General features: G+C 42.0%; 7 protein-coding genes and 3 long non-coding RNA genes across 66 annotated transcripts; 4 read left to right on the top strand and 6 right to left on the bottom strand.

The window, feature by feature from the left end:
• Positions 1 to 20,626: 20,626 nt before the first annotated feature.
• On the bottom strand, positions 20,627 to 63,797 carry LOC116653231 (uncharacterized). Of its 2 annotated transcripts, none has more exons than XR_014943852.1 (3): positions 63,661 to 63,797; positions 23,594 to 23,664; positions 20,627 to 20,732 (listed from the first exon to the last, which is right to left on the bottom strand). It is a non-coding gene; the product is annotated as an uncharacterized LOC116653231 (long non-coding RNA). The 2 variants fall into 2 exon arrangements; XR_014943851.1 differs by lacking the exons at positions 20,627 to 20,732; positions 63,661 to 63,797 and adding exons at positions 32,880 to 32,969; positions 33,724 to 33,851 and having other exon boundaries at positions 23,532 to 23,664.
• A 36,534-nt stretch (positions 63,798 to 100,331) lies between these two features.
• Positions 100,332 to 119,504, bottom strand: LOC146761304 (uncharacterized). 9 transcript variants are annotated; one of them, XR_014943843.1, is made up of 8 exons: positions 119,314 to 119,504; positions 118,596 to 118,740; positions 114,508 to 114,590; positions 111,166 to 111,235; positions 110,138 to 110,224; positions 109,085 to 109,197; positions 105,530 to 105,603; positions 100,332 to 100,469 (listed from the first exon to the last, which is right to left on the bottom strand). It is a non-coding gene; the product is annotated as an uncharacterized LOC146761304 (long non-coding RNA). The 9 variants fall into 9 exon arrangements; XR_014943842.1 differs by lacking the exon at positions 109,085 to 109,197; XR_014943844.1 differs by lacking the exons at positions 100,332 to 100,469; positions 109,085 to 109,197 and adding an exon at positions 104,268 to 104,779.
• A 111-nt stretch (positions 119,505 to 119,615) lies between these two features.
• On the bottom strand, positions 119,616 to 200,834 carry RPS6KC1 (ribosomal protein S6 kinase C1). 8 transcript variants are annotated; one of them, XM_085541137.1, is made up of 17 exons: positions 200,739 to 200,827; positions 194,930 to 194,965; positions 194,036 to 194,147; positions 190,751 to 190,871; positions 186,841 to 186,956; positions 183,628 to 183,721; positions 180,604 to 180,663; positions 179,468 to 179,830; positions 165,295 to 165,413; positions 158,522 to 158,614; positions 147,724 to 147,771; positions 146,031 to 146,163; positions 135,776 to 137,353; positions 135,415 to 135,504; positions 124,537 to 124,619; positions 123,608 to 123,703; positions 119,616 to 120,509 (listed from the first exon to the last, which is right to left on the bottom strand). In XM_085541137.1, the coding sequence occupies exons 3-17, from the start codon at positions 194,072 to 194,074 to the stop codon at positions 120,399 to 120,401; spliced, it is 3,144 nt and encodes a 1,047-aa protein (XP_085397263.1). In that variant the 5' UTR covers positions 194,075 to 194,147; positions 194,930 to 194,965; positions 200,739 to 200,827; the 3' UTR covers positions 119,616 to 120,398. The 8 variants fall into 8 exon arrangements, 6 of the variants coding, with proteins under 6 accessions (XP_085397263.1, XP_015712775.1, XP_085397264.1 ...); XM_015857289.2 differs by lacking the exon at positions 200,739 to 200,827 and adding an exon at positions 199,381 to 199,543; XR_014943827.1 differs by lacking the exons at positions 194,036 to 194,147; positions 200,739 to 200,827 and adding an exon at positions 199,381 to 199,543 and having other exon boundaries at positions 136,236 to 137,353.
• Positions 200,835 to 200,839: 5 nt separating this feature from the next.
• Positions 200,840 to 212,534, top strand: ANGEL2 (angel homolog 2). Of its 18 annotated transcripts, XR_014943836.1 has the most exons (10): positions 201,652 to 201,803; positions 202,733 to 203,163; positions 203,912 to 204,165; positions 204,913 to 204,982; positions 205,234 to 205,382; positions 205,778 to 206,199; positions 207,575 to 207,701; positions 208,274 to 208,334; positions 209,883 to 210,046; positions 212,032 to 212,416. XR_014943836.1 is itself a non-coding variant. In XM_085541139.1 (9 exons), the coding sequence occupies exons 1-9, from the start codon at positions 201,685 to 201,687 to the stop codon at positions 212,184 to 212,186; spliced, it is 1,803 nt and encodes a 600-aa protein (XP_085397265.1). In that variant the 5' UTR covers positions 200,840 to 201,684; the 3' UTR covers positions 212,187 to 212,534. The 18 variants fall into 18 exon arrangements, 9 of the variants coding, with proteins under 9 accessions (XP_085397265.1, XP_085397271.1, XP_085397267.1 ...); XM_085541139.1 differs by lacking the exon at positions 205,234 to 205,382 and having other exon boundaries at positions 200,840 to 201,803; positions 212,032 to 212,534; XR_014943828.1 differs by lacking the exons at positions 205,234 to 205,382; positions 209,883 to 210,046 and adding an exon at positions 210,078 to 210,282 and having other exon boundaries at positions 201,601 to 201,803; positions 212,032 to 212,534.
• Positions 212,535 to 213,018: 484 nt separating this feature from the next.
• VASH2 (vasohibin 2) lies at positions 213,019 to 236,433 on the bottom strand. 3 transcript variants are annotated; one of them, XM_015857295.3, is made up of 7 exons: positions 235,905 to 236,426; positions 234,107 to 234,195; positions 232,461 to 232,517; positions 225,639 to 225,713; positions 219,347 to 219,728; positions 217,525 to 217,637; positions 213,019 to 215,490 (listed from the first exon to the last, which is right to left on the bottom strand). In XM_015857295.3, the coding sequence occupies exons 1-7, from the start codon at positions 236,184 to 236,186 to the stop codon at positions 215,421 to 215,423; spliced, it is 1,068 nt and encodes a 355-aa protein (XP_015712781.2). In that variant the 5' UTR covers positions 236,187 to 236,426; the 3' UTR covers positions 213,019 to 215,420. The 3 variants fall into 3 exon arrangements, with proteins under 3 accessions (XP_015712781.2, XP_085397274.1, XP_085397273.1); XM_085541147.1 differs by lacking the exons at positions 213,019 to 215,490; positions 217,525 to 217,637 and having other exon boundaries at positions 219,602 to 219,735; positions 225,547 to 225,713; positions 235,905 to 236,433; XM_085541148.1 differs by lacking the exons at positions 232,461 to 232,517; positions 234,107 to 234,195; positions 235,905 to 236,426 and having other exon boundaries at positions 219,347 to 219,735; positions 225,547 to 225,684.
• Positions 236,434 to 237,859: 1,426 nt separating this feature from the next.
• Positions 237,860 to 239,219, top strand: LOC107311074 (uncharacterized). The gene is made up of 2 exons (XR_001553851.3): positions 237,860 to 237,946; positions 239,133 to 239,219. It is a non-coding gene; the product is annotated as an uncharacterized LOC107311074 (long non-coding RNA).
• A 327-nt stretch (positions 239,220 to 239,546) lies between these two features.
• On the bottom strand, positions 239,547 to 255,074 carry FLVCR1 (FLVCR choline and heme transporter 1). Of its 3 annotated transcripts, none has more exons than XM_015857294.3 (10): positions 251,174 to 255,074; positions 249,332 to 249,476; positions 248,651 to 248,791; positions 248,281 to 248,348; positions 247,957 to 248,060; positions 246,681 to 246,791; positions 246,282 to 246,387; positions 245,961 to 246,072; positions 245,175 to 245,242; positions 239,547 to 243,704 (listed from the first exon to the last, which is right to left on the bottom strand). In XM_015857294.3, the coding sequence occupies exons 1-10, from the start codon at positions 251,771 to 251,773 to the stop codon at positions 243,639 to 243,641; spliced, it is 1,521 nt and encodes a 506-aa protein (XP_015712780.2). In that variant the 5' UTR covers positions 251,774 to 255,074; the 3' UTR covers positions 239,547 to 243,638. The 3 variants fall into 3 exon arrangements, 1 of the variants encoding a protein (XP_015712780.2); XR_014943838.1 differs by having other exon boundaries at positions 242,423 to 243,704; positions 247,957 to 248,187; XR_014943837.1 differs by lacking the exon at positions 247,957 to 248,060.
• A 1,548-nt stretch (positions 255,075 to 256,622) lies between these two features.
• TATDN3 (TatD DNase domain containing 3) lies at positions 256,623 to 267,233 on the bottom strand. Of its 18 annotated transcripts, none has more exons than XM_015857303.3 (12): positions 267,158 to 267,233; positions 267,052 to 267,084; positions 266,896 to 266,969; positions 266,693 to 266,777; positions 265,075 to 265,137; positions 263,920 to 264,029; positions 263,387 to 263,442; positions 263,112 to 263,224; positions 262,028 to 262,108; positions 261,516 to 261,653; positions 260,102 to 260,144; positions 256,623 to 257,393 (listed from the first exon to the last, which is right to left on the bottom strand). In XM_015857303.3, exons 1-11 carry the CDS (start codon positions 267,209 to 267,211, stop codon positions 260,109 to 260,111), a joined length of 843 nt encoding a protein of 280 aa, XP_015712789.3. In that variant the 5' UTR covers positions 267,212 to 267,233; the 3' UTR covers positions 256,623 to 257,393; positions 260,102 to 260,108. The 18 variants fall into 18 exon arrangements, with proteins under 18 accessions (XP_015712789.3, XP_015712787.3, XP_085397276.1 ...); XM_015857301.3 differs by having other exon boundaries at positions 260,102 to 260,139; XM_085541150.1 differs by lacking the exon at positions 260,102 to 260,144 and adding an exon at positions 259,788 to 259,988.
• On the top strand, positions 267,210 to 278,748 carry NSL1 (NSL1 component of MIS12 kinetochore complex). 2 transcript variants are annotated; one of them, XM_085541161.1, is made up of 6 exons: positions 267,210 to 267,503; positions 268,454 to 268,535; positions 270,218 to 270,348; positions 272,124 to 272,178; positions 276,328 to 276,395; positions 277,213 to 278,748. In XM_085541161.1, the coding sequence occupies exons 1-6, from the start codon at positions 267,210 to 267,212 to the stop codon at positions 277,489 to 277,491; spliced, it is 909 nt and encodes a 302-aa protein (XP_085397287.1). In that variant the 3' UTR covers positions 277,492 to 278,748. The 2 variants fall into 2 exon arrangements, with proteins under 2 accessions (XP_085397287.1, XP_085397288.1); XM_085541162.1 differs by having other exon boundaries at positions 267,289 to 267,457.
• Positions 278,749 to 281,456: 2,708 nt separating this feature from the next.
• BATF3 (basic leucine zipper ATF-like transcription factor 3) lies at positions 281,457 to 285,003 on the top strand. 2 transcript variants are annotated; one of them, XM_085541163.1, is made up of 3 exons: positions 281,457 to 281,728; positions 282,324 to 282,428; positions 284,358 to 285,003. In XM_085541163.1, the coding sequence occupies exons 1-3, from the start codon at positions 281,615 to 281,617 to the stop codon at positions 284,541 to 284,543; spliced, it is 405 nt and encodes a 134-aa protein (XP_085397289.1). In that variant the 5' UTR covers positions 281,457 to 281,614; the 3' UTR covers positions 284,544 to 285,003. The 2 variants fall into 2 exon arrangements, with proteins under 2 accessions (XP_085397289.1, XP_085397290.1); XM_085541164.1 differs by lacking the exon at positions 281,457 to 281,728 and adding an exon at positions 281,919 to 282,182.
• The last annotated feature ends 3,355 nt before the right edge of the window (positions 285,004 to 288,358 follow it).

The raw sequence follows: 288,358 nt of genomic DNA, 5'->3' as shown, positions 1-288,358 counted from the left end.
TTGGCTGCTTCCTCTCACTACCATCTGTTCTGATGGCACAGTGCCTGCTCACAAGTTGAATGATATATAGGTGCCAGGCAACAATGTGTTTTGATGGGCAGACTGCAACACACTGCAATTGTCATCTCTTGTGCATGATGGCCGCACGCTGCCAGAAATGAAACATTGGCACTTCGTACCTACATACACTTGTTCACACCTGTTGAGGCTTATGTGCCAGGAAAAAGGGAATACTTTAACAAGGGAGTTTGCAGGCTTGCTTAACTCCCCAGCAGGAAGTACCACTACCTGGAAGTACATTCAGCCTCTGGCTGATCACCACTCTGTGTGTCAGGCACACACTGGGTCACAGCCTGGAATATACTTATATTCAATTGGACAAGAGATAACGGCCTCAAGCTGCACCAAGGGAGGTTTGGGTTGGATATCAGGAAAAGTTTCTTCTAGAAAAAGAGCAAGGCATTGGAACAGGATGTCCAGGGAAGCAGTGGAGTCACTATCCCTGGAAGTGTTCAAGAAACATAGAGGTACAGTATTTAGGGTCATGGTCTAGGATGGTCATAGGCATGGATTGGTGTTTGGAGTAGGTGATCTTAAAGGCCAGACAAATTTCTTCTCTTCCATGCTCCCATCCATTTAAGTACAAGTCTATGCATCACTCTTCCTGTCTGCATTTCTATAGTCAAGTAGATGACCACCCCAAACCTCATCTATAGACTCTGGTGTCTCAGAGTTCAGATCCACTCCTCTTCACAGGTAAGATAGAACTATAGGCATGTAGCATTCAGCTCTGTGAGTAAAGCTTCTCCTTGTGGCTTCTAAAGAAGCAAAGATTTATAGCAGTGGAAATGAACGTCAAGAAAGAAAGTGAATGTAAAACATTACAGATGAGTTTAACTTGATTTCAAAGGGGATATATATGAGAGAACAGAAAATTTCCAGTTCCTCGACTGGGTATGTGCAGAAATTCAATGATTTAAGGGAAAAAATGAACTCCAATGCACAAACAAATTTCTTGGTGAGTGTGGAAAGACCTGGAAATATGAAATATAGCAACATTCACAAGCACTGGATCAGAGCAGTCTGTTCCAGAGGAAAAAAGAATAAATAAATAAATAAATAAATAAGAAAAAAAGAATTTAAACCTTAATCCTTGCCTTTAGCTGAACAGATAACTAGAATCAGATTTTTTGCATATCCTTGTAGCTAGAAAAACAGCTTTGCTGAGAAGGCGGGGGTAGGGTTGATAAAGGACTTTTCTGTTAATATCAGGCAAAAGAAGCTGAGAAAAGAAGAACAAGGGAGGGTCCATCAGTAAATGCTTTTGCTGTTCCAACTACCTTTAGCAAAGACCAATAGGAAACTGGAAAGAAGGAAAGTTTTTCCTTGCCACCAAATCTTTGGAGAATTGGACAGAAGAGGTAGAAATTCCTACAAAATGTTTTTTTCTTTTCCTACCATAGTATGCCTAATTCAACTTGTTCAACATCTTATTGTTAATGGTGCTTAAAATATAAGCTTTTGTTTATGAGAAAATGAGCCCAGCTGAGGATGCAGGTAGTGACTGGTCACCTCAGTTTGGCACATCAATGAAAGGTGGGGAGAGACTTTCCAACCATATGTTTCCACATCTACATAACAACTGGCTTCAGAGCCCACAGCTGGAGCATTTTCAATGAGAACCTACATTAGATATTGCACAGTCTGGGAGTAGGTTCTTGTCCCAGATGCTCATGCCCAAGACTCACTATTCATTTTTATTGGAGTACTATGTATCATAAGATTTTAACTTACAAACCGTTACAAACGTGGCTTGTAAATACATGTGAAGAAGACGAAAGACTGTAGATGCCCTCCCTGGCCTTAATAATGCTTGTAAGCACTTGGTCAGAGGGAGAAAACCTGGTAAAGGTATTCACCGGTAGCTTCTTCATGCCCAATGCAAGGCTTAGGGTACTCGAGGACTAAGCAGACAAGTCTTGCAAACCTTGTATTCTTATGTAGTAGAAAATAAGAGAGATGCAGTCATGTGAGTTACAGTATATTTGTTGCCAGCCATTACCAGGTAGCTGCTATGTTATTTCTATGAAATATCATAACTACGTAAATAACTCAAGTAATAATTGTAAATGGATGACTGTGTGAAGGGAGGTGGGGGCAGGAGCCATAACTGCGCAGCTGCTATGGCTGTGAAAATTCAACCTTAAGCAGCCTAAACATTCATTTTACAGTGTACACCACTGATTACTTAATTACATCTAAAATATAAGTCAGACACACTAAAAACCCCAGGGAGTAAATTACAAACAGCTATGAAGCAATGTGCATGAATACACTCTGCTTTGACTTTAAAAAATTATTGTTTTCCAATGAGTATGAAGGATTATTCTATTTCTGTCCTGCAAAACATCATTATGTTACAAACAGGTAAATATTTCTAAGTAATATTAGATGTGCGTGGGAGCATCCATCTTCAGCCTTTCACTGTGGGCTTTCACTAAAGGTTCTTATCTTTATGTATATTTGAACAAGAAGATCTACATATGCTTGATCTCGGTATGAACCTCTGTATGACCTGATTTTGTTGCCATGGCCACCAATTAGACCAGCCTTGTTGACTGCAGAACAACAGTCAAAGCATCTCTATTAAGTTCTGAAAAAGAATGTCATATTTTATTTGCACACTACAACAGCTTATCCTCGTGGTAGTGTTTGTTTCTTCCATTAGCTCTGTATTTAATATTCAAGCATTTAGCTTAAAAGACAGGAAAAGGGGGAGGGGTAGAACGTAACGCCTGTATCATTTTGAAGCTCCATTTTTACTTTTATTTTTTTAGTATCTCCTTTCATTTTCCAGTTGTTTGGTTTTTTTTTTCCTCTAGGAAAATAGAGGACAGACAAAATCTGTGGTAGCATCTTTTCTTCAAGAGAACACCGAGTTAAGCAGAAAAATCTTTATTTGAGTTCTGCCTTTTGAGGATCCTATTAGCAATTTCCCAAATGTAGCATTTTGAAATTTCCTCCCTCTCAGCATGTGACAAACCAGGAAAGAGTTCCCTCCAAAGCTCACTTGGCAAACATTGCCTGTTGAACTACCTTTGCTCAGCAGTAGGTGTGTAAAGACACTGAATACTGTCACACACACAAGAAAGGCAGCTCAATGCCATCAATACTGCGTTCTGTTATCGTCTATCTGAAATAAAAACACCAAAACCACATCAGGTAATGTACCATCGAAACAGACAGAGGTTTGAGGAGAGCAGAGTTTCATGATTAAATCATTTTTTCTCAGGCTTCCTCTTTAGAAAATAATTTTCTTAGCATTGTTTTCATAAAAGCTTTCAAATACCCTAAAATAATGCAGAGAAATTGGCTTTTATTTTGAACAGGATTTCTCGGTATGTACCTCATCTCTTGGCATATCTATTATATTAACTCAAGACTTAATGATACAATGGTTAAAAACAGAGTACAGATGTGTATAAATGAAAAATGTAATAGATTTCCCTCTTAATGTAATAGAATTGGCACGAGGTATTGGAAACAGGAGTGAAAGTAGTCACTCAAGCATTGTGTTTGCATGTTATTTAAATACAAGTGGCTGAGGTATAAGTACCTCTAAGTACACCTGAAAGAGATGGTGCCTTGTAATCATTGTTTCAGCAATTGACAGTTGTTTACACAACAGCAGCACATTCGCTACTGATTTGAATAATAAACATGTTTAAACACCAGCTGGATAATAGAAGGATAATTGAAACATAGTTTAAAGCTCTGATTTACAGGCATTGTGGCAACACTTTTATTTGTGGTACAATGCTATATTTCTGTGCAGTCTCTTGAAAAAAATTAAACAGGCATTGTTTCAAACAAGTTTGGGATACATTTAACTCGATTAATCTGTCGTGCATTTGTGTGCCTACACAGACAGACAGGCAGACAGAAGAGAGATCCCACTACCAAAACCTTCAAACAGACAGAATGCTGTACCCTATGTAGCTTCAGGATGCTGTAAGGCAACAGATAATCAAGACAGACCAGCTTTCATTTTTCATCCTGTTTCTGACCTCCTACTCTGGTTATGAACCATAAGAAGTTCACTAACAAGTATGGAAGTGTGGACAGTTTCCACATGTTCATTTAGGCCCAGTTCTCTGACACTGTGGCCTTTTATTTAAATGTTGTGGGGACTTTATCTCAGCCTGCACAAAACCCACAACTTAACCAAGATTTCAGGTACCATGGCTGGCTTCTTTTACATAGCAAGACCCATCAGTTCCTGCTGACCGGCTTACAGGCCACAGGCTTTCTATAATCACATCTGCTCAGACTTTAACTGAGAAAAACCTCAGGAGAAAGAATTTACAGCAGCTCCTGTTTTCAAGTCCTTCACTCTTCAACATTAGAATCAGGTATCAAGCAGAGACAAGAATATGGAGAGATTCAATTCATTGTTGCAGGAGTTGATTACATTTTTTATACATAAATATGATAAACAAGACAACTTGTGCCATCTTATAGGAAAGCTGACATTTTCAATGGAAATTTGTTTTCATTGTACTTAAAACATAACTACAATTAAACTGTTCAGTTTGGATTTCTACTATCCCTATTGTTACTTTTATTCTCTTATTTTGCCATTTCTGCCACAGTGTTTTTATCTTTCCTGACATACGTAAGACAGTGGCTTTCCAGAGCCAGTATTTTAAAAATGACCCATTATTTTCCTTACCACTTCATTGATTTCACCTACTAATGGACTGAAAAGGCAGGGCAGGGAGCAGACACCAGGCTTCTGTGTTCATGTTGACCTGTGCTGCTAAACAGATGCTGCTGCCTTTCACTCCAGATGGAGTTGGTTCAGGGCATGTGCTTTCATTCCTAGATATCCCAACTTGTTCCTCTCATGAGCTCACAGAGAGCTCAGATTACTGAGATCTTCCAGGGCAAGCCCAACAAGACTGAATCCTATGTTTATCACTTTAACTGGATTAAAATTAAGAGATGGGAATAAAAGCATGGGAAAAAAAAATAAAAATATATATATATATATAACAAATTCCAAAATTAAAAGCACTGGAAAGTCTTTTCTTTCATGATATCAGTCTGTTTGTATCTGAACTTAGTTGTTGTAAAATGTAAAACTATAGCAGACTTAAAACATAAATATTATTAAACTGACAGCCATTCAAGGAACACTCTGCAGACGCAGCCTGATTTTTAGACACTAGTAATCTTGTTGCATCTATGTCCTTAAAGGAGATAGAAATAGTCTTCCATGATGGCCTAAAGAAGTACTTAAGCAGATACCAATGACCAGCTACACCACAAGAATGAGGGCATCTACAAGCATCACACATCCAACCTTCTTCTAAGCGCCATAGATATCAGGCAATCCCATTGCAATTCTTATCATACTCTGAAGTTTGATGACAACCAACAACCAATGTATACCCAAATGGGGAAGAAGTTATTCAGGCTTGACTGGCATTTAGGAGTTGCTAGCAAGTGCTTGAAACACAGCACACTGACTATACCACACAATGGAAATTATCATTCAGTGCCATTCATCACCTCAACCTGCAAATGCAAGTCAGTCCCAAGTGAGCAAGCACTGAACTAAAAAGAATGGCAACCTCACTGTGGTCTGGGATCCAGGTTAATTTTGTATTAAATAACAGCTCTCAGCCCAGGTTCTGGGCTCTTCTATGACCTCTCAGCCTATGGTAGGCAAGCAAGAGAACTTCCACAAGATTAGTGCCTTTGGTACATGAACTTGCTCACTTGTTCATTTTGGGGTCTCTGAGGTGTGTAGTGTGCATGTAGATGCAACCTAGCAGTACTCTGTTAGCTGTACTAAGGCATGCACAAATGTAAATTTTACATAGGCCATTCTAAAAAGGAGTAAAACACAACACAGAGGAGAAAAGAATCTATGTATGTATGTGTATAATAATGTAGTGTATGGCTGCAACTGGAAATTGTATTGCATTATTTAAGAGACACTAATAGAAACACTAATCTTTTAAAGATATGGAACAGACTTGTGCAGTGTTGCTAAATATTATATATGCCATACATTTTTATTTCAGGAAAGAAAGAGTAGGCACAATGAGTATGTCATATCACCAAATGATGGATGGATACTCTGAGATAGTCTTGGATGAGACATAAAAGAAGAAATGCACTACATATGGTGACGTCAGAAGAGGCACAATAGCAAAGCGTGGATCAGGCTTAGTGAGGCCTTTATCTAAGGAACTAACCAACAGAAGCTGCACTTGATAACAATGTACAGCTGGATAAGATGCATGGAAAAAATCACCATGAGCTTCCATAAGATACGATGGGCAGACAATGGTTTGTTGTAGCTGTGGGATAGTGTTAAGCGGCTTCAGTAAGCTGTGTGTGTTGTAGTTCTTGGGCCAGACTCTGGCCCCTTTGTGCTAGGGCTCAGGAGTGCCCAATAAAAACTGAGGGATTTTCCTCCAAAAAAGCAGCACTGCCAGGTGGCCGAGTGCCAGGATGACTCACTCTGCACTACCCATTCCTTACAGGAAGACAGAAGTTCCTGAATAGGAAAGGATGAGGCCAGGAGTCCACTGAAATCCAGCTGCCCTGGACCCCAGAGAGTAGGGGTTGCCTCACCAGCCCTGTTTGGAATTTTGCACTTTTGAGTGCCTGAAGAAACTGGGCCAGTCTCTTCCATTCTCTTCACTAGCACAAATTCTCTGTATTTCTAGACCTAGTAGCACAGTGGAAAATAAAGACAAGGTCCATGAAGGAATCTGTATTAATTAATTTTAACATTCATCAAGAAAGGGTCCTATTCAATGGCTTTATAAAACACTAAAGAAATAGAATAATAAAATTCACCTTCCTTCACCTGATGTACAGCAAAAGTTCAGAGAAAAGCTGTGTTTGCAGCAGTGAAGCCTAATCCTAGAAAACACACTTTGTGACTTTGGGCTATGCATATATACTCTCTGTACAAAATAAAAGGTATTCAGGGATGCATTTTTCTTCATCTAAACTACCTTCAAGCCAGGTAACCCCTGCAGCAAGATGTTTCAGGGAGCCAAAAGCTCCCTGAAAAAGGGTGCTACATACTGCATAGTTTGGATGTCAACTCCAGCTATGGAAAACTCTAAATAATTGTTTGCCAAAAACTTGGTAATGAGAGAGGAAACATGCATGCATATACATACAATACTAAATCTAAATCTAACAATGATTCATCGAACCGTGTCATAGGATAACCTGAGTTGGAAGGGACTCACAAGTATCATGGATGTCAATGCCTAGCTCTGCACAGAATTACCCAAAATTAAAAGCCTATGCCTGAGAATGTTTTCTAAATGCTTCATGAACTCCAGCAGCCTTGGGGCAGTGACTACTGCCCTGGGGAGCTTGTATGCAGACAGAAGCCTGTATGTACAGTCTGTACAGATGTATACGTAAAAAATTGGCAAGGCCAGAACTTCCACAACCTGTATACCTTGCATAGAAGACACTTCACCAATACTAATGGCTCTTGGTGGGCTAGAGGGATCTTCAGTTATACTCAATATACCACTTGCTGTTTTAGTAACAGCCCAGTTGTCTTTTTCATCTCTGGATCCTCAGATGTTTAGTAACAGGGGGAAATCATCGCACTGAATGTAGAAAAGTAGAACTACATTTAATCTTCTCCAACAAATTCTTGATGTTATTTTAAATGTATTTATCCAGACAAACACTTTGTGTCAAAACATCTTGTTTTTGAGAACGTCTCAAGAGATATTAGCAACAGAGGGAAAATGACATTTCTTTATCAGCTATAATACACATAACATGACATTCAAACACAACAAGTGCTACTCAATAGCTTGTAAGTCACAGAAGGTGAATGAAAACACTTATCTCTTTTGTAAAAAAAAAAGAAAAGAAGAAGGTAGAGAATCCTCAACAGAATGATCCACTTTGACTTAAAATATATGGTAAGCAGCATTACAAATTCATAAGCACAAAGCCCATCTATTAAGATTCTGAAAAAATAATAAGTCTAGGTAGGAAGAAGTGTTCCTGCAAATGTATGGTTAGTTATGTCAAGGACGGTAAATGAAGCTGCTTTTCATATGCCACGTTGATCTGTCTAAACTGGGGCAAGATGTGCCACCAAAAATGCATTTTCATCATGTGTTACAGAAGGTCAAATGTTAACAAATACAAAAGAAAATTAATAAAAACTTCCCACTCTACAAGTAGTTGTTTAACTCACACATGCTGTTACGTGATATTCATCTCAAATGACTGCTATAGTAAACAAATAGTAGAACTGCTCTAGTAAACAAACTGTACTACAGTGCTAGTAAACAAAATGAACATGTAATGCTACAAACCTCCAGAGAAGCCAAACCAAAAGAGATCTGCATTTTTTAAGAAATGCTTGATTTAAAAAACTACTCACACACAATTGCTATAATGCAACTGCATCTACTTTGTGAGACTGTTCTCCTACCACCTGTAAATGAAAGCCAGATAAATTCAGTACAGCACATAATTTAACATGAGTGTAAATAACCAGATAAAATGGTGGATTCATCTTTTAGATCCTTCAGATGAAAACAAGATGACTTTCTGAGTGATATGTTCTAGCAAAACAAAAATTTGTATGGCTCCATAAAGAAGTGACTGCATGAAATTAAATGGTTTCCTCTGACATTACAATGCACTATTTTAGGTCAGCATTCAATAAAGTGTTCAGGAATTCACTCACAGAGCTACAGCTATATTTGCACTACAGAGGATGTCCCAAAGGATATCTGTCTTTTCTTGTGCTGGCCACCTGGGCATCACTGCTTAAAGCTGTCCGGGATTTAGGAAAGGCATAACCTAGCATTTAAGTTCCTGGAGAAGCTAGGTATATTTCAAACACTCTCACTGATCTCAGTACCCACTTCTTACCAAACAGTCTGGCACCTATCATATTTACCAAACTGTGAAGTCAAAATATTATGTTTCACTTTATCCTGAGGCATCTGAACTCCAAAACCCATGTGCCCAAACCAGGAGAGTACAGCCTTGCAACTGCTGTGCATCCAGGAATGGAGGAACCATGTGGCCAGAAAGATCTGGTCCTCCTCTAGTAGTTAAGGTACTCAGCTAGGAAAAGTTTTTCAATTCAAGTCAATAATTAGTCACCACAAAGCAACTCAGAGGTTAGCTTGCAAGTGATTCCCTCTCTAGGGTCCTAGCTCTCTCTCTCATGCTATTCTTGGATCCCAGGTACCAAATTCAGTTCTGTGGCCACTCCTGGGACTGATCACTTAATCCTTTGAGGCTGCATCTCAGTGTCTGGTTATCTCCACTTTTTCTTGAGTAAGAGACCTAGATCTTGAATGAAGACTGCAGTCAGATGCCTTATGGCCAGAAAAGTACCCCAGATCAATCAGTTTTATGATTAACAATACCAACATCAAAAGCCTCAGGACATTCTGTTTCAGATTTGGTCTCTTCATCATTTTGAGTCTTACTTTCTTTGATGAGAATTCTCCACAGTCTCAAACAAAATACAACATTTTTCCACAGCTGGTAAAATACATCCCTGAAAGAGAACCATCATGCCATGCTACCAGCTGACTGAAAACAAAATGTCATCTGTGTCAGCAATGATATATACTTGGTAAGCATATCCAGAAAGTCCATGAGACGATACAGATTCTTAAGCATACAGTTAAGTGCTCCACTGGGTTACAGCTTTAATTACATATTTCATAACTACAAAAGGGTTCATTTAAATTTTGGTTCAGAACAGAAATGTTAAGTGTGCATTTGCTTTGCTCATAGCAAAATTGCACACAGATTGTGGAAGGTGGTTTAAATGAATAGCTGAGAAAAATATGTATACATTTGTCTACTGTAATGAGCCTAGTCAAAGGTTAAATGCAACAGAAAACAGAATTAAAATAGATTGATTAACATTTGCATTCAGACCCAAAGTAGTGTTAATTACCATAACTCCAATGAAATTCCATAGTTCTCTTCCAGTTTGCATCAGACAATGATCTTGTCCATAACAGAAGATATTCTCTGTAGTTCAGACGAACGCACTGTGTATTTAAGTGGAAATGTCTAAAAAGAATATTACAAAAAGATAAATTAGCTTTGCATTCTGTCAGAATCTGAGATAATGTTTCTGATGATCTGTTTAGAAAATAAAAGTAGAATGTTGCTATTCCCAGTCACCATTTATCTACTGAACCAGAATTTACTTTCCAGGAGCTGGTTCTCGGGATTCCTAATGTGGTTTCCTCTTATTTATAACACCAGGGGAAACCTAGGTTGCAAAAAAATAACTGGAAAATTAATATTATCTCTGGTGTTTTCACAAGCACCACAAGTAGCAAACACTGCCATGACTGCCGGAGGCTGTGAAGCACTGAGCATAATCTACTGCTTGATTGAACAAGGCCTGCATGGGCTTTGTGTACGACTGGGACCTGCAGCACAGGACACCTCATAAAGCTCCAACAGTGCTAGACCATGGATCTGTGCCATCAAAGTCCAGGACTGAGGTTTTGCCTGTGGATGCTGGGGACTCAACTTGATCACTATACTATCCAGAAATGTCATCACCAATGCTCAATGCATGCCACCTGCCCTGACTTGCAGTGAAGAAAGTGAAACACAGAAAGTATAAAGCCATTATTTTCAAAACTTCCTAGCTGTTTACAGGATCTTAGTACTTGAACTCTTCATCATCTTTATCAATGGGACTGACTAACATGGACAATGGGACTGAGTTTGCAGATGACACCAACCTGATGACAGCTCCCCTGTAAAGAAAGATTGAGGGGTTTGAGCTTGTCCAGCCTGGAGAAGGTTCCAAGGACACCTCACTGAAGCCTTCCAGTACTTAAGGGGAGCTTATAAACAGGACATATACCAAATTTTTACGTGGTCTAACACTGGGGACAAGGAGGAATGGATTTAAACTAAAAGCAGGGAGATTTAGGTTAGATGTTAGGAGGAAATCCCTTACTCAGAGGGTGGTAAGGCAGTGGAACAGCTGCCCAGAGAAGCTGTAGTGCCCCATCCCTGCGGGTGCTCCAGGCCAGATTGGATGGGGCCCTGGGCAGCTGAGCTGGCAGGGGCAGCCCTGCCCATGGCTGGGGTTGGGGCTGGGTGGGCTTTAAAGTCCCTTCCAGCCCAAAACCAACCTATGATTCTATGCATGCTTGGTGCAATACACCTAAATATTTTTAATCCAAAGTCTGGTAAATGTGAATCCACACCTCCTGAGTCTCAGTCCAGTGTCCTCACTGAAAACACTGCCACAGATTCTTCCCAGGATGGCTTGTTATTGCTGCAGTATTGGCTGCATTCATTAAAACTCCTCTAAATTGCACTGACAAAGTTCCTGGTCGTACTAGGAAGGAAAAAAAGTGGAGAACACACATAGCTGTACCCTCAGCCTTTTTATGAGGCAGATCTCATACCCTCCTGAAGAACAAGGTGAAATGCCTAAAAGTAGGCTTACTTTACAAAATACATTTATTAAAGCCTGCGTATCAAAATGGTTTTTAAACCACCGAGATGCTGTGCTGTTTCAATCTTCAGATGCTGTTTTCAGATATTCATATAATCAGTCAATTCTGTCAGTGTTATGAATATGTGCCATTTGAGTGTCACGGAACATTTTTAGAAGTCTTGCAAAGACTTAATAAATTTTGCAAATATTTAGAAAGAGAATTAATGTAATATGTGTAAAGATCTGCACATATTTGATAATCTTGAACCAATTTAATAAATCCTGTCCAGTTTTAATAAACATTGGATTAGGGTTAGACTTATTACAAACAATAAATTAATAATGACAATATTTAATGTTGGGTGTATATACAGCCCTTTTATATTTTAGTTGTTTTTCTAAGATAGGGAAAATACCTATAAGACAAGTTGCAGTTTTAAAATCTTTGTTATCCAAGAAAATATACACACAACCCATAATGTCAGTAACATGACCACTTTGAACACGCCACTGAAAAATATGCTTCTGCTTACCCTTGTGGAAACAAACCCTTGTAAAATCCTGATTGCATCGCAAGAATGTAAAATCAACACTATCATAATTTAGGTGACAATTTGGGAAAATCCAGGGGAAAAAAAAATGTTTAATTAATTTGTGAATGTAGGAATTAACAAAAGAGTGCAACTAGAAACATATTCCTATATCTGTTTGCATGTATAGGTACTTCTCAAGGGCAACATATCTGACATCATTAATTTGCTGTGAAACACAGCACACGCATAACCTTGTGCTGGGCCATTCCAAAGATTCTCCATCGCATTCACCCTGGGGTATGTGTGTCTTCCAAGCAGAGGGGCAACTGGGAAATTTACCACTGTTGGAAAAAAAAACGGTCAGTCATCTTTCTCACAGAAACATACCAGTTTCAACAAAACTTTAACTGATAAAAGTTTTCCACATCCCCAGCAGAATGACTACCTTATAGTAGAAAGAGCCACCAACACAATGCGCTCCATTTAAAAAAAAATAACTAACTGAAATGAAGTGTAGTGATGATTTGAGAGTTCTGAACAAGGATTTTTGTAATCAGATTCACCTTGCTGCAAAAGTTTTTGGATTATTTTTTAAATGACATCTGAGTCTCCTGGTACTCTGAGCTCAGGATGCTTTGTTATAGGCCTGTGTATCTGAGAGGAGCTTGTGAGATAAAAGTTACGGAAGATCTGGTTGAAACATCAGGGGTTGCTTGATGTACGTGAGGGACAAGCAGGTGATCTGACACAGCCAGCATGGCTTTACCAAGGGAAGATCATGCCTGGCCAATCCGATGGCTTTCTATAACAGAGTGATGGCACCGGTGGACAGCTACCTGGACTTCTCCAATGCCTTTGACATGGTCCCCCACTACATTCTTATCTCTGAATTAGAGAGATACAAATTTGAAGGGTAGAACATTTAGTGAAGAAAGAAGTGACTGAAAGGTTGCAGACAGAGGGTTGTGGTCAGTGGCTCTATATCCAGATGGAGGCCAGTAACAAGCAGTGTCCCCCGGAGGCCCATCTTAGGTCCAGTACTCTTTAACAATTTTATCAGGGTAAGGTGAGAATAATACAGGGATGGTAGTTGTAAGGTAGAAATAATGCAGAGAAGGTAATAATAAAAGAATGATGGTGATAAATATCCAAAAAAGTTATCTATAAGAAAAACTCACCAATATGGATACCTTCAGTCTAGCTAGAAAATGCTAATGTTGGTTACCCAATCTCCACAAAGGAACAGTCTCAAAGAGATGCTGCCTTAGTAGTGGTCAGCCCTTAAATGAAGTCTAGGGGAGGTGAAGTCAAGCATCACCCCTTCCGGGAGCACAGCTGAATTACTCTCACCTGTGCTCCCACAGCTGACCCAACATTTGCCTCAGCTGATTAATCAGAGGTTCAGGCTGTGATTACCAGTTTCCCATACAATCAATGACACAGATTTAGTGCACATTCAGCAAGTTTGCTGATGACACCAAGCTGAGCAGTGTGGTTGAAAAAGCAAAAGGCAAGGATGCCATCCAGAGGGATCTTGATAAACCAGAAAGCTGGGCCCTTGTGAACCTAGTGAGGTTCAACAAAGCAAAATGCAAGGTTTCACATTTGGGTCAAGGTAATCCCAGGTATGCATGCAAACTGGGAGAATAATTCCTTGAGAGTAGCCCTGCTGAGAAGGACTTAAGGGTCCTGGTTAATGAAAAACTTAACATGAGCCAGGTACATGCGCTTGCAACCCCAAAGGCAAATGGTATCCTGGGTTCCATCAGAAGAGGGGTGGCCAGCACAGCGAGGAAGGTGATTGCCCCCCTCTACTTTGCCCTTGGGAGGCCCCATCTGGAATACTGTATCCAGGCCTAGGGTTCCCAACATAGGAAAGATATGGAACCTCTGGGGAGGGTCCAGAGGAGGGCCGACAAGATGATCCAAGGGCTGCAGCAACTCACCTAGGAGCATAGCCTGAAAGAACTGGATTTGTTCAGCCTGGAAAAGAGAAGGCTGCGGGCAGATTTCATTGTAGCCTTCCAGTATTTAAAGGGAGCTTATAAACATAAGGGAAAGCAACTTTTTACACAGGTAGATAGTGATAAGACAAGGGATAATGGTTTTAAACTAAAGGCAGGGAAATTTAGATTAGATATCAGAGGGAAGTTTCTACTGAGAGTGGTGAGATGCTGGAACATGCTGCCCAGTGAGGTTGTGGATGTTCTGTCCCTGGACGTGTTCAGGACTAGGTTGGATGGGGCCCTGGACAACCTGATCTAGTACTTGATGTAGTCACTGGCAATTCTGCCTGTAGCAGGGGGGTTGGAACCTGATGATCCTTGAGGTCCTTTCCAACACAAGCCATTTTATGATTCTATGATTCCATGATTTAGATTATAAAGCGATAACAGACAAGAAAAGATAAAAAAATAACAAGGTGAGGATCCAGACAGGATTAAATAAAATAGTATATATAAATATATATTTTGCTATAAAACAGCAAAATAAAGATCCTACATATCCATGGCACTAGACACCAGAATAGTCTTGAGGGATACCCAGCAATACAGTAAGATACCAGACAGGACACTGTCACCTTAAGAGGACTTTTGTCCACCACTGTTTTTCCCTAAATAATATATTCACTATGGTATGTGAAATATTATCCCTGCTCTAATGAGATACATATCTTCTGCAGAGAGGACATAAAGGATGAGCTTCATGTCAGACCAGGACAGCTGCGGGGCAAAGTCCATGCTGGTCTTGCAATCTGATTTCCATTTCACACTGCCACAGATAATTTTTGTGCGTTTAGAAACCAAAGGCTTTTTCTGTAATTGCACCCTATTCTAAAATGCAGTGACTGTCCTGTAAGCAGCAAATTGATTCCTTAAGAAGTTCAGGAGGCAAGCAACAAACTCAGTCACTCCTTCCACTGCTTCTCACAGTGGAAGCTGTCCTGCAGCTTAAGAGAGTGAACAGGCAGTTCATCAGAACAGGGACTTGACTTAACCACCTACTATTAAATAACTATAGGAACCAAGCTGAGGAAATCATGTCATTCTTCTTTGTGCTTTTCTAGTACCTAAACAATTATATCATGAATACAAAAATAGATCGGAATGAAATGAATATCTTAATTATGCAGAAAGGTGGAACAATATTGTTTCTGCTTATCTAATTTTTCATTGGGTAATATTCACAGTTCTTATGGCAAAACTAAGTATCTAAAACAGTTCATTATGAGTCTTAGTTTATGAAAGCTAAAAAATATCCTGAGGAATAGACAGCAAAGTAAAGAAATGGCTATTAGAGAAATGAAGAGGAAGACTATTTCTAATCTCAAATTGCTGCAAATGAGTCCTTTACTGCCAGAGATTTGAAAGGCCTCAAGCTATAGCATCTCAGTGTAGGAAGAGCAAACAATGTTTATGAAAACTTTCCACAGCCTTCTTCCAACAGTAATTTATCTGATTTCTTTGCTTTAAGTTCTTTCCAGGCTTCTTTAGTCTCAGTAAAATGGTATTCTAACAGTTGTTTCACACACTTAGGCCTGCAATAACGTTATATTGATTTTTAACCATCCCCCAGTAGATCTTTCCAAGGGATTCTGTTATACTCCATGCAGTGAAATAGCTCTTGTCCATCTTCAGGTGTAAAGCAACAAAGTCTGCATTTAATTAAGCTGCTAATTTGGGTACTGGCCTCACTGAAGGGAAGGTTTCTATAACAGTATAACGAAGTTTGCCCAGTGTTTCTCCATATAGATGTAGATCAACATCTAATGAAACCCTTCCTGAGTAAATAAGGACAATGAGAGGAAGACCTAAACAGACTGCTGTAATCCACAAGCTAGAATTCTCTACAGAACAGGCATTCATTCCTCTCCTTTCTTTTAAGCACCTTTGTTCTCCCTGTACAAATGAACTGGAATGGTACAATGTCGTTTGCTTGGCAGGAACAGGGTTAACACCGCGATATACCTTGATCACCAGCAGGTATCAAACTTTGTCAGGAAAGGAGATATCCTCCAAACAGGAAGAGACAAAGCAGTGTTAAGAACTCCTCATCAAATACAATAGAATATGAAGGTACAGCTCAGTTTTTCAGCTCTGGCATCCAATAACAAGTCAGAACCCTGAGGACATTGTCTTACTCAGAGATGTGAAATGCAAATGAATAGTAACGTTGACAACTCAAGACCAAGCACAAAACAAAGGACTTGAAAGCTACCTGGAAAGGTCTTGCATGAACACACAGCCTTTTTTTGTATTTTTGTGGGGCAGAAACACATTCATTTATGTGAAGAAGGTAGATAGGTAATTTAACTGATCATTGGAGTCCCTGAGAATGTGGAAGCAAAGAGAAAACCTTGAGATGGTAACAGACAGAAACTGTTTAACAATGAAAGTCACCAGGAGCTCAGAAAAACTGGTTCAACTCAGAAAGTCACAGTGCATGTAACAGAATGGATGAATTCACTTTCCTAAAACTCAGTCATGGGAAATTCCAAAACCCTTTCATTCTTGAAGATTTAGTCTTTAGAGTGAGAATAATCTAAGCTAAATCTTCCTGCCTGCCTCTAGTGCCCTGTCCTAAACTAAGAAAGCCAGAGTAACACCGTTTCTGCCTAATTTTCCTTCAGATCATGTGTTTGTACTTTTCTACAGCCGAACTAGATATCTGAAAAAAAAAAAAAAAAGTCAATATAAATTTTGGTTTATGGAGGCCAAGTATTCTCAGTAAGCAGAGAAATATTACCAAAAAGTCATGTAGATAGAGACAGAAGTATTTTGATGACGCCTGCTCTGTTCACTCAGTGGGACCCTGGGGGATGCCATGCAGATGCTTCATCAGTGGGGTAGGCGAGTGTGTTGCTCGCATGCCTCACCCCCCACCACACCATTGGCAAGGCTGAGCCAGAAAGGGGGACAGCCCCCAACCCCGAGTCGTGATCCAGCCTGAAGAGACCAGTGCTGACGCCCCTCTCCAAACCCCAGGCGCAGAGCAGTTTCTCAACAGCCCTCCTTGTCCCCACCATTTGAAGAAACCAGAACACAGAGGGAATTGTGGCACCCTTGGCACGCACCCCACAGCAGCCTATCACAGAGCCACCAACCCACTGCGCAGTCAGTGGGCAAGAGGAGAGAGCAAGAGCATCACAGAATGACAGAATTGTTTGAGTTTGAGGAGACCCTTAAAGATCACCTTGTCCAATTCCCCTGTACTGAACAGGGACACCTACAGCTCAGTCAGGTTGCTCAGACCACCCCCCAGCCTGACCTTTAGTGTCTCCAAGGATGAGGCATCCAAGGTCTCTGAGCAACCTGTGCCAGTGCCTTACCACTCTGATTGTAAAAAACTTCTTCCTTATAACCTGTCTCCCCTCTTTTAGTTTGAAACAATTTCCTCTTGTCCTATCACAACAGACTCTACTGGGACAACCAACAGTCTCCTGCTTAGCACACTACTGAACTGCAGTAGAGAACTTCTACCCACATCACTACTGACACCTGTGAGAAGTTTCCTACAGAACTAATAACAGGCAGCTCTGGGATGGAGGTTTGTTGCAGAATGAAAAGACTGGTCGGTCACGCTTATAAACTTCCGAGCAAAGAGGGCCTAAATTTCAGTAATCAAACGTCAAGGCTGAATTTAGCCTTCTCGGCGTAGGGTAGAGGGCAAATGGTGGCTTCAGACAGAACCAGGATTACACTCCTCATGAGTCAATACTGTCTGATCTAATGTGAAGGACGTGCAAAAAATGAGTGCAGTGCACATGATTTCACCCCAGATATGACTCTTTTCCAGCACTTTGGGGAAAAAGATATTTTATTAGAAACTGAGGCCAGGGTCATCCAAGCTTGGCCGATGTTATCTGAAACCTGAAGAATACAAAAACTTACAGCAAAACTCAGGAGACCTAAGGCTAATTAAAGATACAGTCAAATCTTTTGTGAACCAAAGACAGGAGAGTGTGAGGAACAATAGCTTCAAAGCCAAGCGAAGGGTAATTGTTTGCTGTTAAACTGGTAGAAAATCTTGTGGGGGAAAGATGTCAAAGAGCACTGAACTAATAAACACATGGAACAGAAATACCGAGCCCTTCCTGGACTGCAAGCACTCTCCTCTTTTTTGGTGTTTTTTTTTTTTCTGCAGCAGCTGGTACATTTCCTGCTTTCTTGTCCTTGCGTGCTTGCGCAGTAATATCTCTCAGGGGTTTCTTTCTTAGCTAGACTGCTTGGAGGTAAATTGGGAGGTTCAAACAAAGTGTCTCTTTGCTGAATGATGTAGGGACAAAAGAAAACAGAAAGTAGTTTTATGGCACAGCAGACAATTCAGCAGGGTAAAACACCTGGCATTTGGCATACCAAATAGCTGCCTTGCATATGCCCTAACACAAACATATGCTTATTGCATCAAAAGTTTTCTTGAAGTTTTTGTCTCTCTTGCTCCCTCCACCTTCCTCCTTTCCAGAGGGAACATCTATGCTGGTACACAGGCCCTCACATGAAGTCCAGAGACCCTCTCAGATGCCCACTCACATCCCTGCAAGTGGCTATTAATTTTCCACTAACATCCTCCTTCTCACAACAGGAGGGTTAAGCTGTGAGCTGCTGAAACTCTCACAGCTCAAGCAGCATTCAGTTTACACTTGTAGCGTAATGCTTCCTGCTGTTGCACAGTGTGCAAAGAAAGTTGGATGATCAGGCAAGTCAGACACGTGAAGAACTTCATACTGGATACCTTGCCTCAAAAGCAATTATTAGAAGTGTCTGACCGATGCCACATGATGAATTGCTCTCTTCTGGCTGTGTTGATTATGGAGGGAGCCTAGACACTTGTCTTAAGTGCTCTGCATCTCTTTGCAAGGGCCAGATGCTTACCTGACTTATACAGCAGTGGAAAAGTCAGACTCTAAACAGGGCAGTTTGAATCTAGCATTTACAGACAAGGAAATCTCCAAAAACGATATGTGTTCCTAGAGCTCTCTTAGGACCTGACTCTCAGAAAAGCATCCCAATGCTCAAACAATACATCTGAGCAATTCCATGTGTTCTGCCCACAGAACGTGCCTGAGAGTCCCTTGAGAACTGTATGGGCAAAAGCATACACCGTTTAGCAGATACATCACTACACACAAATGTATTTCATTCCTTTCCCAATAAGGCCTTTTGAATTTGTTAAAAAGTATTTGCAGAGAAAATGAAGGGAGCCCCTGGCATCAGGAGTCCTTGGAGAGAGCACTGTGCACTGGCTAAAGGCTCTGCTGATCACAGTTGGAAGGACAGCCTGACTTTATCAGGAGGATCAAGGAGAAGAAGAGGTGGAATATGGGAAAGGTTGGAGGAAGATAAAAAGGAGGAATTTATCCATCAAGGTCAGCTAATTGGAGAAAAGTTTCCGCATTGGGGTGGCTGCAAGCAGTATTAATCCAAGCCAAAATTTTACCCTTTGGAACCTTGTGCATTCCTCATGTAAGGTTTTTCACATTGCCATAGAAAAGAAGGGTCTATTTTGGTACAGAATCATTCTGGGGCAGGTTTTACTCTCCATATGTTTGCATAAATCTACAGAGGGCAATGGAGTTACACCACTGCGTGTTGGTGTGAGATCAGAGGAAAGCTTAGTATCTCTCACCTTGTCTGACAGACTCTTTGACCCATTTCACTCTTTTTTACTCTGTCAGCGTTCCAAGGTCAAAGACCATGCCCAAATCTAAAGCAGATCATAACTCAGATGCTGTATTTTAAAGACATAGACTCTCTTTTTTAAAATATTACAATTTAAAATATACTTTCCTTTGTTAGCTTTTTTACTACATTCAAATGATCTTGACTTGGGCTAGGGGGCACACATGTTTCCGGGAGGAGGGATCCCATTTCCTTCACACCAGTTTCTGTGGTATCATCATCATCATCATCCGCTTGTTTCTGCCCTTGATCACATCCTCTGAAAAGCTGGCAGATGTGAAACCTGAGCTACCCATGGGCCTCCAAACATCCCATAGCAGTAGGTATCCAAAATGGTTCAGATCATCTCTAATTTCTCTGTGGATCACATGTCTCCTTCAGAAAAAGGGTGGGGAGCAGATGTGCAAAACAGAGAGAGACTACGGAAGGGAGGGGTGGGAGGGAGAAAGAGATATTACATGCAGAAGGACTGCAGAAATTTAAAACGCTGGTCAGACTGGATACCTTAACTGCGTGCAAAAGTCTCCTAGTGAGAATATTTCCTTTTGGATGATTTAACAAATGTAAGCTGGATCAAGTCTACATTATGCAAGAAATATGTTAGGTTTCTTCTCTAGCTATGCACAAATGGCTGGGAAAAGCTGGATATAGCCCCATCCCATAAATGGAATCAGAAATAAATTGAAAGATTTATAAATTGGAGGTGCAATTCTTCAGCTACATTGGTTTAAAGATGGTGAAATGAATGACTAAAACGTTCCCTCACAGTGTTTTATGAAGCAGATCTAATGTGCAGGTTTTGTGACCTGCAGTGACTTTAACTTCTCAGTAAATCAAAAAGCTTAACAAATATTAAGATGGCAAAGATTACCTGTGTGTGCCAGATTTTATCTTTTATCCGTTATCATTTAGGAAATGAAAAGCTTGAGTCAGAAATCAGACAGCCGGTCACGTGGCTGTGGCGGTCTGGCAGCCCCACAAGACAAGAACCTGCAGGAGACATAGAAACTACACATTCCCTGATTAGTTTTTAGTCCTTAAGAAACAGCTCTTTTATTGTTATTACTATTAGCAACCAATGAGCTTTAGAATCAGAGCAATTCCTTTCTAAATTCCACTGCAATGAAAATTCATTATCACGAGCTCGAAGAAGCAGCTGGGTATACAGCTCAGCTCGTGGCCAGGCTTAAGGGCAGCTCCAGGCATATGTGAGCTTTGGAGGTGTGGAGATCTGGGAGATGGAAAACCAGCACCCACTTGACAATGCAGAGGCCAAAGAAATCAGCTTTTTCAAATCAGCCTTGAGCAACAGGAAACCTGTGGCCAGACTAGATCCTGGCTAAGCCACAGGTGATAGGCCCACAGAGCATGGGGGAGATCAGCCCTTCTTCAGGTGGAGTGTGCCCTTGATGCCAGCAGAGACTTGCATTTCATTCCTGAATGTGTAGGAGTTAGCTGCTGTGGTACAGGAGCTTGCTTTTCATATCTATAGAGCTCCATATATGTCAAGGACCTTGAGGGTGAAACAGGTGTCTGTATTTTACCCCAGTTCCCAACATTCTCCAAACTGGCGGCTGAGGAAATGTAAGATCATACCTAGTGCCTACATGGATGTGGACTTCTTCAAAACATTTTAAAACCCTGTGAGATTTCCTAAGTTAACATTGTGTGTACTGTCGGGATACCGAGGAAGAGTGGAGAAGGTCTGCTTCAAAGTCACAAAATATAGCAAAAATCAAATCACAACAAAAGTTTGACCATCTCTAAATTCAAGCCACAAACCCAATCACTTCATCAGTTCTATTAGCTTGCCAAACACACGTGAAACTTTTCTTCTTTTCTTTGAAGAAATTAAGATAATCCCAAAGGTTAGACAACCTCCATAACAAAATCAAATCTGTAACACATCAATTGCAGGCAAAACACCATGTTCTGTGTTCATAAACTCCTCTTTGCTCCAAGAAGGTCATAGAGTCATAGCATCATTAAGGTTGGAAAAGACCACTAAGATCCAAATCCAACCCATCCCCACCATGCTCACTAACAGTGTCACTCAGTGCCACATTTACATGTTTCTTGAAAACCTCCAGGGGTGACAACTCCACTCCTTGCCTGACAGCCTTCATTCTTCTTACCCCTGAAGTCCCTTTACCCAGCTACCAAAGGTGTTTGTGGCCATCCTCTCTCCTCTTACAGTTGTGATTCAATATATATTGAATATATATACATTGTAGTGCAATAAGAAAGAGAAAGGAAATTGAAAGTTTTGTAAAATTGAAGTTCCTTTCCTCTTCAAAAAGAGCAATATCAATTTAAAAATAGCAGTGCTTTTCTTCAATTCTGAACAAATACTATAGCTATTTAACAGTAGGGAGGTGTTAATTTAAAACAAAGCAAAGAAATAACTGTTTCTCCTTTCAGCTGATACACTGTTATTTCCAAAATAATTGGCCCTCTATCACAGCCTGAAAAGGACCATTGGCCAGAAGCTGATGAAGTCCAAGTGCACCATTGCCACTTCTCCTTGTGCATGGTCATAAAAAAAACAAATGTCACCAAGAAACCCTGCAGCTGTTGTGAATCAGCTTCCTTCCAAAGGCTTAAGCAGAACATTATCAACCAACATTAGGTCCAACACGTAATGCAAAAATAATACTGTGTTGAAAATAAATTACTGAGTAACTTACAGGTAAACCAAGAGAGAAGCTTATATATAAATAAATAAAGGTGAGCAATTAGAACAATAAAGCAGTTCAAGTAGGAATAGAATCAAATTTAATATAAACAAGCTTCAGGACCATCTATGTTAAGACAACAGCTTTGGTGCAAGTCTGATTATGTATTTTCCCTCCATTCCACTACATCTGTATTAAACCTGGAGTGAAAATTAAGCATTCAAGACTAATATTCATCCTGAAAGTCTGGACACCTCCTCTGGAAAACATGCAAATGCAAGTTCCCAGGACTGTGCAGAGACATATATATTACAGTATCTTCTCATTTTGTATTATATAATGGATACATTTCATATAATTAATGGATAATAATATATTGATGAAATCCTTGCATCTTCCTCCTATTTTTAAACTTCTGGATTTAACACTAAAGGAAGTCATGAGCTAATGTCCACATATTGCAGTGTGAACAGAATAAACTCTGTCTACAACTAGCAAGGGGCTAAAAGGTAACTGTACAATCTGCTCAGAGCAAGGGGTGCTGTGTATCTCTTTTCTGCCAAAAGCAGATTGCGACTCAGCAAGTCAGTTTTCTACCCTGCTCTCCCTGACTTTGGGAAGTAAGTTATTTGACTGCTTTTCACAACATGGAGTCACCCCTGCCACATGCCAAGCCTGACACTTCAGGCCAACAGGAGTATGGGGATGAGGGCATCTTGTTTTCTGTGTCCTGGTGCCTTCCATCTCAAACCTAACTTGATTGCTGTGGGAGAAACCCTTGCTGTTCCCATCAGGAACATGGCATTTGCTTCAAATTAAGACCAAAGGCATTACTGACATGTGTCTTACTGCATTTACGAGATCTGTACTCCAAGGTAAGTTAAAAAAATAATAATACAGTGCCCAGTCTCATACTCACTGCCTGCTCAACTTAATCCAAAGCCTAGAATTGTTCATGCTCACTAATAAGACACCAGTATCAGTCTGTGAACATAGCAGGATGGGGTGAAATTCTCTGTCTTGGCATTTGGTGGGACAGCATTCCTTCAAGAAGCACAGTTGTTTGCATCAGCACATATATCAGAGCCCTCATTTTCACAGCCCTTGTTTAAACTCACCCAAAAAAAGGACATCACCACATTGCTCTTCATTCCCACTCATCAAGAGAATCAGTTTTAAATGGAGTTTACTCACTCACTGCTGGCCTTATAGAAGCTAGGAAATTCCTGAGCAAAATCAGAAACCATGGCATGAAAGCAGAGAACCTGAAGAAGCAGACAAAAAGAAGAAAGCAGACAGGCCTGAGTAAAGCATACAACATATCCAAGAAGATTTGTATACAAACTGAATGTAGTGGGACTGTGTTCTTTCTAGCTGCAATATGAGTCTTTAATTATGAAAGTTCCTCTATTAAATGGGCTTTCATTACTAAATACATTGCTATGTCTTCGGTTCTTATTAAGACTCAATTTACCTATTCATTTTTCTGTTCTTTGAGTTCTTAATAAAATGAATGGCTGGCATCTCCTACTGTTCCCTTTTGTATTCTTGCCAATTGAATAACATCACAGCATTTTGCAGTAATGTTGTTTGGGTCATTTATAGATAGAAAATGTCAAGTACCTTTTCTATGCAATTTCAATATTTGTTTTACTCTCCATTGTTTCTAATATCCCTTGAGAACCTTGAAAATAATGTTATTTCCTTAACAAGTTTGGCCTTTCTTCCTTCTACTTCAAAAATTGTTTTCTTGAGGCCTTATTACTTGCCATTATAGACTATAAGTAACTTCCACAATGTCCCATTAACATTACTGGTCATATATGTCTGGGTTAGAGAAAAGAACCAATCAATAAATAAATAAGTGTATATCTTGTTGTCTTCCTAGTTCATGGATGCTCTGCAAAGAAAAACAATGGAGAAAATCTCCCTATATCCTGAGCTGTTTCCCGCCTAGTTGAACTTTCATTACATGAGAGCAAGTAGAGCAAGTCCCTTAACAATTTGATTCTGCATATATATATATATATATATATGCGCATATATACATTTAATCCTATCCCCCCTCGTTATTTAAAATAAGAGGAGCAATAGCATTTACTAGAAAATTTCATGAAAACCTCTTCAAGTTTTGAGAAAGGCTGCTAAACTAGAACATGGGAGCTCAGATTGTAAGCTGGAAACAAGGGGGTAACACAGGGGTATATCTTAGGGTGGTCTAGTGGATCAAGTGGACTCCTAAGCTTTTATTTTTCAGGTTGCAAAGGTCAGTGCTTTAGCTTCCTTTTCTTCTGTTGTTTGTTGTTTTTTTTTTAATTGCTGTTGCTTTTGGTTTTGGTGGCTCGTGTTTTATTTTTTAAGAATATAAAGATTTTCACTTAGAAATATCTTTGTAGATGGCAAATGTCTTTTAGTTGTTGAGTGCCAATGCTTAGATTCCTCAGAGTGGAACAAAACAGAAAGTCCCTGGCAATGTCCCCTAGTATGTAGTATGTGGGGTTTAGAATCTTTCCATGGAGCCGTGTGGGCTTAAAGTCTAATCATCAGGCCCATGAGATAGCCTGGCTTCCAGAGTACCAGCCTTTCCCTTCCTCTTAAACCTATTTGCAAAGCATTTGGGGGACTCGAATCCCCTGGATTCCCTCTGTCTATTCCCTGCTTTGTTTTCCAGCCTGCCAAAGGGAAGCTGTTTTCAAGCTTTCTCCTCTGCAATGTCAGTGACAAAACAGGCAAAGGTAGTTAAAGGCAAGAATTTACTTACGACAGCAAATCTGCATGAGTACACTCCTGGACAATATTTTTTTTAGCACATTGTGATTTTTAGAACTGGCATATATTTAAAACCTGCACAGACTGGAAGCTCCCAGCAATTCGTTCATTCAAGGTTGTGGTGAGAGGAGGGAGGAAGAAAGCTGTGCTGAAGTGTTTATGAGAGGTAACGCATGTAATTGAATCTCACTGGAGTGCACATGAACTGTCCAGGATGCTACTTGCACTGACAGAGGGACAACAAAGAACAGCACACCCTGTTCACATTTCAGAGGCCTTTGTGGGTTTGCTTCAAATGCAGCGTTCTAAAGACAGAACATGGGATAAGTAACTCATCCAACAGGCCAAAGGAGTCACAATGGCTACTTAATTATGAAACTCTTCTAGGCACTTATATATTAATTCATGGTCTAATGTGGTGTCAAGCTGAGGCGAATAAAGGTTAACATATTCTATTAGTCCCAATTGTCACAAGAATTTCATTGAACAATATGGTTCATTAAATGCTGAATCTAATAATTATGTTCACCATAATAGAAATTATTCATATGAACATGATCTGAATAGTTGTGATTTATTAATTTAGACATAAATTTAATTAGCAATTGATTTCAATTGAATCTCACTCTGAACAATAAGTTGTGTTGTAAGCCACGTACTGGAAACAATATCTGAAAAGAAATAAGGAACACTGAGGCAATAAGCTTGTCAATATTCTTCATTCCTACTGCTGCTTGCCACTGTGTAAGAACAGCACTCCTGTCAAGCACAGAATTCACACACACACCTGAAAAAAAAAAAAAAAAAGGGGGGGGGGGGAGCAAAATGTGTCTTTCCCCAAATCCCAGTGGTTCAAGATCTCTTTTTGGGAGAATTGCTGGGTAGAAGTTAGAAGTGCTCCCTCAGGTCAGAGCAGCATGAAATGGCTCAACCTCTGTGGATGGGAAACACCATATGAAGTCCACGTAGAGAAGCTTTAGTACAAACATAAGGCAAGATAATGAGTCAAAACTGCTAACTCCTTGCCACAGCATATAATTACCAAGCCATTGAGTCTCCTTGTCACCTGCTTCCAATAACACTGGCAGTATGCACTGCTTCCACAGGTATGCCCAGGCTTCCCACAAAGCTGTACCACACAGCATACCACCAAGTGTTGGCCCAGCAGGGCCACCGGAACTCTTCCTGACTCAGTTTTCCCCTCCATAAAACAGGGATAAAAACTGCAGTCTTGGCAGAGATCTGAGAACCTTAATTCACTAATGTCTCTAAACCCCTCTGAGGTTCTTATTCGGAAGGCGCTGTAAAAATGCAAAGTATTATCACTGATTCAAACTGACCTTCCCCTTGAAATATCACCATTTGAGCTATAATTCCAAATCCTGACTCTAACCAAGTGCTACGCTGTGGGATTAACCACATTAATGCTTAAAGCTGTTGCTCTTTTTCTCCCCCCAATGTTCACAAGCTAATGCTTGTAGGGGTCTAATCTTGGACAATTCCTTGATGATACAGATTTTCAGATGAAAATTACTGTTGTATTTTCCTGACTTCTAACAAATTTTAATCTCATTGCGCCTACAGTTTGTAACATTCTTTAATTATAAATACAGCATTCTCTGTATACTCCTTCCTAATTTGAGTGTATATCTCTGTTGTCTGCACACAAACTGTAAATCATTGTATTAAGAGTGATTACACACCCACTGACACAGAAAATTCATGATCGGGTTGTAAGACATAAGAGGTTTACCAGATTGAATGTGGCATGGCCACATATTCTACAGAATTTATTATGATTTCTAATCAATCCTCCTCCCCTAAACCAAGATCCCTTAACTCCAGCTCTCACTATACTTCAGAAGGGCATTTCAGATGGATATGTTTTTAAAATACAGCTGAATACCTACCTAGAGGAATGCCATGATGACATTTTAAAACACAGGGTTATAAATGAATAGTTGGATTTCCATAGTTAGGCCAAATCCAGCTTTCCTTGTACAGAGCTAGGATCTGGTCTGATTATATGTTAACTGTTTTATATAAGCAAAATTTGCCAAATCTTAGGATGCAAAATAGAAGCAGCATCCACTCTACAGTGTGTTGATCCGTTGAAAGACTCCAACAAGTGGTCTTGAGTCTGTATAATTGAACAGCACTCCTCATCTCTGCTGGAAATCCAAGACTTATGATGATTAAAGAATTAAAGAGTTGTGAATCTTGTAAACCTGTAAATCTTGACAAATAAGCAGATTAGACACCTGTGGTAAAAGGCATAATGCTGATTTTAGCAGTGGAAAAAAAGGTAAGGCACAAGGTGCTCCACAGCCCCATCAGATGCCATAGCAGCAGTAACATTGCCGAAAATAGTTCACTTACATTACTTTATCACACACAAGATGTTGTCAGGCTAACCACACTCATCTCCGGGATGGACAGGCATGTGGAGAGCAGGCGTGTGTCCTTGCCTACATCCTGGTGAGCCATCGGTGTGACTGAAGACTGGCTGTTCCCAAGGGTCCTTGGGGATCCCTGCAGTGCACAGTGGCACTGCCAAGTGAAGCTCTCTGTAATCCTGCCCCAGGCACGATTCCAACTTTAGGGCAAAAGAGATAATTTGGCTCCTGCACCAAAGGAAGGAATCTTTACAGCTCACTATGCTGAGCTTTGGGGCATACCAAAATACCCACAATACCTCACAAAGCAGAATTTTCTCTCCTGAACTATGCTCTCCCTTTCTCATTCACCTAATAAGCTTGCATCTTCCAGTGCACCCAGAAATACAGCATTTCAAGGAACGACCAAAGGGCATACACATCTACATATTCTGTTGCAGAATCTTGGACTACAAAAGTCTGCCAAAGGACAGACAGAGGATGAGTGAGATTAAGCAAGCCAAGTAGGTCAGGACTAGTACAGTTCTCAGGCCAGTACAACACAGCACATTGAGGAAGCTTCCAGAAAGCATACAGAAATGGATGTTTGAGACAATGAATGCCCTAATTGGAAGCCCATTCTCACCGCTTCCCTCAATTAAGGAGAATCATGGATAATTCTGCCAAGATATTGATGGACAATGTAAGCATTGGCTTGAAAACTTTTGCTATTTAATGAACCAAACTCTACCCAGTTGTGAATTACAAGTGATCCAAAAATAAATCCAGTTGAATGCAGTCTAGAGATGATTAAGTCAAAAAGTTACAAAATGATCAATCACTGAATCCCTATAACTTCTCATAGGAGATACTAGAATACAGAGCTTTTGATTTCATGTCTTGGCTTAATCAAGTTTTCTCAAATGTTGAAACACTGGTTATGTTCCAGAAGACAGAATAAGCAGCTGCATTCTCCCTTTAAAATAAGAAAAAGGAGAGCCAACATTTGCTCAAATTGTAGAGGATTAATTCCACTGACAGTCACGCAAGATAGCTTACAACTCAAACACCGAGCCAGTCGTAACCAGATCTTAGCCCTGAAGCAAGAGCTAACTAATATAACTTGTCTACAAAGTAATCCAAAGTAACTAGTACATACACTCTGTGAAATACTAGCTTAAAGCCCATTGGAAGATCAAGGAATATGGAATCAACACAAGTTTTAGGTGCTGCATCAGTCAGCTTGGTGTCCTGCTACACCACAACCATGTAGAATGATCACAGAATCGTTTGCATTGGAAGGGACCCTTAAAGGTCACCTAGCCCAACTACCCTGCAGCAAACAGCAGATCAGGTTGCTCAGAGCTCCCTCAGCCTGACTTTGACTGTCTCCAGGGAAGGGATATCCACCACCTCTCTGGGCAACCTGTGCCATGCCTGTAAAAAACATATTCCTTATATCCAATCTAAGTCTCTCATCTTTTAGTCTGAAACCCTTTCCCCTTTTCTGATCAGAACAGACCCTGCTGAAGCGTCTGTCCCCTTACAGCTCCTTTGCATCATTATAAAATCAGCTTAGGCTTTGGCATCGCCTCTAAATCCTACCTTCTTCCTGCAGCAGAAAATGGCAAGGGCAACTGTGAGCACAATACCGGGGTTTTGTGCAACTAATTTATTTAACACCAAGACAGAGACAACCCAGGAACAGAGTCGACATGGGTCACGTGTGTAGTGGAAAAACTTCAGTGTGAAGTTACCTAGAGCATCTGCATTGTGCACTGGATGTCAACAGAATCAGCAGTGCACAGAGGAATGTTCTTCCACTAGAAGTATTCATGTTCTAAGGCCAAATGAGAAAGAAAAATACTTAAAATATAAATTGTCATCTTCAGAGGAACTCAAATATATTAAAAGAGGGAAAAGAAATTAGAGAGGTTCCAGCGTCAAAAATGACAGCACACACTTAACTCAAAAATCTGCTGCTCTGATTTGATTGCAGACCAGGTGGTATTTGGCTGTTCCCAGTGCAGAGTGGTTTTATGCTAGTTGAGAGCAGTCAAACCCCTTGCTTCATAAAAGAAATGGGAAGATTGGCTCAGCAACATCATTTAAACTTGCTCTCAAATGTTTGTAGGTAGACCTTGAGAAAAAGGATGCATAAATACATGACCTTGGATAACAGTTCTGTCCCTCTGGCTTCTCTGCATATAAACACAGGCTCTCACAGATTTATCGGTATAATATTAAATACATTTTTGCAAAGATTCTTTTTAGTCTATAGCAGCCTTTGACTTCCAAAACTTGATGCACAGTACGTCACCATGAGATCAAAATGACAAGAAATGGAATGGAGGGTTTGGGTTTTCCAAAGGGCAACAGTAACACTCCAACACCTGATACTCTCAATTGCACCACTGTTTTATCTGATGTTCACATAGGAGCATTTAAAAAATACTGGAAAGTCATGACTGGCCCGGCGCCTGGGAAACCTGACAAAACTGCAATGATAGGATTACAAACTGCTGACAGCTGCACTGAGAGATGCATTTTACTGAGTACACCAGGGTGATCACACCCGTGCGATTAGAAGAACTGACCAGGAATGTGTAGAGAGGGCACAATCATCGACCTAGAGAGCCCTTGCTCAAACAAGAACATCCAGAGAGCTTTAATTAGTGAGCGAGCTAAAGGGCAGTGGGCGAGAGTATCTTCAAGGTGGGGCACTGGCTGGGTGCACCAGTAGGCCTGGCCAGCAGCACAGCAGTCAGAACGAATTGCAGAAGACAAAGCTAGAGGACTCCCCAGGAACCACAGCTCAGGCAGCTGGTGCAAGGTCTAGGTCCATCTTTGCCCTGGGTGATGGAAAGAAGGAGATATCACACCAAGAGCGCCAGTGCTGCAGAGACACAAACTGAATAGTGTGTAAACAAAGAGGAGGACAAAACAAGATGAGCTGCCTGACAAAAGATGCCACGAGGTATCAATAAATAAATAAATTAAATAAATAAATAAAGGGCTTGTACCTTTCCCGACATTTGCCTTGATGCAAACATAGTCTTTTGAAATGAAGGGCTGTATAATTCGTGCCTGAATTTTGCTAATACAAAAAACTTAAAATGTATATTTTCACTTCACACAGCTACATACTTGAGACAGAATTATGCATAATCAGGCATTTTAAACCACAAAACTCATGTGTGTATGACTTAAAAAACTTTCTGAGAGAACTCAGAAAATAAACCACTTGTAGTTATTTCACCCACATTTTCCTCTGATTGCTAGCACTTGGATGTTCATGAATTGGGTGGGGTGATGTAGAATCAGATTGGAAAAGACCCTCAAGATCATCAAGTCCAAACACCAAACTGACCTACTGAGTCCTATCTAAGCCATGTTCCTTAATGTCTCATCCACGCATCTCTCGAATGCCTCCAGTGCTGAAGGCTCTGCCAGTTCCCTGGACAGCCTGTTGCAATGCCCCACCACCTTTTCTGAGAAGAAATTCTTCCTGACATCCAATCTAAACCTCCTCTGGCACAATCTGAGTCTGAATCCTTGAGTCCTATCCCTTATCACTTGTGAAAAAAGACAGACCCCCTCTCCTGGCTGCAGCCTCCTTTCAAGCAGCTGTAGAGAAATGAGGTCTCCCTTTAGACTTCCCTTCTCCAGGCCAAACAGCCTCTGTTCCCTCAAACTCTTCTGATAACTGGTCTTCTACTTCCTGCACCAGCTCAGTTGCTCTTCTCCGTGTGTCAGTACACAGGTATTTGAGTACATACATACTCACACAGAGTCAATATTGTGATTATTTTGTGTGGTTGTTTTCTATTTTCTAAAAAAGAAGTAAGAAATAGTCTGGTGTTTCCAGAAAATAAAAATGATTACAGATAACAAATGCTATTTTCATATTTTTAATTCAAATGAATTCTCTCTATTCTTTCCTTGCCTAGCTCTGATGCAGCATCCTTATCATGTGATCACAGAAACGTTCTTTCTACTCATCATTGCTTTAAATTTAATGTATATCCCCACTCATTTGTTTCAGTCCCTTACAAAGTTTACAAGGTTGTCCACACATAGCAGGGCTCCCTTTTCACGTTTCTCTTCCATAAAAGCTGCTCACTTATTTTAAATATAACTACAAGCCAAGAGAAAATGATTACAGAGAGCACTCTCATTAGTTTTGTACCATCAGGACAATGTTTATATGAGTTTGTACTACAGAGGAACTCATATTTGAATAACACATGCACATTGTCCTCAGACAAGGAAAAAAATGTCCAACCAACCATGTAAGCCAAGACAAGAAATTTAATTAGGAAGATAAGAGTTGGGTTTTTGTTTTTGGGTTTTTTTAGGTTATGGAAAAAAGATAATTTTAAGCATAGAATTAGCATCTTCTAATAATCTTAGACAAAAATGATTTTGTTTTGCTTTGGTTTGTAAATTAGCTCATGATTAAAGTATCTCTCTAGTTGAGCTTCATTGTCTTTTTGTGCCTATTTTCTGAATGCAACCCTGACCTGAATACTCTTGTAGCTCAAGTACAAGATTTGAGAGCATGAGAGGAACAATTACTATAAAGTGAAGTACTTACAGTTTTACTGCAAAATCAATGAACTTTCAAGTGATTTTTATCATATTTTGCAGCTGTTCTGTTTGCTTTGAATGATGTTTATCACATCAAAAACCATAGCACTTTTAAGGGATGCTTTCTCTGGAAACTTCCTCCACCTTTTATTTCCTTGCCTTGCCCAGCACTGTAAATCTCCTTCCCAAGGATATTTTTACCCTGCAATTCTCCCATGCCTCAGAAATGATCTTTCTCAGTACTTAGGCCATGACTTTGCTTGGTCCCTGCCCTGTTTTCTCTCACGGTTGCTTCAATGAGGAAAAGTTTCAGGTTCCCAAGTACCTGACTTAACTCACAGCTTTGCAGCAGTTCAGCTGTATGTCACCATTCAAGGCTTCCTCTCTGACACTTTTACTGTCTGAAGGAACAGTCCCATGAGACCTAGACATGCAGCAGCTCAGACTGTCCCACCAGTGTGAAGCAGGGAGGTGACACTCTCTCACAGCACCTGATCCACGAGGACATTTGTAGACTGTAGAGGTAAACATTATACTGACTTTAGTACTACAGGGTTAGTGTCAGGCAATATTTACTATATGCTGCTTCTCCTTCTCAGCAGTGATGGGTCGTGCTGGATATCAACAAGCTAATGCCACAAACCTTCCTCCCTGGGCAGAGCTCCACTAGCAGTCCCTTGGACTCCAGCACGAGTGATATAATTACTGTGGTACTCCACTGTATCAGTCACTGCACACACACTTACCAAGCGGATGGCCTCTTACTTCAGATAATTTACAATCCAGGTTACAACCAGATGCAACAGGGGCAAAGCAAACACGCTGCAAGAGGAGAGCTGAGAGAGAATGAGGCGACAATAAAAGGCAAACAAGCAAAATAAACCCAAAACATATCTATGAACTGGCATGTTCTTGTGGGCACTGCAGTGAGAGAGGGTTTATTCACGGTGTTATACCCAGCAGCACTGGATAATAAAATTATATTTTGTACATTTACCAGTACATAAAATTAATGCAGCTGCGTAATTCCTATTATTTTTCCTTATGTAATTCATATCACTCCTATCTCCTTTCTGTTTAAACCAACAGAAATTTAATTTTAGTTAAATGCTTACTTATCACCAGTAAAACCTTTGCTTTTTTCTTTTTAACCTGAATTATTTGTTTTATCAGAACTAATACAAAGATGTACTCATGTTGCTTCACAAGGCAAGCAAGCAGCGCTCACACCTACTTTTAAATTACATTTGCTGACCTTCTAGACAATATTCTTTGATACTTCTGGCCAAACTACAGAAGTTTGAAGTGCACCGTTGTGCTGCTCAAAGACAGCTTAGAATGGGAGCAATGAAGCCTTAGAGTTGCCGTACTGTGGTACCTGAGCAGGTAGGTAGCTTCCTTGTGCCCAGTGAAGTAAAAGCACATCAACTAAGAACAAAATGAAGGCAATGACCACACAACTAATATGTGGCAAACTGATCACACACCTGAGTCCAAAGGGGAAGACGACACTGAGGGACTTTATAATCAAAAAGCACGAGGCCCCCTGTAAGTTACACACACAGTTAAAAGTTGAAATTGTGAAAATACCTCTTTGAGGGAGTGTACCAGCAGTGACACCCCTACAGGGGCAGCCATGTGATGGGTCAGGCCCTGGAGCACTTGAGCCATCTATTGCATGTCTTCCCATAGACACAGATATAAATTTTGGATTCTTGACAAGAGTAATGGAACTTTATCCAGAGTAACAGTAATTTCAAAACAGTTCTGAAACAAAAAAAAAAAAAAGAAAAAGTGATGAAATCTTTCTTACTTTTTTTATGTTGCTAAGGATGATATCTCCATTACATCCCTCCCCTAGGGCTGCCTAACAGGCATGCATTTAAATTTAGCTGGTTATAGCCTTGTAATGACAGTTTCCAGCCTTTTGTCTTCTTTTATTTTCCTTCTTTTACAAAACTGCTGTTAATTAAATCTAACAATTGACAAAGCCAGACATGCATATGAGACACCCAAGTGTGCTTATGTCTATGGTGTAAGTGATTTCAAGTGAGAAACAAAGATTTTTTAAACCTTGAAGTGCAGATCTCACCTTCCAAAAGTAACAATTTCGGCTCTTCCAAATTACATTGATATTTCTACAAATAGCCCCATCTTGATGCAAACAGAAAAAAAGAAAAAAAAAAAAGAAAAAAAGTGAAAATTTTATCAGAAAGCTAAAAGTAAAATAAAAATTCAACTCAGAATAGTTTTAATTTAGGATTTGTTTAATTTCAGGATGTTATTCCATATCCTATTTATGTTACCTTAATCTGTTAGTATTTACTCTAACGTGTCAATATTTATAGTGCACTGCACAGACTAAATATAGAGTTATTTTTGTTGTTTGAGTACTTTACTATGAAAAGGCTGAGAGAGCTGTTACTTAACCCTCCCCAAACAGAATCTTATTCTCTCCAGTTTGGGTGTCTTAAAACTGTGTGGCACTAAAGCAGGCCAGCTCTTTGATAGTACTTCTTCAAAAAGTTCTGTTATTTCAGACTTATAGAAACACTGTGTGTGTCATTAAATAAATATAAGGATATAATGAAGAATGAAACACTGCTATTGATAAAAATTCTACAGGCAACAAACATAGATAATACAAATCCAATGTGGTAGGACTTGAGAAACATCATAGATTTTAACAGTAGGCATGCACAAGGGTTATCACTGATTTTAATTTCTTCCATACCACCTGAATGCCTATTATTTCCCATTTTGTATCCAAAAGCCATCATTAAACTGAAGCACATCTTACAGCACAACATGCAATATTTTCCAGTGACAGAGAAACCACTTCAGCCCTTAAGTTGTTGGAACAGTTAATTATCCTCCCTGGTAAAAATGTGCCTTATATCTAGGCTAAATTAGCCAAGCTTCACCTTCTAGCCCTGGGCTCTTATATATCTTTTTACTAATGTTACAGCTTGTATTTTTTCTCCTGTAGATATTTTTATCACACTTTAACCTTCTCTTTGATGAACAAAATGTATTAAGATCCTTGACTCGCGCATTCCAAAACAGGTTTCCATTCAGATAATTGTTTCTGTCACTCTTTCCTGAACTACAACCTTTTTAACTTCATTTTGAAGTGTGGCCTTTCCGAGTGGACAGCACAACAGCTGCTTTCAGGAAAGCCTTTCCCTTTCTCTTAGTCCAAGGATTTGTTCTTCTGGCCACAATCAGCTACCTGCTCACCCGTAATCCAAAATTTCTTTGCTAGGTCTTCAGCACATCTCAGTATCATGCAACACAATTTCAGAGACAAGCAAAAAGAAATAGAAGGAAAGTTGGTTTGTTTCTGCTGCTGTCGTGAACTCAGCTGCGCACAGGTATGCACAGGTGCACCTCGTAAGCTGCTTTCTGCAGCTCTGAGGCTTATTTGATTGGCATTACCAATGTTACAGGATGGCCATGATGTGAAAATACCAAAAAGTGAGCATAGGCAGCTTCTCCTTAAGTAGGCCACCATCTCAGTTGGTCTCCACAAACCATTTTAGGGTTGTTTAGAACAAAATCTGCAGGAAATCATTAGATACAGGTAGCGTGTGAGCCCGCTAACAAGAGCACTAAGTTTGGGAAAACCTGTTATCTGGCACAACTTCTAGAATGAAGTACTTATCTGAGCTAGTTACAGTACAGAAGTTTTACAGAACAATAAGGGGGAAAGTGACAATGAAAACAGTTCCCTCTGCACCACTGCCTGCTCTCAGCTCAGCTATTACCCCCTGTGGTTTTAGAAGATATTAGTCAAAAACAAAATTAAAAAATAAAAGCAGGAAAAAAAGACCTACGGCACATAAAGTGCCCTCAAGGTCTGCGCCAGAAAATCATGCTGAAATAGCATTAGTAGTGACTCTAAGTCACTTACAGAAGCTTGCGGAAAACAGGAAGGTATTCACGTTGCTTCCAGTTTTTAATGGATTATTTGTCTTTCCCAAGAAATGACTTGCAGGGATGAAAGTCAGCACTGCCAAAGCTGCTTTCGCAGGTCTCGCTGCCTGGCTGCTCTGCACAGTCCCCACAGATTCTCCTTAGTTTTTGTAAACTCAAAAACATCGCATGGTGCCAGGGGATGCTGCAACACAGTCTTCACAAGGATTTTCTGAAATCTACCTCTCTTCCAAACCACTTGTGTGTACTGAAGTATCAACAAGGCCTTTTTCTGAATAAGTGCCCTCATATAGATCAATGCTCTCAGTCATGAACCTTCAGATACCCTGAATTAGGTTCCCTACAATTATCAGGTTGCCTTAAAAAGCTTTTACAGTTGACATACTTGAAGCTGAAGGGACATATCTGATGAAACTTTATTTAGATGATACATTCTCGGGTGCTGTATGACATCTTGTTCATTGCTGTGGAGTTGGGACTAGATGACCTTTAAGGGTTCCTGCCAGCTCAAACAATTCTATGATTCTGTAAGCCTTATTGAAGAACCTAAAAAATTCTGGGCCATAGAGACAACATATACAGGAGCAGGGTCTCATTACTCCATGTAGAAGATGGCTGTGGGCTGTGAGAGTGGATGCTTGACATTAGGGAAGGCAGATTCCGGGTAATAAACAGATTTCTTCTCTAAGTATTGCCTTCAGAGCAGGCTAGAAATTTCCTTTTTTCACTGGCATGTACAGCCCACAAAAAGGACAATACTTCTGGAAGCACAAAGTTTGACACAGTAACAAAATCACATCTTAAAACCCAAACCCCTGAGCTTCAGTGCTTAAAAAAGGTGGCAGCTTGACAGACCTGGAGACTGACAGCAGCAGTGTCAGCTTTCCTCACACTTCTCTGCCAAAGCACCTCAACCTTGACCTGAGGAGAAAACCAAGGGGGGTTTAAGCGGGATTTCATGCCCATTCACTCTGGCATCTCTGCTGAGATTGCCAACAAGGGGGCCAATTAGTGCCTGCTTAGGAGGACTGTTTTTTCTCACCGTGTGGAAATGACACCTGGCTGCTGGAACTAGGCAGAGGACCACCAGTTCCCTGGATGCTGGTGATGGCACAGCCACTGCACGGGTTACCACTCTTGGTTACCCCACATGCACTGACACACAGTGATTCCAAGTCACTGTCCAAGTGAAAGCAAACCTGTTTTCCTTTCCCAAGAAGTCACTCTTTCTCGATTGGGGATAGCATCCTTTTGTTAAAAACTGAATATGTGGGTGAATTCTTAATATTCAAGGTCCTGGAATCTCATTGCAGGTTTAAAAGCTGGCTTTGCCATGCAGCCAAGTAAAAACCCATCAAAAAATTGCAGGAGGGCAGAAGGAGATGAAGCAAGAAGACTCAACCTTCTTTGTTAAAGAGAGAAAACACAACTTTCCTATTGGATTATTCCCATCTTATTTGTTCTCAGTTTCACAAGACTTAACTGGCAAATGTCTTGGGTATTTCTTTGCCTCTTAATACAATAGCAGCCGCCTTATCTGCATATAGAAAAAAGTATTACAGAAAAGCTGCCCTCTCAGCAGGAGGCGGACAGCCTCAAGCACACTGGAACAAAATGAGATGTATCACAGACCGATCACTTGGTCCAGCAACCAAGAGGGGAATAGATGCTACTGTAATATGTATAGACATAGGTCTCTTGAACTTAGACACTATAGAAGTCATCACACTTTAATTAATGACCTATCAGTGAAGTTTGAATAAGAGCCCATTTGTAATGTAAGCTGTTAAAGTACTGCTTAATGGAATGGGTAACTTCATTACTAATTAAAATAATGTTCTAAACATATTTGTCATGAATTCCAATTCATTCGACTTCATTTTGTCAAGAGAAAAAGCTAAGAGTCATTCTCTTTGAAATCAGACATCACCCTTCAGTTCATCTGTCACCAAGTCAGGCTTGCTAACATCTCTAAGGATGTCATCTGACTAGAGTTTTCTATCACTCTGTCATTCCAGGTGCACTTCTTGACAATTTTTTTAGATCCCAGTCCAGAGTCTCCTTCAGAAATCTAGAAGGACCATGAAGATTGCATCAAGGACTTGATTAAACAACAGATAACATGCATAACCAGCACACTAACCTCATTTGCAAGCTCTCACAGTAGAGGATTGACAGCTGATGCCCTAAGCAAAACTGCTGTTTATAAAGTCCTTTTCAGTCTAGCTACATTAGTCTCTCTGCATAGCAGCAGTCAGTACACTGCTAGCAAAACCAAGACTGTGACGGATAATATTGAACTCTTCATTACCCCAAGTGTTGCTGCAAGTAATACCAGGAGTTTGGACACCGTCGTTCAATAAAGGCTCATTATTATAAATATTCAGCTTATGTCATGATGAGAACAAACAGCTTTGCAGCCAAGGTGAAAGGGGTGAACTGTAAATAGGCCAAGGTTATGGTTGAGACAGTGCCCTATTTTTATGATGTGACCTTGGAGTCTAGCAATGGAATGCAAGTTCAGTGGAATACACTGAATCCTGTGTATTCAAAAAGAACTGGTTGGTTGTTACCAGCTTTTAGAAAAAAATAAATCATAGAAGGAAGAAGCACTGTCAAATGATGCAGAAGGGGGTTCTTCTGCTGATTAAGTCTGATGTTTCAGTACTTCATGCTTCAGTACTTAGTAAGGTTCAAAACTCAGATAAGATTTTGTTTGTTTGTTCTGTTTTTTTAATCCTGTAATAGTTTCTTGAATTAGATAAGACACCACAGATAAACTGTGTCTGGCACTACAGTTCATGTGACTCATAAGAATAGAGATTTGTCCTGGCCTCCTCTCCTGAATTCACTTTCCCTCCACTCCAAAGGTGGCTGCATGTGGCACAGACTCTTTTAAAGCTGGCTCAGCACCAGTATCTCTCAGCAAGAGCTGCTAATCTCTCCCTGGGAACAGCACCTAGATTGCTCTGCCTAAAGTCACAACACACCCTTTTGCTTCCTTTGTCCACTTGGTATTTCAGCCTAATTAACAACAAGTTTCCAATGATAAAAGAATAAAATTACTTCCCAGTACTATGAATATATTGATTCACATGAGCTGAGCAGTTGCCCTGACAGCTTTATTGCAGAAGGAAAGAGGAATAATGAAAGAGTTTTATTTGACCGAGTTTCTTATTGCACTTGCATGCTGTGTGAGTCAAACTAATCAAGAACCTCCATTGGATCTGCTGCTGGCTTGTTCCTTGAAAATTCAGAGTCAATACAGACACTTGATCTTCTGTACTGGATTACTGCTGTATTACCACAATGTTTACAAAAGTGCTCAAATCCCACAGAGCCTTTCAGAACACAGCAGAGATGAGTGACTCCAGGAATACACACACCATATTCTCATTCCTTTCAGACTGTGCCCTTTACATTAATTACTTCTATACAAGAACACATTTACCTCTGCTACGGGCATTTCTAGGCCCCTCTCGCCTCAGCAACTGAAATGCTCACAACTACATGAATCATGTCCAGACTAATAAAGTACAAAAGTGTTGTTACGATGCACAAAGAGTTATGTGGGGAACAAGGACACCACTGAAACACTGTGGTCAAACAGGGAACCGAATCATACCACCAATGGTCAATGTTTGCAGAGCCACAAGAACAGGTTGTATGCACATACCTGAAATACTGATAGCCAACAGGATCAGAAATAATATGGAATTCAGTGCAGGAACAGATGATGAGCCTATGCCTTGCCTTGCTAACGAACAAGTAGAAAAATCAGTCCCATCCTCATTCATCCAGAGAAAACAAAAATAGTATCCCCAAGGCAGGAAAAAGGGGGAAATAATCACTTATTTATTAAGGAACAGTAAATGCTTGAATAGTACTGCAAAGAATATCCACTAATAACCAGACAGAGTGGACTGACTTAATCTCACTCTAGGAAGAAAATCTCTTTAAATGTCCCAATATTTCTGAGGTAATGAAACTGAAATCTTAACTGCTTGAAGAAGTTTTCGAAAAACCTCAGAGAATATTTCCCATTAAGAAGAAAATAAAGTGTGTGCTGAGGGTCTTTTAATGCTCTTCTTAGGAATTAATCACTAGAACATTTTCCTTTCTATGTCATCAGGCATTCTGCCATTAAAAAACTGCAATACAGTTTCTTTAATAGCGAGGACATAGTGAGAGTGCATTGTTGAAATCATCATTTACAGCTGGTCTTGCACATGGTTTGCAAAGTCAAGCCAGTTGTGCAAACTGTCCTACTGGTCTGAAATCAGGCTAATTTTCCTTTAGGTATTAGATGACTTCAAATAGGCTCATGACAAACAGAAGTGACTTCTGGAAGATCCGTGTAGTTTAGACAAAAGCTAGGATCAGTTATATCAAAATGGTATGTCAACATAAATCTGACTGAAGAGAGTTGCTGAAATTAACCCCAAGCTGTAGTTAAATTAGCAGCAAGGGTTCAAAAAATGTCACTGTCCCCTGTTCTCCCTGACTGACTCCTTCCACACAAGTTACTTATCTCACATGAGACACTGGAATAACCTCATTGCCACACCTTTGTGGCTGAAATTCAGTATGGCATCTCAGACAGAAAGAGGTGTTCGTATACTCCAAGTGGCAGATGAGAGACTGATATATGCTTTAAGTGAGTTACAACAAGGGTGTGGACTTGAAGAATGATAGTTCCAACTTTTTAACCCAGCACAACTTAATTGGCCCAAGCTGACTCAGAACCCAAAGTCAGCAGTCATTTGAAACTAATTAGTTTAGTCTGACAAACATACAACTCCCGGGTAAATACAAAGCCTGATCTTTTCTTTTGTCATGAATTTTCCAAGCCAGAGGGGAACCTAAAAGGAAGGGGAGCTTTCCCATCAGGTTATCAGAATAAACCATGGACTCAAGAGCTGTTTTCCTCAGCCCAATTCAGTACTGCTTCCGAATTCCATCATAACCACTAGCCTGCTTTAACTGCCTTACATTACCCAGTTCAGAACCCTCTGGTCTGACAGACATGGTGAAAAGACATGGTGTGTCCAGTCCAGAAAGTTTACCTCCTCATTCACGTACCAAGTTCACTTCCCCTCAGCACAAGGGCACAAGTCAAAGCTCAGCAATAACATGGGTCATTCCTGCAGCTCAAGCCACCTGAGAGAGCTTTCCCATCAAATTAGTGCCAGTTAACATGCACACATACATGAAGAGGAGAGTCATATTCAGCAGCAATACCTAAGGAGTAACTCAAAAAAAAACTTTTCAGACCAGCAGTGTGGTTTTGTATCATTCTCAACTCACTTTGGGGCCTTTCCAAACAACAGGCCCACATGTGACCAGCACAAATCCCCACTGTAGAGACTTAGTATAGCCCTGCAGCACCAAACAAAGCAATCCTTAAATGGCATTTGCTGATCCTGTCAGCTGAGGTGGCAGTGATTCCTGTGTGGGATACCTTGTCTCTTGGACCAGGATTACCCAGTCTGAGTCTTGGAATTATAATCTCAGTGCAGAGGAGAAACAGCTCTTGAACTACCACAATTTTCAGGCCAATACATGAAAGAAAACCAGAGCCAATGCCAGTTTACTGTACTGTGTTGGGCTATAAATGGTAACAGTTCAAGAGCTGCTCAGCCATTCCTGCTCTGAAGTCAGCAATCTCAGAAGGAAGCATAGGAGAGGGCGGGTGGTGGGCAGCAATGACACTTCAGCCATACAAATTTAATCTGAAGCCATAAGTGAGTCAACACCTCTGCTGAAGTGATGTGTCTGGCCAGAGATTGCACAGCCTTTCCCCCAAAGAGGTCACTAGAGAGAAGGTGAAGATAAAACACACGGAACGCAGGCATGTGAAATAACAGCCTTGCAGTCCTTATTCATTCAAGCCATACCCTGAAGAATGCCACTTGAGCGAGGACAACATGCATGAGTAGAGAGCCTGAGTTATTTAAGGCCGTGTACTCATTTTGATAAACAGGTAAACACTCAGACAGTTGACAGGGCTACATTACTATACAGCATTGCCTAAAATCTTGCCTCAGTTTTGCAGTCAGTAAAATGGATTCACAATTTTTGAAATGCAGCTGAGAATCCATTGAAGGTATTTGGTGAAGGATTTGGATAACCTAAAATGCTGGGTGTCGTTAGGCCGCAGAATATTATTTAATAACACAATGAGCAAGAAGCAAAAAATACAAGACCTTTCAGTGCAAAGGCAACATAGAAAATTGCCAGTGGCAACAAACTGCCAGGGTCAGCTAAACAAGGGTAAAACAGGCTTGGCTGTGTCCATCCTCCAGCAGCTTAGGGCTCATAGCTGCAACCTGCACTTAATGTTTCTCCTGCCTTCCTCCCCCTGGGACAGGGTGGCCTCTTCTGGCTGTTCACATGATGAGCGTCAGCTTTCAGCATTGCCTACACTGCAGAGAAACCTCCAACCCAGCCTGCATGTAATCATTTTATATGTTAAGAATAATTCACACGACAACGAGCCGCTACCTTGAGTAAGCCGTAAGGACCAGGTTCTCAGCTTATCTGTTACGTCCAAAATAGTATTTACACAGTACCAGAAATGAGCATGAGAAGAATCTGCAAGTTGAGGCCTCTGTCCAGCAATCTATGCTGGCAGAGCTATAAAAGGGTTTGGACGTAGCACAGAGAGTGATATCAGTAAACACTGGGAGAGAAGAGAGTGAGGGTCATAACTGCAAGACCATCTGTTTGCTTCCATTTGCTGTGTACACATCTCGTTAGTACTGCAAGCTAGTAAGACAGAGGGTCGTAGAAGTATCGAGTTATTAATGAATAGCTGTACTTGCATCTTCTACACTGTAACTGACATGAGTAGTTGTGGTGGCATTTAAAATACTGGTTTCTGAAGAAGGTCAAGGTGTTAATATTCCTGACTTGAAATACACTAGTATGCAAAAAAACATTTGGTTAATGGACAGTTCTGTTATCAGAATTCTTATTTCATGGTGGATGTTCTTTCTCATCCATTAACATTTTCTTTAAAAATCCTTAATTCCTTTGCTGAGATCATTTGAACTTGGATGGTCAAGCCTATGAGCAGTGTTCTAGGTACTGGGACAAAAGAATAAGCTACAATAAAATGAAGAATGCTTTGTGTTATTTGGTAAGATGAACGAAGGAAACTAGGTTATTTGCAATTAGTTAACGTAGATCAATATTTGATTTATCCTTAATGAATCTCCTCTAAGCTTCCAAATCAATGAAGAGAATTGTGCAGCTGCATCTTGCTCTGTTCTCTACCTGCAGCCAGATGTGGGCTTTACTAAACCACATGTGGGAGCGAAAACAGAGCCAAGGGCCCTTCTCAGAGAATCACCTGCCACTTGACCATATGGTTTCAACCTTGGAGCCAGGTAGCAAGGGCATTCCAGCCTTCTGCAATCTGCAAGAATCAGAGATATTGCAAACTATCCAGGAAGGGCAGAACCGGACCTGGAAAGAGAGAATGGCACCTCTCACTGCTGAAGAGGAAATCTTAGATTTGAGTACCTCCTCTCTTAAATTAGAATAGCATGGCAATAGCTCCATAAAGGCCAAGAGCATATACCTACAGTAAATAAAAAATTCAAGCCTGAGGTTTGGTTTGCACATCCTCCATCTGATTTCTGACAAGGACATTCCTCATCTTAGATATCCAGAAAACTCCTTCCAATCTGGAAAAAGCAGGAGAAACTTTGAGCTGCTCAGGAGATAAATCCCACTTTCCACACCACTATTTCAATAGATAGGATGATGTAAAACAGACTGCCAGGGGGCTCAGAGGGCTTTCTTTCCTTCCGCTCATTTTTCCTCACCAATCCTGAACAGACCCCAAAACTCAGACTAATTAAAGACAAATAATTAAGCACATTCAGACTGGGAAGGTTGGCAGACTCCCACTGTATTGTGAGACCACCTTGGCACTTAAATGGTTAGGGACTATATCCCACAACATCATGCTCATCTCATTGTGGTAGAGAGCTCTTGAGAATGTTATTAGCTGGGTGTTCGCCTTGCCGTTTTTCCACATGAGGCAGATGGGTAATTACGAAGCTAATAGTCTGATTGAGAGAAATCAGATGCAGTGGTTTGCCCAATTAGATGATACATTAGCTTCCTTCTTTGTAAGCAGCTAATGTGTGAAGCAAAGTGGTATTTTTGAGGGTCAGAATCCTTAAACAAGTGCCGAGTTGCAGATTATTGTGTCTCTCTTTTTTTTTCTAATGGAGGAAAAGTGCTAAGTCTTCATTACTAAAAGCATAGAAAATGCAAATCAGGCTCTGAAACAAAAGAGTGAAGGGACAGGCGAGAATATTTGGTGTCCAATGTGTCAACCTACAACATCAATTACATTGAAATGCAATGCATGGGAGCCTAATCAAGGATAGTATAATTGTAATAATTGCATGCTTTTGTTGGAGAGCTGCTGCCATTGTTATTGTCAACCATTTGTTTTTCGCTATTGTTTAAAGGGGAGAGTATTTAAAATATATATGTGTGTGTGCATATATAACTGTGTATAAATGACTGAAGAACATCACAGGTAGAAGGTTGTGTCCTCCCAAGGAAGACTTTTCAACCCCACTCTTCAGATGGTAGAAAACCAAGAGGCTAAACTCTGCGAAGGCAGGTAATGCCCAAAACTAAGAAACAGACATTGACTTACAGTCTGTGCCAAACACTGAGTTACTCTTCCTTTTGTTGACATGTCCCCTGATCCAGGGAAGCGAGTTACTCCTGGTGACTGGCAAGTCATGAAGTGAGCCACTAGTAAATCATCCAAGCAATCCCCAAGACACCTTCAGTCTGCCTTTCTACTTAAGGAAAAAAGGTAAGAGGTCAAAATAAACAGTTTCTGCCTCGTTATATTTCTTCCAGAGCTGCAATCTGTTTCTGCCATTTGAAAAGATTTTTAAAAATCTAAAGTCTTGACATAAATGTTCAAGACAAATGAATGCAAAGGGGAGCACTGTGTAGGAAAAAAAAAAGGAAAAGTAAAAGAAAATAAAGGACACCATGAGTTTCATCAAGATCAAGATCATAAGGAAGAAAAAGGGAGCAAGAGCTTCCCATAAATAAATAAGTAGTACTTTCTGTATCCTGAAGTTGGGCTGGAAATTCTTATGGCAAAGTGCTCAGCATTCAGATCAAATGAGAGGTTTATTTTCTGTCATCACTTGGGCTTGCCAATAGGTTGAAATGGAGGCACAATAGAAATGGGCTAAAACATTTAACATAGCTGTTAAATCTCATTCTCCACAGCTAAAAAAGAACAATGCTGTACTGTCTTTACTGAGAATACACTCTCCTGCCATAGGAGGCTTTTCATGTATCTCTAACAATCCTGTACATACTCCAAAACTCACACTAATTAAAAGCAAATAATCAAATACATTCAATTTGAAAAGTTGGCAAACTCGCTTGTATTATTGTGTTAGCACCTTGGCACCAAAATGATTACATTGTGCTAATCTCATTGTGCAGGAGAGCTCTTGAGCATGTTATTCAGTAGGTCTGCTTCCCACCCCCCACCCCCCAGACCCATCCCATCATCCTCCACCACCAACGCTCCATTTCTTTAACTGGATGAAGAAATGAAAACATAAGCAGAGGCGAGCAAGCCTAGGACTACATTTTCATTGTATTACACTCAGGCAACCAGAACTTGTGCTACCTTTTGCAAAGATTTCCTTTCACCCTGGTTTCAGTTCATCTCTACTGATACAGCTGGTAAACCTGAAAGCTGCTTTAAAATTAACTAAGCAATTTGCATTTCTTTCTCATTAGCTCTCAATTATAATATTATAGTAGTGTACACAGTGCTTAGCTACTACAGCAATGTGTAGAGTATAAATGAAATAAATAATAGATTTTACAAGAGTTGGCAGGATATGACTGACCAGATGAAGAAACACAGAAATATCTTGGAATTCCTTCTCTCTGGAAGCTTTATTTTACAGGTAGGATTTCTTTTTGTTTGCTCTAGGATAACAGCAAATCTGTCCCTGCTAACAACAGTTTGTTGTGGGGGGGTTTTGTGGGTTTTTTTGGTTTTTTTGGTTTTTTGGTTTTTTTTTGTTTGTTTGTTTGTTTCATAGATTGCGCAGAAGAAAACTTCTTTTTCTTGGCAGGCCTGATTTATGCAGAGAAAGCTCTGTAGAGAGTCTTACAAAATCATGCCTACCCTCTTGGGCCGCCACCTGTATGTTTAGAATGGATTACATTAATGAAAGCTGGGCATGATCACGAGTCAGCGTAGGTACGACCATTCAGCACTACATTTCCTTCTTTGATGGGCTGATTTTTTTTCCCCAAACATAGTCCTATTCTGGGCTAAGGAGGGTGTAATCCTTTAATATTAAATTTTTTAAGTCTTGTACTTCAGTATGTACTTGATTGTTAAACACATGGCCTGCATCCACCATCCACCACTTGCTATAGCCTTTGCCTGAGTTCCAGAACTTCTCCTGAGAAAGTACTCTATCTAAAGAAAAGTGAGTTGAAGATCTATGTCAGGAGAAACATGCTTTCTCTTAATTTCTTAAGATTTATTAGATAAAAGAATAACAAAATAAAGCATGTTTCACACTGCAGAACTGCAATGCAAAAGACCATAGTATTTCATAAAAAAACGTATGAAAGTGTCACTGAAGGATTCACCTGAAAAGACTAATAAGGGTACCACTCAGCTTTTAGCACAAAGACTCTAGTACTTCCTTAAACTGAGAAGGAGCTACATATGAGAGTCCAAGTCATTTGTTACCTCCAGGACAGTTAGCTCCTAGCTGCACATTTGCCCTTCAGGATAGAACAATAATGGGAGCCAACAAGACAGAACCTCTTATAAAAAAAAATTAATATATATATATATATATTTTATTAGTCCCACTGAATATTCCCCGAAGTTCACAGAGGAGCACCACCTAATGTGTTCCTTTCCTGCTCACAGGGACTGAGGGCTGCCCAAGAGCCTGCAGACAAACCCATGTCTGGTAGGGCCATGGAAGTAAAACAAGCGTGAAGCAGCACCGGGTGCCCAAATTGTCCTAGGGTAACACTGTATAGAAACACACCTCCCATATATCCACCTCTAACTAGAGGTTCTAAGTAACTACAAGCCTCACATCTTAAAATGTACATGAAACTTTTTGTTGACTTCAACAGACATGCCAAAAGACATGTGTTGGCGATATTTACGTCAACTGCTATTACATATTCATAGTACAATGTTTCGAACATAATGTTTGCAGTTAAAGCTTGCTTAAAAGGAAAACCATGATTCTCAACAAATAAATAGTTATTGGATTAAGCAAGTTTTACTTTGCTGTTGAACTTCTATGTCATAAAGAAAAACTGATCAGCCAACACAGTAAGTATCAACAGCAGTACCCAAGCTTGAAAAGTCCTCAGTCTCCACAGGGAGTACTCCCATTGATACTACCAGGAGAAATGCTTGTAGACATCAGGATAGCATATGGCCTCTGAAATCAATATTGGTTTGCAGCCTGACATATGGATGGATAGATACCACAGAGAGATTGAAATAAATATGACAAACTAAGTCATACAAAGAAAAACATGTATACACAATCACACTCTAACAGATGCTTTGGCTGAAATAGGTGATTTAGACGAACACATTGTAGATCTGAGAAACAGAAAATTTCATCTAAAACCTACAGTAGCATAATGCAGTTTTGCAAGTAAAAACTGAAGGATGTAGGGGAATTCCTCAGGGATAAGGCTAAGGGAAATTGCTGGTGAATAACTTGTTGATGAACCTACTGTAGATTTAACAGCAAATCTAACAGCTACTTTCCCCCTCCAGCTTCCACAGAAAGAGGTTTTCAAAAACAGCCCCATATCATAAAAGAGAAAGAGAAGATGGATTTCTCCCAGGCATTAAAACAGACTGATGCAAACACTTCAGTCTTGTTTGTGGTTTAACGCCTTACCCCAGAGATCTGAATGTGAAATCTGGACTTCAGGAAGAAAATCCTCATTTAGCAGACAGCACTGCGATAGCTATGTGTGAAAGCTCTTCCAACACTGTTTTCTGCTTGCCATATGGCCAACTTCACCCACATTAATAGCAGCTACTGAGCACAGGATCAGCAGTTTGAAAGAAAGAGACGCTGAGAAATGCAGAAGTCTCATCAGCAAGCACAGCGTAAAGAACATCCAGTTGCTTATTTGTACTGATATTCTAACTTTGCATGATGCTGCTAAGGTATAGATTTACATTCATTTTAACCCTCCAAATAAAAACATCAGGAAATATCAGTTCCCAAATGTTCCTGACCTATGTACTTCAAAATTTATGCTAACTCATTCTTTGTTTCAAGCCACTTCAGCTATTCTACCGCCTGGTGTTCCAGGTTCAGTGACTGTTAGAAATCCTTTGGTCTTTCCATAGGCTCATAAGACTCAAGAACTTGTGGAAACATTCTCTTTCTGCTACATAAATGAACAAACAACTACGAGGAAGAGAATCCCTCCATCCTTCCATCCCTCTACAAACACTCTACACTCACATATAGCCTTGAAATAGAACTGATGAGAAGTTTCTGGTTTTCAGGGGAAACAGATAAGCAATATTCACAGAGACTCAGAATGCTGTGAATTTACCCTAGTGTAAATCAGTCAATTCTTTGAATAATTTTTATTCACCTTTCTTATTTCCAGAGCACAGCCCTGTGCAGCACAGGTAGGAGTGTGCCCAGTGCTGCCAGAAGCAGTTATATGAACCTTCCCTGCTGCAGATGGCAGCATCTAAGTCAACCTTGGCTCCTATGTCTTGTCTATCTTGCATGCCATCTTTTAGCTGGAAGGTTTCATGGCCAGGGTTTTCCTGGGACTTAGCTTTCACATTGCAACAAGTCCCAAAACAGAGAAATTTCTGAAACAAAAGACCCCACCTGGGATCTATTGTTTTATAGTACTTTCTTTTTTCCTGTCCTCTAAACATGAGGCTGTTGATATCTGAGTACAAGCTTTCCTTCATCAGTCTCCCTCTACTTCCTCTAGATCCCACAGTGACAGCCAGACTCTTGCACATGCTGCAGTATAGGCTGTTGGCAAAGGGACACCTCAAACATCACAGCCATAGAGCACTGGAAGTTCATCAACAAATCAGTAGGAAGAGAGGGCATACATCTCTTAATAGACAACTTCATATTGCTTATAAACAAATGCTGTACTAGTAAATGGAAGTCAGATGAAAGAAAATCAAAATCTAATTTATCCAGAGAGTACGTACTCTGAGAATAATGCAACCATGTCCAAAATTGCCCTGCAGAAACATATCCCAGTCCTGAGCTACAGAAACCAACTGTAATGTTTCCATATTACTGAGATTTTCCTAAAAACTTCCCATTGTTGTTACTGCCAGTGGGAGCTTTCATGTAGGCAAGGTGTTCATCACGGACAATATTTTTATGATTATGTCTTCTAGTCTTTCTTGTTTCTAGGTCGAATGATGTTGCTTTGATTATTCATCACTTTTACTTCTGAGAGCTGTGCTTGGACCTATTTAATAACAGTATGAAATTTTAATGCAGAAAAAGGCTGTTCTGCTGTAATACCTGCTTAGCCCTTGCCCTCTCTGTTGGGAGAAAAGTCAGCAGCTAAAGTAACACAGAGCTTAAAAAACAGAGCAGAATGCTCTCATTCATTCACCTGCTTCAAAGAATAACTTTCATTCACTGTAACTAATGTCAGGTGTGCAGGAAGGTTAGTGCATCTCTGGTTTCATAATCCATTCCCTAACTGTCCATGTCCTGAGAAAAGTGAACAAAGTTTTTTTGCATACATTGAACATTAAGCAAAAATGTTAAACTCGTGATGAAAATCAACAGGAAGCAGCACTAGTGCCATTCAAATCCAGACTGTAATTATATTTTATGTAGAATTTGAGAATTTTTTCAGTTTGGGAAAAAATAAAAATAAAAATGACCAAGGTAAAGAACAGCTACGTTCAGTGACTATTGAAGCCTGGTAAATAGTCAGTTTCTAATGGCATCCACTTCTATTTTGTGCACTGAATTATTGTGCTGACCTTAAATTAGAGATCTGGATGGAGCTGAATTGAATATTCTGAAGATGAGCATAATTATTTTGCTTCCTTTTATTCTAATTCATTTTTATTTTTTAAAATCCTTTGTTTGTATGACAAACTGAATGGGAGAACACTCGTGGATTTATGCTTACAGTAACAGAGAACAGAAATAATAGGCCAGACAGTGGCACATGGGAAGATATATCTGCACTGCTGTTAGAGGTGTGACTGCAGAGTCTTCCTGCCTTCCTCCCTGTGAAATAACTGTAGTTACACATACTGTCCAGATCTCATCATACAGAAAAAATAAGGGTTCTGGAACCTGCAAACAGAGCCCCTGCCTTCGTAGTCAATCTGAAGGCTAGCTTGGGTTTATCTGTCCACCTCAGCCCACATACTGGGAAGCTTTTGGTCTGAGGATCCTTAAGTGGCTGTGGAGGGAACACTTGGAAGCAAACAAATAGATTCCATCACCCACAGCTCCTTTGAGCCAACCTGGCTTGCAGTCTCTGTAAGGAGGAAGTCACCTATGCTCAGCTTTGCAGGAGTCATACCAGAGGTCACCTTAGTTCTGCCACCAGTTTGGTAGGCAGAACTAATGGATTTCGATGTCAGGCCAAATAATTCCATAACAGACAGCAATGTTCTTATCACTCTGCCCTTGAGCCTCCCTTTCATTATTTATCGTCAGCATCTCTTTATATCTTCTCCTTTACTTCCAAAACTTTCCAAGGTATAGCTCTCCTAAGCCCCCCTTACAATTTCATACTGCTTGGCCTCTACACACTGTTTTGCCAACATCTTTCACAAAGGCTTGTGTTCAGCCCACCTCATTTTGTGGAGCTATTCCTCACTATCCTCTGGTAAGTCATCAAGTAATAGTAACCTTCTCCACTTAGTTAGGGAAACTGAGATTCCCCAGCAGATAGACAAAAGCCTAGCAGAAGGATATGTAGAAGCAGAGAGACTCCAACTGGTTCATGAGAATCGATGCAGCAAAGGGGAAGAAACCAACATGAGCTCTTGATAGCCCTAAGAATGTGTACAACAGCCCTCTCTAGGCTTGATGATAAATGTCACATCTCATGTCAGAGATTTATCCATGCCTGGATAGATAACCCCTGAAGACCATATTGCCTCAGAAGCTAAGTATTAGCAGCTGCATGCATGCCATTAACCCCTCACCTGCCACACAACTTTGAACTTGCCCAGGGCCAAACACTTTAAAGAAGGGTTGACTGACTTCAGAGTGTGGGAGTAAGAAAGCTGCAGGACATATAATGTACAACAAAGAGTGCCCGTGTACATGTCTCTTTTGTAGGACATTTCTGATGAGGACACTGAGTATTCCAGCAGTTTTAGCTGATTTGAAGGACAGTACTATTTATCTGCTCAGCTGAGTCACAGACTGTATTCCACATTCTCTCAACTATTTTGCAATTATATGTGTTTCTTTAATATAGTATTAAAGGTACAGGAAGATGCCTAGACTCTCTAATTTCTTTCCTGGCTATGTGTATTTCATATTAAGTAAACCTGAAAAACATATCTTGGCGTATAGTATTGAGGTAAGCATACAGAGACAGCACCAATAGGAAGGCTCGGTTACAATACAGAGGGTAAATTTGCAAACTCTATTGTACCATCCGCAAAGATCGACCTGGAAAATAAAAGGCATCATCATCCTAACTCTCAGCACGAAGCAAGACTAAGTCCACAGACTGCAACTTCAGTGGTAAAAGCAGCCTGGAGAAGGGCATCACAATGCCTAATAAAAAGCTGTGGAAATACCCACAACACATCTAACCTGAGACAGTGTTCTCATAATTTCATGCTGGCGTAACAGACAGTACCCAGGATTTCGTTTTATCTTTCCCATGATGTGTGATACTTCATAATAATATTTTTTAAAGTATAATATTCTCTCTTTTACCTACAAAAACTTTAAAAATTTATGCTAGTGAAGGCATGTAGCCATAAACTTCAGCCCACAAATGAATTCACCATAAGTGTGAAACAGTATTGGATGGGCAGGAGGGTTACACTGTCTAACTTAAAAAACAATCTAGCTGGCTGTGCCCACACCACAAAACCATTTCTTGTCAATAGAGAGATGAGAGAGGTTCTTCCAGATCATTCAAAGGAGTGAACTTCAGTGTTTCACAATTTCCTCTATTTGGTTGGTTGGTTGTTTTAAATCTTGGTTCTATTTTTCCTTTTGTCATTTGAAACATTCCAGAAACTGAGAAATTCAGGAATGGGGAACAACAGATCCCCGAAAAATCAAAGAGTAATGACAATTAACACTAATAAATAACTCCTTTAAAGTATTTTCCTGTGAGAAATGTCAGACTTTTGTAAAAATATAAATACATACATATATTCGTGTGTGTGTTTGAGTGTGTATCTGTAGTTAAGACTTAATACAACTTCAAGTAACACAGAAGACCTTTGAGGAATTGATTAAAATTCCCAAAGTCTGATCACATGAAACAATCAGGACAGCTGATCTCATACTCCAAAAGGGAAATCTGTCAATAAGAATAACACATTTTTTTTCAGCTGCACTAAAAAGAAAAATAATGGAAAACCCCAAGTCATGTTGTAATGGAACAACAAAAAAGGCAGAAAGCCAAAGGTCATTATAACTATGCAACAAAGCAGAAGTTATCTGACAACACTAATAACATCCGTACTTCATTTCAGAAATGGTGCAAAAGCTTAACTTTCCACAAATTAACTTTCCTACCAGGCTGTCTGTACCTGAAAGCACAGGCCCAAGTACACGCTCTGCAATACATAACTTTTAATAACTCCCAACTCGTGTGAGTAATCACGAAGGTTTAGTTTGATACTTCAAGAGCTTGTGTTTTCAGAACAGCAGTCTCAGTCTCCCCACGTCATATATACTTTCTTTTATACTACCTCATACAATTGTGTCATTTCTTCCATGTTGAACAGCCTAGCACAGAACCATTCTGGCACAGTGCAACAGTATGGTTAGGTAAAGGTGAGTTCAGTGTGTTAATCTGTTCTGTTCCTTCCTAATACTCCACTTAAACAACACCGCAGCCTGATCTGAGCAAGGAAAGATAAGCCACTAGAGACAGAATCAATTCTACTGTCAGAAGAGAAAGAAAATAAGCGAATCTTTATCATTTCCAGAATACCCAAGGCAACAGGGAGCTTCAGGACACTGTTGCAGAGAGGAGGTGGAGGAACTGTCTGCATAAACTAGGCATAGAGATGGGCCCCGCTGTTACAGTGTGAAGCTGATCACTGAAACACTGTCATTACCCAAGATAGAAATACACCTGCTAGCAAAACGTCTAGAGAACACACTGTGCAAGACAATACAGACAGCACAGACTGAGCCATGGTGGGAAGGGAAAGAGCAGAGGACAAAGGAAAGAGCAGAGCCAAGTAGTATAAGCCAGCCTATTTTTGAAAACCCTTCACATGCACAGCCACAGAATTTATTTACCAAAATGGAGACCTGTGTTCACATTCAGCAGACATATGGCCTCTCTTCAGGGATACATTTGTATCTGCTGAGGCATTAGAAGGTGTTGGTCCCTGTGAGCCTGGTGGGAGGGTTAGAGATGCACACTCTCAGGCTATGTGTGCTGCTTCTCTGTGCATGGAAACCAGGGGAGTTTGGAAAATGCAACACACAGAAGTGTCAGCCTAGGCAGAGTCACCATGTGAGTCAAAGCTTCAGTTCATAGGGAAGTAGCCCCAGGTCCAACAGAAGAAAGCTTGGCTACAGCACTATAAACCTACAATCCTTTATCACACAAGGTTCCTCATGAAGCAGGTTGGTGTGGTGAGCTTTGGGAGATTACATCAGCACCAACATTCTTTGTGCATCTGTAGTACATCCCGATATAGCATGGCAACAATAGCCTGACTGAAAGACTATGACCTTCATTTTCCATATTCTACTTCCTAGGCAGGCACGGGAAGGAGTATGGAGGTGCTGCCTTACTCTGCTCTGTTTTGGAACACTTGAAACCTGGAATTCTTCTTGGGCTGCCCTAATCAAAGTGCTGCTGCGTGGATCTTGCAGAGAGCTCATGGAACAGAAGAGTCAAAGCAAACCCAACCAATAGCAAATACTCAAAATTCATGTCAGAATGTCAGAGGCAACTCAAAAAACAAGAATGAAAACCATGCATAAAGCCATGTCATTTTGCACCATTATTTCCCTCAAAATCTACCACAAGCTTTCAAAACATAAGATTACTCCATTTAACATAATAAAACTGCTCCATACTCAATGCTATTATTCTTAATGGATCTGAACATGCTCAGCTATGGCAGATATCTGAGCACTCAGTGGAGAAATACTCATTTTCAGCAAGCTCTACAAACAAGAAAATAGTGTCAGATCTAATTCCTCTATCTCAAAGTAGCAATTGCAGTTTACCATGTTTTCTAATTCACATTTAGAAGTTAATGGAGAGGCTTTTAATAGATTCTTTTTTTCTCTCTCTTTTTTTTTTTTTTTTTTTAACTCTTTCTAGAGCAAAACAGGAAATGACTAATAAACTAGGACTGATTAACAAAATCATGAAGGAAAACACTAGAAAAGCTGTATTTCATATTCTTTATATTTCTTGAAGGGTAGACTCATGTATAAGGAAAAGAACTAATTCTCCCAGGATGAACAGTGTTCACCAAAATAGAAAGAAATTATTACCTACAGTTTGACCACAAGATGATTTGCAAATCTGCAGTCTTGAAGTGTTCTGATATCCAAACTCAGGAATGTACCTTTGTATCTGAACCAAAGTGGACATTTCATAATGCCAGATCCCTCCTAAGCACAGGATCCAGGTTTTATACCTAAAATGCAAGGCTGAAGATGCAGTCTTAGCTGAAATGCCTGCCTTCTGAATCCAGGGCACGGCTGTCTTCTCCAAAGACAGTACATTGTTCATCTGAGCCCTTCCCAGCCAGACAGTACGTCTGGCTCATCAGTAACTTCATTTAAAGATTCCAGGGAGAAGGTGTTTGTAGATATGGGCTTAAACTGCAAAGTCTGGATTCCCAATCAAGAGGGCAGGTTTGTAAACATGGAAGCAATGGAAGAGCCAAATTGTAATGAAGCTTGTTCTGCAAGTCCCTATGAAAGCGCAGCCACAAATGTTTTGATGTGTCTATAGTTGTCCCCACTTCATGTTCCTAGTAAACTCTGAAAGAGGAGATGATTCCTCAAAAGAGGTGGGTCATTTAGGCAGTGCCAGTGCATCAGTTTGACTCACTAACCTTAGGATTTCTTTCTGCCTAGCAGTAAGACATTCTTACCAAGCAGCAAGTTTTAGTTTTGGTTTTTAAATAAAAGGAAAAAAGGTAGTAAGTGATACTTGGCTAGCAGATTTTACTTGCAGTAGCTAAAAGATGGTTGAGTGCTAAACAAATGAGACAACTTAGAGTGTTTCTACTACTCTAGTACACGTACCCACTCACACCTCCTTCACACAGCTGCATCTGTGTTGCAAACATCTAAGCCAGATATCCTGTGGTCCCTGAAATGTCCGAAGAAGACACACAGGTCCTCCCCAAAACCAAACTGAAACTTTTCAGTATGAAATACAGGCAATTGTAAAGCCGGCTACAGCCTTTATTTCCCTTCTCTCTTCTATTGCCAGCTGTACTGAAGATACAGGAACATAGGTTGAGGATTTGTATGAGAAACTCTAATTATCAATGGGACAGATTTCTGTTGCAGCTATAGATTAAGGGATGTTTTTCTGACTTCTTCAAATACACCATGATAAACTGAAATGCCTGTAAAACACCTGCTATAGTCTGGTAGATTCATATTGTGACCTGAATTATTTTCAGCATTAACCTGTGTTATAACTGTGGAATTATTGGGGTGAGAGTGAGTTCACACTTCTCGTTGCCTTTGTTTCCAATGGTCATTGATATCAAAAGCCATCCTACCCCTGCTGTGAAAATAAATAGTGTCATCATTGTAGTAGCCATTTTAAAGACATCTAAATACATATTTTCCCTAATAGACTGAATCAAAGCCCAAGTTCTAAAGAGAGCTTTTCACTGATTTGGTCAAATAGCAACTTGCATGTGCCTGAAACCTTGCCTATTATTTTCTATTATATCAGCTCATCTAATAAAGGCAAGACCTCTCCCCACCAATCTCTCAGTCCTCTTGAATATTCTGAGACTATGACAGCTTTAACACTATACCTTATGTCTTTTCAACTAATATATTCCTCCCATTTCAAATAAAAACTGAAGAAATAATAGAAAATAAGTGTGGTACTAATTGACCACATCCTGAGTTTGTTAACAGTTCAGTATAAATTAAGCTGTAGAAAAGTTGGATCAGAGCAAAAGAGAGGAGAATCCACTCTTCCCAACCAAACTCAAGACAGCAAAACCAGAAAATACATAAATCTTATGAACGGCATGGATAAACAAAAGGGTCAGCTTGAACTGCCTGATGGAAAGATCTTGTATCTAGTGATGGTAACTCAGACCACTGAAGCAATGAGAAGAGGTGCAGTACATCAAAGATGCCTCACTGGAATCCATTACATTCAAGGGTAGAAAGCTGATACTTATAAGCCGAATGTATTACGTAAAAGCCAGGCATTTCCACTAACGGGTTTGCACCACAATAAATTTGGGGTTAGGGATTCATTTTGCTTATAAATATGCATCTGAATTTAAATTTAGCTATTCTGCTTCTCTGATTTGTAAAGTTATTAAAGAAACAGTTGAATCTCTACCTCTGTGAAAAAGACTTTACTAATGTTTCAAGACATTTCACAGTAAGGTGACGGGGCTGTCTGAACTCCAGGTTCTCTCAGTCACATCTCCTTGTACATCAAATTATTTCTGCCAAGCTGGCCATATTTTTCCAAGCAAACCCTAACTATCAGGGAGGTCTAACACACTGTTCCTTTACCATCAGCTTTGTTTTCAAACACACAATGGTTTGGCATGACTCCAGTCACCACCAGGTGATTTTTGGCCCTTGCCCTTTTTATTATCTGGTATCTCTTAGGGAACCACAGATGAAACCAATAGAAAAGGAGAGAAAAAGGAAAAGCAGGAAAAAAGAAAGGGTTTCTTCTTTGCTTTCCTGGTAACGTGACATCTTGCCCTCTTTGCATTATATATTTTTGTCCAGCTGATGCTTTGTCCTAGTGGAATCGTGGTCCTAGTATTAGCTCCAAATGGTAGGCAGGCATTTTCATTAAAAACAATTACTATTTCCAAACAGGAGCTGGTTCCTCAGTTCCAGCCATTCTTGCTGTAAAACGTTCAGCTGAGAGGAGCAGATTGTTCATGCTGAAAATGAATGGAATCTGGCAGGAAAACCTCATGTTTTTCCAATCCCAGTTTTTTACAAAGAAAACACTGGGATCTTGTTGAAAAATTACAATTGTTTTGGTGGGCACATTATTTTTCTCAGCTGATCTGTTTCCAGCTACAGAAGACAAGTTTTGCGCATATATGTTCGAGCCTGTATGAATATATATGTGTACATCTACAGACAGGCTCAAGTTTTTATATATAATTGCTATGTAGAAAATTATTAATCAGTCAAGGAAGAGTAAACACATTTTTGTTATTAAAAAGCATTTATGTAAATTGATTTTTTTAAAACAGCTTCCACATTATGAACCTTCAAAAGAAAGTCAATGAGTAAAATACTATATCATAATAACAGTTAGATTAACTTTTAATACCAGGAAAAGAAAGAGGCCAAGGTGACTGAACTGTTTATCCTTTGGTTGTTCTCACTAACTTACGAACATTGTCAGACTAAATTATTCTGATAAAAATATCAAAGGAGAGAAAACAGAAGACACAGTCATCAAAGGAACACACCACAGAGGTCCCCATATTGATTATCCATATATGGATGCTGCCATTTTGTAATAAGTGATTTTGTTTACCTAGGACAGAAATAGATAATGGATCAGGGTGACCTTGCCTTCACATAGAGGTAGAATCACATCCTATTAGTTGTTTTTCCCTTCCATACAAAGCCCTCGCTCCAGGGCAAGCAATCAGTGAGTGGTGTGGGATGCTGGTGGGCCTCATGTGATGCACCTTTAGAGTTTAGGGGTGCTCCCCAGGCTGAGTTTAGGCACATGTTAACAGCAACACAATGCCACCTTCAAGTCCATCTCCTTTGTCAGGTTCCAAACCCCAGGGCCAACAGAGGGGTGAGAGCTAGATACTGTGCTATCTCCACTCACAGTCTTCAACATGATACAACTGCCTTGACTTGTACCTGTCATCCATAGTCAGAATGGGCAGAGAAGGAACAGAGATTAGCCTCAAGTTGTGCCAGGGGAAGTTCAGGTTGGATATTAGGAAAAACTTCTCCAAATAACTGGTTGGGCACTGGAACAGGCTGCCCAGGGAGGTAGTAGAGTTACCCTCCCTGGAGAAGATCAAGAAATATATAGATGTGGTGCTTCAGGGCATGGTTTAGTATACAATATTTTTGATAGGTAGTCAGTTGGCTAGATGATCTTAAAGGTCTTTTCCAATATTCATGATTCTGTAATTCTAGGAGTAAAATTTCTCTTCCACCAGCATTCAGTAACCTGGTATTGGAAGCATACATCAGCTCAAAAGCCGATTACCTCAAGAATGTGCCACCCAACTCTCTATCACAGCTGCACAAATGTAACAAGCAATGCAAAACCCTCTTTAATTTCTTGAGGCTGAAGAACTGAGTCCTTAGTGAAGCCAGTTACAAGTCATTGATTTTCAGTGACCTTTTGGGGTCATCTTCGAACCCAACATTAATATGTAACAAAGGAAACTGTAATAGAAAGAATAACAACTATTAGGATAACAGCTCATTTTAAGAGTGACCATCTGATAAAATAAATAAATAAATGAGAAGCATTTCCCTTTTCTGTCGTTGCCCAGCTAATACAATTTCTTGTCTCCCTTTCAATTGTAATCATTATTATTATTATAAAACTAAAGAAGACTGCTAGCCTAGGTCCTTGCAGCCAGGCAGGATCAACTAACCTTACTTAGACCTTCTCTGATGGTTAGCTGTTGGACTTGGACTTCAGAGCCTCTGCAGAAGTGTCCAAAATTGTTTGGATTGTTGTTACTGAAGATTAGCTTTTGAAGATCTATACACACAGTGCAACAACCACAAGAAAAGCAAACATACCATCACTTCTGCCCTCAGCACACTGCTCTGCCTAAATCCCAGGACGTCTCCAGATGCACAGTGCTCTGCCACTGTCCCACCCTTAAGAATCCAGCTGCTATGCATTGCCCAAGGGTCACACTCAGAATTTGAGCAGCCTGGAATACTTCTAACAAGTTCACTCTTCTTCTCATTTCTTAACATAATTTAAAATCAGACACTAAATGAGGTGTCAGCAGGCTTCCCTCCAGGACCCAGCTGTTAAGTCTTTATTGTTGCATTTGCTTTGAAGTTCAAAAAATGCCAGAAGAATCCTTTCACAAACAAACAAGTTGCAAAAGAAATGCTGGATCCAAAGTGGCACAGTCTGAATTATGAAATTCTGGAATAATTTTGAAATTTAAAGAGTAAGATACATAAATGTTCATAGACTTCTTTCTGTAAATAAGATTAGATTTCTCCCACAGACAGGGAGGCAGATCAGAGGTTCAGAATGCCATTTGTGGTCAGCCACAAGGTCTGTTCATTTTGTACATAGGTATGCAGCATCAAAGAACGAGGACATTCAACTGTTGAAGAACTACACTGTAATTTCAGGGGAACCTTCTCTTTTCATAAAATACATTTGAGCCCAGAGTCTTGCAGCACAGACTGCACAGCTTAACTACTTCAGTCAGTTGTGCCAGGCACTTAGACATAGCACAGATACATTGCTCAAACAAGCAACTAGTATTTTTCTGAAAGAAATTCAGGCTCTGATGTTTGTTGAAGGAGCTCTCGTGTTGTTCCAACAACTTATATTTTCTGTTTGTCTTAGGTTTGCCCAGTTTGAATCATTCTCCAGTTATTTAGCCCAGCAGCACCCATTTGACAGAAAAAAAGAAATACGAGCGACGAGACAGAAGGGAAAATAAGGAAGTGCTTTTCCACCTTGAACACAGGAAATAGAGATCAATCATTTGCAGTTAGACCTGGGACAAAGATTTGGTTCAGGGAAGCTTTCACAGCACACACTGCCTTCTGTCCTTGTAAGGTTTATCCTAAGAAGGATTTAGACCACTGCACTTCCACACACACACACAGCCCTGGTCAGTAGTGTCCACACTGATCACACAGAGAAGCCATGAGGCGAAAGCACTCTTCCAATTACCTGAGCCATGGGCATAATATTGTTTGCTGACCCAGAGCTTAATGCTTACAGCAACCCTGCATCTCCAAGTTTTATCTTGATCTTGAAGCTGTGCAGCTCATATGAGCACTTCCTAACTCACTCCACATCAAATATCTCAGCTAAAACCACAATCTCTAGTTCTATATAATAACCTACATAATTTATCCTTAAAACAACTTAAGAGGTCAGAAGCATTGACCTCTGAGGAGGGCAATAGTTTCTTCTATAGGCACTTCTGGGTCCAGAAGAGGATAAGCCCTCTTTGGTCATAAAGGTGAAAGAGCTGCAAATCCACTGAGCTATTCCATCCCCTGGGCAAAAAGTCTGATTTGTTTTCCTGCAAGATATCTCCAAGCCTAAGCTCAAATGGAAGTCAGACTTCACCAATTCTGACTCCATTGAAGTCAAAGGCAGTTTTGTCATTGACTTAAACAAAACTAGGATTCACCCTACGGTAAGGGGCATTGTGTTTTTCAGCAGCCACCCATGTGGAAATTTTGCTTAAATGACTGACTGCCTGGAAGGTAGCAGTGCTAGGCCACAACGTACCAGAAATGTTTTTTAACCCATGTACTCCAGCATTTGAAACTACAGAGATCTGAGTACAGTCGTGTCCTTTAGAAAAAGGATGTTCCTATACCCTTGGCTTCTTTACTCCACCTGAAGCTGGTTATACACCTGATGTACCTAGCCTGTTCAGCTGTGCTACTGGGTCTGACTGTTTATCGGGAAACATCAGAGAGGTTTTATGTTCACACATTGTAAATAATGTGACAGACCTTGAAAATATAATGTGTCTTTTTATAGCTACTGTATGCATTGTGAACTCAAAAGAAAACATCTCCTGAAAGTAGAGTTGAAAATAGGTTATTACATTCGTGTCTCATGCTCGCTCACATTCTGATTTTAAAAAATCCACTCAGTGTATGTTCAGACTGTCAGGAAATAGATAAAAACATAGGAAGCTAAAGAAGAATTCAAAAGCATACCTAGGAAATTCCTAAACTCATCCTAGGAGTTCATCTGATACTTAGAACCTGGGCGGAATACTTTCATGAGTTCAAATGAACTAACATGCATATGCAGAGGTATTCTAAAAATGCATCTTTGGACCGTGAGTCTGAACCAAAGTTACTGTTATTACAACAAGACTCCTTGGCAATATCGCTTGCTTACGTATGGATCTTTCAGTATAAGGAATCCTATTTTTGGCAACAGAAGCGTTTAAATTTATACATACACAGATTTAGTGTACTATTAAAACTGCAATTCAAAGCACACCGTGAAACGTACTAAATATACTGCAATACAGTTAAGCTTGTGCTTAGCTGAGCTGTTTTCACCTGCTCTAATTAGAGAGGTCCTCACACAAAACCATCAAATCAGAGATGGAAGCAAAGCATCAGAAAATGTGGAAAGGCTGTAAAAAAAAGGAGGAAAGGCACAGAGAGATCAAATTTCAGCCTTTGCATCTTGGGCTTTTTTCTAGTTCAGAAGCCTCTGCAAAAGCTTTCCCGAGGTGGGTCGCTTCTTTCAGTTTCTTCAGTCTAGAAATTAAAGCAGGTATGTATCCACAGGCATCTTTTCACCATTCCTGTTTCTCCCATCTGTGGTGAGCTCCTTAACAGTACTTCTGTGCTTCCACTTTTGGGCCAAGCTGCAATGAGGTACTTCAGCCATCTAAAAAACTAATTTTATTGTAGCAGCTAGAGGTGAACAGCCCTCTCCTTATAAGATGAAGTAGGTGCTAAGTTTTATGGTTCTGAAGTGAGGCAAAAAAAAAAGATAAAATTGGGAACAGAAAATGAGTCAGCCTCCTGTGCTGCATCTGCCTGCAGGCACTGTTCTGAGGGACAGAATTTATGACCATGAATGCCCCTGTGCAATTTGCACAAAGAGGAAGATAAACTTTCCACGGCTACATGCAGGCCAGTCACGATCTTGCTCTGTGGAACTATAACTGGCACCAATAGTACCAACACCGTGCATTCCTTCAGTGTCATCCATCAATGGGTCTCAGAGAGCATTAGGGATCCCAGAGGATGAAGAGATGGAGAATGACTTAATAACTTTCCAAATACCAAACTGTTATTTTCATTTTGCAGATGGGATGCTGAGGGTAAAGGAACCGAAGTGACTTTGGCCCATACGACAAGTAACCTCAAATTTCATGAACACCACTTTGGAAATGTAGGAAGGGCCACTTTGGCACTTTCACTTTCTTCACCCCAACAAGGACTTTTTCCATCACTACACAAATCAGAAGCTACTCTCATGTGTCCTTAACCCCACGCTGAAACTGCTTCTCCTTGAGGTATATTTTATTTCCATCCTCCTCCCTTCACTGCCAGAGGTCTTTCTACCTCAGTACTCAAGCATTACAGAGCAACTGCAAAATCTTACAGTACAGCAGAGGTTATATGGCCAAGACAACTGCTATTTTCATCAATTCTTCAGCAATCCAGCCGATCATAACAGCTATTCTTGACTAGCCTTCCTTCCTAATACCAGTCGCCAGGAGAACACAGCACATACTATTGGCTGTGGCCCTCACTAAAAATACAGTGCATTCTTGCACAACAACAAAAGCTCCCAGTAGAGCCAATGGACAGCAGACTAAAAACAGTAACCAAAGGCTTTAAATTGCACAAATTACAAAGGTAGAAGAACTGAAAGCAGCATGCCACTAAAAGCCATCTGCCATCTTGGCCCGCCCATGTGTCCCTTCTCCCCAGCAGTGTTTTATATTAGTAATGATGTCTCTGTATTATGTATGACAGAGTCTCTGCTGCTTTGAGCAAGCAATAATATAGATGCTCCTTCAGTCCAGTGCTTTGCATATCCACACTAGCTGGGGGAACAGAGGATCTGCCTCCCAATCTCTCTTTCTGGACATAATTCAATTGGAAGGCAGTATGCACATGCAGATATTCACCAGTACATGTACATGTTGTATTATCAGGACTCTCATGCACATTAATAATACACAGAAATTCATAGAAATAAGCATGGATTCAGACATGGTGTGGATTAGATGAGATAAGAATGGATCAGCAAATGGTTAGTCTGATTCTGGGCGCATCTCCAGGATATAAAAACATTGGTGTGTATTTTTTTTTAATTTGTGTTAACTACTTCACTGGTAGGTTAATAATTTTACCTGTCATTGAAGCTGCCACTTACCTGAGTCTTTGAAGTGAAGTCTCAGAAGATTTTTTGAGGGAAGATGAAGCCAACCTTTGCGCTGTCCTGAAAGATGCTGCAGAGATGGGCGTGGAGTCATGGCTGAGGCACAGTAGTTCAGTGCAGAGAAAGAGCTGAGAACTCTCTGTGATCAAGCTCAGGTACTAGAAACAGCCTTCCTAGGTTAACATGAACTGTGAGTAAAAAAAAAAAAAAGAAATTAAAAATAAATAAATAAAAACTACAGGAGAATTAGCCTGAGGAAGATAACCTGCTGATTTGCAAAGGCTGCTTCCTCACTACTCAAGCTAATGGGCTAACTCATGTGGTATTCACACATTCCTGCCAATAACACCTGAGCCAACAGCCTGTACTAAGAAAAGCGAATGAACAGAAATGAGGTAGAAGATGGAGGAAAAGGTGAAAACAAAGCACGTGAATTTATATTGGTAGATCCTGTTGTGAGTCAGAGAAAACAGCAGGTGGTTCAAATGAAATGACTTCAGCTGACCTCAGAAGCTATGGTGGGATATCAGAAAGTTGGTGGAAAAATTCATTATAAGCTCATCTATTCAAAGCATTTCACAAATTACTCGGTGTAATCCACTCTCATCTGAAAGCACATTGAAAGTCCATGAATACAAAACTTTTCAGGGAGTTTATGTAAAGGTACCCCATGACCACAGCGCAGCCCATCTCAGGAATGAAATAGAAGGCAAAGGATATCAAGGCACATACACAGGGTGAAGGCAGGGAGGACTGAAGAGATGAAAAGATACAAAAACAAGGGAAGGAGGAGACAAGGAAACTGTGCAGAGAGAAAGGTGGAGGGATAAAAACTAGCAGAGAAGAAAGAAAACGTGGGGAAAAAGAATAGGTAAGTCAGAAGTAATTGTGGATAGCCAACAAGGTGGGGAAGAACAGAGTCTGCCAATAACTGAAGAAAAAGATGGCAGCTTGAGGCAGCTGAGCCTATAAGAAACAGGAAAGTGAAAAGTGCTGTCCACATACTGAAAGCAGCAAAGGACATGTAGTATTTTTCTTTCTCCCTGTTAGAGCATTTATCACTGTTAGAGCAGAGAGATGGTAGCACGTGTGAATCATTCCACAGCTGAGTTGTGGATCCCAAGCCAGCACATTCTGTATTTCAGCACAGGATGTTATATATTAGCAGAGGTTCTGATTTCCAGAGGTCCTGAGCTCCCAATCTGAAGTCTCACATCTATCAAAGGCAGCTGCTTTCCCCTGAAAAGCTGCAACACTGCACCTGAATGTTATTTTGCTGGACTTTTACTCATAATTTTGACAAATCAGGCCTTAGCTCAGAGCACCACAGTCCAAGAACAGCCATTTGGCTAGCACATACAGTGGGAATAAGGAGGAATCTGTTCTTGGAGGTAATGTGTTTCAGGTATGCTTCCAATCAAGCTCCTCAACTGTGTGATGCTTCGTACATGTGGCATATGATTCCCTAATTCCTAGGAATAGTGATCTGGATTTGTAACATGCATTGAGATGCTCTGAAGAAAGGTCTAATTTTAAGTCCAGAGAGTTGACATTTACTTGATTTTTCCCAATCTGCTGTTTCTTAGAACTCCAAATCTAAAGGGATGGGATGGTGCAGGCAACTGGCGATATCACTGTCATAATAGCTACATCATGGCACAGACAGCCCCAGCTCATAAGGCGGTAGGAAGCACACGAGTTGGTATATAAAAAAGGACTGGCAGCACAATGTAATATGTGGATGCCAGATTCATTGCTCACTGAAAGCTGCATTTTTAAATCCAGCATTTGCTTCATGTCTGAGCTGTAGCTGATTGTTACAAAGAAAAAATACTAAAAAAGAATTTTAGCCCTGAGACTTTGTGTCACTCTTGGTTCTTACAGCACCAGGAAGAAAGTAGAGTTTCTGTACTGAAATACTAGTGAAGTCTTTGTCTGGACTGATCTTTCTGTTGGCATTCTGGCTGTTCCTGTCTTTGTAAAAACTATAAGGTAAGAGTTTTTTCTTTGTGAAAGATTTAGCAAAGCTGCAGACATTCATTTTAGCCAAAGTGATTTCATCTCTTTTTCCTCCAAGGCTGCCCAACTGAAGAGTTATCAGATTTTTTTTCTACTTCTCATTGCAATCACTAACACCACTGGTTTGTACCACCTTTCTGTTCATTTCTACCAGCCCTTCTCCCGACTAGCAATCATCAAACAGTTCAGATGTTGACTAGGAAGAAAAATGGTACAACTTAAAAATAGCAGAGAAAATAAAAGCACAAGTTATTCTTCAGGGATTTGAATAAATTCTGCTTCACACTGAATGTGTTTAAGAAAGAACAGACAACCTACTTCCCAGTGTCTGGGAACACAAGATTCAGATTCATGCTTTGGCCTCATTTTGAGCTAAGATAGCACAACTACAGGACAGAAAAAGAATTGCTTAAGGATCTGATTACAGGACTGAGAGCCAGGAAACCATGAGCATTGGTGCTGTCACAGAATTTTCCTGTGTAAATCACTTAATTTCAGTTCCCCTGTCTGTATGAAGACAGGCATATTTGCCTACTCTTAAATAAGTCTCAGAATTACTGGCAGGTTATTGGCAGAGAAATCCTAAGGCCCAAGTGCATATCTGATGCTTGAGTATTCATCAGGAGCTCCATCTGTAAATACTGAGACTGGAAAGAGGACTTGCAGGCAAGAGAGGCACATCTCTGAAGATGGAAGCCTGAGCAAGCTCAGATTTGATCATATAAGCGGGGAAGTCCTTCTCTTTTCAGCTTGACATTTATATTCTTTTCTTGTATCACTGGTACAAAGCCAAAAGCATTTTCTGACACTTGGTTTTGCAAAAAAAGGTTCATGGAAAGTTGTTCACTCATTATTTCTTGAAACATTTAAGGAAGCATGGAAAAGCAGGCAAAGAAGAGCTTTTTTCTTCAGTGAGGAAAGAAACAGACTGTAATTCATCAAGGCAACAGAAGGAAAAGGACAACAGAAGAGGGAGTCGGTAGAAGTTAGCAAAAGCATAAATGTGATTAAGAAGGTGAGGCAGGGAATCATACACAGAGTTGGTGGCACTCAGTAAAGTTATCAGTTAGCATATTTAAACAATAAAAAAGAAAATTATTTCTCATGCAACACAATTATTGCTATTTGCATTGACATCAGAAGACATTGTGAAATGCAGAACTATGAGAGATGCTCCAGAAGTTATGCCTCATACTGTACTATGTTGAACTGCGCTGTCAGAGACAGATGCTGGTAGTATGGCAGAAAAGGTTGAACCTTCCCACCAATATTCCATTATGTGTTATTGCCATATCACAGCTGGCAGCAGAGGGGCAGTTCGACAGAACGGCATCTGACACAGAAGTACACAGGCATAGGGTATGAGGGCAGGAGTAGGTGCTCTTTTCCCAAATAGAGATTGGAGCCAGGCCTGAACTTAACCTCAAGTGAGCAGGGCCAATGGCACTAGCTGACTTGGGGCTGTAGGTATGATAAGAATGTGGAATGAGGAAGAGGCCTGGTGTTGGGACCTATCTCACTGGCAGCTTGTCATGGGAAGAGAGTGACCCACAGTACTTAAGAGAGTTTTATTCCTCATTCATGGAGGCAGTTGGTGCACATATAGAGGATGCTCTGTTCCTATCTGCAATAGAGAACTCTGGTTTTGTAGCCAGGAGGGAGAACATCAGCATATTTCAAACAGAGCACAGGTGATGCATGGAACTATCTAAAAGGAATCTAAACTATGTAAGCTGCCCAGTGACAGATGGGAAAATAAAAGAAGGACCCTCCTGTTTTGTCACATCTCTTGTCACCTCTTGCCCTCCCCTATTAATCATTTCCCATGCACATCATCTTCTTACTTCCCTGCTCACTATCTGATATCACTTCTCCCTTTCTGACAGGTAAACACTCACCACTTTAGATTTTCCAGGGTGGATTCCTAGTAACCCACAAGAAAAAAATAAATAAATAAACAAATAAATAATAATAATAATAATAATAATAATGTCTAAGGCTTTTAAAAATGCCCTGAACTACTTTGCCCTTCCTCTATTTAACTGATTTGAACTGAAGCTCTATTCTCACACACAGGGATCATTAAAGACAACAAACATAAGACACGATAAAAGAATATGGAGAATTCAAATTCTTCAGTCTCAGGATCATTTCCTTTTTCAATGGAAACTTGAGTTCTCTATGAATAAAAACAATGCATTGAGATAAATCTAAAATAGAGGAATGAGCAGGAGAAGTTGTACTGGACTTGATTGGAAGGTACCTGTACTGTACACTTTTGCTGTTCGTGAACACAGCATTTCAAAAACATCCATACCAAACCAATCTAGGACTACTCAGAATAAAACTTTAAGTATGGGCATAGATATTATCATGCATTTTCGAAGAGATTTGTCTGGACAGCCACTGTAAACACCTGAAGGTTTCAGGTGGCAACAGCATTTTGAAAGTGTACATTGGAGTTGCAGAAGTGCATCGCCAAATCACAGACAATGCAGATACATTACAGCAGAAAACAGGCAAGAGGCCCAGCTGCAGGAAGAGAGCAACTAGAGATGGGTGAGAGAATATGTCTTACTGCAAGCAGTGATGGAGATCCAAGTATAAAAGGAACAACCTTAAGTATTTCTGCCATAAGATTTTTGACCCTTGAATTTTTTGCACCCTCTAGATTCAGCATCCCCATGAAACGTACTGAAAAATGCGACATTTTGGCAAAGAAAAACTAGTCAGATTTTGGCTGTTATGTTTCAAAACCATATTTCATATCAGAATAAGTCTGCTCCTATTAGGGAAAAGGAACCTGTTTCACAAAGAAAAGCTCCAAGCCATTCTAGTACGTGCAGTAGAAAAAAAAAATAAAGGAGGCCTATTTTCAAGTTTCAAGTTCAAAACATCATACAAAAGCAAAGTCACGTCTCCAGCAGTTTTGTTGGGCTTGGGTTACATCCAGTTCCAACAATGCTATACAAGGCGTATCAGCCATTACAATGATACCTCACTTGATCTTACACGATAGAAAAGGCAGATTGCATAAAACAGGTGCTATGCAGTAATGCAGTTACCTCAGTTATCTGCTTCACAAACAGCAAACTCTTTAGCCCTATTATTGTTTCTCTCATTTGCCACATTCCAGCTCCAAAAGCAACTCTAGTTCTCTAAATTGTTAGCAGCTTTTATAGCCAAAGATAAGTATCCATCACTTTTAATTTTCATCGTTGCATCTGTTTTGTCATTTAGCTGCAGCAGGTTGTATCACAATGAGACGATTAATGAGAAAATGGATACAAACATTTTTATTTCAAATAGCAGCTCCTGGACAAGATCTGTAGAACAGAACCAAGCCATATGACTGTAAAAAAACAAAAAAAAAAACAAAAAAACCAAAACAAAAAAAAAACTGAGAAGCCCATACATATATCTGTATACACACAAACCTAAACAAGTGGGAGTTGTGCCAATGTCTGTGAACACCTTTGAAAGGCAACAAAGAAGATAAACGCATATTTTTCACATTTTCCTGGTTGGACTTTTTGTTTGTCTTTTACAATTAATTTGGCCTTTTTAATTTCACATAAATGCCCAGCTCAAGTGTGGTACATCGACAAATGGCATCATTTATTTTCTAGGGAAAAGCCAAACATTGTGCATCCATTCAGAAAAGATAGCATATATAAAACGTACTGCTAATATCAAAGGTTTGGGGAACGAGAAACAGTAACTTCTATTGCTCTCTCTAGAAGATTTATAATTATATTGGAACAAGAATATTCTTTAGTATAATTGTTACTTATAAACATAGAAGTCCCCCAAAATATTTTATAGTTTGTGCTAGATGGAAAGAAGAGTGTGAACACCAACAACAGAAAGCAGAAAACCTTTTCAGACTAACCCCCCCATTCCCCCCATCTAGAACAATCCTTCAGTTTGAAAGAATTAGTTAAATTTCATTCATATTAACATTACAGTAAGTTAAGATTTTTCTAGGAAAACAAAAATAATATCCCTAAAAATACAATAACATGAAACAACTATTTATCTAACAAACAGCATATTAAAAGTGAAGGCTGTAATATTAGACTGAGATGAATAATGTAGCAGGAGACATTAGATTCTACACTTTCATGTCAGTGATACATTTGGCCTACCGATGCATTTTTGCCTACTCTGCCAGGCAGGGCTCAGGCTCTGCAGGAGGATACAGCCGCAGATCTCTACAGGAAGAGAAGACCTTTTTTTCCTCAAGTAAAATGTTCCCTAACTCTGCAAGGGAGGTTGGCAGTAGATCTCAAACTCCGGCCTGTCTTTTTAATACCCCTACAATAGCTCAGTTGGATTGGGACCAGCTGTTGGTGCATTACCATTTGTAAATGCTTAAAGCAACTACTCCTTGTTTTCTTGGCAACATGTACTGTGGAAGAAAAAAAAAAAAAAAGAAAGAAAGCACTTTCATTCAGACATTAAGAATTACTGGATGCCAGCTTTGGCTTACACAAGCTATTGTTTGCACAGCTCTCTTCAACAAGTTTTCACCAAAAATAAAATAAAAAATAAAAAATTTAAAAATAAATCCTGTAGGGATAAATTAAGCCCCTGAAATTCTGATTTACACCATCCACTCAGCCTGCATCGGAAACAAGGTTTCATTTCTAACCCAACCATTTCAGGCCACAGGTCCTTCTGAGTTTCAGTTTCTGCAGCATCCTCTCAAAATCACCCAGATTGTCTTAGGAATGATAATTATAACTTTCTTACTCACTGTTTCAAAATGACAGTGATTTTTTTTGCCTGTTAATGTGAGCATAAGAAAGAGATCTGAGCTGTCATTACCCATGTTCTAAAATCAGATTCAGCACTGAAAGCTTGGGGGGGGGGGGGGGGGGAAAGAAAGCATTAGGATTATACTTGAGCATTTCAGAAATACTGAAAGAGTCAAAATACCAGAAAGATCCCTGATTTGGTTGCCACGGCAAAAAGAGCCCATTCGTAGTAGGGAACGTATACCAACATTTTTGTTATTCAGATGAAAACAGCTCCAGTGACCTTTCATTGGCTCATCCTTTCCAACCACCCCTACTAGAGCCTGGTGTACTGGAAGTGTCTAAGCATGAATGCTAGCATCTCGGTGGTTGCAGCTGCTAGTACAATAGGATTAATTTGCCATCTACCAACTCTAATGCCCTTCTGTTTCATCTTCTTTCCCCACCAGGGGCAGTGGTGACAGCATCTGTTCCACTGTTATTTTAGTGGCGCCTTTCGTGCTGCTATAGTTAAGGGTCTGTCAGCATTTCCATTACACACACGCATGCACACATTTCTTGAGGGAAGGGACAGCTCAAATCCCCCTCTGGGAAAAAAAAAGGAAAAAAAGAAAAAGAAAAAAAAAAAAAGAATACTTTGGGGCTGAAAGTGGTATGAGAATCTTAGAATGAAACACCTATTTTCTTTCTAGAGAGAAAAAAAGGAGATACAAGATGTTCCTTGTAAGCTGTTTTGCATTTACTAATAGAAAACAATGGTGAAAATTTGAAATGGATAGTTGTATGGATTGGTCTTAGAGAAAGCTATCGTGCCAAAAAGAAAACGAAAAAAACAACAAAGCAGATAATTTCTCCCCTCCAACCACACACTTGTTTTTAGGTGACTAATTTAGACAATAGGATATTACGTTAAAAATATTACAGACAAGATTTGATGAATGAGCTGTTGATTGTGGCTGACCAGCTTTTAATAAATAACAGGTGCCCCAGATCTCTGAGCTGAGAGGGATAATGGGAGGGAAGCGTTGTTTTCTGCAGGCAGTCAAATGCACTAAAGAATCTATTTGCTGGGGTATGGGAACCTACAGGTGGACATTCCCAGCCCTGCTGATATACGTGGGAGTGAAGTTTGCTGCATCCTACGGGACAAGGGCTCACTCCACCATCCTTTTGTGACAGCTGTTGCCCATGAACAAGGCTGACTCACAAGCATCGCTTTCTATCCAGTAGAGTGGATAGGAAAAAAAGGCAAGTGCTGAGGCAATTAGAGAACAGGTCAACTTATCTCAGAAATGAAGATCCTTCGGAAAAGCAACAGGTAGCAGGTTAACCAGCTCAAGACTGCTTCACAGACCCCACAGGTGTTTTCCCTCACAGAGTTATGCCAGCCTTTCCAGGCAAAATTGCTGGGCATGTGCAGGTTCCCCCTGGTGAAAGAGAACTTTGAAACAGTATAACTTCTCAAAACCCCTTTCACTTGGCATGCTTTAATACTGCAGAGCAGTATGGCTTCTACAATAGAAGGGGGGGAATTCTTATTTTACAGAAATCTTTTCTTACAGAGAGAAATTCATTGGCAATTGAGAGGGCCAGCATAGGTCTTTCTTTGCAGTACAGTACTTGCCATGGGATGACTGACATAATCTGAGTGGTGAGAGGCTGAGTTCAAATTTGCCCCCAGTCTGACCAACACACGACCATCATTTATAAGCCTTTCCACAAATCTCATCCACTTCCATGTTCTGAAATAATAGTGAGGCACTTATCTTTTTGAAAAAAAAAAAATATATATATATATACAATCTAAACAAAGAAACTGGGGGTTTTTAAATTCTTAGCACCCTAAAAGAAAAATAATAATAGTAACTTAGAAAAAATGGCTAAGCAATATAGTTGGAGGCAAGGCTCCAAAACCCTACAAATTTCTTTAGTCACATTGATTGCCATCACAGTCCTGTCACTGTGAAGGGAAACATTAATAACATGCTGTTTCTTTTACAAGTTACATGATCAAATACCTGGGTGTCCTTTGTCATATCACTTAACTGCTCTGCATTTCAGCATCCTCATCTGTGAAATGGAATAGGTAATTAAACACTCATGAATGCTTTGGGACTCTTTGGTGGAAAGAATTATGGTGTCTTATTACTGTGAGACAACATGCAATTGTCTCAGGTCTCTGTAACAGCTGAGCCTAAATGGTAAAGGAAAAAAAACAATCCAAAAGCTCAACTGAGATCTTCTGCCCTGTCCTCTGCAAGATGCTGCTACTACTTCAACCTGATCTCTATGTTGGGGAAATCACTCTGAGGCTTAAGCACACTGAAAATATTACCAGGTTACATGCAGCCAGGTTTGATTGGAAATGAGGAAGAGAAAGGAGAAGTAAAGAAACATATCTCCCAGAAATATTGCATTTGTGAACTGTAGGAATTATTTAAGAGATGACTGGACAGAGGAAGCTCAAAGGAAGAGCATGGAATATACAGCCTTCCTCTCACTCAAAAAACACAAAACACCCTAAAACCAGCAGAAATCTACCCCCACTGTGTAGACAATTTCCCAAAAGCACATGGCAATGAAAAAACATTTTATACTGCCCCAAATTTGCCAGCAGTGAGATCTAGGTGGCTACTGCCCACCTCACAGCACTGCAGAAGCAAGTGCCCAATGGGTATCGTCCTCCATTATCTCCCAAACCTTTGCCACCAGTGTACAGATAGAAGCGACGGAAAAATGAAAAGTGTGTATATTGTAAGCGTTGGTTAAACAACCCTACAGTAATTCTTATTTGCTGGAGGTTTTAGAGAGCAGATGTAGGATTGGCAGGGGCCGGGAGCTGGCTATATTGTTCTAGCACATTTAGAGCCAACACGGAAAGAACACGGAAAGCTGCATTTTTGTGTGTGTGCATGCGAGTGTGTGCGTGTATGAGCGTGTGTGTGTTTGCCTTCTGCCATCGGCTCAGCTAAGGTTTCTTGGATTCACACTGACACATACAGAAAAAAAAACACTGGGTTGGTTCTCTTCCAAAAGAAATATGACTTATATCAGCTGCTGCATGAGAGTCTCTCAATTGCCACTACTAAGCTGCCTATTTTGCAGTAGCAAGTGGCCATGTGCTGTAACACACTGATTGCCTGCTTTGGTGGTATCGGTTGCTAGAATAAGGGCAAACAAATGGGGAACCAAATATAAAAAGCAGCCAGCAGCACTGAAGAAGCATTACAGCTGCCAGGCAATAACTTAGATAGTTACAGCTGCCATCACCTAGTTCACGCAAGCTTTTTAATATCTTTTGGCAGCGCTTGGTGTCACAGCACAAAAGGAAAGTTGGCACTTCCTAGCATACTTTGTTTGACATAACTGTAGGCAGAACCCAGCTGATACCTTCATCAATGTGTATGTGTTTGCTCTTAAGGTACATTTTAGCAGATCAAACATTGTTTTTCTCTTTCTGATGCACAAACCGCTGCTAAATCATAGGTTGGGAACCACACCAGATAAATGGGAAGCAAGCTGGAGCACACGGCCAGTCCCAGCAGCACCTCCGATAAGGAATACAAAAAAAAATCCTACAAAAATATAGTACGGCAGGAGGGGCTGGGGAGGGAGGTTTAAAAAAATAAATATACTGCTTTGCCAAAATGTTCTCCCGCCTCGCCAGTAGCAGCAGCAGCCTCAGAGCCAGGCCAGATTCTCTCCTCCATTTACCGTACTTATAAAAAACCCACAAGCACAAACACATAGACCATCACATACACATAATTAAAGCATCGACATCCCTTACTGTGATTTACAATCCACACCACCAGAAGTACACAGGCGCTCCCAGGATTTCATCAATGTCTCATCTGGTGCTCTTGGCAAACCCAACCTCTTCCTTAGACACAGCGCATGCTGCACCTCATTCTCTCAGAAATGGGGATGCAGAGCTCTCCCCTTATGTGAACTAGGGAAGACAAGCACTAAATGTGTCAGCGCTGTGTGATTTGCTGCCGTGGGACCTCATTTTGCAGGAGATTAATAAAAGACTAGCCTGCAGCATTGACTCTTGAGACTGCTTTCTATCATCATGAGCCTTCTATGTGGCCCACACATTTGGGTTATAATATTGTACAAGGAACTGGACAGCCTCTGCATAATGATACTGTTTTACAGCACTTACAAGCAAATATACAGGAAGAGAAGGCTCTGCCCCCAGGAGCTTCCATTGGCTTCAAACACAGCAAGCCAGTAAACCTCCACTTGAAATCATCCTGGAGTTCTAATAATGCACTGAGTTGATTTATTTGTACTTCATCTCATAAAACAAATGAATCCCTGTTCTAGGTCTCTGTTGCTTTAACAGCCATTAATAAACTACAGCACTGAGATGAACAGCATTACAAGGCTTTCAGGTGTATTACTATTAAACTTGACAGGAGGAAAAGAAAAGGAGGCAGAAAATATCATTATTTTAATTTTAAAACAGGAAACTGAGGCACATGAAAGCGACAAGATTTCTCTAAGCCTAATCCAGGGCTGAGAACCAGAAGGCAGATCTTCCTGGTTTCTCATTCAGCATCTCACCCCACAGCCCTGGGTCAAGCAGGCTTCTTCTCTAGGGAGCAGAAATGGCCCTGAATCCAATCTGCCTACTGCTGCACAAGAGCTAAAAACTCCAGCTGATCATGGGTGGCAGAACCTGGCTCCAGAAGCACCATCGGGACACGAGGAAGGTGCTACATGTTTTCCTAACACTTTGCATTGGGATCCAAAGCAACACTCTGACAGTGGCAGAAAAGGATACATGGAACGTCCACATGTCTCCCAGTTTGGTCCAGGCTGCGAACACATTTTGGAAGCTCTTTGTATGCTGTACCAGGAGACAGTCATTTAGGCACACGTGTGCAAAAGGACAGTCCCAGATTTACAGCCACACACCAAGGAAGAACAGGTGGCTGTAATGCAGTAAAAATGTGTTGTAAGGAACTTGTCATGAATTTTAAAAACAAAGATGCCTACAGACATAGCAAAATTGATGTGTCATTCTGTTAAAGCTAAAGCTTTTGCCTATCTTAAAATGACAGTGCAGGGGAATTCAAGGAAGGGAACTGCTCCATCATTACTCATAGCACAGCATTTTACCCCATCCATGCAGGTCAACTCCTTGATCTCAACAGGACAACACACAGTGTCATGGCTTACATCTGCTACACAGATAGGAAACCAGGACCAAAGACACCCAACAAATCAACCCCAGAGAATTCCTGTGGAAAAGAAATGTTTCTAGGTCCTGAAAAAGAAATCCAAGCCCTTTCCTTCCTCTGCCACAAGACATGACATCTTTTCTTTGATTATTTTAAACATTACAGGGGAGCTGATGCCATCTGTTAGCCAAGAATTGCTTCCTCTTTCCCTCACTGTGTTTTTAGCGGCAGTATACAAGTTTGGAAATACTGTAGATCGAAGTCACTTTTCAGTAGTATGGGAGCAATAAAATAAACTGATAGAGTCCTCTCCTAGCCCTAGATGCTAAAGAAAGAGTGAGCACCTAGATTTACCTCTGCAGGCAAGATACATCCGCCTTTATTAAGATGCAGATTGACAGTCAGCCTTACAGCATTTCACCAGACATTTTAACTGGGAAAATAAATAAATAAGCTCAGGTGCAGTGGGATACCAAACAGAAAGAATCAGAGATAAATTGTCAATTATGATAAACTGGTTTCCTCGGTAACTATATTTATCACTGTAATGACATTGTTATTCTTTTAGTGACTAACAGGAAGGTTTGCTACAATGGTATATAATTGGAGCATATAACCAGCATTTGTTCCATTGGTAAAGCTGAATCTGTGTCTTAATGGAACATGGCAAACCTCTAAAGATTTTTAAATGCTTTCACATTTCTTCAAAACGTTTGTAGATTTCCTCCCAAGGAGGGGAGAATTCGCAGTCCTGAATTTCTCCCCCCACAACTGTGCCTGGCTTTATGAGGTTACCTCATGATCTTTGCTGGACTGTCACTCCAGCTCCAAGAGACAAAGGCACAAATGAGAGGAGGAGAAAAATAACAGATGAGAACAACTTGGGAGTGGTATTTGAGTTGTTGAGCATACATGTAACCTTCATCAAATGTACACGCACAGTTGCCATAATTGGACATTGCTTCCTGCCTGCTTCCGAAAATGATTTTATCAGTAAACAGCCCCTTCTTTTTGAAAATGTGCTTAATTTCCATGACTGATATTGGAAAACCAGTTCTACCGATACTCTTTCAACTGCCATTTTAACTGTTTTGGCAAGTCAATTGAAATCCAGGCATAAATCACACTCGATCCCACAACGCAGCCTTCAGCCACCCAGTCAAGCACTGGTGCCCCATCCCTGCAGGCACTGAAGGCCAGGTTGAATGGGGCCCTGGGCAGCCTGAGCTGGGGGGCAGCAGCCCTGCCCATGGCTGGGGGTGGTTCTGGATGGGATATAAGGTCTCCTCCAACTCTGTGGAGGAGTCTGTTTTTGTTCTGCAGCCTGTCATCACAAGTCTCTGGTCCTGAGAGCAGGACACAGGCTGGAGAAACATCTGCCTTCTTCCCAGATTTTCTGAGTTAACACCAGCATTTAGGAATGAGAAGGGGTGAAGCCCTCTGGGTGTTATACAGACTTACCATCAGGAGGCAGTTGTACAACATGTAGGTCTCCCAGCTAGACACATTTATTAGTACCACAGCTGTACCCCATCAGTGACAATCCCCACAGTGGATTAGGATGGTGACAGACCTGCTTCAGCATCACAGTACCCCTCCTCTCCAATATGCCCCACAGCAGCTTATAGTGTAGTCAATCATCCAAAGTCTGCTCACTTCTGCAGTGCACTTGGGCAGTTGGTGTTGTTACTGTCCTCCACCTGCAAGGAAGAGGAATGGAAATAGCAAAGCAAACCAAATCCTTTGGCAAAATAAAGATGCTGTTCAGTTGCATTTGGAAGCAAATAAGCCTCCTGATGAACTATACTGTGGGCCGGGGGCTGCCTGTGTGCCTGATTGTGAGAAATATAAGCTTCCCCTGCCTAACTAGGCAGGCTTTTCAGTTAGATGCTCAGTACTGATTAATGGGAGTGCTAGAGCTAAAGCACTATAATGCTCACAGATTTTACCCTCCACTGTGTCTTTAGGCCATTGCCCCAAAGGCTTTCATGTTCCTAAAGCTGTCATTTAAAACATTTGTGAATCAGGATGTGTGGACAATGGAAGAAGCTGGTAGAGCCAGGGAGTGCAGATGTGAAATAATTCAATCAACAGCAATTTTTCCATTTACTTCAATGGGTTTTGGATCACCCGCCTCATGAGTGGAACACGTATTGAGGAGGAAGCAGCCTGAGCCAGATGAACAGCCAAGATACCAAAGTAACAGAGTTCCACCAAACAAGAGGATCCACAGCAGCTGCAGCTTGAGATGTATGATGCAAACATAGACCTCGACTCAGCTAGCAGAATGGGAAAAGCGTACAAGAGAAAACTGAAAATAATCAAGGATGTAGCCATTTGAAATGCCGTATCAGTTGCTGAACAGAAAATTTTTGTGGGAGGAAACATATTACATAAAGGAATAATAGTACTTGAAGAGCTGTGCAGAATTTTTCTGAGGATGAAATGAAGGCACAAAGAAACAAAGTGAAAACTTCAGAACATGGAATTTCTAATCAAATAAAAAACAACCAAAGAAAGAAAAAAAAGAAAGCCTGAAAGCTTTTTATTCCCTATATGGCATAAGTATCAGCCTGTGATGCTCACTGTAATAGTTGTATCACACTGTGGTGCTGAGATCATTGTGTGCTAGATGACAAAGCTTGCCCTAATTGATGCCATTAAGTAATAAAATAATTATTGTACTTCAGATCATTGGCACTTCAGAAATGACCATTTCCAAGCACAAGCAGTGAAGTGTTCCTGGCACACAGCTTGGTGCTGAAATGGTTAACACCACATATTATATGTCAGTAATGAAAACTAGCACTCAAGCAACGAAATTCAAAGCTAAGGCTGACACACCATCGTTAACGCAGCCCTTTGTGCCTAGCTACCACGGGAGTCTTGGAGCAGCACATGGTGTTGTACCCCACACAATATGTGCTACTACAATACCGCATTCACAACACAATGAGTCGAGGTCAAGCGAGTGACCTTAAAAAGAGCTTTCTTTTAATTCTTTAAAGAAACGCCCCATGATATGTTGGAGCCCATTAAACAAAGCTGCAAGAAGATACGGTAAACTTTAATTAGCAGTGAAGGCAATAACCTCACTTTATACTTCATAATTTCTCCCACCATGTTTTATTACACGGAACAGTCATTTTAGTACCTTTGTACCTAAGGCAGCATCTGTGTGGTGTGGTAAGGGATGTGTTGTTGGATATTTATTGTAATGGGGCTTCATGTGGTTGGAGGTCAAAGTGTAGGACTTTCATTTGTACATCACTGCTCTACTATCTGCTCATGTCTCTGGGTAACCTGATGTTCAAACCTTTTGTAAGGCAATTGCTGAGGAGGTTGTTCTTATTGTTACAAGAACTTGGAGAAGGGATGCTGGGCCCTGGCTTTGGAACAAGCCTACTGTGAGACACAAGGTAGTCTGCCAAAATTTTTCTCACACTAATCCCAGATGCTTCCATTTTTAGGGGACTCAAGTGCAGCTCCTATGTTCCAGTCTCAGATAGTCTCAGAATCAGCAACTGTTTGGGGCTTCTCTGAAACACTGAGAAGCAACTTTGGAGAAACCTCAAATTTTTACCCCCATGAACCACTGGTGATTTTGAAATGTTGGCCTCTTACCTCTCGGACTTTTGAAATATCCCACATTAAATTGGGATGGTATTCGCCAACCTCTTAAAGCAGATTGCAAACTGCAAGGGACTCAACTTTTCTTTGTCCTTTTTATATTATATATTTATCCGATAATGGGGCATCATATCTGAACTTCTTGAATATACAAGGGCACTCTCTACATTTTACTGGTAGAAAACTCCAATACAAAGGGGTTCTGGACCAGATCCACAGCAGGGCTCGAGCAGCTGTATCCAGCCTGTGTGGAAAAGATATAATCCTCAGAACACCCAGGAGTCTTTTGGCACATCAATCAATTGCATTACATATTCCTCAGTTTGTACAATTTTGCTTCTGTGCATGCTTAGAAAATGCTGTCTTGAAAAGGCTCAGTCACTCTGTGGTGATCAAGTATTTATGCCCCAGCAGGCATCCACACACCTCCATCTATCTCAGCATAACAGCCTGCTCTTACAGGTGCCTTTGGAACACATCTACTGAGAGGGACTCAATACAAAAACATCATTGCTCTCAATTTCCTAGGCACCATGGCTAGAAGAGGAAGGCATGCCTAGTGGTAATGGCAGCACTTGATTTCCATTACATGCTTCAGTTTCTGCCACAAAACCTTCCTTTCCCAAACGAGCTCAACTAATCACTGTGCTAGAGTTGGACTATTTTTACATTTTTTTTCCTGCCCCAATTAACCTTGAATGTCATGATGAGAATCACTTCCAGAAGGAGCATGAAGAGGATCTCTTCTGTCATCCTACCCAAGACTAGCTGATAGTTTGATGTGCAGGATCCCGTTCCACCAGAAAACAGAGTTATACAATCACACAAGAACCTGAGTTAGAAAGAGCCCATAAGAATCAAGTCCAACTCCTAGGCAGGAATTAAGGAAGGAGAAAAGGAAAGTGAACTCAGATGCCTCGGATGAATGTACCAACCAGTAAAGCACCAGCTAAAAATACTGCAGTTTCCTTATCAGTTAGTTCTTCAGAGGAAAGTCAGGCACTGATCTTTAGAAGAGATTTTGAGGCTGAAAATCCCACATAGACAGAGGTAGCAAATTGTGCTGATTAGAGAGTCTATGCCTGGGGGAAACACCTTGTAAAGTTCTTCCACCAACCAGCTTCGAAAGTTCATATAGATTTCACAGCAAATCTCTGCACCTAACTCTAGGCTGCTGTTTTCACTGTGATGCGAGGCCACTGAGGATAGGTGTTGTGACACCTGCTGTTACAACTGTCAGTGTTGTCATATCTCCACAGTAGGATCAAAAGAACTTGCCAGTACTGGTACAGAAAAAATGCACAAGGGATGAGGCTCCTTGCATAAGATAAGAACTAGTCCTGTCCAGGATCACAACAAACAAACCCAGGTTATTCAGCCTTTTCTTGTATGGGACATGTTCCATACCCTTAATCATCTTTGTGTCCCTCTGTTAAACTCCTTCTAGGAGATCCCTATCTTTTTTGAACCAAGAAGCCCAGAACTAAACACAGTGGTCCAGATGTGGCCTCACCAGGGCAGAGTAGAGGGGGAGGTTAACCTTCAGGAGTTTAGCAGAACACAACCCTCATGAAGTGACAGGAGATGGATATACCTGCGCATTTAATACCATTAAAGGTCTTCACCAACAGCTGTATCTACAGTGTCTGAAGGCCAGATTTTTCAGAATTCAAGGTATACAGTTCTGCACAGGAACATTTTTGGGAGTATGAGCCTGCTGGTAGACTTGCACATAGCCAGCCTGAAGAATATCCAGAAATACAATGGAAGCAGAATGCAGATGCTGCTAGATCTGTAGTCCTAAAAGCTGCTTGCTTTTAGCAGGGCTGGAATAATCACTGAATCCACTCACAGATCCACCCTGGTACAAATATACTTTGCAATCTCAGGTGTCTGAATATGTAAAAAACTACAATGTTGTCCTAAAAATGCAATGTGCAAGTGTATGGGAAACTGTTGAATCACAGGCTAAACCTCTGATTAATTACCTGAGGCAGCACTGAGTTAACCACAGGAGCACAAGTAAAGGCAATTCAGCTGTGCTACCGGAAGGGCTGGAGCTTGGCTGCACCTCTCCTAGACCCCATTTAAGGGCTGACTGCCACTGAGGAAGGATTTCTCTCTGGAGATTGCTCCTTGTGGAGTTTCTTGCAAGTCTTCAGCACTGGTGAGCACTTTCCATTTATTTCTGATTATTTTTTCCAATGTGATAATCGTACCAGGTTAACTTCTCTATATTCTATACCACATCTGTATACTTATTGATCCTACAGCAAGGAAAGCAGAAGTTTTAAAAATGTGCCAACCACAAGGGCTGTACTGTTTGGCTTCACCAAAAACACCGCAAGCAGTACTTCAAACACAACTAGAAGATTTATACAGTCTCTCTTAACCCAGTCCTTCAAGAGCAGGCATCCTTACCATCCTTTACCTTGGGGGAGGGAAAAAAAGAGGAATGTTCTGAGCATCTGGAAGGCTACACGTTGCAGCAAGTGTGTCAACAGCATGCAGACCTGTATTGAGAGCAAGTGCAGAACACAGGAGCTGCATGCTCTTAGCAGTAAGCCCTCAGTGAACGCTGGGCAGGATGCTCTGCTCTAGCACGGGCTGCTAAATTGCCTGTAGAAGTAGCCCTTGATAGAGCACATTGCAGCAGTCTCTCTACACGGGGACAAATGTAGAAATAATTTTCACCAGAGGAAAGGGCAAGATGTAGACAGCTCAATACAGATAGAACAGGCACTTTGATAGGGAAGCAAATGAGAAAATTCAAGACAATTAACAGAAGATGGTTTAATTCTTTTTTTCTTCAAAGATCTGGCAAACGAGGCAGTAATGACCGCTGGTAATTAATTTTTCCCATTTTGTGTAAGCACAGCAATGACTCACTAGGTACCGAGCAACGATCATGTCATGAAGGCCTTTTCAAAACCCACATTACGGACATAAATCTTTGCTGGGACCCCACCTGGCCAAGTACCCTTTCAGCACCTTTATATCTCACTGTCTGAAAAACTGCTGTAGAACTGCAAGAATTCCTAAAAGACCAAATTCCACTAGGAAACAGCACTGTCAACAATTCTCTTCCACATAACACATTTATTCCTAGAAATTATTAGCATTTATTCATTTAGATTCACCTTGGATGCAATGCTACCAAATTTAGCTGTGGCAGATTTACGTCAGGTGTGATTTTGCCTACATTTGAGAAACTTCCAGTGCACTGAGGCTAAAACACAGCAAGAAAAGAAACAAGTAATCAGCTTCAGAAGTTCCAGGGATGCCTTCATCTCTGTGTTTTCCGTGTGTTTTTATAGTATATTGTTACGTATGAGTTAAAATTTGTGAAAACATTAAAGCTGAGCCAACTACAAAATAAGCTAATATCTTGTGTTTTCTGAAAAATGCAAGTCTAATTAGAGTTTAGGTAATTAAAGCTTTCACAGTTATAAAAAATACAATACATTCATTTATGCAAATCTGCCACAGAGTGTGATTTCAGTAAAATACCATGTAATGCGCGTAACATCAGAAATTTGCTTACAATTGAAACGTCTACAAAGCAAGTTCTCTTCCTAAATTTCAGGCACCCGCACTGTAATTCTCTTGCATTATGGTTTTAAAACTCAGATTGCTTTGTCTTCATTTAAAAATGATTAGCAGTTTACATCGGATTTATGTGCTGGCATAGCCTTTGTATCATTGAACAACTACAAGCTGATTTACAAAAGCCCAGATACACTATGTGTATATCTATGTAACTACAAAGTAATATGTGATGGCAGGCATAACCAGCACATAATTTATAATTATGTGATTAGCAATATAAGCCTCTATTATTAATTAATGTTTAATGCTGACATTGTGCTTGGGACTGTATAAACTACAGGTGTAAGGCAATTTCTGCCTTGGAGTGGCAAGGGTCTGAAATGACAAACATGTCTCAGAGTCCTGCGGCTTCTGAGGACCCCGGAGTAGAAAGCACACAGTGGGAGTCCTGCGGCCAGAGCAGCAAGGGCTGCTGCAGCTGCCGATCCCTCTGAAACAGCAGCAGCAGGGAAAGCTAAGAACCCTTTTCTATAAGAAAACAATGAAGACGGCTCAAGCATTACCAAACAAATGTTGTCCAGCTTCATTAACCCTGTGGCAGACCCAATAAATCTATTTAACAGAGACATAGACCTAGAACCTTACCTGTCTCACTAGGGAGCAAGGAGGGACAGACAACTCTGAGGGCTGCACAGATGACTTTTGGTCCATTCTGTCACTGAAGAACTGAGAATGAGAACAGGGGATCAGAAACTTTCTGCAACTGAGACACCAAAACCAAAATTAGATTACCAAGATATGCAGAACTGCAAGAATAGCCACTATATGTTTGAGGAAAAGGATACCTTCCAGATAGTGTGCACATTTGAGTTTGTGATTAGATTGAGATTATAATAAAAGCCATGTGTAAAAGAGGTGGTGCTGGTTCACAGCATTCAACTGTTGCTCTGTCGGTAGACACATTTCTTGACCATGCAGAAGGATAAGAAATATGAAATATCTTGGCATGAAACCATCGTATCAGCCCCCAAGAAGGAATAACTCTGCTATCCAATAAAGAGGATTGGGGAGAATTTTTTGTGCCCTATGAATTACCCAGGTGGAGTTGGCAGTAACTAAAACTGGGTTTAAAACCTTTTTTAAATGTTATTTCATATAAGTGGTGATTAGGCATTGAAAAACACCTCTAAGAGATATTGTCAGTTTTGAAAATCCTCTGCTTCTTTCATGCTCAGTAGTCTAAATGGGAAATAATCCAACCTGGAAGTGTCCTTCATTATTATTTACACAGAGCCTTACCTGCTCTTTTGTTGATAAATTGAAAAGCTGTATTTGCAGCAAAATAATGATAATATACAGCTGCACGGGCAGATTATGAAAAGCAAAGCAATCAGACAATTATTTACTGTGCTACTATAAGACAGGTACAAACTTTCTTTACATCAAGTTTTAAAACTGTCACACAGCTTTTAATTGCCATTAATAAGGTGGAAATAAAGCCCTCTGGGTCTTAATCCCATCATCATGGTGTTGCAAGTTAATGATACGTTAGCCAGTGCTGTATATCACTAGCTTACAGAAGGGTCAGAAGGAACATTTCATCCTAGGCCATCAAGGCTGTATTCTGTGGGTAACCTCTAACCTGTTGGGACTGTCAATCAACAAGCAGTATGCATGAATACCATGGTTCTGGTCTGTCATCATCCATTATTAACGTTTCTTTCAGTTGTTACAACTAAACTGAGTTGTCAGATCTTTTCACGATAGAGAAGGGTGATTTGCTATTGATCTTATCTCAGAGAATTAGTGATCTACTGCATGGCTTTGGCTAGCAGATAGGTAGCACTGTGAGTGGCAGAAGATTGTTTGGCTTGCTGTAAAGAACCTCTGAAGATTACAAGAATACAGGAACTGTAAGAATCCTATAAAATTAAAGGAGCTATCAAGGAAACAGCTTCAGATGGATTTAGCTGAGAGATGAACTGAGATCACAAAAGTCAAGTAATGGAAAGTAGCTGTGCCTTGGTAATGAGCAGGACCTCAGAGGGGTATTGTCATACAGATAATAGGGATCTGCATCCAACCTACCACAAGATTCATTGGCACTTTGATCAGATTAATGCCACCAGTATAGATAAGGGCAAAAAAAAAAAGAATCCAAAGCAAAGGACTTTTTCCCTTCCTTGCTATTGAAGTCTTTTTACAGAAAAAGTACTCTGGAGACCAGGGGTTCTATTGAATAGTTTTACATAGGAAATATGACTAGTGGTGTCCTCCCAGGTCATCCCCTGCTATGTCTGACACATCATATCTCATTGATATCACAACATCACTATCTCATTGATAGATTTCTCAAGTTTCTTCATGAAATCGGGGAGTATTCTTGCCCCTGTGACTCCTACTGGAAGGCTGCCCCAAAACTTCATATTATTCAAAATCTTTATTCAGTTTCCAAAGAACTTGTGTTCAGAATTGGCTCCTATCTGTCATTCCTACAGCAGTCAGTATGTATTTAATTTAAAGAGTTCTCTCTCATCATTTATCCCAATTATATATTTATAGGAGCAATATACCCCTACTCAGTTTTAGTTTAACAGAACTAAAGACACAGTTCCTATCTCTTTTTCTGGATCACAGCATGACAGTCTGGCTGAGGCTACCAGGAACCTCAGGGTCTATCCGGTTCAACTCCTGCTCACACAGGGACACCTAGAGCTGGCTAACCAGGGCCATGTCCAGGCAGCTTCTGAAGACCTCCAAGCAGGAGACCCCACAACCTCTGGGCAACCTGTACCAGTGCTGGCACCCAAGCAGCAGCAAAACACTTTGTGATAGAAACACCTTCCATGTTACAGTTTGTGTCCACTGCCTCTTGTCCTGGCACAAGGCACCACCAAGAAGAGCCTGGCTTCATCCTCTTTGCTTCCTTCCTTCAGGCACAAACTTTTTAAGATATCTCCTGAGCCTTCTTTTCTCCAGGCTTACTAGTCCAAACTGTCTAAACCTTATCACACAGGAGAGGTGCTCCAGTCCCTTAATCATTTGTGTAACGTCTCATTGGGCTCTCCAGCATCCCAGCTTCTCTCTTACACAAAGAAGCACAGAACTGAATGCAATTCTCCAGGTGTGGCCTCAACAGTGCTGAGCAGAGAGTAAGGATCAGCTCTCTTGACTTAATGCAATTATTTGCCTAATGCAGCCTGAGATACATTTAGCTGTTGTGGTTTTCTTTGCAGCAAGGGCACACTGGTGGCCTGTATTCAACTCCAGGTCCTTTACTGCCAGGCTGCTTTCCAGCTGCATATCCCCCAGCATGTCCTGGTACATGGGGCTGTTCCTCTCCAGCTGCAGGACTTTGTACTTCTCCTTGTGCAACTTGATGAGGATCTCCCCAGTGCCTTGTACAAAAGTGTTTAGGAATACCACATGTTTCCTGGATATGCTTCCCCTCATGCAACATCCAGGGGAACATCTCAGGGAACATTTCCCTTCCCTGCTGTTGCAGAGCTCCAGCAGTTGTCAGTCATTGTGAGATTCAGCAAAACTCTTTGCTGTTACTTCCAGCTGATGAGCCTCCTGCTCAGAGCAAAAGAGAAAAACATCTGCATGACCTTGTGCTTTATTAGTACTTAATTTTATCCGTTCTCCATTTTTGCTATTGTCAGGGTCAGTCCTCTGAACTGTCAAGGCCTTTCAGCTTTCCGTCACTTACAAACTTTTTATGTGCTCACTTTTTTCTGCTGTGGCCACAAATAAAAATGTTTAGATAGATAGGTTACAAGACTGATCCTTAATAAGCTGCTAGTTGCTGTTCTTGTCTCTTGGCAGTTCTTTCAACTAGGTTCTCAGCAATCATCCTATAGCCATTTCTTTACAATTCTAGCAAAACTCACATTCTCCAGCCCAGATTTTCTTTCACACAGCGCTGCATTAAATGTTTTACAGAAGCCTTGATGAATTAGAGTCACAAACTCAGAGAAAGATACTGAAGGAATGGGACACAATTTACCCATGGTAACCCATGTACCATTTATCCATGGTAACCAATGTACAGTATTTGCACATTATTCTTTCTTCCAACAGATATACACACCTCCCTCGATCTCACTCCACTAGAAATAAAGAGTTTTAAAAGTTACTAGAATTACTACAGTACAAATAATTAAATAAATAAATATATATATATATATATATTTGAGACTTCACATGCCTTGGAACAGTATACCGCTAACTGTAACGTAAACCGCTAACTGTAAGATCATGTGTAACTACAGAAAGGATTTATTATCTCAAAATTATGACATCTATCTCAAATGAAAATAATTTGAGAGGTCCTACTACCCTCTAAGAGGTTTTAAATCTTGTGGCAGGCAGCTTCATTGGTCGCTGTTGCTGAGCTGAGAAAATATGGACCAGCTGCCAAGAGCTACTTGCTCTGGAGTCCACAGTGAGAGTATATGTTAATATATATCCATATATATATAAATGCCTTAGCATTGGTATCATTGTGGAAATAGAACTTTTGGAAGGAAATGGAAGGAAATAATTGCCATCACTATTTCTTTAGCAAGCCTGAAGAACTCCCAGGTGCCAGACCAGCTCTCACTATGACCTTGTTCTGCATGATGGTGACTTCAATATTAAAAACATGCACAGAGCTCATGCTGCTGTGGGCCCTTTCAGACAGCTACTTACCATGCCTGATGAAAACATAACAATATGTACAAATTGCTGAAAATAACATTCCTTTGTGAACTCCACTGCCTCACCAGGTCAATTTAATTACTCAGAGAAGATTAACAAAGTGAGAAAAGAGTAGCATCAGTAGACCCTAAGTCATGTGCCACGTCTTTGCTGCAGAAGAAAGGAGGATTCTCTGGCTAAAACACAGCTGAGAGACTTACAGTAGGACTCTCAGTGTTCTTTATAACATTGCAAAAGTCACTTGATAACTTGATTCATGACAGTTAATAAAGTCATGACACCAATACAGTCTCCATCAGAATAGATCACAAAAATCCCAGACTCATTTTGAGATCCTACTTATTAGAGCTTTTGAGACACCTTTAGATACTTAGTAGCTAGAAACTGTCATTTCAGTGTGTATTTGGATGCAACAATTTCTCTGTTTCAGCTGAATCAATAGGACTGCTCCTCATAAAAAGCTCCTGGCTTAGAAGCTGTTCATATGGGTCTAAATTTCAATCTTGTTGAGGCAGCATGAGGGAAGGATAGCAGCGTGCATAGCATGTGGAATGTTGCCACATTCACTTGTCATTGGAAGCTGATTGATAGATTTAGAAAAAGATGCATACAATTGCAGACAGACACCCTAAACCCTGACAGAAGTAAATGGAAAGAAAATGTTTAGTATGGTTTGGGCATTTGTTCATTGGTCTAACACAGTGAAGTACAGAGCACGGTTTCTACAAGAGCCTTTCACCTAACCCTCATTATTGAATTACTCAAAGCTGATTAAACAGTCTAAATCATCATCTTTACAATTATACAATTTATTTACTAAGCTTGTCAGACCTGGGTTAGTGTGACATTCAAGGGTAGTCACCAAAAACTCCATATGTATCTGAAATATTCTTAACTGTCTTCCTGCAAGGTGAGCATAACTCCAGTTGTCTGGACTTCTCTAGAGAAAGAGAACAAAAGGAAAGTTCATTGTCACCCCGACAATTTGCAAGAATATGTGAATTAAAAATGGAAGTTTTGTCATTTGCATGGCAAAGAGAGAGAGGAAAGAGATGAAGTATTGTTAGGTATTGGTAATGTAAAAACATAAGTATGCTGTTATTTATGTAATTAGTTATTGCTTTCATTATGGGTGCAGTCTTAATGGTTATAGTATTTATGTATAATTACCTTAATATTCACTGAAATTTCCAAGTAGCTCCCTAATTAACTGTCTCAAATATATAATTACATTGCATCTTTACGCAAGACTTGCCTAATTAATGTAGTTACACCACTTCTTTGTGAATGTGCATTATTAAATGCTCTTCGCATCATTCTTCTGACTTCTTGTAATTCACGCTTTACAAAAATTAAGACCCTGAATTAGAAACCTTCATGAGCAACCAGCTCCAAAAGCAAGCACCAGATGATCTTTTCTTAACAAAAAACAAATCTTACTGAGCCTCATTACCACCCCCTTTAACAAAAGCTTTCCGTCTGGATCTCAAAGAAATCTCAGGTACCATTGTTTTTTAAGAGGGCATAGAAAACATGTTATAGATGTAAAGAGAAGATTTTGCTGCCATTAAGGGTACAAACTCTAGACTCCCTAACTCATCTACCAACAAGCACATCTGGCAAAGGACTCAGATGACTGCATGAGAGCACCCTGACCACTTGGCAATGTCAGGTGGCATTTTCAAAATGCAGGAGTTAACAAGAAGTTTAAGATGACTGTCCTCCAAAACTGCATGGGCTGTGGTTTTATATCAGGAGCTTCAACACTTTTTTTGCCAATATCCCCACCAGCTTCTACACTTCAGTCACTGCCTGCTGCTCTGAAGTGCCTACCACGACACTGCTTGGCAGTATCAGACCTTGGAGGTCTTTCCTTAGCCCTTAGCTCCATAGGATTGGTTATACATTGGCTCCATGGGGAAAGGACAGCATTCCACCATTGGTCAGCAGTGTGTGTGGAGTTAAAGGCCTGTTACAGTTCAGAAGCATTTAACTGCAATTATAGACCAAATTCTTCTGATCCCCAGCATCCAGAACTGCTCTGTTAGGGACTTAAGAAAGAGAAAAGATAGAAGGTCTGGGATACTGTCCAGTGTCAAAGGTTTTCTGAGGAGTTCATTATGCACACCATCAACTGCCAGTGAGGACACATTAGAAAGCTACTGAAGGGACAGAAAGACTGGAGGCAGTTCTTTAAAGAGGAGAAGGTGCACATAAATTGAAAGAGCTAAAGGAATCTCATCAGAGCTCTTACAGAATAGAACTAAATTTGACATCACCAAAATGTAAGGACAGTATTTCTCACATTGCAAGCTTGCAGATACCAACATGGAATTTGATTCTGTCTATTCCACAGGATGGATGTAGCTTATACTGTACTCAGCAAATGCTGCTGGCCATATAGGCATGACAAGCCTAATGGTGCACTCCAGCAGCACAGAATTCCCTGTCCACATCTGGTCAGTATGTTTTCCACACCCTGGATTTGTTTGAAACAGTTGGGTATGTTCCACAGACATTTTTCAAGGATTATCATCATGGTTAAACAGTTACCCAAATAATTAGGATTTGGAGAAATCTTTGCCAAATGTATTTGTAAACTCTAGAACTGTTTTAGCTAGTGACACCCACACATGCGGCAAGGGAAGTGGGGGAAGAAACCCACTTCAAGGACTTTTACTGAGCACACATCACCTGGGGAACTGAGCTAAAGATCCCTGACAGAGCTGTAATTAAGACAGTCATTGTCTGTTTCAAACAGCTTGCTTCTTACATTAATTTGTCATTTCCAGTGTGAAATTTTACTTGGTATTTTTGCACAGCAACCAGATCTCAGAGGTAAAAGGACAAAACTTTTGGAGCTCGAGACTCAAGTTTGTTTGTATTTACCACTGCAAAGATTTCAGCAACCAGCTGTCAAAGGTAGGCAATGCAGGTACATAGAACTAAGTAGATCATTCCATTTCAGCTCCCATAGTAATCACTAGATACTAGTACACAGGTGTATACTGCATATAAACTGCACTATACAAGAAAAGAACCTACCCTTGATAAATCTGTGTGGATACACATAAAATTACTTTGGTAGGCAGAGTTGGCATTGCTGAGCTTTACAATGCAGGCCAAAATGTACAGTTAGGTACAGAAATAAACAGCTTGTCTTTCAGAAGTGCCAAACATCAGGAAGCCAGAATAAGAGCTACTGCGTACATCTTCAAATATTCTGTCCTACATCCATATGTTCTGGCCGTTTCATAAGTACATCATGTTTTTTTTTCCATAGAAGTCCATAGTTCTAAACTGGTACAAGCACAGAAAAAATCTTAAACTCTTCATTTCTAGCAAATCACTACTATTTTAAAAGAGCCTCTATCTTTTTGAAGTAACAGATACCAACTCATATACTGAATGGATACTCTAATTAAACACTATGTACCGCAGTATTTAGATAGATGTTCAACCTGTCAGTTGAGCATGTTTCATTCAACATGTGACATGCACGTGGAAAACAGAGCATCATTCCACTGTGGGTTTTTTCCATTTCTATTTTTATTTTTTTTTTCAAGTTTGTAGTGCGCAAAGAGTTACTGAAATAGCCAGTCACACAACATCTGGGAGACAAGAAACACACACAGGAAAATACAGCAGGAGGGGAAGATTCATGAAAACAGGAAACGTTAAGAGGAGAGTGAAAATATGTCAAAACAAAGGAGGTAATGGACCATCAGGACGAATGAGTTCACTGATCAGAAGTTCCTCAAGAGCCTTTAGAGACCAACAAGGTAACATAAGCCCCACCTAACACAAAAGGCCAGCAACCTTTTTAACCTACATTTTGCACACACACAAGTCTGGTGGTCTGCTCATAGACAAGCTCACTGAGCAAACAGTCCCATTTTCAAAGCCTGTGCCTCATTCTCATGGGAAACATCAGCATTTAAAGAACACCACTAATAGCAAATGCAGATGTTTATGGCCACAGATGCACAGAGTAGGTGCTTGGACCTAGTTAAGTATCACTGGCAATTGTGCATATTCAGAGGACTTTTTGCTCCAACTGTGACCACAGCCTTTTCACCAGTGCTTGCACTAACAGCCTTTTACTTGCTCAGAGCTTTGCCAGTAGTTCTATATTTTCAGTCGTAAAATAGGATTCACTTGCATCACTTGTCCTCCCTCACATTTCCAATCTGAACAGATTAGTCACTCAGTCTGATGCTACTAATGCTATTCTGAGCACTGGAATAACTAGTTTCACAGCTGAGTAAAAAACTGTAAGCACCTGAAGTGAGCAGCCCTCAGACTGAGCACTGCTCAGGCAATGCTTCAGTGACAAATGTGAGTGCAGAAACCAGGACGTGGTGCAACATGAGGAGCTGTGAAAGCAAAGGCCATTCTGCAAGAGATTACACGGGCTTTAAAGCCAGCCTGTCAAAGTAGCCTTCCCCCTGCCTTTCTGAGGGAAGCCTGAGATAGAGAGAGCCTTTGTAAGACATCATCAGCTCTTGAATCACTATAACTTTAGAAAGAATAGCAGCCAGGTATCATCTGCACAAAGAGAAGTTCCTCGTGTAGACTTTCTCAGTCTTCTTATCACAAAACAATCTAGGAGGACTTTGACTGAGGAGATGAGGTATCGCAATTCTTTGCAACAAACCAAACCTCAGTCTGTTAAGAACTTATCTGAGGACAATTAAAAAGAAAAAAAGAAAAAACACACAAAAACTAAACAAAACCAGACTTCAGTATAGCATCACCCACTGGCTTTTAGCTCTTGCTCCAGATATGTGGGCTTTTCCCATCTCAGTGCAAATATTTTCCTCAGACACAAAAGCCATTTAGATACACAACTCCTGTTGACTTTCAAAGGAAAGGTAAGCACTTAAATGCACTTGTGCCTTCACAAATCTCCCCCTAGTGACACAGCAGTAAAATTAATTCTCCAGCAGTTGCAATAAAATGTATTCACTGATGCCCTACGAAACATCCCAAATAAAAATTGGGCCTATGGGAACAAAAAAAGAATGCACAGGGTAAAGGCACAATGCTCCTCTCCCTCCCACTTGGAGAGAGGAGTGGAGAAACCTTTGGGGCCAAGGTCAAAGGGGCTGTGAACCACATGCAGGGGCTGAGGGGAGGGAAGAACTGAAAGCTGTGCATTGGGTTCATAGCCAAAAATTGCCATCAACTTCAATTCCAAAAGTAAAGATGGCATCTGAAGGACACACCTTCTTCATGAATCCATACTAACATGTGACCTCTAAAAAAAATCTACATGAGGCATCTCAAGCTCTCTGAAATGGCTGCCTCAAAGGTGGAAATGCAAATGGTTGTTGAGATGCCAGCCTTGGTAAGAGGTGGGGTCCAGCATTTCTCCTCCTCATCTCACCAGTCTCTGAAAGACAGGATGTTTGGGGATTTGCAGCTTTGATGCTGGAAATCATGAGCTTGAGCTCTCTGTCTGGGGTTGTGACTGAGCTGCCATACCCATGGGTGTTTTGTTTTACTTTGAAAATATATTACAGCCTTTTACAAACCCCAGTTTAGGCTGAAACATACCCAAAATGTCCACATTATTCCCTTGAGACCTAAACACCATCATAGAATAAAGAAGCGTGTTGGGTATTTGTCAGACTACAGATAAATAAGGGGCCAAATAAGAAACTAATACTGACCCTAGAAGGTCATTACAACCCTATAATGTGTCACATCATATACCAACCTGCCCATCACCAAACACAGACCCCCACAGTTACTAAGCACACAAGCAATACCCCATCTCCTCCAGCTGTAAATACACACACAGCAACGTGCACTCCAAATCCAGCAATGTGCCCACTCCAGACCCAGGAAAGACACAGCACTGTGCTCAGTGGGGCTCCCACAAAGTGAATTCCTGACCACACGTCTCAGTTTTAGAAAGTTAATTTTAACCATTACCTGAAAGGCAGCTCATCCACAAGTGTAGATCATTCGCAACAACAACATTAGGAGAGATAGAGGAGTTTGGAGGTGGGGGGGGGGAGAAAGCCTCTTAATTACATACAGTGCTGCATGACTTCACAGAGCAAAGCTTTTCTTTAAGATCTTAAGACCACCCACAAACATAACACATGGCCTGGAACCTGAAGAGAATATCTGAACAGGGGTCTCAGCATAAGGATGGGAGGCGGGCAGTTTTGCCTGGGCATATGCAAATGTTTGTTTCTATGGGATCAAATAAAAATTAACTATTTGTTGTGTCTGGTTATCATTTGTCTGAACTGGGGGCTGCTTAGTAAAAATGGGAGAAATAAACCTCTAAAACGTGAGACACGGGAAGATTATTTGTCTGTGCAAGGCTTTAGTCACAGTTTTTGGTGTTTTATGTATGGATGTTGTGCAGGAATAGGACAACAAGGGCTTTGTTCAACTTGATCATCTCATCAAACAAGGCTAAAAGAATAAAAGTTGGGATGCAAGACTAAATGGATATGATCTGAATGCATATTTGTGTTACATCTAATACAACCAGCATCATAGATGAACAAGATCAAATAAATGGTAAAACCTGACAAAGAGAAGAATAGATGGTGTGTGGAGCCATCTGTTTTGGAGGACACCCAAATCTGTCTGAATCAGGAAGGCCAAACTACCAGCTATTCTAAGATCCTCCATTCCAAGAGTGGCCTAATACGCAACTACACAATCAGCTTCTCTCACCATCACTTTGGCTGCAACTTTTTTGTGCAATTAAGTAATTTATTCCTTTCTTCATCCTCCTGATTCTAATGAATCCAAGCCACAAACAAGCCCCAGTTGCTCCTATTCAAGGAGTCTGATTGCATCTGGCAGTAATTGCTGAAAATCCTGAAGAGGAAACAGGGAAGGAAAGCATATTGTTTGTGGGGGTAATAGGTGAAGACCTGCCTCTCTTGACCTATAATACATTAGTGTCAGTGAACATTTGGCAGCCTTCAGATGATTAGCAATGAAGATGAATCAAGCAAAAAAAGAGGTAGAAATCTGCCTCATCTGAATCGCCAGAACTGCATAAATTTGCATGTTGATTAGCTGTTCTTTTGTCTGTGTTCCTAATTATTATGACACATTATGTCTTCATCATGCAAGATTCTGATCTGTCTTGTTCAAAATGCATGTAGAAAAAAGTGCTGTTTATTGATTCAACATGTAACTTTAATTTTTATGTTTGCTTTAATTAAATACATATTTGATTGCTTTTGACTGGTGTCTCAGATTTTTTTAACTCTTATTTACTTCATCCTGTTGACAAACAAACAGGTAACCTTTCTTTATTCTCAGATCATTTGCTGATTAAAATCCTCCCTCCCCCCATGCTCTTCTTCACACACAACCACCTTTGCTTCCATGTTAGAGCAAAGATTATTAAAAAAAAAAAAAAAGTCCTTAAGTAACAAGTGAGTAGTATCTACAGTTCTGAGCTGGATTGAATGATATTAACAGTAGCAAAGAAGCGTGTGTACAACACGGTCAAGGTAATTTTCTTACACCATAAACTCATTAGCATTAAGACCAATAAAGTGTCTGGAAATGCAAACCTTCTGATCCACAGCATTACTTACAGCAGGCAAGATACTACCCATGAATTCTTCCCTTGACTTTCACAGGAGCAGATTAAGCTGCAGTGTTCCTGACACCAGAGGAAGTGAAGTTCCCCCCCAATCCCACTGTCTCTTGCATGATTCCAACAATCACAACACTCCACCTGCCTCTGGCAACTGGGAAACTCTATGTTGCTGCTGCTTCTTACAAGACTTTCTTAGCTAAGCAACCAAAGAATCAAAGCCAAATAATAATACAATAAGAAAATAAACATCCATTGTTTTGACCTAAAACAAGTTTCCAGAAGGTTTTCTTCATATTAAAAAACCAAACAAACTCACTGGAATGTAGAGAAATGTTGAAATGAGACACGAGTGGTTTTTGGCTGGTGGGTTTTTTGTTGTTGTTGTTGTTGTTTTTTCTTGTTTTTCCCCAAATTGAAACAATTCACTGGAAGTGGCACAAATTCATGACTCTTCTGCATGTTTCAAGTAGGACCTCAGTTTCGGATTAAACATTTGACCCTCTTCTCTGCCTACTAATATTAGTTTACCTTCAAGACATGTACATTCATTATGGAAATTGACATGCCTGTTGGGAGGTAAAAAATATTTCTCTGGATTTTTTGTTCCTGGTCAAGAAAAATAAACATAATCACTGTTGTAATTTGGAAAACAAAGTAGACGACCAAACTTGGCCACAGTTCCCCATACTGTGGGTCAAATATGAGTATCAAGATTTTGGTTAACTTCCTTTAAGCATAAAAATTATGTGTTTTATTCTTATTATTGTTATTTTCTAAAATCCACTCTTTCAAGGAAAGAAGCAAACAGCCTATTAAATTTTCTCAAATGATAATAGGAATATGCTATTTTGTGTACAGATATTAATCGAAACTGTACTGACAAAGATGCCTGTGGGTGATAAAAGCTGTATATACAAACAGTTGATTTAGCTGTTATTTTTTTTTTAGTGTTGTATCTCTGCCAAACCAAATAAGACTTAAAACAATGTTTACCATTTCTCACTGTTAATAGCACACGATTGGCTGCAAGTGTAATGGGTTGCTTGGTACCCAATAATCTTCATGAAACACAGGTAAATACAAATCCACACTTTTAAGAATATAAACACATAATTAACACATTGTTACAGAATAATGACTTAAAGGCTTTGACATCAACCCACAAGGCCAGGAGGAAAAACCTGTTGCATTTTCAGGCTATCCATGTTCATTTTCCTTAAGTGCCATGAGTATCTGATCCCAATCTAGAGGCAAGCAGTAACTACCACCCTGTGCCTCCATTACAATACCCAGAAGTAACAAAGGAGCCAAAAGAAATCCCACATAAATAAATAGAGTCAGCTAATAGATGCCTGTTCCTGTAGTACAGTCTCATTTCTTCCAGCAAAGCGACTCACACTATCCAGTGACTGCCATCCCTTCCCATAATCCTTGTATACAACAACTTAGTTAATCAACAAGAAGGACCCAGCCCTTCTTCTCACCTGGAAATCAACCCAGCTGCATTCCAGGACCCAAAGACCAAATACTTACATCTTTTGTAAAAGCTTCCCATTCCCTCCTCCTCAGTACATGAAAAAAGGAAGAGCCTTATTTTACATATGGCCGAATTTAACTGAATTGTAAAATCTCAGAAAATGAACAGTTGGACATGGCTTCTGGCTACAGTGACTGCAATGAAGAGCTCTCTCCATTTCAGTATCCATTTGTCCTGGATTTCACCACACAATATTGCCTTCTGTCTAGGATTGCTGCAGAGCCCAACCCAGAAGACTGAAATCTTGAAGGAGGGAAGCTGGACACACCAACCAAGAATTACCACCACACTGGAAATCAACCATCACTCATCCCTGAGGAAATGCACTCTGCATACATGAGTTCTTCCTAAACAACACCCATCAGGTTTCCCAGTTCCCAAGAAAGCTCCTACTGCTACTAGCCAAGGAATGCCTGGGACTAAACCTGCTAAAAGTAAATCTTTTACATCTGGTATGGTTTAGATTCAAGCTAGGATGTGGAAATGAAACAGCTTGAGTTGCACTGATGGATGAGGGTCTCCTGTCAGTGGGGAGAGGACACATACATCCATCCTCATCCTCCTTGACTTCAGTATTAACCATGAGATATTGCTGTCTCACCTGATGGGTGGCAGAAGTCCAGGGTAAAGTACTAAAATTCTTTTCAGTCCTTTCTGCTGAGACGCACCCCATGACTCGTGAAAAAAAACCACATTATCTTCATCACTAAACTCCTTTCTCCGTGGACTTGTGATCTGTATTCTTTGCAGCATTTCCCCATGTCTACACACAGCCACTACTTGACATGACATGGATTGAACTGTCAGAAGTAGGCAGATGAAATATGGCTCTATCGACATTTTGGTGAATATAAACACCCTGCTACCTCCAACATGACAGTGGAAGAAAAGCAGTTGGTTACATTCAAGCAAGACAGAGGTAAGACAGATGGGAGACAGGAAAGCATCTTTAAGAGCTTGTCACTTGTGTGCAGTATGCCTGGCATGAGGTTGCATTTCCACAATCAGGGTGTTTGTTTCATAATTTAGGGTTGTTCTTGGATTTGCTACTGATGCTAAGATTTCCCACAGCAACCTCTGCAGGATGGCTCTCTCCCATCCTGGCAGGTGATGACCTTGTCTCAGTTATTCATGGCTGTGTCACTTCTCAGCTGGACTGTAGTCATTTGAAATATGCAAGTACGCAGCATTCACACTTAGGAAACTTCATTTAATGCATCTCTTCAGTGACAATGGCATATCAGACCTGGCATTGGGCCTGGCACCAGCTTCCCATGGAATTCCTAATTGAGTTTATGGTCTTCATTCTTATCATCCTCGTCACATCTAACAAGCTGTTCAAAGCTGCAATGAAGGGACCATTTGACAGATTTGCTCCTCTAGACCTATGAGCTCGCTGCAGAAACACATCTGTCCAGAGCCTTCAGCCTGCGGATCAAATATCTTCACCTCTATCTTAAGGCATATTTCTCTGACTTGCATGAATAACAACAGCAGAAACACAAAAACAAGGTGCTTCATTTCATCTACTTCTCCCTTGGTAGGAAGGTGGGAGAGGCAATCCCATCAGAAAGCCCTGATAAATCATGTAGGGTCCTTTCCTATACAACCTTTCCCATAATGCTTGTTCCCCATGACAGATCCTCACTCCACAGGCAGCACCAGTGTCACCAGCAAAGCTAAAGCCTCCATCCACACAGCACAGTTGGGTTAGCATGGCTCTGGCACCAGTTGCACTTTGCTTAGGGGTTGCAGGGGCTGCCGGAAGGGAGTTGGCATCCCAAGCACACACTAAGGGCAGGGACCCACAATGGGAGTTAACATGGAACCAACTGGAAAGAAACCAAATATGTTGCACCCAGGTACTAAAGTGCATTCATTGTATCTGTTTTTACTGTATACATTGTTCCTGAACAGATAATGAATTTGCAGGAATTCTGTACCATGCCAGCTCTACAGCATGAATATTATTTTAATTGTTTAAATTGTGAGTTTATACATTTCTCTCAGCTTAGTAAACACAGTTTTAGAGGCTGCTGACAGGTCACTTGGCCTTTAAAATCACATGTTCTCCACTAGAATATGAATCTTAATCCAAATAAGACTTTTTTTTAAATTGATTTTTCAAGTGCTCCAGTACTTTTAAAGAAGCATTGTTATAAATCCCATCTTCCAAGTCTTGCAAGCTCAAGAGATCACAGCTGATGATGGTAAGAGGGCAGGTCACATTACTAGCAAGCACGTGAAAATTATTTACCATATAAAGGCTATGAAATATAATTAAGATCTGCATAAAGGATGAAAACACTTTGCCTAAGAGCAGTATTTGCTGAAATTCACACTGATTAAACTACTGCGGCAAGAGCTGCTTTCTAGAGGCTTCCTTTCCCACAGCTTACTTACAAGTCCCTAATAGTGGAGCTACTACTAGATATGTTTGTATCTATGGAATTGTATGCTGCATTGCACTTTTCTTGGGGGGAGTGGAGGGATGCTGTAATTACTGTTTGTTCTCAGGAAAGAGTGAGGCTTGGTTTATACTCAGATTTCTAATGTATTCAGACAGGTACAATTCCTCAGTGTCCATCAAAATGCAAGTATTTGCATTACAATACAAGTATTTACACTGTACAGCTCTACTTGCTTTGACTCTATACTTGTAATATGAAATTACTAACATGCAGCAAATTTCTATCAGCAGAATTACACCCAAGCAATGCAGGTTTTGTTAGTTTAACCAAGCCTGCATTGTCTAAGACCAAGATTAGATAAAGTCTGCTTAAACTGACAGCAGCTACATGCTTCTGACCTTCCCAGTGGAGAGGAATTGCCAAAGCCACCAGTGTCACCAGTGGTACAAGTCTCTGCTGTGAAAACTGAAGCAGCAGCAGGTACACTTTGAACAGACCCAGCAAAAGGAGCAAGTGGGGAAGCTAGCAGGCACAACAGGTTTGATTATACCACATATATTTTCCAACCCTGAAAGCCTTTCTATTATTTCAGTGTGGATTTAGGGATACAGGCTGTATTTATTTATTTATTTATGTCAAGTTACTTTGAACATTTACAACTATTTTCATTAGTGTGACTTGCTGAAATTTTAAAATTATAGGAGAGGACCAAACCTTTCCTCACTATGGTGGCAAGACTGAGGTTGGAACTTCAGAGCAGTAGTTGGCCATACAATTTGCCAGACACGATCCACTCACTCAACAGAAAAACCCACCAGATGGGGGAGATGGCATTTCCCAACCTTACCACATTCCTGCAGAAGAACCTTCCCTTTATCTTCCACCAGCCCGCAGAAGTCGTTCCACTTCCCGCTTCTCTGGTTTTCCAAAGGCTGGAATAGAACAGAGAATATATGGCTGCTGCTTCTTGCTATAATCAGTATTATTTTAGCCCTCAGGTGTGGAGAACCTTCCAGAAATGCCTTGAGCAGTCCACTCCTTGCTGCCTCCAGCCCTGAGGTAGCGCAGCACGGTGTGGCCGTGTCCCTCTGGTGGTGAGGACAAGCAGGCAGGTTCACCTGCAGCTTTAACTATGGTCTCTGTCAGGAGTGGTTAAATGGCTCTGAGGGATACTAGGGTCAGTAGTACATACCAGTAAGTGGTTGTCCAGTTCCTTCAAAGTGGAGGATTTGTGGGTGCTTCAGCTTCCCTCCTGTGGTGGGCCCCGTGTCCCCAGCAGGAGTGTTACCCGAGGCATAGATGTGCCCTGCTGCTGCCATCAGCAATGGGCTGTCACTGAGAGAACGGCGCTTTTCGGCACAGATTATTGTTCCTCATATTCCTTTGTTTGCCATTGTAATCTCCGTAGTCATTCTCGTTGATAAACAAACAAGTGAAAAGATGCAATGAGGTGTAAGAATAGATTTGCACAGGGCAGACAACTGAACATTTAATTTATTTACCTCTCCTAACAGATACCTGGGGTGACATTTATTAATAAACGGCATTATCAGGTGTCTGATATGTAGCTCACAGAAATTAATTACCCAGCCCATGGTAAAACCATAACAAGCCTGCAGTGCTGTAACATTTGTGCTAATTGAAAATGAGATAAGTGCTGTGGGTGCAATTTGCATTCAATGCAGTGTATTAATTATCTTCAGTTCTCTTCATGATAAATATACCTGACTGAACCGCTCTGCTAATTTACTGGGTAATAGAGTCATAAGTGGATTCCCTTAGGTGACCAACTACCGGCACCGGGCTCTCCACAACATCAAGGCCTTCATCTCTTCCAAGTGCTGACGCTGGTTAGCAGGCATTATATGATTTTCTTGCAGACTGAGTTGAAAGTACACAGCAGCAAACTCCTTTTGTGACCTCTCCGCTGCGCCATATGAAATTAGAAAACACATCTCCACACACCAGACTTTGTACTTCATCATAAAGCAAAACAGGACATATTTCATTTCCATTAATGACACGCCACAAAGTTTGATGGCGGCTCCGTGAGGAAAGGCCTTTCCCTCCGCGCACCCCATCCCTCCCCAAGCATTTCACAGGCATGTTGTTGTGGGATTTAATTAGATTTCTGTGTGAAATATAAATGAATTAACTCTTGTTATACCTGTAATGATTGGGATGATTCAGATTTAAAGGTGCTATGCAGTTCCAGCAGATTAAGGCACTAATTGTTGCGCTCTTCACAGACTACAATTTATATGGGGATCAGGTTACAAAACCAATATGTGCTTGAGTTAAAGCTCTGTGGCACCATACAATTAGGACTAAAGGTTTTTGTAAATGGACCCAATATTGCCAAAAGCTCTTTGCTAATCCCGGTCTTTCTACTTCAGAGGTCACACATTGTCTAAGGCAACTGCTAGTACTGTATGCACTCACCGTCCTTTATTCACCCTCCTCCTCTGTGACTTGAGCATCTGAATTTGCTGCTAACCTTGGATGCGCTGTTACTAATTTCAGGGTAGGTGATGGCAATGCAAGGAGATCAGGGCCAGCGCCTCGCTGCGCTGCCCCTGGAGCAGCCCGGGCACGCTGTGACTGAGCAGTGATATCTGCCTCCCCCAGCTCCCCTCCGGTTTGCAGGCTGCAGATGGGGTCAGCTTTTGGGCTCGGCTGTCAAGTAAGCAGACATGCGGGGCAGCAGATGGATGGAGGTGACAGTCACACTCACAGCTGAAGGTGCCAGAGGTGATGAGCACAAATCTCAGCCCCAGGAGCACATAACCGAGGCCTGACTGCCTAGAGGCAGCCCTGCAGGCAGGGAGACGGCAGCAGAGCAAGGAGGACAGGTTCTGCTCCCCTTCATCCTAATACACCATTGTCTTATCAAAAACTGAAGGGTGAGAAATATCAGTTCAATGCCAGAAGGATCACTTGGCTGTCTCAGAAGAGCATCCTAGTGCAAAAGAGCTGGAGAGACAATACACTTCTGCCTGAGACATGGCGTCACATGCTCCCTTTTTCAACAGAGGAGGCCCTCTAAACTCTTACCTATCTGTTTCTAAACACATTCACTATAAATACAAGTTTGTTTCTCAAAATATTTTGTGTGGTTGCCCACAAGAATTATAGAATGGCTGAAGTTGAAAGACACCTTAAAGACCATCGAGCTCCAAACCCCAGCTGTGGGCATGGCTGTCTTCTCCCCCCCAAGCTCAGGCTGCCGAGGGCCCCATCTAACCTTGCCTTGAATGCCTCCAGGGATGGGGTACCACAGCTTCTCTGGTGCCACCACTCTCTGAGTAAAGAATTCTTCCAGAACATCAATAGAACGCAGACATACAGCTTGTCTGGGATGCTGGAGCAGGACTAAAATGAACCCCAGGTCTCCTGCATCCTACTTGTCATACCGATGTGCCAGGCCTCACTACCTTTGCATGCAACACAGTGGCCAAAGCACTTACCTGCTCTTACAGGAGAGCTGGAGCTGCATAGAGAAGTACGTGAGGTGCAACAGAAAGAGGTGGGGGGAAAAACATGAACAAAAAGTCTTAACTTTTCACATGAAGCACACATTTGCTAAATAGAATCCTAATGGCATTATTGTAGCTAAAAACAGAGACTTGAAAATGCTGTATACATTATTATGCTCATTATCTACCAACTGCAAGAATGCTGTGCTAAAACTAACTCAAAACACCTCAGGTAAGGTAATTGCTACTAATGGATTTGAAGTGTGTAAAATTGAGCGTTATTACACAGACATCACATTCTCGACTTGGTGAAGCTGTTGGATATTGTAGTTACCAGCTCACTCGTCTCTCAATCAGGGAGGGATTTGAGGAAAAGGGCAAGCTCTCTTTCAGTCAGTGCTGGAAGAAAAATTCAACAACACGGTATTAAGGGCAGCCTGCTCACACTTCTGCAGCTCAGATGGGTCGGTGCTTGTTTTATAAACCACTGTGTTGGAAAAACATCTACAAAAGTTTGCTCCAGAAGTAAATCTCTCTGGGGAGATCTGAGAGTAAACTTTGCCTTTTGTGTATACTTGCAGGTCTAGAGGAAAGAATGGCAGAGCAGCTTGCAAAATTAGATCTGAAAAAGAAATCACCACTCCACATGATGTATTCTGATGCAAATTAAGGGCTGGCTCCTCAAGATATCCTAAGCTACTATAAAGCCCTGCTGTCTGAAGACATAAAACTATCTTAATCGACACACTCCTATTAAAGGGGATGTCCACAGGCCAATGACTGTGAACCTGAACCTTGCCAAAACCCAGGTATGTTTGAAACATCTGATTCACCTGTTTGAAAACCCCATATAACCAAGTGTGTTTAATAAATTTAGTGAAGTATCTTTGCACTGAGGGAAGGCAGGATTTATTTTCTTCCACTAACGATTCTGGATGAATACATGCAATTCCCAACACCAATTTAGCTCTTTGCAGTCACATCACTAGTCCAAAAATTAACCTCAAAACAACAGATTTTCCTCTCTTTCATAAACATGAAAAATAAACATTAGGATAACAAATGCTTTTTTTTTTTTTAATCTCAGATAAATTAGATTAAGTAAGTCCATTTCTTACTTTCATTGCAGCACCCGATCTGCAAAGTGGTGTCTGGACAAAGTGATGTGGAGTACTGCCATTTCAGTCAATATGCAGAAAGAGCGTGTGGCTAGTACTAGTAAGTTTCAGTTCATTCTGATTGTTGTGGAGGAAAGAAATTAAAAAGTCCGCGTACGAATGGGATTAAAGCAGCCTCTATCCAAGTAAAGAAGCACAAAGAAATCTGAACTCACAGCTGCAACTGGCAGCAATGGGAGCTGTGCTTTGAACAGATAACAAGCTGAAGTCCTCTGAAAAATCAGAGCGTGCATCTCAGATTGGGAAATTCTTAAAATTAGTGAATACTTTCCTACTTAATCTCTTTCTGCCTGAGTTCTTCATCATGAGATGGGGATAATACCACCACCCAATGCCTCACTGCAGCGCAGTGAAAATAAGTTCATTAATGTTTATGAAACATTCAGTTACCATAGCGATGAGTACTATAGAAAAGCCCATGTGGAAATTAATATTTCTGTCTTCAGAGCAGGATTTGAATAGAACACATTTAATAAGGCCCAGGGCCACACAATGAGGAGAAAAGAAAACCGTAAATAACTTGCCATTGAAAAATAAAAACAATAATCAAATCAAAATAGCTTGTGAAACCAATTTTTATAGAAAGTTTTCATTTTGGTAAAAGTTATTTGTTGAGAAATCCAAGATGTTTTTTTCATTGGTTTTCTCTCCTCTAGTTTTCCCCTTTGCCCAGGATAAAGTTGAGAATTTAAGGAGCGCTTCTGATGGCAATGGTGGCATTTTTAGCTATTTGCAAAGCATTTTGATTTGATAATGCATTTTCTGCCAAGAAAATTATGACATCAGCCTTGCCCAGCCCCAGAAGATCAAGACAAGCAGTACCTCTGGAGGAGGCACCAGGTGTACACAGCTCCATTCCACACCTGTACTATCACTAGTAATCACTAAAACCAAATACCCTAAATCACTAGAACCAAATACAGATATCTTAAGGGAATCAATAAGAGGAAATTACAGAGGAAGTGAAAAGTCTTTAAGACATAGATAATGAAAAATCCTTTGCTCTGTGCTGTCTGGAAGCAACGAATACAAGAGAGTGAACTTATGCCACGCTTTCCAAAGTGATGTGCTGCAAACAGAAATTGCATAACTTAAGTATGTCTACATATATACATATATATGTTGTAAGCTGAAATTTTCATACTGAAAATATCCATTACGTAGCAAAAAAAAAAAAAAAAAGTAATATATCCAAAAAATTACTGAAATGCCAAGATATGATTTGGGTCTCTAACTACAGAGAAGACACTTAGAGAAATGAAAGCATTCTACTTACTAAGCAGCAAAATAAAGAATGAAATAGAGAAAATTACTGGATATAAATAAGATGTAAATAAAGATATAAATAAGATATTAACAAAAATCTTCAAGGTGTTTCTATGCAACATCGCAAACTGCACTTTCACATTCCAAAACTTGTATTCCCTGTACAGAAACTAACTGGAAATCTTCCGAAGCTCTGAACGATTCCCATTTTAGGTTCTGAACTGTTCCATCCAGCAATTCTTCTCACTGTACGCTCACCAGTCAGTGTGCAGATGGAGTGATATGGGTTTCAGATTTTGAACCATAACGCCTGGCGCTTGGTTTGAGTTGGCTGGTTGCATATCAGCTAGAGCTGGAGCTGATATCACCACGGCAGTCAGCACAACTAATCTCTGAAGTTGAGTCATTAACATCTTGGTAATGAATAAATCACAGGCAAAACCAAATGAGTTGTTTTTGAGTAAAAAATGCAGTCTTTCCTTTACGAGAGACCTTTTGCCAATAAACAAGCAATGAAAAACACAATCTACATTCTGCATTAGAATTCACCTACCTTTTGTTGAAAGTCATTGTTTAAGTCTTTCTCCTCCTCTTCTTTATCTCTCCTATGCATTTCCGCCATTTAATCTAATAGAAAACAGTGGTAGAGTCTTCTGAATAACCTTTATTTTCATTTGGCAACCACTGCTTCCTTATATGCTGGAAGTAATTTTTGTGTTCATTTTTTGAATCCGATACCAAGCAGGGCACCTTTTGTCTCTGATGCATGGCAATGTTGTTCTGTTGATGCAGAATCATCAGCTATTTATGTAGAATATATATCTCTATATATATACTTACAGAATGTATCTCTACTGTCCTTACAACAGGTAGCAGATGAACCTGTTCATTCATGCTGAATGTCTACAGGACAGGACTCCCAAGGCACGTGGATACAAGTGTTGTTAACCTCTGGAGGTGGGTACCTCTACTCATTGCCAGCATGGGCTGCATCTACTAGTGCACGAGGCCACAGCAGGCACAGGCCTATTATGGAGCTACAGCCAGGAGCCAACACTCTCGGCAAAAGATAATGTTTCTAGTTAAGCGCGGTGTTAAATGGGCTTGTGCAATCCACAGCCAAAAATCCTGTTAAGACTGAGACACTAACAGGATTTTAAAAACAATAATTCAAGTAGATCTGGTGAAAGCAGTTCAACTAAACAAAGATAAAACAGGCATAAGCTTTACATTTCAAAGCAAAATCTGAAGCTAATTGAATTTCGCAGGAAACTCCACCTACAGGAAAATCATTTCAGTTATTTACTATAGAGTTGTGATTCTCAGACAGGCCTGATAGTGAATAATAGTGAATGACAGATATTCAATTCATAGAATCATAGAATCATCAAGGTTGGAAAAGACCACTAAGATCATCACATCCAACCCCCAACCCACCCCCACCATGCCCACTGACCACATCCCCCAGTGCCACATCTAAGCATTTATTGAACTCCTCCATGGATGGTGACTCCACCACCTCCCTCTGGAGCCTGTGCCACTTCCTCACCACTCCTTCTGAGAAGAAATGTTTCCTAATATCCAACCCTCGTGCAACTTCAGGCCATTCCCTTTTGTCCCATATTCAGTGAATACTGGTGTAATTTCAGCACTCCTATATTTCCTCATGGTACCACAGATTAGGAAATGGCAGCACTGCTAGCACTGTGCGCTTGCTGAGATGTGCTGAGAGAAAAGCACATCTGTGCCTTGAGTCTTCAGCATCCCATTGCAGGGACCCACTGCATAGAGTCAGCCAGCCCACAGCTATAATTCACTCTTTTGCAACAGAAAGTCATGCTGGCCTTTTCCACTAACTTTCAGGAAACTTCTTCATCAGGACTTTAGAAGCTTTTATGTTTTCATTTAAGAAAAGCTCTTCTAAGCTAGGAAAGCCTAATTATGAGAGCTGCAGTCTGCTACACAGCAGCTCTTGTACCCAGAAATGATGTGAGGGCCAATTGCCAGGACTAAACATTAAATGCATCAACAGGTGTTACATGTTATGCATCAATGAGGTGTACATCACTGAAACATAAAGACCCAGCAAGGCGGCAGCACAACTATCAACCAGAACAACACAGCCATAAAATCCTAATTAGCCTCATACACTTGTTATGGACATTTTTATTTATTGACACGGTCAAATTAACAGGCAGCAGCATTTTATTTTAATGATAGCCTAGAAAAAAGCCCAGAAAGAAAGTTAGCATTAATGTTCAGATTCTGCCTGCCATTCACATTTAGCCACGTGAACGTATTCTTTTAAATACATAAATACTGTCACTCTGATGGAGTTACCCTGAGCAGGTAAAACCAAGCTTTAAATCGATGCCTATCTTGTATATTCTCCTTTCAAGCTGTGCAGAAGAACTGCTCAGCAGTCAGATGGGCTGCAAGCTTCATAGCTCCCCATACACATGGCCACAGGCATGATCCCTCCCTGCTGGATGGAGCAAATCCAGGCAAGATGGAGTGAAGGCATGAGGAATTTACAGTCTTTTATCTGAACACAGCCAGCCAGGGAGCTATGTAAAAAGCACCTATAGGTTGGTTGTTCCTGCAGGAGCACTGCACTGATTCACACACTTCCAAAAAGCAGGTGCTTCACTGAGCACTGCGCTACAGCTATAAAGATGTATGTCCATCAGCAGAGTGGCAGATTCCCATAAAGCAGACAAGATAGAACAGACACTAAGTACTGGGGTTAGCTGTCAGCAGCAGTTTACAAAGCAGGAGGGAATACCTCAGTTTATGGTTATTGCAGTGGGGAGTTGAGGTGGTCAGCCTGATCACTACTCAAGACGCATAAAGGGAAAGGAAGGGAACAGCATTCGGGTAATCAACTGAGTTGGAAAAGACGAACAGCATAAAGGAGAATTATTTTCCAAGGTAATTTAAACAAAATCCTATTTTGCTGATGGTAGTAGAAGTAGCTGGGAGCTGAGCACTTCTGGAAATGAAATCATTTCATAGAGTTCAAATGTACTGAGTACAGCTGCTTTCCCAAACCAGCTTCGCCATTTTCAAGCTTCTGATTTACCCATCTCATCTACAATTATATCAGAAACTGCAAAGGAATACAGGGAGAGTATCTGTGTGCAACAGTTAAACAAAGCAGACGGCATATTTTGCATGAATTACAAACTATGACATGCTATGCTTGTTTGTAAATCCCACTGTATACAAATGATCAATGCTTCAAAAAGTACCAACATCCCCCTCTCAAAAGTGATTTCAGAGTCTAATTCTGTAGCCCAATGTGCTGATGTCCTTTAAAATCACAGCTTGCATTCCTAACTTCAGCAAACTATAGGCTTTTATGCCAAATCCTGTTCTGTGGCTGAGACGTGGGCAGAAAACTGGCGAAGGAGAAAAGCACCCTTAGAGGCTTTTGGTTCACCTGACTGGGCACTTATGAACATGCATGAGGACAAAGCCCCCTACACACCTACTTCTTGTTAAAAAAAGAACCAAAAAATCCATTTTGACTTCAATTTTCATGGCCGGATTATGTTGCTTCAAGGAAAAGCAGGCCTGTGAGCTTACCTGAGAAAAAGTTTCACACTGCATTTTTAGTAAAGGTGCTCATGACATGCAGAGAAGGTGCAGGACAACAAATCCTGCTTGCTTGGGTGCAAGCTCAGGCTCCAGCTGCTGCTATGGGACAAGATCTTCAGAGGGGTTGCATTATCCCAGCTGCTGGTATGGGACAAATGCTCCCAGAGGGGTTGCATTATCATCCCCACACCTCCAGAGCCCAGCCAAATTGGGGTATATTTTATGGCCTTTCTTCAAGTGATGGCAATATCATGAGGATGGCCAAAAATGAAGGGGGGGGGGAAGAAAAAAAAAGAAAAAAAAAAAAAACAGAAAAAAAAAGCAGTTTCCAGTATTTGTCATTATTATAGGTTATATATACAGAAAGAAAGTTAATTAAGCTTTAAAAAATCCATCACACATCAATGGCTGCATTTTAATGAGTACAAAAAGTTGAGGTGTTTACTGCCAATTAAAGTGGTTTTTAAATAAGCATTAATTAACACAGAAATTCAGAAGAAAGTTATACCTTGTCAAAGAAAGGCCAGTGCAGGCTATGCCCACTTCTGCTCTCATTCATACTCAGATAGTAATTACCACCAACCCTATATTTTCCATAATAATGAGGAGAGGCTGTCATGGCTGTCAAACAAAAACAAAACAAAACAAAAAAGTAGCGCACAAAAATATCCTTAAATTGAAGTAAACTTTTTTTTTTTAAGAGCCAAAACTGAAGGAGAATACAGTCTGCACCAGGCCTGCAAGTGAGGCCATGGCACCACTGCCTCGGGAATCACAGAACTGTGGGGATAGCCTGAGTTGGAAGGGATCAACAAAGATCATCAAGACCAATTCCAGCTCCACACAGCACCACCCAACATTCAGACTTAATGTCTGAGAGCATTGTCCAAGTGCTCCTTGAACTCCTGCAGCTCAGGGCTGTGCCCACTGCCCTGGGCAGCCCGTTCCATGCCCGCCACCCTCTGGTGCAGACCCTGTCCCCAACCCCCAGCTGCCCTTCCCCAGGCACAGCTCCATGCCATTCCCTTGGGCCCTGCCACTGTCACACAGAGCAGAGCTCAGCACTGCTCCTCCATCCCTGTGAGGAGCTGCAGCCACCATGACAAGGCTCTGCTCTGGGCTGAACAAGACAAGGAACCTCACCCACTCCTCTTACACTTTGCCCTCTAAACTCTTCCTCATCTTTGTTACCCTGCTTTGGACACTAATAGATTTATGCCATTATAGAAGCATCAGAGATGCTCAAGGCAGAGCCGTCACCAATCTGGGGGCTTTCCAATCCCAAGTTATGACTTCCTGCTGAGGGAAGACAAAGGAAAGCCCTAAGGATAAGCAATTTCATCCCTGGGGCCTCAGGTCCTGGAGGAGCCAATTCCTCATCCTTGAAGGCTTTCTGAAGTCTCAGCAGTTTTGCTCTCCCTCAAGTAGTCCCTCAGCAGGAAGGAAAAAAAAAATCCTCCCATTTTCATCAGGTGTATATTCAAAAGTTTTAGGAAAGCCTTCCCTACCCCAAAGCACATCTCAGTCATCAATGCCAAGTAAGTCATTTTAGCTGCCTTACTGAAAATGGTGTATCTTCTGAGCTGTGGTCATACAAGAACGTCACTGCAGCTCCAGCTGACAGGAGAGACAAGTCCAGTTTCCAGCACTGTAACAAATTTTGAACAAATCTTCAGTGTAGTAATTTTAAAGGCAATAAAAAATAGAGTGGATATAGAGAAGCACAGCTCCTGTTCCCTCTGTCCCTTTCCCTTGGCACGCCACTTGTACAAGTTACGTCGTTTAGACAACACGCAGCCTGGCTATAAAGTGCATTGCTTGCTTCTATCAGGCAGTATCCGGGTGCCTTTTTCCTATACTATGTCCTCAGGCAGTATCTGCAGTAAAATAAAAGGAGTACATTTAAAGCCTGTGGAAGTTTTGTTTAACTCAGCCGAACTGGGCCTTCAGATCTTTCACTAATCTTTCTAACGTATCTGATGGGGCTAGAGAGGAACATTTTATTGCTAGGAATAGTTGGGCGATTACTTCAGAGAAAGGACGGACGTAACACAAAAGAGTTTCCAAGTACCGACAGGAAAGAGTGTTGCTCATTCTAAATTCCACATTAGGCGCTACAATAATAATAAAAAAAAAACACAGGCCCTTGTGATGTCTGAACTCCCCGACACTGATGTATGGAGAGGGGAACAGGGAGGAAAAAGACAGACAGAGCAAAGCAAATACGCGGGGATGCTTACGAGCAGAATACAGAAGCCAAGTGCCACGAGTTGACCCTTTGTGTTTGCGCTGAAATTTGACCACTCCAGGCAAAAGTCCTTTGGCATTTTTATACCTGTTTTGATTTTTGTTGATAAGGGGTATTTCACACAGCATTATGATATTTAATGTTGATGTGATATTTAATTTAATCAAGATTTCAGAGAAGGAACTAATTTTAATTCCTAAAATACCCATTGTTCACACGTATGTTTTCTTTAGATGCATTTGCCCCAGCTATGATTGATTAAAGGCAGTAACACACAAGCATTGTGCATACAGGCATGTAATCAGAATACACCTTGATTCATAAAAAATGGCCATACATACCCGAGGAAAATGCTCAGAGAGACACCTGAACACCAGCACTTTGGGGTTTTTTATCCACAGTTCTTCATCACTGAGGAACAAGGGAAGTAAGTCAGAAAGTTGTGCTGGATATAAATTATGTTCACCTTACATATTACAGTAGACGTGGAACTGGGCTTGGAAATACAAACCAAGAGCCTAAAGAAGGGATTTGAAGTACTCAATCCCAGTAGGATCGGCACATAAGAAGCATAGATTGCGAGAGAAGATGAGGCCACTCTCCAAAAGTTTCAGCTGCATTTGGTTGGCCTGAACCATAGACAGAGCTGACCACACTCATAAGAACGCACATTTGTATTGATGTCAGTTAAATTAGTACAAAAAAAAAGGTATCTATTTGCTCTGACGTCAATGGAGCCTGAATTCATCTGCATGCTGCAGCTGACAAAACCACACTACAGAGGAGACCCCGTTTTTCACAAGTGCACTGAGCCCAGTTCCACACAGATAGATAGCACTGGCTTTCACTACTACCAGGAAACCAGAAAAACTCAAAGAGTGGGAGCACCATCAGGCTCAGCTCCATCAGCAGGTGCAGCCTTAGGACAGACAGCTTGTCACGTACCAACATCTTCAAGCACCTTGACACTTACATTCTCTCCTGAAGGAAATGTCTCTTTCGGGTACTGACACACAAGCATGCGGTGACCATCTCTCTAAATCCTGAAGTGACATTTTTGCTTTAAGTCTTTTTCTGACTAAAAAACAACATACACATCATCGAGGTATTCTCTTATGATCAGCCCTCAAAAATAAACCTTTCAACTAAAAAAAAAAAAAATTATCCACATACCAGAAGCACTTTGAAAGGGCCACTGAGATACTACAGCACGAAGAGGGTCTGCAGGAAGCCTCAGAAGGCATCTCCACTTTGTTTCCTATTGACAGCGTGAAAGGAGCCCTGACTTGCACCACTTTCTCTCTATTTGAGTGACAAAGGTCACTTCAAAATTTCCAAAACGGAAGCAGATCTTTAATTTTAGCTCCTATATTTCCAAAGATGAGGCATGTGACAAGATAGTATGCTGGTATGAAGGCGGATATTGTTGTGAAAAGGGAGGGAGGTCAAAAAGCCGCCCTGAGCTACGGACAGGAGGCGACCAGGAGCACGAGTTCCACATCTCGGTGCCAGAAAAGCCAGCCCAAAACACACACACATCCTCACGTGCCTCTGTGCACGTGCTGCAAGCGGACCGAGGTGGGACCGTGTATGGGGCCGTGCTGGTGCAGGGGGCACATCACAAGCAGTATCTCAGCTCTGCTGGGAGACCTGAGAGCTACATGGTAAAGCCGGGCTGCCAGGGCTGTATTGTGCAAACAACAAATAATACTTTTTCTAGGAAAAAAATAAAACAATTAAAAAAACAAAAAAATTAACCATAGTAGTACATCTCTACGAGTCTTTGAATTAAACGGCATCCCAAAAGTCTCACATTTGCATCTTTCATACACATCATATTGCGAAGCAGCAGCGTACTTGCTTCAAAGCCCTGGATGAAACAGCACCAATGATTAAACAAGCAGGTTTAACTATCTCGCACTGACGAGGTATTTGTCAACACGGTCCCGGCATTTGCGTGTGCCTGCAGCACGCACTGAGCGGCTGCACAGCCAGCAGCTGCCTGTCAGCAGAGCTGCTCCATGCAAGAGCACCGCAGCGCAGACTCCGCTCGACCCTCGGAGCCTCTTTCAGCTGCCTCCTCCTTCCACATCCCTCCAGAGTCCTTCACCGGCATGTTCTGAATTAAAAGGGGGAGGGAAAAAAAACCTCATATCAGATTTTTTCTATGCATCTTCATTTTAAAAGAGACTTAACCTTAGGCAAGTCTGCCTACACATGCGAGCCAGAGCTAAAACAAAGTTGGGGAAAGGCGGCTTTGATTCACGGCTCGTGAACAGCTCCCGACAATCCTTTTAATAGAGCTCACCACATTAATGCAGCCCGAGCCACTTGTGACACCCATTAGGGCTAGGGAGAGCTCCCACACATGTATTTCAAGTAAGCAGCGCATTCCCCGGTCCCAGAAGCTGTCTTCATTACAAAAGTCTAATATATCAGAAGACAGAGGAAAGCTCGGCTTTTAGAATGCATTTTTTATTATTCAGCCTTCAGTGGAAATGTCACCTTTCTAAAGCAAGCTGTTATCACGCGTTTCCCATGCCAAACACATGGCCTCCAAGGAGAGGGTTTTATCTCTACATTTCTAGTGATTTGTATTTCTCTTTCAAAGAGCTCCATGCCTTAAGGCACCCGAAACGCTCTCAGCACAAGGAGGTAAGGTTACACGAGACGCCGCCGAGCAGGACAAAAAGCAAGGCCGGGAGTCCGACAGCAGCCGGATGATCCCGGACCCTTTGGAGGCATTGCTGCCATCCAAAGCCCCAGTTGGGGCCCTTATGCCCACAGCGGCCATGGCAGCAGGGCCAGGCCAGGCAGCTGCCCCGCGCCTGCCAAGCAGCCAGATGCTGCCACGCGCTGGCATCTGGGGCCTGGAAAAGCGGCCACCGCCTCCATTTGGCGGCGAATCCCGACCCCGCAACTGGAGACAAAAGGAGGAGAGCAGGAGGGGGAGAGGGGGCCTCTCCTGACAGTCTCACTGGTGACGATTTAGACAAAAACCTATTGTCTAAGGGCTGGCCAAATGAATAACTTTCGGAGGGGGGAAAAAATCTCACCAACCCCATGCATTCTCAGTGCTGTCAGAGTACAGGGTGCAAGTTCAAGGGATTATTTATGAAAAGAAATAACAAGGAAACCAGATGCCGGCCATTCTCTGCCCTGCTCTCTTTGGTCCCCTGAAGGGAAAGGAGCAGTACTGTTATGGCAGCCTCTCATCCCCAGCTCAGGCCAAACATCAGCACCCAGCCTCTTACAGGGCCCATGGCCAGTCCCAGCTCCCTGCCACCCCCACAGGGCTCCACCTGGGCTGGGGGAGAAGAGTTCAGCCCAGCCAGGGGCAGCAGCTGAGTGCCACGCTAACTGTACCCTGCAGACCTTCATAGAACACCCTGGCTTATTTCTCTAGGCTGTGTATTCCTAAAGCTGGAAAGCAAAAATAATCTCTATACCTCTTTTCAAGAACTTGGCATCTAACTCAAGGGCAAACCCAGCAGTGTGAAGAGGGCTGGGATTTCACACTGTGCATTACCCTGTTAGGAGTGTAACAGAGATAGTGAAGGGCCTGGAGGGTGAGGTGTGTGAGGAACCCAGAGTTGCATTTGATGATCCTTGTGAGTCCCTTCCAACTCGGGATGTTCCACGATTCTATGTGAGGCCAACATGTTTAGGATTGAGGAGCTCACCTTTGCTTGGCTTGCAGGACACTCTAAGGGACCGCAGCCTGGGCTCAGAAGACTTCTCTTGACTGGTCCAACCAGGGCTGGGGCTGGAAATGAAGGAGGCAGAGCAGCAGGGAAGAAGGTTTAAAAAAAAAAGCCTGGAGAAGGGATATATACCACTTGGCTCCTGATCTTCTCCATGCCTGGTTCATAAAGGAAGATTATGAGCATGCAAATGTCAGAGCACAGTGCTCAAACAGGACCACAGGCGGAGTGCAGCCAGCCAGCAGAAGGCCCTAAATCACAGTGCAGCACTGTCCTCTCTGACAGAGGCTTCTTCTCTACTGTCCCACCACTGTGCTGGGCACCATAAAACTCTCATTACTCACATGCTTCTGGGGTAAGCTATTTCCTAGCCCTTTTACAAGCCCAGCACTTTCATTCTGTGGGAGCAATCCTCTCTGTTTTCATCGTTATGTGGGTATAACAGCTGCATCTAATAATCCACTCCTAGTTCCCAGCTCTTCAGGACAGCATTTCAGAAGCAGAGGCACTAAAAGAGCAAGAAAACCTGCGGCCAGGACTGAAGGACACAACACAGGACATGAACAGAGGCAGCTGGACAAATTTAGACAATACCCCAGAGAGAAATGGCTCAGGGATGTGAGAAACCAGCAGAATAGGGCACAGAGGAGCATAGCTGGGAAGGGAAAACTATTAAGCAAGAGATCAGAATAAAACCAGAGCTTACTCTTCTTCACCTCACGTTGCACTGGTAAGGCTTTAGGGACACCTCCCACTGTCTCCAGCTGCCCCTTCAGCCGCCATCCCTGCGGCACAGGAAGAGCCATCAGGTAATGCAGCCAGCAGAGCCACTCCTTTAGTCCAGCTACGTTGGACCTGCTTTGGTTTGTGGCTTTGTCCTTTGCCACAGTGCAGCTCCTGCAGTGAGGTCATACTGAGGCACAACAGCTACCTCCAAGGCAGAGCAGAACAAGGCTTGCAAGGCTTTGCAGAGTACTGCTGATCAACATCTGCTCCTTCCCTGGCTGGCCCATCTTTATCCCGCTTTACCACTTGCCAATCAGCTTGCCTACTGTATTGGCCCCAGAAGGACATTTCCCAGACTTGCCAAACTTGGGATCTCACAGAGCACCAAGGCACCGGCCTGCAGCCTTCCCAAGAGGTTGCCAATTCCCTGCTGCCCAGCAGCACAAGCATCGCCAGCCCTCCTGCCCATCGTGGTGCCCCCACAGCCTTCGGCAGCAGCTCTAATCCCTCCTGACAGGTCCCTGGGCCAAGAAGATGGAGAAAGAGCTGCCTTTGGAGGAGGAGAGCCTCTAGTCTGCCAAGAGGCCATGAGGTCCCATTGGGGCAGCACATAGAGCTATCGCCTGCTGCTGGAAAGCTGGACCATTCTCTTCTGCATGTAGTTTTGCTTCCACTGGCCCACAGCAGAAGTGCAGGGGGTTTCACTGCACAGCGCTAGCAGGTTGGACCAAATCCACCACTTCCTCCATCCACCAGAATTTAGGTTTTTCCTGGGGATGCCCCACATTTGGGTCTGGGCTCTCTCTTGTAGGTGGCCCAGGCAGCAAATGGCTCCACTGTGCAAGAGATGGCTCCATGCTGCCAGTGTGACATTGCAGCCAGCAGCAGCTGCACAGCCCCTCTGAGCAGGCAGCATTCCTCCTCCAGGAGCTGGCTCTGCTTCCCCTTCCCAAAGCTCCTCTCTGCAGCGGAGCTGCACCAGGCCCCTGCCCACATTTGGTTGAAGACATGACCCAAACAACGGCCCAGAAAGGGCTGCATTCACCTCACAGCAAAATGTGATGGTGATCACATCACATCACAGATGCCAAGAAATCAACAAGTGCACTTTTTCATTTTATTGCTTAAATCGCTGCCATAAATCTCACCAGAGAGGAAGTTTCTGTTTCTCCGGCTTCCTACTTGGTGTCCTTGAAAAAACAAATGACACCACACTCAAAAAAAAAGCCCTTGGAGGTTTACTTCGCACTTCCCTGTGCGTTGTTATGCTGAGTGCTTCATTTAGAGCAGGCTGACCTCCCAGCCTTCTTCATCCCGCTGCCCTTCTCTGCGGGGACGCACCAAGGAACAGGTTTAGAAATGGAGAAAAGAGCCGAGTCGATGTTCCAGAGCAGCTAACCCTGCCAAGTCAGCATCCCAAAGGGGTGCGGGGAGTCAGCATGACAATAACTGCTGTCTGAGAGGTGATTTTCACAGGAGATAGAGGAGCCGGGCAACAAGCACAGAAGCTGTGAATACAGCCATATAAAGCAAACAATGTTACATCCCCTACATTTCACCAGAGGCAGCTTCTCCCTTAGGTTATGAGGGGGCTCTGGTGTGCTTCACAGCAACTCAGCTCAGCGCCAAAGGTCAGAGATCAGGAGGAGCTCAAAGAACGTTGAAAAAGCTCAAAGAAGGGGGAAAGAAGGTGGAGAGGGGGCCATGAGCACTCAGAGGAGGCAGAGCACTCAAAGCAGACCAGGGTCTGTCAGAGAAGAGAAGGGAACGGGATAGCAGAGATGAGCAGAGCAGAGATAAAGGAGTTTATAAATGAAAATGGGAGAAGGTCAAAGAAAAGACGGTCCTGGGTGACAGAAGTCTACGAAGAGAACGACGGACAACACAGGGAAAAAGAAGGTCAGAGAAGAGCAGACAACCAGAGAAGGACAGAGAGAAGATCAAGAAGAGGAGGTGAGAAGGAAGCAGCCCAAGAAGACAAGAGAAGGTCAGAGAAGATCCAAGAAAAGCAGAGAAGGTCAAGGAGGGTCAAAAAAAGGTGACAGCAGGCCAGAGACAGTCAAAGAAGAGCAGGAAAGAAGAGCAGGGAAGAGATTTAAAAGTGAAGACAGGAGCAGAAGGAAAAGGTCAGAGAAAAGGTGGCCTTAGAAGGTCAAAGAAGGACAGTGAATAGGGGGGCTGGAGATGGAGCAGTCAGAAAAAAGGACGAGGTCAGAGATGACCAAAAAGAAAGAGAAGGTCACAGAGCCTTCTTATATTTTCTCTTTGAGTATTTTTTTCAGTAGGAGACAAAAACATAACAGTGGTTGAATGGGGTGCAATGAATTATCACTTCCAGACATCTGAAGCATGTTATCTGCTTTGCCTAAATAGATGAGGAAAATCTATATGTGTATTTCACTGTTCTACATCGTCTCACAGGAATTCCTGTGAACAAACTGGCAGGTTCGCTTTGCTGTCAGCCGTTAGGTGTAACAGAAGGTGGAATGGATGCTGCACTCCTCAGCACTCAGCAAAACAGAGATGTGCACCACGGGGCCTCATAACAGGCACCAGAGAGAAGATAACCCAGAAAGTTTCCCAAGTCATTTAAAGCCATTGATTAGGTACAAAGGAAATAAAACGTGTAAATATCAACAAAAAATAGAATCCATCATCTATCTATCTGTCTGTCTTTCTATCTATCTATATATACATATATATAAAACCAAGATTTTTAATGTGCCATTAACTCCAGACTGTGCTCTCTTTAGCAAAATCATTATCAGAAGCTGTGGTAAGGTTATGAGTAAAGGCAGCATCGCAAAGTTGCAATTACAGCAAACTGTCTTACCAAACGTCCTGTTCCATCTCATCTAGACTTCCTCATTACTCAGTATTGCACTTGAAAAAGAAGTATTTCGTTGTGTCATTACTTAAACCAAATCAGTGAGAGTCACTGGTCCTTTGGTTCCTGCTAGAGCAGCGTTTTCCTTCTGCTGCCTGTCCTGCTGTGCTTGCTCTCACTGCTTTCACCTGCAGCCAACACTGGCACAACCTGAACGAGAAAATATTTCAAGGTAACACAGAAAAACCCTTTAGTTATTATTATTTCTTTTAATAGTTATTACCAGGCAAACACAGTGGGACAGCCAAATGGAACCAACAACACGATGAGGTGGTGCCAGCAGGCATAGCCGCCGGCATGAAGGCAGGTGGCAGAGGGATGGAGGCCTCCCCTGAGCAACGAGCCCTCCAGAGTCACAGCCGGGGCAGTGCTGGAAGGAAGCTCTGCATCAGCTCAGATTCTGCATTAGAGATTTCCTACCCTCTCGGTGCAGGAAGCCGTTCCTGTGGCTCACCTGAGGGAGTTCCTGTTATGAAGCCAGAGCGTGGTAGGTTGAAGCACAGTTTCTGAGAGTGATGTAATCTTGGATGGAGATCCGTAGGCGGTGATACCGATGACCTGGTTACAACCTGCGGTGTTGTTCCAGCCCCTCTGCTGGCCTGGTGATCACAAGAAAGGGAAGAAACAAAAAAAAAAAAAAAAAAAAAAAAAAAAAAAAAAAGAGGGGAGTGGAATAATTTTAAAAGGAAAAAAAAAAAAAAAAAGTTTCCAGATTTCCTTTGTTTAAGTGAAGCATTTTCCTTTTCCACTTTATTTCAATACGCCGACCTGGTGTCTAACAGATGGAGACTGTGCAGATGCACTTTGGGGAATGCTCATAAAATGCGCTGCTAAAATACAAATGGAAGGATACGACTCCCCCCCACCCCCTCAAAAAAAAAAAAGTCGATTCAAAAATCATTGCTGTCACCTCATTTTCCCAAAGGAGCCTGGTCAGTCTGGGCTTTGTTCTCCGGATAAAGCTGGGGAGAAGGCTTGTTTGTTTAAAAAAGACAGAGAGAGAGCAAAGGGAACGCTTAGAAAAGAACACAGATCCATAATCTGTACAACATTACAGCGTGCGGTGTTTGTACACCAGGAACCCATACAAGTGTGGCTGATGAGCAGCAACCCCAGCACAAGGCACAGTATTCTGCATCCCTTGTGTTGTTCTCCCATTCTCTGCACCTTACCAACAAACAAACAGGTCAGCCAGCTGGCTCGCTCCCACATCTTACACACCAGGGTTTGTTCAGAGACGACACCGAGTCACTCAGAGTGAGCAAAGCCCAGGCTCCTTCCTGCTCCAGCAGCAGAGTGGGTGAAGGCTCTCTTTGATTTACTCAGATCATTAACAGACAGAAAGTTCAGAAGCTTCCTCAAGCACAAGAACACAAGAGAGGATTTTTCCTGAAGAAACAGTTAAAAATAGGGCACTTAATGAACTTCACTTCCTCTAAGTGCTAAGTAGTGGCTGCAATGACGAGAGAAGAGCTTTTCCTTTTGTAATCTATACATTTATTTAGCACTGTGTCTTCTTGTTCCTTATCAAGTTGCAAAAGCAGTGTTTATCTGGCTGAGGGAAAGGTCTCCCTTTCTGTAGTGACGTTAACACGTAGCTCATCAAATATAACAGAGTCAAGAGTTTTAAACAGACAGTGCCAGCCAACAAAGTACAACATTTGACAGGATTATTTGCCTTTTATATGCTCTTTCCACCGTTTGAAGTGATATGCCATTTCCAAGACACATTCCACAATATTATGCAACAGCTTTCTTAATTTTTAATGGATATACAATTTTTAACGTGTCAAGTTTCGCAGAAAGCATTTTAGTATTTTATTCAGCATATACCATTAATAAATTATTTGTTCCCCTCCCTCCTCCAGCTGCACTTAGCATAGGGGAATGGTCTACTGACATACAGTATAAAAGATATTTTCAACTGGCACACTCTACAGACGCTTCCATCACCAGACAAAGCACCAGGAGGGCACTGTCACTTAGTTGACAGTCTGGCAGCGCTAAGCATGCGACGCAGCAGTTTCATCACACTTGCACACACACACTGCCACCAGTTGCCATAAAAATAAGCTCTAGCACCCCGCCCAATCGGTGAGTCCTGTTAAAAGTGTTCACTTTTGGCATGATTGGTCCAGTGTCCTTCAGTCAGAAAGTCCAGAGGTTTGGGACACCCGAAGGAAGAAAGTCGGTGTTGTTCTGTGACAGAGAAACTTGTCCACTTGACCTGAGTTTGTTTGGAGGGCGAGCACATCTCTCATTTCACCAGATCTGCCCATTCTATGAGGGCAAAAAATGGATGGGATTTGATGTCTTCAACACCAGCAACGCCAGCACCAAGACGCTCCGCAGGATTAAACTGCAAAAGCTTGATATGAAAAGAAAATATATATGTGTGATTCAGTGAGTAAGAACAAAAACAACAGCTTAAAAGTTCCGTAAAGGTCTAAGGTAAAGGACATCCCACCGATTTCCTGCTCTTTGAGTTACTTTCAAGAGTGTGAAGCATACTTGAAATTCCTAAAATGCAGTAAATGGAAGACTCTCTTTTCCTTGAGTCTCAGTGATACAGTCTTCAGAGAGTACTGATCACAGCATGCAATACCCTGAAGCACTGTACACCGGGACTTCATTTTAAGCATAACCTCATTTTTAAAAAGAGAACAGCAGCCAGAGCCTACATCTGTAGAACTCGAGCCACTGCATTTGCTTCATGTTAACCTTTGCTCACACCACTGCATTAAGGCTACAACAGGCACGCTGGTCTGTAACTTTCCGTTTCATAAGTTGCAAGTTGTGCTTAAAATACCAGGATGTGGCAGTCAGTTCTCTGTTTCTTTAAGAACTAAAAAAGTTTTTAAAGAGTTCTACAAATGCATTAAGATTGAAAACTCAAAATCCCGGTGGTTAAAGAAGCAAAACAAACAAAACAGCATAAGGGCTCCATGGAAATTTCCTAAGATTCAGCAACTCATTCCCTTTCTAGTCATACATCACATGCTGAATTCATGTGCAAAGGAAATCACAATATTTACATCTGTTTAAAGATATCCATCCACATAAAAGGGAATGCAAAGGTAACACTCTGAAGAGATTAATAAAGACACACAAAAATATTTTGCACTTCCAGAGAATTGTTTATCCTCTATTCAATTACACTCAGTACAAAGGCACGATTTCTTTCTTGCTCTTTCTGCAATAGCTAATAGGATAACTTCTCCCAGTTGTCTCCTGGAACAATGTGTACTCATATCTTAATGCCCTACATCTAAGTGAGTCTACTTCCATAAACATATGAATTTACACATTCTAAGATAGCTTTGTTATTTGCAATTGTAATGTCACGTAGTAAAGGTAACTTGGTGACAGTGAATGGTGCTGTTCTGAGATCTTCCACAAGACAGCACAAGCAGATGCTGCCACTGTCCCTCCTCCTTCTGCTGAACTGTAACAAGTACCAGCAGGGGGAAAGGAAGCCCCAACATTTGCTCTCTGCAGTCTGTCCTTTCAAGAGATCTCTACTCTTAAGAAATCCAATGCATCACAAACTGCAACAGATACTTATTTAACAGTCGTGTTGCATATTTTCACAGTAGCAAAGTCTGGGTGTGCCTGGAAAATATCCCTGGGCACAAAATACCAAACCAATATAAAAAATAATTTCACCTTTCAGAAGAGCACCAGAAATACAAATATCTATTTTCTTAGAAATGGCTAAATGAAAGAGGTGTTTACAATGAAGTCATCTGCACTGGAAACCATGGCAGGAGACGACTGACAGCTCTCTGTGAAGCTGAACACTGAACCCAGAGAATTATTCTGTGATGCTTTGACCTTGGCAGTGGAGGGAAGGAAAGTCGCAATGACAAATTGCTATCCATGCCAAGAGAGCTTTCTTCCTTTTCCTGACAAGGCTTCCTCAACAAATGAATGGCAGCTTCCTTGGATAGTCACACAACAAAAATGTGATTTACTAGCTCATAGAGCTGAACCTCCACCTGACACGTCACCAGCCTGCATCAGAAGGCTTAACCTAACAGGCACTAGGGTGACTGTCCTCTGAACAGATTATGGCCTTGCAATACATCTGAAACTGGCAGACGTATCTCTGCCAATTAGATTCCACATGGCCAAAAAAAAAGCCACTCTTTGGCATATATGAGAACAGGCAATACATGAGTCTGCACAGAACAGCCCTGTATTGGCAGGAAAAAGTGAACTGGATGACTTCGTTTGTCTTCATTTCCAGTATCAGAAGGGAAGAATTCCCTTTATTGAGCTGGTTTTGCTTTTCTTTACCTATTTAAGTCGCAATGCACTTTTAGGTGAGGGCAACAGTTTGCTACCATCTAACAAAATAAATGCAGGTTCAACAAAAATGGGACTCTCTTTCATCACTTCCCTTCCTATCCTTGCCAGAAACACACAGATGCATGTGAAAGCACTTTCAGATCTGGAGCTTCAAACTTCGGGTTGCCTTTCCACTCATTGTTCAACACTAAGCCCAGAAATCAGTCACTAGGGCTTTTGACTTGCTGAATATTCAAAAGGTCCTTCTTTCATTTTCTTCAGAAACTATTTTTCCATTTTTTTTTTCTGTTCAGATCTTCATCTAAGAGATGTCATTTAGTACATATTCACTAGCCAGATACTCTTCACTCAAAGCTGAACACCATAGCTCACGTCTATGATTTACTCAGCTCAAATGGAATAGGTCAGATCAAAGCTCCACTTGCACAGTTAGGTCAAAATTAACTACATGGAAGAAGATGGCATTACCTGAAAGTCAAGACTCTATACAGACAAGTTATTTATCTTCCTCAGTTGTAACAACTTAAATCTAATTAGTATGAAAATACGAGGTGTATCACTCCGAAGTTAGTCTGTATTTTCAAGTTTCCCATTTGGCTTTTTGTCCAACCTATCAGTTACCTTCTTCTTACAGAAGTCAGACTATTCACACTTGGAAGTCCTTCACCCAGAATTTCCTGAAGCATAGCAACAGATTTTCGACCAGATTTTCAACAAGTGGTTGATACTTCAAATCATTCTCTTATAGGTTTCATGGCACTTTGAGCCATCTGTTTGATTGGCGTCAATATTTTTGAGTTAAATTCACTTCGTCATAAACATTTCCATTAATAGCTGGGACAGAATTCCTAAAACGGCCATGTACCACCCATAGGTGTTGCCAAAGCACCCAAATACTGACCAAACTTGTTCCTTGGAGAAACAGCAAAGTGCTCTGGTTGTCTACAGAAGCACCAGGAAGCAGAAGTCAAGTTTCCAGATGCAACAAACCAGTCAGGCAAAAATCATCCATTGCTGACAAAAGACCCATCCACATTCCATCCAGCAGCTTTTTCTTGTTACAGTAATTTCCACAGGAACAGCTCAGATATATATAAGTATTCGTCTAGGCTGCATGTGTACCCATAGAAAATTATTTTTCCCCCCCATAATCACCTGCTGAATCAGCGATCTGGCCTCCTTTGATACATGGTCTGGTATACTTAAAGAAGTATGAGTGTTTATTCCTGACGGATGGCACTCGACCAGGGTCTGGAGGAAAAAAAAAGAAGCCTAGTCAGATACATTTATTAACTCAAAAACAATGTAGGGCTGTATTATCTTCTAGTATACATGTAAATTAACACACATGGCTAAAAATTCACTGCTTCCTTGTTTGAGTACTGGTTCTGGAAGGAGCCTCCACAGATACTGAAGTACCCCTAGAGATCTGCCATCAGAACATTTACATCATAATGCTCTTGCTCTGTTGCTCAAACGTGAAAAGTTTTGGAATCTGGTGAACTTTTCTTTCCTCACATGGAACTGCCAAATAGCCACTAGTTCAATTTGGCCAAGCGCCCTGCCTTCACATACTGAAATCAGCATTCCTTAGACGTGGTGGTACCTTCCTGTTTCAATGTGAGATAAGTTTGCATCACCACATCAGCCTGAGACCCTCCAGGGCAGGTAATCCACCAGGAGTCTGCTCAGGCTTGAATTAATACGTCACTGCAACACACAGCTTTTAAACTATCAACAACTTTTTAAACCAGAGAATAGTGCTGAAACAAAGATATCTGTCAGGTCAAAAATAGTATTAAATGTTCAGGAGGGCTATTAGAGAGCTTTGATTTTATTGTGGTTGAGAGGACAGCATTGCTTTTGGTTATTTTTTCCAGTCCTGGGCTTGATGCAGCTTTATCAAGTAATTCTGAAGCTTAAGTATGCTTAATTTCTCTTGCCATTAAGACATAGCAGAGCAAGGATACTCTGCTATGCAAAGCACATCTGTGTACAAGAAGGAAGAAAACCAAAACTGGGCAAACCACCTGTGAGAAACTATTGTCCAGCATGCCAGTTTTATAATGTAACTTGCCCCCTACCTTCCCTGTGAGCAGTTCAAAAAGAATGGCACCCAGGCTCCACCAGTCACAGGCTTCTGTCTCTTCTAGGATAGCTCCAACCTCTAAACATGAGACATTTCAATTAATATTAAAAAGGTCATCCACACCTTCAAAATTAACATATATTTACAAGGTGACTGTTTAATGCTGACAGAACATATACTAAATACCACAGAGCTTTCATTACGCCTGCAATTTAGTTAGCCCTTTAGCCACCTACAGATTGCATTGTTCAAACACAGCAACACTACACATTTCATGCATAATTTGCTTTTTCCTTGCACACACAGGCATTTTCAAGACTTTTAGGAATTATGGTTAGGATTCTGCTACACTGAAACTGGACAGTGACAGATGGTAAAGCAAAACACATTTACCGAATTTACTCTGTTTAGAAGAGCTAGACTGGCAAGTTTGACCTGAGGCATCCATAAAAGCAATACAAGAGAGTTTATAATCGTCAACTGTGTGCTTTAATTTTGTCTTGGAGGGCAGGATTCATCTCATGGCCAACCCGTTCTCTGTGCTGTGATCACCATAGCAGGCTGCTCACAACAGCCTCCTGTCTGCTGAGCACTAGATGGAGATGCTCAATCTACTTCACATAGCCTAGAAATGGACAGTAAATGCACTGCTACAGCTCAGCCCGAGCTCACCTTGGCTACCTAGGAATAAAAGGTTTTCCCTAGCAACCAGCAAGAATCTAATGCCATCTTTTGCTGCCCATGAGCAAGCAGTAGCAGAGAGGCGAGGTGGGACTCGTGTCAGCCATTGTATGTATAAGAGCACCATGCATGCAGCAAACTTGGCCTTCAATGACTCAGGCTTTAAGCTGCAAAAAATATTAAATACAAACACACCATGCAGTCTGTTCTATTTCAGTCAGAAAAACAGATTGTAATGAAGAGGAAATCTTCATTTTGACTGTCAAAGATGCAGTAGCTGTACTGAAACAGATTTGGTGGCAAAAGGCACACCAGATTCCCAACAGAGGACACCGATTAGCATACAGTCACACAGCCATCACTGTGAAAAGCATTGCGGCGCATTAGAAAAATCTTGCTCATCACTTTAGGGAGCTTAGTGTGAGCATGGCCAAGGAGAGCTACAGGTGAGTCAGACTCCAGCATCAGGGAGAGGAACACCATCATCCCAGAGCTTCCCCAGAGGTGAACATGCTGAGCAGGGGGTGTGCAGAAGGCTCCCTTGAGGGGAGATGCTCAGGACCTCAAAGGATGAATCTGAGGTCGCTGTTGCAAGAGGCACAGAAGGATGGATCAGACATTGCTTCTTTAGGTAGGACATCACTCACAGTGAAAAGTTTTTTGTACAGTTAATGGCATTTGACTCTCCAAAATATCAGCGTAAAGTTGCCAGATGTTGGCATTTATCCCACTCCTTATAGACTAATACTTCTATCAGTACTGAGGAACACTTACAAATATATAACGGCAGTTACGTGACAAACTTATTAGTCCAACTGTACTTACATGTTTTAAGATCCCAGGCATGCATCTAAATAATCTCAGTGTAAGTCGAGACAACTTATATGAGAATCAAAATCTGCTCCTACAGTTTAATTTTATTTTAGAAAGAGAAACCTTTGTGACATTTGTCATCTGAAAAAAGAAGGGGAAAAAAACCCTCAGGCCTTTCTACGTTAAATGGCTGGTAAAAGGTTTTTATAGCATCTCCCAGTAGAACCTATTCAGTAGAAATGCTTTTCCAGTCTGAGCGTGATTTCCTAGTGCTAAATGATCCAATGCTGTACATTCAAAAATAGCATAATGTGAAAACTAAAAACTAAGGACAAACACTTCAGGCATCTTCAGAGTTTTCCTTCCTTTGTGTCTTCCAAACAAATAAATGCTTTTTATAAGTTCAATTCCGGAATTATTCGAGGATAAGAACATTAAAGCCAAGAGTTCATTACAGCTGATCACTACATGCTCAGCTCCCATACTGCCAGTAACCTCCCCGTATCGACGTGCCTTGAATTTTAACAAAACGCCCCAAAAGGAGATAGTCTGTTCCTCCCCAATGACACCAAAGGAACCTTAGAACTAACATTTAAAGGGGATGGATCTCTTTGTCACAGGTTAAGTCGAAAATAAATAAATACATAATAAAGCCATGAGTGAAAAATTTGTCCTTCTGATCATAGAAACGAAATACTATAGAAAATTCATTTCTGATGTTTGGTCTTATTTCCTTTCATGTTGGCAGTTGCAGGTGCTGATGCGGTTCCTTGGAGGATCTGACTTAGAGCGCGCTCCTCATAGAAACACACACTGCTCATCACAAGAAGCTGATGTAGCCCTACCTCACTGATCAAGTAAATGGACAAAGAATAAGAGACAAGAAGGAAACTAGAATCTGCTTCTCCAAAATCCAAACCCATGCTTTTAACCACAGAAGCACTTCCAGTATACACCAAGCCAAAATAAACATCATTGCAGAACTCTTGCAAGAAGAGCTCTGAACTCTTCCATCCCTCTTATCTGTGTCAAAACAACAGATTTGGGATAAAAAGAGAATGGCCAAACTGCGCGGGCTGGATGTATGGAAAGTCTGTGGCTGGGTTCTCATGCAGAGAACAGAAACGGCTCTGTGATAAGTCATCTAAACCAACACAGAAGAGAACATGGAAAATCCAGCTGAGAGGAACATCTAAATATGCTTTATACAAAAACTAAATGTTAGCTCCACTTTTCTCCCTCTATCCACTGCCTGCTGCTTTCCCTAGGTCCCACAGTTTCCTTGCATGGATGTTTTCCTTAAAAATAAAAACACAAAAATCAATGTGAATACTACAGATAAACATGCGTTGTTTACATTCCCTTACTTTGAAGAGGTCACATCACTTCTGATGCAGTACACCAATCCTAAGTTCAGGATATCACATCAATATTACTGCATTTTATCTCAGCGACACATCATGGGAAAATTTAGAAACTATAGATTATGAAGTGCTTTCAAGTGATACAGAGTAGCCAGCTAATGTAATACACCACACAGGGCATATGCTTTTTTTAAAGCTCTAATGTCGCAATAAATCTGAACTACAGTATCTGCCTTCACTAAGAAAACATTTTCATCTCAATCCATCAACAGAGTAATTTAAACAATAAATGGTAGTGACCCATAAGCCTAAGTGAAGAACATGGGGATATTTGTGCCAATTCTTTACTTCATGAACCTTGAAATCAAGGACCTTGTCCACATTTGTACAAACATAAACATGCGCACTCACATGCACAGTGTTGGTGTTTCTAGGACTAACACTACAACATTTGCAGAAAAAAAATATTCTTATTTTTCAAATACAAGATCCTTTTGAACTGAATAAACAAAAAGCAGGGTGAAAAGAATGAAGCCGGTAGCTCTTCCAATTTTACTGAACTTCATTAAAAGGAAAAACTTCCCTCTCTTCCTTTCCCAGCCTATGTCTGTACAGTAGCTAGAACCAATGAGCACACATGCTCAATTCCAGCACAGAGACAACAGCACCAGCAGTCACTGGGGTAATGAAGGGGGTAGAAGAGCAGAACTTCATCTCTTTTGAACACACATGCCCTTTATTAACACTGACACTGATATTCTTTCCACTGGACCTTAACCCAAAATACACCCCTTCATTCTGAAGGATTTCAAAGGCTTTTTCTACTATCCCTCAAACATATTCTCCTAAGAATTGTTTCTTCCAGGACTCCTGGCCAGCTCACACAAACACTAAAATAAAAGAAGTCAGGCTTAAATCTAGTCAGGTGGTCTTGGAGATTCACTGGGCAACTGAGCCCTGGTCACTTGCAAACAGTAAGGAACATAAAGTCAATCAAATATGCATCTCAATTAGGAACAAGACCTGAAATCAGCACATGAGAAAACAGGGTCTATGTGGAAAAACTGCTTATCCAAACACTTGAGAGTCAGGATTAGCATTGCACTGAGCTGGAATTAAGGAGGCAGCATTTGAATCTTGATGGATTGATAAGATTTTCAATAGCCAAGGGATCCCTTTCCCTTATTCCGCATTTCAAGCAGAAACAGCATACCTTCAAGTACTGCTTCTGCACTGATAGGGAAACAAGGGCATCCATCTGAACTGCCATCAGGTGTCTGGAACCGTTAAGGAGGAAATGGACTTGTCCAACACCCTGAAAACACCAGACGCAACAGTCTCCCTTCTGCTGCCATTAAGATAAACAGCACTGCATGAAAATCCATTAGAGTCGCTTCAGAAATTCTATTTACCTTACACTCATTTAATTTTAAAAGCTTACTATTTTATCTTATTTTAATATCTATAAATGTAAAGAAGCGTTTGCAGAGAACCAAGGAAAATGAATCCAAGCTAATTTACTCTATGTAGATTCAGTCAGCCAAGATGTAAGATACACTCTCTAAATAATATATCACGCAGGCAGTCATAATGCTTTGCCTAAAATGCTTTAGCAATTTATAAAGCACAGTATTGAACCATCTACTCTTAAGTATAAAAAGTTTATCATGGTCTTTAAACAATAAAGTAGTGAGGCAAGTCCAATGAACATCAGCTAAGACCAAATGAAGTATGAAAATAGGAAGTTTCAGCTTATAGGTATTCAATAACATACGAGCTTCTAAATTCCTCTTTGGAAGAAATTTCCTCACGTCATTAGCAGAAAAAAAAATTAGAAGCAACTCTTCTTTTTTCTTCTGTCCTCTTAGCAACCCAAGATGGAATTAAAAATTCCCTTAAAATAATCAGGTGGCCACAGAGACAAAGAAACCTTGTACCGCTGTTAACAAAAGAAAGCAAACGGTATTTAACCCTTCAGCTATCTCCATTTATTTTTGAAAGGCATCTTCTATACTATCTTCGATTTTCAGCTCCATTATTAAAACGTGACAGTAAGAGAAAACAAGTGCAGCTAAACTACAGTTTCTTCTAGAGTTGTTAGATGCCCTTCACATCAGCCTGATTAAGACACTAGATTCTTACAAATCAACAGCTTCAGCACATCTCACTGCTTCCTAGTTAGAGAGTCTGCAGAAGCCAAAGGAAAAGCTATTTCACCTGCAACACACAGAGCACTTTGCAGCACACCTGAGTGCCAAGACACATCGTGTTGTTTTCAGAAAATACCTGCTGCCTTCTCCAAACCTTTGCTTTCAACTACCTTATCCAGGCTTATGACGGCTCGCTATTTTGGGAGCAGCCAGCTGATACCGTTCTCTTTGGGACACTCCGGTGTCTTTGGAGAGCTGTACACCCCCAAACAGTTGCACAGTTGTTACTCCCAGCTTCACAATCATCATTACTTTTTCTGCAGCTTCAGACTTTTCCTCCTTATTCACAACAGCCACACAGTTGTCACGTTAATGTTCAGTCCCATTTCCTATTGTCTGTCAGTGCTTTTAAAATCAAGACAGCCTGTCCTTTTACTTGCTGCTCTGAACCCACTCATCCGCCCTGATCCCCCAACCCTTTCTTTTCTTTAGGATCATCGTGAAACATTAATGTCACACAAAAAGCAACAACAGAGTCAGATATAACATCTAGAAGTCCAGTTTCACACCGTAACCGTGAGACCAACCCACCCCTCGACACCTCTAAGGGTCAATGGCACTTTAATCCACCACGGCTATTTTGCTTCTTAAACAGTCTACTCCAAATTAAACCGCAATAGTAGAGAACAGCAGAATGTAATGAGTGCTTGCAAATTCCTACTGCAAAACACGTACACATAACGTGCAGGTTTTCCAACATCAGATATCTATTTGGTAAATAGAGACAGACCATTCTTTGCTTTCTTCAGTAAATAAAAATTATAGCATTCACCCTAATAACAGCACGCTAGCAGTTTTAATTCCAATGCCATATGTTTTAGGTTATCAGCTGCACTTCGTGTCTGTATTTTCAATTATCTACAGGTAGACAATTTGGGAGTGTGAAAATCAGGTCGAGCACTGAAACATACTGGTCTGTTTGGGGTAAAATCATTTACCTGCAAAGCCTTCTTTTTTTAGCTAGGTTTCCCATTGTGTACAATTAGTACCAGGTTAGATCTGACCAAATATACCACAGATTTCTGTGCAGGCTTCTGTGAAGGCTAGCTTGTGTAAATAAGGCTTGATTATAGCACACAGCTTGTGAAAGCATCTGACTAACATGACGCATTACTGATGGCCAGTTTTAGACTTACATTTTCATGAAGCTAAGCTCACTTTGGCTTTACAATTTCAATGAGCCTCCAGTTCTTAGTAAAAACAATCCGGAGAAAACTCCTCGTTTGGATAAGAAAGAAAAAGGACTCCAAAGAAAGCACAGCTCTGAAATCTCATCCTCTAATAACTCCATGGGGACAGGACAGAACTCGCCTCGCTGCTGGAAAGAGAACTTAGAGAGTGTAAATAAAACACCTCGTTCACACACTGAATTCATGTGTTAGGTTAGAGCAGCAAGCCACTGTAACATCCTGCTTTACAGGTTAGATTGAAAAAGTACTGAAAAGATTACTCTTCGTAAGTGAATCCTCAACACAATCTGTTTCAGCTGCAAACAGGCTCGACTAGTCTGGGGCTTTAGGCAATTCAGCCTTTCTCACAGGTATCAAGCGAACTAGGAAGGGGCTCTCTGGGAAAAAAGAAAGTTACCAATTTTGTTTTAAAACTCCCAACTATCAAAAAAAAAAAAAAGGAATATAATTACCACTCCTTTTTTTTTAAAAGGTAACAACACTTTATATTTAAGATCACAAAGATGACAAAACCAATACTTAAGTAACAGAAGGTAATCATTTGCATTTCAAAATTCATCTATCTTGCTTTTCCCTCAATTAGTCCAAAACATGTTGATTCACAGGTTTGTGTGCGCGTTTGTTTCTTTTTTAAACTTATTTACAGCGCAGAATAATGGCCCCCCTGCCAGGCTGGCATTTGCTCAAGTTTCTGTCCCTGTAAATTGAATCTGTTACTGGAATTTTCCCCCTTCAGAATACCTAGGCACATTAACCAAGAGATAAAGAGATACGCGCTGCTGATACTATCAGCCACTGGGCAGGTGGATAACGTGAGGGATTTTCTGTTAGTTTTTGTGGGTTTTTTTTTTTTTCTTTTTGAACAAATAGGCGATAAGAGTTCTCAGGGGGCACAGAGAGCAAAGGGCTGTTTAAACAGAAGTGAATCATTCTCATCTGATCTGCTAATAACTTTGTATTCAGACATCAGCGCACTTAACACCCAGAAAACAAAATTACTTTAAAGAAGTGGAAGTAAGAGGGGGGGGGGGGGGGGAGAGAGAAAGCCAACCAAAAAAAACCCAGGTGGATCTTACATTTGTCACCTTAACCACATTAGTGCAGCACAACACCGCAGTTATGAGTACTCGATTTCTTCTTTAAAAGCGAATACGTTATTTTTGGCCGACTCCCCCTCAGGTTTACTTGAAGCGGCGCTGAGTTTACGGGGATGATTTATAAACCATCATTTCCCTCGTGGGTTAGAGAAACAACGTTTGACTTATCATAGGTGCACAGCAAAGCTTTAGTTTGGCCATCCATCAAAGCAGAGCGCGGGCGCTACTTCCAGGCATCTGCAGATAGCCCTGTTGTCCCGGAGCGGCTCCGGCACCAGCTCTTTGAGCACAACCACGCAGCAGTGAGACTTCTCTCTCCGCACCACGACTGAACAGCAGCGCAGCACAGCACGGCTCTGAGCTCCAAGTACAATTCTACAAGTACAAATGCTACGAGTCGCTGCAAATGAAGCTCGCCTTCAGCCCGCAGCGCCATCCTCCAATGGCACAATGCCACCTGCCGCCCCCGGAGGAGAAGTGCAACTCCTTGCGAGGGCCGGCCCCGCTTTTAATTTATGCACGATGTAAAGCGACAATTGCTCTTTCAAACAAAATTAAGTACGCTGCCAGTAGGAAATGGAGTGCGGCTATTTAAACTATTTCTTCTCCCGTCCTTCTGACACTTCTACACTTACAATGTTTGCATTTGTTCTGTTAATTTATACCTACATTGCATAATCTCTTTTATACACACGCCGTTAACAACTCCTCTCTGCTTTTCATAGGATAACAAGAGCTGAACAAGCCCCAGCCACTCGCCGCAGAAAGGCTCTGGCTGCTGCCTCTGAACCAAGAGCCCTTCCTTTGCTTTAACTTCTTCCCTCCTCGAGCCCGAACAGCTTCAGCATTAACACATTATCCATACCCCCTCCAGAAATTAGATTCTGACATAAAAATCGTAGGATTTACGTTCCATGTTTTCATTCAACCAATAAAGCACCTTAAAATAACCTAAATACGCCCTCAGGATCTTTGCTGCTTAGTACTATTTACATCGCATGCAAAAGAGCAACACCTGAAGCCCTAGTAGATAAAAAGATAAAATGATTTCAGATGCATTTTTGTGCCTTTCACATGACTGCAATACAACTTCCTACCTATTTTATATTTCAGATACCATGTAAATCTATTTACTGTCCACGTCCATTCTCTGTTTTTTTCTGCCTATGAAATTTGTTTCACAACAATTAATACAGAAAAACAACTGCATCTCAAGAAGGGTCATCATCTGTACTCTGTAACACTGAACCCTAAAGGGCAGTGTTTTGATAAAGACTTCTTCCCTTTCTCGCTTGCTTTTAATGAGAGCACTTAAATAATAAAATGCCTAAATACAGGCTTTCCACACCCAAATCCTATTCTATCCTAAATTCAGATGAAAACAGACACCAAACTAAACACACAGAGGCAAAATTTTACAAGCTGAGTTTCACGGCATCCTTCATTAGAAGTGAAATGAGAGGTCAGGTACCCGCAGGCATGGCACCACAGCCCAGTGTGCTGCTGGACGCATTAGAACAACAGGGTGATTCACTTGGAGTTATTTTATTATTCACCGTGTTCCAACGATGATAGAAATCACATGGCCTGGCTAAGTTTTGTGAAGATCACTTGTTCATCTCTGAAGACTGCAGTCCTTCCTTCAGTGGGATGAAGCACACTTAGCTTTCTTAATAACAGTTGGATGTTTTGTAGCAGCCATAAGAAAGCTATTTTTGCCTCAGCTGCACACGTTATCTAAAGTGCACATATTAAACCTTAACCCAGAATAGAACGCGTGCACTTCAACAGGTAGCAGTAAGAACAAAGAATATGAACGGCTGCATATCAATCCTGCCATCCTGCATCTATCTAACACTTGCAGATCTTCGCCTTGCAGCTCACCAGCTACACACACAGAACGAAGTTAACCAAAAAACCCAGATGGATACCACACCTGTGCTGGGACGTGGAAACAATGTTGGCACAGAAAACTTTATTCTTGTATTTGGGGATTTTTAAATATTATTTTGCCTGCTTCCTAAGTAATTAATTACAGCAGGAGTTGGCTGGTTGAGGCATAGGGGGTAAAAAAAAAAACAACACCTCTCTTTGGATCCTCATTAAAATACAGAAAAATTAGGCTTTGACTTTTACAGCTCATTAATGGTGACAAGATGGGAAAAGGCCGTGCTTCCATCTTTAAGGCAGCTCAACTGGGAAGAGCTTTGTACAGGCTTGGGTTATGGAGGCAGGAAAACACCTCTTTTTAATGCAACAGAGTGCACATTGGCAAGCACATGTTTCTGTTCCACAGCCACAAGAATTGCTGGGGTTTTCAAATCAAGGGTTCCTCAGTTTCGCTGCTCTTGAACTAAAGTAGGGTGAGGTTAGAATAGTATTGCTGACTTTGCCTTCATTAAAAAAAGCATTTGTTTTCTGTTTCCCTGTAGTACCTGCCACTTCCCTTCTGACTTTTATTTACTGTTAATCTCAAGAACTGGAATTCTTTTTTTTTTTTTTTTGTTGCCATACAATCACCAGTATTCACAAAGAGCAGTTTCTTACTGTATTTCAGTTTGGGGGAACCAAGTCACAGAACAAACACCTGCTAAACTAAATTCACAACTTTTGCCTTGAGTTGTTACTCAGCTTCAGCTCATTTTTTTCAAGCCCATTTGCACACTCAGCTTGAGGACTAACTGCACACCAAGCTGCAAAGCCTACCCAGGCCATGAACTCAGCAGAAAGCATACACTGGCATTTCAATTTCAGAACCGAAAAGACAAACTGAAAATGTAAATAGCATCAACTTGTAGTTACTTCAACTCTAAAAGTTGTTTCTTTCAGCTACCAATAAAATTTCTAACTGCAAAGTTATAAGTAAAGCATCTGATTATAACTGTCACTACCATTAGACAACTGTAAGAGCAGAAAATAAGCTGGAAAGAGGAAAAGAGGGAGGGATCAGTTTCAAGTGCCATCCTTGCTATAAAAACCCAAGAGATATTGATTTTATCACCCTCACGATTGATGAAAGCAGCTCTAAGAAAAGAGCTCTCTAAACTATTTCAAAGCCCACCGTAGCTCATCAAAAATGTCAGAGGCATCTCTGAGCCTATTAGGGTTGTGTATTTCAAACTGCGATATGTTTTTTTCCACGTTCTTTGCATGTATAAATTTTTGTGCTTTTAAAGCTCACGGAGTCATCTTTTCACTCTGCCCTTTCCCCTGTTTGCTCGTTGCAGTTATCAGGATGTACTCACACATAACAAATGACTGTGAGAACACACAACAATTTTTAAATTTCCTTAAACAAGACATTCGATGCAATTACACTTTATGGAAATGTTCTAACAACACCACAGTTCAACAATAAAGCAGTTACAAGTTACTCTCTTGCTTTTTAAGACATTCAGGAAAAGAAAATTCTATTAGCTATTTCATGTTCCTGAAGCTCTGTGTTACAAAGGCTCCGTGAGAAAATGCAGGCTGCTTATCTACTTTCCAAGTGAAACATTGTAGGTGATTGTTCTAACCTGGGGCACAGTACATTCTCTCTATGGCATCGTTGTCACAGGAATCTTCAACCTCCCTCCACCTGCTAAAATACGTTAGCTGAATGTGTCCTAAAAACAAAACGACAGGAGAAATCAAAACATTTTTCCCTTCCATTTTCTGCAGAAGTGAACTGTAATTACTCCTTTTGTAGCTAAAAACAGTATCATTAAGAATAATGGCATCATTAAGTACTAGAAGCTATTACTGGGGGTGAATTTGCTGCACTGATAATGAAGCTCTAGACAGGAAATGAAGATACTAATTACAAGATAAAACGCCTACTCAGTTAATTGGAAGCAACAGCGAATAAAAAGAAATGCATTTGCAAAAGTTCCTGACCTCTATCATTCAATAAGATGTTGTTTGGGTTCAAATCGCGGCACACAATTCCTTCTCTATGTAAAGCATCAAGGGCTACAACCATTTCAGCTGCCCATCTTTGAATGCAGTCCTCTGGGATATAAAACCTGGAGGTTATCGCTAATCTTTCATCAAGGTCCCGAAAAATTTGGTGTATATCCTTCTCCCCTGCTACTGCTATTTTGTCTTCCCTCTTTGGTGCTGTCTGTTCACTTTCAGCTGCTGGTAACAAAGACTGGTTTGTTTCCTCTTTCCCAAAGTCTTCAGTTTGATCAGAAAACAGCAACACTGCTTCGTTTCTTACTGCGTCTCTGTCCAAGCTAACATCTTGAGCACCTGAGAGCAGGTTGGAAACATACACACTTTCTTCTTTGCTTGTCATGTTTACGGAGCAGGCTCCAGGCCCTTGAAACAGAGCCCCGTCTTCTGAACTACCTACCTCTGGGTCAGAAGTAAAGAGGGTCCCGAGAGCTCCCTGAGTGACACCGCTTTGTCCATTTACTTCCTTGGGGGAAGGATCACCCAGTTCTGGTGTCACGTGATTTGGCTCCTGATTAAATGCTTTGCATTGTTCTGCAGAACTATTTAATTGTAAGACATCGGGTGTTTCCAATAATTTTACTTCCAAGACATCCACATCAGTTTTTGTAAACTTGGCAGGCCTTGATGCTGCTGCTTCCTCAGTTGCATCAGACATACCGGGCAAGTTTATCAGCAGATCAGGCCTTCCTTCATCAACACTACTCACATCATCAAGTGCAGCATCCTTAAACGAGATAACTGGCACGGAGTCGTTTGAACCCCTGCTTACAGTGTCCTGAGCTCTCACACTCATTTTGTTCTCCAGGGCATCCAAGCTTCTGTCACGACCCGGCACAGAGAACAATGGCTTCAAAGGTTCTGATTTCAGGTTATACAACTTTTCTCCCAAATCCAGTCCCAGAAGCTCACTAGCGCTATCTTTGCTGTCAATTCTGAACAGTTCCATGGGGCTGTTCTTTGATTTGGTTAGAGAGTCCAATATCCTAGTAGGACTAGCTATTTCTGATTCAGCATCATCAATGAAAAGCTTTAGTTCCTGAGATGGAACCTGAGAGCTGAAACTATCGCTGCTAACAACAGTGCATTTCTGTAAAGAACTTTTCTCTTTAATATTCAGACTTTGACTCTCCACTTTAAGCACAGGCTCCTCATTAAGAGAGCCAGAATCAATTTTTTCTTGCCCATATTCATTACATAACGTTAAATAACTCGTGGTGCATTCTTCTTCTGAGCTGGATGCTGAGTCCATCCACTTTGAGCTCTCTTGTCCATCTTCCTGGTTGCTGCTGTCATCCTGAGAGCTCGGCGTCAGGCTGCTCCTCAGCGGGACCACCTTCAGCATGTTCTCCCCATAGCTTTCTCTGGAATCTGTGCTGCTACTGATTTCTTTAGGGCTTGGCGTCGGTCGCTCCAGGTGAATTTTAGTCGAACTGAATGTTCTGGGCTCGGGAATTTCAAAGCTCTGTTCGGGACTCGTGTTTAAGAATTTACTGACATACGACCACAGTTTTCCTCCTGTAAAAAAAGAAGAGGTAGAAGTCTCTTAACATCACTCTGAACAGAATCAGTTTAACAGTGGTACAGGAATATGTTAGTATTGACAGAATACGCTCTCTCCTTAAGCCCATACAGCAGGTTGGATCTACTTCCTCAGGAGGAAGTAATTACAGGGACCACAACTTGCTTTCCAAGTGGATTTGTATTAATACATAAATATTTAAATAGCTGCATCCGAGATTAAGCTTTTTTTAAAAAATAAAAAAATAAAACCTTCAGTAAAGTCTCATTTCAGAGTCTGTCTCAAGTTGCACGGTGGCGACTGCTCTCTCCATCTGCTGTCTCAAAAGAAAGCAAAAACTAGGAAAGATCAAATGGTTTAGTAGTGCCCATCGCCAGTTCTGCAGGTTCTGAATCACACCTCCAAGCTCATAAGCAACATCAGGGAAGACAAGACTGAAAACTACTGATTAATGAGTTCAGTGAGGGGAAGGGAAATGCCTCGTATTAGTAGGGTATTTGAAGGATCTGTTTTATTTGAAGAAATTGATTTTTTTAGTTAAATGCAGATGAATTTCTGCCTCTAATGTCAGGCCTTTATGCCTTGCTTCACTAAGCAACCATTTTCAATATTTTAAGCTATATGAGTAAAACAGCATCTTCATCTCAAAAACTCTAAAAATAATAAATAAATTAGAGCTCCAAAAGTCGCTGTGACACGTAAAAAAAATACACACTAAAACTCCTTTTCCAAACACCACGCATCTATAAGAATGACTACAGATTGCAAAACACAAGTTGAGAAAAATGAATCAAGAAGTTACTGCTGCATCTTTTGCGCGCAGCAAACAATTTGTCTTTGAAAAGCGAGAGAGCCACCGTTACTAACTTAAGGAAAAAATGCAAAGTCAAGACATTGCAGCTCAAAAAATTGATAAAAATTGTAGAAAGTACAGTTCAAACAATCTTTGTAGAATAAAAGAATAAATATTCAGCCCGCTGGGCACCTGCAAAGTTTTTGGTGTGGGTTTTTTTTTTGCCTTTTTTTTTTTTTTTAAAAAACTTCTTTGGGTAAAACAGAGATTTGTATTATGTTTTTCCAAAATAGAGGCTTTAATAGTTATTTTTAAGCACTCTCCTTATCAGGCAAAATTCCTTTAAAAAGGACAACGAAAGAAGAAAGTATTTTTCATTGCCTAGGAACAGTTTTATATATTTCCAGGTATTTCAAAACTAAGTTATCAAAGGCAAAAAACCCTTGATACTTTAAAAAGGCATTTGAATAATATAATGTGGAGTTTTCTTGCTCTCCATCCCCCTGGCTAAGACAAGGCTTCTTTTTAAGGGAAAAAAGATATCTCTGTGGTTGTGGTAAAACTAAATATATTAAAAATATTAAGAGGGAATTCTAACAGCTTGAGTCTAGTTGTAAATATGACAATTTAAATTTATTAGTCCACAGTTTCTGCCTGTAAGCTACAAATGGATGCAGCAGGTCAAAATGACTCTTGCCACTTTCCAAGGCAAGAAATTATGTCTGGAAGATGAACAGGAGCAAATGGAAGTGATGCTCATAGAGAAGGGAATAAGAGCTGCCATATTTACCGCTGTATTACATAAGCACTTCAAGTATGCACCCAAAGATGTAGAATCACAGAGTGAATCTTGAGTTGGAAGGGACCAACAAGGATCAGTGAATCCAACTCCGGGCTCCACACAGACCATCCAGTGTTTAAACCCCATGACTTGAAAGCATTATCCAAACACTCCTTGAACTCCTGCATCCCAGTCCTGCCAGCAGCACCACACAATCAGGACGCTGATTGTCCCTGTGATAGGGTGGAGTCCACATGGATCCTTAAGATTAAGCCACTTGCCTCAAACATGACAGCACTGCTGTGCCTTCTGAACCCTGCAGTCTCCCTGCGTCTTCTGAACTGCTATTCTTAAAGCCTTCTGGTAAAAATAAAAACCATTTTTTCCATATTCATCAATTCTTTTTCTAATCTTACATTTTGACATGTATCCATGCCTTTGCTAAGGACTAGCAGGGAAAGCAAATAACAGAAAGGAGAAAAAGAAAGGAGAAAACATTTTTGTCTGAAAGATTTTCTCCTCTTTTTCACACTTCCAACCAAGACAAAAGCAACAACATAAAAGCTTAATTATTCTAGAAGATTCTGATGGAACAGTATTTTTATAACAAGGTTGTTTGTTTGTTTAATTTCAATTAGATTATTTTAAGTAGACGGTCTTCACAAAATGATTTTTCCCAATGTATTAATTAGGCAAGGAATTATTAAGTGTCTTTTCATACTGAACAATAAAATCTCATTTGAAACCACCCTCCTGCATTTAATAAAGTGTATTATATCTCCCCATCTCACCTGCATCGTACTTATTAATACAAGCAAATACTATTTAGATCTTCGTATTACTAGTATTTATTATCCCAGTATTGCATCATAAATTTTGTGAGAAAGCACAAATCTCAGCTTTCAAAAGGTGCTCACATAACATGACCAATGAAGACTCACTTTACATTTTTGCAGCATTGCACAGTGCGTGGAACAGCATCTCAACTTCCAGGAATGGCTTTAACTACAAATATTAGCACAATCAGTCCTTCCTCTATAGTACAAAAATTACTTTTTAATGGAGGTCTGGGTTGAGCTTAGATCCAGAATGCTCGATACATTTTTGCTGTGGTCTATTGTCATGTTCTTTTCTTGTGTCATTACTGGATACCAGGTATGTTTTTGCATATCACATCTGAAGGTCTCTCACTGAACTAAACACTTCATACCCTATGCTAAGATAGAAAGGAGCTGGACTGTCTGGCAGCATGAAAAGCGAAAGAGTTCTCCTCAGCACTACCTCATTTTTCACCCATAGGTCAAGATGCTCTTGGTGCAGTTCTTGTCTTTTGCTCCCTTCACCTCGCTTCATGCAAGATTTCATTCAGTCTCCACTACATCCTGGCCTCGGCTCAAAGTCTTAGTGCAGCTTAATAAAGGAATCAACTCAAGAAGGACCGAGGAAGGAAAACAGACACGTTGAGATCAGCCCTTCAAAACCTAACAGTAAATTCAATGGAAGAGTCAAGAAGTTCAAACTGTATTCTAAAAATGTTTGATTTCGAATGCTTGCAGCACGAATAGGGTTTGCACAAGGCCAAAAACAAAACAACAAAATCTCTCTTTATCCCTATGGCTTTCAGAAATTCACAACTGTCTACATGTGAAAGCAGAACTACGACGATTCATTTTCCACTAGTAAACATGTTATTATCTTACCTTCTTAAGAAAGAAGTTGCTTATTAATAATCACTTGGACTGAGAAATCATAGTGAAAATAACTACTTCCTGCAACTCCAATTTGTAGTTAAATGCAAGTAAATACAAAAATTGTTATGTCCAAATATGTTTACACACAAATATTTCAAGACTGGCCTCCTGGTCAAACGGAACTATGTAAATAAATGCTATGCAATAATTGTGTTCTATAGTGAAAAACAACAATTTTATTCCTTTTTGAAAATGTCCAATTCAGGGTCAAACAAGAGTGATATTTCTATCTGGGTATATAATTATGCCTTTATGAATGACATACTAATAATCTTTCCTCCTCTCCCCATGTGTTGTGTAAGATCAAGAAAACCCATTAGCAAGCCATGCTAATATAGTATCAGGAATCTATAAAAACTAAAATTACAGAAATCAATCCAAACAAGTAAGCTTTGGTAACTGTCAAATAGTCTAACATACTAAATAACTATAAAAGCTATGATTTTAAGCTAAAGTTTATTAGATTTAATACAATTTCCTAAGTACGGTATTAACATAATTAAGATTTTTTTTTTTTTTTTTACAATAAATAGACACTATAACCAGTCCAACTTCCTCTTTCTAGTTTTATTAGCACACAAAAATCAAAGCTCCTTCTGCAGGTATTAGATGTAAAATTACTTATTAGAAGTGCCTTGTTTCACTATATTTTCAATACTCTGAAGGTAATATTTGTGCTTCAAGAGGTGGAATCTATAAAGTTAGTGTTAAAAAAATAAAATCAACACAATTTCAAAACAAAGTGACCAAGTGAAGAAGCTGGGTAGGAATATTGTTTGTTCCATATATTTTTTAATAGTCTATCAAACACTTCTACAGTTTTAGTTATTAATAGGACTTTGAAGCAGGCACATCAAAGAGAAGATACAGAGAGATACTGTACACATCACAAGATAAAACGAAACCTAACTGATCAGCAAATTTAGTCTCCTAACCATGTTTTTGCTCTAGCTGACATGAGAAAGATCATAACCTGTCGGTCTTTTCCTCAACAGGTTCTCGGTCACTTACAATTTCAGCTCCACACCCTGAAAACTGACTAAGTGGATGTAATTCAAAACAATTCATAGGCTTTTGCTATCTTGGCTCCACGAGTTTGCTCTGAAGGACAATATTCCTACAAAACCAGAATGCAGTTTGGAATGTGGTAATCATCGTATTTAGGAAAGTCCAAAAAAAGTGAAAGTGAACATCCTAAGCTTCCAAATAATTGTGGTTTGAAAAAATAAATAAATAAAAATCAACAGCACCTGAAAGACATCTGCTTGAACTATGCTGCAAAATCTGGCTAAATTCTCTATATCACTGCATAAAAATTTGTTTATGGCCAGGAAAACCAATCGTAAGCCATACTCTTCATGTGAAATAATATTCCTTGCAGGAAGAACAACCTTATGGTTTTCTTAGAATCGCTGTTCTTCTTTTCAGTAAAGACACAGGTACAGCTAAACTTCATCATATTAATATACAATGATAACATATAATTCTCTTTGCATAGTTTCTAGGCCAAAAGGAAGCCAGACATGCAGACACTATCATGACAAAATAACAATATTTCACAGCAGCCACGATAGTATTGCAGCATACACAGGAACTGGAAGCTAATCTGAACCTAATCTCCAACACAACAACAGTTACAAACTCCAGAGCCTCATGTACACAACTGCTTCCACTGCTGCTGGTGAATCTCTGCTATGAAGTTTGCTAGTTTAGGCAAAGCTCCCACTTCCCAAAGCACTTCAAGCAAAAGCTTTTATTTCAAAGCAAGCCTTCTGAAAAAGTCCCTTGCCAATGACTACATCATCTTTCCTACCCTTTCTGACCTCTGTCAAGTCCTTACAGCTAGAACTGTCTACTTTCCTAACAACAAATCCAAACTTTATAAACCACAACGCTACTACCCTGTTGTCTACCAACTCTTGCGTGCAGCAAAGCCTCTTCAGTGTTAAGTTTCTTAAGTGCTCTCCAGACTGATAGGAACTCCAGCTTATTTGTGTTTAAAGAGATTTGACAGCTTGTAACAGCCACTTAAACTTCGATGTCCCATGGAAGCCCCCCAGCCTATTTTTGAAGCATCTGTTTCTAAAATTTCTGGAGTTCTTAGTGCCAAGAAAAAGCAAGGCCTTGTTAATATCAGATTGGCTCTCTACCACAATAGAATTTGCCAAGTGCCTTCCTACAAAGCTTCAAGATAACTTTACTGACTTTTGTGCTTCTAAGGCCCTCTTCAAGCCTCTAACTGCAGTTATGAGAAAAGCCTGTTAGAGGACCCAAGACATCACTCACCAATCCAAGCATGTAACAAACAGCATCATGACTCACTGAAAAAAAGACAAGTTTTCATGTGGAGCAAGAGTTTGAGGTTGAGCTTTCAGAATTCCATACAAAACCCAACAGCGCTGAACTTACTAATGCAGTTAAGAGCTAAAAAGCTCCTTACCAAATAGACAATACCTAACACAGCATTAAAAACACCCTCTGAATTAGCTATAGTTCAAGCCACAGCCCACTTAATATTTTATCTGTGAACAACTCAGTGATACCAATAGCATGGCTAACATAATAAATCACCACAAAACAGTATACTTATAAATTAGACTGGAAGTATTTTCCATTGGAACAGAACTACTTTGAGTACAAACATTAAGAATGTTCACAAACCAATGGAATAAAATTCCAGAGATTATCACTTTAAAAGCATTGTCCTGGACATTTTCATACTTTCTCAGACTTAACTACAAGCACATTCTCTGTTTATACTTGGTCTGAGATGGGCATAATTTTTTTAGGAGAATATCTTTAGATATTCCTGGTACTTTTATCCTTGTTATTCAAAGGATGAATGTTCAAAGAACTAATGTGTTCAAGATAATCATCAGTGGATTATATATTTTTTTCATGTTCTCTCTAAAGCTAAGAAAATCTACAGGTCATCTTAAGCATTTCTGCTGAATTGTTTTCCAGCATTGGTCTCCTGGGACATGATGAGGTGCACAGGTCATGCAGTTCCAAAGCAACACAAAACTATTGCTCATTAGGGATTTGGGATCAGGCCCTACACCTGCAATATAATTTTTGTACGTGTTCTTGAGCAATTTACTCATCGATTTGTGCCCCAGTTCTCCCTCTTTAGAACAGACAACACCACTTATCTTCCTCTCCCTTTGTATGTTTAGAGGCCAGTCAATAATTTCATGAATGTGGGGGACTGTCACTAAAGACATTAACCTTGTTAATTCCCTGGTCATTAGGAAAAAATACTTACAGCACTGGGAAAAAAAAACAAAAAACAAAAACAAAAAAGAAACAGGTGAATCCATTTCCAAACAACTTGTTTCATCAGAAAATGAGGGGAAACAGTAGTTTATTAGCTTATACTCAAAGTGTCCAAGTCAAGTGAACAACACATACCAACAGCAACAGCCCTCACCCACATGAAATCGCTTTCAGCCCGCTCACCCATTCCTCCCCAGCACAGTCTGACAGTCCTGCATCCCCCCCCCCCCCCCCCCCCACAGTGCTCCCTGGCTCTTCCCATGTTCCCTTCTCACTGTTTCAGAGCTCTCTCTTGAGAAAGTACTCCTGTCTCACCTGCACTCTCTCTCCCAGCTCACCTTCAAAATAATCCATCTCCTTCCTACGTTCCCTGCTTGCATGCATGAACAACAGCCAGGGAAAGCCACCATGAGCTCTGGCTGCTTCCAAGTCTTTGTTTGCTGACTGCCCAGGCAAAATGACCATGCCTGATAGACACCACCTTCACCCGCTCGCAGACCAAGCAGTGCCACAAAAGATTCCAAGCTGCACAAATCAGATTTAGCAGGCACTTGGTAAATTAAAGATCCTCCCACCGCAGAACTCTAAACCTTTGTTACAGGCAGCGTTGGTAAGAGCAACACATTTAATTGGACTCATGATCAGGTCAAAGACGACTAAAAGAGAGTTACTCTTCCTTAAGGAATGTACTCCAACCAAGCAGTAAGCTGAGGTTTCTGTTCTGAAAAGGAAGAGCTCTGATCATACAACATCTCCATTTTTATCACTGTCATCACAAAATATATATATATCACTTTGGGAAGATTATAATTGTCAATGATAAATTAAGCCTGCCTTTACATTTTTGTTCTCTCCATATGATCACTGCTCTCCCAAGATTCCACTTTTACTTCACCCGGTTTTCCATCTGTCTTGTGAAGGGACATTCTTCCCAGGAGAACAGCAAAATCGCAGGTCTTCAGATACTGAAGAACTATTAGAAACAGTTGTAAAACTGCGCCAGCTTACACGTAAATTACAGTTGAGGTGATGGCTTCTAAATTATTTGGCTGAATCATACAGACCTCAAAAAAGTAGCATCGTACAGAACCACAGCATCACCACCAGTACAGTAGTGTGAGGCCTTTCCTCATGGAACACTCATAGCAACAAAACCATGTCACACATAGCTTAAAAGGTTATTCATGTTTTAAAGCCAACTTTAGCTGGCCTCTTGTGACATAAATTGCTCATAAAAATGCTAAAATCTAAGTTATTAGAAGTAAAAGCAATAATATCCAATGCAATAAAATTATCTTCTCTCTGGTTAGCGTAGTTCCTTCGAATCATCCACTGTGTCTAAATTATTAACATTTCCTAAAAAAGAGAACTATTAGCAAACCCAAAATTTATATTCTGCACTCATTCTAAATAAATGTGGGCAATTACATTTGAGGAATATTTAAATCCAGGTGTTAGAGGAAAAAAATCAAGATGTAATTATTTTTTGCCACCTGTTCCCCGTCCATTTAACAGGAATTTCACAAATAGTTTGAAGGCAGAGCTCTGTGGTTCTGCTTTGAACTCCTATGTGATGCCACCAGCTATTTTCTTAAAAATTCAGATCAGAATAACTACATGTTATTAACTACTAGGCAAATGTTTATGGCTTTTTAGCAGACAATTATTCAACTCTTATGGGAATGCTTGACTCTTAACTAAAAATTAGCTTGCCAAAGTTTACAAAAGTAGCCAAAGATTTTATTTCTTAGAGATGACTGCAAATACTACTGATATTTGTTGCAGTTAAAGCACTCGCTCTCTGGTAGAAATTAAACAGTTGGAAGCTTTCTATAGTGCTACAATGCAATAGACCCATCCGGATTAGAGGCCATTTGAAAAAGGAATCATATCTACCACAGAATGAAGGGAAAGAAGAGGAGGATGTGAGATGTCTTGCATGATATCTCTAAGGCACAGAAAAAATATTTTAATTAGATATATCGAAGAGATTGATTAGACACTGAAATGTACAATTGATTAAAGCCTAAACCTTTGACTTTTTCAGCAACATACTTAAATGAGAGACAAACCTTCTGCATGCTGTAATACGAGAAAGACAGACTCCTCGGAGATGATGTACTTGTGCAGACACACCATGTTGGGCACACAGCGGGGGATGATGGTCGTTCTGCTCCTGCTGTACTCACTACTTTTCCTTAGACCCTGACAGAGAACAAAAAGGTCAGTTGTACCCTCAGTTGCCTTTGGAGCCTGCTGTGCTCTGTGTTTATCAACCAAACTAATCTATCCGAGTTACTCTGGGCTTCAGAGAAACCACTCATCTGCTGCTCTATGCCCCTCGGTCCCCCGAGGCTGTGCTGATGGCATCTGGCACATTTCCAGAGAACAGAAGATGGCACAAAGCTGCCATTAAAATCAATTACATGGGTCAATGTTTTTATTAGAATCTCTCTCAAACTAAGTCATCAGGATGACACTCAGTTATTTCCCTGTGACCTTTTTTTAAAAATTTATTTTTGTGCCTGACCAAAAGACACTATTAAAAAATTCAATTCAACTTCTAAAGACAAAAGAACGCCCTATAGCCTTACAGGTAATCCTCATATTCCCATTGTACTTCAGTAAAGACAACAGCAACTAACACAACAAAAAGGAAAGGGAAGGATTAATCTCCTTGAGAGGTAATGATTTTTGGGAGGTAGCACAGAGATGAAGTTGCCAGAAGTGAAAAAATTGATGTGAGAGGGAGAAAGGGAGGGAATAGGGAAAGGAAAAAAAAAATTATGTCAATAGCGTGACCTATTACAGTATTGATAAACATAAGCAGTGAAATGGGAAATTCAATGTCTTTATCTGCCAGCAGATAAAGTGAGGTTCTAATATACAATATTCACAAATAATCTTTTCTGAGGAACAAAGAGGTTTTCGGTACCCCACGTAAACTTAAGACAAACCACTTCAAATGCCAAATGCACTAAGTCAAGACAGAGTCATAAGCCAGTCCTGAAGACATGTTATAAAATGTTAGCTAATTGCATCTCCATGTGTGGGACATACTTTTTCAGCCCTTCCTCATATCAGCCCTGTTATTAATTTCAATGGGAGCCTGAAATAACAGCCACAAAGACAAGACTCAGACTAAACCAACTCTCAGCAACACAGATGCTCAAATTATGTTGGGATCCCCATCTGAGCACTTTCTGAAACCCAAAAGAATAACATAAAAACATTTATCCTCAACCTCAAAGTATTCGGTAGTTCAATAGCTTAGTAACAGTAAATTCAGTTTTCAGAGTCTATTTGTGTAAACCACAAAAAAGAAATTTGGGATAAGACCAGTCATCCACTTTATCCAGAATCCCTTTGGTCAATACTATACTCTTCAACAAAGGGCGATCCAGCCATGATGAAGAGCTGTGGGTATACTTGAGCTAAGGAGAATTTTCATCTTACCTTCCTTAATGTATGGTTTGAGCCAGCAGAGTTTGATGGCTCTTTTATGAAGCATGCTGAAAATGTGATTCTTTACCGAAGCCCACTGAGGTATTACCAGCAATAACAACTGGCAAATCAAGTGAGTAAACAACACATATGAGAAGTTACACAGAAAAAGGAATGAAAGAGAATTAATATTGAGAAAAAGGATTCCAGTTCACTTAGTATGGGTATATATAATTCGGCACATTAGATACAAAGTGGTCTTGTGTGGACATAAAATTTAGGAGGTCAGTCTGTTTAGAGAATTAAGAAGACTTTACTTACCTTCAATATAAAAGTCTGCTGTGTTCTAGTGTCCATTACAAGTAAAACCTAAGCAAAAAGATTCAGAGAAGCATTTAAAATTCACATGAGTAAAATAACAATGCTTGATTCTTAAACATAATATTGAAATATTCTTGCAAACAAAGTGATGTATGTCATGAGGAAGAAAAAAAAGCCCTGCAGCACACTTTTGTTAAACAACTTTATTTTTTCAGAGAAATAAATGTGACTGAGGATTGGATCTCTAGAGAACTGCTAGAATGTTGCCTGATTCCCAATCAGCTAATTAAAGAATGAATCTTCAACTGCTAAAAAGAAAACCACTGCTTTATAATTGTAGAAATAATTTAGCAGAATCCAAATTACAGAAATGCAATTGTGACAACAAAATAAAACACATAAACAATGTCCACATATCATTAGCTTCCTATGTTACATCACTTCCTCCTAACTCACTGCATCTACCTTCCTACTACAGTATTTCCCACCCCATCAAGCTTTCTATGCATCAAATGTTTTTCCTGCCAGTAGGATACCAAAAGTTTTCAGACTGCACACAGCCACTCCTGTCTCATTCCTCAGCTGCCCTTTTTGTTTTGCCACACTCATAAACCACAACAGGAATGGCTGTGAGGAAGTTCCTTTCATGTCCCTGTAAACTATTATTAAGGTAACAGCAAAAAGAAGGATTTCTTTGGGGGAAAAAATGTGGATGGGTTTGCTGCAGTGAGGAGTACACCTATAGCCACTGAGAACATCTCTGTTAGGACCGCATTACCTCTGCTGAAAGTACAACACAATGATGACAGGAGTACTAGACTATGTCCTGCCTCTGTTTATTTACATGTTGAAAACAATACAAACAAGAATTATGTATGTATATTTTGGGGGAAAAGTTTATCTTCAGGGCGCTGGAACTCCCTGTACCTCTTTCTTCAAATCACACACATTTAGGAATTGTTTGTAAACACCAAAAACATGGATGTACTTGAAAAGCACCAGCTACAAGACAGCCACAAAAAACAAGGGCAAGCAAAAGATCAACTCTCCTCTAGGAACAAGAGTACACACTCACTGCTTATTTACAATAGACATTGTAAGTACCTAGTGTAAATAGTCAGATTTGGTTACACCAAAATACCTAGGCTGAAAAATTAAAAGCCTGAAGGGCTGAAAATGCCGGCACTGGGGTTACCAAACTCAGCCTTCAATGGACAAGATGCAGCAACTGCAGAGGTTCAGCAAGAAAGATTCCTCGTAGAGAAATGATGTGTGGGAGCAACAGGCTTCTGGGTTCGCCAGGTGACAGGATAAGGACAATACAGCATTCAGTCTCCCCTGTCTTTACTCTGTGGGGCAATGATGGACCCACTGGCACTTGCAAGGTAATGCCTACCAAGTTCACTCACTGACTTTCTCTGCACCTTCTGACTTCCTCTTCTGCCAGAAGAGCCATCACACACAGTGCCTGCAGCAAGGTGAAGATGTATGGAAGTATGTAAGTACCACGAGGGGAGGTTTCAGGGCAGCACTGTGCAGACCTTCCCAAAGTTGTGGCTGCAGCAAGACACGCAGTGCTTTTTGAGATGGCCACATTCCAAACACTGCCCTCATTCTCTCTCCATTTCACTCTAGGAAAAGAGTTGGAGTCCTTCCACATCATTGCTCTCACCAGATTTCACTGAAAGAAATAAAGGGAGAACCACTTTTCCTATGCAAAGACTTCTTCTCCTACCAGGGTTGCACCCACTATTCAAAGCCTTTCTTTATCTTCTAGTGAAAATATATAATCAGACATTGCTATTAGTGATAATTTTTTTAAGAAAGAAATGACACCATTTCCATACCAATGGCATATGTCCCTACATCATGGAGTTTCAACAACCTTTCAGGTCTCTTAATTGGGTCTTCCAGAAAACAACTGAAGAAATGGTAACTAAACCTGACTTTAGTTATCCTTGCTTAACTAATAAGGCACAGAATTAAAACGATACACAAACAATAAAGAAAACCAAAAGAGCATGACAAGAATAAAAGCCATTTTGCAAGAGGTGCCAGAAGAAGACAGATAAAAAAACAGTTCAAAACTATCATGTATTTACCGTCACTTTCTTCTTATCCCAAGTTTATTTGTAACTAGACACTGTTCACATTGAGGCAATAAATACAAGAACATATGTGATTTTTTTTTTAAATGTGCCCTTTGACTGTCAATATCTCCCAAACAGGTGTTGGCTAAATGATTATAAATTGGCCTCTGGATACACCTCTTCAACTGAGCCGTACCAGGAGTGGCGATAATATAATTAGACCTAAAAACATCAGGCTGGTGAATGTTTTCCATCTGTTTGGCAATAATGTTTAGTTAACAATAGTCTTTAAAAGGAAGCACCTTCAACTTCAGTTCTTAAAGTTATTTATAGAGCCATTCTTAACACACCAGCACTCTTGCTAACAAGAGCTTTAGCCACTTGGAAATTATTAGCCATACAGCTGCATAGGAAAAGGAATGGCAGCATTTAACATCTGTATCTCTCCAGATTTACAAGCATCAACCTCATTTAAAGTCATATCTTAATGAACAGTTCTGTGGTCTGTATTAATATTATAGCTGCACGCACAAAGATCATAAGGAGCCAAACATTTTTTTAATACCAACAGTAGGCCTATCAGTAATGAAGCTGTCAGCATAAAGGACAGAATAATAGCTTCTTTAACCCTCAGACAGGATTCATTCATTTGTAGAGTAGAAGACACCAATTTAAAAACTGCTCATGGGTTTGCTCACCTTTATAAAGGCAAAAATCTAATTTGGTACTAATTTGATACAATTGTCTTTCCAATAAAAGTCTCCTAAAGCCATCCTTTATTTCATGATAAAACAACTGCTATAACTAAAACTGTCATGAAATAATTACCTTTGATAGCATACCTTATTGCACAAATACAATTAATGTATTCCTCCCTTTCATTTTTCACACTTGCTTATCAGCACTGTATTAGCATATGGTGAAACAGAACGGATTACTGAGCCCTCACCCTATAAGATGACATATAGAATGACTACAACTAACAGGAATAAAGCAGACAACGGGTCCCTTTAGGGCTGCCTTCATCTGTTGTTATATTACAACATCAAATTGAAAGTAGCAGCTACAGTTTTATAACAGTAATAACAAATAATGCTTGTGCACTTTTGAGGTTAACTATTGAGGTGGACTAACCAGTCTTACTAACCTGCTTCCCCATCGAGCATCATAACCGGTGACAATAAACTACAGCTCCACTTTACTTAATGGACAATTATTTGTTTGCTGATTCAATACATACTTTTCCACAAGATCATTAACTTCATGGGAGATTGATCCCAAGCAGCCCAGCAAGAACCACAAAAGGAACTTTTTGCCCAGGGATACTGCATTTGACCCTGGTAGACCATGGAATTTACAGGAGCCCATGAAAACCAAGGATCTAAGAGAGGCAGCCTGAATGCATATTACAAAAAGCTGGTTTAACCAGATTCATCCAAATAATTTAACAAAGAATAATTAAATCACTAACCAGGAAAATGATGTTTTAGGAAGGGGAAAGACCACAAAAGAGACTGTCCCACGCACATTTGCTTGACTTTGTACCAGATGAACAGAGCAAAGCAAGGTGAGCAGCTCTTGGATGCATTATCCAGGCTGCTGCCCAATAGTAACACCATCATTAACCCAAGTGCCAACTTATCTTCCTCGCTTTGCTTTTCATAACCAGGTTCTGGACAACCATGTACCCCAACAAGTCTTACCTATTTGCATATCTTCACATTTTCCTCCCATTGCAAAAGGGAAATGCTTGCCAAGTTCATCAGCAATTCTTTTTCTAAAAGTCCTTTTTAAAATAAAAAATGACAAACCTCCACCAGAACGACACAGCGGGACAAAACAGGATTCCACAAAACATTCCCCATTGCAGAACTCTGTCCTTCCACAGAGCAGATCACACTGAGATACCTGTACTAGACCGGGCTGCTCCTGGCTTGCAGTAAGCTGAAGGAACCTGTTTCGCTGATGACAACTACTGTGTAAGGTGTAATATTTAATACCTCATAACAATGAGCTGTCAACTGTAACATGCAGCATCCTATCTCAGGGGGGAGGGAGAAAAATGCACAGCAGGGCATTCCTGGGCACTGAGCAACTAGACTGTGACACAAAAGGAGACCAGACAAAATCCTATTTGTAATACTAATGTACAAACACAGTCAAGGTCTACACATCACGCTGGCTTTTGTAGCACTGTTGCTTACCCATTTTTCCCTTACTTTTGTTCATTGATGACAAGCTTAAAATGGTTAAAAAAAAAAAAAAAAAAAGGACAGCAAAATAGTAATTGCCACAAATGTATATTTTAATTTATGTTGTAAGTAAGCGTCTATACCATTCATCCCTATTTTGCGTAAGCTCTCAGGCAGATACTAAAACACAGGTGAACACAGCAATATTGCATGGCAACATCTCAGTAAACTAGCAGATAGCAATGCTTTTCCATGTGTGATTTTAAGATTTTTGTTTGTTGGGATTCTTGTTGTTTAGTTTGCTCTGTTGGGGAGGGGGTTAAGTCAAGGCTTAATACTGATGCCGACTGCAGCTACTGAACAAAATTTAGCTTCTTAGATTTAATTTACAGTGTATCCAACAGCTTAGTAGAAAATAAATTAAAGTAAATTCAGTGCAGAAGGTACAATTAATTGGAGAAAAATAAAATAAAACCTGCCTGGTAAATAACGATAGTCTGGCTTTAAGAAAACAGTTAATTTTAGGATTTTTAAATGTACGGAAATTAGCAAATGTTTCAGTATGCTAATTTTTTTTAATTAAAAGATATTTCTGCAGTAAAAGCTCTTTCATATGCACTACTGATTCTTCATCAAACGTTAAGTTTCCAACTTAACACCAGTATAGCCGGTGGCAGCCTGAAGGTTTACCATCTGCTGCCACCCAAAGTCACGGTGGCCACCTTCAGAACATATGCATCAAAGCCCTGAGATGAGAGACCGAAGGAATACTGCAGAAGTCAGCATAAGGGGAATCACAGACCCAGAGGCAGGCAACAGGCAAGTCACCAGGAAAAAAGAGCGCAGTGAACCATCAGTCACCCCGCCAAGCACCCAGCCAAGGTCGCGCGGAACACTACTGCAAGAACTAAGAACTGCTAAATGCACTGCTCTCCTGCAGGTGGCTTTAATATAAATGCAGCCCTCTAACACACCGCTGTTATTTGCTTCCCCAGACCTCCTTTCTTTTCTGTTTTTGTTTCTTCTCCTCCCCCCAGTATATAATACTGATGTTTTTCCAGAATGCCTACTTCTAGAACATGGCAAAGAACATATTTGTAATGCTCAATTTACTTGAGCAAGGTTTAACACTGATTAAAATAAACACCTCAAAATATTCACTTACACAAATGTGACTAAGTTCACTAACGTAGGCTGAAAAATAGCTGTTGCCTGATCAAATAAAAAGTAACAAAATTCCTTCGTGCGGTATCAGACACCTAAAGGGTTCTGAAGATACACTACAGCTGAGGGGCTACTTTAAAACCTGCTCTACTTTGTTTTTTAAATTGCTGTTCTGCACTGAAGACACCCCACATAACAATGTCTCTAGTGGGTTACATAATGTTTCTGGTCCTTACCTCTTAAACAACCACAGTCTCATCAGAGGACAGATCCTCCAGCAGAAGTCCTACAAACTCACAGTTATCAGATGCTCACCTAAGATTTTTTCCTTGCATTTATATCACCAGTGGGCAGGAAAATCCCATTACAGACAATGACAGACAACTAGGAAGGAGACAAGTTGTTGACCTGATCCCGGGACAAGTACTCAGGACATCATAAAAGCCTCAGTAGGGCAGGCAAAAGGCCGACCGCCGTGCTCAGGACACAGTGGTGGTGATGAGGTAGAAACAGGCATGCAATTCCCCCTGCTCTCCTCAGTTGTGCCGGCTGTCAAGGCTACCAGGATTAAAAGATCTGCTTAACACAGATTTATTCTTGTCACTTTTCAGATTACATCACTCAGACTCTCACTCATCTTCCTCTGTTGTTGCAAAAAGAGATTATGTTTGGCTAATATGTATGAAAAATACGATTAGTGCTTATCCTTGTACCTGTGCAATATGAATTATCTTCAGTTTGCAATTATTCCTCCCTTCACACCATTATTGTAAGGAACTTAAGGTTTGTATATTCTATGACTTGCTGTAATAGTGTACTTAAAAGACAAAAGGTGCAACTTTAAATAATGCAAATACTAAGAAAGCAGAGTATATTCAAATTTAAGTTTTTTAATACTTTCAGTTGGTTGCAACAGAAAGTTCATCTTTTTGCAATCTAAAACCTGATCAATTCCATGTTTTCAGCCAGTTACTCTTCCTAAGCATAATTATGAAACAAGAAGAAATGTCTGAACTTGTTCACACTGTTTATTACAGTTCCTTCCCTCTCCCCCCACTCCCCACCTCCTCTCACATGGACACAGCCTCTCATTCAGATCCCCAAGATGGTTGAAAGAAGCTTGGCAATGTGCACCGAAGAGCCAAGTGAGAGCAAACATCTGCTGCAGTCAATTCAGTTTCACAACTGCAGCATTCTCTAAACTCACCTCCACATAAAGCGCTGAATGTTTAGGTTTCTAATAGACACTAAATGGTCATAGCCACAATAACATGCAACATTCATGCACAGCACACACACTGCCATAAAAGAGCCCACTTCTCCAACTATCTGACTGAACTCCATTAAATCTAGCCATAACCTGTTTGAATTCAACTATAGGTCTGCGGATCATATATGTGAACTCCAGATTCTTTATATTTGTGCTTTTTTTATACTTTTGCTCATCGAGTACACAGGTTTTATTATTATTTTCTGAATAATTACCCCCTGATTTGGTTATTCTACACATTACTAAGGTCAATTCATCACAGTATATTAAATCCGTTACCACTTCTCACAGCAGCACAACAGTCACAAACATGATCTATACTAAAGGTCAAGATAATTACTCTCAGTTCTTCAGAAAAATAATAATAATAATAATAACAATTATTATTATTATTATTATTATTTAATAATATTGTTAAATAATATATTTAATATTAATATTATTAAATAATATTAATATTATTAAATAGTATTATTATTTAATAATAAAGATATTATTATTTAATAATAATTATTATTATTATTATTATTATTATTCCAGAATCCCCCTCAGAAACTCCCAAAATAATGTTAGCAAGGCCCTGATGTGAGTTGTTTTATTTGATAAGGTTTTAGGTTGTATAAGGAAGCTTAATCAACAGTGTATCAAACAACAAGCTCAAACCTACAGACATTCATCAAAGACTGATCACAGCACAGCACTGCAATACAGACAATACGGCTTGATGAGAGTCTAGGGGAGGGGACAGCAAAGACATAAAAGGCAGTCATTGGTTACAGAGGCATAGTTATTACTTAATGTACTCTGCTTTCAAGATGAATCTTTAAATGGAGAGAATCTAAATAACAGGGTTCTAAAGAATAAGAAATTGGGCTTGAAACAGCATTGTTAAGGTATCCAGCAGCACTGTAACATAGTTTCTTCAGGGGCCAATTGTAGCTTCAAAGGAAAGATTTGCCTAGGGCAGAAACTCAGCACAGAATCTGCAACTCGTATTTTTAATTAGTCAAATTTTGAAAGCAAAAATCTTTGGTACTCCAAAAAGAAGTTTTGTACTTTAAGGTACATGAACCAGTAAAATGATTGATCATTCCCGGATGGTGATAACAGTAGCTAAAATATTTAGATATTAGCCTGTTTTCAAGGTGGTACCTCTGGTAACATTACTAGGAGCTGTGCTTGACAATCAGCAACAGAGATGAGAGCCTACAACAGTTGCAGGACAAAAGCAACATCCAGAATTAGATTAAATTTTAGAAAGCCATCCACAGATGGATTCTTCCCATAAAGTACCCGCAAACACCATCTAGTTAACCTTTAGCACCATGAAGCAAGCAAGCACAGCAGCAGCAGAATTTAAGAAACATGGTTTCCACAAGCACTAGCACAGGTCCTCTTGAGTCTATTACAATAGTTGGATTTATACCCACAGCCTTTGCAAAAGAGCAGAAGCAAAGGGTGAGAGGCGAGGCACTATTATGGGTGCCCTACTATGAATTTTCACAGCACGTTCAGGATTTTAATAATGCTAAAATCCCTAACTCTCTCAGCTTCAGCAGAAAAGGGGTCAACACTGCAAAAATTATTCAGGTAACAAGGAAAATGGAAAGGCAGACAGAGAGGGAACAATGGCACATCACTAAGCCAGGCTTGAATTAAATGTCCGATATTTTGCCCGGTCTAAAAAAAATATGAGAAACCCAGCATTTCAGGGCAGCAATAAGCATTTTATCTGTGAACAGGAAGCCAATTCCAAACACATCAAGTGGCATCAAAAGAAGAACAAAGACAGACATTACTCTAAGGTGAGGCGCTGAACCTTTCAGCATTTGATGAGTAAAGGTTAACAGCTGGTTTGCTCCAGTCAGCACTGCCACAGGCACCAGCCTGAGCCTCAAGCAGCAGTGGAAGAACAGCTCTGGGACTCAACCACCACCACATTCCATCCAGTGTGGTTAGACCAGTGTCACTCACACCTAGGCAAGACAGCAATAAGATGTCAGTGGTTTGTTACTATCCACACACCCATTTTCTGCTGAAACCAGTGAAGTTACCTCAGGGTTAGAAACAGCAGAAGACGATTTTCAGGCAAAATTCTGGGTAATGCTGAATCAGCTATAGACTTGAGTACAGAAACACAGTATCTTCAACACCAGCCATGAAAATCAGAATCAGTTTTCAAGAACAAATAAACTATGCCTCAGCAAGGATTCTTGCATCAGAAACTTGCCTATCAATTCGGATTTCTCCAGACATGAGCTTCATAGATTATATGCAAGCAGAGAAAGAGGCAAAAAAAAGAGATGCTGAGGACAAAAAGGAGATGGTGGTTTAAACTAAAGGCAGAGGCGTAATTTCCAGCACACAGATACACATATGCATCTTTGCTTTGCTGATCACACACACTGAATGTTTGGACTTAGAGCGCCTCATTTGCCTCATGAATGGATGAATACTTAGAAACACAAGATAAAAGACACAAGACTAAGTGTAATAAGGATAATCTGGAAGTATGTGTTCAGAGTACAAAGACAGCTGAAGGAATACTGTTCTCTTTTCCACACAGTAATTAAACATTAACTCCGACCCCTATAATAGTGTTTACACACAAGCATACACCTGTACACACAGGCCTGTTCCCTTGGACCACTCCTCACACGCATCCCCAGCACCAAGATCTTGTATTTCTGTCATCACTGGAACACTAATTCTCCCTAATTCTGCCTCAAAGATTTGGGTGCATTCATTTCACACCTGAGAAATGTTCTGTGAGAGATCTAGAAGACCTCACAATGCTAAGGACTCTAAAACCTCAACTCCAAGAACCATCAAATTCCCCGGTCACTGCTCCTTTCTCCTGTAAGAAAACATGGAAAAGGCTTTTTTTTGTTCCTTTCCAACACATCTGCAGCCTTACACCTTCAGACTAATTCACAAGGTCCTTGACTGCCGTGGGCATTTAGTTAGAGGCTACCAATCAAACAGATGTTTTTTCAAAGCCGCCTCTGACATGTATACAGGGAGAAACACGGGGTAAAGTCTGTACTTAAAAAACAGAGCAAAGAAGATAAAACGAATTCAAGGATGAGAAATCCTTATGTGTGATAAAAACAACCATAGCACCTAATGCATATAGCCCTCAAAGGAGAAGTTATCAACATATTCACATAATTACAACAATACAAGCAAAGAAAAGCAAAGATTTATACTAGTAGCTAGGTTCAGGCTAACCAGAAAGGAGAAATACTGATCTTAAAGAGATGGGACAGCTTTTCTGATACATGTTGGAAATGCATAAATTGGTCATGCATCAAATACATCATGAACAAACCACAGACTATATGAGGAACTCAAAAGACACGAGGGAATTAGAACATAGGAAGGAAATGAACCTTTGCAGTCTTACATTATTCAGCAGCGTGACAATGGCTAATGCATTCTCTTAGAAGCATTTGGTAAGGTGATAACTAATCAGCATTATCAAAACAAAGCAGAAATTCTTCTGGTCTCTTAATCAGGCTTGCAAAAAAATCCGTATGGTCCTTCACTGTTTATAGAGGAACACGACCCTGGGATTTTGGGTGACATTACTTGCATGTGTCAGAAAAGGAGCTTGGCTTCACTCTATCTGTATCCGTGCTGGGGATTTCAATTCCACGTTCTCAGGGATGGAGAACAAACATTTGTTGTCCCTCTAACACCATTTTAAAAGTTGGCACCAAAGTGTGAATTTTTACCTTCCTGTATTTCAAATGTCCACCAGTTTATTCAACTGAAAACACATGGATTCGTCCTTACCCCAGTACTGTAACCATGATTCATTTTCAAAAAAACAGGCCTCATCCTATCGAATGCCACCAAACATGTATCTTATCCTTTAGCTCAAATATATTTTGCATGACCTTACATGAATTGCTCAGATAAAAGCCTTTTTTCTTCTACTTTTGTTATTTTAAAGTGCAGATGCATTTGAGTCATTTTCCCCTTTTGTTTCATATCCTTAAGATCCACAGCTTCAAAGACAAAATGTCAGCATGCAGTCGATTTATGACTGAACTCTTGAAGAGACACTGAAGAATTACCTTGTCAATCACCCCAAGGACTCTGAAGGCCTTCAGTTCCTCGGCAGGGCTCCTTAGGTTCCAAGAGGGCCTTGAACTTAGTGATCCTGGAGGCTAATGGAAGATATCAAAGATTATACATCAATCAGGGTGGTACTTGAAGGAAGACTGCCTGCTGAAGCAAATGCCAGGCCGAAGGAAACTAAATTTATCATAAATCAGAGAGAGTGAAGATGAAAGGAGAAGTTTTCTGTTTGTCCTTAGTGGGGGAAAAAAAAAACAACTTGCAAGTAAATAAAACCAAGATAACATAGAAAACAAAATTTTAAAAAGAAAAAATAATGACTTTTTATACTTTCTATGCTTAACAGAACCTGGTTGAATCAATTGCTGAATTCTTAAACCCATCCCAATAATCAAAGCCTTATAGCTATTACAGATACAAAATAATTCAGAGATCAATGAAGAGGAGAAAGTAAATTAGAGGCTTTTTAAGTTTGAAGAACATAAAATACAGGGTTATAAACAGAATTCTCTTGTTCTCTGATGAGCTTTATGAAATCCTTTTAATGGTAAGGTGTGCAATAGAAAAATTTTCTAAAACTGCCTTAGGAAAAGGAATCTAGCTACATCACATTAATCTAGAAATTAACAAGAAAATCAGCAGGTGTTAAGTGTTCAAGTATTTAATACGCAGAGACTGTTGTCCATGTTGCACTTTGTAATTTCTCAGGGCAGACTAAGTTGGCATGGCAGAGGAGGGAACAGAGTTTAAAGCAGAAGTCTTTCAAGACAAAGTTCAACCTCTAAGCATCGCATTTACCTCTTCTACAAGGGTGAAGGAAGAGGAAGGTGAAACTCCTTGATTTTTAAATTTCTGAAAGTCAGAAGTTGTTTATCTCATTTTTCAGGATCCTGAGATATTATTAATATGTCACAAAGGAAAAAGGCTGGTAAGCAATTCTGTTGTGGATAAAATGCTTTAGCATCAGGGGGGAAAAATGAAATTTCCCTTTCAGAAACTTGCAGAAAAAAGGGAGACACTAAGCAAGTTAATTCCATATTCTCCCCACACTGGGTTTGCCCTCCAATATACTCACTATTCTATTCTCAAGGTCCAGAGCACCTCCTCATATTTCTCACCAAAATCTGTTTCCCTTCACATTGTCTATCACCTTATTTCCTTCCAAATTATCTCCCCAAAGCAGCTCCTATTTTAGCATTGCCTGTGAAATTCAACAGAAAGGGTCAAAAACACACATTCCAAAAGCCTGGAACATGTTCCAAAGGTGTACTTTTCTTTTTATCCATCTGCTGGGTTCTTGGTTTAAAAGAGTTTATTATTTCTCTTCATTTAACTGACTGGCTCTTGTGACTTTTCTTGCCGTGTAGACAATACTGAGTACTGACTGCACTTAGAAGGAAACAGCCCAGGTTCCACAAATCACTAAAGCTGTTAGTACAAAGAAGAAAATGATTCTACATGAAGTTTGTTCTCCAGACCCACCTCAGGTCCCACAGGCTCTCAGGAAGGTCAAGTAGGCTTTCTTTTTCTTGTATTTTAAGTGTGTACTATTTTTCTGCATTAAAAAAATAGATGCTTTGAAACAGAGCACCACTAATGCAGAGTTTAATTATGACACAAGTTCAAAAGCATTCTAAGGAATATGTTTAATGGAAGAAAATATTTCAAAGTTCTCAGGACTACTGTAGTGGATTTTCACTTCCATTTACAAGCTATTAGGTTTTTTTATAACACTGCTCAATAGTAATGCTTTCAAAACTTTATCTCTTATGCACAATGTTCCAACCATGAATTAAGCTCATACATCTCCACAGAAGTTAACAGCTGTCTAACAGTGCCATAGGACTGGACTCCTGCACCCATCAAGTCCAAAGTCTGAAGTAAAACAATACATTTTCTTGGGTTCTTCTCTAAAATATCACCAACAATGGCACAGTCACTAACAGTACATACACACTGCTCTCCATATGTGCATTCTATAGTCACTTCTTACCTTAAAATAATTAATAACATTAATGTCTTTACGGTTCCCAGTAGCTTTTCTATTTCTTTAAGTTTCAGGCTACTTTTCTTTTTCTTCTTTGCTCTTTAAAGTGGTTTGGTTTCACCACTGCAAAGTCTAGTAGCTGACCCCAAAGATGGAAAGGTATCACATTCTGTTGCAAGAGCAAGCTCTAACTATTCAATTTCCAGAACTATGGCAATTAAGCATTATACAGCTTGGTCGTCAAAACTAGAGAGGGAAGGGAAGGGAAGGGAAGGGAAGGGAAGGGAAGGGAAGGGAAGGGAAGGGAAGGGAAGGGAAGGGAAGGGAAGGGAAGGGAAGGGAAGGGAAGGGAAGGGAAGGGAAGGGAAGGGAAGGGAAGGGAAGGGAAGGGAAGGGAAGGGAAGGGAAGGGAAGGGAAGGGAAGGGAAGGGAAGGGAAGGGAAGGGAAGGGAAGGGAAGGGAAGGGAAGGGAAGGGAAGGGAAGGGAAGGGAAGGGAAGGGAAGGGAAGGGAAGGGAAGGGAAGGGAAGGGGCTAACAGAAAATCAAAGACTAATCTGCCTTTAGAAATAAAGCATTTATATTCTAAAGGAAGCATCAGACTACCTGTACCCACAGAATTGAAGGATAACTTCAGCAACCTGTCCAAATGCTCAGCACACTGCTCAGGTATTTTAGGACTTTCTCTCCTGCTGTTAGGCCTTAGGTTCCATTTTCAGACTACACTCTGAGCTTCACTACAGAAGCCAGCTGGGGCTACCTTACTAGGGATCAGCATCCCAAGTTCTGCAGTTCCTTTCCCACCGCCACCTTTTGCTACGTAGGCACTAACTTCAAGTAGAAAAGGATGATATGATTGTGATACTGGCCATTTCAAAGATGCAGCAATTTGTTTCCACCATGTGTCTTCAAAAGGCTCTAGTTTTAGAACCTACACAATGAAGCATAGCTCTCATCTTAACTTCAGCATCACTATTGGCCATTACAAGAGTACACCTACATTCAGCAGCTGATTGGAATGCAGAATGATCTGAAAAGCCTTGAGAAAGAATTTCGATTTTAAGTCAAATTTGCATCACATAAAACTGTAGCAGTGTATTTTCTTTACACTTTCTGCAGTTTTTATGCACATTTAATGAGAATTTCAGGAAGAACAATATCTTATGAAATAAGTGCAAAGAATGAAGAATACTTTGCTTGTTTAGGCATTGAGTTTGCCTGTAATACTCAATACTAAACTGCTTTGAAAATTGAAAATAACTGACATTTTAGAGGATAACAGCTTTTGTAATGGTGCAAAAAGAGACAATCTAAATATAAAATAAATGGCATAAGTGGAACTAGAAACAGTTTCAAAGAGTGAAGAAGATATGCATTATAAAAACGCCAGAGTTAAAACAGACGATAGCCTGTATGTATATTTGTGCTGGGCCTCACAGTCAACAGCTATGCTAGGCTGAAGCTTTCTAGTGATCAGTCCAATGCAATTCAAAGGCTGCTGCACCAGGCTCTCTCTCTCACTCAGGCCTGGAGACGACTCCCTCAAAACTTGCTACTCATAAGAAGGCAAAAGAGAAAAACAAAGCTTGAGAACCTGCAAAATGGCCTGCTGCTGCCAGCATTCTTGAGTATTTATTGTCAAGCAGGCTCTTGAAGCAGCCGTGCTCTGAGGAAGAGCTGGAAAGCATTCGCTGAAGCATGTTTTTCCCTAAGGTCTATATGCCTGTTTACAATCTTCAGAAGGTCTCTCCACATCTCCCTCTCCTACATATCACAGCAAGGCTTTTCTCAATGTTTACAATACCTTGTCAAGTGAGTTCCCAGTTCATGGTCAGTAACAGTTGCGTCTGTTCCCTGTGCTGCTTCTCAGCCTTAAGAAATTCTCTATCCATCCTTAAGCCCTCTGCTTGTAACCTTTTTCTACAGTGCCAAGAGTTCTTCAAACATGTCCTCCTGTGTTTCTCTCTTCACCACTTAGACTCGCCAACAGTAGGGTGGTTGCTAAGGATGCTATCCTTGAGGGCTATACTGTTGGCTTTTTGCTGAGGCAAGAGATGTAGCAAACTATTATTACTCTTTGTTTGGTTTCCATGGCATCAAAGAATCTTTTTCTTTGCAGTTCTGAAACACCAGGCTACTGCCTCTTGAGAAATCTGGTCTTCAGTGAGGCAAGAGCATGGCATTTCAGGCCAGGGAAGAATAGCTTGCTTCCTTCTGCACAGGGCCCCAGGAAAAGCCCCTCTGCCTCACTGCCACTTAGTGTTCAGATGGTAAATGCAGGGCTTGGTTTATGTTTGTAACACACAGCCCTTTAAGACTGCTTGATATGGCACAGCATATGCCTGACAGATTTTGAAAGTCGTGAGAATCACAGAATCACAGAAGAGAAATACTAAACCCACAATTCAGAGCTTATCTCTTCCCTTGCTGGACATTTCTCTGGCCTGATGGATGAGAAAGAAGCAAAATGTCACATCCATGAAGGCCAGATAAGCCTGGTTTTGAAGCTGCTCACCCTGTCCCTTGTAAGGGCATGACAGAAACACAAGACTACCTACACTGGTCATGACTGACAAAGTAGTTCTACCTTTTAACATCAGGTGGTGAATAGAAACACTGTTTGAAATATTTACTCTTGCTATCTAACCAAGCCTCTTCCTCCAATGTGCTGAAAGTTTCAGCATTTTCACATTCCATGAAGTTCCTTGCACTGAATCATGTTTCCCTTGCCCGAAATGCACCCTGCCCATAGTAATACAGGAACAGACAATTCCAGGAGCCTACTACACCTGGAGTTGTGACAAAACTCGGCCATGCTTCTAGTAAAGGCATTATATATATACTATAGGAATGGCTCCTCGCAAACACTTCAGCGTCACTCAAGCAAGGACTAAGAGATTAGAGACCTCTTTGCTGACCCATGTGGGCAAATACAGATTTGTACAGTCTTATTTAAACATTTGCATATGTATCCTGTCTAAGCACCAGCATTTGAACAAGAGATGGGATCAGTCTGCAGGACTTACAAAAGTAAGAGATGCTACCAGTAACGGACCAGCCTTGCCCCAGCCTTGACCAAAGCTGCGCTTACAGCAATTCAGAAGCTAACTAGTGACAAGGAACGTGCACACTAATTTCTAAACTATAGACTTAATTACAGAAAATTACAAAAGCTCTAAGACAAAAGACAGGCTTCCATGTTATAAAGAGTAGCAAATAAATGCAACTAAAATACAAAGGGAAAACAGTGCCATAGGGAAGACAAAGCCATAGCCTAGAAAAACATGTTTTATCGTAAAAAGGAGAGCAGAACATTCAGATTAGCCCTAGCTTGTCAATGTGGAGTTTCAAGAAGACTGACTTTCTAGTCTCATTACTTTTTTCTTTTTCCTTTTGTCTTATTCCAATTAGTTTAACTTTCTATTGGATCTACAAAGAAGACACTTGCCCTACTCGGTACAGCAAAAGAGGAAATATTTCTCAAGCCCACATACAAAAACGCAACCTATTTCTTCTTCCTTTCCAACTGCAATTAGTTTTTACACTTATAAAAGGGTAAAAATAGGTTGTTCTTGGTCTTTTTTTTTTTTTTCCTTGTTCTGTAGTTTCCAAACATACTGAGATTTCCATTCAATATAGATTCTTCCCCACTTTCAGGGGCGTCTGACCCAAAGAAAGACTACCTAGTAGGAGTTCATATCAGACCAAAATATTAAATTGTTCAAAGTACAATTCACAGCAGCAGCAAGACTCCAAATCTCACAAAATATATCTCATTTGGAACGTCCTCAAAAAAATGTACTTGAGGGCTCTCAACATAGAAAAAGTTACCTTTAAAAATCACTGGTTTTGCTTTTTCAATTTACTTATTAGGCAGTAAGATTTTTATAACGCTTCACATTTAGGTAGCTGTAGTCTCCTTATGGCATTTTTGGATCTGAGCGACCTAAGGAGCAATAATCCTCTGTGCTTTTTGTCCTTAACTGATGTAAACGCAAAGAGATGGGAAGTTGGTAAATTTTATATTTACAATAGAGCAGTCACCTACATGCAGTTTCACAGAAGTGTAGTAAAGATCTAAAGTAAGAATAGATAAGTTCTGATGGAAATGGCTGGGGAAGGGCAAAGTAGAAATTTATTGAGGGCGTCTTGGAACAAGCTTTGTTTATCTTTTGCACAAGTACCGATAAGGGTGTTTCTGCTTAAGACAGTAGGAACTACTCCTGAAACTCTGCACCAATAAAGGATCTACTCAAGCACAACCAGGACAGACATCTGAAGAAAGCAAAAAGAGCCTTAGCTGAATTAAATATTTATCCCTAACCATCTACCATTCCTCCCAGCTCCACCAGCTTAACTCAGCTCTGATACATCCACATGTGCAAAGATAAAGAAACCAGCAGACTTTTTGCTCCGTCCAGGAGTCATATTTTCAGTGAAAAGTCAAAATAAATGTTCCAGTGGTGGCTCCTGAACTTGGGGGTTCTTTTTTGCTTTAACTTGAAGTTCTTTAGCATGATGAAAATATCCACCTCATCAACTGTGAAGCAGAAGCAAAGTGTGCTAAATCAAGCACTGTCTATAATGAAATGAAACCAAAAAGAATCAGAAAGTAAGAGCAACTTAATAGAAACGTAATACTGAAATACTCCTCTGGCGTCCTAAAAGAGATAAATTCTAAAGCTTTTGATCCTCAAGCTTGAATATACTTTACTATAAGACAGAACAATTTAATTATATCAAATTTAAATAAATAAAATTAAATAATACAAAATAAACCCTACCATAGAAACAGATGCATCTTCAGAGGATTTATGGTAGAGACTGGAAATCTTTTCAGCTCGCATAAGGTATTCCGCAGTCTTCCTTTTCACTGCTTCTCGACGAGTTGGACTTGATTCACCTCAAAGGAAAAAAATAAGGTTATTTTTTCTACACGGAGAGAGGTGCTAAGCAATCAAAGCACATGACTGCTTTGATTCTACCTTTTTGATTTACTTTGGGTTATTAATAATCAAAACTACAAATATGCATCTCATAATACACAAGTACTATGATATCAGAGTTCCACCAAAAAATATAAAAATTAAAAATTAAACCTTGTAATAGATGAAAGTAAACCAAAATTCTTACCTAATTTTCCTGTGATAGGAAATAGGTGATAGATAGATGTGCCTATTGTAACTTGAACTGAAACAAACTGCCAATCTGAATACTATACCCCCAAAATCTCAATTACAGAAAACAAGATAAGAGCTTACGTAGAAACAATAGTGAAATTTTTGAAGTTGTTTTTCTCCCCTATTTCTAACATGGGATTCCCTAAGTATAAAGGGAATACAGAAATGCTATCAACAGTCAAATGATAACATGAGAGACGTCAAGAACTCCTGCCCAACGCATCCTGATGCTTCCTGCTCCTTTGCTGTTGGCTTGGGGTGATGCAGTAAGGGGGGAAAAACCACTTATATCAATTATTCCAATGTCTGGATAGCTGAATATTCATTGTGTTATACCTAGTCTGTCCAAACCCTTACAAGAGGTGACATTCCTGTAGTACTGCACAAAAATCTATGTTCACTCTAAATCCTTACGTTCAGGCACTCTCATCACAAGCAGTGTATTTTTATACGAGACTTGATTTTTAACAACAGCAAAAAATTCAACTACCAACCAAAGAGAAAAAGACTGCACACCATAATTATCATAACTGCTAGAGCAGAAAAATGAAAATACTGTGGCTGCTGAAATACTGAAATGGCTGTCCTGGAAGATCGCAGAGTAACAGCAGAAATTTCACTTGGCCATAACAGTTGCTTCCTGCCATAACTGATGCTGTCCAAGACTTTCATAAACAAAGCCTTGGCTACAGAAGGCTTCAGAATCACCAGGTGCAAGTCAGCACCTTTCACCAACTGATCCTCAAACAGGGCAAGGAACTGCAAGGTTATCTAACAGCTACTCAAGATAAAAGACAAGGCAAGGAACAGGAGGGGTAATAAATTAAACATGCAAACACCAAACCCTGACAAACAGCAGATAGCAGAGAATAACAAAGACTAGAACTCATAAGAAAGCGATCAATGGGCCATTTGACATGCCCACCAAGTGTAACCTTGAAGAAGTTCAACCAGAAACTTGGTGACTGATAAGAAAGGAACCAGATTATTATGGGTTATTAAGAACAAGTCTCATAAAAAAAGAGCAAAATTATTACAGGATGCCTGAGGGAGACCAAGGAAAAACTTAAAAGCTTGTACACAAAACTTAACATGCAGAGTTTTATAGGAAGGATTGTGGGAAGGTTTAAGCCTCATTGCGAGATGCTTAGGGTCAGGATTAAAGGTGAGGGACAAGGTAGGGTCCCATGAGACAAGCATGAGAAAATAGGAATGGGAATTACATTAGTTGATTGTGTGTAAGTAGGCTGCTCATCAGCACAGCTGTCTGACTGAGATCCTGTACCTGACCATCATTTGTCTTACCTTCTCACTCATCTCTGTCCTTCCTCATTTTCTGCATGTGGGTGCTCACTGCTCTCTGTGCATATGATGCAATATCAGCCTTCACACAAGACTAGCAGTCAAGTTGTCTGAGAGTCAGACAATGGGCCCAGGCCCAGCTAACAGAGAAACCTGCCCAGTGAATCTTTCCCAGAAAAGCAATAGTTCAAAACAAAACTGAGCTGTACACTTTGTCTGTGGTTATGTAGGTGCCTACAAAGGCAATGTCCTCTGCCTTTGCTCATCTGTTTGTGGCCAGCTGTGTGCATACAGAGTATGCAGTCAAATGCATAAGCCTCTCAGAAATCTGCAGCATGACTGGCAGGACCCAATGGAGAGGTGAGCTGCCTACACTGATACCAAGCAGGTCAGGGCAGCAGGAGTCACTCTGATCCTTCAGTTGGACAGACCTGGTTAGCTTTAACATCTGACTCCTTAATAAAGAAGGATGAGAAGCTTGTCTGACTGCTCATATTTCTCAAAACATTTTCAAAATGGAAGAGAAAAATGAAAAGCTACATAGTAGGTTTCTTTTGAAAGTTCATGGAAAATTCCTCTAAAATAGAAGCTCTGAGTTATATTCCCTCTGCCCCACACAAGAAGAAACAAATCACAGAACGTTTTAGCTTAAAAAGTCTATCCAGTTCCAACCCCCTGCAATAGGTAGGGCCACCTCTCCCTATACCAGGCTGCCCAAGGCCCCATCCAATCTGGCTCTGAACATCTCCAGTGATGGGACACCCACAGCTTCTCTGGGCAACCTGTTCTGGTGCCTCACCACCCTCAGAGTTAAGAATTTCCTCTCTGTATCTCACCTAAATCTATCCTCTTTGAGTTTAAAGGCATTACCCCTTCTCCTTTGACAAAGAGTTCCTCATCTTCACCACAGGTACTGAAAGGTTGCTATAAGGTCACCCCAGAGCCCTCTCCAGTACGAACAATCACAGATCTCTCGGTCTGACTCCATAGGAGTGGTGCTCCAGCTCTCTGATCATCTTCATGGCCTCCTCTGGACCCACTTTAACAGTCCATGTGCTGGGGGCCACAGACCTGAATACGGTACTCCAGATGGAATCATTGCTCTTTCTTTAAACAATCCTTTGACCAAGAGAGTGAATGAGGCAGAGGGGACTTTATCACATTGCTTTTGTTCTACCAGTCATTTTGACCCTGTTAAATTACAGATTCCTCCTCACTTTTATATTGTGACTACCAACCATCTAAATGCGCGGAACTGCCACACACTCTGTCAAGAACAGAGCAGAAGAGACTTACGTTCTACTCCAAGCTCTGCTGAAAGTGATCTATTGTAACTATTATTATCCATCTCCCAGCAGGGTGGAAAAGTGATTGTTAACTCCTCAGATAGAGATACAGAGCCTTTCTCCATAAATATCTTGGACTGCATGAGGTTTAGGAGGAAGCCGGACAGTCAGAAATTCAATGCGCTTCTAGGTTACAACGTTATAGATAAGCAAAAATCTGAGTTAATTCCTCTCATTCCAAAGAGAGCAGACTCAGGTCCAGTCTCCACTGGGTAGTACTCCTCCAGTAAAATTCCCTTAGACCAGACTACCAGTATTATTCCCATCTACAAGAAAAAATAAAACTCAGTGTTTGAGCCCGGGTTTGGCAGTATCAGCATGGAATAGATGCACAGGGTTTTGTTTGCTTTTAAATAAACATGCTGCAATTTCTTGAAATATGACCAACACTCCTGCATTCATCTTTAAGCTTAGAGCACCATAAAACTTTGTTATGATCACTGGTGATCGTCAACATTCTCAAAGGCACACAAAAGTGGTAGTTGCTCAGGGAAAACAAATCATCCACATGGCAACATTAAACTCTTCAGCCAGCATTTTCTTCAAACAAACTGGTAGAAAACTGCTAGGCTAGTGTCTAAGGCTATCATAAAAGTCAAGCTTACCGCTTAATTGTTAGTTATGTGTATTTAGTTTGGATGTTTATTACCTTTTTTCAATGCTTCAGTAATTTTACAGTAATTAACGCAAACAAGATAGGCTGTCCCCTTAGAGCTGTCTTTGTTCTCCCTACTTTCACAAGACATTAATTTCAGTTTTCCTTCTCATTTTCCTTCCCGAGTAATTTGTTAAAAAACATTTACGAACTGTTCAGTCATTAAAATCTTCAGCCATTAAAGAGGGTGCAGATTCACAAACTCGACAACTTCTTGTATCTTATTCATGACCAAGATCATTATCAGTTTCATCCCTAGGAATCCTGTAATAAGGTATACGGTAAGTGGGAGCTGGAGAATTGGATTTACAGGAATAGGATTTTTATTTATATTGGTTTAACAAAGCAAAGGAAAAAGAGAAAAGCCATATTCCAATGCAATTTCCCATTTAGCCAGTCAATACCTGCACGGAAATCTGTAAAGAAATAGAGGATACAAACTCTAAAATTAGAGTAGAGAAAATATTACTTTAGAAGTCTTAGCACAGAGCAATGAGTGTTAACAAAAATCTCATTAAACTAAAAATAATCTTTACCATTTGTGACAAATTTCAAGTTATCGAACACTCCACTTAAATTGAATTAAGCATTAGAACACAATGCCAGAAAAAATCTGTCTCTGAGAGATGCTTCAGCTGTCAGACAGACGACACAGATTTTTTTCAAAACGGTAACATTGCCTTTTTGCTATAATATTTTTTAAAGTGAAACAAATGCGTGTTCTTCAAAGAATCCATGCATTTATTTCTAGTGAAGGTCTTTTGATTTTAACACCACATGAACACACCGAGTTTCTATTTTCATTCTGCAGTTAGCCTGCAATAATCTGAAGAGGTATCTCTCTTTAATTACAATTTATAACTTGAAAGGCGTTTTTCTTTAAATGGAAGCAAACAGGAAATGTTTAAACTGTGTCAAAGCCTTTGATGAATCTTTACAACTGCTCATAAAAGATCATCCTGCTTAAAATAATATTGATTTTTCATTTATTTTCCTAGATACTAGAAGATTTATGTTTCATCTGATCAGGATCAAAGCTTTTCCCTGCTCCTGATCACTGGGATTAAATCAGCAATGTCATTTTACGTGTTTAAAAACTACACTGCTGAAGCACAATATGAAGTGTAGCGATGCTGATCACAAAGACCTGCATAAAAACCCCCTCAAGATTCCTCCTCTCTCTCCCCGTCTCTCCCTCCGCGTTTGCTACGGAGCAGCTGTGCCTCACACAGATTCACATGAATGAAAATATTAAGGCGAGAAACCACCCACTTAGTTTATTTTCCATATGACTTTCCTGTAATTATTTTGTAAACTGTTCACACAACAATATATAAAAACATCTGCAAAAACAGGTAATTAATGTGTCAAGCCAAACTAATGCATTTTTTATGGTGTCCATGCTTCGTCAACTGTAATTATAACTCTTTTTAAGCAAATGATGATGTGTTTGTTGCAATGTGCAAGTGGTTATTTTAGATGCTCTGTTTACTATTACTGCAAACAGAATATAAAAACTCTACAGCTACTTTGTCGCACACATAAGCCTTCATCTACACAGGCGCGAGCAGGCTGCTCCCTCATTTTCCAAAGGCTTCGCCTATTTCAAAGAAATAAAAATATCTTAAAATGAAAATTGGCTTTGGAAAGGCTGACCGGGCCACCCGCTGACCAAACTAACAGTAGCCAGGACATTAGGACAGCAGCCAACAAATTAAAATTTGTTCTTTAATTTTTATTTCTAAGGACAGCTCAGCTATAATATATTTACAAAAACAGACGTTCCTAACAACATTCAAATGATCTTGAGGGTTTGACAGAGGAAAACCACACATATCAAAATAATTGTGCCACCAAGTTCATCTGTGACTTGCAGGCTTGTTTTCCTATAGACCATTGATCTGAATGCAAAATACACAGAAGCAACATTTCTACTGAATACGTACCCAGCAGTAGCATCTGGGAACCTAACAATATTACAAGCAGCTTTCTTGCTCAGAAGAGTACATACCTTTGAATGGTCGGCTAACTTAATGGTGAAGCACTGGGTGTTCAGGTGAGCTAGCTGTCTTTCTCAGGCATCGGATTTTCTCTATTATCATGTTGGTAAATGCCTTATGTTCAGGTGTCATGAAAAAAAAAAAAAAGCTATGGAGAGGAGGGTTGTACCTTGTAAATACAAAGTGAAAAATAAAAATATCTGAGAGATATCAAGAGGTGGTGGATGCCCCTTCCCTGGAGACATCCACTGTCAGGCTGGGGGGGCTCTGAGCACCTGACTGAGCTGCAGTTGTCCCTGTTCCTTGCAGGGGAGTTGGACTGAATGGCCTTTAGAGGTCCCTTCCAATTCAAATGATTCTACGATGCGGACTGTGGAGAAATCTGTCCCTTTCCCCCCAGATAATCTAGGGTACTAACAGAGCACATTATGGATACACAAGTTCTTTCAAACTCGCTCTGGTCCTTAACTAAGAAGACTCTCCAAAGATCCAGGATGGATGCTTATCTTGCAGGATGGTAACAAACAAAAATAGCACTGTACCTTACTTGCCACTAACATATACTATATCACACATCTACTAAATCAGAGTATATATTACCCACCCAGGAATTCCATCACATCTGACCTCCTCCAAACCACTCCCCACCCCAATCAGCACATTCCTTAACTAACCAGCCGCTTGAACAGGATGTGCATATTTCCACAGAAGAGGTAAAAAGTTACCATCGCTTGTATCGCTTGTCCCAGTCCTTTGTAACCTCCATATTCCAAATCTTCCTGCTTTTTTCTCAGACTTACTAAAAATACATGTGGGCTGCCTTTGTTTAAGAGGGTATCAGAAGCGATTTGCTCCAGGAAGGAATGTCCTCTTGCAGGCTACAAGGAACTTGTGGGAGACTGCCTGTTGTGCTAACCCCAAACTCGATGTACTTAACAATTTAAACAGTAAAACTTTCTCTAAATACTGAAATCTTCAATGAAACATTTATAATTGCCAAATCTAATAGCTATAATACCATTTTTTATTTTTAAAAGTTTCTTTATCTTCTTCACAGTCTTCCTGCACATATCACCCAGCTGGATCGCTGAATTTTTCAAAGAATTGCTCTCTATAAAAATGCAAGGGAGTAAGCCTTAAAAGATTTATTTCTTCTCACAATGAAAAGAGGTTTAGCAGCACCTTCCTTATTAGTGGGTAGCCCAGCTGTTATTTTTGCCTAATTGGTTCAAGAGGACCTCTGTTCTTCTTAGGGCAAACACTTCTTACATCATGTGAAGCCGACTCCTTTGTCCATATTAGCCAAACAAAAGCTCAGGCACACTGTAAGTGACAATGCAAGTCATAATCCAGCACAGATTTGTGACCACTTTGGACACACTTTTATAACCCCGACATTTATTTCAGGAACGGGAAGAGCTGTGGATTTAGGAACAAGTCTCCAAACTTTCACAGGAGAGTGGGTAACCTTTAATCTTCAAACAATTACTTAAGTGAAACGTGGCAGGTGCTGGAGTAGATGGACACCTCAGGATCAAGGAAAGATGCTATACATTTTAGCAGCAGGTGGCAATTCGGATTTGCAAAATAAGCCCACTGGCTCCTCATCTCCATTATGCTATATATTAAATTCATGGCGATTAACTTTGGGTGGTGGCTAAATTCCACTGCTGAAAAAAAAGACAGTAAATATTAAAAAATAAATAAAACCAAAGTTAAGCCTGCTATGGTAAAAAACAGCTTGAAGCTACTTTTTTCCTCCTAAAAGAGGTTAGGATGCACCATATTTCTCAGACATAATCTTTCTCCCTTCCTGAAGGCACAGGACAGTACTCTACTATCCTTTAAAACCTCATAAGCAAAAGCACAACTGTGTGACAGTGAGTGAACATGTAAGAATTCTTCCCATTTTCTGGTATGTTCTGTGTATTTTGTGCATTTTCTTTATGGTACATTGCTCAAGACACTTACAGATCTCCACTCCCTGCAAGGTTACCAATTCCATTTGCTGCCACGAATGTCAGGTTACAAGCCAGTGGTGTGAATATTTAGGTAAATACTTCTCTAGAAAGAAAACACTGGCATATGTGCAAAAGTTAAGATTGCACAGAATAATGATGTGGACAAAATGTGTTTGAATGACCAGTCACCGGGAGACAGTAACACTCAGCAACATAAAAAAGTAACTTTCCACAAACGCTTACCAAGAAACATCTGTTTATTCAAAGAACCCCATGTTAAACATACAAGATGGTAGCTTTCCTCACGCACGTGTGACTAACTGGAAAAAAAAGCCTAAAAGGAATGGTCAGACAGTGCCACAGGGAAGAAAAGATTAATTTCCCATCCATCTGCTAAAACTTTCAGTCTTCAGCTGCAAAGCATTTCCCCAAAAGTAAGACCTCACAACATGAGAAATAACCTTGAACACTTTCCTGTGAAACTACATAAGATTAAGGAAAATAAACCCATGACTGCTGTAAGACAGAAGGATAAGCAATGGCATCCTAGCACATATGGGAAAACAAAATGGTGACAGCAGCAATTCCTCCAACACATGGACCACAGAAATAGGAAAGCACTACGAAAGCCTAAGCAGTGAAAGAATTCACACAGACCACCAACATAAAAGAAAGGAAAAGATTTTCAAACTTCTCTATGCTAAAAGAATTGATCCTTAATTCACCTACACGGCCTGAGGTATTTAATTCTGCGGTCTGAGCCTTCAGTTAGTTTTCTCACCTGGACAAGTGCTGTCACCAAGGTCAGTCTGATCTGTTTACACTGTGCTGGAAGGAGCGTGGCAACTACTAGGGGTCTACTGATCGGAGGTTAAAAACACCACAAAGCAGAAGGAAAAGATTAACACACATAGCTGCAGCAAGTGCTGGCTAATGACAGCCCAGACAGAAGGCTGTGCAGGCAGGCAGAGATGTCTGTCAGAGAGGCTGGATGCGACAACCAACCTGCCGAGGAACCACCATGAGGACAAACTCAAATCATGGAAAGACTGGATCAACACCAAGCCGATGCTGATCTCCGAAAGAGGGAAGAAAGTATAGATGCTTACATTCCACCTTGCCACACATTAATTCACTTCACTACAATCAAATGCTATGGGACCACATTCAGAGTCACCTCTGCAACATGCCCTACACATTGGCTTAGTTAGCACCACAGTTTACCCATACATGTACTGCACAGGTATCAACCTGCAGAAGGTAAACTCCAGATCTTTCTCAGCATTTTGTGTAAAGAAATATTGAAATTTAAAATGGATCTCCGCCTCGAGTATTCCTTTACATAGCTGAATCTGGTTGTATTTACATACTAGACATCACCATACTTTACTAGCAGATGCCATACTTTACTGCTTAGCCGTGATGGTGTGTCTAAACCCAGTATGTGTGCATACAGAATGACTTCATTCAGGGTGATCTATCCAACATCTGCCCTGCAGTTACAAGTCCTATATCACTAATCTGCTCTGAAGCTCTATATGGTCCGCAACAGGTTTGGAAGTCAGCACATTTCAGTTATGAACAGCTCATGGCCCGTATTAGCAAGAATTTCAGCATTGCCAAAAGCACACTGGAATTAGATTACTTTTTTCTTTTAGCAAACCACAATATTTTCAACATTCCTTCTTAATCCAGCTGCTTATCAGCAGACAAGTATTGCTACAAACAAGTAATCTGTTTTAGAACAGAAGAGGTGATGTAAATAGGTAACTCTCTGCATTGTTGCTTAGAAAGCCAAATCCAAACTGTTTTATAGCATCCCCCAGTCTACTGCAATATGATGGCTTTTCACCTCCTTTGGAAGGACATGGGACAGGAAGTTCCTGTCTTGACTGGTTCCAGGCTCAGTGGAAGTTACAGCAAGGAATAAGGTGATAGTCATGATGCACAGTCTGAGCAGAGAGGTCTGAGATCAGCTGAGGGAAAACCCCAATTCTGCCAGTAAGGCTGCCATTAACCTTCCCTGGCAGAGCCCAGCACAACTCTCTTTTCCCTGCAGACAACATCATCTTGCAGCCCAAGGTGTCCTGATGGGTGGTTACCTCTAGGGCTCCGTCCTGCAAAATTTAACCATTCCTCAGCTCTTCAACAGGATCTCAAATATTTAACATTAGCATAAATAGTCCTGCAATTGGGATGCAAGGGTCCTCATTTGCATTTGCCTGATGCCAACAAACTCACCCTGACACCTCTTAGAAAACAGGTCTTTTGTTTCCTCAAAGACACCGCTCTCATCTGTCACCATCACTGTGTACCTCAGAAACTGCACAGAGATTGTCACTCTCAACAACAAACGCTACTCGTAAGATTTTACAAGTTAAAGTAATATAACACAGCTACCGCTTTGTAACAGAAGTTGGTTTCATAAGCAGTATTCAACAAACAAGCAAAGGTGCTTTTTAATCTGGAAGCCAGGAGCATGCTCATGGAACAGCCACGGCTTTTCTCCTCTTTTCACAAAGCACTGTCTTTCTGGCATTCTGTCAGTCGTGCTCCTGTTTGCATTCCTGGCTCCATCACAAGTTCAGATCACAGCCCATCATAATCCCAGTAATTAGAAACAAGTCGGTTTGTTTTCAGTATATCCAGAAATATCACCTAGTTGCCTAAAGTATTCCCAACATTTCACTGTATATGCATTTCTGGGTTAAAAGTCAAAGTCATTGTATCAAGGTTCCAGTAATTTGTGTAATTTCTGTTCCAGCTCTGTTTACTGGATAAACATGAAAACAGCACAGAGCAGTGAGAAATCGACATTCACAGCCTGCTTTCAAAGACAGCAACAGCTTATCTAGAAGCCGTAGATAACCAGCACAAAACACAAATACCTGGGAAACATAATTGTGGCTGCAAAGCTGACTTACGTACCATGCACTTCATGCAACGAGGTCCACACTGCCTAGCTGAACCAGCCCCCTAGAGTAAATAAATATTAATTGTGCTTAGCCACAGCTGCTGCACAGAACACAAATACCCCAGATCTATGACAAAGCGAATGGATCACACACCTTCAGATGTTAATATGTAACCAAGAGCCTCGCATACAACAGTCTAGGAATGAGCAAGTTTGTTTTCTAAGCCACAGCGAACACAGTTTGTGCTTTTCTACACAATACAACTGTATTGCTGTGTCTGCTCTTGCTCCATCATGTCCTTGAAGCAACTGAAATGCAGCAACATGCAACAGCATTACTATGTTTTTACAGCCAAGATCCATAACAGATACAACTGGAGAATGGTTGGAGTTGAAGAAAGAGGAGCAATTCACAGCAGAAGGAGCAGGACTCCCTTTTTTACTCCAAAAATCCTTTTCTTTAATTTCAGCCCCTCTAATCAATTTTTTTTTCCTAACATAAATTACGATTCGCATCGAAGTCAGGAAAGCACTAACTTTGTATAAAACACAGCTGACTTCCAGCCTAGAAGTCGGTGGCTTGCAATCGATTAGTGCATTTTTTCCATCACTGGGCCTGAAGCAACGCATTGACCTCAAAGTGCTCTGACATGCTAACAAAACAAACGAGCAGCTACAACTGTGAACCAAAGTTACTATCAATTAACATATTTATTTTCTAGTACGGTTAAAAAGTATGAAAATTTCAATTTCTCAAGCAAGTCAGGAGTGTGACACGCACTCCCAGCTTGAATTTCTGAAGGTCTCAGTTCCTGGAGAAGTGCTCAACCAGCCTACGCAACATCTACAGACCTGCTTTGTGAAAGTGCCAAAATCCTGTACACGGCAGAACCCAGAAAACACAGAACAGGATCAGAATCGGTGTAAATCAAGGAAAAAGAAAGTGATGGCAGCCATTCCCTCTGCATGAATATGAGGGAGCTCTAGCAGCAATGAAATGGGAGGCTGCAAGAAGAGCAGGTAGTTCAGGGACTGCCATTGCAGAATTTGTTCTCCTTCCCACTGGCAAATACATTTAGCATTGAATGCATATATGGAGCAGAACCAGGCCCAAGACATTTGTAGGGCAGACATCCAGAGACCAAGTTATACTACAGCCTCTCAGAGCATATAACTGCCTTCATTTCCCATTGAACTCAAGATGGACACTTCTTTGGTGTAAGCCTGTGCTGTCTCACCCAGCAGCAGTGCTACCAACTATGAGAGCTGAGGTCATCGGGAGCATGACAGACAAGCTGCCTCGGCTGCCTTTATGGAAGCCTGCTACTCCTAACTAAACAATAAGTCTGTAAACTCACAGTAATAAACTTACTCATACGTGATTTTGAAGAGGTAGACTTAAGAAGCAAGAACTTCTTGTGCCAAGCCTAAAGGAGTGGCTGGCAACAGAGAGATCTTTATCTTTTAGATATGTCTAATCATTGTATGGAGACATTTCACTTCCACAGTAATTCTCAGAGAAGTTTCAAACACAGGGGATGGATGATGGTTCTTTTTCCCTCATGTACGTTAGTTATGTTTCCTAATTATAAGCATCAATTTCTATTTCCTTGGTGCCACCATGTGGCAAAAGCATGTACTGCCATTTTACATGCAAAAGCCACTTCCAGTTTGTTCTAAAGAAAGGCTGCATTTGCGATGCCTGTGTTGAAAGGTACGGTCACTTTAGATTGGTGTGTAAGTGTACATGAATGCTATGTTTCACTTTCAGAAAATACATACACTAATTTAGACAAGAAAGGGTAAAAAAAAATATTGAACAGCAAAAGACAACGCATTTGGCAACAGCTGAACCACCCTCATATTGAAACAGGCACATTATTATCCACATGAAATACATAACCAGAGGTGTTTAAGTTGCTGAAGTGGCAGGGATAAGTGTTCTTTATTGCAACATACAGTGAACATTCACAAATCAGCATTAAACTTATCACCCTCAAATTAAATGTACAAGAGACAACTCCTGGATTGGGTTTTTCCATATAGGTTTGTTTGTTTTTATTTTTTGTTTTGTGTGTGTGTGTGTGTGTGTGTTGGGTTTTTTAAACTGTCTTCATAGATGTTTAAAAAGCATAATTTTTTAGGAAAGGCTTTATAAAGAAGACATCAGAGTCTCCTTGCCAGCTTGCAGAAGCTCACAAGAGAACGCAAGATGATCTGGATTCATGCAGATCTAAGCTAAGTGCCCAGCAGAGGATGACCATCAACATCCCTCCCATCTCCACAGCCATGCAGAGTGACACAGAGAAAGGAAAAAAAAAGAGCTGACTACCTAGAACCAGTCTGTACACATTTCTACTCCCAAGGGAAGGCATTTTGATTACACAGACAAGCCATGACAAACAGCAAAGCAGCAGCCCTACGGACACCACTGAGACAGCAAAAAACAGAGGTGGATTCACTTTTGCCAAAAAGTTAACTGACATTTTATGCAAAGTGAACACCTCTAGCCTCCATCATTAACTTACCCATTATCTTCTGCTAGCCCGTTAAAGCAGCTCAGTAGGTTAAGTTCCATTCCTACAGTTGTTCACAGGGCTCAGGCCACTGCTGAGCTCTGTACAGTGATGCAGAACAGGCTTCTACCTGTACATGGTTTGGTACATTAGCATTTAAGTTCAGCTCTGGAGCAGCTGAATGTTCATGTGCTGTATGCTGTCAAACAATGCCACAATTCTAATCTCACTCATTTGATCTGTGTCAAACAGAAGCACAATGCACAGACCTTGAATTCACTCCAGGAAACAACAGATCTCTCTCTTCCTGTGGTCACTTTATGCAGTTGTTGGACAAAATGCAAATACATGAGGTTAGCCCTCCAGATTCTCAAGAACTAGAGATGGAAAGGGATAAAACTGTTCCTTGACTGACAGGGTGCGAGGAGGCTCTACAGAAGTTTACATGGAGTTACAATTCATCAGTTAACAACGGCTTCTACAGATATATTGATGCATCAAAGCCTCCTGAAAAAAAAAACCCTATTCTTCTCCAGCAGCATAAGCATGTAAATTTTTATGCGTCTTTTAGCTAGAAACAGGAGAACAGTTAAACGAAAGAAGCAAGAGGCTGTGAGCCAAGAATACTTCTAATCCTGTCGTGATTGAAAAGTTAACCTGAGTCTGCCTCTCCCCATGCGTAAAATGGGGATAATTAATCCTCACTTAACCATGTAAATTAAATAATGTTTCAACAGTGCTGCAAGTGCCACATATTAATTAATGCCTAGGTAATAAAAAGGAAAGAGACAAAAGTGGAGCACTTTGCTACTTACCTGCAAGTCAGAGGTTGTACTGCAATTTTGAATAGGGGATATTTGGCACTTGGAAGATTAGACCCTAACTTATTATTCAAATCTTAAAGAGAAAAATTTCTCTCTGTCTTGCAAGCACACCAGCTATCAAGTAGACGAAACCCAGGCACACACTGTTCTGCATTTTGTATCACCTCTTTGCAACAAAATAAGCAGATGTAACTAAGGAAATGCCATAATCAAATACCTATAACCAAAGGTAAAACAAACAATATGGGAGGATCCATACCTTGAACACCTTCCAGAAGTAAATCAACACCCTTTCTATAAAAGCTGAAGGCAGTTTCATAGTCTTCTTCTTCCTCCTTTTTCAAGGCCAGCTTTATCAACTCGCCTGCTTTCTCTAAGTAATCTTGTTTGCCAGGCTTGGGTTTTAAGCTTCCAGAAAACAGACCGTGGCTCTCCCTCTCTCCTTCAGGTTTGCTCCACTCCTGTTCAGATGCCACAGTGCTTTGTACTGGGGGCTCGGAAGTAAGGCAAAGGCCAACAGCTCTACTGGGAGAACTGTGATTGGATGCCATTCCATCGTCTAATTCAGCAAGAGAGTCTACATCAACCGTCAGAGAGATCAGGTCACTGTCACTAGAGAAGCCTGAAAGCATGATAAGACAAACATTTGTTACTCTCCATTATATTCCACAGGAACATTCATAATTCTTTATCACATCCAAATATTTTAGCTTTCTTTTCACATTTCCAACTTCCTAAGATGTTGAGCACAAAAATTCTCCAACTTAAGAATGGCTTTTGAGTAACCAGAGAAACGTGTTTTATTTAAAAAGTTAGCTACAAACTGCAGAGCAGTTCTTCATTTTAATATTGAGAATGGAGAGACAAACATCTAGCACCCTACTTTAACCTTCAAAGCCTGTCCACTGCTGGGCAGTGGTTTAGGTAACTAAAGTTAGGGCAGTAGTTTAGGAAACTAAACCTCCCTGTGTGAGTGCTGTGAGAACAGGAGCCAGATCATTGTTGCAAGATCTCTATACACACTGTATTAAATCAGAAAGTTGAAAACTATTCAATTAGGACTTCAGATCCACAGAGTTTGTCAGCTTGTGCATCACGCAGCATTCTAATTCGTGATTACCATATATACTATTCCTTCATTGTTAAGATGTGGTAACAAATGGATTAGCTTATACCTCTTTCACTGGAATTTCACAGCTAGCACATCTTATTGTATATACACATTTACTTCAGACTCCAGAAACCTTGAAGAGTTATTTGGGAAGAAGTGGCAAAGATATTTTACATCTACACCATCCTGTATGAATCATCATCCACATAAGGTGTCCATCCATAATTATGACTTTTTAGTAATTCAAAGTCCACAAAAGTAGTTGAAACAACTTCAGACCTTACCTCCACATTCCGACTGACTTGTAAGCGTCACATCATCAAGTCCACTTAAGTCTTTCCGAACTGAAAAAGACAAGAATGATGAAAATGGTTCTGATAGCCTCTTGCATTACAGGTTAGATGTTCACTTGCCATCAAAAATGGAATATATGACCCTGCTGCAGGTCGAAGTACATAATGTGGAGCTGTTCTTGAACTGGCTATCAGAGATACCCATTTGGTAGCACACCATTAAACCTGACAGCAAAATTAGACTTGCCATTTCTGGTCACCAACAAGGTTAAGATCAGAACACATACATTTGCTCAGGATGGCTAACTCAAACTTCAGCACTCCAACTCACCTAATTTCAACATCAGTAGGACTTTAATCCCTATCAGACACCACTCAGATGATTTACAGTTAACAAGACTTATAACAGAAGTCTTCAAAGCTGGGACCTACATCTACACAGTAAGAAAAAACTGCCAGGTTTCAGACTCAAAAAACATCATTCCAGAATAGTACTCTGCATGAGACATATGGAGTGAGCAATGAATTTGGCAGTGCCACCTGGATATCACGTAGCAGTTTGTTTTATCACCTTGGCACGTGTACCCACTGAAGCAATAAAACAAGCAAGAAGGTCAAGGCATTTAGCTGTTTGTACATGCAACAAAAGTAAATTTTGAGCAAAAACCAGCTGTCTTGTTTTCTTCTGTATTATCAACAGAGTCAAGAGTTTATGCACGTTATCAGGAAAAGTATTCTGACTTGTTGGATAGCAGCAAGGAGGTGACTCAAAGGCACCTAGATCAAACTTGGATTTTGCAACTCTAGAGTTTGGGGGGGGTGAGGGGGGAGGGAGGGGAGGAGTGAGGTTTACAGTTTATGGGAGAGTAGAGAGAAAGCACACATCTGCTAAGCGCTCTAGAAATGTTGCTACTCCAGAGCTAGCAGTTCATTTAACCTGAGTGAGAGGAAAAAAAACAGGAAGAAGAACAGATTACTGGTCACTGCTTGGTCTAAAACCAAGCTATGATGATATTCAGTGACACAAGACTACTGGAGAACATGGAAGTGCACACATGCACCTCTGGATCTTTTCAGGGGAGGAAAATAAAGCTGTGTTCACGCTGAGAAGAAAACTGTAGTTTCGTGAATACATAAAGATGGCAACCTCACAACAGACCATTTGGAGGAAGACAGAAGACTCATTAGGATATGAGTGGTTAGGTATCATCTGTCCAAGTCAGAGACAACAAATTTAAATTTGGATGTTCATGACTAAATTTATGAAATAACATTCAGGGGCATCAAATGTTTTTCTTCAGTGAAAAAAGCTCACAAGCTAGGGAATCTGTACACACAGTCAGAGCTGACTGATGGACAAAGGGTGCAGGCAGAGTGAACGGAAAAGCTGTGGTTTTCATAGAATCACAGAATGGATTGGATTGACAGACAACCTTGAAGGCCATCCAGTTCCAAACCCCTGCCATGAACAGGGACCCCTCCCACTAGACCATGTTGCTCAAAGCCCCATACAGTGCCCTGAATTCCCTCCAGGGACAGAGCATCCACAGCCCCTCAACACCTCACCACCCTGTGAGTAAAGAATTTCCTCCTAGTATCTAATCTAAATGTATTCTCTATTAGCTTAAAACCATTACCCCTTGCCCTGTCACTATCAGACCGTGTTTTGTGGGAAGGGTGTGCTAGTCTCCCTGACAGTAAGAATCAGGACACATCTACACAGCATATTTCAAACAGAGCTTCCCCTTCCTATGATGCAAACAAAATGATGTCCATTCTGCTCCTGCAGACAACCTGACCAGAAGCTGTATGAACACAGCTAGCATGGCACAGAGCCTGAGATAATAAATTTTGCTTAGGGATGTGGTATAAAGCCTAGGTCCATCACCACACAAATCACAATCATAGGGCTGAAAAGTCTGAACTGCACCTGCTTATTTCTGGAAAGAAAACATGAACACGGTTAAAACCAGAAGGGTGAAAAAAACCCTATTATCAGATTGCTTCTTCTACCATTAACGTGCATGCATTCTGCAAAGTGTACTTTGTCTTAAAAGAACAAGCAAAACTGAGAAAACAGACCCTCACTAGCAAACATCAGCTTCTGTTAAGCAAACACAAACCCCTTCTCAGTAGGACAGTTTGGAGGAACAGTGCTCACAGGGAGGCTGTGTCAGCCCACAGAAACAGAGAACTCACTAGTCCCAGAGTTAGCTATGATAATCAGACCTAGAAGAATTACATGCAAGCAGGAAGAAGACTCAGAGCCGAGTATTGCCACTGCCATCTAGAGGCCTTAAAGACAGCTGTTACTTTCTCTCCCCAATTCCATTTACCAACATTTGGTTTCAAACATAAGAAAGTACAAGTCGCAAGACATAAGTATACTTTGTATATGATAATATTATATACTTTCATGCTGTTACTCTCTTTAACAAATCCTATTTGCCAACACTGGGTTTCAAACACAAGAAACTACGACTGTAATTTTAAGTGTATCTTCTGGATTCTGAAGAGCAGTTAAAGCCTGGTGGCCATCCAGGGCACCAATAACTGAATAAGAATCCTCTGAAATGAATGCAGTAGTTCAAGTCTTAGACCTATTTTTCATGCTCTGGACAAATTCAAAGTTACCTTTGCATTTATTGATCAATCTCAACACGATTTTAAAGTTCCTTGCAAATTTCTACTACCAGAGATTAAGACATCATGAATGCTATTCACCCTTTTGGAATTAGGTGGGATTACATACATTCACATCAGAGTTCAGTCCCCGCTGATACCTAAAGCAGTTCTTTTTGAACAACAGGGCACCAGAACTTTTAAAGCAGACTGGACAAACTCTCAGAAAACGTCCTGTTAGAAGCAAACTTGCAGCAGAGTGGACAGTGTTCTGCTGGGCCCAGCTTCTGGTTTTTTTTTCCCCCTTTAATCTCAGTTTCAATTTATCTGTAATATCAAGCAGACAGAAACCAGATACCATTGTATAAGGCCACTTGACAGAAGGAAACAAACCTTCAGAGCTGCAGTCAGACAGGCTGTCAGTTAGGGAGTCAGGCAGAGGCTCAACAGGGCCGATCAGTTCAGATCCATCATGCACCTCTCCACCCTGAAAAGACGGAAAGAAATTATTTAGCTGCTGTGCTCTATGGAAAGTCTCATAATATAGTAGTGATATTCAAAATTAATTTTTCTAAACAGTAAACATTCCACTACCTTTCAGTTAACACACTTAATTGAGCCATACATACCTACAAAATTAGCTTGAGGTGTGATCCTATTACCATTCTAACCTATTTAACAACTGTGTAAAACAGCTGATAAAATTTCTCACAGATTTCTACGGGTGTAATGCTCTAACATGATGGAAAGCACAGCACTAACATCATAATAGCAAAGTCCTATGCTACAGCAAGAGAGGATATGCTCAAATGCAGCAGCCATAGACACAGAAACAAAGGAAAGAAGCTGCTTACCTTCAGAAGGCCTCAGGTACACAGGGATCTCCTGCAAGATACCCTTGCCTCCACTGACAACCCTTAAATGAGATTTGGAAAGGAGTGGATCCTGGCTCTACCCCTTGCAGTCACCCAGGTGAACTGCATGTACCTGAGCTCCCCTGGGCTGGCCCTGCCTTCCCACCAGGTGTTCAATCACTGCTTCAAGCCCTGATTTACCATTTCCACTACAGATGGGTCACAGTAAGCCTGACCAAATCCTTCTAGCTAAACTCCATACATTGCAAAACATAAAATTAGGACAGACTTCTCTGTAAGAGTATTGAGGTGCTGGAACAGGCTGCCCAGGGTGATGGTTGAGACACCGTTCTTGAAGATGTTCAAGAAACATTTAGATGTTGTACTAAGTAACACAGTTTAGTGGGGAAATATTGGTGGTAGGTGGACAGTTGAACTTGATGATCTTAAAGGTCTTCTCCAACCTTGGGGATTCTATTATTCTATTGAAATTCAAAATGCACTCCCTCTAAAGAACCAAAGCAAAACAAGGGTTTTTGCTCAGGCCATGGTTCCTTGCCATAGACTACTTAGGTATCAACTTCAGCTTCCGTGGTAACATAAGTCCTGTACCACACAGGCTGCAGCAGGTCTAGAATTTTACATGGAGAGTACAGTGAACCTCTGTCTCCCTTGTGGTTCAGTGTGTGCCTTTTCATGGTCTTCCCCAGGTCAGCAGGGCCCTCACACAGAGGTGTCTGCGGCTCAGATTAATAGTCTAACCAGGGTCCAGTACCCTGAGTTTAGAACAAATGAAGACAAAAACAGGGCCAGCACATAAGGACAGTGTTATACCCTTCTAAGCCTGGAAGGCATTATAGGTAAAATATCAAAGGAAATAGTTAATTGAATGAGGAAACACCTTGTTTCATTTTGTTTTGGTTTTTTGCTGTTGTTTTGTGTGTTGAGAGTGTCATTTTGTTGTTTTATTAATTTTCTGCTTCGCATTTCAAGTTCATCCCTTCCACACAGCTTTATTAGAAAATGCACCACCTCCAAAGGCATTTCTAATCCGTCTTGAACTATTCCAACACATTTCCACACAGGTCGTTCGTTTTTCTGGAGTCAGCAGTACATAGATAGACACAGCAGCCCCCTCAGTTCTAAGACTTCACTGCCCAACTCTACTCCTCCATGACTATGCTACTTGTCAGATTTCTGTGCACAAAACCACTCACAGGTGGAGCTGAAGGATTCTGAGCTGGTGACTGATCAAAACATGAGGCTTTCTTACAGAAAAACATAACACAGTATCAGCTAGTGTGAATGCTCAAGCTATTACACTTGCATAACTCTCCCTGTAGACATACTTACTAGCATAAAAATTAGTGTCATTCTAGGTTTGCTCATTCATTGCCTTATAAAGTCAGAAAACATTTGCTTTAAGTCTAAAACCAATACTTTCATTAAGAAAAAGATTAAAACACTTCTGAACAAATATCCAAAAGCACAGAAGTACTTAAAAATAAAATCTAAAAAGTGCAAATGGAAATAAACTGAAAAATATTTAACTCCATTTTCCAGTTTGGCACTACTTCCAATGCTTAATGAAAAATATATGAAGTATTATGCAATAACTGCACCATGGAGGTGAGTTGTAATCTGTAAGTCTTGCTGTAATCTTGCTTTTGCATGTATCATTTAGAGAGAATAAACACGTCAATACACTTGTAACCCGATCTAAGCCAAATGAGTATTTCCTTGTTTTCAAGGAGTTATTATCATGTTTACAAGTAAATTTATGTTTATCTGCTTGTGGAACACTGGAATTAGCTAAGTACTGAAAATAAAGAGGTCTGAAGGAATTACTTAAAGTGAACTACTTCAGATGCAATAAAAAGGAAGTCTCACTGCTGTCCTAATCTATATTCCGGTGAATGGTTCTCATAACACTGTGCAAGCAGCATATTTGACTAGTTATATGCCAAATTTGTTGTCATGGATTTGAACCCTGAACAGGCCAAGAAAAGAGTCTCCTAGTTGTTCATTCTTCTAGTTTGAAACTATAAGCAACTGCATTAAATAAATAAATAAATAAATAGTGGCAGTGTTTTTATTGCTTCCCCACAGCACCTAGATTTAACATCGCTGGTTTTGCTCATCATCCTGTAAGCAAAAATTCTGAATTCTTCCACCTAAAGTTCCTTGTTAAATCACGTTTTAGTCTGTTCAAGGAAGGTTGTTTTACCAGCATTGTGAAGGGCTGACAATAGCAGGACACGGGGAAATGGTTTTAAGTTAAAAGAGGGAAGATTTAGGTTGGATGTTAGGGGGAAGTTCTTCACTAGGAGAGTGGTTAGGCCCTGGAACAGGCTGCCCAGGGAGGTTGTGGATGCCCCGTCCTCGGAGGTGTTCAAGGCCAGGTTGGACGGGGCCCTGGGCAACCTGATCTAGTAAATGTGTATGTTTGGTGGCCCTGCCAGGCAGGGGGGTTGGAACTACGTGATCCTCGAGGTCCCTTCCAACCCAGGTCATTCTGTGTGATTCTGTGATTCTGTAAAGTTCCTGTTGAACTTTCCACCTTCTAGGTGTGATACACCTTTTTCTTTTGTTCCTCAAAGCTACATTTTGAGAGCAAATGGAAAACTGCCAGCTGCTTCAGAACATGTATCAGACCAGCTGGTTGGCACTCCATTGCTTATAAATAAAGCAGAATCAGCAGTATACTTTATTTCTATCAATAAGAAAAATAATCTTGTAAATACTAACAAACCTTAAAAAAGTCTTCAAGCTGCTTGCTGTTATAGAGAGCAGGGATATTAGCAGAAAACTGCAACAGGTCTTCAGCACATTGCCTTCTTTCTTCAATCACAGTTTCATCAAATCGTCCTGGAACAGACACATGGATTGACAGCTTTAGAAATAACTAGACATTTATTCTGCAATAATCACCACCACAGAGTAAATAGATATTTATTAAAAACAAAAAAAAACCAATGTTCTGGAGACAATGCCCTGAACCTATGGAAGTCATTTGAGTGCTTCAGGAGAAAACAGCAGATCTTCAATCTTCCTATTCTCAACTGTCCCTTGAGTACCACCTTCTGCAGCCCACTCAGATGATGAAAGCTGGCAGCTACGACAAGAATCTTTCACACTCTTATCGTAAGAATATGTGAGGCAACACTCTTCATTAGCCAAGAGACACTAACGGATGTCCAGTGTTGTCTGACAGTAAATGATACGTGCGCAATTTGACAATATGCCAGTCAGTGTCAGCCTTGATTACAGCCCAAATCCTGTAAGGAGCTGAGCATTCTTCATGTGTTCTCAAGAATGATGCATGACATGAACAGAAAGCAGAAATATTGCTAAAAGCCCCCAAACAGATAATTGGTTCCAAGGTGCTATTTATAGAGACAAATCACAGTGAGACAGGGAAGCTACCAGGCACTGAAGCAGCTCCGTGCAGACAGGGCCTCATCTCCCCTGGATTCTGGAGGTAATCAGAGCTGGGAGGCAGCTCATTTACCAAAGTGTACAGTCCTTTCCTTTTTCCCTTCCCAGCACCCAAGACGTTCCAATTAGAAAGAAAAAAAAAATGTTTAAAAACCAATCCCACAGCTCACCTCAGAGATTTGCTTCTCAGGAGAAAGAACCCTTGCGTTACTACCTTAAATACACATTCTTCACAATTGCACACAACTTCTTTTAGCTTTTCATGTCAACATCACTTTGTTGTTGAAATAGTTATAAGTTTACAAAAGGAAAAGGGCAGAGGTGAACAGTAATAATTGGAGGAGAACAGAAAAGATAGTTGAAACAGCTATACAGAGGGGAAAAAAAAGGACTGGGAAGACAAGTTCAAGAAATAGTATTGCTGTAACAGCATGACCATAAAAATAAGAGCCACCTGTAACAGCTCTGTGGCATTAACCTTTGAAGAGGACAAAAGATGCATTCAATACAGAAGCAAAACTCATTTATACTCAGAGCAAGCAAAAAATATATATATATCCCAGAAGAAAATATCAAAGCAGGACTCTTTCCAGAAATTCTTCAAGTAAATAGCTCCTGCCCATGTGGTAACAGAAGAAAGAAAATAAAACTAGAAAGACATGTACATACTCAGAAGATCACAAACACAGCTTTGGGGGATTATTTTTTCCATGAAAAGAAAGGAAAGATATCACTGGGCTAATTTTCAGCTGGATCAGCCCCGTGATTTGTTCACCCCGGCCATTCAGCTGTACAAACATTAGCAGACATACAAAAGAGTGGGCAACAAGTAAGCAGAAAGAAGGCAAAGGCAATGCAGTCACATTCAGTGGAAGTGCTGAAATCAGGCCATATCAAACTGCTCATCAAACTTCAGAGGCCTTCACAGCAACACTGTAGGAGCATTATGTATTTTTGCCTCACTCCAAGCAAAACAGGACATCATGAAAAAACAATTTCCCTCAGTAAATTGTAACAGCATGAAATAAATTAATCTACAAAGTAACACAGACACTAATGTAATGCATCAGAAAATTGATTACAAGGAAATTAGCAGCTAACAAGGTCAGAAACGTACAACCTGCACAAGAAAGTGATTCTGTAAGACACTGTTCCTGGTTTCCCAGGGATCCTTCTCTCTCCATTATACTCCTTCACCAAAACCAGTGACTTTCTTCTTCCTCACCCTCTCCAAGCTTCCACCAGGCACAGGCAGGATGCACTCAGGCCTACAGGCTGACAAGGCACTTACTCGTATGCAAGTCCAGCAGGCAGCAGTTGCCTCCTCCTTCCCTTAGGGGGATGCAGCGTGGGCACTCTACTCACCAGGATACTGTTTCACACATGTCACACGAAAATCATTAGGTTTGCAGCCATCTCACCTCTCAAATTTAGCAGTTCCACGTGAGCAAGAGATTTGACTTTCTGACAGTGCAATTATATAAGCCTTATTTTCTTAGGGAGCTGAGCAAAAACAAAATTCGCTAAGATGTATGTTGGAATAAAGCCATTGAAATGTTAGTCATTGTCACATTTTCCAGCTCATCAGCATCATGATACACCAACAGAACTACTTCATGGGATGGAAAACTATTATTTGGCTCCGGTTTGCTCACACTGTCATCTTTGCAGCAGTTCCATTCCCAGACACTCACTGAACTCCTTCTCACTCCCCTACTTCTCCTGTAGCTCAGCACCTGGATTGGTCTCTCCATTCTCACAAAGACTTTCAGAAGTAATCAGATACCCATCTGACTCTTCAGATGCAGCCTACATGATATCTTCCTGCACCCATAACATGGGTGGAAAAGTTTATTCTACTTGTTCTGTCCTTCACTTGACTTACTTCTCCCTCATCCATAACAAGTTTCATATTTTGAAGTAAGCAGCTTAAAAAAAAACACACACTTGCAGATATAATTTTCGAAAGCTGTGCTGTCGAACGTGCATGGCAGCTCAACTCTTCAGGCGTGATGCATCTTTGGTTATCCCAAATACAGCAGCACAGCATGACCTATTCATTTCTAAATCCTTCTCAGTACTCCACATCACCTCCTGAAACTCCGAATGCTGCACTTGAGATTTTGCCGAGGTTTAACACTTTCAGAACAAGAATAAGCTCAACTGCCTGAACCAGCAGTGCCCACGTGTAAAGCATTCTCTCCATAAAACAATATGAAGCATTATTTAAAGCACACGCATTAAAAAGAAAAAAAAAAAAAGAAATTATGTTGTTGGCATCTACTAGCAATGCTTAAAAATAACTAATATAAAAACGCAACAAGTAAAACATTACCACAGTGAAAAAACGTTGCAGAAATGCTTTGTTAAAGCAGCTTGAAAAGGGGAGCTCTTAACAGAGGTGTGCTTTGCAGCTCACCTTTAACTGAACAAGGCTGAAAAGAAGTTTGTAAAAAACTCAGCATCCACAAAGGCTACACCTTTTCTCTAATACAAAAAGCACTAGGACTGCAGATACATGCTTTAGGTGGCAATAAAACTCACAGCACCTATTATGCATAGAAGAGATGCGGAAGAAGCTCTTGCAAAATGTTATGTTTTTAATTAAGATAAATCTTCAATTGGAAAAAAGACATTTATGTTCCTTTCTGCTATCTATGCATTATTTAAAACTTGTTCTTACGCCATTTCTTCTTCCCTGTATTCTTCATTCAAACTTAGTGAGCTTTGCTTAGTTTGGTTTTTAACTTCAAAGAGTATTTTGTCAATAACTACACTGAGACTTTCTGTAGATTTCCTTCCCTTTGAATGTATGCTGCAGTTACATTTGTTCGTTCCATACAGAGGAAAGATGTATTTTAGAAGGGAATTAATTCTATTCTTCCCTTGTTTACAGAGGCAGTACAGTAACAGCTCCAGTTCCTCACCACCTCCACTGTAAAGGACTTTTATAGAACATATTATATCAATAAACATTTGCACGTATATCTCTAAAATCCACCAGCACGTAAGTAATTCCATTTAAAAATAATAATAAAAATACCAAATTGTGATAGCAGAATGCCTATTGGTAGGACATTCACAACAAACCAAAAGATGGAGCATTAATCACATAGAAAAGATATCTCCATGTAGATGCAAAACAGAATGCATAACTCAGAATGATAACTCAGCATACTGAATTATCAGTATATTTCAGCAATTCAGGAAGAAACCATGCTTACCAAACACTATCGCTTTGGCAAAAGGTGGAAAGAGTTCTGTATGTCTGCAGAGGTTTTTATGGATTTGCCAGAGTTCTTTGTGCAGTTTCTTAAAGTCGCTGTATCTCTTCCAAACAATTATCTGAAGCACAGAAAGAGGTGGGGAGTATTAGTAGGGTCACTGTTCACATCACAAATATATCGTCAAGCAAATCAGATCACTACCTTCAGCAAACGCACTTAACAAAAATACACAATCTGAACTGACAACCGTGACAATCATAAAAAATAGTGGCTCATTACCTGTCCCCAGCCCAAATCTTTGCAAACAAAACAATAGCATACAGACTAAACATTAAGGGAAAGATGAAAAAGGGACACAAGAGGGTGAAAGCAGCATTGTTTCAGCCACAGTGCAAATTGGTTACACAGGAAACCACTAAAAGAAGGAAAAAAAAGCCAAATAGGAGCATTTCACTATCCAAAACACAACAGCGTGCTGTGGTTCACGCAGGTATGGGAAAGAGACAACAGCAAGAGAAAACTAGGAGAAACAAATCAGTACAAGTAAAGGATTTTTATGGAATCTTATGGACAGAAGATTTTTTATGGACAGAGCATTAAATACCACAACCTACAAACTAGCTGATAATTCATGCACCTGTACAAAATGCTGATTATGGGCAAATGCAAGTCCAAAATTTTTATTACTAATAATCCTGGTCTAAAAAAAATAATTCTTTTTGTACTCTAGACTTCAGAAATGCAAGGACAGGCTTCATTACAACAGATTTTGCTGATCTGCCCTTTTCAGAAAGAAGCAGCCATCTCACAGAACCTACGTTATCCTTCTTCCATCCCATTCTTTGTATCCTTCCATTTGAGGAAGTAGGAAACCCAGTAGGAAAACCAATCAGGAGAAAAATCAAGCAATAGAATTGACACATGACTGTTAACAGGTTTGCTAACGAGATAAATAGATAAATAAATAAATAAAAGAGTGTAATAAATTCATAAGTTGATTCCAGTGTTTCATCAGTCAAATGTCTCAATCCAGTTAACACAACTAAACACCATTTTAAATATTCCAAATATTTCTGCTTTAGCCAGTTGCATCCTCTTGGGCAATCATCATTGAAAAAATTACTTTTTTCAAGGAGATCAGACTTAGAGATAAGTAAAAGGTTTGATTTTAGAGTAATTCTTGTTTTCTTTTTAATCACCAGGCTTCCCAGCTGCCAGTGGATGCAAGTCATATCTACTGAACAACGCAGATATAAGGCAAAGGGACTGTTAGGAGTGGATATGCAAAGTTTACTATAGCAATACTCTATCCACCTCATCAATTTAACTATGTGTAAAGCAGCTGCCCTGACTCAGCGCCACACACGCATCCAGAACTCAGCTGCAATTAGTATTTGATGGAGTTCAACAGGCAAGACGATTAAAAACAGAATCTCCCAAGAAAGCTAACTAGTGATTTGACTTCCAGAAACAATAATTTTCTGCTGCCGTATTTCCCTCTAATCCAATATCCAGAAAGCGGGTGATTAGCACTTCTTGAGTTTCTTAAGAAAGCAAAGTCACAAAACATCAAGTTGCAGTACTGTCAGTACTTGGAGACAATGGGAAATGCTGATAAAAATTAAGAGCATTAAATTCTGTTCCACTAAGAAATATATTGTTTTTTTGCTGCTGCAAACGATCTCCCAGTAGCAAGGAGGAGAAAACAAATAGCCTCTAAAGCAAATGAGCAAAGGTCACCTTAATTTATTTCATAAGCCCATAGAAATCATGCCTTTGCATGCATGCAGCTCAGCAAAGTTAGCAAAGCCCCCACTCTAATATAGTCATTAGAAATCAGTTTGGCAGAAGGACATGTTATACTTTGAGGCACAACAAAGCACACCATGTGTATCATAAAACTTAAGTTAGACTTGTAAGGCAATAAGGTGTGATCATCATAGCTGGAGCCAGTAGATCTCTATTAACTCATCTGATCCCTGTCTTCCACAATGAACAACACTTTCTCCTCAGCAAATAAGGGAGGGGGAAAAAAAAGAAAAACAACCACGACTGCCATAGCTAGAATTAGTTCATATGCCATGTTGCCATCATCAGCACCCAGAAGCAAGGGAATTGAAACAAATGCCACTAGCCCTTCGGTATCTATTAACTCCTCCACATACAATTTTACATTAACTTCATTCTGTTGAGAGAAAAACCCTTACAAGGTTATCTTCCTTCCTGTCCCATCAATAACAGGTGGGGATATCTTGAACTCTAGTTGTCTGCAGTGGGAGAGACAGTGTATTAGAGGTATTCTAAAGTGTAGTTAGAAGAGGTGACAGAAAGCAGAACTGAGGTGACTGTACATGGCCTTACATACAGCTGCACGTATATAACTCATTTATTAGCATCACAGCAGTGCCATTAAGAGACTTCTGAAAACGCAGGCAGGAGTAGCCAAGTGGGGAGGGGTTGCACGATAGAGGCCATAAAGCAGGAGGGTTGTTGTATATAATAACTCTGTCTGTTGGATTTCTAGTTAAGTATTCCAGAAAATCAAGGTAATTTATTTTCAGCAGGAGGAGATGAGAAGCATCTTTTTTCTTCCTTCAAACATTGCCCACAATTCTTTTGCTTCACAGGTGATCAGTATAATAGCAAAGCTCCCAGTGTATGTTGTTTTCCCACTGTAACTCACTCTCCTGGCAACTATAGTCTACAGTATTGCTTTTAGTAACTAGGAACTTGCTTGCTTATAACAAAACTGCATCACAGTACCACGCTATCACATGCAAAATAATTACTTTGATACAGTTCAAAGTGGAAAAATTATCAACGAGTCCATGGCACATTTACGTTTCCATGTTGACTAGAGCACGTGGAATCCTGCAAGGCTAAAATACATCTACAAAGTAAAGTAAGGACTAAAGGATATGCTTTTGCTGTTTTTCCAAAATATTTTAAATATATTCACATAGCACACCAGCTGAAAGGCACTCCATGTATTTTTCTGAGGAACAGCTCAACAGCTGCTACAAAGCGTTTCTCCCACAAATGAAGATTAATGTAATGGCGGAGGCTGCACATGGGTAGGCTCAATTCAGGAATCTCTCTGGAAGAGGAGACTAAGCTACAAGCTAGTTTCTCTATGATTCTCATAGACCACTTCAATCTTCTACAGCTTAAAAATAAATAAATGAATAAAGCCAAAAGCATGAACGCTCATGCTTGCCTCATCCTCAAGACTTCAAAGAAAGATGCAACAAAGGGTTATTGGGTGTAGCAGGCAAGTCTCACCTCTGCCAAGCCACTAATCAGTAACTCATGTCTGACCATACAGATGCAATGAATTCATTTATGGGCTCTTCTTTCATCAACTATCCAGGTTCTCCTCAACTGTGGTAAGAGACTGCACCAGAAATTCAACAAACGCATGTTACTCAGTGTCTGAAAAGTCGTAAGGTTGTGCTTTTGACGGAAGATACAGCATGTACATCATAACAGTATCAGCAACGTCAAGTCATTAGTCTAGAGGAAATTAAGATGGAAAGAAAAAATAGATTTTCTGAGGCATTAAAGAGACACAAGGCTTATTCAGAGCCTTTTTGGAAGAGGCAAAGATCAAGCAGTTCTAAAGTTTTATCCAAGTACATCATGGGAAAATACTTAAGGAGCCTCAAAGAGAGACGCATAATATATGACCTGTAGTCTAATCTCCCTCAATTACTCCTACGCGCCTCCATTTTCCCTGTTCACTTATAGACAGTAATGATGTAGGCTTTTCCGTGAAGTATTGGTTAAAGAGGAGAATAATACCTACAGCTGAGACCTAAGACTTGGACTGATCTCTAATTTTACCAGTAGGAGTTAAGTAACCATCAATTTGCCAATTCCAGCCCTGAGAAAAGAGCTTGCAAAGTTATCAAAGCCTTTTTGTCATCAAAAGACACTTTACTCCCTAAGACTTTGTTTCAAGTCGCATTCATCACGGTGGGCAGAATTGCAACAACGTTACACAAGCGACTGTTTTCAAGTATGAAAGCAAAAAAAAACCAAACAGATGGAAACATACAAAGAAGTGTTTGCACAATTATGATGACAAAATACACAGAAATTGCTAAATTACATCAAAGATACTTCAAAAGAAATAACATGATATGTAAAGACATTTGTACAAGTTTAAACTGTTACCTCCTGGACATCCTCTGGATTTTTTCTTGAAACAATCTGAAAAGGAAAACAAAACCATTAAGTGCTCAGCTATACTATTCCAAATGGAAACATGCAACGATTCATCGCTGAAAATTAAAAGCTGAGAAAAGGCAAGCCCTTGTATATTTCTCCTTGCACTTGCATTAGTTTCAGAGAAGTCTAATATCCAAACACAACACGGTAAGGAGTTCCTGCAGCAGAGATCGTTGCTGGGATGAGAAAACAAGATGGACATTCCAGGCAAAAAGGCACAAGAGGCATCTCACAGAACAAAGCTGCACAGAACACCCTCCCTCCCTCCCCTCCATCTTTCCCATCTTCTCCTATTATTTCATATTAGGGTCACATTACTCCCACTAAGCAGAGCTAATTAAGGCTATACTTAGCTTAATACAAGTCATACGCAACCTTGCTGTGAATGTAAGGCTTTGTATTCATTAAGACAGTATTTTCACTTCACTTACAGCCGCCGATGTGCATACACAACTAATTCCATCCTTCCGTATTTGTTTCTGCTTAAATGCTCTTTCTCTAATTAATTATAAATGACTTTGTCCAGAGGAAAATCGCAATGAAAATGAGGCTTGGCTGCACACTATAAAGAAGCCTGTGTTTTGTCAGGATTTCTTTCCATAAATAAACACTGACTGCAAAAGCATTAGTAATCCAAGTTCTGTATTGGTCTTATAAAACAGCAGTAAGAGCACATCCATATAATCAAACACATTGAAACCAGGTATATTTATTTCAGAACTGCAATTACCCTGTGTCAGCCAGTATATCCTTCACTGTATCTCAGCCAAAACTGTTTAGCACAAAAATTAGCTCACTGTTAGTTAAACAGGGCAATCTCAATCCGAACTCAGACTATCCACACAGTGACACATCCCAAAACAATCAGCACTGTGAACTGGTAACATATAGGGGCAAGCTAAAGGAGTCGACGTGATTCATGTTCCACAGCCTAAAACACCATCCCACTGGCCTTGAGCATCACTTAGCTGTCAGTCCCATGGAACAGCCTGCACTGACAAAACTTACCTCAGCTTTTCCTCAATCCAAGGAAATCTCTGACTAATGTCACATTTGGCAACTGTACCAAACTTTAACCTTGTGGCTGTGCTACCTCATTCACTACCAGCCAGTTCCTGTGTACCATTTGTGAACTATTCCGACCCTTCCTTTCCAGCAGCTGGAGTACTTGATGTAGGGAACCTGTAAAGCTGAGGAGAGAAGGTACCATAGGCATGGCTGTGCATCAAAAGGAGACCAAAGGGTGCGCACCAGCTGTTTGATTTTGCAGCTCACCTTTAGTTAACGCCTTACAACAGTTCTGGCAGCTAGAGAAGTTACCAGATGGGCAGAAGGAGACCCAGAGAGATGAATAATTACCAGCCAGTTTAGTAAGAATCTGGAATAAAACCCAGAGGCCCTGTTCCACACTTGTTATAATGTTACATTCCCTTCTACATCCACCAGCCCTGCCAACTTTAAGTCAGTATGTAATAATTAATGTGTCGTCCTACTTTGTTCTTCATATCCATTCCTGAAGGTCAGCCCCAAAAGAGGTCTTCCCCTTCAGCCAAACCTACAACCAATCCAGATACTTGCAAATGTGTTACTAACCCCCGAATTTTCAGTGCACTTTTTTAGTCCTCCCACAAGGAGCAATGCAGTCAGCTCCTTCTGCAAACCTCTAATGCAAGCAACTTCCCTCTGTTTTAAAAATATCATCAGGATACCCAGCAATGTGCTGAGCAATGCACAACTACTGCATTATAATCTGAAAGAGATCCTAAATGGATCTCATACCTTACCTCTGAGCTCAGTATTTCAGAATATCCTACTCCTATTCCTGCAGATAGCCAAAGGAACTCAGATGAATTTTAATTAGTAACTGTAATCTTCTGATTTTCTGAACTTTTACGAGTAGCCTCCATTTTCAGATATCATCATAGTAATTCTTTTGGTATCATGACTTCCTGATAATTCTTTCTGTGCTCGTGGTTAACTTACCAAATCTACTTTGTAAATACATGGCCTTAGTGTAGTTTCAGAGAGGATTCACTCATGCACCACTGAAAGGAATCAGACATCTCCACTAGCACACGGAGTGCCCCAAGTCTGTCAGGAAGGGATTCAACACAAGGAGAAGACCCACCCCCCTTTTTTCCTGGCAGTCCCCCAAGGCTGCTGAGCATCAGCTCAGCCAATACAGCTGCAGTGCTGTGATATCAACCATGGAGCCAGAGCACTGCAGGAACAGGAGGGAGAAGTAGGAGGGGAGAAAAAGGGATGGCAACAGATATGTTCACTGAGTTATTTTTAAATCATTTTGTCCAATGTCTGTCACTTCAAATCCTCACTTCAAGTACCATGTAACAGATTACCAAATAGAGACCGACCGAGATGAGACAAAAGCTATTTGGATTTCTACATGTGTCAATACAACACATGTTTTGCTGCATAAATTAGATAATTTCACACTTGGAGGACTTTGAACATCCAAACATATCAAAGAATGAAATATCTCTGGTTAGCTCAGCTTAATTTGGAGAGAACACAGGCTGACCAACTCCTCGTTCTGCAGGAAAACCGCTGCAGCCGGCGTGCTCCCCAGTTCTGAACTGCATCGCATGGAAAACCACACCACCAGCATGGCTCCAGATTCTAGGACACAAAGACACGCTGTCATTTCTCACTAGTCAGCCAAAACTTGCTCCTGAACAAATCTGCAGGTACCAAAATATCACTTACTTCAACCATCTCCCACTCTGCACCTGTGTCTGGCATTACTCTGCCCCAGGCACAGCACTCATTGTTTTCCTTAGCTGAACACCACCAGCCAGCCCCATCCGCTGAGACCCTCTGAGCTCTATACTGAGCCAGTTCATCACCCAGCATAGCACAATCCCATTTTGTCTCACAGCTGGACAGTGTGCACAGAAGGACACCGTAAGAGTCAAGAGGGACCTTCCTAGGCCCACACAGCCTTTGGTAAATTGGTGGGAGGGGTCCAGGTGCAACATCACCTCGGTGCCCTGAGGGGATCCCACCAGAGTCCATGTGCTTGCAAACATTCAGCTGATACAGATGTTGCTTACAATTTCAGTGACCACAAATGGAAAGTCACTGTTTCTCTTGATTTGGTTTGCTAATGCTGAAGACCAAGCAGCCCAAGTTCCATTATTAATACTAAAAACTGAGGCAAAAAAAAGGTATTAAATGCCTCCACCTTTTCCTCATCACTTCTTATTAAGCAACCGCCTTCATCAAGAATCAGTACAATATTTTCTCTTGCTATCGACATATTGAGAAAGCCCTTTTCATTTGACATCACATTCACCAGTGCACATTCTGTACTCTCCTGTGAAGCCCCACCTTGCCTCCAGAGGCTTCATATTTTCTTTCTCTACCCCAGCTCCAAGAGGAGCTCCCTGTTCAGCCAGGTCAGCCTTCTGCACCACTTACTTGACTTACAGCACAGCGGGACTGCTCGCTGCTGGGCTTTACAAGGTGGTGCTTGTAGAGTGACCAGCTTGTATGGAACCCCAATAAACCTTACATAATTGATTCCCAGGGAACACTTTTAGCTCAGGAAGGCTAAGGTTTTGCATTTGCAAGGTTGTCAGTGGGTGTCAACCGTTCCATATGGAGGAATTCCAGTTCCATTCCTTCGCCCCATACACACTCGCACGTTGGACACCATTTTGTCAGAGTGCCCCTCTGCTGCCATCTGTCACACAGCAACAACATGTAACGGAATCTCAGTGGAAGGGTTCAGCCTGTACTGCCATACCACCAACATCTGCCTCTGACACTGTGGGCCAACACATCAGAATAGGAGGCATTACTTTTGGAGCAGCCCTAGTTTGGAGTGTGTGTGTGGAGGAGGGTGGGGGGAGGATGGGGAGGCGAATAAGAGTAAAAATAAACAGACCTTTAATTCTGCAAAGTGATTTCATGGAATGTGGTCGTGCTCAAAAAAACCTGAGTGCTACAGCATAAAGACAGGTACAGAATGCCAAGGCTGGGGGAAGAGATACACGCAGGCACATTGCCCTCCCAGGCAGAACACCTACAGCCACAGCACCCACACATCTGAACGCAACCTGTCCTTTCTGGTGGTCTCAATACATCCACCAACCCGTGAGACTCAACTCCCGCTCCCCTCGCAGCTTTCTACACGCATTTACATACTCTTTGGGGCTTCAATGGGAAGATGGAGGCAAAAAGCATCCAGCACCGTCACAGGGCCGAGGCCTGAGCCCGAGCAGCCCTGCAGACAGGGCTCCCTGTCACCGTTCCGGCCTAGCAGCCCCTGGCTCGGGCGGGGAGGGCGAAGGGAAGGGCTGCGGCCGCCGGCGGGCAGCGGGCAGCGGGCCGAGGCCCGGGCGGTGGCGGCGGGGCCCCGGGCGGCGCTGACTCACCCGCGCCGTGACCTTGTAGACGGTGTGCCCGCGGGGGTGCCGCCGCGGCTCCGTCACCGTGTAGAAGCGGGCCAGCTCCCCGCCGCGATCCCGAGGGCTCAGCATCCTGCCCGCCGCCGCAACGGGCCCCGACAGCGGCGGAAGCGGCGCCCCGGAACGCCCCGCCCCGCCCGGGCGGTGCAGGGCATGGCCGCGCCCTACCGACAGGAGGAAGGGAGGGTCCGCTGGGTCGGGGTGTTCCCCTGCCGGGACTGATGTGACTGAAGGTGGACTATGTGAGCGTAGTTTTCCTTGTGAAAGCACAGAGAGCTCGGCCAGATCCGGTCAGAGCTCAGTGCCTCCGAGTGGAGCGAGCGTTGTAGCATCCACACACAGCTGCTGCTTTAAGCACTGTGAGCCCAATAAGACTCAATTCTATGTGGGGATGTACACCTCATAGGGCAGAAATTGGCCAAAAGTGAGTTTCGTAGCACCCTGTCTCTTAGTTTTATCTGGATTACTTTGCTATTCCAAGCTATCGCTGGCCCCTCGCTACAAGGAACACACTGAGGTCCTGGAGCATGTCCAGAGAAAGCAAGGAAGTTGTAAAGAATGTGGAACACAGATCTTATGGGGAGCAGCTGAGCAAATTGGGATTGTTCAGTCCAGAGGATGCTCAGGAGAGACCACATTGCTCTCTAAAACTGCCTGAAAAGAGGTGGTGAGGTGAGATCAGCCTCTTCTCCTGGGTAACAGTGATAGGATGAGAGGGAATGGCCTCAAGTTACAGTGGGTTCAGGTTGGGTATTAGAACGCATTTCCTCTCAGGGAAGAGAAGCAGAGATGCAGCAGTAGGAGTTCAGTAGATAGAGAAGGGTGTGTTGCAATGCTACAACTCCATGGCTGGATTAAGCTTTAGATATTTTGTACAGTCAGAGTATATATGTATATTAGAACTAGGAAACCTCAGGAGGACCAAAATAAAAATAATCAGAGACGTGGAATAATTTTTTGGTTTTTTTTTCATTTAGAACAACAAAACTTCTAAAAAGAGTCCAGTGGAGGGCCACAGTGATGATTAAGGGCCTGGAGCATCTCCCTTATAAGGAAAGGCTGAGAGACCTGGGACTGTTCAGTGTGAAGGAGACTGAGAGGGGACCTTATCAACATTCATAAATACACAAAGGGCAGAAGTCAAGTAGACAGGGCCAGACTGTTTTTAGTGGTAGCCAGCAACAGGACAAGGGGTAACAGGCACAGACTGGAAGACATTTTGTTCCATACAAACAGGAGGGAAAAATTCTTTACTTTGAGTGTGACAGAGCACTGGAACAAGCTGCTCAGTGAGGTTGTTTTCTCTGGAAATACTCAGAACTCACCTGGATGCCTTCCTGTGTGATCTGCTGTAGGAAACCTGCTTTATCAGCAGGATTGGACTAGATGATCTCCAGACGTCCTTTCCAGCTCCTATGATTCTGTGAAAAAGTTCACAAGTTCAAGTACTCGGGGAAGAGAGTCACTGAGATTTACTGAAAAGAAACCACGTCAGGCTCAGGAAATCTACTGCACTCAAAGCAGTTGGGGGCAGGGAGAGCATTCAGCTGCAGTTTGCCTGGTCCCTGCACATCTTTAAGCATCGGTTGCCAACCCCCTTTAGAAGGCAGGAAACTGAGTTCTGGGCCATTTTGCTGAAGTACTGTGGCATAATCAATCAAAGCATCCCTCAGAGCCAGTAGCCTCACATCACCGGGGAGCTTCAAAAGCTCAAATGACTCATGAAATACTTGGCTGCTAGTTACAAGCTGGTATTTGGGGGTACCTATTTCAAAGGCTCTATCTTAACATAGGTAGCATAGCCTAGATATACAAAATAATAATTAGAAGAGATTACACGTAATGAAGCATTAGTGGGTTATTAAAATTCACCTGGGGCAAGGTAAGAAATAATAACAAAATACAGAAGTGAAAAGATGTTCAGCGTATGATTAATCTCTGACTTGCATTTTGTTGTCGTTTGCAGTTTCTATGTTCACCAACATGCCTTTCTTTTCTTAAAGACCTTAAAAAAAAAAAAAAAAAAAAAAAAAAAAAAAACACAAAAAAACCTGTCTTCACAGCTATCGTACATCAAAACAAAATAAGCACATAATATGGGAACACAAAGAAATAGCCGCAGTTGATGCTACGGGTGACAGTTTTCTGTCTCCAAAATACTCCTAACACGTTTAACCTACAGCATTTCATTTCTCTGAGAGCCGAAGCACAACGGGGCAGCCCGACCACAACCATGATGGCGCCTGCTACCTCACCTCGCCCTGACCCAACATGGCGGCCCGGCCTCGACGCCCGCCCCCGGAACCAAGATGGCGGCGGGCCGGCAGGGCCGGCTTTGGACTACAAGTCCCACGGGGGAGCGGGCGTGGTTTAGCCGCCTCCCTCACGGGGTAAGCGGCGGGCAGGGAGTGTGGAGGCGGCGGGTGGAGCTGGCGCTGCCCTGGAATGACCCCCTTCTGGGGGTACCAGGGCTTGGCGGAGCGGCTAGCAGGGCCCCGAGGGGCCGGGCCCGGCCTTGGGCCCGCCGGGAGGTAAAGAGCAAGCGGGCGGGGACCGGGGTTTCAGGGAGGCTTGAGGGCGCTGCGAGGCCTCCGCCGGGCCTGGGTGTCGTGTCGGGCCCCGCTGCCCTTGTGTAAGGCCGGGTCGTGCCGGTCGGTAGCTTTAAGCACCGCCGCGGTGCACAGCGGAACTCGGCGTGGGCGTGAGGTTTCTTTGCTGGCTGTCGAGCCTGAAAGGGAGCATCGATATCGTCTGTTTCCTTCTCGTCTTGGCACGGTGCAGGTCAGTGCCTCCTTCGGCAAATTCCCGACTTCCTACAAGTCAATGCTTTTCTGACTCCTTAAAATAGCGTTTTAAAGAAGCTAAAGAGGCACGCAAAGTGACCTGTAAAAGCTGTTCTGCTGAGCACTCGGAAGATGTGGCATTGAATTCGACGAGGAGGAGTTGTAGGTAGTTATTAAGAGGGAGAGTCTGAACATTAAATGCCATTTGTATCCTTTTCCCTCTTCAGCAGAACAGGATCAGTTCCTCAGGTCTCGCTTCACAGGTCATCATTTACGTTAAGGTTTACATTTCTACACATGACAACTACAATTGTAATTCTAAATAAGAGGTTGTAATGTGTAAGTGGTATCTAAAAATGTGGTTCTTCTCTCATGTAGCTGAACTAGAACTAATGGAAAAATGAATATTCTGTATGCGTTAACTTGTAGATAGGGAACAGCTTTTATAAATTGTGGTCTGGGTGACTTGCATCTGCAGCCTCTTACAGGCACACTTTGTTGCATGTAAGTAATAAAACTTATGCTTTCTTTGGTAGACACCCCATGCTGCCCCGTCATGTGCAGAGGCTGGGCCGAGACTGGATCACCCATGTCAACGGTTCCCAGGTGTTTGCCTTCAGCAGCCCAGCTCCCACCTGTATGAGATGGGCCGGACACTGCCCCTGGGCCTCGTTCCCTCTGCCTGTTCCAGTTGATTCCTCAGCAAACTGGAGGCTCCCACCGTTTTTTGGACCTTGGAGGCAAATTCAGAACTCTAATTGGCAGCTTGATAACTTTGCACAAAATTCTTGCTTTCACCTCCCTAACCCCAGTATGAAAGCTGAGGGAGAAGAACCACTGACAAAGAAGAGGAGGCTCAGCTCCCAGCTTGATTCTCCAGCCCTGGAAGGACAGAACTTCTCTGAGCAGAAAGAAGCATTATGTGTTTCTGACTCACAGGATGAAAGAAGTGAGAGTAACAAGAAAAGTAAGAGACATTTTCTTGCTTCTTTTCCTTGTTTGTTCCTGTTATTAAGAATATAGAACTTGTAACAATTTGTAACAAGTTAGATGCAACATTGCCCACCTCTTTTGTTACTGTTTTTCTTGGCGCCTCTCCCAGAAAACATGTGTTTTAAAAATGTGATGTGTCTTACTGCTTTCTTATCCACTCCTTTCTTATCCACTCCTCCTATTAGCAAACACATCTTGATATAACTTTATCTGAGAGAGTGGTCATCTTTCGTTCACACGTTGTGACAGCACATAAAGGTACTCACAAAGGTGCAGCGTGGCTTCTCTCCCACCGTGAAAACAGTATTTGAAGCCTTGCGGAATTCATTGCAGATACGTTGCATTTAGGATGCAGGGGCAGGCAGTGATATAAGCCTGTGTCATAGACTGGATTTGACTTCGTGAGCCAGCAGCCTTCCTGCAAGGAAGGAGCAAGGTGGGGTGGTATGGTATGACAGCAGCAATCTCCTTAGAACGTGCCAGCTTCCTGTTTTCAAAGTAACTAGAAATCCAGGGCATTGTTTTCTGCTATGCTGTTTACTGATGCTTATATAAAGATCATGTTCAGTGGAGACTCTAAATCACTGCTAATCAGGTGAGCTTTTAGAACTGGTTAAGCAATTTCCAGGGCAAATAGTAGTTAGCAGAATGATTTCTAAGAGCGGTAAGAAGTCATATGGTTTGTTATGTAACTTGTTTTCTGCTGTGTGTGTTTTTAACAGGAAACATCAAAAGACACTGGGAATATTTCTGTCAGCACAGCAGGACGATGAAAATCTTGGAAAGTGCAGAGACTGACCAAAGCAATAGAGAATGTGAAGCCAAATTTGATTTCACCGTCATGTCCTACAACATCCTCTCACAGAATTTGTTAGAAGATAACTCCCACCTGTACAAACACTGCAGACAACGTTTGTTAATCTGGACATACAGATTTCCCAACATTCTACAAGAAATCAAACAGCTGGACGCAGATGTGAGTTGAAAACAAGCACGTGGCTATTGATAAGAACAGGTGGAATGGGGTAGCAAATCCTTGCTCGTTTTTAGTTTAGTGGATGGGCTGTCTTGTGAATCCAGCTGAGTGGTTAGTTATATCGTGCCTAATAGTATAGTTCTGAACTATGATTTATTATGCATTCCTTATGGTCCAAACTTAGAGGAATGGCAAACAGTATATCATACTCACGGTTGCCTTTTGTCCCTGACTTCCTAGAATGGTCGTTTTGAAGTGACTCTGTTGTTCTGCTGACACACAGCAAAATTATTTTTCAATCTTCTCTTCATGTGAATCTCATTTTGTCTTTAATGCATGCTTGAATAGCGTGTAGTAAAGAAGGCTCTCAATTTAAGAATAGCTGATGCAAGTATAGCTGAAGGTCCACTCAGTCCAGCGTCGTGTGTTCACCACATCTGATGATAGACATAGAGTGGGAACACAGGGCACCTTTCTTTGATAATCTGCACTTCTGAACCTCTAGAGCTGAAGCCTGTGTATTCAACCATGCCAGAAATGGACATACAAGACTGAATTGCCGAGTGCCTGTTTTTTACTGGCAAATATTTCATTTTAAGGAGCATTTTTTTTAATGGGAGGATGAACCCATTTGTAGGATTATGGGGGCAAAGAAGGATTCTAAAATCTTTTTGGTTTTGTCTGCACACATGGAGTCTGCCAACAGAGAGACAAAGTGATATTTTTATTGTAAACCTTTTGCCTTAGGTACTTTGTTTACAAGAAGTCCAAGAAGACCACTATAGGAAAGAGATCAAGTCAAGTTTGGAATCCTTGGGTATGATGAAACTCTTATGGCCGCTACGCTTTTTTTTTAATCACTGTTATGCTTCACAGGTAACATGCAGGAAGAAAAATCCTTTATTAGGCAGGTCTGCTTTCACGTGACTTATGGTTTATATTTCAGGTTGTTTTCCTCTAATCTTAGCTTACAGATTACTTCTTTATTGTTAGTTATGTTAAGAAATTTTGCATTTAAAGAGCACCAGATAAATACCATACTAAAAACTTACATTTTTACATTTTTAGCTGGAATTTATTTGGGGCAGTTGATATTGAACTATTTCCTGACTTGAGATGGCAGCTCAATGTCATGTTAAAGCATTTATTTTCGGAAAACAAGAGATAATGGGGATGATCCCCATCAGCTTGAAGGATAAACAAGAACTCAGTTTTCTGTAAGTTTCTTTTTATTGTGACCCAATTGTTTTGGTATTTCTGTCAAAGCCATTCAGGTCTTTGTTTCTCATAGGGAGTTAGTGATGGATATTGGTTAGGAGCTCTGTTCTTAGCTTCGTATTTAGTGACACCAAGTAACTCTCACAAAGGTCATCTTTGCTCCAAAACAAGATAAGCATCAGACAATTTAACCTCAAAAGATGCAGGGTTCAATGACGAACATTAAAGAAAGGAATAAAAAGAGTGCACTGAACTTCCCTTAGGCTTCAGTACTTCAGACTGAGTCTTTACTGCTGTGGGAGGGGAAAAAAGTAGTGTGGAGTGTAACTTTCTTTTTTAAATGAGTCTGTGTCTTTACAATAGCATTTCATGGTTTTCATTACCTTTTTTGCAGGGTATCACTGTGAGTATAAAATGAGGACGGGGAGAAAACCTGATGGCTGTGCTATTTGCTTCAAAACTTCTAAATTTAGCCTGATCTCATCCAATCCTGTGGAATTTTTTCGCCGTGATATTCCACTCTTGGACAGGGACAATGTTGGACTAGTGTTGCTTCTGCAGCCTAAATTTCCATGTAAAACTAATGCTGCCATCTGTATAGCTAATACACATCTGCTATATAACCCAAGGAGAGGGGATATCAAACTGACCCAGCTTGCAATGCTCCTGGCAGAGATTGCGAGTGTTGCCCCTCAGAAGAATGGCACCTTCTGCCCAATTATCATCTGTGGTGACTTCAATTCTGTTCCTGGTTCTCCACTGTACAGATTTATAAAGGAAGGGAAGTTAAATTACGAAGGACTTGCTATAGGGAAGGTAAGCTCTTCATTTCTTACCTGGAAAAAGTTGATTCTGATTAAAGAGAACTGGCAGAAATTTGCTGTGGAGTTAAGCCTGGGTTTGTTAGCTGTGCCTTACCATGATGTTGTATCTGCTTCTATCACTACAATGAAAAATCTGCCAACAAATTAATTGTTCTTAAAAGGCAGTTATCCACGGGATGCTTGTATTGCTGTCTCTAAGTGCTCTGGTCTTTAAGCAGGAGAAAATAACCACTTAATCAATTACATACTGCGTTCTCTCTGAGAAGATGACATTTGTTTTAGATGAGTTTTGAATTACAGCGGTTAGAATAATTGTAAAAGTCAAATACAGGATTGGGTGCTGAGGTTGAACTGTTTCAGCTTAGATGGGTTTCTTTGTAAATTCTTGTGCGCTGTAGCTCTTGGGTATGTCAAAAGCTATTTAATAGGAAGTACTGAAAATAGGAAAACAGCCCCAGTGGTGTTTGTTGCCAGTGGGTGGTTGTTTTTTTAGCCCATTATTGGCCTTATTTGATCCCAAAAGAATAAGCATAAAAAAGATGACATAAGATCCTACTAGGGAGATGTCTACACTCAGCCCTATTACAATGTAAACAGGGTTCTCAGTAATCTTTCAGCTTCATGTCATAACAGCTATAATGGAAAATTAGTTAGCTGCAAAAAAGAAACATCGATAGGAGTAAACAAAGGGAATGTACATTCAGATGAGACTCCACTGGAATACTGTGTTCAGCTCTGGGCCCCCAGCACAAGAAGGACATGGACCTGTTGTAGTGATCCAGAGGAGGCCATGAGGATGCTCAGAGGGCTGGAGTACCTCTCCTGTGAAGACAGGCTGAGGGAGTTGGGCTTGGTCAGCCTGGAGAACAGAAGGCTGCAGGAAGACCTCATTGTGGCCCTTCAGGTTGAACAGGGGTTCAACACAAAAGATGGGGAGAAACCCTTTATCGGGAAGTGTAGTAAAAGATCAAGAGGTAATGACTTTAAAATTAAGGAAGGCAGGTTTAGATAAAAGCTTTTCACAGAGAGGGTGGCAAGGCACTGGCACAGCTGCCTAGAGAAGCTGTGATGCCCCATCCCTGCAGGTGCTCCAGGGTAGGTTAGATGGGGCTCCAGGCAGCCTGAACTGTGGACAGCCCCGCCCATGGCTGGGGCTGGGTGATCTTTAAGGTCCCTTCCAGCCCAAGCTGTTCTGTGATAAAGAGCATGTACTGTTTTTTACAAAGACTTGACAAGCCATTTTAAAAAGATTTATTCTAGGGGGCTGTTTTTTGCTTAAAGTTCTAATGCACAGAAAATGTGCAGTCACATCAGGGTTGTTTTTTCTTAATCAGATTTCTTCTGAAAAAGCTTGTTGTCTTTCTTAGGTCTCTGGACAAGAACAGTTTCCAAGGGGACAAAGAATCTTATCTATTCCAATTTGGCCCAAAAAATTAGGTATTTCACAGAACTGTGTGTATGAAATAAGACAGCAGCAAAAAGAAGAAGATGCAGGTCAGTTTGGGGATTGATGGATTTTTGTGGTCCTTTGAAAGCATCCTTCAGGAAGCACTGAAAAACAGATTATCTTGTTTAGTAGAAGGGAAAATATAGCCTCAAGCTTGCACAAACTTATTGTTGGGCTTGTTTGAGTGTGAAGTTATTTGTTCACATGTGCATGTGTAAATGTGAATGTTGTACAAGATAAGTACTTTCAGATTGAAATCTTTGAAGAGTCACAGAATTTACCATTCGGGAGCTGAAAGATAATCATATCAGGATTACTGTGTTTGCATCAGGACAACTCCTTGTGCTGTGACAGGGAGAAGAGAGAGGAATGTAGCATGTGTGTAGCATCAGCCTACATTCTGCTCCAGCGTTTGTGTATGACAGTGAGAGTATCTATGGGACAAATGGGGAAAGCAAGTGATTCCTTGTTGAACGTTACTGCATCTTTTCATCCACCAAAACAATTTGAAATGAATGTGATGTAGGGAATGTAGATATTCTGTTGTAGCTTTTCAACATTAGTCTCACCTACATTCTATTTGTTAAATGTGAACTGAATGTATTTTTTTATTTGGTAGGAGAAAAAATGGAGGAAGCTACATTGGATAACACCAAAGAGATTGTAATAGCATCTGAAAAGTATGTGCTGCTGGGAAAAGATGCATTCCTTTGGCTGCATCTTATACTCTTATTTATTTGGGGGGAGGGGAGGGCATTGTATTGGTTTTGGTTTTAGACCACACTTGTATTTGATTTCAGATATGGATATAAGATGCACGCTCATCTCGGTTTGCCCATCTGGCAAAATAATCAGTAGACTGCTGTGAAGAAGCACATGGTTATTTTTTTTTGAAAGGAAGAATATATTTGTGTTTACCAAACTGGGAAAAACATGTAAAATAAAGCAAAGGAAGCTCCTTTAATGGTATATGTGTGATGTCAGGCTCTAAGTTAGCCGTGTCTTATCAGAATTGAGATCTTGGTATCACCGCTAATAGATTAAAACCTCTGGTAATAAAAAAGGCAAGGAATTACTGTTTGGAGGAAGGGAGTCGATGACAGTACAGAAAATGGAATGCTGCAGTGTAAATAAATCTGTAGCATGCCACATGTTGAAAACTGCTTGCAGGTTTTTTGCTTCATCTTATAAGGGCAATGAATTAACAAGGATGATCAAAGTCATTGGAATAGCTTTGATCTGGAGAGTGACTAAATGAACTTGGGTCTCTTGACTTGGGGAAAAAAAAGAAAGCTGGGAGGGGATTAACTGGAAAATCACTAAGGGCTACAAGAACATGAGCAAATATTGAAGGGTTCGGTAGAGAATATACTGACTGTGACAGATTTCCAGACAGTAGATATAAAACAGACAAACGCTCTTTGCTCTCGGCACAAGTAAAAGCAACTGCTAAACAATGTTGTACAAGAACTTGAGCGATGGTAAGGAAAACTCATAGAAGATAAAGCTGTTGTGCATGACATAATCAGTGGAGATGCGATGATTGCTGGCTAGGCTGTAAGTCACAGGATTGCTGGAAAGAGGAACTTATTCCCCATCCATTTCCAGAGCAGAAATTACTACTTTCCTGTATTGTACCCACTGCCATTCAAGCTGATTTAATTGTAAGAACAACAGTAAAACACTTTATTTTAACCAGAACATATTGCAGATTAGGTTTAAAATGCAGCCATGCAGGGTGAGGCAGGTACAGCTGTGGAAAGGGTAATTTGTTGAGCTGGTGGGAGCAAATGGCTGGGAGGGAGAGATGAGCTCTTCTGCTGAAATGTGCAGTTGTGCCTTTTTCTTTGAGAACTGAATAAACAGATGAGATGGGATGAGCTGCAGAGGAACAGACTGGCTGATGATGAGGAAAGGCAAAACAGGAGCCTGAGTAGAGGCAAGTTTAGGCATAGCCTAAGTTGAAAACACTTGAGTTTTAGTTTAGGAAAAAATATATATATTTACAGAAGAACCCAGGTAGAGATGAGTTATAGCCAGTCCCTTTCTGATAACCTATTCTTATCTAAACATTTCTGGCACAAAAAGTGATGAGAATGATTGCTTAAGGGAAACTCCAGTTTGCATATCCAGTTGACTATTCTGTTTGAATGGGAAACCATTTGATTGTTTTTTTTTTTCCTAGGAAATGCAAGAAAATAAAATGTTTTTCTTTGATTCCCATCTAGATTGTCATCAAAATTGCAGCACCATTTTAAGTTGTCTTCAGTCTATTCTCACTACTTTCCTGAAACTGGGTTGCCAGAAGTAACAACTTGTCACTCCCGAAGCGCAGTCACTGTGGATTATATTTTCTATTCTGCAGCAAATGATGATTCTGTTGCCCAACCAGGTAAAGAAACCAACTTTGAATTATTTTTCAGAGATGCTAAAAGGGAACTTCTGGATCCGGTTGTAAGGGAAACATGATAATTTGATCCATATCAAGTACCTCAGAGGTATGGCTGCCTTGTCAACCTACCACAGCTGGAATGTCACACAGGGCAAACTCTTTCACCTAGAAAAATATTCCTGTAATTGCCATCTCAGCATGGAAACCAAGAGCTAAGACTACATAAAATCAGTGATGTAAGTAGCACCTCGGAAATACTGTTGACAGTAACTCATGGAGGATGTTAGTGGCAAGACCTACAACAAAGTAGTTCTTCCAATCATTCAGTCAATAAAACAGCAATTCACGACGTGTGCTAAAGCTGATAAATGAACTGCTTCCTAGAAAATTACTTTTCAGATAGACTTGGTGTAATTAATGCCAAGTGAATGGCCTTTCCTCTGAGAGCAGGCACTGGCAGATGCCCAGTTGTTACTGATTGCAATTCCAGCTAAAACTCACCAGATGGTGCAAGAAAGACACGGTGCCTCTGCGGGTGCCTTTCTTGGTGGGGAACTGCACTGCCTCGATCAAATTTACGTGCTTAGGGTGGTACCCTGAGCAGCAGACTTCTCACGTTACAGTTAGCTGTGTGTTTTATGCCATTGTCAGACATGAGCGCACAGTGCAGTGCCATCAGATAAATGGCTCTGCAGAACTCGCAAAGAAAGCTGGATTCCAGCCCTGCTCCAGGTGCAGACTGCCACAGATTTTTGTGAATTTATATTGTTCTTGGTAACTGAAATGAAAATTGCACATTCATCTCCTCATACTTTGGGTCTAGATCCTTAATATTGAGTGAATGTACTCATATCTCACTTGTCATAACACACAATAAATGAAAAGCTTCTCTTAGAAAAGTTTCCAAATTCCTCCTGAGTTCTGTGCAATCTGAGTGCTGTGTGATTTAAAAATTAATGGCATGCTTAGCCAAGAGCTTAGTTTGGAGCTCTGGAAATGTTTCTGTGAAAAGGGAGTTAGTGCTTACCTGGGTCCTGCAGGATTGGATTTGGTCACTTCCAAAGTGCGTGCCTGGAGCTGGCATGAATCGCTGCATACAGACCATGCCTTCTGTAGCAATGAACTGCTGCTTTGTAGAAGTGCGGGTGCTGCCAAATAATACATTTGGCTCGGGAGCTGAGCAGACGTGCTCTAAAGACACTGAGGCATTTTTGCAGCAAGAAGGATTTCCTTCAAGGCCGCAGCAAGCAACTGGGTTGTCAGAGGCCTGTAAGTTAGCAGCTTGCAAAGGGGGTGAAGCTCCTGAACTCTGCAAGGAGTGTTTAGCAGTTGCTGGGTGATCCCTTACACAGTTGTGCTTGTAAGCCAGCCCTTAAAAGGTTCAGCTGGGATTTTTTTGGTACCTGTTAAATTTGTTTTAAGGTTGTGATGGAAAATTAGCAGGAAACGCCAAGAAAGATCCATTTCTTATGATGAGCAATTGGGGATTAAGAAGCCGAAAGGCTTTCATCCTCAGTAGAATTGTCTGCCTGCTGGAGAACTGCAAGCTTGAGGGTACAGAAATGTTCTGTGTACCAGTAAATCTTATATGATTCTTAATTTTGCCAATGTCAGCTCTGTACAGCCATGCTGCTGCGCTAAGGAATAAGGCTAGATTGGATGAGGCTTTTTCAGGAAAGTTACAATGGACAAATAAATCTTTTTCCCTTATTACCTCAGCTCCCCCTGCTGTGAAGTGGAGGGGCTGTGTCCTTCTCAGTACTGCATCTCTGGGTGGAAGCAAGTCCTTCTGTGTGGGAACAGTAATAAACAGAAAGAATTCCAAACCATCTTGTTTGGTTATTGTTTCATGCAAAACCACAGACTGTCATGTTCTCTTCTTTCTGAAAATGTATGAATGCCATCTATTACTTTTTTTTCCTACTTTTTAGTTCAGTAGGAATTGAGTATTACTGAATGTTTTTTGACCTTTTGTTTTCACTTAGGAACGGAGGATTCTCTTCACGGGGGTCTGAAGCTCCTCGGCAGGCTGGCCCTTCTAACAGAGAAAGATCTCTGGACTGTTAACGGTCTTCCCAATGAAAATAACTCCTCTGACCACCTGCCATTGCTCGCAGAGTTCAGGCTGGTTGAACGGTAACACCCAAAGGACTTTCCATGTAGCTACAGTTACTCCCACCTTCTCTCTTAATGTGATTTTTATTTTTTCAAGTTAGTTCAAGCACTGCTGGTTCGGTTTCAATGTTTTGCTTGCATGCTGATTTGGTAGCATTGGGTAAAGTAGACTTTTTAAAGAGACCTTTTTTTAAGAGTTTTAATTACTTTATGAAGTCTTTGAAGTGGGAAAAAAAAAAAGAAGAGTTTACATGAGCTTCCTCTTTGGTAATGGAAAACATCAGTGCCAGTCTTAAAATGGCATTATTTTTCAAAGAAATGCTGTAAATGGTCTTTATTGTAAATCTGAGTAAAATTGATTATTCTCTGAGAATTGTGCATTTCTTCAAGGAGAGTTTGTGTGCGCATCAAATTTCGTAATGAGATGGAAATAATATTTTATTATGGAGTTCCCTTTAAGCCACTTTCATCTGAACGCTTCTGCAAAGGAATTTAACAGGAGAAGATGGGTAAGGGAGGACTCGAGCAGCCCTTGTCTGGCACTCAGAGAAGTATTTGCTTAAAGCCTCAGCTCTTTCACAGGGCAGGTTTCACATCAGTTCCAATCTCTTCTACAGCAGGAAGTACTTATTTAGGTTACTCCACACACGCTCTAGGGCTGGTCTGAATCTTAAATTTTAGGCTAATTTAAAAGCAAATGCTTTGGATGTGCTGATCAGTGGCTTCCCCTATTTGTCACGTATTTAAATACTGTGTCACTGCGACATTTTAAAACGACTTGGGTATTTTCTGGAATATCACAACCTGGACACTTACCAATAATAGCCAGTGTTAGACACAACAAAAAGTAACCCTTATTCATTACAAAGACTACATGATATTTTATTGAAGTCTCGCATTGTGCGTAAGCATACAAGTCATGAAAAAAACAACAGCATGCATGTTTTCTACATTATTTGACCATTTGGCAGGAAGGTAAAAAAACAGCCACTAGAACCACCATTAAGACAAATGCCATAATAAGCAAGTTTTAAGAGAAATTTTCTGTTGAACAAGAACCACCTCCGAACAGCTCTGTAGCATAAAAGAGCTTTAGTGTAAGTTAGAAGTTAAGAAAAAATAACTCAGATTGCTCTGGATGTTGGTAATAGATTTATACCAACCAATGTTACTTGAGTTAAAGGGTAGTAAACTATGGTTCCATAGAAAAAACTAGAAACATACCAGATACCCTCATGCTATATGATACAGCTGATCACCATGTCAGTTTTCCTACAGTATTTTACCCATGAGAAATCTAAGAGACACAAGACGAAAACTGTCACAAGACACTGGACAGCACAAAGTGTAAACCAAACTCAGTAGCTGATGTCAAATTATACAACAATTTCTACTGAAAGAATTCTTCCCTCTCTTCATCTTCACTCCTGAACCAAAATTCCTATTGTGAACACAGGAGTGAAAAAGGTTGGGGAAAGAGGGATGAGAAAGGCCTCCATGTAGCTGATCAAGTGATCTTGTATAAAGAAGTATAATACATTTGAAAAGCCTTCTTTCCAGGCCTCATGAAGACTGATTACTGAAGAGCGTTTTGCTGTTTGTAGAAGCTTGTTGGGTCTCTGTTGGCTTCCTGTCCTAGTTAGGATGAGTTCATTGACTCTTCTTAGCAAGCAATGAGGTATAGTATACACACTCGTTTCTTTCTGTTTTCATTCATTTCCTGGCTGATGCAGAAGGGTTCTAGGAGCTTACATCATTCCATTTCATTCAGTATTACTGTCATTGCGTTAGAATGCCCTGTCTTCTATGAGATTCCAAAACAAGCGCGTGCCCAGAAGAGGAGGTACGCAAGGCCCATGGCAGTATAATCTATAAGCACAGCACAAAGGATAGAGGCTGGATGTTTGGAATAATCCAGTTTCTATTTAGGCACCTAATGAAATATTTTCAGAATGCAGCGCTCAAATGCTTCCAGAGAACTTCACTAATGTGAAAGGCATGAAGGTCTCTTACCACGTCACTTGTGAATGCTGCCATCCATCGCAGGTCTTTAGCTAAGTCTCACAGCAGAAGAGCAGAGGAGGAGATGAAGCAGACAAGCCTGGCTCTTGGTTATTTCAGACACACAGTGTATTTTATTGCTGAACTTGTTCCAGTACAAGCTTCCTTATTCAGGTCTGACTAAGCAGTTGTTGTGATTACGATGCATACAAGAGAAATTCCCTAGACAGCACAGTGGAAGCTCAACTTCAGCCTGTGATGTCTGATCTTAATATAAGATGTCAAGGCATCACTATCTGAGAGCTCTTGACCTTTCAAAGACAAGGTTCAAAGCTGCACACAAACTTTGAAAGAGATGTGTAAAGACTCAGCAATGTGGACATTTTTTCCATGATTCTAGTAACATATACAAGCAACAAACCATTATTGTGGACTCTCAGCTCTACAAAAACAGCAATCTCTTCTTGTGCTTCAAGCAGTGTAGTCAAGAAAGACAAAAAAGCTTGTGACAAAGTATAAAAAATTATGAAAGTTTAGAAATTCATTATTAATCAATTACCATTATTTTTTAAAAAAGCTCTTTTTTTTTTCCCCCAAGAAAATGCATGTTTAAGAATCCACTTGCATATTACTACCACTGAACGTCTTTCAGCAACATGCACAAAACAATAATAGAGGTGGCAGGACACGTCCAGTGCCATTTTAATACTACCAGGAATGCTGGGAAACAGTACAAAATTGTTACAAAACAATAATACTGATAGTTTTGCATATCTATTAGGATTTGTGAGGTAACGTTGACACTTCAAAAAATCATGCCACTGTTGCACCGGTTGCTTTTATTGCTGAATTGACTATTAATACTGAATGTGATTTATTTTTTTTTAAACACTGCACCCAGCACTTCTTAATACTAAGGGTATGAGTTGTAGCCATCCCAAAGGTACCACCCAGCACAATGTCCAAATTCAATTAATGCTCGTATAGTGAAACACTATTTGTAGAAATTCACATACAACTGGTGTTATGTCCTACATGATAGAAGTGAAGGTTCTCTTCACTGATGCATTTTCATGAACTGAATGGAAATAAATACAGCCACCAAGAAAAATCCTCTCCATTCTATTTTCTAGATAAAACCTTTACTGTAAGCATCCACAAGTTAATAAATAGTCCCATTCCTTTTTCCTTCCAATTGAGTGAGGGTAAAGTGCAGTGGGAAGCACCGAGGAAGCCCTCTGTCCAGCCTATGGCTTAGTTAGATGCGGAGCTGATAGCCCACCTCGTTGAGCGTAGCCAGGTCTCCCTTCTTGTCCACCACCGCAGGCCTACAAGGAGAGGAAAGGAGAACGATCTGGCACTGCCACACAGGAACAGAGCACCAGGAGAACCAGCTACAGCTTACTTCAAACTAGGGCTGACTACATCCAGCTTTCTCACTGCAAGCACGAGCATGCTGGATTTCCTACATAAATGAGCATAACCTGAGCTACTCACGTAGGTTCCCACTAAAGCTCAGCACCAACAAAGAACAAGCCGTCCATGCTCTGGCTTTTACAGCAACACAAGAACTGCTGAGATTCAATTGGTAACAAAAGTCTCAGCCTTCCCGTTGCCTAAGTCTGCATGAAATTCGAGAGCCAGCCAAACAGCCTGAGATGAAGACTTGACATTTTCCAGGCATCTTATAGATTGGTATTATCAAGCCATTCACTTCAGTTATCTCACTGAAACACATGCTGTTTGTTACTACATTCACAACTCCGAGCAAATGAAACTTCAAGACTGAGCAATCAGCAGTTTCTCCCTGCTTAGCATGCAATGGAGAAGCTCCTGTAGCAACATTTTAAACATAAATAATCTTGGCAACGTATAGTTTATGGAAGCATTTGATTTGGTAGTTCATTCCAGGCTCTCAGCTATTCTCACAGAGGAAAAGCAAACATGTCTCAGTACTTAACAGAGGAGAATTATAAAGCAGAACTATCGAGGCTGACTTAATTAAAGAGAGGGAGGAAGAAAGGACACTGGAAACTTCACATAGCACACCTCTCACTGTTCTTGGACTCCCAGTCTCAGCACCAGTGCTATACATCCCCATGAGATGAGATGCAGGGTTTGGTTCAGAATACCATACAACCATAGACAGAGCTGCAGTGCCTGTACTGCACTTCTGTACTACACTGGGAGAAACCCAAAGGGGACCCCCTCCCTCCAAAAGAACCCAGCAGATGAGGCAGGGGGGAGCGGAGCCAGCCATGACTGTAATTACTCATGCATTAAGCCAGGAGCATGCAGTGATGACATCTAAAGCACAGCATCGTGGCCCAAGTATGAATTCACAAGTTAAAATAAAAGCCTGCTGTGAAATCATCTGCTGCTAAACTATCTGGAAGTTATCTTTAGAAAGTTAGCCTAATGTCTTTGTTAGCCACGTTAAAATAAATAAATAAGTGCTGAGACAGTAGTCTGGGAGCCTATTTAAAAAGAGGTGATCATAAATGTGTGACTAATCTGGGTGACGTATGGGCTTTCGCAGTTGTCAGCCTCCTGGCACCGAGCAGTGCAGCTCGAGCGTGACTCTTCCACATCTAAGGTATGGAGTGTGCTGGTGGCTGTAAAAGGCCTGGCAGCTCACTTCTGTCCATTTAGAGGTATCGCTCGCAGTCACTGCCTGTTCCTCCCCACTCAGTTGCAGAAAAACAAATAGCTACGAAGCATGAATGAAGCGGCCCAGTTCTTTAAACCAATTAAAATGAAAAGTTTACAACGGAAGAGAGGTATTTCTGCTTTGGCAAGAAGAGAAAGGCTGACTTCTTCCTTAATACCTAACCTGGACAGCAGCCCAATACCAGGGCTACACACAGGAAATCCAGCTTCTTTCGGAGCAGTAGATAGCTGAGCACCCCACACCTCCGGGAGATCTCCTGTTTCTAATATTTATGTTTGAACACCCCAAAATGTGATCAAACTGCTTTCCTCCCTGTAAAGGCCACCTGCACCCCAAGATATGTTCCTCATTTCTCCTAAAAATATACTGTATAAAAACTGAAAAAAATAAAAGGTGGAATCCATACTTTCACTGTCACAGCCATCCAACACCCAGTAAAGCTGAACCAAACAAGTGTCACCAGGACTTCCAGTGACACCATACAGAGGAGCCATCATGGACCAGTAACCACAGCAGCTCCGGGACAAGCAGCACTACTGGCCTGGAGGGCCTCTCAGGCAGTCAAGATCCTGGTACAGTTTTCCTATAAATGCCAGTATCTACATTCTGTACACTGTCAAATAATAAATATATCATCACCCCCAACTTCGTATGGCAGTGATGGCAGCAGTGACAGCACAGGAGTACTCACGATTTGTCTCTTCTGAAGGGCCGTCTCGGAGGGCTGGCCTGCCTTCGGCGAGGGGACAGCGACTTACCCCGCGACCTCTCCTTCATGGGAGAATGGGCACTTGGCTTCAGAATCTGCAGGAGATGGGGAGGAAAGGGAGAAGTGTTCCATGATGGCAACAATTCATAAAAAAAAGCTTAAATGAAGGGCCTCAGGCAATAGCACAGATGGCACACACTGAGCCCTCAGTCCCTTGGGGCTCATTGAAATGTCCAGGTTAAGAGGAACTCCACTGGCACAGCACTGATGCTTCAGGCTGTTTTCAGCACTCAGTCCTCCAGATCACACCTCTTGCAATCTAAGTGATCTGAATTAAATGGCTCAAGCTCCAAATTAAGTCATCTTGTGACTAACAGGAGCTCAAGGTGGCATTAGGCACAACCTTACTCGTGTGGGCAGAGCTCGGTGCAGGGTTTTCAGCCCTCAAGTGTACAGGGCTGTGGCCTGGGCATTGAGGACAGGACGCAGTGTCATGGCTTGGTACAAACACAGACCTGGTGCCTCTAGCAGAAGCAAGCACTAAGTTCAGGAAGGTGTACACCTGCATGGACTTCTTTAACTGGAGCCCACTTCAAGTGATTTGCTCTCCAGGTGTTATTAGAAATGTATGAATAGAGAAGAAAGGGAAAAAAAGCTTTACTACCATGTAATCAAGCATATTTGCTTAAGAGGACTTCAGGGTACAAGCTGGCATGGCATCCTATCTGTGCCACTGCCCAACATGCTGTTGCTCCTCTAAAGCCCTGTACGAGGCTTCAGCACCTTTCACTGCTGCCTCCTTCTCCCATGCCCCAGGCATGTGTTCAGCAGCAGGCACAGTGTGAAAGAGCCAGCAGTGATGCCTCGCTGGGCCCACCTGGCTGCAGCATGGCCGGAGGACACGGCCCTCTCTGTCCCTGTGGAACCTCAGGGGACTCCCAGAGATAGACACGCAGCAGAGGCAGAGGGAGGGCACCGCTCAACCCCCCCGCCCTACTTGGCAGCACAGGCGAGGGCTGTCCTGCTGCCACCAACGCCAGCAACAGTGCTCTGTCAGGGAGCAGGGAGGCTGCCTCAGCCCCTACCAAAAAGGCATGTAGCTGCCATGTATGAGCCATTCCTCAGCAGGGAAGGGTGTGGGAACCCAGAATAACTTGCATACCACTCCAAAAGAGCCAGCCCCATACTTAGCAATGCACCTGCTCAGCTCCTGCTGCCAGCAGAAAGCTGGAGAGGCCCCAGCTCCCCTTCTGCCCTAGCTGTGACCGGCTTCTTGCCCACAGCCGTGCTGGCAGCATGCTCAGGGACACCCCTCGCCCCAAGGGCAGCCAAACCCTGCAGCCCTCTGGCAGCCAGCCCCCTCTCCCTGTGCTTCCCTTGGTCCTGCCAAGGGTTTGCTTTCCTTCCCTCCCCACCTCACCTACCTCGTGACTGAAGCACGGGTGGTGGGAAGCATGCCCTACATGGAGAAGTGACTCAACTCAACATGTGCCTGCATACCTCAGGGATTGCATTCACGCTCCTCTACAGACTTGCACCTCTCAGCAGATAGAGGAAAGGCCCATTTCCTTGTGCTACAAGCATCCACCCCTATGTAATGCCAAACCTGCCTGATTTGGAGCTGTACAGCAACCCCATAGCTTTGGTCCCAATGGCCTTCTCTGGCCACCCTCAACCAGAGCTAGAAAACATGCAGAGAACAATCTGAGTGCTGACACCTCACCAGCCAGGGGAGAAAGTGGGGTTCCAGTGTCTCCCAGGCTGAAGGGAAGATCCTGGAACTAAAACCAGGCGCCAGACCTACCTTCATCCTCATATCTCTGGCAAACTTCTCCAGCTCCTTCCTGACTTCTGTGCGCATCATTTTGGATACATTGAGGACCAGCTGTTTCCACTCAATGGGCTGAAAGCTGTGAGGCTCATGTGGGACATATAATCCGATTTTGACTTTTTTGACTGTATGCAAGTACTTTTTATAGGAGTCTTCAAATTCAAAGATGAGGTCGCTCAGAGTTCGGTAAGTCAGAGGTTTGTCCATTAGATCCGAGCGCCTGCTCATGCCCAGTGATCCATACCGGCCATTGCAGTAAATCCCAAGCACCACATGATGAAAATAGTTCCCTGAGAAGTGGGTTTTAAAGCTGATGGGGAATCGTTCCACAGAGGGCTGCCCATTTGTTAGGTATCTGTGCACTGAATCAAGGCAAAAACGGGGTTGAGAAGGGAGCACCACATGACAGCTGTAAGACCTCCCAATGATTTTCACTGCCAGGGCCCATGCAAACACAAGCGTATTCTCAGTGTGTCCCAGCAGCTGTCAATATTACTAAAGCCCGTTTTACTGTTTGGAGAATAAGACACAGTTGTTGAGGCAGGAAAGGGCCTGACTCTACCACGCCTGTGGGGAAGAACAGAAAAACAAAGCGATGATGACAGTGCTCAGCCTGCACTGTCAGATCCCTGGGAACAACTTTATCTCACACCAAAACCAAAGGGGAACCGTTGACACTTGGTAGGACTCAGGCTGTTTATCCTCATTTTCACACATTTCTGCAGCTGTTAAGCAGTACAAATAGATCAGAATTCTCTCTGGGGTCGCAGATCCGGGTTTCAATATGACCCTCAGTCTGGCCATTCCTCATACAAGACCAGTTTTGTACATCTAACTCACTGCTGAGATAAAGACAAGCTCCCAGGTTGACAATTACTGTTTCCAGATTAGCACAGACACATATGGCCACCAACAAATCTTTTAAAAAGCAGAATTTGTCCCTGAACTGCTGGCTGGCCACTCCAAACGCACCAGGGGAAGTGGCTGAGGGCCAAGCTTTCTGACAGCAATGTGTGATCTCAGAGGGGAGCTGCATGCTGGCCCAGGTGGTTTCCTCAGGACATCAGTGACCCTCACAGAGGGGGAAGGACAGAAAGATTCCCTCACACAAGCAGGTCTGCATCGGTGCCAAGTCTGCATGGCTCCGTGCTGCTAAACCTGGACAGCCGAGCCCCATCTCCAGGCACTGAGGCCCACAAGGCCTCCTGTCCGCAGGCAGGGCAGGTGCAGTGCTGAGGAATGGCTGCAGCATGCTTCAGCACATTTGAGGTACATCATCTACACAAGTCTGGATGAATTTCACATACTCAAAACATTATTACCACAGCAAATTTGACAACTGCAAAACTCGGCCCACCGTCATCTCATTGAGGTCACCTTGCTCCGGGCCTTAAAAGGAGCATCCTGCATCTATCAAAGTCACATTACAGTAACTTGTCCTGCAGACAGTTTCTTACGGAAGCCCATTGTATTTATCAATCCGTGTAACTGAAAAAGCAGTATCTTTTATTAACACCTACGAAGCGTTCAAACATCGCCACTATTTTCCCTTCATTATGAAAGGGTTTTCTCTCGCTCCCCAGCGCCCTTCTATTGAGCCCACACAAAGCGTGGTGGCCGCCTGCCACACATACACACTTCCGCCACCAGGCCTAGCAGAAGTTGCAATTTAATCTCATTAAACGCTGGGTAGCAGTAAAAGGCTCCTTTGTGGATGGAAATTACCCACCATCAAACAACCCAGGAACAACTGCTGTGGAAATTAACCTTTAGGTATAGGTTGCTTCTGCCAAGGGACTGCTTAATGAGAGTCCCCACCCGAGATGAAATACACAGCAAACGGGCTTCCCCTCCGCCCGTGTGTCATTATTAGTTCTTTTCCTTTTTGCTCTGCCCAAGTAGAGCTGTATTGTAGCAAACAAAAGGCAATGACATGCTGACACCACGGCTGCAATCACATTTCTGAGCTGGGCCTGTAACTGCAGGATGGAGAGTCAGGGAGTAAATTGCACAGCACAATGCTGACACTGCATGGAGCAGGAGAGGACACAGGCAGATGTGAGGACAGCTCAGTGCCCTCCAGATCCTGGTCCTGGTGCGAGTCAAAGCAGCTTCCCAGGGCCCAGCCATGGGGCTACACAGCCAAAAAACAGTATGGAGGGATGCTGATCTCCTCAGATGTCACCCAGGAGACCGACCTGTCACCTTCTGGGTAAACACCTCCTGCCCCCACTGAGAAAATGCACAGACAACATCCAGAGCCCCACCAGAGAACATAGCTACCCGGCTACCATTTGAAATGCTCAGTAGTGCACAACGAGAGGGCAGTGAGGCCCTGAACAGCTGCCCAGAGGAGCTGAGGTGCCCCATCCCTGCAGGCACTCAGTCAGGTTGGATGGGGCCCTGGGCAGCTGAGCTGGGGGTCGGAACTGGGTGGGCTTTAAGGTCCCCTCCAGCCCAAACCAATCTTTGGGTCTATGAACATGCTGAGCTAAGGCATGATCTGAGTCAGACTCCGTTTTAAAACTCTGGAGCAAAACTACATTCTGGATGCTTGCGTTTCGTTGTGTGTTGTTTTTTTTAAATCTGTATACCCACATGATGACTCCAGCAATGCTTCATAGTCAGCCCTTCTGTGTATTAATTTATTCCCTAGTAAACTCTACTACCAAAAAAGTCCCACAGAAATCCCAGCATTCTTGCTCTCTGTTACAGACCATGCCCTAAATAGGTGCTCCCCACTGAGGAGTGCAGAGCAGCTTGCAGCCAGAAGAGGAACTCTTCACCTCCTTCATCTGCCAGGAGCAAATTTAGAAAGGGTTTTCTCTAATGCTTTTTTTTTAAATTATTTTTAAATACATAATCTGAGCGGGATCTTTCCACGTGCTCCACTGTGGCTCCAGGCTTTGGACGCTGACATTTCTGGAAATAGGCCTTAGCAGCTGATGCCATCTACGCAGCAGCAGCTGGCTTCCCATGGCTACTCGAGCTTGTGTTGCTTATGACCAACAGTCTCCCGCAGCCGCTGGGAACCGCTGCCAGCTCAACAGGTGGTGAGAGGACAAGCTGCAGGGTGCCAGCCCACTGGTGCCCAAAGCAAGGGAGCAACTCATGCACCATGTGACAGCAGGCAGGGAAACTCTGACAGCAAGTGCCGGCCAGGACGGCCTGGTGCCAGGGAGGAGGGCAGGGCAGCCTGGCTGGTTGGACACAACTGCTCATGGGAACCTGCAGCTGATGCAGTACTGAAATCCCTGGTCTGCATGGCCCTGCTGACTGAGCAGGGAGCCAGTTCTCTAACACTCAGGTGCAGCCTGAGCTGACTAGTTCACGGCCATGAAGATGAAAGTCATGACAAGCTCTTCCCAGCTACCAGAGGGGCTGCAGCTCTTCAGCAGGGCCCTCCCTGCTTCTGTTCCAGTTAGAAAACAGGTCAGGCTGAAGACAAGCTTGCAGAAAGCAAGGAGGGGATGGAGAGAATGCCAGTATCCCAGGCACCCTGCAGTGACCACAGGAAGAAAATCTGCCCCTAACCAAAGCACTCGCTCCCTGCCAAGAACTTATCTGCAAGGCAAGGGGGACTCCAGCAGAGATAAACATCACCCGGTGATTAAACAGGCAGAGTATAAAGCCATTAAATCATCTCTCCTCCTGGGGCACCTCTGCTCTCCCCATTTAATGACATTATCAGACAGCAGGAGGTCTCATACACTGCACAGGTCTGCTGGTTACCTCACATGAACCAGGACAGGGACACCGCAGTCAGTGGGAGTAAGTTAGATTCTCCTGTCATAGTCAGTCAGCATTCTGTAGACCCCTGAGAATCTGTGCTCACCCTCCATTATTTTGCTCTCCACATTTTAATACAGCAATTGGATACAATTCCCATGGCACCTTTTGGTTTACTACTCCCATTCCTGAACACAAGTAGTTTCAATCCTTGCTCATAATGGATGTGGAGAACACATCATTACTCAGCTGATCTACACCTGAGCTGAGAGGCAGCCCCAGGAGGGCAGCAGGAGGAATGCCTCCAGTTAGATACTGCTGAGCAGCCTGTGAAAGCAACAAGACACAAAGCCAGTTCAGACAGCTATGCAGAGATCTGTGCAGACTGCTGCAATCAATATAATGCTAGAGGATCTGTATGAGCTTTTGGTAATCTCACAGCAGCTGCTCCTTTGCTGTGAGCACACAGAATAGCTCAGATAGAAACATTTCAAAATCCAGCACGAAGGCAATTATGCAAAACTTAATTCTGCACCAAGAGGGACTGCTGAAGTATTTTATAAGAAGTCACACTGCAAAAAGCAATTGCACAAGCCAGTAAGCAGCTCAATTAAATGACACCTGGCTAAGCCACCCCGAGCAAGCTGGGCTCTGAATGGAGGCTCACACTAAGGGTGCACTGTCAGCAACTCCAGGCTTCGCTCCTTTTGGAAGCCAAACACACACACACACACACACACACCAGGATGCTCAACTCAGGTGGATGCAACTCAATGATGTGACACTCAGGAAAGGGAACAGATGGCAGCAGCATCTCAAGTCTCACAGCTGAGCTAAAAATCAGCCAAGGAGATGCTGTTACAGAGATGTGCCTCAGAAACACACCTGGAGCACAACATGAGGCTCCATAAACTCATACACTCAGGTGAGTTTTTTTTACTTGCTACTGATATTCTGTGTGCCCACACCTCGCTTTTAATATAAAATCTAAATATTTAGCTGGTATCTTTTAGCTTCCTTTAATGAACGTGTTACTAGACAACCACCCCAGCAGGCAGCCCTTGTTCTTACACTGTGGATTTCAATGCAAGAACTGGAAAACAAAGGAAAAGACAGCCCTGTCCTACTCTCCCCTCTAAGCCTTCTCATGAGGTAATCTCAAGTAAAAACCTTCCATAAACATTTTGCAAGTACTGTCTTGAGGCAGAAACATCCATTCAAAGCTTAAAAATCCATCCCCAAAGAAACTTCAGATGATACAAAATGGTATCATCCAGAGCTTTCAACTCTTTTGCCCCCACCAAAACTTGAAATCAGACTTGAAAAAAAAGCAGGAAAAAATAATTTTGGAAAAAAAGGCTTTTTCAGAAAGAAAAATAAAATGGACAAAACTTTTCAACCACTAAGGATACTCTCAGGTGACCATGGTCACCTCTGTATCACCAATGTACTCACCCCCGTGTTTGAGTGCTGTGTGGTTCAGGACCAGAAATACAGCACCACAAGACATGCTGACTCTTACCACAACTGCAAAGCAGCATCAGCTCCTCCTGGGGATTCCCTCACCACTTTGTTCTCCAAGTAACACAAAATAGAGTCCTGATACATAGGTAAACATGACAGGCCTTCAGACATTGGTGTCAGTGTGAGCCGCCTGCCGCCACCAAGTCCTCAGGGCTCTCAAGCCATCAGCAGGCCCTGTGCAGGAGGAGGTAGCAGCACACAGGGGTGCAGCTCTCAGACACCCCCTCGCCAGCACCGGGCATTACAACAGGTGCCAATTCCTTCTGCCACGAGAGGGGGCAGCAGCAGCAAGCAGAACACAGCACAGACGTGCTGCCAGGAGCCGCTCTGCGTTGGGGTTTGGGTTTCTTTGTTAGAAATCAAATTTGATCAGCTGTGCTGAAGTATATCCAGTGCACAGCAGTACCTGTAGGGCTGCCTTGCCCTTTTCCAGCATCTGGGGACAATCAAGTTTGTTTATTAGTGAGAGAACAAGGGGGTCAGGAAGCGATTCAGTCTCCAAAGGAAAATACCCTAGTTATTTTCTGAACCTGAGTAGGCAATAGCCATTACATTAAGGTAAAGCACAAACACTTAACTACAGTATACACCTGTGGCTTCTGCATGAACCACAACTGCGGGCTGAGAAACAAAAAGCGAACACAACTTTGGTATGCAAATATTACAAAAACACAGCACAGAACCTACGTTTCTCATGTGTTAACAAGCTTCAACAGCAACAGGCAGCAAACAACTAAACAAAGGAGGGATTGTACAGACACTTGTGGGCACTGTGGGTAAGATCCTGATGTTACACAGATTAATGGGGCAGCAGGCAGCTGATGCTTGTGAACAGCACGCAGCCTCCCCAGCTCCTCCTGACACATCTTGACAGCTCACCAACCCACAGCACAGACAGCCCCCAAAATGTGTACACTCACCTTTGGCTGTGCACATCTCAGACAGCCTCCAGGACAGGTGATAGATTCAACAGTGCTGCAGAGTAGGAAGTGACAGACACATGAAAGGATACATCCCCAGGATGACTGCTTCAAGGCATTTGATAGGTAAGGACTCCCTGGTCATTTCTCTTGCTGTTTCCATCAACCTAGGACAGAGACAAAAAGCTTTTAGTCCTTATGGTTGGAACCAAGTTCCCTTTTACTCTAGGAACCAGACACCCCCATTTCTCATCTCTGCAGGTGCTAGATGTGGTTTGAGGCTCCCATGGAGCTCTGTCCAGGTCACTGTACAGGTCCCTGGAGCTGGAAGGGCCTCAGGAGATGCAGGGGACACGGCTCCCTGCTGGGTGGGTGCAATGACCACAGCAGCACCTTGTGAGAGCGTGACAACTGTTATTGGAAGCGCTGGAAGAACAGCAGCCTCCTGCACCACACTGTATCAGCCCACCCCTAGGGCTACCTATTAGGAGCTCCCTGTGTGCCAAAATCCCTTCTGCACTGCGGAACATGGCTGCACCAAGCTGATCCCCTCAGAGATTATGCCCCTCTTTGAGCTGATAGATATAGATGCAGGCTGGAATTTGAGGCGTTTTATCGAAGTCTGCTCTGTAGCAAGCTCTGCCAGCGCAGATACCTCACATCACTGCAAGATGAGTATCTTCCTGCTGCTCCTCAATGCCTCTGGGCTGCCCTGAATGCAGGACTTCCTACAGGAATGCAGAAGCTGCACATCCCTGGGATCATGGCAAGCTCAAGACATTTATCTGGACTCCTTAAAAATTACCAGGAGGGAGAATAGCGATATGGAGTGGCAGCAAGACAATGCTAAAAACAGAAACAAAGGGTGACTTCTATTTTGAAGTCTCCTCTAACCCTCCCTGAGGAGAGGTTCATAAAAAGAGAAATATTTCTAACAGAGAAGATGATGAGAATATGCATCTCAAGCCATTAATCTATTTTCCCACTTCCCAATTCAGCCATCTCATGCATTCTAAACCTTGTATTCAGTGTAAATAGCAGCGCAGCTTCCACTGCTATTACTGCCTGTCACAGAGATTCCAGGCTAGAAATTATCTTTTCATTTGTAAACAACTGCTCTTTACGTGCTGCCTGCTGTACAGCGGGCACAGCAGAGCCAGCCTGCCTCTGCCACACTCACAATCAGCGACAGGAGCCCCAGCACCAAGCAGTAGGACTGGCAGGGATATAATGAGTCCCCTTCATCCCCCCTGCAGCAATTCAAGGCAATTCCAACGGCTTGGGGTCACCACCTCACCACTGCATGCAGCACCGGCTCTACTAGCAGCTGCCTGCACAAGCTCCCTGCCATCAAGTCGTCAGCTTGGATTTAACATTAATGATTCCCCAGCCAGGGAGGGAGGCTTCAAAGTAATCGGCCTAAATGAGCAGCCAAATTAGCCCCAATATATCTGTCACAGAAGTACTGAGTTCTATTTAACATATGCTCTGCTTACAAGTACAGCCCTTCAAGATGCTACATGATTATCAAGATAGATTTAAATTGACCAGGAGAGGCATTTCACTTGCTTTAAAAAAAAAAGTCACACTGATATACTGTGGCTGAGGACAGATCTCTCCCATTCATTTACATAGCATCGGAGGCTAATTCAGCATGGCAAGCCCTTTTGTCCAGCTCCTGCTCTCAGCATCAGGATGCAAGAATCACAGCCATCCCTGGAAGGACAAGACCGGGTGTGAAGCCCAGGGCCAGCTGTGGGCTGACGGGCCCAGGGGCCACCCTGCAGAACTGTCTCTCCATCAGGTCCAGGTTTCACCTCAGCACGAAGCAAGAGGGTGCTCAGCACTCCTGTGAGTTCCTGGAGCACAGAAAGCCAGCTGAACAGAGCCCTGAGGATCTCTGCACCCAGCAGCACCACCCTGTCATGCCCAGTCTTGGGCAGTACCCAAAGTTTTCTTTTTCCTTCATGTTTGCAACACAGGCCACAGAGTTTGTGGATGACCCAGTTCAATAACCATCCAGAGCCCTTCTGCCTCTCTTAACAAGCCTCAGTTGAACCATGGCCTCAAAACTGCATTTGCATTGGAGACAGCCTTCAGAAAATCCCTAAGCCACCACTCTGCCCCAAGGTAGCATAAGCCAAACCTAAATCACTCCTCACTGATAATTTTCCAGCCTACTTTGAACTGGGTTCTCAAAGGCTTGGGAAGCCACCAGTAAATCCATCCTATTCTTAACCTCACATCTAAGAAGCTCCCCTAATGTTTAAGCTAAGTCTTTATTTATGCAATTTAAATGAGGAGCTATTTCTGCTATCCACGGTGGACATGGAGACCATTTATTAACTCTCCTCTTGCAACAGACATTTATATATACAAAAGGCTGTAATCAACCCTCTCCTCTGCAAACACGACAAAGCAAACCCACACTTACTATTATTATTACAGCCCTCCCTCCCCAGACTTTGCCGCAAGTCATGTTTTCTAGACCTTGGGCAATGTTTCTTGCTTTCCTTTTGTTCTCTTTTCACTCGTAGCCCTTTACTTGATCCCACCACTCCAATACAAACGCTAATTATCTTTTCAATCCAACTATATTTTTGCAAACCAACCCGGTGTTGTTGGCCTTGCTGACTCACACTGTATGTCTTTAAAAATAAACACATAAAATCAGATCCTTCTCTGCAAAACAATCCTCACATCCTCCATTGTGTATCCTCACAGCTGAACATTCCCAAAACCATTCTCTGCAACTGTCCTTACTAAAATACCACCTGTTTGTTCCAATCCACCTCTTGCTCTCCAATATCACTCTGAATCCCAGTTCAGTCTTACAAACCCTTGTCACTTTGTTCAGCTTGGAGCGCCAAGCACAATCATTAGCAAACAATTAGTCTTATCCACACCACTAATGAAAAAAATCATTGACCTAGGACAGTTATTGCACACCTCAACTGACAGCTCTGCCAGACCAAGAACCAGCTATTTGTCCATATGCCACTTTCTGAGTGCAGCTTTTCATCAGCTTGGGTCCCTGTGTCAGAATGGTTTTATTTAGGCTGGATGTCCCGGCCTTATCTGGAAGCTACTAGCAGCCATAGTGAAGGGATCACTTCTGCAGCTTCTCCCTTATGCACAAAAGCCTTTGCAAGCTCATAGAGATAAAATGTGTCAAACTAAATTCATGTTGCCTGTTACTTACAGCTTTACTCTGTTACAGATGATTATTTGCACTAGGGTTTCTTTCCTGAGATTGCAGATAAACTGTAAGTTTCTAGACCTATTTTCTCTCAGTTTTTTTTCCTCGCTCCACCAAAGGGTATCACTGCCTTCCTTTTTCCAACCACACCACACATCCTCCCTACACACCATAACCAAAGCACAAGTGGTTTGCAGGCTGCTCATCAGCTAAGTCACCTAGAACAACCTACACTGCATCCAGCTTATTCATAAACAACTAACTACAAATGCTCTTTGGCTTTGCCCTTGTTCGATTTCACTGCTGAATTCTTACCACGCTGTCTCATGTATTAACTGTGACAAGAAAGGCTACACAATTAAATTTGATAATGAAGATTTAAGAAAGGGAGAAATAAAATTAAAAAAGAAATATCACCAAGTGCTTTGATTCCCTTTTTGCACAGGGTTTGTCTGTGGGCCTTTAAATCCTTCCGGTCATCAGATTCCACACACACAATTCTCCTATGTATAAGACCCTCAGAACCTCACTCCTTTTGACTTCAGGCTCCTGGCAGGCTTACTCTTCCCAAACAAAGCAAAAAGAGAAGTGAAAGGCACCAACGTAAGTAGACAGACATAAAACAGTGCAGCCACCATTCTCGAGGATCTTCCCAACACCAGTTTGAGTTCCCAGCACCAGTGGCCAAAGGACTTCTCCCACACACCAACCATAGCGATGTGAAAGAAGCAGATATTCGAAAGCCTTTGCAGTCTATTGTTTGGGAACAGGATGAGCCCATTTTCCTTTGCAGCCCCATCAGAGTTTCTTAATAATATGGTATGTTGAAATAGTATTGTGGTTTTCCTCCTCCCTGTGATTTGGTTACATACTTCCCACGTGACTGCTCCGATCCGATCACACTCCTCTTGCCATTGATTATCTGCAGCCACAGAACGGCTCCACCTTCACAGCCCAAAGGCAGCTCTATCATTTCTCAAAGCACCAACAATCCATTGTTTATTTGCTTCAGCTGGAGTTACAGTGACCAACTGGCCACTGAATGGAGGGAGCAGCGCAACACCACACCTACCTACCTACCCCATTACTCTGTGCAGAGCAGAGATGCTTGCTCCACATTGTGGCTCATATCTCTATCCTAGAACAGAAGCTTGCAGAGGGTTTATTGCCTGTTGTGCAGCCAGGAATAAAAGTCTGTTAGCACTGAATTAACATTCATAGACTTCAATACATATCCAGAAATAAATTTTGTTTTTCTGAAGCTCTTACATGACCAGTGCTTGGGAGCTTTAAAGAGTGATGACTAAAGAATAACCAGTTTTTAAATCAGATTTGTACAAACAGAAGCTGTAACGTAAGTTCTGCCGTTATAATCCTGCATGAAAAAAGAAAACCAGTCCTATCAGTAAGTGCCTGAAACATACATAGAGAGAGCTCACTCTCACACCTACCACATATCGTATCAGTAGAGCAGAACTCCACTGAGTGTCCTTCACTTACCCAATATGAAAGGCCTAAACCAAGGACATCACCCTGGGTCACGACATCCATGCTATGCCCACAAATCTGGGTTCTGTACAAGTACAGCAAACCCAGGCAAGCTAAGATCCAGTTTCACATACACACTGCCAATACAACAGAAACAAGACAGTTCTCTGGATCACATCTCTCCCACCCCTGACTTACAAAGCCATTGCAGCACAACCCAACACTCTCAGAAGCATCATCTGAGTCTAGACAAACTCACAGGGCGTCAGGCAGTCTAGATGCAACTCGATGGCCAACTGACTTTTTCATAAAAGGGATTACAAAGACAGAGTTGTATCAAGCCTGTGTTGCTTAATGTTACGTGTTCCTACGGATAATTTATGCTCTCCTTCCTAAGCCCAGCCAGACATTTTTATTCTCTCATGTATCACATTGATGCTGACAGTAAATCTCCATAATAGTCCTCCTCCATAACAGAAATACTCATTAATATGCTCCAGCTGCTTTAGGACACTTTCACGTGAATTTATGAATATTCATCGTTCCTACCTAGCGCTCTACTTCTTTGTGTCCAGCCACCACTCATGAAGTCAGGCTGCCAGAGATCTCGTAATACTTTCATTTGCCTGAGCCTTCATAATATGAAATAAACAATATGCTCAGCATCAATAAATCACGACTCTGGTAACAGCCTCTGCTTCCAAGAGCTGGTAGGAATGGATAGTGCAGCATCTTGCCAGATCCACTCGCAAATACAAACCTTGCTTTGTCAGCAGGTTCCTGCCTTATTTCAAAAGCGAGTGAGGGATCCCACACACATCCTGTGCCATCCTGTCCATTATGTCAAGGAGCAAACCAGTGCAGGCTTAGCAGCTAACACTGTGCGAGTCTAATGGAAGAGAAAGGAAGACAACTGTGCCAGGCAAACCAGCGCCTAGTAGCCAGACCATTTCCAGAGCCCCTTGCTGTAGCTCTCCTGAAGTCCTGTCACCACAAAGTAGGCTGCTCAGAAGCCGCTGCAACAAGAAGTCAAGCATGAGTACCCAAGCCACAAACATTAAAGGCAGATAAATGGAAGAAATTAGACCACTTAGAAGAGGATCAAAAGCCCTGATTGTGTCTCCATGCTGATTCCCTTTAAGGAAAAAGCACTGTCCTCATAAGCCAGACTTTCATCAAGCCCCAGAGAACACAGCCATTTCAAGTAGTGAGCTCATCTCATCTTCCACTTCCTTGGATGAAAGCAATGGGACAACTTTAAAAATGAGTGACCAGCCCGAAAACTGGTTTAAGTGTCTGCAAACCCATTCATCATTCAAAGCACAAGATTTCTTCTAAACAAGTTCCACCAGTACAGTAAAATTACACAGAAAGGAAGTGGGAAAGATTGCTGTCAGCAAGGTGAAAACTTGAAGTCTAGAGCCACGATGGGAAATATAGAGCGACACACTATTAGCGACAGACAGCTGAGGAGAGCCAGACAGGACAGCCTACAGGAGTCATTACATTCTGCTTGTCTAAGTTTCGCTCTATAAAAAAGACAAAGAGTTGTCAATATCACCTCCCACCCCTATCTGCCAACGTACAGGGTCCTTTCAAAGAGCTGTCAAAATCATGATGCAGTTCTTACACGCAAGAGGCCCCAACTTTGTTGCCACACTCCCTGCACACATGTTGATATTTGTATTGCAAAACTCGCTGTCATCCACACCAAGGGGAAGGACTGACAAATTGACCAGCAAAGGGAGAACCAAGACCATGACTCAAGCTATTCCTTGCGATCCTCAAAGGTGAAATAACTGAGCACAAAACAACATCAGAGACAATGCCAAGCAATGTGCACAGTTGATCTCTTCTTACCATCAGCAATGGTATTATAGGGCAAACCAGAATATCCAGACCTACATAGTTTCCATAAAAACAGCCCAGCCCTCCCAACCCAACACCAGCAAACAAGAACTGAATTTTTCCAGCCCTGCCCATTCAAGCTTGGCCAGCACAGTGTGGACACTGAGCAAGTTCAGCCCTTGCTGGCGTGCTATGGGTCCTCGTCACAGGAGGCAGCAAGCTGGGACTCCTTGCAAAGGCAGTGACACACAGCTATGGCTGTGCCAGGGCAGACTGTGGCACTAGAGACCTCCCACACCACTACATTGCTTTGCAACAGCTGAGTGCCTTCAGTATTTACGGGGCAGCAAGACAGTGTAGCACCTCCAAAGACACTTACCCACTTAGAGGTCTGCTTTTTCTGATCTCAAAGAACTGAGTTCCTGTGTGATTGTATCTGGATTTTGTATGTTAAGGAAAGCAACTTAAACAGACAAAGAATAAAATCACAGTTTATGACATATTAATCCGCATAAGGTGGAGGATGAAGCAAAAAGGTCACTCGTCTAATACGACACATTTGGCATTTGTGAGATGTGAATTCTCTTTTCCTTTAGCTCCTATTTGTCATTGAGCTGCATTTGAAAAAGAAATGGGTGATAGTTTGAAAAGAAGCCTTCCCTTCAAGCAAGAGCCCAAACCAACCAACAGTACTCATTGTTTCAAAGAACTGATTTCCTTTGTAAGTTTTAACTTGGTCAGCCTGTAAACTGACTGCATGGCAATACATCTATTTATACCTAAGAAATATAAATCATTCCCTAAAATACACAGTGCACTGAAAATGGGACTAGCCTGCTAAGTGCAACTCAAGAACAAAAGTTAACACCTCGAGCATACGAGAGTTCCTCACAAAGGCTGGCAGAGGACAGACACCCAGCAGCCAAACCCCATGGCTGTATGATGTGATGACTGTGTGACCATTGCTATACAGATCTTCAGTTTGCATCAGGGTGTTCAGAACTCACTTCAGTCAGAGTTCAGAGACCTCCAGAAAAAAAAACAAAGACAAAAAAAACAACACTTTCCTTCCCTCCCACCCACCTCTGAAACTTAATTCATGAGGCCCTTCCACAGAGTGCTCTGAAAACATACGGCCTCCTTCATCCCTCAAAGGAAGCCAGGATACTGCTCCCCAGTCCCAGCTCACTTTGAAGCCTTTTTGAACACAGAGCCAAACCCGACCTCTGAGACTTGTTCCTGCTCCACAGTAAAGTGCAGCATTTCAAAACCACTGGAGGAAAAGATGGGGTTTTTTGAGCTGCATGACATGGCCTCCCCTTCAGTGCAGCCCTCCCCCCTGTAGCTCTCTCTGCCCAAGGGGGGTTGCACAGCAGTGCCTGCCCTGCAGCTGCTGCCTGGGCTTTGATCCCAACCTCTGCCCTGCTATTTTTGGATGTTCCTCCAGCTGCCACCCAGATCCCTTCCTAATCCTTACCAGGACTTGATGTTCATTCCTCATCTTCACTACTTCCCCCAGCGCACTCACACACAAAGGGAGAGTTTAGAGAAAAAGCAAACAGAAAAGAGCAGCCAAGTCAGCATCCAGGCCAGCAGCTGCTTCCCCCAGCATTATCTGTCAGTGTGGGGAAGGGCTGGCTATCAGGCACAGGGCAGTGACAGAGCAGCAGGGAGGCCAGGTTGGGATGTGCCAGGCTAGTGAAACCTCCAAGCAGTTGGGACATGCAGAAAGGGGCCTTCGTTATCCCCCTCTCTTAACACAGCTGTCCTAGGGACAGGCTGCAGGGCTGGAATGCAGAGCCATGTTCCAAGACCTTCCTCCCTCCCACAGCTCCCACTTTGCTGTGGCTCATTACACTCCTCAGAAAAGGCTCAAGAAGTCCGTAGCGGTGCTGAGGTGTCCTTTCTCCCCCAGTGATCCCCAGCCCTTGTGACTGGCTCCAGCAAACCCTGCTAAGCCATGAGGCAGTGCTCCATGCTGGACATGGTCAGCCTTCTTTGCAAGAGCGTGCACTGGGAGGATACTGCAGCATCTTCATGTAGGTCTGTATTGCCTGCAGCCATTCCGGGATGGACATAGAGAGCTTGTAGTTGGGCACTGGCGGCACTGAGGGCTGAGCACAGAGAAAAGAAGAAGAGGTCAGACATTGCTCCCCACAGGAGGCTGAGTTACTAAGACAGAGGCATGCACTTAACGCCGTGCAGCACTGCAGCACACAACTCACATCTGAGTGAACTTAGGCACAAGACAAAGCCATCCCACTTGTGACAGGGACCGCCTGCACCCCACAGCATGGGAACAGAAACACAATCCCAGCACTTGCCAGAAATGGATTGGTGGGGCCAAAAGGCCATCTGAGGGCACCAGAGAGCTAATGGTATTAAGACACTTAGGGATAGAGACTGTACCATAATGGGATTTTTTCAGAAATCCCCTAAGGCATCAGCTGGTGCCAAAGCACCATCAGAAGCCCAGCCCTCAATCCACATCTAATCCCCACAGCTACGTGGCTCCTCAGCCCACAGCCACATGCGGAAGGGACAGATCCTCGTCATCACCCAGCTACTGCAGGGGCACGGCTGCAAAACAAAGGGTCAGCACCTATAAAAACACACGGTGCCTCCATCCTATGGACCTGGCTGCCCAGGCTCCCACCCTCACTCTCAGTGAGCTGCACAGTGTTTGCTTTGTGACAAACACCTCCCAAGGAGACCAGCACCCGCATTCAGCTCACTGCTACTGTCAGACAGTGTAGCCTCAGAAAAGGGAAAGGAAGAGACACACTGACACACAGCAATGTGTTCTTAGTGGGAAGCGGCCAGATGGCTGTGACTCCAATGTGCCGCCAGCACCCTCAGTGCAGCAAGAGAGATGGGAACCCTGCAGACAGCTCTGCTGCCACAACAAGTGACGAGTGGGGACTGTGAGCGTTTCTTAGTACAAATTCCCAGGCATACGCTCTTCATTAGAGGCAGTTCTTCCGTTTCACAAGTTCCTTCCACCCCCGGCCCCTTCGGTTTGGATGGACACTGAGACAGGGCTCAAGTTTCAGGAGCAGAAATAGTTAAATAAATAAAAAAAAAGAGTGACTGAAGGTTTCCAGATGTAACACCATGAGAGCTCGCAGCAAGAAGGGCTCTGCACTGCTCTGCATCTTGGGATGGTTCCAGGCACAATGTGGCTATGCAGGAACCAGGCCCACGCTGCTCACACCACGACCAGGCAAGTTGATCTGGGCCGGCTGTGTGCTGGGTCAGCGGGCAGAGCTCCACCTGCCCTGATCTCAATCCCTGCGTGCAGCTCCTGCTTAATGCCACTGGCAGCACAAAGGACCCAGCACAGCCCAGGAGGTGCTGAGTGCTCTCAGGGACCAGGGGGCATGAAAAATACCAGATCCCAGCTTCATAACCACAGCTCCATCCCCGGTGTCCAGAAGCACACAGAGATGGGGCACAGGCAATGGGGGGAGGTGACGGGGGACAGAAGAACGGCTGCAGCTCCCATCCCTACCCTCATCAATCTGCTGGGAGCCCCCTCCATTGCTCTGGTCACACTTTACACCAGGCTCAGACCGTCACTATGTCACAGCATTTGCCGCCCGGCATTGTCCTGCTCCTCATAGCACGGCCCCTGCAGAGCATCGGCTCCAGCCCGATCCACTCCAGTGAGATGTCAGCGCTGCCGATCGCGTGTTTATAAAGCAAGCGGGATCCAGGAGCAGCACGACGGGAGACCCTGACCCTGCATCGCTATTTCTAAACCCCCTCCCACCGGCGGGTCTCGGTAGGGCCGCATCCCGCTCCCACCGCCCCGCATCCTTACCCGGGCCAGGCAGGCGGCGCTGCGGATGGCGGCGGCCACGGCGCTGCCGTCGGGATGCACCCGCTCCACGTGCCCCCACATCCGCTCCCAGGTCTGCCCGTCCAGCGGGAAGCCGCTCTTATTGACGAGGAACAGCACCCCGCCGTCCCGCTGCTCCTCCTCCTCCGACCCGCCGCCGCTGCCGCCGCCCGCCGCCCGCGGCTGAGCGCTCCGGGACCGGCCCCCGCCTTTGGCCGCGGCCGACACCCGGCGGGAGCCGCCACCGCCCGCCGCGCCCGTCATGGCCCCTCCGCCATGCCCCGGGCGGGGGGCGACCGTGCCCCGCCGCCGCTGTCTGTCGATAGAGCTGGGTGTAGACGTGCGTCCCGCTCCGCGCGGTGCCGGCCCTACCGGCAGGTACCCGCCCCCCGCGCGGCACCACCAGCCCCGCCGCACGGACACCCCGGCCGGGCCGCTGTGCGGGTTCTCCGCTCCATGCCGCCCCGCCGTTACCACGAGACGGGCCCCCGCCTTCAGCGCGCCGCGATTGGCGGCCGCAACAAAGAGGGGCGGGCCGAGGCGCTGCCCGGCCCGGCCGCCACCACGGCGCCACCCGGCGGACCGGGACCGAGAGCGGAGCTGCGGCACGGGGAACACCCCAACACGGGGCTGGATGACACCAAGGCACCGCTGAGCCCAGCCACACAAGCAGCTGCTTAACAGCAAGAACCACGCTGTCATATAGCCCAGTAGGGGGCACCAAGCGAGCGACAGCTGGCCCCTCACACACACAGCATGGCAGGAGCCCAGCGCTCCCCGGTCTGCTCTCTTCAAGCTGCAGGGCTAAGAAACACTCCGAACCCGCGGCCTTGTTCCTCACACGGAGCTCGGTGCCACCACAGCTGCTTTCTGGGTCAAACGAACTAATTGGATCATTAAGCCGTGCCAGAAGGTTCTGACCTTCATTATTTCCAATTGCAGACTCACTCACGCTCAGCATTCAGAACGCCCCGCAGTGCAATTACACAACCAACAGAGGGGAAATTAATGGCTCTTAATTGCACCGTAGCAGCAAGATGATATTAGCATTGGTGCTGCTTCCAGCTCCTTCCCCTGCTGCCCACTGTACCCACAAAGCCCACCGTGGATGTGCAAACTCAAGTCCAGCTCCTGATAAACCTCCTTTGGTGCCTGGGAAGGAAAATCAAACTCATTTGTTTGAACTTTTTGTCCCGATCTGGAAATCACGCTGGAAAGAGATTTGCTTAGTAATGAACTGCAAGGTTAAACGGTGATAAGGATGTCACCATGGTAATATGTTAATGGTGAGATTGCAGGAGTGGTTTGCATAACCACTAAGAGCCATAACTTTATGTGTAAATCAATGTGAACATAAAAGCTGGGAAAATAAAGACATAGAGACCAAGAAGAAGAAAGGTAGCTATGAAAGGAAGGCTTGGGGGTGTGCTGCTGCTGCTGCTTTGGAGCACTCTCCGAATAACCCTTTCTGTTTGTTCGGCACTGCTTTAGCACAACAGCATCAAACTGCTTCAGCTTCAGCAATGAATGTCAGCAATGCCTTTTGATTTCCACCTGACCAGGTCCAGGACCTCCTGCACTAATTCTACCACAACACATCATTAGTGCTAATTTAGTTGGGTTTGTTTAATGGGGCTCCACTTGAGCTCAGTCTAACACAGTGCACACTGCTTCCTGCACCAGGAGAGGAGTGGGTGCCATTCTAACACTTGAGGACTTGAGAGTAGACTGAAAAAGCGGTCAAGTTTAGCAATAAAACTAATCCTAAGCCCAGCAGCCTCAAGCGCTTGGACAGAGGTGCTCTGTGAAACCTACAAAGAAAGAAACGTGTGATTCACTGCTCTCATTCCACTGTATGACACAGTATCACCACAGCGCTGGTGATTTCATCAAGCAGCTTTTGATCTGGAGCAGCACTTCAAGCTTCATTGGATGCCTGTGCCCCGCAGAATAGAACTCCCCCTTGTCAAGAAAGCAGTGACTGAACAGCAGTCAAAACACTGCGGAAGTGCCTGCAGATGAGGGTAAAGTGAGCAAATATAAGAGGAAAGCACAGGAGCTTTAGGCTTTAAGCACTAGCCTCCACATGGATTGTGGGCTTTTAGCAATAGGCCCCTAGTGAACTTCAGCTGCACTCTGGGAACAAAAGATATACAAATTGAGGGCACAGAGCTGGTTAGTAAGACAAGGACAAGACATTCTCACCCCAGCAGGACAGAGCAGGTTTCTTCCTGCACCTGGAATTTGTTCTGAGTTAGCTGATGTATTATTCCAAGTTACTTTCCAAGGAAATAATGGAGAATATTAGCACGTACAAGCATAGAAAGGGCACTGTAACATTTTAACGTCTTCTACCCTTCCTTGACACCAGAACCAGAAGAATAAGGAACACACGTGTGGTCTGGTCCTTATCCTACCTGACCCAAGAACTTTAGGACTCTCCTTTCTAATAAAAATCAGCACCCTAGAGGCTAAACACTGACGTTACCTGATATTCAGCAGGCACTCTCTCACAAATCAGTAACTGGGTCTAAACATTGCCCACATTTCACCTATTTTCTACTGAGATATGACCGCTGAAGTACTTTATTATACAAAGCCCAGGATATTATTGTTTTGACTTCTGAAAGGTGTTGTCTAAGCAAAGGTAGAAATATTGATTCAGAACAAGGTCAAATGACGTAAGTCCATTGTCAAAGGCAGCAAGCAGGAAATCCAGCAAGCTCTAAGAAGCCTTCTTAGCATAGGAAACAGCCAGAGTATTCATACGGCACCCCCCAGCTATAGGAACAGAAAGCATTTTCTCTCAAGGATGGTTTTGACTCACAGTCAGGATGCCCTCACATCTCCCACATACCTGGTGAGGTTTCGTTTCAAGAAAGACCAAGTGCCTGCCAAAGAATGAACTTGAAGGCAATAAGGATTTGCTGTGATTGTTCCTTTCCAGCTGTGGGAGTGTTTAAATTACAAGATTAAATGGGAATATAAGCCTACAGCTTTCGTAGAGGTACTGTAAGAGTGCAGTGCTAACCAAACACAAGTGAAACTTAGCATTGACTTACCACACAAGGCTGGTGCATCTGATGCTCCGCATGACCTGCAGCCTCCTCCTAGGATTAAACTCTTATAAAAACCGCAGCTCAGAGCTGTGTGGAGAAGGAAGGTGAAAATTAAAATCACTTTCTTACAGCGACTCTGCTTCCTTTGCAGCTGGTTCCTTCAGACTCCCTTGGCCACCAGCTCATGTCCTGGGAATCAACACTGACCACCTGAGAATAAAATAATTAAATCATTGCACTGCTGGTGCTAATACTTTAATTTCATATGCTGACAACATTTCACTGTAAGCCAGTAGCCTCATGTTAGGTAATGTGTATGCATTCAGCCTGTATATGAATTCACGCATGTTTAAGTGCATAGTGTATGATTAACACATAAGCCTTAGCTTTTCTACATTAAACGACAGCTTTCAAAGGAGGAAAATGAATCTTACACACCAGCTGTACCAGAAGCTTTGCTCCAATCAAGCTGCATGCTGTAAGCTTTATAAGTGACATGGAATGGCAAGGAATGATTTCACCCACATAAATACTTACGTACAATACTGCATTCAGAGACTATTCATAGGGATTTCTTTTTTAATTTTATTTTCAAACAAAGAATGGGACAATAACAAAAATTACAGCAAAAATCTTCACCATCTCCAAGAGAACAAAGACAAGCAGTATATATATATAGCACATCTTACAAGAAAATGCATTTTTCCTAAGCATATTTCTGCTTATTCCATTCTATTCTGTGTATTAACAATTTCTCTTCACAGATTTCAGGCAGCACGTTGTGTGTAGGGGGGGGTAAAACATGGATACGACAGCTTAGCTTGTGGGCTATGAACCGTTTGTAGACTGTAATGCCTCAGAAAGTGTTACATAGAAGTACAGCAAGACAAAAAACCAACACCGCTTTCCCATTCACAAAGGAAAACAACTGAGTTCACAGACTGGAAAATGAGAGTGATACATACTCATGGCTTAACCCAATTTCATTTAGTTATACACACAGAAGTTAGTCCAAAGCATTTTTTCCACTAGGAAACATGGGTTGGTAACAGTAGTCGCACACTCCTGTGACAGTTAGAAAAGCATTACTTAAAACACAAATTAGTGCATGGGATTGGGATGGCTCTCCTCATATGGTTTCTGATTCTGTCCTCTCACAGTTGGCACACATGATCCCATTCCTGGACTGATTAAGTGGTCATGATTCTTATCCTCTGCCAGATGAGGGCTGAGCCACAATCTCACAGCTCATGAAATCAGAAACGCTATTATTTCCAATTCCAGACACGATTGATTGATATCATTTACTGTCATGGTTTAATAATTTTGTAATTTTTGCTATCAGTATTCCACATCATAACATCATTTAAAGCATGAATAATTTTACTGAATCTGCAACTTACAGAAGAAGACTACATCTCCCAGGGAACAACACGATGGGTCACGGGACCTGGACTCTATATTAACTCTGTCGCAGAACAGACTGATCTCTTTCGAGTTCTGGCGTTCAGGGGAGTGTGTGGGAGCCTTCACCGTCTCGCCTAAATTTCACAGTAGGCCTCTCGGTTACGGGACTCATTCTCTCTCCTATTTTGCTTGATTCGTTAGCCCAATTTTCAATTTTCAATTATATTGTATTATATTGTGTTATCCGGTATTTCGATATAGTATTTAGTAAATAAGTGTGCCTCCTTAGATCGTTGCCGCTGTTTTCTTTTCCTAATTAACTTTTTCCTTTCGGCCCAGGGCCCCTCCGGGGCCCACGGCCCCTGTCACAGACGCAGGTGGATTTTTAGTTCAAACCGTGACATTTACAAACAAACAAACAAAAAGCAAAAAACCAAAGCCCCAGCTACCCCAAGCCTGTTTCTGCCACAAGCTAAAACCTTTTTTTCTTTTAATAAAAAGATGAGAAGACTACCGGTTTATTTGTTCTTCATTTTGCTACGTAGCCTTTTATTTCTATACTTAGTCCTTGTCCAGAAATAGCTTTCAAATAAATACATATTTACAGGTTTCCAACTTTTAAGTTCCTTCTGATCAGCATTAAATCCAGGATGTAATTAAGTCTTCATTATTAGGAATATTTTCTTTTCAGGGACCCTGCAGGCTTTCTAGCATGCCAAGAACCTTGTTTGGGCAATTTCAGAGGGCAGCCAAGTAATTTGGCAGAAGATGAAAAACACGAGGAGCCAGTAGGGCTGGAATAGTTTTCAATAATCAACTGAAAACAACTAAACAAACTGGAATCTAGTGGGGAAAGGAATTTTCAAAATAAATTAAGAGCTCAACTTTAGGATGTGGAGAGTATTTAGCAACATGTAGAAAGTGTTCTGGATGCTGCCAAAGACTCTATTGGACGTTTGAAAGCACATCCACCAAAATAGAATGTCCTGCTACATTTTTTTGCTTTTAAGAGGGAAAGTGCATAGCAGTTACGGTCTCTGAACACAGTAAAAATGTATTTAGTCTGTATTCCGTGGAAGTGTTGTATATACACCATAGTATCACCACTTCTCTAAAGGCAAAAATCACTCACAGAAAGCAGAAGGAAAGAACTTTCACTTTGCTCACTCAGGCTGAAAATATGCACATCCTGAGATGGGGCAGCTGGTATCAGTCAGTCATTTCATGTAAGAACCGAGATAAACTACCTCTACTTCCACTCCTACCCTCTTTCCTGCCATCTGAACATCTCCTTTCAGCTGTCTCACAGAGGACTCCTCTCATAGAGCCTGGCTCTCCAGGAGCCACAAGGTGTACATAGGGTGTACATAGGGTGTACATAGGGTGTACATAGGGTGTACATAGGGTGTACATAGGGTGTGCCTGCTTTCTCTCTAGTGCTGGCTCTGGCAGAGGCATGGACTCGTTTTGAAAAGACAAATGTTCAGATATGCCTGGCTTTTTCAGATACATACACTGCCATTCAGCCTACTCATGTCTGAAGCATTTCTCACACAAAACACTAAACTAGGAGCAAAGCTTAGAGGCTAAGTTAAGAAAGCTACATACACAGGTTTTTTTTCATACTAAAAAAAAAAAATAATAATCTCTAAATCTATAGAGAAACAAGGCAAAATAAAGCATTTAAGCATTCTTAATACCTTGAAAGGTTATCTTGGGAATTGCACAGTTCTCCATACCAAGCTGTAACCCACAAAAAACTTCCAGCAGGATTCAACCTGCAGGATGGCACTACAGCTGTAGGAACCCAGAGACTGATGGCACTGAAACTGCAGGCTCACCTGAAAGGCTGCTAAAGCCTCAGTGCTGCTAACTCTGGCTGGACTTTTCAGTAGTAGAAGAGCCTCAGTATTACTGAGGGGACGTCAGTTCTGTAGCTGGGTAGATAGTACACAAGGTGAAGAACAATATCAGTAGCACTGCAGTGAGAAATAATACAAATAATAATAATAATACAAAAGCAATGAAGAGTGCTTTGTAGCTAGACTCATTATTTACACAGCAAGTATTTCATCAAAGAGAAACAGCACTGTTTTCCTTTCAGTCCCCCTTACAGCTTTTAACTGTGAGGAACAAGACATTATTTACTGATGAGTTATACAGAGAGTACAAACATTTTACAGGAGACAAATGGTACAACGTAGCACAGAGAAATAAGTGGAGGGGAAAAAAGAACCCAACACAACAGGTAGAACACATTTTCTGATGCTCCACAAATATCCAGGAGGTTTAACGAGCAAAAACGGAATTTCTTCAGCAGCACTGGTCAAACTCAAGATGAGGCAAAGATCTTCTTTACTTTGTAAAGGCACCATCTCTTTGTAAACACGTGTTCCTCTCATTTGAACTGAGAAAGCACTCAAAATATTCAGGAGGCAACCTGTGCAATCATGTTCCATTGCCTGTGAATACTTCACCATAGATAGATATCAATGGTCTTTCTTCTTCTTTCTATTTAATAATAAATGTATTTTCTTCGATATACCTAGTGGGAAACCCCTTAAATCTCCCCAGAAATGCTTGATGAATCTACAAAAAAAAACAACTATTTTTCTCTCATCTGCCTTCCAGTATCCATCAAGAAGCTTCAAGGCAAAAGAAACTCAAAACACATAATTGCAGTCATCTCGTTTTCAGAATTGTGCTATAGAATTTCCCAGAAGGAAATACTGTCTTACATCAGAGACATTAAAAAAACAATGTGAATGCCCTCCAGTCATACAGCTACCTACCCTGACTTGGTAAATGCACTAGAAAAAACTGAACAAGAAATCAACTAACTTTTGATTTCCTGGGGAGAAGATACGTCTGATCATGACCGTACTTTAGGATTCCAGATGCACATTCTGGCATGCATCCTGAATGTATATTTCTTCCTATAATGGAGAGCATTAGGGGGTTGGACTCGATGATCCCCAGAGGTCCATTCCAATCCCTACACTGGATTCAGACGGTTCTTCATAAGCGAAATGGCAAAACTCGTAATCTGTTAAAATAAATATTCCATACGAAGTCCTGTTGTTTATATCTTGGGTAAAATGAAGTCAGTATCTTCATAGCTCCCACCACACAACTGTCACCAAAATCACCAAACACGTTTCACTACTCATACACATAAATCCAGTGATTACACTAATTTTGTTCAGCATTCAACCAACATTGTGCGTTTCTAAGCCATCTTCTTTTGGCTTTATAAATCTGACTGAATTTTTAACGCAGTACAAGTTTCCCGTTCTACTGGATTGTCAACTGGTACCTGTGGGAAGAAGAAAGCAGTAATCAGGAATTCAGCTGTAATGCAGCCAAAGCCACTTTCAACCTCAGTACTCTTGGATAACTATGAAGTTAGACTATAACAGTATGTTAGACCACAATAGTACATGCAGTTTATTACCTGGAAGAGGCATTTACAGAAAGCTCTATTTTCCCTTCTCTTTTTGATTAAAAAAAGAAAAAAAGAACCAACAAAAAAAATCCACAGCATCGACTCTCCTTAATATAACTCTAAAACATACATTTACTGCACATAGATGTTTACCACATGGAGATTAACTTCCATTTCTTCCCCTCCATCAGGTTAAAATATGAGATAATCTTAATCAAGGTTTAGAATCAGCGTATTTTATCTTTATATTTATTATTTTATTATTTTATCTAACAGGCAGCTGTTCCACATTTATTAACATAGACATCTCTCATCTCTGATAGTGCTGAAGTGAGAACTCTACGCTTTTGTTTTATTGGGGTTAATATTGATTACCTAGATTGTCACAAAACTTCATTAACAAGGTAATGAGGGAAAGTGGAGCAGTCAAGGACTTCTATGCATGTTTTCACATCCATCCCCACGATAACCCTAACCCAAGCTGATAAATGCATAGACTGTCATACTGTGCAAACACAGCCACAGAGGTTTCAGGTTAAAAAGAAAGTCTGTGTAGCACTGACTTGCAAGTTTCTGAACCTTAAGTGCTCCAGCTGCTAGCAGATGACCCGAAGTTGCTGCATATGCAAGACACCTTTATAATCTAAAAAGGCATATGGAAGACTTAAAGTATCTGACTTCAGAAAGCTGTTTTCCTTATCTGAATCCAAAGGGTCAAGAAATAACAGCACTGAAAAAAGTTTCAGGCATTGGTCTTAGTTCTACTCGTGACTGTGTGAAGTCGTAAAAGCTGCTGAACCATGGTCTTGGAACCTCGTAAACAGCAGGAAGCACAGTGCTCACTCTCCCATAACTCAATAGGGTGCTCAGCAGAAGAACGACCTGGCTCCTAATGAGAACGCAGAATAAGAACTGCGGCATGACCTCAGTTCATCAGACGCTGACTTCACTTAAAGGGATGGCAGGTATTTAAAATAAAACATGTCATCTGTAGCATGACCTCCTAAAGCAATATGCAAAAACAGCTTCACGATTTACAAAACTACCTACAAACATGGAAAAATAAACAAATCATAGACTCAAGAAATACAGTAAGAGATGAACAGTAGCCATATAAAATCTGAGAGCAGAGATTTCTCATGGGAGCTAAGGAGGGGAATCTAATGGCAGCATCCCACATGGCTCCATCCTTAGAGAGCAGCACAGAAACAGTCACATAGCAAGTTTTTGTCAATTACTCTTTTCTGTTAATATTACTTTCAGTTGGAGCCAGTCATTCAAGTGCAGTAATATAACCATGTGTATATACTATAACCAAAGTGTAGAAGAGTCACCACTTACAGCTTTAACGTCCATATTCATAATCCCTGAATTCACATTGTGTCTTCGCAGATCTGATTTTATTAAGGCTGGGGGAAAAAACAAAACAAAACAAAACAGAGAAAGCTGATTTCCAATTTTGTAATGCCATGCATTCCAAGGGCACATGCAAGCACCAAGAAGCTGCTTTCAGCACCGGCTCAAAATACATGCGTTGACTCTTGGAATTTAAAGTGGTGACAATTGGAATTTGCTTTTCATGGGTCACACACACAAAAAATGGCAATAAAAGCTTTTAAACCATCAAAGCTTGGTGGTTTTGGCACTTTCAGCACACCTCCAAATACTGTCACGTCTAAATCACATCACATAAAAATCAACATTTCCTACATTTGAAAAACTGCAAACTGCCTGCATTTACCAATTTGCTTATGTTTACTAACCTACTTTGAAGGCACAAAAGAGAAACTGCCAAAGACAAAAGGCTATCAAGAAAACTGTGTGTCCCATGTGTAGTGTTTTGAAGACAAAACAGAACTGCCACAAGTTCAGGACAAGGCTCAAGAAATGGGTGACGAATGGTTGTCCACCTCCTAGCAACATCATCCTTACTTAAAACAAAGAATGCGGACACAGCAAGTACATAAAACTCGAACTAAACTTACCCAGCACTTATTAGTCATTTTGGTCCTCAGCCCAGACAGGAAGTTCTACACTAATACACATATATTCCGAGTGTTTCAAACATCTCAACTCCACATTTTTCCCATTTAAAATAAGCCATTACTTACATTTCTGTTTAATTACCTGTTAAGATAATGCCCACAAACAGCCAAGCGCAAAGAAAGAGGTTTCCCGCACGAGGACTGTAGTCTGTTGTAAGCTTTCCTTGCACAAGCGTAAAGACAATTCCAAATATCTACAAGCAAGTCACATCATCAGTACCACATCGAAAAGCCTCAGATTCAGACCACACTGTACTGAACCAAACTATAATTTACAAATATAGATTTTAAAAAGACTACAGCAACACAAAGGAGACCAGCAGCCAAATCTAAGGAAAGCTTAGACTCCAGCAGGGCGGCCTTCCTGAACTTTACATCCCTTGAATAAATAAAGCGACATAACCTGTGCTGATGCATTGAGGAGACCCGATGAAGTGCCTTCAGACTCTGGGTATGTAATTTCCACTGCAAATTCAAAGCCGAGTGGGAGATAGCCAGTCATGAAGAACCTGATGAAGAAGAAAACAAGAGGATGATGGGTATGGCTTTCATCTGTTACTGTTGCTATGAAAATCAAGCATCAAAACCCGGTTTTGAATTATCTGCTGTTCTAAACTGTTTGTTTTCAAGATCCAACATGATTCAACACTTGCTTTGCCTGCCAAATAAACCGTATCTAAAAGCTACAGACATAGGTTGAGAGCACGGTGACAGAACACACAGTAGAAACATTGATTTTAAACAATCAAAGAATTCCTGAGCAGAACTGCAATCAGTCTTTAAGCCTCCTTTCATCACTCACCCAAGCACTCCTCCGGTTACAAACACCACTATAAGGTACCCAAGGTCCAGTGTGAAGGTAAATACCACCATCCCAATGAAAGAGAGAATGTAAACAATCAAAGTAGTTTGCCTGAAACGCAACAACAATAAAAACATATTAACATCTTTAACATAAGGTCATAGAACATCGATGAAGTACAGAAGAGTAATATAAACATTATTTACTCTCTTGCTAACGACTGACCTTCTACAATAATTAAATTAGCTTCCTGTAACTCTGCCTTAACCACACCATGCATTTCAGTGAGAAGACATTCAGGCCCCAACTCCTTATTGCCTCAGTTACATGGCTGCTTCATTCAAGGCCAAGAGAACTACTCACACTCTCAAAGAATAAGAGAGGAAGCCACTACCTCGAGACTATTTTAGTTCTCCACTGTACTGCACATCTTGGCCATTCTGCAGCACAGTCCAACATATAACGATCAAAACAGCAGCAGCCAAATTAGTATTAGTGATTAAAAAAAAAAGAAAAAAAATCAGTCTAAGAAGCAAGTCAGAAAAATAAACAAAACACTTTAAATTGGGAATGAGGGATGTAATCCAAAACATAAAAGCATGCACCACTCATTTATAAGCCGAAAGGCACGGAGACACAATCTACAGCACTAGCATCCTATAGGTTTCCAGAGTGCTCACATGTGAGAAGCACCAAGGGAGAACTCTGCTGCTGCCAGCAGTGCTCTGGAGCACTGCCCACTCCTGGGGGGCACCACAGCACAGGTGATGGACCCAAGAGCTCTTACACCAAAACAGAGTTCTGCTGCACGGCCATCCCCTAAATGAAAGCCAACGTTGTGCTTCTTAACAGGTCCAGGAGTAGCACAAGAACTGGGAATCCCTCAACTGGATGCTTCACAAAACAAGGGAGAGTAAGTTTTGAGCCTTCACGCTTTCCCTGGAGAAGGAACCTACTGGGTTTCTTCTGGCCACTACACATGGGACACACAGTTTTCTTGATAGTGTGGCATTCCCTGCAGAGACAGGAGCAGACGGAAAATCCCTTCACATCTTCGCATTCTCCACATCACATCCTGTCTCATTTCATTTGGTCAAGAACCAGTAGCAGTGTCAGACTTCTGCTGTAGGCTCTGAAACTCGTCTCCATCAAGGCTGCTAGAAGATCAGGGAAGTGCTGCGCTTTATCATCAGCTCACCTCCAAACTTGCATTATTTTTCTAGGAAAATTGCACCAGACTCCTACCCTTACCCCATCCATGCCTACCCACACTTACTTGTACGTTTTAGTGTAATCCAGCCACAAACCACAAATAATCGAACCCACCATTCCTGCCACCACCAGTGTCAAGCCAATTCTCCCAGCGTTCACTTCTTCTCCCTTTCAACAAATATTTATATGGTGCTCATTAATAACTTGTTTCCACTCAGAGTCAAGTTCAGACCTCTTGGCAGTCATAAGGCAAACAAACATTCCTATGACTCCCACAGCTGTATGATGCAAGAAACTGTATGGGGGGGTACAAAGGAAACCAAATCTAAGTAATAAACACCATCACGTTTGCAAATATAAGATTCAAAAACAAAAAAACAATACTTACCTCATAATGAGTTACTATCATCTGGTTTAATAATGTGGAAACAGAATAAAATGTTCCAGTCATAATTCCTGCAACAGCAAAAGAAGAGCTTCAGTCACATCTAGACACACAGATCTGCTACCACAGAGTCAATGTTTTGGCATCCAAGACTCAGACCATAGGAATAACCTTTTGTCTACCACACAATCTCTTCCCCAGACCAATAAATGGCATTTTGAATACTGCAGGGTTTTCCAGTATATGCTGCTGAATATGTACTAGTTTGACATTCCCTCCCTCAACCAAAAAAACACAAGTTAAACCTCACCGTGATTTCAGCACACACTGAGCACACTGCTCAGCCAGACAACAGCCAGACAGAACCACTTACCATAGCTGATGAGCAGAAGTACAAATGGAACATTTCTGACCAAATTAATAATTGACTGCTTGTAGGAGTAATCCTCAGGAGGCAGAGCCTGCAGGAGTGCTTGAGAGTGACTGGGAGGGTATTTGGGCTTCTCTTCAAACACTAGGGATAAAAAAAACAATTTTAATCTGTATTTACCAGAGTCATTCCCTTTTCTTTCTCGAAACATGAAGTCTTCTAGTCCAATACATTTAACAAGAGTTATTTGTCTTTCTTAATACTTCCATAAATACATATTCTAGGTTTTTTTCAAGGAAGAAACAATCACAGCCAGAATAGATGCGTTAATTAACTCGTTCACATCTCACTGCTGCCAGCATATGGTTAGAGACTGACTTCATCTGCAACATCTCTAGGCCTTCACATCTAAATTGTAAGAATAACACAAAGTATTTCCATTACATCACAACGTCCTCATGGGTTCTAGCAAAAAACCTGCGTGTCCTGAGAGAGGTCGCTCCACGTGAAGCGTGACACACAGTAATGTTTGTCTCCTAACCCTGACACCACAGATAGTGAGCACAAGTAACCTGAGAAGAGGTAAACTTGACTCCTGTGGGCTAAGTCAGATGCCTGAAGTACAACAGCACAAGCACTCCCTATGGCCACGGTACTTTCACATGGTAAGAACAGAACACTTACCAACTCCTGTTAAGAAGAACAAAAGCGTGGATACTATTGCTGTTCCATAGAACATTATGCTTATATTATGTGCCATTAGATCAATATCATCGGGGGTATTTGGAACCAGGACAGGTGGCAACAAAAAGCCAATGGCAGTGCCAAGCTGGAAAGGCAAGAAAAGAAACAAAACAAAATCATTTTCCTGACATTTTGGGTATATGTATAAAGCATCTGAAAACGTTGAGGAACAACAGCCTTAAACTACTCTGCAACTTGTCTCTGCCACTCATACAAAACTAGGCTGCATTCTTAAGTGCTAGAACAAATTCTTTGACTTAAAAAAAGCCAACCAACCCTGCATTTATTTCAGGTTAAAATCAATAAAATGTCAATGACTGTCAGATTGGCAGATTCACAACTCACAGAGCACTCACACCAGAGGTGTGCCAGCTGGATGGCTCTCAAAGCAGCCTTTGTGCATTGCCTTGCCCTTCTCTGCTTTCTCCACCCCACAGGCCATCAGATTTACGCAGCATTCACTGTTCACCTGAACTCATTTTTATCCTCACCTTTCAGTATATGAAGCTCAGAAACACAAAGTACACTATTATGCATTTTCTTAGTGTATACGGTTTTTATTTGCCACCAGAGCAGCCCTATTTAGTACCCACAATCGTCCTACGCCGCCATTTTTTCATCTTCTTCATACAGGGAGCTGCAGTACAGAGATTAGGGTCAGAAGGATCAAGAAATAACCCGCTATATTCAATATGAGAAACTACTGAAAACCTAGTGCTCAGATCAACCTTTGACAGGTGAACAGCCGCACTCTCAGAGCTTTGTGTTTCAGCTGCAAGTAAGCAGCACCTCAACAGATAATGCAAGAGATCTGAGTCAATCCCTGCACTGCTGTTCTTCTCCTTCACCAGAGCAATGCACAGCCCCACACTCAGTTTCAGCACTAGTTGAGGAAGCCTTGGCCGCAGTACCACCAAACAGAGGTTCAAGCAGCTCCTTGCCACTGGGAGGACTGGTGAGCATCTGAAGTGCAGAGATGTAGCTCACAAAGAAACCTTAAAGCTGATTCTGGAGAGCAGGTACAAAACTGTTGTAGGACTGCTGAAATATTAGTAGTAGTAATAATTTTAAGTTCAAAATGGATTGCTGGCTTGTCCAGAGAAAGACACAGAATGAATTGTTGCAGGAAAGCAATAGAACAGTTGTTAATACAGAAGCAGATTACAGCAAGAACCTTAACCTAAATATTAGCACTAATAATCCAAAGTGCACGGTCATAAATCATCAGACCCACGAGACAGAAAACACAACTCGTATTATGTGAACAAAACCACACCTAAGACATCAGCCTGCACCGGTGATCTTGGTGGGAGTTTACCATTCTGCTGCAACACACAAGCAGAGACAGGGGCTGGGAACAAGGTGACTGGGGACGGACAGGGAGCAGCACCTCATCTCCACCTGCGCTTGCAGAGGTGCCCGGTCCAGCTCTAATAAACCAGCAGGGGACATGAGATGTGCCTCAGTTATATTGCCACCTCATGCCACCGCCTCACACCACCTCATATCAAGGAACGTTTCCTCTCAGAGCTAGCACTGAGGCAGTGGCACAGGCTGCCCAGGGAGGCGGTGGGGGCACGGTTCCTGGAGGCGTTCAGATCCATGTGGAGATGTGGCACTGAGGGATGCGGTCAGCGGGCAAAGCGGCAATGGGTCGGGCTCGGACAGCACGACCTTAGAGGTCTTTCCACCCTTAGTTCTCCCACGTCTCACGGCACTTCACGCCACCACCTCAGCCCACCCACCCCGCACGCGGACTCGAAGCCGGCGCCGTCCCCTCACCTGATTGCCCAGCACGGCCACGGAGCAGGCGGTGGAGACCTCGGCGGGGCCGAACCAGACGGAGGCGATGCGGGAGGGCAGCCCCAGGATGAAGACCTGCGCCACGGCGCACACGGCCTGAGCCGCCATGGTGAGGGCATAGCGGCCCGGCGCCACGCTGGCGCACTTGAGCCACGCGCCCAGCGCGTTGAGCCCCGAGCCCAGCAGCGCCGTGAGGCGAAGGCCGCGGGCGTCCAGCAGCCAGGTGGCGGGCAGGATGAGCGGCACGTAGGCCACCATGTAGACCATGGAGAGCCAGTCTATCTCCGTGAAGGACACGCCGTAGAAGCGGACGAAGACGTTGCTGAGGATGCTGTACTGGATCCACTGGAAGGCGTTCACCAGCGAGTAGCAGCTGAACACGGCCAGCACCGCCAGCCGCCGCCGCGACAGCCGCGTCTCCAGCTGGATGCCGCCCGCCCCGAGCGCCGCGCATCCTCCGGGGCCGCCGTTCTCCGCTTCCTTGCCGGGGAGGAAGCCGTTGTGCTGCGAAGCGCCCAGCATCTCCCCTCTCTCTCCCTCCGCCTCCCCCTCCTCTTCCTCGCTGCCGTCCTCCACCATCTCGGCCGTCTCCCCGCCCAGCTTCCCGGCAGCAGCGGCCTCAGCCTGGATGTGCCGGCTCACAACGTGCCCCGAGCTCAGCTCACCGCCCGGCGGAAAGCAGCGCCGGGCACCCGGTGTGGGCAATGGGAGCCGGGCGGGGCGGGGCGGGGCGGGAGGCGGCGCTGAGAGGAACCGGGAGCGGCTGCCGCCGTGTGAGGGAGCGGGGCTGGGGTACGGCAATGAGGTGTGGAGAGCTTCCAGAGCCGGAACGTGCTGCTGCTGTATCACCGCCCGCCTGCTTTCCGGACAGAACAGCCCCTGTGTATCCAGGTGCTGAGTCGCATTCTGAGTGGTGCTGCTTGCCAACAGGCTGGTCTTGTGTTGTGTATTTACAGTCTTTCAGCCTGCACCTTGGAAGTTTCTCAGAGCAGCCGATGGGGAAGCATATGGAGACAGAAATGATGTAAATAATCCCTACAACGTCCCCGAGGGAGCAGCAGCATAATCTCATTCCCATAAGCTCTTTCTCGGTTTACATAGGGCCTGGCAGCTGCAGGTCTGTGTGTGGCAGCCCTCCTGTCGGGCACACTGCAGGCTGCATCCACTGCTGCCCTGCTGCAAACAGCTCCCAGGAAACAGCCAGTGCTCCTCTCAGGCCGTAGGTTTGTCTCTTTGCAGCTGCGGTGTGAAGAAATGAGCTGCTGGGTTAAGACACACAGGGCAAAGATGAAGGCTTGACTTGAGGCAAGGGGTGTTTAGGACTGGCACAGTGCTGGAGAATGTGCCTCTACCCTGGTCTTGTGCTGTATCAAGTGCCATAGGTAAAGCATTCCTTGTTTCCACACAACCTCCGCAGTCTGATGTGATGTACCCCCCAGAAATCAGGCTGTGTGGCTCACCTGTAAGCCATCACTTGTCATGTCAGACAGTGATATTCCCTAAAACCTTGCCTGGTATGTGTTTGTGTAGGAGTGATATCTGGCAGCACTGCCATGATTTATAATGCTCTGGACAACGTTCCATTATGAAAATGGATTGTTCTCCAAAGAGCATTAGGAAAATACCAAAATATTTAAGTCTGTTACTGGCTTCTGTAGGAAATCATTTTACGTGTGCTCAGCAAATAACACGCTGCGCATTGTTGGTGCATATGTTTGAGCCTAATCAGATTTGTGTACGAGTGGTAGGTGGGCTTAGCCACCAGCCTTAAGTTTCTTCACTAATTATGATTTGGTATTTTAGTTAAGATCAGGTGATCTATTTAAGCCACATTTAAGTTCCTGATCTAATATAGAGCATGCACAGTGCTATGAACACATCCTTCAAAATGCTCACTTGGCCACGTTTGCTTTCCCTGAGCATTTAGCTAAGCAATGGTAGTGATGACTGTGGATTTCTAGAGCCCACAGGAAGCAAATCCTGAATTCACAGATCACAGATAAGCAAACTGCTTTTTTTTTGCAATGAAGTTATCTCTATCAGATTCAGTCCCTCTTTGCCTCCTTCATTCATTCCAAGAAAAAGCCTGATCTAGCTGTACTTCTCTTGTATCAGATCAGCTGCTGGCTAAATGCATTTATTCTGGTTGACTTCAGAGTTTAAGTGCTGCTTGCTGCGGAAGCGTAGCTTTGTTAAAAATAGGACTTTGTTTTGGTTCCTCTTCTTCTTAGACTTCAAAGCAACAGAAGTGTCTGCTTTCACTTTAGGTATGTCAGTGCAACATGTCAGTAAATGATATAATTCATCAGATATCTTCAATATCTGATGAATATCAATATCAGATATTCTTCAGATATCTTGAGACCACATCTCGTACTTTCAACAGTATCTGTTTGTGGTCACTGCAGCCCAGCCATCTACAGCACTCAACTACTGGAGCAATCCTTAGCACAGGGTTGGCCTGGGGTAGTCACTGTTCAGTATTTAGTATGAGCTGGGAGCTCTCCTACCCCTCCTGTTCATTAGGATGTAGGAGAATTTCATACTGTAGTAGGCCTGGCAGCTGAGGAAAGGACCACAGTTCTTTGGGTACATAGGTATAGTTCTTGTTCTTCCAAAGAACGTGTAAACAGTGATCTGATTTCATTTAACTTTTTTTTCCCCTTGTATTTTAGATGACCTTGCAGTTCATCCAATGATAACATTTACCCCTACAGACACAGGAAATGAGGCTTTGTTCTTCTCTCATTCTTATTTTTCCTACTGTTACACTACTGACTCTGTGCAGCAGGCAGTTAGTGCTGGTGGACGTGCTCTGAGTAAGGTTCAAGTTCAGCCTGTTCTGGAGTTGCAGATGTGTCTGAGCTCTCCCTTTCACAGCAAACAGACAGCATCTTCTTCCCATGACAACACACAAAGCTTCATTTGCTTTCTACACAGGAATCCCACGCAGAAGAAATAACCAAACACCTTTCTCAAAATGATGCCTGAGGCAGTGAATAAAGCACCTGGTTGCAATGGACATGACAAGGCAGTGCAGATGCTTGGTATGAGGGAGAAGAGGCACGGCCTGGCTTGCACCTCAGAGGATGTGTTTCCCTCAAAGCAGTGGAGGTCATCAGGAGACTTTAAAGAGCTTAAGCCTGGCAGTAGAATGAGCACCTGGATGAAAGTTAGCACCCATAGGGAAAGTGGTTTTCTTCCAGAAAGAATTAAGTCTATTTACAACCGATCAACTTGAAGTCAAGTGTATCACTGCCACAGCTACACTGACGTTAGTAAAGTAAAACAAGGCTGACTTTAATGTGGTAAAGTCAATGCAATTTCATCTCTGGGACATGTGATTTATCTCCAGAAGTACCTTCCTGAACAGGAAAGGAAAAGGCAGAGCAAATTAACAGCGTTAGGAAAAATCTTTGATACTTGCATCCTAACTTTTTACACTGCTGTATTTCATAGGCTTCACAACCATTACTTGTGATTTACATCTGTTTGTATGAGAAGCGGGGCCAAGGGCATTGTTGAACAGCAGGAGAGAGTTATCCTGTGAGAAACAGCCATTGGAGGAGCTCACTTAAAATGCGCATCCTTGGAGTTCTATGTTTCGTGGATAATTTATGAGGCTACAAACAGAAGACTTATGTCAAGGTTTGCAGGACAAATTTAGCTTAGAACTGCTGCTAACCTTTTTCAATCTAGCCTCCCATCCAAAATCTGTTCCTGTTACCATAATATATTGTCAGTTGAAAGAGTGATGTATTTTTGTAACTGTTTCCAAACTCCAGTTTTATCTTTCAGATAATGCCATCTTTGGATGAAACATCATTCAGAAGGCGCTTTTTTATTTCAGTTCAGAGCATATAGCAAAATAAAGGGAAGACAACTATAGAGTGCTGCTTTCAAGGTGTAATTACTTTCCTAACACTCCTAGCTCGGCTATTCCAGTGGCATTAATTCCTGGTCACGTTGTTCTTCCAAACCTTACAACAACATCTAATCCCTCCACCTAGAAATTCACATTCACAAAAGCTGGCATTTTTGTGTGCACCGGGCACACGATTCAGATTTCCAGGATTTTCTGTCTGTAATGTTTCAAACCGTGTCAGTCCTCACTGTCAGGAATTTAAATGTTGTTTTATGAAGCACTCAGCTCCTGGTTACACTGAGCTCAATGCAGGGACAATCTCCGCTGAAGAAATGTATTGTGTGCTTGTCTTTAGACCAAGGGGGGAAAAAAATCCAACTACAGCAGCTTAAGAAGGTGGTTTCAGAACAAAAGATTTGAAGTTCCAGCTGAGCTGGAAATGAACTATTTTAGCAAGATATTAAACAAACCTCAGAAAGCTGGGCCTGAAATAAAGTGGTCAAAGAGCTGCATGTTTAAGTTTCTTCATTGAAAGCTATTAAGAGAATACAGGGAAAATTTAAACATCCTCTTCCTCCTATGTAGTCCTCATTCCAGCAACATTCAACCTGCTCTCCACACAACATAAAGCCTTAAACTCTCCCACAGAATGAGCATCTGCAATATAGAGCACCTACCTGAAGTTTGCTCATAGATTAACTCCAGGTGCTTGTCTGGGCACCTTCATTTTGGAACATAACTGCCCACAGTAGAGATGTTTGTCTGTGACATGTATGTGATTTTTTTTTTTTTTATAGTGGCAGGCACACAGAAGGATTCCCTGACTTAAACATCAGAGAAAAGTTCTATATTTTGATATATAGGGAGTGATAAGCGAGCAGGGGACTCTTCTGTAAATAATATTAGAAATGACCGTTCTGAGATGTCTCCATCCACACAAAAGATGAAGAAATGTACATCTGGTGCTTCTGCTGCGCTGCCATCTGGTTTTCCTTTTGCGGTCAGCTGTCAGTCTTTAATATGTAACAGAACTGTTCTCCTGAGTTTCCAAGCAAACCAAGTGGAGAAAATACGTTACATACACAGAGTTTGTGTTTTAACTAACTAACCAACTAACTAAATAACTAGTGAACAAATGCAGTAGGTAAAACGTGTTGGGTTATTATTCACCATGGGTAAGAGCTTCTTCATCTACCACAAAAGGTGTAACCTCCATCTGAATCGTTTATAAGCAGTAAGCAACATCAAACTGCCCACGTTCACACCATTAGTAAAAATCAGGAGATGCAGAGGGTTGCCTTTAAGGAACGTTCTCATTTTCAACAAGTACTCATTCATCCCAATGGTGCTTAACTTTTGGGAAGAGCCTCAAAGCATTTTGCATTGATACTGCGCAAAGAAAAGCATCAGACAGCTTTGGATGGATGCTGAACAACTGGCCATTGAAAGCACCACTCAAAGGAACAAGGATAAAGCATCTCCTTCACTTCTAGGAGGTCTCAGATAACCTGAGAGCTGCAGCGATTTAATGTGCTGTACTATGAAAAAACACCATAAGATGACTTCAGTTTCACGACTCTTTTACTACTTGCTTCATCACCACCGTGTGCACTCTTTAAAAAGTAGATGGAAAGGAAACATGGATTTGGATCTACTAAGCGCCAAGTGTGGAAATACACTTGTGTTATAAAGACAGATTGCTCACCCGATCCTGAGAAACGTTGTTACTTTTTCTATTGAGGAAATCCAAATATTTGCTAACAGCTGGAAGTTCCCAATTTCCCTCTGAAGAAGTTATCAGCAGGAAGAGAGCCGTGTTTCTTAACGGCCTCCATCTGTTCCATAGGGAAGACATTGGCTGACCTCAGCATAACTAAAAATCAGAGGGATGTTTTTTCGTGTAGAGTTGAATTAAAAACAAACAATGGCTGCCCGAGCCCCTGGCTGTGACAGCACATTATGGAAAACGCAATAACATTCCTGCAGCCTACAGCACTTCAACAGGAACTCAGCCACCCAGACACCAAAAGGGACATTTTCTGTTCCTTTGTTGGGAAGGATTCTTCAAAGACCCCTTCAGACAGCTCTTTAGAGTACACCCAGCAAGACTCAGACTGGTTCAGATTAGCCACAAAGCCTCAACATCCCAGCGAAAATTCTCCTCCCTTTTATTATGGGGGAGATAATTCAGTGTTCTCCAGGTGTCAATGAACACATTCACTGGTGTGCTTTACTGGAGCAGCTATCACACGATCTCAGCTCAAAAGCTGACATGCTGACTTACAAATTATCTTTTCAAATCCTTGTGGCTCTTCTCATATGAAACATTAAGACCTGGCCAATAAAAAAAGAAGATATTTGGTTACATTGAACTACGGCTTTTCAGAGCATTAAGTTTAGTGAGAGATCAAATGACATCAGCCCGACTTAGCAAAGGACTGTGGGACAGAAGTGATTAGAAAAGCCATGTTAACATTAACACGGGAAGAGAGTTTAAACGGGGCGTAAGGAGACTGATCTACCTGGTTTTGACTGAACCTATTTGGACCAAAGGAGGGATCCATTGTTTGGACCCATTCCCCAACATGGAATCTGTTTAATTAATTTACGGTACTGCCAAGAAAACAAAATAAGGCAGAATAGCACGTAACAAGGTCAATCTCACTACAGTAATCGATATAGCAACATTCAAAACAGGAACCAGATCTGCCAGAGTGGCATTCAGACTGTTTAAGCTTCTGGAGATAATCCTGTATTTCCAATAAACTGCAACTACAGGCTAAACAGAGCATTTATGTCCCTTAAGACCTCAGACAGTGCAAATGGCTGGCAGCTTTTAGAAACCCGAGGAGAAAAATGAAATTACTTGGGTCCTGGGAATAACTTTTGATTGCTTACTTCTCTACACAGACAGTAGAACTTGGGCCCCTTGGAGCTATGCACAGGACAAAAGCTGTGCTGGATATCAGCAAGCAGACTCATAGTGCTCATGAAAAGCCATAGGTTACTTGAACACACTGGTGAAGGAACACTCTGCAGGGAGCACTAATATCACTGATATTTTCCATGGCACGTAAGTCATCCCCGGTCACCCCCGGCCTCCCCATCAATCACTTCTCCTTCCGCATTGATTCAGATATTGGAGAACGATAGCTGGAAGATAAGCAGAAGGCCAGGCCTCATGCAATCTAATTATAGTGTGCTGAGACGGCTTCCAGGAACTCCGCAAGGACAGACGTCCTGATCCTGCCTCGTAATGGCTGGAAGAAAAGTAAAGATAACAGCAAGGTGGGTCCCCTTCCAGGGAAGTGGTAAAGGTTCACACGTTGTGATTCCATGGACAGCTGTACCTTTCCACAGATCCTGATCTCTATTTTTGTCAAACTCTTTTAGCAGCATAAGACTGATGATGTGTCAGTCAGGTATAAAGGTGTTTTCACATCTCACTTTGCGCTGACTCACTCCTGGTGCTGTTCTGATCAGGCTCCTATGGCTGGATGGCTATTAGCCAGCCCCACCTTTGCAGCTGTTACACCAGGTCCAAAGGGTATACACGTAACAGCTGGCAGTAAGCCGTATGAGGACACCTCCATCCCAAACCACCCTCTCTCGATCACTCAGAGTGGTTTTATGGCCAGATCACACAGACAGCACACAGCAAAGCAATTGTGATCTCTGATTTTCTCCAAATATTTATCTTCTGCTGGTCACCATAGGCCAGATGCTATTTCCTTCTTGCTCCTATTTGTCTCTATCTGAAGTTAAGACAATCTCTAGAAATGCTGTAGTAGATTTCATTTGTTTTTATTGTTAGTGCTCTGGGCACCTGGGTAGGTACAGTTGTGAACCTTCCCCGTGTGTATGAACTGCAAACAGCAGGCTTATTTACCATAACATGGCTTGTGGATAAAAACAAGGGAAATTTGATCTTGGTTATGAACACCCTGATGAAAGGAGCCTCTTCAGATAAAGTGCCACCTACATACATAGATCGGCAGCGGATGTTTTCAGAGGGCACCGACATCCACATGTGCAGCTTACATGGTGCTAGCACAGAGCTCAGCTTCCACTTGAAGCTCCCCAGGCAGGAACACTGACCTCAGAACAGAAGGGAAGTTATCCAGGGGTGCTTTGATGGGAGCTCCCCACATGGTGCTCCATTTCTTCTTCCCACTGTGCTCTGTTTGTTCGCTTCCTCCCTCTTTGTTGTGTGTCCAGAAAGACTCTGAGCTCAACAGTGCTCTCTCTGTGTATTTATAGCAACAAGCCTGGGCCAACCAAACCATCAAAGCCACCCTTTCCAGCAGCGCACATCACAAGGACAGGCCTTCCTGTCAGATAACATCCAGCTCTCTAGTTTCCCAGCCATAGTGGTGTAGTGCGAGGAGGTCTGGTCCCACAGGGTAGAACCACAGCAGGAATGAAGGAAATGCATGGGGAGCTGGGAATGAGGTGGCTGGGAGTGGGGAACGGGGCACACACAGGAGAGTGGGACTGCCATGGCGCAGAGGTCCCAAATCGCTTGGAAAGAAAAGCCCTGTGCTACTTGTGCAATGAGTTATCTTCTGTTAACACAGGAACACTGCCTGATCTGTGCTGAGGCTGGGCTGACAAGGAGCCAAGCACTGGCTTTCCCTACTCAGTGACAGAACACACAGCCCTGGCACAGCCAAAATAGACCCAAGATCCTAACGTGCCCATTAAAGGAGACAAAACCCAAGTATATACCCGGTACAGGAACAGCTCTGGATAGAGTGGGCCGCATGTCCTAGTGCCTCATTGGTTTTTTTTTTCTCCACTATTATTTTTCACAGTTCCATCACTCACAGCATTACAAGGGCACAAAAGATGGCTCGCACTCTGGGCAGGAAGGGACCTCATGTCCATGGAAAACCAGCCTTGGGGCGCAAAGGGAGGGATAACCACCTGCTGGAAAGAAAAGCACTGAGACAATGAGGTGCTGTGGCAGCCTGTAACTTTTCTTTGATCCCAATTGTGCCTTTTTAAATTCCATATAGAAAGCAAAGAGAAGGACAACAAACCTTTCTGCTAAGCCAGTAACTTTCTCAAATTCGTTTTCCTGCTCTGTAAGGGAAACAAAGGCCCCAGGCAGCATTAATGAAAAAACAAACAAAAGCAGAAGCTCATTAGTGATAAAAGTTGAATTTCCAGTCAATTATTTACTGTTTCTGCTTCTAAAGAGCCTATCTATGCATTGCATAGGAACCAGCTGAAAGCACCTCCAGCAATCACCTTTGGTCAATTTGCTCAAACTCTTATCACAATGAGCAACATGATTACATGCATTAACTGCTTGGCTTTATTATCACCTCCTCACTTGCCTCATAGTCACCTCCTCACTTGTTCCCACATTAAAAATCTTGAAAAACTACTTATCCTCGCAGCTTGCCGCAGTATCTGGCAGCAGCAGACCCTCAAGGGAGGTTTCAGAAGGGCCCTGTGAGGTTGCTGCACCTGCGGCCCTCCAGAAATGAACTGCAAGCTCAGTCTGTGCAAAGTATGTTCACATCACTACAATCACCCTGCATCCTCCTCATGATGTGTCCCCTGTATTGAGTGATGCACTCACTGCAACCCTGTACACACGGGAGTTGCTCATGTCCATCTGTGTGTTGGCTTTTTAACTTGGAAAGCACCAAGTGATGCAGGGCTTTTCTTCCAGCAAGTGCTGTACCAAAGACTGAGCACTGAGTAGTGAACGAGGCACCCCGAAGGCACTATTTTTACCAAACAATCACAAACCTTTCTTCATTTTTCTATCACTCCATGTAGGGCCTGCTAGACAGACCAGAAGCACATGTAACATAGCCTGGTATCACCTGCTTAGCACCTCCTGCGACAACATAATGGTTAATATCATATAATTTAAGACTATTGCACACCTTTTCCCTAGCACCACCTGGAGGCAAACTGCATCGTTCACTAATTCAGTGGAACTGATGCCTGTAGATCCAGGACAAGTGGCCCTAACTAATCTGGGTCAAAGCTTCAGGAGAGTCAAGCAGTGCTGATCTGCATGCACACTGTAACAGAGACTTCTGCTGCAAAAACAACAAGTTTTGTTGCTTGCTGCAAAAACAAATATTTAAATTGGATGAGGTAACTCTGGGTAAACAGCAAATTACCACAGTGTGGGTATGCCTTATAGCACAAAGTTTTGCTCCCATTTCTGTTTTACTGGACAGCTGATACCTTTCTTCTCCACCTGAATCCTCAAAACGGAAAATAATAAAATATCTTTTTTGTTGTATACAGGAGATGAACTCACTGCATTCATTGCAACTTGTATCTGTACAACACTGTGCTCACTTCTTGACCTCCTGACAGCGAAACTCCTCTTAAGGCCAAGATGCGTGTTGGTTTTATTTATTATGTTTATTATGTCATAAACAACAGTTTCAACAACATCATATCTTTCAGTTTCCAAGTCTATACCTGAAGAAAGTTACGAAGTTTGGGGAATACTCTCAGCGCATTCTGTGTTGTCACTTCTATAACTTCTTCAACTGGAATTCCTTTAATTTTAGCAATATATTCTGCAGCAATATAGATATTTTTTGGTTCATTTCTCACCTGGATTAAAAAAAAATCAAAACTCAAAAATCAAGCAGAAGAAATAACAGACCCCTCCAATGACAAGTGCTTCGGATTCAGTGCTTCCTGACACACCTTTCATCAAACTGTACCTATCTATGGTAGAGAAATTACAGGTAACTGTTGTCCTTGAATCATTTTCCCCTTTGACCCTTACTGGAATTTCTTTTTCTTTCCCAGCTTCAACCTCTATGGCTATTTCTCTGAATTATACATCTCAACATTTCCACCTGGCAATCCCCTCCATCCCTTGTCCACACCTACACTCCTTCACTCTCCCACGCTAGCAACTAATCTCCACAAGGAGGAGTCACAGTGGATATACAAACACAGAAGTCCCCATCATCATTTACCTGTTTTTCAGGGCCCAGAGCAGGAGAGTCGGTTTCCAAGCATATACTTTCTAAAGGTAACACTTTCACAAGTTTCTGCTTCTTGAAGACAATAAAGAGAACTATTAAATGTTTTATGCACTTACAATTGTGGGAAACATATAAGATATAAAGACAAGCTCTGCATTTAAAAGCAGTGTTCAAAGACCCTGATGCCACTGTCAGTATATTGTCAGCAAATTCAGCATGGCAGCAAGAATACCAGGAACGAACTGCTAAAGAGTCCCTTAAAAAAGATTATCCCATTTTTGGTGACTCTAAAAATCTGAAGCACTATTACCTGAATACTGGATCCTTATTACTTTATCAGATTACGAGATTATATTGCACAGAATTAGACTGTCAACGCAGTTTTAATCTACTACTTTGCTGTACACAGAGCATTTGAATATCTTTTTTCCCCTTCCTGCTTCTACCCCTCAGCTCCAGTTTGCCCTCCTTTCTGCAGCTTCCTGCCTCATCCACAATCATCCAGCCCTCGCAACCTTTCTACTTGAATGATGCCTTGTCCTTTCGTACATTTCCTGAGCTTATCAGAGCAAATGATGACAGCGCAGGATGGAAACAAACTGCTACCTGAGAAGTCAGCAGAGTTCACAGCAGCCCAGAGTAGAAACAGAAGCAGCATTTCACTGAGTCCAGGGCTGAGACTGGCCAGCGCTGATCTCAAGCAATGTAGCCGAGCAAAAACGCTCATTCTCTTAATGCTTACTTCTCAGGAACAGATGAACTGTTTTAGCCAAAATTTCTCCTCCAAACGTCCATATATGGCAAAAGTCCCATACAGAAATATAGCCACAGCAAAATGGTAATTTTAAACCTAACTGAAAGCGGGATCTTCTTTCAAAAAGCATCAAGTGCCTGTAATCATATGTCCGTGACAGCCCTTTAGACCATATAGACTTCAATGAAAAACAACCAAACAACCAAGCATTCTTTTGAGTTGCACAGTACAAATGTAGTTATGTTTGCCAACACACTAAGCCAACAACTATCGCCTGCAGCTCCCAGGCACCGAGCAGGAGTGATCCCCTCCAAATGTCACCTGATCACTCCTTATAATGGAGGGAGGAATGGAGAAGAAGTATCCAGCTTTCACCCCTTCCATGGCTACAGATGGCTTCCCATCAAACGCATGAAGCAACACCTTTGAAGCACCTTGGAGAAAAGAAACAAACCTATTTATTAGCAGCGTTTACAGCAGGTTCACAAGGTTTCTTGGGCACAAAATGATAAGAAAGCATAACAAAACTGAAGAGATTATTCTATGAAATTCTGTTGGTAAAAAATAAGAAGGAAAAAGATGCATTAAAAATTTACCTTGCTCCTTTAAAAGATGAATGGTTGGTCTTCCAGCTGAGCGGGAGTGAACATTCCTGCAAAGGAAACAGAGAAAGCCCTGGCATTAGGAAATTAAACAACAGTATGTGTGTCTGTTTTTCCATAAACACAAATCACAGAATCACAGGGGTTGGAAAGGACACTTGCAGGTCATCTAATTCAGCTCCCTGCTAGAGCAGGCTCCCTACAGCATTGCCATGAACCAACAGCAGGTTGGGAAGAAAACAATTCATCTGTGTTAGCACTTTTACCTGGAAAAAAAAATCTAGAGATGTGTATTTAAATCATTTTAGCCACACTGAATATTTATCAGCAACACTGTGAGAACAGGATAAAAAACTCCAATGTATTCACAGGCGAAATTCAGTAATTCATTTCAAGCTGGACACTGTCAGGACACCAATACCAGTTTAAGACATATAAGTTCATTAGGCTTTTAGCAATTATAAATCCTGGGAACTCTTTACAGAGGTTACTGAGATCTGGAAAACTCTCCCATTAGTCAAACTTACAAAGGCAAATCCAGTTTTCTTGCTAACTCAACCTGCTTGGTCAGAACCTGTCTTTGTCCTTCCTTCTGTTCATCTGTGCTGGCAAATCTGGGAGTGAAATCTAATCCAACCTATGGTACAAGAACAAAAGGGAGAAAGTAGTACAGGTCTAATGCTTGACTAAATCACAACAGCATAGAGAGAAAAAGAAAAAAAACATTTCAGACCTGCAAGGTATCATCAAAGATGGCAATTAAAAAGGCTGTAGCCACAGCTGTAGCGTAATTCAGAAAGGAATTCCTCAAGATACGACTCTCAATTATGAAAGCGTTTGAGAGAAGCTACTGTATTTAGCATTTTAATCTGTAAGTAGTTTTCTGACTTCTCATATACTATTAAATATTATTTCAGATAAAATCTCAAGGCTGGATCTCCAATCTAAGTTGAATCTAAGTTGACTTGAACCTGTAACTTAGTCCTATCTCTAGTAAAAATTACCCATTGATTTTACAGTTTTTTGATCTAAATACATTCAAACAGAATTTAAACTTTGTCAAAGAAGGCCAAATTCACTGATATACCAACCAAAGACCTCATTAAAGTACAGGAGTAAAACAGAATCACAGAACATCCTGAGTTGGAGGAGACCCAATAAGGGTCACTGAATTCAGCTCCTGGCTCCACACATGACAAGTTCAGCTCCAAGTTCTCTCAACAATTGCCTTTCCTCCAGTAAGTGCAGAACTAGCCACAAACCCCTCTACTACCACAGGGACAGATGCTACCCTAAAGTTTTCAACCCTTGGTTTGTTTATAATGGAAAACAACATAACAGATATTACGTGGATAGAGACAGACGGGATCACAAGAAAAAAAGAGCTTAAGTAAGTCACCAACGTAAGCTGAAATCATAGGTTGGCCTAACTGTGCTGCAAAAGAGAGGAAGGATCTGAACAAGGGTAACTATTTCCTAATAACAACATAATGAAGGAAAACAGGGCAAATCTATGAAGGAAAGCGCTTCAAGAGAATTACAAATCGGGCATGTGTTTTTATCAGACCATCAGCAACATTTACTGCACATACAAAGTCAAGCACTCACTAAGTTTTTTTAACTGTGGTGGCAGATGCTGCCAAAGCCAGATATGCTCAAACCCATTTTGGAATTCTACTTACTTCTCCAATTGCCACCAACTTATCTTTGTGCAGTTCTATGAGTGGCAATGCTGCATCCAGATCCTGCAAGAACAAAAGCAATCCTCACTGACCTTACGAGGTGGAAGCTGTATGAATACAAAGTTGTGGTTAATTTGGATTTCCTGGCCACAGGGGCACACTGCTGGCCCATCACCAACCAGCTGTCCACCAGGACCCCCAGGTCCTTATCTGCAGAGCTGCTTTCCAGCAGCTCAGCCCCTAACCTGTACTGATGCATACAGTTCTTCCCCTGTAGGTGCAGGACCCTACCCTTGCACTGTCGAACCTCAGCAGGTTCCCTCTGCCCAACTCCCTGGCATGCCCAGGCCTCGCTGAGCGGCAGCACAGCTGTCTGCTGTGTCAGCCACTTCTCCCAGCTTTGTACCATCAGCCTTTCCCTTCACTCCTCATAAATTTTGTACCTTAGACTTGCTATTACCGAAGTTGAACCGTCATCAGTATTTCAGAGACCTGCAGGATTTTCCTGCTTTACCCAAAGACCCCTCCTTTCAAAGTGAACTTCCCATAGGACCAGAAGTAGTAACAAAGCCCATAGCCAGTCTGGTCACGTTACATGGCTGCAGACAGTTCTCCATTCTCCCCAGGCTAAGGGCACAAACTGGTATCCTCCCAGTCCCACACTAACAAAGGGCCATCTGCAAACAAGATGCATTCTGTTCACTGTAAGCCAACAGTTCACTTGGGGTTTATAGAACTGCTTGCAAGCAGCATCATTTCTGGGGCCAGATGGCTCTGAGTGCTGCTGAAGTCACACAGGCAGATGCTATGCTGGAGGCCCAGGGGTTTGGTCTGCTGCGTCCTCCGCTTTATAGAAACACAGCTAACTTGGGATCAGGCAGATCACAGCACCCCCTGCATCTCCAGCACAGCCATAGCATAGAATCACAGGATTGTTTGAGTTGGAAGGATTCTCAGAGGTCATCTAGTCTTTCTTCCTTAGATACAATATGAATATGGAACTCCTCTCTTTTAGTTTGAAACCAAGCCCCCCCCATCCTAACACAACAGACCTTAGTAAATACTGAGTCTTTACTCTTCTTTCTTACAGCCCCACTCTAGATACAGAAAAGCTGCTCTCAAGTCTCTTTGGAGCCTTGTCTTCTCTGTCCTGAACAGCCCCAGCTCTCAGACTGTTTTCATAGTGGAGGTATGACACCCCCTGGCTCATTTTTGTGGCACTCCTCTGGATGTTCTCTAACAGATCCACGTCTCTCCTGTACTGAGGACTCCGCATCTGGACGCAGTACTCCAGGTGAGTTCTCACCAGAGGGGCGGGATTACCTCCCTCACACTGCTGGCCGTGCTTCTTTTAATGCAGCCCAGGACCCAGTTGACTGCAAGGATGCACTGTTGGTTCATGTCCAGCCTGCCATCCAGCAGTACCCCAGGCCCTTTTAGGCAGGGCTGTGATCCACTGTGTATCCCCAGCTTGTACTGATAACGGGGCTTGAACCTTGTGGGGTTCTCCTGTACCCCCTGCTCAGCCTGTCTAGGTCTCCGGACGGCATCCCATCCCTCAGACACGTCCACACAGCAGCACGTCACAGCCGCACCGGGCTACCTGCCACCAAGTTACCTGTAAAGTAACACTGCGTTGCTCTCCCGGAGAAACCTCCTGCACAGGGTGAACACCCAGACACGGCAGCACGAACCCTGGGAACCTGCAACGGAGCGCCACACCGAGCCAGCGTGAGGTGGAACCGAAGGCCAACCGAGCATCGAGCCGGCAGCACGGCCACGGCCCCGCCGGGCCGCGGGGATCAGGTCCCGGCCTCGCACCTGTGTGACAGCTCCAGCACACTCCGGAACTCCGCCGCCTGCTCCGTCACCGTCACCAGCGCCGCCACCGCCGCCTGTCACGGCCACAAACAGCGCTGAGGCCGCACCCGCCGGGCTGCGGGGCACCACTCACCTGTCGGGGGGCGCCTCTCTCACCTGTCGGGCCGCACCCACCACGGCCGCCACGTCCTGCAAGAGACACGCAGCGCCTCAGCGCCGGGCCAAGACGCGACAGGCCTCTGCCCGTCCCGCGTTGCCTCACCGTGTGGAAGCAGGGCGCCGAGAGGTGGCAGTGACAGTCCACCGGCCCCGCCATGCCGACACCCGGCCCCGGCTGCGGGAGGGAAGGGGCGGGGGAGCGCCGGGTTGTGCTTCCGGGCCGGCATTTTCGGTTCGGATTAGGCGGGAAATGGCGGCGGGGCCGCCCGCCCGCCGGGACCCGCGGGTGCGGTGCTGCTCGCGGCGCGGGCTGGACGAGCTGCTGGCGCTGTGCGTGCCCTTCGTGCGGGGCCTGGCCGACGGGCAGCCGGACGCCGCCGCCGCTGTGGAAGACGCCATCTGGGTACGGCCCCGGGCAGGCCGGGGACTCACCGCTACGGCACTGCAGGGTTAGGCGGGCAGACATAGGCACTGCTGGGTGATGGGGGAGGAGACGCTGGGTGCTGTGCTCGGTGCGGGGCTGTCAGTGCAAGAACGGTACGGGGTGTATGAAACTGGCGGAGAAACTGGTGAAGGGCCATAAAACAGCAGTTAGGGAGTGGCTGAGGGAGCTGGGGCTGTTCGGTCTGGAGGAGGGGAGACTGAAGGGAGACATTCATTGTAGCCTTTCAATACCTGAAGGGAACTTACTCCCGGGAGGGGAGTAAACTCTTCGAAAGGGCTGACAATAGCAGGACACGGGGAAATGGTTTTAAGTTAAAAGAGGGAAGATTTAGGTTGGATGTTAGGGGGAAGTTCTTTACTAGGAGAGTGGTTAGGCCCTGGAACAGGCTGCCCAGGGAGGTTGTGGATGCCCCGTCCTTGGAGGTGTTCAAGGCCAGGTTGGACAGGGCCCTGGGCAACCTGATCTAGTAAAGGTGTATGTTTGGTGGCCCTGCCAGGCAGGGGGGTTGGAACTACATGATCCTTGAGGTCCCTTCCAACCCGGGTCATTCTGTGATTCTGTGAGACATTATTGCAATGCAGCTGCCTGAAAGGAGGCTGCGGCGACGTGCACTGCAATGACAAGGGATAGGATGCAGGGAAACAGCCTCAAATTGTGCTGTGGGGGTTTAGATTGGAACAATTTATTCATAGAAAGAGCAGTCGTACATTGAAATGGACTTTCCAGGGAAGTAGTGAAGTCCCCCTGCCCAGAGAAACACATAGACACTGCAGTGCGGGATGTGGCATAGTGCTGGACGTGGTAATGCCGGGTTGATGGCTGGAGATTCGCAATCTTAAGGATTCCGTGATTCTTGCCTGCCGAGCCAGGCAGTCATACAGGAAGGGCTCTATGTGCTGACGTTGCATATGTGTGTCTAAAGCATAACTTTTCCAGCCTATGCATCTCTTGCAGAACTTTGAGGCAGCAGTGAGAGAGAATGTTACCATTAATGGGCAGCCCTGGGCAGAGACATCAGCCGACTCTGAACCAAACAGTATGTATGGTTTGTCATTCATTTCACATGTATTTATATGTTTGTTTGGGTGGGTATTTTTTTTTAGTTGTGTTTTTAATTGGGCAGTTCTTCCTCTAGTGGCTGCGGCAGCAATGACACTCATGAAGCAGATGAGGTGGAACTCAAGCTTGGCTGTGTCTGTATAAAAAACTAAAGTACTGCACAGCAGTAACGTGGTTCTTGCAGAGCAGTGTTTGTAAGGGAAAAGCAACTAAAAGGTATACAGCAAGTATCCATGGCAAAAACAAAAGGGAAGACAGCTTTATTAGAAGGAGCGTTGTTCTGCTTGATGCCTAGAGCAAGATGCTTACAGATAGTTAGGCACAATTTTAGCTACCACTATTATGGCACCTGAATTACTTAAGGATCTGTTCTTTACTAGAGAAAGGTAGTTTAGAAACTCTCACAACATCTGATATTGACATGGGAAAGTAATAAGGTTTAACTGATTTTAATGGCAGCTGTCTTGCTAGAAAGTCTGCAGAAAGCTTTTAGAAAGTCGCTGTTCCAAAAGATAATTTTTAATTCAGGTTGGGAAAGAGCATGTTCCACTTCAACAACTTCACTCATAAGAATAAATGGAGTGTACAAAATCTGATGGACTAGGGCATGCCGATCTATTCTTAAAGCTAGAATGAAGCAGTAGGGTGGATCCAAGTATGAATGATTATTTGAAACCACAAAATGGTTTGGGTCAGGAGGGACTTAAGACTCTCTAGTTCTGACCCTTTGGCCTGTGCCCAGATACTTCCCACTAGTCCTCATTGTGAGCAGGAGGCTTGAATCAGAAGGGACCAGAGAGCCCTTGCAAGCTGAATGATTTTGTATGGATGTCATTGGCCAACAGTTCATCTCTATCAAGAGACCAAATAGGAGGTCTATTGCTACTATTTAATATACAAATAAGAGGTTATTATTGCTATGTAATCATATATTTAGAGGTAATCCATACAGTATAATTATATTCTTTTGAATAATCATGGACATTCTTGGTAATCTGGTGTCCAAAGACAGTTTCTGTACAATCTGTGTGCTTGCCTATGTTAACAATAGATTTTCATTGCCTGCAACATGATGATTTTTGCAGTTCTGTGAAGCCAAAAACGCAGATATGTTGAGTTGGCAAATGTAGTAATAGCACCCTGGTTTTTGTCTGGAAGCTTCTGCATCTGTAGGTGGACATCTAGAATGCCAACGCTCCCATATAATTTTTAATGGCAAATCTAAAACAATAAGGAATCCCACCAACTCTCAAAACTTGTCGTTTTTGGTTTTTAACTTTCTGAGGTTTATTATTGCCTGTTTCTGCACAGTTTGACCAAGAGAGGGTGCTCACAATCCATTTGTTACCACTAGATTGATAATAACACATGGCTTGCAAGCTATGTTCAACGTTATGGAAAACTGTGAATGTAAATTCTAAGAAATTTTCAAAATTAAATGTAAAAATTATAAAGCCAAGACCGCTGATGGGGTTTGAAGTCACTGCTGATGGAAAAAAAGAGCTATAGATGTGCAAATGGAAGAATATAGAAACATATGCTGTCTCTCAGTTATGAAAGGTTAGGATTTAATACTGAGCTGTTAGTTCTGTTTTCTTCCATAACTCATAATTGTTTTGGTCTATAATGATGGTTTTGTTGCATGCTTGCCATGCTCAGGTGCCAACCTCAAAATACTTGAAGATCAGCTTGATGAGCTGATAGTAGAGACAGCAACAAAACGCAAGCAGTGGCCTAAGAAGATCCTTGTGCATGCAGTCCAGACCATGAAAGCAGAGCAAGAGATGTTGGTGAGTAATTTGAAGGAGCAAATCATCAAATGTTGACCTTTAAGTTTCTTCTTAGAAACTAAAGAAAGAAGAAAGGTTGTATGGATTGTGAATAGCTTCACTGATTTCTTTTTCTTTTTTTAACACTGGGTGTAATCATTGGCATTAGGCAGCCCAGTCATGTTCCTAGTTGCTCAGTTTCTTTTCTGCAGTTACATTAGGACTCCTTCTTTGCTTACTTGCAGGTTAATTAGGTGTCAGTTCTCTTATTCACTTTGCTATCCTAAAGAGTTGTAACCTCCTCCCCATCTCCTGAAGTACATTTCTTAAGTGTCCAGCTTTTGAATGCATTCTTAAACCATCTTGGTTTTCTGGCAGGTTAATGGCTTAATGATAGGTGCTTTATTGTATGATTTTGGAGGGGAAAAAAAGCCATCTGAATCTTTAGGAGTAAAAGACAGGGCTGCCTGTACCTCAGTGCATTGTTTGAGCCGTTTCTGTGTGAGCACATTTGTGAACAGATTAGATAAAGAAAGAACTGGGGAAAATGCTCTCCCTTTCTGAATGGGACTGATGACAAAACACGAGTGTATAGGACCAGTACTGATTAACATCTCCATCAGTGATCTGTATGACAGGACAGTGTACCCCCAGTAAGTTGGCAGACAGCACACCGGGAATGACTGATGCACTGCATGGTTGTGCTGCTGTTCAGAGGGACCTGGATGTGCTGAGGAAATGGGCTGACATGGAAACTCATGAAGTTCAGTGAAAGATGATACTTGGAGGAGAAATAATGCACCAGACCAGACTTCCTCACAGCTGGAAAGCAGCTTTGCCGAGCAGGCCCTGACTGACAACCTGACTGTGAGCCAGAAACGCACCCTTGTGGCCAAGGAGGCCAACAACGTCTTGAGCTACGTTAGGAAGAGCGCTACCAGCATGCCAAGGGTGTGATTCTTTCCCTCTTCTCAGCCCTGGGGAGCTGCATCGGAAGTACTGAGTCTGGCTCTGGGCTCCTCGCTGTGAGGAAGATGTGCACAAACTGGAGCAAGTCCAGCGATGAGTCATTGGTGTGATGGGATTGCTCAGCCTAGAAGAGAGAAGTCTTGGGTGTATCTGAGCACTGTGTACAAATATTGCATGCAATAGGAGAGGAAGGTGCGACTCCTGCTCATCTCAGTGTTTGGACAGTGCACTCAGACATAGGGTTTGAATTTTGGGTTGTTCTGTATGGAGCCAGGAGCTGGGCAATGTGATCCATGTGGGGCCCTTCCGACTACGGATATTCTGCAATTCTGTGAAAGTTTGCTATTGCATAACAAGATTTAACAGGACCATTTGGAAAAGGAGAGCTGTTTTCCACCTGAATCCTAACGTGGATGACTTATTTAGGATGCTTTACTCTTCAGCTGGCTTTCTTCTGTTTTTGTGAATGGTTCCTTAGGAATCAGAGCTGTTTCTTGTTTTTTTTCCCTCAGTTGTTCAGCAGATGGTAACGATTCTTCCAAAACATCTGGGTTTTAATTTAGAAATTCTCATGCTTTTATAATTAGAATTCCATAAACTAAAGCAGATTCTGGAGACGTGTTCTCACTGAACTTAACCGTGTTAATCAGAACGTTCTTTTTAGTAGTTGAGTATCTATAACCTAAACATCTAATACACTCTGTGTAAATAATTCCACCACCATCTCCTTCTGTTGACCTTTCTCCATTGTTCTAACTGCTCTGTATACATTAGATATCTGTTAAAGGAAGGGGACGATTCAGATTTTTTCTGTTTTGAATTTGCAGAAGCTGTACCAGCCTGTCGTAACACCAGAAGAGATTAAAACACAGCCTTCTCAAGGTAATGATTTCTGAGGGAGGGCAGCAGTACCAAGGGAACACTTGCCTTCCTTTACTGCCTAGCAACAAACATTTAAGGAGTTTTATTTCTTGAAATTTATTTAACTTTATTGACTGAATTAACTAAAATAGCCAGAAGTTTGTTATAATTAAAGTATTGCTGCTTTAGTTTATTAACCTGTATGCATTTCTCTTATTCTGAATGCTCCCTGCTGTTATATGCGGTGCTTAAAGGCAGAAGATGCCATTATGAGGGCACGGGAAAGAAACAAATATTCACTCTTTCTCTTACCTCTATTCACCCTCTATTCTTGTCTCTTTTCTTCTACTGGTGGAGGCAAGATGTGGAACTAGATGGACCGCTGACATTATACTTTGACCATTCTTGTGTTCCTTCCTATATAAATACTAGAAATGCTTCAGTATCTCTTCCTAATCAGGCAGCTTCCTCGAGGAATTGAAAGCTTTCCTGTGGTACTCACTGCTGGTGGGGTTGACTCTCCTCACTTGTCAAGCATGTATCAAATTTTGTTCTGCTTATGTTAAACTGTGGAAAATGTCCTAAGTTTGCTGCATGCTTTTGAAAGGCTATTCCTTGTTCTGAGGCATTTGTATAAGATGATGTGTACTTTGCAGTAGTAGAATAGGGGGTGCTTTTTCTGTAGCTGGCCAAAAGAAACGCCTTTCATTTTTTCAGTACATAAAAGCATGTCAGAGTTTATGTAGGTTGCTCCAAAAGTAATGCCTCATATTTGTTCCCATGCAAACTATAACAGATACAAAGAGCACATTAAGCTTATTTGATAGATCAGATTCTTAGCTACAAAAGACTGTTTTTCAATACTCACCACTGTTAGCTGTGCATTTTAGCCAGTGATGAACAAGAGCCTTAATGCACACTGGTAAAAATTTGCACCCATGGAAGTAACCCATGGTTTCACAGCTACTATGACAATGTCATTGCTAGGAAAATGTTGCCCATGTAGTCCATCTTTCATTGGCCCAAATAGATGGAAGTCAGAAGTCTTCCATGAAGGGCACCAAATCTGAGCTATGCATTCTGTGTGGCAGGACAGCCCTGCTAAGATCGGCAATATGCTCCGTAGTCTCCAGACTGATATGGGGCCTGGCTTCATTGTGTTGCAAGAGAAAGGTTGCTCTGTTCCCTGTCCTGACTCTGGAAGTCCAATCCTTTGTCTTAATCAGCATCGGGATGTAGTGGTCGGAGTTGGGTTCCAGGAAATCCAGAAGGATGGCACACATGATTCCCATTCCATAGGGAGCTAGGAGATATGGCTCAGTGGTTATACTATGGTAAAGGGGGGACGGTTGGACTAGATGATCTAGTAGGTCCTTTCCAACCTTGTGATTCTATGATCATTCCTTTCCTATCACAAACTACAGTGCTCATCACTTTACCCACTGAGGGCTATGTCTTAACCTTTTTCTTTGATGGGGACGTCACGTGTCACTGCTCTGTAGATTGATGTTTTGTCTCCAGCTCACAGTGCTAACATGATGGTAATGATGTGATCCTGGAAACAGTCACCTTCAGACTTGTATTGATTCAGTAGGTCCTGACAGATTTGCATGCAGTGTTCCTGTGTAGGCATTCATGAGACCCACTTGGTGCAGACTCTGTGATATCCCAATGTATCCAGCATCGTATCCAATGCATTGAAGCAGATATTCAGCTCCAAACACAGTTCTCCAGTTGTAATCTGCCAGTCTGTGTGGATAAGCTGATCTAGGCACTCTTCATTCTGTGGTGTGACAGCTGTGCATGGCTGTCCAGAACATGGCTTGTATTTCATGTTAGCGCCATGACTGCTGAAATGCACCACCCACTTCTTCACTGTGCTCACATCCACTGTCTGGTCTCCATCAGCATTTGGCAAACACTGATGAATGTCAATGGATGCCGTTTGTTCTGCATGGAGGAATTCAGTGACCCACCTTTGCTTGATACGTACTCCCATGTCAGATGCCATTTTGTCAGACTGCTCCTCTGCTGCCGTCTGTCTCGTAGCAATGACATGTAACGGGATATTGGTGGGGAGGTTCATTCCCTACTGCTGTACCACCACCATCTGCCTCTGACATCACAGGCCAACATCATAAAACAGGAGGCAGTACTTTTGGAGCAGTCTACCGGTGCTGTTTTAAGTGGGCAAACATGGTAAGAGAACTGTCTATGGGTCACTTCACATGCTGTAAAGTGGTGTAACAAGCAGAGGTGTTAAATTAAGTTTGAGAAGCAAGGCTGGGCTTCTCGCTCTGCTGATCTGGCTTCACTCTAGGCATCATTTCCTCTTTGTAAACAGGAGATGTTGCTTCCAGAAGTGCCAGCCTGTGCAGCAAAGCAGCTAAGAGGAGCAGCAAGGAGTGTCACTTCATGTCTGCATCTCTTTTGGTTTCTAGAGTGTAGTTCTACGCTCTTCTCATATGAATTAAGTACTCACAATGTAGTAAGATCTTGCATTATGGTTTTACTTTTTTTATGTTAGGTAGCTGCAAAGCCTCAGTCAAGACAGCATAAAGTTTGTGCTGCATATTAGTATTATGTAGTATTTGGGAAGTTTATGTATCCCAGTTTAGCAAGTACAGCGGCTAGAAACAAAAAATGTTTAGATTACTCAATATCTTTCATTTCCTCTTTTCATTTCCCTACATTTTGGAAAGCCTTGAACACTGAGGAATATACTGTCCATGCTGTCCATGTAAAGCTGAAGTCCTGCAGGCAAATCTCATTTAATTGCATGTCAGTCTTTCTGTATAACTGGAATAATCACTGGAATTATTTTTACTTCTTTCTTCTACTTCCTTACAACTTCGTAGTCTTCTAATCCCCATATTCTACTACAAGAATTCCTTTTTACAGACGTGTTCTTATAGAGAATGTCCATCATAGACATCTGCATTGTATTTGAAGAGGCTACTACTTCAATATTCTTTCTTCCAAATTCTGACTGTGCTTTTTAGCATCCATATCCATAGCTTCCTAGGCCATGTTTGATAACCACCGTTGGCACATAGCACAGACAATTCAACAAAACACCGTCTCTTGCTGTGTATTACATTTCAGCAGGAGGTCACTGTCACCCTGCACTAGAAAGCCGTGATTGACTTAAATCATCTTCAGTAGCATTAATTAGATTGACTTCAAAGCAGATCTGTGTTTTTCTCTGAAATGGTTTAGGTCTGCATGTACCATCTAAAGTGGTGTTCTTCTGCAGGCACTGATGACACCCTACAGACAAATACGAGTGATAGGTGACACAGCTTAGTTCCCAGGGGCACACTTACTGAGCTGCTGATTTTAAGTTTTTGTTGCTGGCATGGTGCCTCAAGCGGGATAATGGCAGAGAGCATGCAAAGCTGCTTTGTAATAACTTGAAAACTTTAACTCCTGAACAGAAGAATTACTGTTTGTAAACCAGTCATCACAAATGTGTACCATGTTGATGATCATATTGCTACTGCAGTCCAATGTTTTCCCCCAGTATTCTGCAATCCTGTTTGCCTCAGTTTTCCTGAAAGCTTCTTTTTTCTTGCTTTTGTTTGTTAACCCAATCGGATTAGTGACTTGGTTCTTTTTTACTCCTGCTTGGAAATTAAGCCAAAATGAAAAGTAGCTTTTTTTTTTTTTCCTTTAGTAAAAGCTGAGTTGTTGTTATTAGACTGAAGTTGTAAGACTGAGCATTTCCCACCTCCATGGAATTATTTTCCTTCATCAATTTTCTGCAGTTACATTTATCCTTTGGATTTTTTTTCCCCCACAATGTAATAATGAATTTGAAAGACTGAGAAACAGATCTGTTTATTTTTAACCTCCTCCTTTATACACGTACTGTCTCTGTGTCTCATGTTTTGGACAAGCTGTAGGATTTCTAGCAAAGAACTCTGTGGCTCGCAATATTTGAGACCTCTGTGCACTGCTGCGTTTTGCATGACTAAAAGTAGTAAGAGTAAGATGAAGCGCATCAGCTGTCATCACCAACACTAATTGAAGAGATATGTTGTACGTTTAATTTTACAGAGGGAGTCCACTGCTTTGCATGCCCAGTGTTAAGAAGTCAGTAGCGAGTATCAGGGAAGGAGGGGAAGAGTTACGTATCGGGAGCTTATTGCAGCTTTGTGTTTTTCTTAGGTGCTTACATGGCAGATCTGAAGCAGGTGACCGAAATGGCATCCGAGCAGATTGGTGAGGCAATGAAGGTGAGATCTATGTGTGCTCCAAGGGGATTTTTTTTGTTTCATTTTCATGTTTTGATGATGTCATGAAATGAGGGTTGTCATTTATCTTAGTTGTAGATTTGTACAAAAAAACCTCCGTGTACTTTGGAAGCAAGTACATCCTTTGGTTCGTATTACTGAAGTTACATCTGTAAAGAATTCTCCCTCAGTTGTAGTGGGAAAGAAGAACACCATCTGACTTTGGGAAATATTTCTTACAGAGATTTTAAAACCTGCAGCATCTGAAAAATATTTTCTGAAGACCGGTGTAACTTTGTGTTGCGTGTGACATTTAGGAGAAAGCTTTCCACACAGGGAGAGGTGACGCACTGGAACAGGTTGCCCAAGGAGGTTGTGGATGCCCCATTCTGGGAGGCATTCAAGGCCAGGCTGGATGTAGCTCTGGGCAGCCTGCTCTGGTGGTTGGTGACCCTGCACGTAGCAGCGGGGTTGAAACCAGATGATCATCGTGGTCCTTTTCACCCCAGGCCAATCTATGATTCTGTGGTCTGTTACTGTAGCATCACTTTACACATGAACTTAACTGTGTTCCTGTGATATTGATTCAGTCTAGAAATGGAATTAAGGAACATTTAACTTAGCGTACACATGCACTCTGAATGCAGACCCTTGTCACTGCTAGGCTGGTAGTTGAGTTCCCAGCCTTCACCTGCCTTCCTGAGGATCATCTCTGCAGACACTGAAGCTTTTGTGCCTCTCAGAATCTAATTAACATATCTCGCACATCGTAACCATTGCTTTTCCCATGTAACTTGAGATACTTGATTTGTTTTTGCAGTCTCTCCCAGCACTAATAGAAAGAGCAGAAGGTTTTTCCCAAGCGTTAACTTGGCAACCAACCTTGGAACTCTGCAAGCTGCGTCAAGAAGTCTTTGCTGGTTGTAATGCAAAGGAGGGAAATAGTGTCCAAAACTTTGTGTCACCAGCAGAAGTCACACCGACAGACGCTGATACCGCTAACAGTCCTTACACTTTGTTCAAAAGAAAAAAAGCTGCAGATACACCACAGAGAAAATACTACCCGCTTCGACGGAGGAAAATTACCCTCAGCACGTAGATTTCTCATTTAGTATTTCAAGATCGGCAATTCAGAAATATTCTTGTGCAGTGTATTCAGTTTTTTTTAAACAAAACAAAACAAACTTATTCTACTCTCTGATTCAGTGCTGTAAAAGAGAGCTTCCTTGATCATTTAGTCTTTTGATTCTTTTAAGTATTTCTCTTACTGTTACACTGGTGGTATACAAAAGCCTGTATGTACCAGTCACACCTGATACCCAGCAAGTATGTTTACTGATTAACTCTCTTCTTCTGCCCTTTTATTACAGCATTTGTTACCCTCGGTCTTTGTGCTGTGCAAGTGCTTTATGTGTGTGGGCACTCCTTTTGTAAAGCACTAAGTGCTCGTATACAGCAGGCACATCTTTGAAGATGTTGGAGAATGTTTAGTTCTCCTGACGATACTTCATTTATACTGAGTTTGGGTATTTAATAAATAAACTTAAAATGGTTTCAGACTGGAGCATATGAAACCCACCGATTTTAATACAACATTTTAGTTTTTAGAAAGCCCACATGCAAATCTAAAGTTGATCCCTCCTGTTCCGCCTCTGAGGTAATCTTTTAGGTCAGCAGGGCTTGTTAACAGTCATCTTGATTTGAACTTGGAATTGTAATAATTATATATATTTCTTTGCAGTGTGCTCTTCTGCACAATGATTTGACCATCTGCGTTTTACCATCTGATATTTCAGTTTGTTTAACTGATTTATGCAGTCTAGGGGTTTCCTGGACAATAGATGTACACATTACAGGATCTGACTTGGCCTCTGTTTGTGCTATTTGACTAAACTTACCAAAAAAAATCCAAAACAGTACAGATGAACAGTCCATTGGATTGAGTTAGCTTGTTTTTTGTATAAGCACAGTAGTACCTAGACATTTACATAGTAGTATTAAATTAAGCATTTCAGTGCCTTAGCCACTGAAAACTTTCCAGCTTATGACTGCATATGCTTACAGTAAGTACTTGTGTCTAACTAATATGTAATGTATTCCCTCCTGCAGTACAGAGAGGGTGTTTTGGAAGCTTTGCTAATGGAATGTAGTGCAGTGAGAAGGCAGGTGCAGCTTGATGTCTAGAGACTGACAGTCTTCAAGGAAATGCATGACAGATTGTAGCATCATTTATGTTGTGAAGGTGAGCACCTGTAGTAGGACTTTGTATATTAAATCGTATGTAAATATTTCCTATCACTTTTGTATATACAAACTTCTGTTTTTATACAATGTAAATTAAATCAATTAAGAAAGATCCAAGGTGTGGGTAGTGTCTGTCCTAGTCCTGCAGTACGTTGTGACTGAACAGTTAGTGTATTAGTACTTTAGAAGACATCTGTGTTAAATTTGGGCTGGAGTAACTGAAGTAGTTCCATTTACTGCCTTTGAACTTACGACTGCTATTAATCACAGGGCTACAAAGCTTCTAACATAAGAGAGGACAGGATGTGAGAGGGACTGGAACTGCAGAGCTGAGGAACGTGTGACCGGGACAGTTTTTCGCACAGTGAATTCTGGTTTGTTTGAGTGTGTATTCTGATTGAAAATCGCCCCTGTTGCACTAATGCATACATCTTCACCAAGCACTGCAGGATTTTGTGTGTCTACTATTACAGTATTCAAGTATTTTTAATATTTTTTCTTATGGTAATAGAAAGAGGTATATCTCTTTCAAGAGGTCCCATCTAAAATGACCAATGTAAGAGAAATGTCTTAGGAAATAAGGAGAGTGAGCAGTGTGGATTTAAGGGCTAGCAAATGAATTAAGGACTTCATCCTACAGTGCCTGTTAGAGGCAAGAGTTTGCAAGGCAGCCAGTCTACAGGGGTTTGAAAGAAGTGGGAATAGATGTCTGCTGCCCTGATCGAAGGCAGCCAGGCCCAGTTCTGCCACCCTCCTTTCAATCAATGGGTAAAAAAAGAAAAATGCATTTGGGAACGCTGCCCAAATAAATGATATCAAGAAAACCAGTTGATTCCCAGTGCAATGTATCAGCTATGAATTTACACGTTTTTAGTGGCTGCTTTTGGCCAAACAAGGTGAAGAGCTGAACATTGAACGTTCAGCTGCTTTCCCAATGATAAATAAAAATTTCTACAGCAAGTGGTATTTCCAATTAGCAGTGTCTGTGATCTGTGTTTCCACTAACAGAAATACATTAAATATTCCTCTTCTTTCCCCCCCCCCTCCCCTTCCGGTAGCCTCTTGTCCTTCAGTTAACTTAATAGAAATGAGCAGTGTTGTGCAAGAAGACTGTCTATTCAGGTTTCCACTGAAATGTCACAACATCCAAGCTTCTTATTTTTAACTTGGGGTGAATTGGTATTGCATCAAGAAACGTCTGGTCATTTTTCTTTATATAGCCTTTGGATTTTGTAAGGCAGCTCAATGGCGAAGGATGCTTGGGAATATTTGCAAACTTAGTTTGAGTTCTGTAGTTATTTTGGGTGAGATGAAGCATCTTACCACTTTTTAGGATGTGCTGCCTGAGGTTTGCATGGGTGAGCCATCCATACCCAGTGAAATATCACACATGGGCATTGTATCCGCACGCTTTTAGCTGTGTGTAGTTTTTAAACACTCCTCTCCCAGAAATCTTCATGCAGACACCAACATCTGTTTGTTTGAAAGTACGGGCATGTGGTGCTCTGGGACCCAGTTGTGACATACGCCACGTGTCTAAAAGAGCCACGCTAAGCCAAAGTGTTCAGCAACTGAGTCTGAAGGCGCGTGGGCTGTTCTGGTGCAGACAGAAGTCACTGATATGTTGCGATTATAAACCGTAAGCTCAGCGACCTAGACTGCATTCGGAGCTCATTTTTTCTCCTGCATAGAAGTACTGTGCCCTTACTACTGTGTTACTTGGAACTACTGTGTAGGCATTTCTACAGAAGCACAGGAGATAGCTTTAAAGACTTGTTCCCACAAGCAAATTTTGTTTTTTTTTTCATTTCCTTTACCACTTTGAGCACCAGCAGATTGTACCCAGGCCCAAGGGGACCTCCCTGTGACCTGTCACTCCTTGCGGGGTCCTGTAAACCTCCTCACCTTACAAATACAGGAGGAATTCTTACCAATAATTTACACATATTGATAAATTATTGGAAAACTTGTTGTGACTTAGCTCTGTTACATCACCTGCTTGTGCAGCTGCTTCTAGGGCGCGTGTGTATGGCTCCTGTAACAGCATGAGCGCTTTGTGTGGAGTCATTCTGAAGACCTACTTGTAGGAAGGGCTGTTTTTCTTCTCCAGACACAAATCTGCAAGCCTTCCCCATGCTGAGGGCCACAAAGACCAACAGCCCCAATAGACCCTTTGGCTCAATAGACCCTTGCCAAAATGCCTTGACCTCACGTGCATCCCACAACTGCGTTGGATCTGCCAACTCTCTGAAAACGCCTCTGAGGCTCAGTCAGTCCTCTGGGATTCAAGGAGCTCTGGGAAAGGTGAAGGCAATGCAGGAGGAGCTCTGAGGCACAGCAGGGTGAAGCGTTGCCCTGCAGAGCAGCCCTGGTCCGGCTTTCAGCGATGCTGACCTCAGTCTGACTCGTGGGCTCCAGGCAAGGCGATGTTTCTTTCATCAGCGTGAACTGTCAACCAGATCTTCCTGGAAGGATGATCTATATTTACTCCATTCGCAGCCTGCAACTTCATCTTCACCTAAGCTGAATGACTCAGACTTCGGGTGAAACGAGAAGAATAGGGAAGTGGCCGATTTATGAAGATACCTGGGGTTGATGACCGACTGCACAGCAGCTCGGGGGCACGTTCCTTAGCATGGACGTGCGTTGTCCCCGTGAGTCGCGAATATGTGGTGCTGTAGAAAGGATGTCTGTGGGTATCTGCGGGGGCACACAGCAATTCACTTCCTTCAGAGCACAGGGAGAAGATACGCTTCAGTTGCGACGTAGGAAGAGCGTTCAGAAGGATAAAAGCAGCATTGTTCGGGCTGCTAAAACATTCCGGGCAGAGCGCTCCAACAGGGAGAGTTCTGTCCCGGCAACTACGTGTTCTGCGCTCATTGTCTTGCTTCGCCCTTACAAGAAACGTGCGGTATTTCCTTATTATTTAAAGGAACCGGGCGAGTAGCGAAAGTGAAAATCACTTTATCCCAGCCCAGATGCCTCGTCCTCACTCCAATGAACCCCGCCTTGCGCTCCTGCCCATTCTCCGCAGGTCGTGCCGCTTTGGAAAGCCGATGTCGCACGTGTTCCGCGGCCAGGAGTGCGCGGGGGTGAGTCAGCCGCGCAGCCCTCGGGCGGCTTTTACGCGGCTTTTGCGCGGCATCCGCGCGGGATTCGCAAAAAGCCCCTCGGAGGCAGCGCTCGGGCCACGATGGCGTTTGAACCATCGGAGGGGCGGCGGGCGCGGCCAGCCCCGGGGTTCTCCGGGGGATTTTCGGGCGGCTCCTGCCCGGCAGCGCCGTGCCACGGGGGCCGCGGGCTTCCCCCCGGCTGCCGGGGGCCGGTCGGGCCGGGGCGCGGACCCCGCGAGCGCCACGTGAGCTCCCGGCGGCTCCGCCCCGGGGGCCGCGGCGGAGGCCCCCAGGTGCCGGGGCGGGGCGGGGGACGGCTCCGTGCCGCGGGGCCGAGCGCGGCGCCCCGGGGCGGGCGGCAGCCGGCGGGATGTCGTGCGGCGCCCCGGCCGCGGGCAGCGCGGTGCCGCGGAGCGCAGAGGGCGGCCAGCAGGTAGGGGAGGGACGGGCAGGGGTCGGGAAGGGCACGGCGGGGCGGCCGGGGGGCTCTGCCGAGGTTACGTGCTGGCTGCCGGCGGCGGCTCGGTGTGCCCGCCCGCACCTTGATGCCTAGCGAGCTGCTTCTGCCTTCCAGAGCCACGAAGAAGATGATAAGAAGGTGAGGAGGAGAGAAAAGAACCGAGTCGCCGCACAGAGAAGTCGGAAGAAACAAACGCAGAAAGCGGACAAACTTCACGAGGTGAGCGGGTACGCGGTGCTCCTGGGCGTGGAGACACGGACGCTCCAATAACGGGACGCTCCCAGCACGCCTGGACCTGCCGTCGGTGCGGGAGAGCCGGGCGCTGCCCGGTGCCCGCTCAGGAGCTGCCCGACGCTCCGCTCAGGTGGGACGAAGCGTTTCTGCCATCAGCGACACAGGGCAGGAGGGAGGTACGCGGTCGTGCCGGCAGCTCCCATCCCTGTGAGCACCTGCCGGCTGGATCCCAGGCTTCTCAGGGCTAATTCAAGCCCTTTGTGATGCACTGGTGCTGAACCCGGAGCGCTCACAATGGCAGTGTGTGAACGCCTTGCGGAGAAGCTGGCGATGCAGCGGGGTGTTATGCTGCTCAGTGGTGCTGCTGGCTCAACTCAGTGCTGAAGCTGTGGTCTGAGGCAGAAATACCCAGTTGAAAAGGCTTCTTAGGAACTCCAGAACCTCCAAGCAAGAGAGCTGGGTGCAGTTAACTGCAGAACTCGTGTGCTCTGATAAATAGCAGTGGGTGTTTCCAGAATACCATGAAAGTATCTGATTCTTCCAGAAACTGTTAACGCTTCTCAGTATTACAATGCAGTGGTGTTTTATCATGTCCCCACTGTACATGCTGGAGGAGAAGAATTGCCGTTCTGTAGTTCAAGATGTTTCCTCACACAACAGTTCTGTAGTTGCAGCTATGGCTCAGCGGGTAGGTAGGTGTTGGTTGTGCTGCCTCAGTTGTGGCTTTGTTGGTTGCTCAGCTCCGGAGGCACAGCCTGTTGTCTCTCTTAGGTTGGAAGGATGGGGCAGCAGAGGCCAGGAGCTGTGAGGTGGAGAGCCTGGGGTTTGGTTTTTCCCTCATCTCCTCTGAGTCAGCACCCGAGACAGCCAGGTTTCTGTGCAGGGGCAACCCCTGGCTTTTCTGGAGTCACTGCTGGGCCCTGTGCTGTTCCGCAGCCGCTCTGGTGTTCCTACTGGACTTGAAGCTCCTCCTCATGCTGGGAATCCTCGTTCTCAGATTTTCCCAACTGCAGGCAGATCTGGTTGAAGACATTCTTCCCTAGTAATAGCAGTTTGGTATTTTCTCCCCTGAAAACGGAACAGAACAACTGGAGGGCAATGCTTGTTCCATGGGCTTGGGGCACCAAGAGCAAAGTCAGAGCTGGGGATGCTGAGCCCTGCTGGAGTTTGGCTACAGTGACATGTTAGGAGGATTGCGTCTATTTTACTCCATGTGAGTGGATGCTGGAAGAGCATGAGGAAGGGCAAGGGTATACATAATGCTGCAGCAAGGAAGGGTGGCATATGTAGTGTGAGGCTGCCCAGAGGAGCACTGCATGAGGGGCATTCCCCACTGCCTGTGAACAGCCCTTTGAGGGCACGTGTAGGCCTTGAAGGTCGCTCTGAAGCCTTCCCCAGGAGGTGAGATTGAGTGGGTGAGTGCTGAGCCCCAGGCCAGCAGTGAGGTGTGGACACCTGTAGGTTTTCCGTGGGCTGGCTCTAAAGCTCTCTTCTCTTTGGGATGAGAAGTCTTGGTGGCAGGGACATTTGAGACCTACAGTCAGCAAAAATGTGACATGTGAGTCTCACATCCGTCACAGGTGCTTGCTGCCAGTGAAGCCCTGGCTCAAAAGCATCTTGGGATCAAGATAACCAAAGCAGTGGTTGAAATTGCTTGTGACAAAATGGGGCTTGGCAACAAGCTGGCACGATACTCAGCTCTTCCTGCTTCTAAGTTCCTGAGCATTTGAGCAGGTGACTGTAAGCCATGGGCTGGAGGAGAGCCCATGAGGTGTGCCTTCCAGCTGGTGACTTTCCCCACGTTGGTTTGGGGCAGGGTACTTCTTTCCTACAGTTTCATTAATATACTCAAGGTGGAGCACTGAAAAGAATGTTTTGCCTATGAATAAGGTTGTTTTTTTTCTTTCCTTTCAGGAATATGAATCTCTTGAGCAAGAAAATACCTCTCTGAAAAAAGAAATTGGAAAGCTAACAGATGAAATGAAACACTTGAGTGAAGTGTTGAAGGATCACGAAAAGATCTGTCCACTATTGCACTGCACCATGAACTTTGTGACCGTCCCAAGGCCTGATGCACTCAGCAGCTGCCTGCCCAGATGAGACATCTCCTCAACCGCTGTGAATTGTGATGTGTGAAAGTGCCAGTAAAATGGGAAATGTGAAGAACTGCCTGCTTAAGGTGCAGATCTACCCTTGGAAGGGCTGGACTTGCCCACACAGCTCTTCTCCACGTGTTTCAGTTTTCTGAATGTCGGGAAAACATCAGTATAGGAAAAAAGACGGCTTGAACAACGACTCCTTTCTTTCATAGAATCTCCGAGCCATGATTTTGCGTTCAGAAATATCATGGTGCAATGCAGCCCACCATCGCTCAATGGAATGTAGATAGGGAAAACTACCAGCCTTGGGCTGAGATGCCTTTCTCCCACACACTCAGCACTAGCAACCCTTTGTCAGTTGTCATCCTTTTGTATCAGATTCTGGCTGCTGTTTTGTTTTTTGGTGTTGTTTTTTCCTCTAAACATATTTGGCTAATAAAAAGTGATAGTGATGTTCTGTCTTTATGGTGTTCTCCACCTTCTTTAATATCCAGTGTCCTTACAACATCTCTCCTCTTTCTTTGCTGGTCAAATCCAAAGTCTAATGGCAATCTTCCTGTCAGTGGTTTTATTGTTTGCTTATCACTACTTCATTAGACCTCCTTTTCAAATACACGTAACAAATAATTTTCCCCAGTCTTCGTTTCTCTACTATTCCAAATCATCATCTCTGCCAACTTCAATTCTAAAAATGTTTTCCACCTCAAAATATGACCCAGCAATGATTGCCTGCCTTATGTGGAAGAAAAGCAAAACGGAGTTTGCTGATTTTATACATTGTTTTAAAGAGCAGATTTTAAAATGTATTGGTTTAACACACCATACCCACTGGAAATGAACTGGAGGGTTATTTGTAATTGGGGATTGTTTGGATTTTTTTGGTGATGCAGTCTATTCATCCTTCATTTGAATATTGCTTCTGCTAAGTGATAGAATAAGACACCTACGCTGAACAATCATGCACATGTCCATGTCCACATGGCATTGTCTTAGACTAGAAACTCAAGGTCAACAGGAGGAGGGAGCCTTTGGTTTCTTTAGAAGTTTGCATTAGGTTGTTCCCAAGAGAATTTTCAATGCTTGCAGAAGCCACCTACAGCCTAAATGTGGTGTTCAAAGTTTCTCATGGTCCTGTAAAAACTGAGTCATCATGCAAAGTAAATCAGGTGTGCTCCCTGACAAGGAAAATGAAAGCTTCGGGACACTTTGCAATATGCTTTTTGGATACTGTCCTTGATAGGATTCCTTCTGTCACCCTTAAGAAAGGAAGTTATCTTGAGTATCTTCATCCACCCGCCCACATTCCTTCCTCCCCTGAATGCCACAGTGTAATTCAGGCTGAGCAGAGATGTAATGGAGAAGGTTGAACATATTGGAGATGAACAGCATTCATTTTTGAAAACTTCACTATAGCTTAGGATGGTTGGAGGCTGAAATTATATTTTACATCTTTTAAATATATACATGTAGCTGAGCTGAGGCTGGAATGAAAAAGAGCTAGCTCAAGTCAGGCATCAGCCAAAAGCCTCTCTCCTGTGTGGCCTCAGAAATGTGAGAAAAGTTCAGCCACCTTGCCTAGGATAGTCCATCCCAGCAGAACCCTCCAATTCTGTCCCACAGGTACTTTCTTCTAGAAGGAAAGGTCTAGTCACCTGTGTAAAATCCTCTTTATGCACTTACTCACGTAAACATCTGTCCAGAAAATGGCTCCAGAATTTCAGTAGTTCAAGATCTATTGAGTGTTCCTCAGTTGTAAGCAGGAACATCGTTCTGCTTTTCAAACTTAATCCGGTTTCTGCACTTAAGTTTATTGGCTTATTAATTATGTAATGTCTATGCAGAGTGTAAAATGAAAGGCAGCTGAATTTACAGCAATGTTGTGTGCTTGCAACAGCAACCTAAGCCCAAGGTCGTGCTGCTCTTCCTGGAAGAGCCCCACAGGATCCTTGGGGTCTCAAGTTCTTTCCCACACTCAGGTGTATCTCCAGAACTGTACATTGGGTCCGTGGGTAACAGCAGATCTTGAACTATCAGGGCCAGGTCTGCTTCTTCCTCCTGCATTTATTTCATTTCTTTATTTCCTAGCACTGTTATTAAAGGGTGTTGTGCATAATTCTTCTGTTTAATAGTTTAATCAAGGTATCTATTGCAGTGTTTTGTATTGATAAGTTCACAGGCAGCTGAGAACCGTAAGCAAAAGAAGTGAGCAAAGTGAGTGTCCCAAGCTAAATAAATCTGAACTAGTGATGGACATTTGCAGAATTAATGTCCTTGCTAAATCATGTATTGAAAGGAACAATGTTAAAGCACTGGCTTATGTATCACTAACAAAATTATATGTATCCAGGTTGATCACACTACTTGCAGAAGCTCTTCATAAGGATATTGATTTACAAAGAGTTTTAAAACTGAAAGTATGTTCTGGAGCCTGGGATAATTGTAATGTGAATAGGGAACCAGAAAGGAGAACAGAAAGGAAAAGACCCATTTGTTAAGGAAGCAACAGAAAGTTCTTTATCAGAATCAGAGCTCTCCTTTTGCAGCAGGGTATTACGCCATCAGAAAAAAAAAAAAAAAAAAAAAGAAAGAAAAAAAGTTTCATACCTATAAATGGCTAAAAAAGTGCTTGACGTATTTTAGCTGTAAAATGCTATACCCTGCAATGTGCAATGCGGTCTACATTACACTCACGTTATATTCTGATGAAGGCACATAGTGAAGATGAAGATAGTGAAGGAGTACTATGAACTGCAGTCTTGTTTGTTCATGTAAAATATATGTGAAGGCTGACAAGTAAGTTTGGGATTTTCCCTTTTACGTTCACAGTGAAGGTGTTTGTCTACATTTGGTTAGCATGGATTTCCTCTTTTCTTTGAGTCTAATGAGAAATCAAAATCCTCACTTGGTTCAAACTTACACAAAGATACAAATATTCATTTCAGTGGCAGATGGAGTCCAATTTGGCCATTTGTCCATTCATTTCTTTCAGATCATGTTGGGTCCAATTCAAATTGATCATATTTTTAAAAGATCATTTTAGCTTTCAGATGAAAACAAAACAAAGAAAGAAAGAAATCAACAGAAAGACAAAATCAAGCTTCCCAAAACATCTACAGAGTAACAGAGTTCAAATATTATACCTGAAGAGAGTTAATTAGAGAAAAAGTCCTGTTCCTGCTCACTGATGTTTTGTATCAATGTCTACATTGATATGTTTACATACAGTGTTTACAGTCATATTCATGTAGTCATCCCAAGCCCTACAAAAAGTGCACTCTTTTTTAAGAGCACAGTTAAAACAACCTATTCTACATCCACCACATCTTTGTGTTCTTCCTCCATTGTCTGCTTGTTCCTTCTATAATAGCTGCTGGTCTCCCCTACATTTGCTGCTATTTGCAGTAGCCCATGTATTCTCCTGTTATACAATTTGAGATGCTACTTTTTATTTCCCCTCCTTCCCTTGCTTTCTTTCTGCTCTTATGTGGTTTGGTGACAACACTGTTAAATGCTATAAGTATTATAGTAGCAAGGACTGTATATAAATTGAACTTTGCTCGCACACCCTATATATGATTAAAGTATATTATGTGTAGCTAGCTTTGTCAGCTGAATAATGAGGAAGGTGTCTGTGCAGACTTTTAAAGTATGCTTAGAAGTGACATAACCTTGACTCTAGCCTATAAAACCCATACTATTTCCTGTCCATAGATGAACGCTTTGCTGCATGGTGTTTGGGGTTTCCATTTGTGAATCAGTCTAGAATTTCTGCTTCAGTGAAAGTGATAGATAAAACAACTATTAAAAAAAAATCCC

Source organism: Coturnix japonica, chromosome 3 (genome assembly GCF_054131305.1).
Source record: "Coturnix japonica strain WE chromosome 3, WE-NBRP24, whole genome shotgun sequence".
NCBI classification, from domain to species: Eukaryota; Metazoa; Chordata; class Aves; order Galliformes; family Phasianidae; genus Coturnix; species Coturnix japonica.
This window is presented reverse-complemented; position numbering and strand designations above follow the sequence as displayed.

What these genes read in the sequence shown, in the direction of transcription:
- RPS6KC1 (XM_015857287.3), bottom strand. Translation starts at nt 199,485, where the DNA reads ATGCTGAGCCCTCGGGATCGCGGCGGGGAGCTGGCCCGCTTCTACACG. An exon ending in TCTACAAGGTCACGGCGCGG is followed by an intron (nt 194,966 to 199,380) that starts GTGAGTCAGCGC and finishes TTTCCTTTTCAG; the next exon opens with ATTGTTTCAAGAAAAAATCC. An exon ending in ATCCAGAGGATGTCCAGGAG is followed by an intron (nt 190,872 to 194,929) that starts GTAACAGTTTAA and finishes TCTGTGCTTCAG; the next exon opens with ATAATTGTTTGGAAGAGATA.
- ANGEL2 (XM_085541139.1), top strand. Translation starts at nt 201,685, where the DNA reads ATGGCGGCCCGGCCTCGACGCCCGCCCCCGGAACCAAGATGGCGGCGG. An exon ending in GCAAAAAGAAGAAGATGCAG is followed by an intron (nt 207,702 to 208,273) that starts GTCAGTTTGGGG and finishes TTTATTTGGTAG; the next exon opens with GAGAAAAAATGGAGGAAGCT. An exon ending in ATTGTAATAGCATCTGAAAA is followed by an intron (nt 208,335 to 209,882) that starts GTATGTGCTGCT and finishes ATTCCCATCTAG; the next exon opens with ATTGTCATCAAAATTGCAGC.
- VASH2 (XM_015857295.3), bottom strand. Translation starts at nt 236,186, where the DNA reads ATGACGGGCGCGGCGGGCGGTGGCGGCTCCCGCCGGGTGTCGGCCGCG. An exon ending in GCGCCGCCTGCCTGGCCCGG is followed by an intron (nt 234,196 to 235,904) that starts GTAAGGATGCGG and finishes CTCTGTGCTCAG; the next exon opens with CCCTCAGTGCCGCCAGTGCC. An exon ending in AAAAGCAGACCTCTAAGTGG is followed by an intron (nt 225,714 to 232,460) that starts GTAAGTGTCTTT and finishes TCTCTGTCCTAG; the next exon opens with GTTGATGGAAACAGCAAGAG.
- FLVCR1 (XM_015857294.3), bottom strand. Translation starts at nt 251,773, where the DNA reads ATGGTGGAGGACGGCAGCGAGGAAGAGGAGGGGGAGGCGGAGGGAGAG. An exon ending in GTTCTTCTTAACAGGAGTTG is followed by an intron (nt 248,792 to 249,331) that starts GTAAGTGTTCTG and finishes TTTTATCCCTAG; the next exon opens with TGTTTGAAGAGAAGCCCAAA. An exon ending in TGATAGTAACTCATTATGAG is followed by an intron (nt 248,061 to 248,280) that starts GTAAGTATTGTT and finishes ATTTGTTGAAAG; the next exon opens with GGAGAAGAAGTGAACGCTGG.
- NSL1 (XM_085541161.1), top strand. Translation starts at nt 267,210, where the DNA reads ATGCCGACACCCGGCCCCGGCTGCGGGAGGGAAGGGGCGGGGGAGCGC. An exon ending in CACCGCTACGGCACTGCAGG is followed by an intron (nt 267,504 to 268,453) that starts GTTAGGCGGGCA and finishes CATCTCTTGCAG; the next exon opens with AACTTTGAGGCAGCAGTGAG. An exon ending in AAGCAGAGCAAGAGATGTTG is followed by an intron (nt 270,349 to 272,123) that starts GTGAGTAATTTG and finishes TTGAATTTGCAG; the next exon opens with AAGCTGTACCAGCCTGTCGT.
- TATDN3 (XM_085541150.1), bottom strand. Translation starts at nt 267,211, where the DNA reads ATGGCGGGGCCGGTGGACTGTCACTGCCACCTCTCGGCGCCCTGCTTC. An exon ending in GTGCTGGAGCTGTCACACAG is followed by an intron (nt 266,778 to 266,895) that starts GTGCGAGGCCGG and finishes GCTCCGTTGCAG; the next exon opens with GTTCCCAGGGTTCGTGCTGC. An exon ending in CTCTGGGCCCTGAAAAACAG is followed by an intron (nt 261,654 to 262,027) that starts GTAAATGATGAT and finishes TTTTTAATCCAG; the next exon opens with GTGAGAAATGAACCAAAAAA.
- BATF3 (XM_085541163.1), top strand. Translation starts at nt 281,615, where the DNA reads ATGCCTCGTCCTCACTCCAATGAACCCCGCCTTGCGCTCCTGCCCATT. An exon ending in GCGGCCAGGAGTGCGCGGGG is followed by an intron (nt 281,729 to 282,323) that starts GTGAGTCAGCCG and finishes TCTGCCTTCCAG; the next exon opens with AGCCACGAAGAAGATGATAA. An exon ending in AAGCGGACAAACTTCACGAG is followed by an intron (nt 282,429 to 284,357) that starts GTGAGCGGGTAC and finishes CTTTCCTTTCAG; the next exon opens with GAATATGAATCTCTTGAGCA.